Source organism: Amblyraja radiata, chromosome 5, assembly GCF_010909765.2.
Source record: "Amblyraja radiata isolate CabotCenter1 chromosome 5, sAmbRad1.1.pri, whole genome shotgun sequence".
NCBI lineage: Eukaryota > Metazoa > Chordata > Chondrichthyes > Rajiformes > Rajidae > Amblyraja > Amblyraja radiata.
This window is the reverse complement of record NC_045960.1, coordinates 79910963-80157377: the sequence shown is the minus strand read 5'-3', so window position 1 is coordinate 80157377 and position 246415 is coordinate 79910963. Positions and strand designations below refer to the sequence as shown.

At 43.4% G+C, this 246415-nt stretch overlaps 1 protein-coding gene across 7 annotated transcripts; it reads left to right on the top strand.

The window, feature by feature from the left end:
- The first annotated feature begins 2918 nt into the window (after nucleotides 1-2918).
- On the top strand, nucleotides 2919-124135 carry lpin1 (lipin 1). Of its 7 annotated transcripts, none has more exons than XM_033021581.1 (21): nucleotides 2920-3059; nucleotides 41861-42061; nucleotides 42699-42794; nucleotides 63748-64082; nucleotides 72691-72801; nucleotides 75741-75848; nucleotides 78102-78225; nucleotides 78559-78874; nucleotides 81830-81923; nucleotides 82046-82233; nucleotides 87747-87840; nucleotides 90977-91046; nucleotides 93564-93656; nucleotides 98661-98728; nucleotides 103108-103249; nucleotides 104077-104225; nucleotides 104315-104401; nucleotides 108199-108351; nucleotides 111272-111386; nucleotides 115955-116058; nucleotides 122026-122175. In XM_033021581.1, exons 1-21 carry the CDS (start codon nucleotides 2997-2999, stop codon nucleotides 122048-122050), a joined length of 2736 nt encoding a protein of 911 aa, XP_032877472.1. In that variant the 5' UTR covers nucleotides 2920-2996; the 3' UTR covers nucleotides 122051-122175. The 7 variants fall into 7 exon arrangements, 6 of the variants coding, with proteins under 6 accessions (XP_032877472.1, XP_032877468.1, XP_032877471.1 ...); XM_033021577.1 differs by having other exon boundaries at nucleotides 2921-3059; nucleotides 122043-124135; XM_033021579.1 differs by lacking the exon at nucleotides 2920-3059 and adding an exon at nucleotides 37048-37143 and having other exon boundaries at nucleotides 122043-124135.
- Nucleotides 124136-246415: the final 122280 nt, after the last annotated feature.

The window sequence follows — 246415 nt, the reverse complement described above, 5'->3', positions numbered from 1 at the left end:
TTCCTAGAACCCTCTGCTCTCAACACTACCCAGAGGCCTACCATTTTCTGTGTAGGTCCTGTCCTTGTTCGATATCCCAAAATTCAACACCTCACACTTTTTTGTATTTATTTCCATCAACCATTCCTCCGCCCACCTGGTCAATCGATCCAGATCCTGCTGCAATCTTTCACAACCATCTTCACTATCTGCAAAACCACTAACTTTAGTATTATCAGCAAACTTGCTAATCTTACCCTGTACGTTCTCATCCAAATCATTGATGTGGATGACAAACAATAATCGGCCAAGCACCGAACCCTGAGGCACACCACTAGTCACAGGCCTCCAGTACAAGAAGCAACTTTCCACATCACCCTCTGCTTCCTTCCATGGAGCCAATTTGCTATCCATTCAGTTATCTCTCCTTGGATCCCATGTGATCTAACCTTCCAGAACAACCTGCCATGCAGAACCTTGTTGAATGCCTCACTGATGTCCATGTACACAACATCTACAGCTCGGCCCTCATCAACCTTTTTAGTCTTCAAAAAACCCAATCTGATTTGTGAGACATGACCTCCCACGTACAAAACCATGCTGACTATCCCTAATCAGCCCTTGCCCGTCCAAATGCCTGTATAACCTATCCCTCAGAATACTCTCCAGTAACTTACCAACTACAGATATGAAGCTCACCGGCCTATAGTTCCCAGCATTTTCCCTGCAGCCCTTCCTGAAAAGATGCACAACATTTGCCAGACTCCAGTTTTCTGGCACATCTCCTGTATTTAAGGATGACTCGTAAATTTCAACCAGGGTTCACCAATTTCCACTCTAGTTTCCCGCAATGTCCTCGGATATATCTGATCAAGCCCTGGATATTTGTCTACCTTCAAACACGACAGTACCTTCAGTACTTATTCGACAATGACCCTGACTGCTCCAATTTCCTCAGTCCTCCTGTCTTTCTCCTCGGTAAATTCAGAGGAGAAATACTCATTTAAATTAAAATTAAATTAAATTTCTTTATTTATATAGCACATTTTTAGTCAACTTGCATTGACCCCAAAGTGCTTCACATAATTACATCCACACACACAGGCAAAGGTGGGTGAAGTGTCTTGCCTAAGTCCTGTGGCTTCACACAGAGGTGACCACTTTGATTCCTGAGAGGTCCCACTCTCTAGTTATCCTTTTTCCTCCTTGTGTATTTATGAAATCTTGGGATTGTCCTTAATGCTACCCGCCAGAGCTATCTCCTGGCCCCTTTTTGCCCTTCGCCTTTCCATTTTTAGTTTACTCCTTAATTCTTGAAACTCCTCTAGGGATGCACTTGATCCCAGCTACCAATACCTGTCCCATGCATCCTTCTTGTTTTTGACTAACATCTCAATTTTCCTTGTTAGCCAAGCTTCCTTGCATTTGCTTGCTTCTCCACACACACTTGATTAACTTGCCCTTCCCAATTTCCCAATGCTGGATCCAACGTTGCCCTCTCACATGTGGGGGCCTCCACATACTGCTTAAGAAAACTCTCCTGAACACTTTTGAGGAATTGCACCCCCATCTGAACCCTTCGTGCTATGATTTTCCCAGTCTATATTGGGAAAGTTAAAATCCGTTACTACAACAATCTTATTTGACCTGCCCTCCTGGAACATTTGTTCTTCTAATTCCCGTTGACTATTCGGGGGTCTGCAGTACATCCTTTTCTTGTTCCTCAGTTCCACCCATATAGCCTCACTACACGAACTGTCCGTAATGTCACCTCTGAACACAGCCGTGACATCCTCCTTAACCAACAATGCAACCCCCCCCCTCGTTTTCCCCTCACCCCTGTCTCTTCACAAGCTTGTGTACCCCGGAACATTGAGCTGCCAGTCTTGCCCCTCCATTAACCAGTAATTCCTTGTTTCTTCAGCCTCTGCTACTTTCCTGGATATGTGTTTCGATCAAGAATGCATTTATTTTGTGGTTTGAAGATTTTGGAGCTTCTCTCCTTTAATCCAAATCTTACCTCCCCCACACTAATTCCTTGACCTGGCATGTTTTCAACAATATCGCAGGGTGAACGTCTTTGGAACTTCTCTTATTTCAATCATCACAGATTTAAGTTGGCAATACAAGACTTTGTTAAACTAACAGGAGGAACAAGGAAAAGATTTGCCTCTTTCATTCAATATGTAATCTGTATATTTCCTGACGTAGCCTAGACACAGTGAAACAGAATTCGATCAAATAATGTACACTGCTATGACAACAGCACCAAAAAGCAGCAAGCGAACAAACTAATTCATCTGATACAAGATATCGCCTTTGTACATTTACATTGGGTTAAGATGTTTTGGTCTTCGAGTCTTATATTTCTTCTTTGTGTAGTGAATGAGCCCTTTCATGCTTTTTATTATATCAACCAATTATCAATGTTGCCTTGGAATGCTTGCATAAAGAGAAATGTCATGATTTTGCTTGCAAATATTGAAATATTCTTTGCAACGACAATCAAATAACTACTGAAATTAAAACTTTTTATTTATACTTCAGATAATATTACCTCTGAGTTTCACCTCCTAAGTTATGAAGTAGCAGCAGCTTCATATGCTGTAGTTATATCCTGTGATAGTGGACGTTTGTCAAATTCGGGTCAACAGAGGAGTGTGACATTATTAAATTTAAATTCAGTAATATTAAATAAAGCTTGAACTAATTTATAAAGACTTTTCTTTCAGTTCTTCCTGCCTTCCATTAAAACTTCAGCTCAACTTGTTACTTGGTGATGCTTGGATATCTTGGGGGCCAGATTAGCAATGACTGCAGCCTGACTCCCTGCTCAGGTTTCTGCTTGGATGGCCATTCTCGAACTTGATCATGTAAAATTAGCACGTAAACATGATCGGCAACCTGCTGAATACACAGCGACAGATTTTCTCAGAAACTACTCTGCTGTGCAAGTGATTAGAAGTCAGGACTTTAACTTGGGCTTGCAAATCGTGCAGCGAAATTACAAAAAGAAAATGACAGAAGAACACGAAGAAGTTGTGTACATTGGGAGTCCAACAGAATCTATATGGTCATGGGTAATTTAAAAAAAATATATTTAATGGTTGACAAAAATATGTTGAGGAGGATTATTTAAGTGAATGGAATAACTACTGCTGGTACTGCATGTGCATTTGATGCTAACAATGGAATCGTAATAATTGCAGACTTTGAAAATGTCTTGGTGATATCTGAAGCAATGCAATCTGCTTTTGTTGGGAATTAAGTTGTTTATAAATTATTTCACTATTTAATGTTTTAATGGTTTAGATATTTGAAAGTTTATTTCTGGAAATTGTGATGTACCTCTTAGTTGGTCCACTTTGCCTGTTACTTCATTGTGTGTTAAAGAATTTCTGAACTCATCCATTTTTGTGTCCATGACAAGTCCAACCGTACACCAGTGGAAAAGGAGCCCAAAAGTCAGATGGTTGAGATTACAATATTCTAGTTTCGCTCTCCCAAATAATTAGTAGCACTGCATATAAATTAAGCAGTCCTGCTGAAAAGCAGGACCTCCAGGGTTGTTATCTCCGGTTTGCTTCCAGTTCCTCGTGCTGGCGAGAACAGGAACAGGGAGATACGGGACCTGAACGTGTGGCTGAGGAACTGGTGCACGGGGCAGGGATTTAGATTCTTAGATCACTGGGATTTTTTTGGGGGTAAGAGGGAACTGTACAAAAGAGACGGATTGCATCTTAACAGGTGTGGGACCAGCATTCTGGCAGGCAGGTTTGCCACTGCTACACGGGTGGTTTTAAACTGAATAAGTGGGGTGGGGTGTCGAATGGGATAGTGGAGGATGGAGTTAAAGGGAAAGAGTTTCTTAAATGTGTGAGCGTAGAGACAGAGGGGTTTAAAATGAGGGTAGAAGCAATAGATAGCAAGGTGAAAAGTAAAAGTGGCAGGCTGGCAAATCCAGGGCAAAAATCAAAAAGGGCCACTTATCAGCATAATAGTATAAGGGGCAAGAGTGTTGTAAAAACAAGCCTGAAGGCTTTGTGTCTCAATGCAAGGAGCATTTGTAATAAGGTGGATGAGTTGAATGTGCAAATAGCTATTAATGACTATGATATAGTTGGGATCACGGAGACATGGCTCCAGGGTGACCAAGGCTGGGAGCTGAACATCCAGGGATATTCAATATTCAGGAGGGATGGACAGAAAGGGAAAGGAGGTGGGGTAGCGTTGCTGGTTAGAGAGCAGATTAACGCAATAGAAAGGAAGGACATTAGCTTTGAGGATGTGGAATCGATATGGGTAGAGCTGCGAAACACTAAGGGGCAGAAAACGCTAGTGGGAGTTGTGTACAGGCCACCTAACAGTAGTAGTGAAGTTGGGGATGGCATCAAACAGGAAATTAGAAATGCGTGCAACAAAGGTAAAGCAGTTATAATGGGTGACTTCAATCTACATATAGATTGGGTGAATCAAATTGGCAAGGGTGCTGAGGAAGAGGATTTCTTGGAATGTATGCGGGATAGTTTTCTAAACCAACATGTAGAGGAACCAACGAGAGAGCAGGCTATTCTAGACTGGGTATTGAGTAATGAGGAAGGGTTAGTTAGCAGTCTTGTTGTGCGTGGCCCCTTGGGCAAGAGTGACCATAATATGGTTGAGTTCTTCATTAGGATGGAGAGTGACATTGTTAATTCAGAAACAAGGGTCCTGAACTTAAAGAAAGGTAACTTTGAGGGTATGAGACGTGAATTGGCCAAGATAGACTGCCGATTGATTCTTAATGGGTTGACGGTGGATATGCAATGGAAGGCATTTAAAGACTGCATGGATGAACTATAACAATTGTTCATCCCAGTTTGGCAAAAAAAAAAATCAGGGAAGGTAGTGCATCCGTGGATAACAAGGGAAATCAGGGATAGTATCAAAACAAAAGATGAAGCGTACAAATTAGCCAGAAAAAAAGCCTACTAGAGGACTGGGAGAAATTCAGAGACCAGCAAAGGAGGACAAAGGGCTTAATTAGGAAAGGGAAAATAGATTATGAAAGAAATCTGGCAGGGAACATAAAAACTGACTGCAAAAGCTTTTATAGATATGCGAAGAGAAAAAGATTAGTTAAAACAAATGTAGGTCCCTTGCAGTCAGAAACAGATGAATTGATCATGGGGAACAAGGACATGACAGACCAATTGAATAACTACTTTGGTTCTGTCTTCACTAAGGAAGACATAAATAATCTGCCGGAAATAGCAGGGGACCGGGGGTCAAATGAGATGGAGGAACTGAGTGAAATCCAGGTTAGCCGGGAAGTGGTGTTAGGTAAATTGAATGGATTAAAGGCCGATAAATCCCCAGGGCCAGATAGGCTGCATCCCAGAGTACTTAGGAAGTAGTCCCAGAAATAGTGGATGCATTAGTGATAATTTTTCAAAACTCTTTAGATTCTGGAGTAGTTCCTGAGGATTGGAGGGTAGCTAATGTAACACCACTTTTTTTAAAAGGGAGGGAGTGAGAAAACGGGGAATTACAGACCAGTTAGTCTAACGTCGGTAGTGGGGAAACTGCTAGAATCAGTTATTAAAGATGGGATAGCAGCACATTTCGAAAGTGGTGAAATCATTGGACAAAGTCAGCATGGATTTATGAAGGGTAAATCGTGTCTGACGAATCTTATAGAATTTTTCGAGGATGTAACTAGTAGAGTGGATAAGGGAGAACCAGTGGATGTGTTATATCTGGACTTTCAGAAGGCTTTCGACAAGGTCCCACATAAGAGATTAGTATACAAACTTAAAGCACACGGTATTGGGGGTTCAGTATTGATGTGGATAGAGAACTGGCTGGCAGACAGGAAGCAAAGAGTAGGAGTAAACGGGTCCTTTTCACAATGGCAGGCAGTGACTAGTGGGGTACCGCAAGGCTCAGTTGTGGGACCCCAGCTATTTACGATATATATTAATGATTTGGACGAGGGAATTGAATGCAACATCTCCAAGTTTGCGGATGACACGAAGCTGGGGGGCAGTGTTAGCTGTGAGGAGGATGCTAGGAGGCTGCAAGGTGACTTGGATAGGTTGGTTGAGTGGGCAAATGCATGGCAGATGCAGTATAATGTGGATAAATGTGAGGTTATCGACTTTGGTGGCAAAAACAGGAAAGTAGATTATTATCTGAATGGTGGCCGATTAGGAAAGGGGGAGATGCAACGAGACCTGGGTGTCATGGTACACCAGTCATTAAAAGTAGGCATGCAGGTGCAGCAGGCAGTGAAGAAGGCGAATGGTATGTTAGCATTCATAGCAAAAGGATTTGAGTATAGGAGCAGGGAGGTTCTACTGCAGTTGTACAGGGTCTTGGTGAGACCACACCTGGAGTATTGCGTACAGTTTTGGTCTCCTAATCTGAGGAAAGACATTCTTGCCATAGAGGGAGTACAGAGAAGGTTCACCAGACTGATTCCTGGGATGTCAGGACTTTCATATGAAGAAAGACTGGATAGACTCAGTTTGTACGCGCTAGAATTTAGAAGATTGAGGGGGGATCTTATAGAAACTTACAAAATTCTTAAGGGGTTGGACAGGCTAGATGCAGGAAGACTGTTCCCGATGTTGGGGAAGTCCAGAACAAGGGGTCACAGTTTAAGGATAAGGGGGAAATCTTTTAGGACCGAGATGAGGAATACTTTTTTCACACAGAGAGTGGTGAATCTCTGGAATTCTCTGCCGCAGAAGGTAGTTGAGGCCAGTTCATTGGCTATATTTAAGAGGGAGTTAGATGTGGCCCTTGTGGATAAAGGGATCAGGGGGTATGGAGAGAAGGCAGGTACAGGATACTGAGTTGGATGATCAGCCATGATCATATTGAATGGCGGTGCAGGCTCGAAGGGCCAAATGGCCTACTCCTGCACCTATTTTCTATGTTTCTCTGTAAGTCGCCAATGGATTTTGAGGAAATCTTGTTTCTTATAGGTGCATTAACCAGTTGAAAGAAAGTAGATGGTCCCGATATTTGTGGTTCCTGGAGGAGATAGTAAGGATTACCTGAAATTGGAGAAGTCAATGTTCATACCACTGGGATGCAAACTGCCCAAGCGAAATATGAGGTGCGGCTCCTCCAATTTACGGTGGTCTTCACTCTGGACATGGAGGAGGCCCAGGACAGAAAGGTCAGATTCAGAATGGGAGGGGGAGTTGAAGTGCTGAGCCACCGGGAGATCAGGTTGGTTATTGCGAGCCCAGCTGAGGTGTTCGGCAAAGCAGTCGCCAAGCCTAAGCTTGGTCTCACTGATGTAGAACAGCTGACATCTAGAGCAGCGGATGCAATAGAGGAGGTGCAGGTGAACCTCTGCTGCACCTGGAAGGACAGCTTGGTTCCTTGAATGGAGTCAAGGGGGGGAGGTAAAGCGACAAGTGTAGCATTTCTTGCGGTTGCAAGGGAAACTGCCAGGAGAGGGGGTAGTACGGGTGGGAAGGGACGAAGTGACCAGGGAGTTACGGAGAGAGCGGTCTCTGCGGAAAGCATACAGGGGGGGAGATGGGAAGATGGGGTCACGTTAGAGGTGGCGAAAATGACGGAGGACTATCTGTTGTATGTGACGGCTGCTAGGGAAATGTTGGAAATGGTCCAGTGTATTTGAGTGCCGGATGGAAGTTAGTGGCAAAATGAATGAAGTCAGTGAGTTGTGTGCGGGTGCAGGAGGTAGCATGAATGCAGTCGTCGATATAGCGGAGGTAGTGTTCGGGGATAGGGCCACTGTTCGTCTTGAACAAGGATTGTTCGACGTACCCTATAAAGAGGCAGGCATAGCTAGGGCTCGCGTGCGTGCCCATAGCTACGCCTTGTATTTGGAGGAAATGGGAGGAGTCGAACAGTTATTAAGAATAAGGACCAGCTCCACTGGGTGGAGGAGAGTATCAGTAGACGGGGATTGGTTAGTTCTCCGGTCGAGGAAGAAACGGAGGGCTTTGACACCCTCCTGGTGGGGGATGGAGGTGTAGAGTGACTGGATATCCATGGTGAAGATGAGGGAATGAGGGCCTAGAGAACTGAAGTCCTGGAGTCGACGAAGAGCGTGTGAGGTGTCTTGAACATGGGTAGGGAGGGATTTAACCAGGGGGGATAGGATGGAGTTGAGGTATGTGGAAATAAGTTCGGTGGGACATGAACAGGCAGAGACAATGGGTCTACCAGGACAGTCAGGTTTGTGGATTTTGGGGAGAAGGTAAAATCGGATCATGCGGAGCTGGGGAACGATGAGGTTGGAGGCTTGGGGGGGCAGGGAGCCGGAGTTGATTAATTGGGATGGCTCTATTAGTTTTTCATGAATTATGACAGAAGTTCTGAGATCTGACACAAACAAAATTAATTTTAAAAGATTAAGACATTGGATAGTGAGCTCTTTGAGAGTGGAGAGCAGCCACCTTGCTGACAAAAGGTAATTTAACAAAATCGTGCATAAAGTTTTTTTTGCTGGTTTAATGTGTACCCAATTGAGAAGGCTGAACATAGAGAGAAGCAAGTGTCCAAATGGCTGTGTAAGAGGCAGGGCAACGAATGGAAGGAAGGCAAGAAATAACAGAGTGGCCTGTTCACACTGGCTGTGCTGAGGCACTGTGCTGTGTTGAGGAAAAGTGCAACTTGAGGCTTTTACTCGAGAGACTTCGGCGAGAAGGGCAAGCCCAGAGCAGCAGCAAGCGTGAAGTATAAATAGCAGCTGTTGGAAATAAATAAAGGAAGCGTGCAGGATCACGTGATGTGCTGTAGCTGCATGATGTGGGTGCTGGTGGACCCCTTGGTGGTTCCTGGCCACATCTGCAGCAAAGTGTTGCTTTATTGAGGAACTCTGGCTCAAAATTGATGACCTGGAATCTGAGCTTCAACCACTGCGGCGCATTGAGGGTGGGGAGAATTACCAGGACGTTAAGATTCTGGAGGCAGTAACGCCCATTAGATTAACTGCTTCCAATTTGGTCAGGAGAAGGAGGGTGTGACTGCAACTGAGGAAGGTCGGGAGCGCCATGAAGCATTGTGAGAGCACCCTTGGCCCGCCAACTTGTCTAGCAGGTCTGAGATTCTTGCTCCCTGTGCAGACAAACGTGGGGAGTGTAGGAAGGATGAACAACGTAACCATGACCGTGGAGTAAACCTGATGGGCTGAATGGCCTAATGCTGCCTCTATGTCTAATTAACTTGTTTTATTGTGGAACATTTCTCCTGAAATATGTTAATTTTTGCTTTAATAGCTTTTTAAAAATTATAATTGCACAGCAAACAGTTTCGATATACAAGTCAGTGAGACCAAAGATGGGTTTGTTCAAAAATAGCGAGCAGGTCAGGCAGTGTCTGTGGAGAGAGAGTCATTGTTTCAGTTTCTAAATATTTTGCAAGAATCCTACTGAATTAGTTAATCACTGTTTTGCATTATAAAGCAGTTGGATAATTCCTGCTCTTTTAGCTGAGTTTCAGTAATCCTTGCATCTTTAAGTTAAACTGACATGAAGGGCATGCATTATGATTGTCACTGTGGTTATGCTTTCAGAGATTTTGAGAACAGTGTCACCTTTGAACAAACAGTTTAAACTCCAAAGAAAACTCAATGATGATATAAACTCTTTAAGAAGGAACTGCAGATGCTGGAAAATCGAAGGTAGACAAAAGTGCTGGAGAAACTCAACGGGTGCAGCAGCATCTATGGAGCAAAGGAAATGGGCAACGTTTCGGACCGAAACCCTTCTTCAGACTGGTGGGGGGGGGGGGGGGGGGGTGGGGAGAAGAAAGGAAGAGGAGGAGCCCGAGGGCTGAGGGAGAGCTGAGAACGGGAGGAGACGGCAAGGGCTACCGGATATTGGAGAATTCATTGTTTATGCCGCTAGGGTGCAGACTGCCCAAGTGGAATATGAGGTGCTGCTCCTCCAATTTCCAGTGGTGCTCACTCTGGCCATGGAGGAGGCCCAGGACTGAGAGGTCGGACTCGGAATGGGAGGGGGAGTTGAAGTGCTGAGCCACCGGGAGGTCAGGTTTTCGGCCCGAAATGTTGCCTATTTCCTTCGCTCCGTAGGTGCTGCTGCACCCGCTGAGTTTCTCCAGCACTTTTGTCTACCACCGGGAGGTCAGGTTGGTTTATGCGGATCGAGCGGAGGTGTTCGGCGAAACGATAGCCAAGCCTGCGCTTGGTCTCACCGATGTAGATCAGCTGACATCTAGAGCAGCAGATGCAATAGATGAGGTTGGAGGAGATGCAGGTGAACCTTTGTCGCACCTGGAACGACTGCTTGGGTCCTTGAATGGAGTCGAGAGTGGAGGTAAAGTGCTTTGAGATGGTACTTGATTTATTGGTCAAACTACACCACTGAATGGCAATTCTCTTGCTCTTCCCAATTAAACACTAAACTATTGACTACCAGCTGCCTTTTCTGATCTCTACGTTAGTTGATATTGTATTTAAACCCCTCCCCCATGTTCCATGCCTGTCAATTTCAATCTACTGTCATCACTTCTTGTCTTTGGAAACCTAGGCTCCATCCCTGCAGACCATTGTCCCCTCTGCAACCTCACTTACCTCTCGTCCATGAATACCAGGGATGGACACAAAATGGTGGAGTAACTCATTGGGTCAAGCAGCATCTCTGGAGAAAGTGGATAGGTGATGTTTCGGGCTGGGACCCTTCTTCAGTCTGTTGTTTCTCTTCCATCAGTTGGGTAGATCAGCACCTGCCTTGTTTGACCAGGGATTACTTTTCACCCCAATCCTACATTACCCATCTGGTATATTCCATGGATCTAAACCGGGTCCCATTTCCTCCATGTAATGTAACATTTCAACAATGCTTCCATTCAGTGACATAATCCAAAAAAAAAAGTTATTCTCCACACGTGTAATAAGTTCTAGGTGTGTTTGCGGCAGAATTGTGGCGTGCAGTGGACAAATCTGCTGTTCTCTGAACTTGATGTGAACATTTTTCTGAGGGTGGTTTGCAAATTGCATCTGCCGGCTGCAGTACTTTGAACACAGGCTCTAGGCATGGAGGCTCAACCTTTAAATGCATCCAGGAAAATTTAAACTAATCATCATGGACCCACAGTAAGTGGAAATGCTGTCGTTGGGTTTTAGAATCACAGAGCACAGAACCAGGATTTTCAGACCACTGAGTCCATACAAACCATCAAACATTCACTTGGGTAAATCATACATTAGTCCCATTTGAAGTATTAAAGATTGCTTCTGCTGAATTTGAACTAAAATAAGGCAATATTATGAAAATGGGTCGCCAGAGGGACAAAGGATATTAGAGCATTAAGACGTAATGCTACGCAAAACCATCTTCACCATGGTGATGCAGCTTCTCCCAGTCAGGTAAAATATACCTAAATTGCTACAGTGTCTTTATGAACATCTGTGATGGTGAACCAAGTTCAGCATTGTATACTGCACAGTAACATTGCAACAATATTTCAAGATATCATTCACTTTTTTTCAAATAATATTCGTTTTGATTAGGATATGAAATTACCTTCAACAAAGCACATAAACCATGTAGAAAAACCTTTGCTGGTTTTGATGTTATAAAACGAACTGGATCTTTTCCTATTGAGGGAGAGAGCAGCCAAATTGCCAGTCTTGTTCTGCCTCAGATTGCTGCCAAGTCTTAGAATATATACGAAAATACTAATTTTCATGTCTGTTCAAGAGCATTTGTGTTTCTGTATTGTTAAACTTTCTCCCGTGTATAAAAACAATGATTATTTCTGAACAAAACATAACTTATTATTGTGTGACTCAGGATAATGCATGTGTTGCACTGAAATGTAACACAAATGTAACAGAATTTATGTGGCAAACTCTCATTGTTTCATTTATCATGTGCCTCTTTGTTGATTGAATAAGTATTGAGAAGTATGATCAGTGACAATTGTTCTTCCCACCAACAAGAGGCAGAAATGGATGACTTTGGGTTAGCTCCTTAAATATCCATTCAACACATGACAAATATTTTTACACCATAAATTTCATGTCCTGATGTAACTGGCAGCAATAAAATTAGTTACATGTATATAGTCCTAATACATTTACAGGTTTTAATAGATATTCCGCTCAATTAATCCATGCTGACCTGTCCACTCCCTTTCATATTAATCGCATGTCCCAGAACTTCTATGCCCAGGAGATGAGTGTTCATGTAGATACTTCTTAAATACTGTCAGTGGCCCAAGCTTCAACCACTCTCATGAAGTGTATTCCAGGTATTTGCCAAACCCTGGGTGAAGAAGAATCCCTTCTTGCATCTACCCAAAACCCATATCCTTTAATTTTATCTACCTCTGAAATGACAAGCAAGTTTTCAGCAGTCTACTCTACCCACATCTCATTATTGTACATATCCCAGACTATCCGACATTAATCCCTCATAATTTATATACCTCACCAAAGTGCTTCACAGCCATTGAATTTGCCCATTTTGTAAATCTGCCTGCACCTTCCCACAGTTCTGTCTGTCTTCCAGGCATTCTCCACTCACTTATCTAAAGAAACGTTGTAACGCGAAATGTCACTTGTTCCTTTCCTCCAGAGAGGCTCCCTAGTTTACACCCCAGCGGTATGAACATTGACTTCTCTAATTTCGGGTAGTCCTTGCTTTCTCCCACCTTCCCCGCCCCAGCACTCCCACAGCCTACTGTCTCCGCCTCTTCCTTTCTTCTTCCTGCCCCCCCCCCACACCCCCCCCCCCCCCCACCTCCACATCTGTCTGAAGAAGGGTCTCGACCCAAAACGTCACCTATTCCTTCGCTCCATAGATGCTGCCTCACCCGCTGAGTTTCTCCAGCACTTTTGTCTAACTTCACTATCATCAATGTGTTTGATATCCTGGACAGCATTAAATTTCTCACTGCAACGTCACCAAAATCGAGTTCACTTCATTTTAAGTTGTGGGGCTGTGCTGTGTAACTTTAGTTTTCTTTAGTGAAATTGACGTAGGATTTCAAAAGAATTCTTTTGGAATATTTTTTGAGTAGTTTGTGACTCCTTAAAGAGAAGTTTTGTCTAAATCCAGGTATTGTACAAATCAGTGCGCTTTGTCAGCAAATTGCAGAAGTCCAGAAACGGTGAACAAAAGGAATGCCTAGCTGATGTGCTTTTGTTTCTGATAATTGTGAGGAATGCTGACTAGGACAACAGAGAAAATAACTCTTTGGTGTTCTTTAAGTCGTGCCCAGTGATTTTTTTCCAAGTATATCTGAATAGGCAGGTGTGCGGGAGTAAAATTCTCATTTAAAAAAAAACCCCATAAAATTCATCCTTGGCTGCAATGAACAACATGTGGGAAGTAAAGTCAAATGAAATTCATAGCACGGAATTTATTGTTTTGTGCACTTGAGGACAAAATTATACCCAGCCATTTAGAATAATGTAAAACTCTATAGTATAAATTGGACATAAGGATAGAAAAGTATGAAGTGTTAAACACAATATAAAGAGCACATTACTAATTGAGCCACACTTTATTATAGATAATTTTGCTTTTATTCCTCCTTCAGGAACTCAAAGGAGGTAATAACTTAAGTTATTTTAGCTGCTCGGCTTGCACAGACCACAATTCACTGAGAACATCTTGAAGATGACACGAAAATTGGAGATATAGTGAGGAAAGATATCGAAGTCCAATTCACTGGATGTTTTCAAGAGAGATTTAGATAAAGCTCTTGGGGGTAAACGGGATATAGGGGAAAAAGCAGGAACGGGGCACTGATTTTGAATGATCAGCCATGATCATATTCAATGGCGGTGCTGGCTCAAAGGGCCAAATGGCCTACTCCTGCACCTATTTTCTATGTTTCTAAGTTTACAACAGGTTCTAGATCACGGGAAGGTGGGCCAAGGAATGGCAGATGGAAATTAACTCTGACAAGTGTGAGGTGTTTCATATCGATATGTTAAACCGTGACAGGACTTGCATAATAATAATAATAATAATAATAATAATAACTTTATTTATAAAGCACTTTAAACAACTGCAGTTGCCACAAAGTGCTGTACATGAGAACTCATGAACAAAAAGCTATTACAAACAATTAAAAACCATTAAAAACCGTAAAACGAAGGACTATAAAAAAACACACTAAAAATTAAAAGACATTAAAAGCACTAAAAACAGGAGCAATGCCTCAGCCAGTGTCGAAAGCCAAAGAATAAAAATGTGTTTTTAGGGAGGATTTGAAGATGGACAGTGAGGGGGCCTGTCTGATGTGCAGCGGCAAGGTGTTCCAGAGTGCCGGAGCAGCAACAGAAAAGGCTCTATCCCCTCTGAGCTTCCGCTTAGACCTTGGTACCTCAAGGAGCAGCTGATCAGCTGACCTGAGGCACCGGGCAGGAGCATATAGGTGGAGCAGCTCAGAGAGGTAAGGCGGGGCATAGTAAAATGTAGAACCCTGAAGAGTGTTGTGAAACAAATAAATCTGGGAGTACAAATGCATTTGGCATGCTTGCTTCCATTGAAAAGGATATTGACTACTGAACATTGACGACATCTTGATAATGTTATAGAGTCATAGTCGTACAATTTGGAAACTGGTTCTTCGGCCCAACCTACCCACACCGACCAACATGCCACATCTACACTTCCCAACTGCCTGTGTTTGACACAGATCCCTCTAGGCCTATCCAATCCATGTACCTGTCTAAGTGTGTCTTAAACATTGTGATAGTACTTGCAGCATTGTGATAGTTGCACAAGTCTTCGGTGAGACCACACTTAGAGTACTGTGTGTTGTTCTGGTTGTCCAGCTGTAGCAAGGATGTCATTAAATTGGAAAGGAAGCAGAAGAGGTTCACCAGGATGTTACCTTGGCTTGCAGGCTTGAATTATAGGGAGAGGCTGGATAGTCTAGGATTTTTTTCTTTGGTGTTAGGGTGACATTATTGAGTTTTATAGGTGCATGGACAAAGTAAATGCTCACAGTCTTTTTCCCAGGATAGGGGAATCTAACACAAGGGCATAGATTTAAGGTAATAGGGGAGAGATTTAACAGGGGTCTGATGGGCAGCTTTTTAATGCAGTTGGTTGTCTGTATATTGACCAAGCTTCCAGAGAAGGCTAGAGAAACATGCAATATCTTAAAAATATATTTGGGCATATTATAGGGATAATGGGCCTGTCCCACTTTAGCGATTTTTGGGGCGACTACAGGCGACTGCCGCAAAATTTTCAACATGTTGAAAATTTTTCGGCGACATTGGCGACAATTTTTGTTGTCGTAAGTGCTGTCGTAGGTTGTTGCCAGGTGTCCATTAAAACTAGTCCCTGGCAGTCGCCAAAAGAGTCGCTTAAGTGGGACAGGCCCTTAAGGTGAGCTGACGGGGACGTTTCCATGATGAAAAGATCTATGATTCTAAGACTCTAAATGAACTCTTTGTTCTATAAACTCGTGACGTGTTCATATTTTTATGGCTGCATGAATTGTTGCTAAATGGGACAGATCCAAAACATTCCATTGTATTGACTTCAGCTACAATTATTTGTAAGCTTTGTACAGAACTGCATGTAATACTGGAATCTACCAATGTAGCTAAATGTGGTATTGGCACCTCCTGTCAACTCAACTGTTGTATTTTCAAAGGTTTTCAGTCGACAAATGCATCCAGGAGTATTGCAGCAGAATAAGATTTAACATTAACAATGTACTCGATAAAATAGGATAACGAGATGCCGAGAAATGTCTTGAACTAACATTACTATCAATGATATGTATACATGTGTTTGAATACAGAAACATTTAGAGCAGCATCTTTTCATTTTAATTCTTTTGTTTTACTTCTCCCAAGCCACGTTCTTTGATTATTCTTTAGATTTTGTCAGTATTATGTGATTGGGTATTTGCGTCAGATCTCTGATTAGTCTGCATAAAAGCAATTGTTCAGAAAATCATTCCTGTACATTAAATAATAAAAGCACATTTTACTCAAAAACAATGAGATCTTAATTCAGCTGACCATCATATCTGATATTTGATTCTGAATTCTAAACATAGCAGGAGCTTCCCCCTAAATCTCGAAATAAACTACTTGGATGGGATTAACCTACTTTTGACAAATGGAAGACAGCTGGGAGGAATTATTTATGGTTGTAAATACTGAGCAACTAACAAGAAACTAAACAGTGTTGTGTGATTGCACGGACTCAACGTAACATTACATTTTACGGATCTTTGAAATGGGTTTGAAAAATGAAAATGATTGTCGGATATTAAGAACAAATAGTTATTTCTAACCCTTTACTTTTACCACATCTCAGATAATTGTGACAAAGGTGATGAAAGATGTTTTGGTCATGATGACAAGGCTATTGATATAGTGTTGGGTGTATCAAGTACGTAGCTTCATAATTATTTCATAAAATAACTGCCATGGCATCTATTATGATATCATAGATATCAACTCCTATCGTGATAGCCCTCTCTGGCTTTACCCTATCCTGTTGTGCTTCAGAGCCAAACCTGCTTTCACAGACCTGACTGCTGCTACTGCTCTCCTCTGAATAGTCATCCCTCACAACAGTATCCAAAAGGATGTTTGTTTTCGAGAGCGAATGACCACAGAGAAACTCGTGCATCAAGGAGGGAAAGAGCTCATTGTGGACATCCTTGTTGAACATTGGCATCTCCTGAATACACGTGTTGGGGAACTGGAGCAGCAGTTGGATGGCCTCGGGGGCCATCTGGGAAAAGGAGAGTTTCCTGGACAAGACCTACAGTGAGATTGTCACACCAAGGATACAGGAAGAGTGAAGGTGAGACTATGAGAAAGAGGAGTAAACGTGGAGTGCAGGAGACCCTGGTGGCTGTACCTACTGAAAGCAGGTACACCCTCTTGGGAGCAGACAACACAACAAGATTGAGTGGTAGCCAGGGCTGTGATTCCAACCCTGGTGCTGAAGCTCAATGGGGAAGAACCATAGTGACGGGAGACTACATCGTCAGAGTTGCAGAAAGGAGATTCTGCAGCAGCAGGCGAGACTCCGGGATGGTGTGTTGTCTCCCTGGTGCAAGGGACCAGGATGCCTCGGAGCAGATTCATGGCATCCTCCAGAGTGAGGGGGAGCAGCCGGAGGTTGTTGTGCATGTTGAAGTCAATGTTCATACCGCTGGGGTGTAATAAACTACCCAAGCGAAATATGAGGTGCTGTTCCTCCAATTTGCATAGGACCTCACTCTGACAATGGAGGAGGCCCAGGACAGAAAGTTCAGATTGGGAATGGGAGGGAGGGTTGAAGTGCCGGGCTACCGGAAGATCAGATAGGTTAAGACGGACTGAGCGGAGGTGTTCAGCGAAACGATCACCGAGCCTGCACTTGGTCTCGCCGATGTAGAGAAGTTGTCATCTGGAACAGCGGATACAGTAGATGAGGTTGGAGGAGTTTGCTGTGCCGCATCAACTGTTTGATAATGTGGATATCGTGGGTCCGCTGCCTCTGTCCCGGCTCATCACGCGTCTCCTCACGTTGGTGGATCGTTTTATGCGTTGGCTGGAAGCTGTTCCGCTAAAAATAAAAAATAAATAAAAAAAGAAAGTCCAGAACAAGGGGTCACAGTTTAAGGATAAGGGGATTAGGACCGAGATGAGGAAAAAAATTTTCACACAGAGAGTGGTGAATCTCTGGAATTCTCTGCCACAGAATGTAGTTGAGGCCAGTTCATTGGCTATATTTAAGAGGGAGTTAGATGTGGCCCTTGTGGCTAAAGGGATCAGGGGGTATGGAGAGAAGGCAGGTACAGGATACTGAGTTGGATGATCAGCCATGATCATATTGAATGGCGGTGCAGGCTTGAAGGGCCGAATGGCCTACTGCACCTATTTTCAATGTTTCTACCTCTGCTGCGCCCGTGCCTGTGCCCTTGCTGCCCATTGGATTACTCGTTTTGTTGTGCCTGTGGACATTTCCTCGGACCGGGAGCCTCAGTTCACTTCTGAGTTGTGGTCAACTATGGCTCGCCTGTTGGGGGTTCAGCTCCACCATACTATGGTCTACCATCCCCAGTCGAACTGTTTGGTGAAGCGCTTTCACCGGCATTTGAAGGCCGCCCCCCAGGCATGACTTACTTGGCCAGAGTGGATGGACAAGTTACCTTGGGTGTTGCTGGGGATCCGCACTGCCCCCAAGGAGGATTTGGCTTCCTCATTGACAGAGCTGGTGTATGGTGCTCCGCTTGCGGTTCCAGGGGATTTTGTTCCGGTGGTGCATGGGTAGCAGGAGCTGCCTTCCTCGGTGTTGGTTTGCGGCAGAAGGTGGGCATGCTTGCTCTGGTTCCGACATGGTGTGGTGCCTTCACATGTTCCAGCTGCTCCTCGGGACCGTGCTTTTGTGTTCCTGCGCTGTGACGCGCATCGCCGCCGTTGCTGCGGCCTTGCAAGGGGCTCTTCCATTTACTGCAGAGCGGTCTTCCGACTTTTGTTTTGGACATAGGGTGGGCAACGTGAGACTGTGTTGGTGGCTCGGTTGAAGCCCGCTCATGTCGACCTGATTCGACCTGTGTTGGTGGCCCTGCCTCGTGGTCGGGGGCGTCCGAGGTCCTCACCACTCCCGCATTCGCCTTCCTCAGGGGAGTGCCCTGTGGGGGGGGGGGGGGTGTTTGTACGAGGTCCGGCCGCCTCGTTCGTCTACCCTTTCGGTTTCGTGCTTCGGGTTCTGGGGGGGGGTCCTGTGGTGCCACCCGGTGGTTAGGCCACTTGAATTCGAACCCTTGGCAGTCGGGGGTAGGGTAACGTGACTGGGTAATGGCAGGAAGCAGTTGTCACTAGGTTCAGGGGTGTGCCCTAGTATGGAGACCTGGGTCAGCCCTCCCCATTCGCGTGTGTGTTGATCTCTTTACCGGAGCAATAAAGTTCTCTTTGTTTTCACCACACGTGGCTTGTTTATTCGCCCACCATAACAATCTCATTGAATGGCAGGCCAGGCTTGAGAGGCTAAGTGGCTTTCTCCTGCTCGGACTCTCTTGTGTTGTGATAAGATACAAGGATAAGAGAGGTTGTGTCATTGTATGAAAGGGCAAGTGTCAAGGCTTTTAAAATTTACGAGAAGACACCCTTTTTCCGACAGGTTTACGAGATTTAATTAAGATCCTTTCAATCTTATGTATTTGTTTTCATGTGTATTAAATTATTTCAACTATTGTATTGCATATCCTTATGTGCCAAGGCAGCGGTGGTAATAATAATAATAATAATAATAAGCTAAACTGGGCATTCAACTTTCTGGGGTCTGATGCACACTTCTTTTCTACAAGTGGTGACTTCAGGGACAACATTAAATAGCTCCAGTGCACCTGGTGACACTCTCGTGACCAGCGTCGTGGAGCAGAGAATGTGTAGAGATACAGCCGGTGGATGTTGAGGCAGAAAGGTATTTCAACTGCTCATCATCTCACATGTCATGTCCCGAGGACCCTCTTGGATCAACATACGCAATACCATGTCAGCTGTTAATGGAAAATGATGCCATTGTGACATTTTCATCGTTTCCCACTCATCGCTCGGGTATTTTTGGATGACGCAGACTAAGATTTATTTAGAGTTTATGTGCTCGCTGATACACATTGATCTCCATTTTGACTAACTGGTTACTCTACCGTGGATTTGGGTACTAACTATTTGTGACCTCGAGGGTAATGCAGTCACAAAATGTCGCTTCCAGAGGACATTGGCAACCTACATGCTCCTGAGATCAAAAGTATTATCCACTGGTCAAGCCGTTACTTCACAATGTTCTTGACCTTCAGATAGGCTACCATGAAAATGTTATAGTCCTTGATGCACCGACTATGCAAAATAATGTATTTTTCAGAGGCTACATGCTGTGACGGCTTAATGAATGTTATACATCTTCCTACCTTGGATTGGCTTAGATGTGTACCAAGACCTTAACTGAGTCAGATAATGCAGTCCAAATAGGATTCGTTTTCCAAGAAACCTTGTATAACCTGTAAATTCATTTTGATTAGCAGGAAAATAAATATGACTGCTTGAGAATGGTCTTTAAACCAGATCAGTCGTTGCTTATCCTGTTCTAGCCTGGCAGTAACTGCATCACTTCCTTCAAGTGTTTCTCATGACTCGCCTTGATGTCGGGTGGTTAATTGTTTAAAAAAGACAGCGATTTTTTAGGAAAACGCTCTCATTGCTGTTTTGATGGTGTTAGATTCCTAATTTCATAATTGGTCAATGTGCCTTCAAAGATGCATGTTCCTCTGCACCCAGCTACTTTGAATCGACCTTGCTCTGCCCCAATAGTATTTTAACCCTTTCAGACAGCCACTTGTAAAGTAGGATCTGAAGATGGGCCTCAACCCGAAATGTTGCCCATTCCTTCTCTCCAGAAATGCTGCCTGTCCTGCTTAGTTTCTCCAGCTTTTTATGTCTCTCATCACTTGTAAAGTAACATTCTTTGAAGTTTATGTTGTATTAACTCGAACTAAAATCATAGTTAGAGGTTTTGTGGGCCCAAGCACAGCCAGTGTGCCACTGAGGTATTGCTGCCAATTTAGAAAAGTCTCTATTCCTTGATTTTGCTGTAAGGAGGCACTCTTTCATCTGCTGCAAGTGTTTTTAATGGAAAATGTTGCTGTCTGGGAATCAATTCGGCATTCATTTGCCCATTGGAAATCACTAAAATGTGCTGCAAATTTGTATTTTGTAGTTCCAATGGGACATATTCCAGGAAGAGTTGTGAGTGGAATGGCTTCTGACTTGTGATGTCTCCATTTGTGAGGCATGCAGTCTCTCTCCCATGGAAGCCTACATGGCCCACATAGAGCTGTGTGTGTAGTTCCTGATCCCCTTCCACTCTGGGACCCGTTTACTTCTCGACCTACTTCTCTTCCTGAACTGGTCTCTCAGTTAAGGAGCTGTTGTGCGGGATGCAGCCGACTGTCCCATATTACACAGAGCTGCTTGGAGTGTACTGCACTGTGTCCCCAGGTCGACGTGGACTGTGGAGTCTCCTCTTATGATATACCATAGAACTTTATTTATCCCAGGAGGGAAATTGATCTGCCAACAGTCATAAAACACAAGCTACATAAAACATGAAATTAAAGTAACGAGTGGAAAGGATTGGGGATGTGCAAAGATTTGTGGGGGGTGGGGGGGTTGGGTGGGAAGAGAGAGAGAGCGTGGGAGGGAAGTCAGTCTACCCCATAACAGAAGGGGGAAGAGTTGTGCAATTTGAAAGCCACAGGGAAAAAGGATCTTCTATGGCGTTCTGTGCTGCATCTTCGTGGAACCAGTCTGTTCCTGAAGGTACAACTCGGGTTGATTCGTGTGTCATGGAGGGGGTGAGCTGTATTGTCCAAGATGCTCTGCAGTTTGAGGAGCATCCTCCCCTCCAAGACCACCTCCCATGAATCCAACTCCACCCCCAGGACAGAGCCAGCCTTCCTGATGAGTCTTGGGGAAGTACAGTGGCTTGGTCCACTGTACTGCTGGGGTGCCATAGTATTCATCACAGTGATACTCTGCAGGAGTTCATGGGAGACACATTGGTGTGGGAAGCCATGCAAGGAGAGGGCAGGCACTATCACCCAAGGTCAAACTCTCACGGCTGTGCTAATCATGAAAGACTGAGACCACAGTAAAGAGAACCTGCCAAATGAAGGAGCCATATGAGCTTCCTGGACCCCTGCCATTGACCTTGAGAACATTCCTTGCATGGTCACAATGACCTACACGTCGAAATAGGAGCCTTGCAATTCGAGAAGCATTTAGAGTTTTAAAGGAGAGCCCAGGCACCATCTATTGCAGCCTAGGTTTTAGGAAGTCGCAAGTGTTTGCTCGTCCACAGGCTTGTGACCAAAGGAGGAAGGCCGCTTCTTGACAATAAGAGGATCAGGAACTTCCCTAATGCTGCAGTGGCAGTAAACTATCAGATTTGGCATAGTCGCCCAAAGCTGCCAACGATAATCCCAGGCATTATGACATTAATCGTGAAAGTCACTTGTGGGAAGAGCAGACTGGGACATGGGGATAAAGCTCGGGGCCTGACAGAAATGTCACACATCTCTGAACGTGAACTCTCAAAGCATCCGTTCTCTGGGAAGACTGAAATAGGTGTCCATGAGTGCGTGCGAGCATGATCCCTCCACAGTCTTCAATTATTTAATTGCATTGCATCCTCCTTCTGGGTATACAAACTTTTCCAGATATCAGCAATGCCAGGCTGAAGCACTCTCTTCAAGTGCCGCCCCTGGAGTCACCCAGAAATAGTTTACACGTGTCAAATTCTCAGCTGAAGTCAATTCAAGTGGCTATTGTGAATAGAAATATTTTTCAGCCTTTGAAAATATCCTCCAAAGAGATCTGCGTCAGCACACCGTAGTTTAAAGTTTCAATGGGAGTGGCCCTCCAAATATCATTGTTAACAGATTAAACTGCACCATAGAGATCTGCTGGGCAATTGACTGCTGCACGATCAATGTTACTTGGACCAGTGATAGTTATACAGCATGAAAACAGACCTTTTGGCCCAAATTGTCCATGCTACCAAGGTGCTCAATCTAAGCTAGTCCATTTGCCTGTGTTTGGTCCATATTCCTCTAAAACTTTCCAAACCCATCTACCTGTCCAAATGTTTATTAAATGTTAGTATTGAACCTGCCTCAATTACTTTGTCTGGCAGCTCTGTTCAGATAATCCCATCGATGGTGTGAAAAAGTTGCCTCTTGGCTTCCTAACAAATCATTCCCGTCTCGCCCAATACCTATGTCCTCCTCGTCTTGATTCCCATATTTTAGGAAAAAGATCTATTCCCCATGTGAATTTATATACCTCTATACGGTCACCACTCTGCCTCCACGCTCCAAGGAATAAAGTCCCAGCCTGCCCATCTCTCCCTAAAGGTCAGGTTCTCGTGTCCTGGCAATATCCTTGTAAATTTTCTCTTCACTTTTTTTTCTACTGGCAGCTTTCCTATTGCATGGTGACCAAAACGGAACTCATTACTCCTCAGGTGGCCTCGCCAAAATCTTGTATAACTGTAACATAATATCCACACTTGTATACCCTTGACTGATGAAGGCCAGCGTGCCAAAATTCGTCTTCACCACCCTATCTACATTTTATGCCGCTTTCAGGGAACAATGTATTTGTACTCCAAGATCTCTCTGCTCTATGACACTCCCAAGGGCCCTACCATTCATTGTTTGGGTCCTGTGAATACAACACCTCACACTTAACTAAATTAAGCTAAATTTGCGATTAATCGGACCTCTTATTCAACTGATTAAGATCCCACTGTAATTCTTCATAAAGTTATTCACTGTTTTATGCCCCCAATTTTTGTGACATCTGCAAGTCTACTAATCATACCTTGTACCTTCTTGTCCAAATTGTTGATATAGATGACAAACAATATTGGTTCCAGTGCCAATCCCTGAGGCACACCATTTGTCACAGGGTTCCTCTGTGATAAGCAATCTTTCACCACCACAATCTGCTTCCTACCATGAAGCCCATTCTGTATCCAGTTAGCTCACTCTCCCTGGATCCCATGCAATCTACCTTTCGAAGCAGATTATCACACGGAACCTTATCAAAGGCCTTGCTGGTCTATTTAGACCCATCTAAGGCCCTGTCCTCATCAACTTTCTTTGTTATTTCTTTTATAAAGCTGAATGAAATTTGTGGGACACTATCTCCCACACACTAAGCCATGTTGACTTTATTTAATTTTAAACTGGAAATTATGGAAAATAATGTTGCACGAAGATTGATGTCCTGAGGAGTGTTCTGTACACACAATGTATATCCAAATGGAGATGCCTAATCTCATTGACAGTAAGGTGAATATGACCTGGAAATAGTACATTCACATTCTCCTCTGGGTTAAATAAATGTAATCACTGAGCACAGTAAAATGCAGTTTATTGTGATCTAATTTCTTGAGGTGAACGAAACCAAGATCTGGGGTAGACAAAATGCTGGAGTAACTCAGCGGACAAGCAGCATCTCTGGAGAGAAGGAAAGCATCTGCAGTTCTTTCCTACACAAAACCAAAATCTGCCTGTCTACTCCTATGATGTTCATCTTAACCATAATTCTGCCCTCCATAATATTTGGGACAAAGACCTGTCATTTATTTATTTGCCTCTGTACTCCACAATTTGAGATTTGTAATTTAAAAAAATCACATGTGATTAAAGTGCATATTGTCAGATTTTATTAAAGGGCATTTTTATACATTTTGGTTTCACCATGTAGAAATTACAGCTGTGTTTATATTTAGTCCCCCCCCCTTTTCAGGGCACCATAATGTTTGGGGCACATGGCTTCACATGTGTTTGTAATTGCTCAGGTGTGTTTAATTGCATCCTTAATGCAGTTATAAGAGAGCTCTCAGCACCTAGTCTTTCCTCCAGTCTTTCCATCACCTTTGGAAACTTTTATTGCTGTTTATCAACATGAGGGCCAAAGTTGTGCCAATGAAAGTCAACGAAGCCATTATGAGGCTGAGAAACAAGAATACAACTGTTAGAGACATCAGCCAAACCTTAGGCTTGCCAAAATCAACTGATTGGAACATAATTAAGGAGAAAGAGAGCACTGGTGAGCTTACTAATCGCAAAGGGACTGGCAGGCAGACCGACAGATCAAAAACACTCTTCAGGATTTGGGTGTAGATTTGTCAATGACCACTGTCCGCAGAAGACTTCATGAACAAAAATACAGAGACTACACTGCAAGATGCAATGCACTGGTTAGCTTCAAAAATAGGATGGCCCTGTTACAGTTTGCCAAGAAGTACTTAGAAGACCAACCACAGTTCTGGAAAAATGGCTTGTGGACAGATGAGATGAATATTAACTTATATCAGAGTGATGGCAAGAGCAAAGTATGGAGGAGAGAAGAAACTGCCCAAGATCCAAAACATACCACCTCATCTGTGAAACACAGTGGTGGGGGTCTTATGGCTTGGGCATGTATGGCTGCTGAAGCTTCTGGCTCGCTTAACTTCATTGATGATACAACTGCTGATGGTAGTAGCATAATGAATTCTGAAGTCTATCGACACATCTTATTTGCTCAAGTTCAAACAAATGCCTCAAAACTCATTGGCCGGCACTTCATTCTACAGCAAGACAATCCCAAACATACTACTAAAGCAACAAAGGAGTTTTTCAAAGCTAAAAAATGGTCAATTCTTGAGTGGCCAAGTCAATCACCTGGTCTGAACCCAATTGAGCATGCATTTTATAGGCTGAAGAGAAAACTGAAGGGGACTAGTCCCCAAAACAAGCATAATTGAATTGAATTGAATTGAATTGAATCCTTTATTTGTCATTCAGACCTTTCGGTCTGAACGAAATGCTGTTGCCTGCAGCCATACATGTAATAATAACAAAACACAATAAACACAAATTAACATCCACCACAGTGAGTTCACCAAACACCTCCTCACTGTGATGGAGGCAAAAGTCTTAGAGTTACTGTCTCTTCCCTCCTCTTCTCCCTCTGCGCCGAGGCGATACCCCACCGGGCGATGGTAAGTCAGTCCCGCGGCTCAACCGAGCTCCGCGAACGGGCCGGTTCAAGCTCCGCGGCCCGGGGGGTGGTCAAAGCTGCCCGCGCTGTTGCAACGGGTGCTCCGGAAAACAGGCACCAGCCTGTGACCTGCGAGCTCCTGACATTGTCCTCCACCGGCCCGCGGCCGAGCCCCGGATCCAGGTCGCCGCCGCCTCAGCCGCCGTAGCACCGTCTCCGCTCCGCACCGGGCCGCCCACAAGGCAGCGTCTCAGCCCCGCACCGGGCTGCCCCCACGGAAGCACCTTCCAGCCGGGAGCCGGTCCGCCCGCACGGCAGCGTCTCAGCCCCGCACCAGGCTGCTCACACGGGAGCGCCTTCCAGCCAGTAGCCGTGCCGGCCGCACGGGAGTGTCTCAGCCCCGCACCGTCCGCCCTCACCGGAGCGCCGAGTCGTGCCGCTACCCAGACGTCGCCACAGCTCGAAGACGGCCAGCCTCGCGTTGGTGAGTCCTGGCTGGCTCTACCTCCGGACCCTCGAGGTCGGTCGCAGGTTGGAGGCCGCCAGCTCCGCCATTAGGCCTCAGCGCAGACGGGGGAAGAGAAGGGGAATACGACAAAAAGTCGCATTCCCCCGAAGGGAGAGACAGAAAGCTCTGTTTCACCCTCCCCCCACACACATAACACCACCTAATAACCAAAAAATGTACTAAACTAGACAAAAAAAAAACAACATAAAAAGTAAAAACAGACAGACTGCAGGCGAGCCGCAGCTGTATCACAGCGCCGCCACTTCCGGAGTGGCGGTGCTGTGATGCTGCTGACTGCAATAGAGGTCTGGCAGAGCATCACCAGAGAAGACACCCAGCAACTGTTGATGTCCATGAATCGCAGACTCTATGCAAAGGATATACAACAAAATACTAAACATGACTACTTTCATTTACTTTACATTGATGTGTCCCAAACATTATGGTGCCCTGAAAATGGGGGGGGGGGGGGGGGGGGGAAGGGACTATGGATAAACTGCTATAATTTCTACATGGTGAAACCAAAATGCATAAAAATGGCCTTTATTAAAATCTGACAATGTGCACTTTAACCACATGTGATTATTTTTTTTTCTATTACAAATCTCAAATTGTGGTGTACAGAGGCAAATAAATAAATTATGGGTCTTTGTTCCAAACATTAAGGAGGGCACAGTAAGTCTGCAAAATTATGGAGAATTGAGATGTAAGTGGCTCAATTCAAATGATCTTACCACTTATAGACTCCCAATGTTGGAGTAATTCAGCGGGTCATGCAGCAATTCCAGAGAGCAGGGCTAGGTGACGTTTCGTGTCAGAACCCTCTTCAAACTGATTGTGGGGAGAAAGAACTGGAAGCAAGAAAAGACCAGGACATATTGGGGCTGGCAACAGATGTGGTCAAGGAGGGTGGTTCCAATTTATACTATTGTTGGCATGGGACAGTGTGATCTCACTGGCACAGGGCAGTCCATCTTTGGATTCCCAGATGAACTGGAAGATGGCCCGAGTGATCAGCAAGGCTGAGGAGCAGGAGGACGGCCACACCTATGACAAATACAGCAGCCCCAATTGGCACATTTTTCCAGTTATCGAGAGAGAGCGAGCATTTCTTCCACTGTCTCTATCTTTGGCTATCCACCTCACAAAATGTTGTGTGCCTCGGCCACTGTGAATTAATTAGCCATGCCTTGTTTTTCATCAACAGAATCAGTTTTGGGGCTGCGCACACATCATATCCACAACCCCACCTTCCTCCACAACCTGGCTGCCCAGTGTCCATTCTCTGACTAGAGTGAAAAACACGAGTTGCCTAGTGACGACAAAGGGATACCAACCCTTTGCAAATTGGAACAACCTTACTATACTGCACCACTCACCCACAGGTCCCAATACTCACCACTCCCTACAGAGGAAGGGGGGGTGGAGGGGGAGGGGGTGGAGAGGGAGGGGGTAGATAGAGAGGGAGGGGTAGGGAGGGAGAGGAGGTAGATAGAGAGGGAGGGGAGTAGAGAGGGAGGATACAGGGAGGGAGAGGGGCAGAGAGGGGGGGGGGGGGGTAGAGACCGCACCCCATCTCCCTCCTCACTCCCATTCCCTGCCGCAGCGACCTGAGCCATGGTGCCCGCACACTTCATTGTGACGTCATATCTTTAAAGATGGCGAAGTCAGAATGAAGCATCAAGCAATGAGAATGAAACAGGTCAACCGTTTGGGAGGTGGTAAAGCGTTTGAGGAATGTTCTGGAAATGCGGCCCTCCCCCAACGTCACTTGAATCTCGTGGAATAATCTGTGTGTGAAATGGTCTCCGAGCCGAGCCATCGTGCCCGCCCACCTCATTGTGACGTCATCAGTGGAAGCTGGTCATTTTAAAAGTTTTTTTTTAAAACTTTAATCAGCAGCAAGTCGTGAAATAAAGCATAAAGTTTTAAGTGAAGCTGATCACTGTTTAGAGGGGAAAAATGTGTCAGAATATGTAAAAATCTTATTGTTACTGCATAGTGTTTTTGCGAAAATATAAAGACACACACATATATATACACACACATACACACAAATATACAAGATGAGAGTTTTAAAGTTATAGATGTCCCAAAACGATTGAAAGCAGGATAAATATGCAAAATACTTGTATAAACTGTAACCCGGCAGCAAGGGAGAACATGAAATGCCCCATTAGTTATTATTCTCTCCATGAACATCTTCAGTGTTGAGACTTGTATCCAGAATACTTGGTCTCAAGATGCTTGGCCTTTGTACAATAGTTTTTGTCTTATTGAAACGTGAAACACTCCACAACCAAAATTGCTGTTAAATTGCAATCACAGCTTTAACTTCAGTGCTCTGCAACCAATAGTATTTATAAAACAATGGCATGGTATAATCTGCCAGTGCAGAATTATTTGGCTCACAATTGATTTGAAAATTCTGGTTACATTTGTATCATAGCAGTCAGTGGTGTGAGAAGAGTTTTGACGGTGCAGCTACTAGAATTTACTTAGTGTGAAGCTCTCACTGAATAGCTTAGTCGACCACAATCATGTATTAGCATACATAAGCTTGTATGTCAAAAGCCGACACTCATTAGAATGTGCAACAGGCTCGCAATAGCAGTATGGTTCTGTACATTCATGCTTTCATCAATATTAAGAAACTCTAGCTCAAATGTGGGAAGGAAGAAGACATCATGGGAATTATTCCCCAGTTGAAATACTCTGTGAAATACCGGACCACCCCAGACGATTTTGGTTCTTTCCAAAGGTGGAGCAACAAATTGGTCTGTATCTCTATTGACTGCGATTATTCGTTTAGTTTTGATAGCTAGAGGCTCTGCAGAGTAAATGTATGGATTTCATAAGTGAAATGAAGAAGAATGTTAACAAAGTAGACATTTGCCATTTTCACAATGTATCATTGAAGTAAATTTCTGTTCAGTAAGTTGGCATGTTAACATAGGAACAGGGTCATTTTTCCATTCCTGAAACCACAGCCTTCATTCTTTCTTAATTCCATATATTTGTCTTGATTTCAGACCGTGTTATGTATTTGTTTGAGAAAAATTAGTTAGTATTACCAATTCATATTACCTTGCAATCAGCATTTTTTTTGGTGAAGGTGTTTAGTCATCTGTTGTGAAAAAAGTAATTTCTATTTTTATCGTGATCTTTTAAGTTTTACCTGCTTCACTATGGACTGAATACAGACAAATTTAGGCATGTAGTTAGCCGAAGGCTTGGATTAGCTTCATATCCAGCCCTTGCTTTATGTCAGCTGCAGCTGGCACGTCTGCTGTGATCCCATTCATTTGAGTCACTGATCATCATTGAAAGGGGATGAGATGAGCTAACGTTTTGTTGGCAAAAATAAACAGATGGAGGAACTCTGGGGATTAGACAGCATCTGTAGAGGCAGAGGGATGGTTGACACTCTGTGTCATGATCCTCAATTAGGAGTGTAGAGGGGAGATGGCCAAAATGGGAAGGCGAGATGGAGGGGTGAGGCAAGAGCTGCCAAGCAATAGGTGGAACCCCGGTTAGGAGCAGGTGGAAATTGGTGGTGGGGAAGGGAGGGTAGAGGCTGGGACGTGATAAATGGAGACAACAAAGGGCTGCAGCTTCTCGAATCCGATCAGTAAGGAGAAAGGGCAGCATGGTGGCGCAGTTGTTGTTGCAATCTGAAATCAATAGACAATAGGTGCAGGAGTAGGCCATTCGACCCTTCGAGCCAGCACCGCCATTCAATGTGATCATGGCTGATCATCCCCAATCAGTACCCCGTTCCTGCCTTCTCCCCATATCCCCTGACTCCGCTATCTTTAAGAGCCCTATCTAGCTCTCTCTTGAAAGTATCCAGAGAACCGGCCTCCACCACCCTCTGAGGCAGAGAATTCCACAGACTCACAACTCTCTGTGAGAAAAAGTGTTTCCTCGTCTCATTTCTCAATAGCTTACCCCTTATTCTTAAACTGTGGTCCCTGGTTCTGGACTACCCCAACATCGAGAACATGTTTCCTGCCTCTGGCATTTCCAAACCCTTAATAATGTTATATGTTTCAATAAGATACCCTCTCATCCTTCTAAACTCCAGAGTATACAAGCCCAGCGCTCCATTTTCTCAGCATATGACAGTCCCGCCACCCCGGGAATTAACCTTGCTGCACTCCCTCAATAGCAAGAATGTCCTTCCTCAAATTAGGGGAGCAAAATTGCACACAATACTCCAGGTGTGGTCCCACTAGGGGCCTGTACAACTGCAGAAGGACCTATTTGCTCCTATACTCAAGACTTCTTGTTATAAAGGCCAACATGCCATTAGCTTTCTTCACTGCCTGCTGTACTTGCATGCTTACTTTCATTGACTGATGAACAAGGACCACCAGATCCCGTTGTACTTCTTTTTTTCCCAACTAGACACCATGTAGTAATCTGTCTCCCTGTTTTTGCTACCAAAGTGGATAACCTCCCATTTATCCACATTAAACTGTATCTGCCCACTCACCCAACCTGTCCGAGTCACCCTGCATTCTCATAGCATCCTCCTCACAGTTCACACTTCCACCCAGCTTTGTGTCATCTGCAAATTTGCTAATGTTACTTTGAATCCCTTCATCTAAATCACTGATGTATATTGTAAATAGCTGCGGTCCCAGCACCGAGCCTTGCCCACTAATCTCCTATGTCGACCTTATCAAATGCTTTCTGAAAGCCCAGGTTCATTACATCCACTGTAGTGTCCCTTGCCATCTCACTTGTCCATTTTCCTAGTTACATCCTCAAATTCAGAAGATTAGTCGAGCATGATTTCCCCTTCATAAATCCATGCTGACCCGGATCGATCCTGTTACTGCAATCCAAATGTGCCACCATTTCATCTTTTATAATTGACTCCAGCATCTTCCCCGCCACCAATGTGAGGCTAACTGGCCTTTAATTCCCTGTTTTCTCTCTCCCACCTTTCTTAAAAAGTGGGATAACATTAGTTACCCTCCAGTCCACAGGAACTGATCCTGAATCTAAAGAACATTGAAAAATTATCACCAATGCGTCCACGATTTCTAGAGCCACCTCCTTAAGTACCCTGGGATGCAGACTATCTGGGACTGGGGATTTATCAGCCTTCAGTCCCATCAGTCTCCCCAACAGCATTTCCTGCCTAATTTGGATTTCCTTCAGTTATTCGATCACCCCAGATCCTCTGGCCACTACTATATCAGGAAGATTGTTTGTGTCCTCCTTAGTGAAGACAGATCCAAAGTACCTTTTCAACTCATCTGCCAATTCCTTGTTCCCCATACTAAATTCAAAATGTTCAGTCTTCAAGGGTCCAACTTTGGTCTTAACTAATTTTTTCCTCTTCACATACCTAATAAAGCTATTACTATCCTCCTTTATATCATTGGTTAGCTTACCTTCGTACCTCATCTTTTCTCCCCGTATCGCCTTTTTAGTTATCTTCTGTTGCTTCTTTAAACATTAGCCAATCCTCTTGCTTCCCGCTCATCATTGCTACGCTGTACTTCTCTTTTATTTTTATACTGTCCCTGACATCCCTTATCAGCCACGGTCGCCCCTTACTCCCCTTGGAATTTTTCTTCCTCTTTGGAATGAACTGATCCTGCACCCTCTGTATTATTCCCAGGAAGACCTGCCATTGTTGTTCCACTGTCATCCCTGCTAGGGTATCTTGCCAGTCAACTTTGGCCAGCTCCTCCCTCATGGCTCCATAGTCACCTTTATTCAACTGTAACACTGACATCTCCGATCTACCCTTCTCCCTCTCCAATTGTAGATTAAATTTGACCATATTATGGTCACTACCCCCTAATTACTCATTAACCTCAAGTTCCTTTATCAAATCTGGTTAAAATCTAAATCCACCATTGCCTTCACTCTGGTAGGCTCCAACAGAAGCTGTTCTAAGAATCCATCACGGATGCACTCCACAAGCTCCCTTTCTTGGGGTCCAGTACCAACCTGATTTTCCCAGTCTACCTGCATGTTGAAATCTCCCATAACAACCGTAGCATTACTTTTACTACATGCCAATTTTAACTCCTAATTCTTAAGTCCCACTTGGGTCTTTTTACCCTTACAATTCCTTAGTTCTATCCATACTGACTTCACATCTCCTGTTTCAATGTCACCCCTTGCAAGGGACTGAATTTCATTCCTCACCAACACAGCTACCCCACCCCCTCTGCCCATCTGTCTGCCTTTTCGATAGGAGGTATACCCTTGAATATTCAGTTCCCAGCCCTGGCCCACTTGCAGCCATGTCCCTGTAATTCCCACAACATCATACACAAATCAAGACTGCTACATGGAATTGAGAACTGCTACATGGAATGAAGACTGCTGCAATACAGCGCCAGGGACCTGGATTCATTCCTGACTATGGGTGCTATCTGTATGGAGTTTGGACCTTTTCCTCGTGACCTATGTGGGTTTTCTCCGGGTCTTCCTGTTTCCTCCCACACTCAAGGCGTACAGGTTTGTAGGCTAATTGGCTTGGTAAAATTGTAAATTGTTCCTAGTGTGTGTAGGATGGTGTTGGTGTATGGGGATCGCTGGTTGGCGCAGACTGTGGGCTGAAGGGGCTTGTTTCTGCATTGTGTCTCTAAACTAAACTAAAACTCAGAGGAACTATATGAAGAAGGGATGATTGGCAGATGGGACCAGTGAGGAAAGGGACAACATGGTAGCATGGGGTGGGGGGAAGGGTTTGCTTGGAAAAATAATAATATATATATATATATATATATATATAAATAATTATAATGATCCGGACCTTAATGTACACGGGTTGATCGATAAGTTTGCAGATTACACTAGAATTGGTGGTTGTGGACAGTAAGCAAGGTAGTCCGAAGTACACAGCAGAACATAGATCAGGTAAAGAAATGGGTGGTGAAATGGCAGATGGAGTTTAACCTGAGCAAATGTGACTTTTTGGACTTTGGGAGGTCAAATGTAAAGTGAAAATATACAATTAATGGCAAGACCTTGACAGCTTTGCTGTACAGAGGGATAAATTGAGTCCTAGCCCATACTGTAACCCCATGCAAATGACAACACAGGTAGATGGAGTGTTAAAGAATGTATATGGGATGCTTGGCTTCACTGGTCAGTTAAGTATGGGTCAGGACATTATGTGATAAGTTTACAGGACTTTGAGTAGGCCATATTTGGAGTATTGTGTGCAATTCTGTTATCCCATTACAAGAAGTATGTGAAGGCATTGGAGAGGCCACAGAAGAAGTTTACCAGAATGCTGCATGGATTTGAGGGTATGAGCTTTGACAAACTTGGATTGTTTTTTTCTAGTGTCAATCTGAGGGTAGACCTGATGGAAGTGCATAAAATTATGAGAAATATAGATAGGGTAGACAGTCAGAATATTTCCCAGGATGGATAAATCAAATGCTGGAGGGCTTAGCTTTCAGGTGAGAAGGGCAATGTTTAAAGGGGCATGTCTTTTTACACAGAGTGGGAGCATGGAACACACTCTCAGTGGTGGTGGAAGAGTTAAATATGACATTGGCACTTGAGAGACAATTTAGATAGGCACGTGAATATGGAGGGATATGGATCATGTGCAGGCATCATGCTCAGCATAGACATTGTGGGACAAAGGGCCTGCTCCTTTGCTGTCGTGTGTTGGGAATCTTTGAAACAGTTCCTCAATATCTCTGATCATCAATGAATAGGCCTTTATACTGCACAAGCTGTCGTAAGGCCACCGGGGTGATCTACTGCACCTGTGTGAGGATCTTGATTCTGGCACTGGTCCTGGTTGCTTGTGGTCTTCAGTCTGTGGAACGGTTGCAGCACTGAGGGGAGTAAGGCATGAGAGGGCTGCATGGGGGTTAAAGGTTTGTGTGATCACTTGCATCCTGTGAGATGAAAATGAAGGGCAAGGGTTTGTGGCCCAGGTCAAGTGTGATCTGGCCTGATCGATCCTTCCCAATATATATAGTGCCTCAAACCAAATGAATTACTCCCAAACGGGTCTAGCCAGGGCTTTGTACAATGTAACTTTAAATGTAGTTGTGTTTTTCAGGTTTTGACATTCTTTGAATAATCATTTGTTAGCTTCTGTCATAAACTGAACTGGAATTCTTATTGATAAAGGAGTTAACAACCTTGAAGATTATTATTTTAAAGCTTGGGAGAGTGAAAGTATTATTGCCACCTAAATCTTGAGAGTAAACAATTCTCTCCAGAGTTGTTCTGCCCCAATATTTTGGCAAACAAAATCACACTCGTGACGGTATGATAAACTATCAGCATTCCATATCCCGGACAACGTGGGTTCTACACTTCTTCCCTTGTACTTTGTCTGAGCACTTGCTCTCTGCTGGTCACCACCAATGTAAAGGGACATTAACCAGCAGGAAAGCTTCCTTCCAGCTATCCATTTGTATGTTAAATATTGCTCCTGTCATCTATCCCGGGTGCAAAAGATCCCATGATAAAAAGTGGAGATTACCCCCAGTGTTATGACCAATATTTTTCTCCCTCGGCTAGCAGTTTAACTGGTCTAGATTGTTGCTATGCAAGGAAGATTGTTGTAAACAATTAAAAAAAAAACCCCACTGCATTTCATGTGTTGCTGCACTTCACTGGTTGTGAAGCACTTTGGGACTGGAAAGGAAATAAAGGCACATAAAAATGCAAATCATTCAAAACTAAGGAGACTAGTGTCTATATGTGAGCTGATGCTTTACGACACCTGGTGCTTTACTACTTTCTAGGTACCTCTTTGGTATAGTGAACCACTGCAAAGTTCACTCAGTCAGTAAAGAGCGATCTGCTGCCTTTGCATTTTAGTTGCTCTTTGTCTTGAATCTAACATGGGCACAGACATGAGTGGTGTCATGGGGCTGTGTTGAGGCCGAGGATGAATGGGGGGCAGCAATGATGATGAAATGGAACTGGGGATGTTGCCACAAAAGAAAGGACCAGGAGGCAGGAAGGACAAGGGAGCTCTTTATGATTTTACTAAGGAGCTATGAACAGGATCATTTCTATTGTGGCCTATTGTGCTTTGTCAGCGGTATCAGCAACAGTTTTCACTTAGACTTGGCTGTGGATAACTTTCTCAATGGCTGGTAAAGTCCTTGACAACAACATTCTATGCCACTTACTCCTTTCTATTGCCATAAGGACAGTACAATGGCACAGCAGTAGAATTGCTGGCTTACACCACCAGACCACGGGTGCTGTCTGTATGGAGTTGGTATGTTGACCTCGTGTGTTTTCTTTGGGTGCTCCGGTTTCCTCCCACACTCCAAAGATGTACAGGTTTGAAGGCTAATTGGCTTTGGTACAAATTGTAAATTGTAACTGGTGTGTTGGATGGTGCTAGTGTATGGGGTGATCGCTGGTCAGCACAGACTCAGTGGGCCAAAGGGCCTGTTTCCCGCGCTGTATCTAAAGTCTCATCAACAACCTCTTTCGGCCCATCACCACATTAACAAGGTCATTAAGACTCTCAAAACCAAATGAAACCCCCCCAATTACCCTTGCTTTTGACAGTAAAGTTGCACACAAGAACACTTGGTCCAACAGGCATGACCAGCTCCCTATCTACAGCTACATTTCTTCATCAGTCAAAGGGAAATACACACCAGTACCCAACAACATCAAGCATATTCTGCAGATATACTGGGCCCAGTATATTTTGAAGCAGGTATGATTTTTTTTCCTTCATCCTGTGATGGCATATTGTGTTTACTTATCTCTCACCAGGCCAAAAAGTTCCATTGGCTGCTGCTGATGAGATGTTCCAGCTGGAAATGGATCATGATATTGTCACGAGCTTAAGTGCCGAGATTTATTTTTCATGAGACAATATCATGCCTCAGAATTGGAGCCCTAGTACCCTAAACAGAGGAATTCCTATGGAGAGGAATTGCCTCATAGGCTAGTGCCCATCTATTAAGATGGCAGCATACCCTGCTGGACAATGTCAGTGTAGAAACTAAACTGTCAAGTAAACATCTGAAAAATCATTAAGCCTATGTTTTTCTACTCTTCACTGCCATGTAAAATACCTGCTCTAAGTTCATAACAAATTACCCACTAGCGATTATCACGACAACACTGGCAATAAAAATGCCCAATTACATTTATACCTGATTTGTATACTTGTCACTTTTTCTCAGGACCAATGATCTATTCCCATGGCTATAGTTTGGGAGATGGAATTCCAATGACACTGGCAGCACACAGCAGAGCGAGAGAGAGAGAGCATGGAGCTCTGTGGAGAACAGTGGTAGCTAGATAGAATAGGTTGGACAAAAGGTGGATGAAAAATAAGGTCCAAAATGGGGCCGTGAAATCATTTATGGTAGCACTGGAAGATAAGCTTTTTGTTATTTTCCCAAATAGGTTTCCAATCCAGTACCCTCAATCTCACCCCCCTTGATCACTCAAGGTTTCCAAAATTGTAATGTTCCATCAAATAATCACAGCTGCCCGATCTTTCACTTGTGTTAATGCCACATTAGAAAAGCAAGTTAATTCCTGTCCTCCATCACCCCTATCTCCATACTCGCTGATTGATCTCCTTTTGCTATAATGGGAACACTCAGTTTAAGCAAACATAAAATAAAACCAAGCGATGTTTATATCGAACACTGAGTTCAATGAATTGATCCAATCATTCAAGTATTTCGAATATAGACTTTTGAAACAATCAAAAAACATTAAGATGAAATAAATTCAGTTAAAATATGATGTATAATTATTTCAAAGCTCCTCGGAACTTTCGCCTTGATACTATTGGGCAAGACAAGACAAGGAAGGATGCGTGTTTTAAAATTTTCTCCTTTGATTCTTGTTTTGAAACATAACCTGCCCGCAAGCCAATAGAAGTTTCCACGTAATGACTACATTGTTAATTGCATGCAAATTGAATCATCCAAGTGTGCTTCATTGAGGTGCCGACTCTTGCTTGATTGGCCGAGCAGATCGCCTCAGGTTGAGCCCATCGCCTGACATGTTGGTCATCATATTACAGGCGACTGCACTCAGGACCTAAGATCCCATAGGATCTTTGCTCAGGACATTGCGAACGGGAAATTCTCAGCTAAACCAGGAAATACTGTAGCATTTCATCGGGCAGTAGGTTGTATTTCTTGCACGGCATTTAAATGATAAAGTATGTCTTTTCTAAAAGAAATTTTTATAAAGGCGCTAGAAACGTTGATAACCCAACATCTGCAGGATCAAAAAGTTCTGCATTATTATGTTAGCAGTAAGCCTCAGTTTTAATATTGGTCTGAAGAAGGGTCGCGACCCGAAACGTCAACCATTCTCTCCAGAGATGCTGCGCCTGTCCTGCTGAGTTGCTCCAGCATTTGATTTTGCGTCTATCTTCGGTGTAAACCAGCATCTGCAGTTCCTTCCTACACGTGCCTCAGTTTTGATATTGGCATCCACTCTCTCTCTCTCTCTGTGTGCGCGGATTCATTGCCAGGTTGAACGTGTTGTGCAAACACCACTTCTGTGAGAACCCGGAGGCGGTCAACTTGGCGCGTGCGCAGGCCGCACTTGCCTCTCCCGCCCTTGGGGAGCGGTGTCGGTGACGTCAGCGCGGCCCCGGCTCGAGCTGAGTCTCGGGGACGCGCCGCCGCGAGACGCCAGTGCGGGCAACGGACAGAGGGACAGCGGCGCCGCTCAGCTCGAGCTCAGACCAGACCAGACCAGACCTCCCTCCGCACCGTGGGCGCTGGGCGCTGCTACTGGGGCCACGGGTGAGGGGGCAGGTGTCCATGGGGCAAGGGGAAGGGCAGGGCAGGTCGGGCTGTGGGAGTGAGCTCGGAGCCGGGGCAGGCAGTGATGTGTCGGGTCCGGGCTGGCCGGGGGTCGTGGAGGAGATGTGTGGTGGAGGGGGGCAGGCAGAGGGGAGGGTGTGGGCTGGCTCCTGTGACACGGGCATTGGCCTGGGGGGGGGAGTGGGGCAGGTGAGGTACAGGGGGAGTAGGGCAGGAGGTGAGGGAGTGGGGCAGGTGAGGGACTGGGGGAGTGGGGCAGGAGGTGAGGGAGTGGGGCAGGAGGTGAGGGAGTGGGACAGGGGGAGTGGGGCAGGAGGTGAGGGAGTGGGACAGGGGGAGTGGGGCAGGAGGTGAGGGGCAGGAGGTGAGGGAGTGGGGCAGGAGGTGAGGGACAGGGGGAGTGGGGCAGGAGGTGAGGGAGTGGGGCAGGAGGTGAGGGGCTGGGACAGGTGAGGGACTGGGGGAGTGGGGCAGGAGGTGAGGGAGTGGGACAGGGGGAGTGGGGCAGGAGGTGAGGGAGTGGGACAGGGGGAGTGGGGCAGGAGGTGAGGGAGTGGGACAGGGGGAGTGGGGCAGGAGGTGAGGGAGTGGGGCAGGTGAGGGACAGGGGGAGTGGGGCAGGAGGTGAGGTACAGGGGGAGTGACGAGATGAGGTAATGGGAGTGACAGGAGATGAGGGAATGGGAGGGTGAGACAGGAGATGGGGAGAGAGTGACAGGAGGAAACGGGGGAAGTTTGGCTGGGAGGTTTGGAAGCGAGATAGGAGGGAGATGGGGAAAGAGACTTGACGGGGATGGGAGGAGAGAGATGGGGGCTTGATGAGGGTGGCATGATGGTGAGAGTGAGTGGAGTGTGGGGGCATGGGAAAGTGATGGGAGTGGGAGGACATGGAAGGAGCATGACAGTTGTGGGCGATGTGGGGAAGGGGGGGGGGGGGGGAGAGGATCGGAGCCTTTATGTAATATGGACCTTGTGGAGAGTGATTAAATGGTAATTGATTACTGACAATAACGTTGGACATTATAGTGGAAACTTTTGGTGTGCACGGTATTGTATAGGAAGAAAGGGTTACGAAGAAAAACGTTAATGAAACGTAATTGTGAATTATACCAAAATGTACCCGTGTACTGTGCTTGCAGTGTTAAAAACATTAAATTAACAGTACTAATGAGTCGAAGCATCAAACTAACATCTTGACCTGACATAGGTTTCTACATGTATATAGGATTTTAGATTTGTTACTCATTTTTGTTTTTGACATAAGCTATCATAAGTTTTCAGAAGCATTATTTTGCCTTCAGGCAGCTGCAATCTGTCATACAGATGATTGATGGACTATCATGTAGAGACTTGACCAAATATCTCCATATTAAATGCAAGTCACATTCTGTAATAATTCATTGCAAAACACGCAAAGTGCGGTGAAGTTTTTACTTATGGAGGGAACATTTTAAAGTGAAGTGAGATATTGGTGGTGCTAATGTCCAAATCAAAGTTTGAGCCATAAAATGGGAATGTACAACAGGAGAGCAAATAAAACTGAAATGTTGTTTCTTTAGTTGTAAATGATTTTCTTTTGCCTGGAGTTATGACGATGGGTATATCTTTTTGATTCTTGAGATATTTAATTGCAAATTAGATGTCAGTTTGGGAGGAGGAACTAAAAATTGAAGACAAGATGATGATGCAACAGGAAAAGGAAAGAGTCGAGCCAAGAGTTTTTTATTGTCCTGAAACGCTGAAAAGAATGTTCATATGTCCTGAAACGGAACAATGACATTCTTACTTGCAGCAGCGGAACAGATATGTAAACATAGTACTAGCTCATTTGGAGGTTGTGTAGGAAGGAACTGCGGATGCTGGTTTAAACCGAAGATAGATGCAAAATGCTGGAGTAACTCAGCGGGACAGGCAGCATCTCTGGAGAGAAGGAATGGTTGACGTTTCAGGTCCTGAAACGTCACCCATTCCTTCTCTCCAGAGATGTTGCCTGTCCCGCTGAGTTACTCCAGCTTTTTGTGTCTACTATTATTTGGAGGTTGTAGTGTTTAATATCTTATTGTAGGGGTGAAGCTAAGAAGCTGCTCCTAAACCTGGATATTACAGTTTTCAGGCTCCTATACCTTCTTCCCGATGGCAGGAATGATATGAGAGGGTGGTGTGGGTCTCTGAACTCAGCGGGTCGTCTTCTTCTTGCGTATGGCGTGCATAGCCTAAAGTTGTAGGACAACTTGTTCTATTTGACCTTATTTGATTGTGCACGCCGGGTTGATTGCATTCGTCGAAACAGGGCAGGCCACATGAAGGCTGCGTTTTAGTCCAGGAAAATAAAAACTTTGATTTGGGTGGTGCTCCTAATGGAGCAGGAGGCTTCAGGGTTGTATTTGTGGCTTTCTTTTCCTTTTTTTCCCACATAATTTCATCCTTTTTGTTGTTACTTTGTGAGAATCCATTAATTTGCTTCAATTATGTACCTCGGTACATGTGACAATAATAATCCTAAATCATTAAGTAGATAATTGTTATTTGTAGTTTTACTTTGTCTGCCTTGACTTCAACTTGTTCCTACTCCAAGGCTGTCATCTGATATCTCAAGAATTAAAAAAATATATATAAGATAACAAAAAAAAAAGCCCACCTGGTGAATGCCTAATGGTCAAAGCTAAAAAAAAAAATGTTGCCTACAAAACAACGCCTTCCATTTAAATTTTTTATTCATTTTGAGTTTCTCAAATTGAGTAGAAATTGGGGTTGCTCATAAATGAAAACAAATACTAAAGAGAGTAAGTTAGACAAAAATGCTGGAGAAACTCAGCGGGTCGTCTTCTTCGTGCGTATGGCGTGCACAGCTTAAAGTTGTAGGACAACTTGTTCAATTTGACCTTATTTGATTGTGCACGCCGGGTTGATTGCATTCGTCGAAACAGGGCAGACCACATGAAGGTTGCAATCTTCCACCCCACTCAGCGGGTGAGGCAGCATCTATGGAGTTAATGCTATGTAGCTTTCCAGCATCTGCAATTCTTTCTGAAACACTAAAGAGAGTAAAATCACCTTGTCAAGATTTAATATCACAATTAATAAAAGCCACCATCTGGAGATAAGCAAATAACTGGGAATAACTTACAATTCCTGTATATATCCTCAATGCATAATCATATTTTCATCTGCTCAGAAAAATCTGTTGATTGTATTGATGCTCACCACAATTGCTCGTTAATCTTTAATGATATCTTGAATACAGGTAATGCTGTTATGATGTATGTTTCCAGAATGCTAATTGAATATAATCAGAGAATATAATGTGGGTTTAATTGGTAATAACTCATTTGTGAGAAAGAACTAGTGTACCATTTAAATTTGACTTTGGTAATTGGCAAGCAGAGAAAAATCTGCCTTGGATTTAAACAGAGTAGGGGGAAAAAACTGTTTCCATTTATCCTCCATGCTGTAATCAGACACCATTGTTTATAAAAAACACAACTGCCCTTGCATTGTGGTCGGCCAATGAAATTGACAAGTGATCATATCTGTTGTCACAAGTGTAATGCTATTGTATTAACCAATGTGATAATCAGCTTTAATATTTTTGGATTGCAATACCAAAAAATAAACGTTTAGGTATTAAAAAGACCTATATTTTTGAAAATCCTGAGGGGAAAAAGTAACTTTGTTATTTTGAGTCTGAAATTCTCCAGCCCCTAATCCCCCTTTTCCCATTGACACCATTTTTATAGCACAACTTTCTAAAATACAATGTTTTCCGAGGAACACAACTACTTTTAGTTGGGCAGACATTGAAAATTTAAAGAAACCTCACTGGAGTTTAGCTATGGTGAAATTTCAGCTTTGGAATTTATACCTCCACTATTCTAGCCTATTTGAAATTTTCATTTCGAAAAAGAGTTTTGAGATTTGCAATTCATTTTCCTGTACTCTTCCCTCTAATGAACTTTAGAATCTCTTATCTCTATCCATTAGACATTATTAAGACATCTTTCCTGCCTTGTACTTTTATTAAAAAAGAATGAACCAGTTTTGTAAAGAAAAACTACTTTTGTTTCAAAGGCACAAACCATGAATTATGTTGGACAATTGGCCGGGCAGGTATTTGTCACGGTGAAAGAACTTTACAAGGGATTAAATCCTGCTACTTTATCTGGCTGCATCGATATCATCGTTGTCCAACAGCCAGATGGCAGTCTCCAGTGCTCCCCATTCCATGTTCGCTTTGGGAAACTAGGAGTGCTTCGATCCAGAGAAAAAGTGGTAAGTCAGCAACAACCTTTTAGTTTATTGGGGGAATATTCTTTTACAAGTAAGAATGACTAGTTAGAGACACAGTGTAACATTGGAACAATTGAATATGCTAAATGTTAAGAACATGTCATGAGCCCTGCTTGGGCCTTTTGTTGGATAGCTTGCCCACAACAGAATATTAAAGAATTGAATTCTTTAATAAAGATAGAATCTTTAAGAACGATAGAATTAGTATTTGGTAGCCATGATCTTGTCCAGAAATACTTAAACATAATGGATTTGGCATATCTGTTGATTTTTTGAGAAACAAGCAAAATTGTGTATTTTCATTAGTAATGTAAAAAGCCAATTTTATATTAATGTATAAAAGAGGGTATTGACCCGAAATCTGGTCCAATGCCGTAGGCAGTGCCGTAGGCAGTCAGGTAACCTGAATAGTGAATGTGATTAGGAGTGTTATGCAGGGTAAAACCTACAGTTCAATCTTCATAGTTGCCTGTAAACAGAAACGATTTGTGTAATGTAACATGGACAAATAACAAAATCAACTTTTAAACCTTTTGGAAGTGTAATCACTTTTACTCTTAGTCTGATCTTCCTTAAAAATGTATAATTTTTCATTCAAATGTGTTTTTAACATTTTTAGGTGGATATAGAAATCAATGGAGAACCTGTACAACTGCAGATGAAGCTTGGTGACAATGGGGAGGCCTTTTTTGTTCAAGAGACAACAAATAATAAGGTAATATCGGGTTTTGTTTCTGAACTGCTTTCCATGTATTTCCAGAAAAAGACTGGGGCAAGGCTCCTGAAATTTTATTTTAAAAATGTTTGTTGTCAACAGGGCAAAAATGCCTAAAATATTTCTTCAGGCCACCTGCTTTCCCACAACCCAACAATTTGCCCTTCTTTCTACTTCATTGAGACTTATTTTTCTTCATTGCATATTGCACATAAATAACTATGAAAAAAAACAAGGTATGGGGTGGATCTGAAAAAATTGCAGAGGAAAATGGATGATTTAAAATAAAGGAGTAAACATTTTACAGTTGGAGTTTCATGTGGAAAAATGAGAACTAATTTCACTTTGGTAGAAAGAAGAGAACACATTACATTGTTTAAGTGGAGCTTTTGAATGCTGCTGGAGGAGGATCAGGGTGTCCTTGTATATGGTACACAATGTTACCATATTCAGGAAGGCAAATGGAATATTTTCAAATGGATTGAGTACAAAAATCTTGCAGCAGCTGTACAGTACGATGTTGAAGTTATCCTGGAGTACGGTCTGGATATATTGTATCTTTGAAGAGAATCTTCTCAGTTTCTGTGTTACAGATGAGCTCATTAGGGACCTATGAGTGTGAAGGAGGAGATTTTTGGTGGAATGGGTGGAAACGTTGTTTATGATGTGGTGCACTCCATGTGTCATTTACATTGGGTTCTTGGAACATAAACTCTGCTCAGAGTGCTATCCTGAATATTCCTTCTTCGCACTATTTGATCATGCTGGAGAATTTACAAGGAACCGGTGGAGATGTTCCATCTTGTAAGGAGACTTTGAGAACAGGCATATGGAGTCTCCAACTACAATGGTGTTGCCTGACATTGGCCTCTTTGGTTTTGGCTCAACGACCCTTTTTGCTTCGCAAGCCAGTCCGCCACTCAGTGTGTTAACGTCTTCTGTCCCGACAGCTTCTAAGTGGGTGAACCTGTTCACAAGAGGTACAACACCCGGGGACATTTGCATTCCATGTTTCCCTCCCTTTCTCACCGTCACCCACCTTCTCTCTTCCAGTTCCTTAGGTGTAACAATCTTACTGTAGGACTTGTCGAGGAACGACTCAGTTCCTCGGACGAACCTGAGGTCATCCACTTGCTTCTTCAGTTCCCCAACACAGTCCTTCAGGAGCTGTACCTGGATGCACTTCTCACATTTGTAGCAGCCAGAGGCACCAGCAGTGTCCTTGACCTCCCACATACTGCAAGCATCACATTGAATCAGCTTGCCTGACATCTTCTTTCGTCTCTCCCTCTCCAGCGTTTTGAGTAGTCTCCTCGCCGAAGACTCTCGAGCCTAAGACGCGCACTTTTCTCACAAGGCCGCTCCCTAAGAGCCTTCTTGCTTTTAATAATTCAACACAATAAACAGTGAAACACTCCACATTAAAAGAAGACTTTATATAATCTTTTATTTTCCCAATATTTTGGTTTCCGTTCCATCTAATCATCTGAATATTCTTTGTCAGATTCCAAATGTTTTGTAGTAATAGAGTTTCTGCAGTCAACACACTTCCATAATTCTGTGCAAGGCACACCATGCTGTTGAGATGAGCATCTTCCTTTCCCTGTACTTGACTTCTCACAGCTTGTTTTCTTGCATGAACAGTATGTTAATTCTAGCAATGTGCTTGGGGCTGGAGGCAGGTCAGCCCAGTCATGTCCAATTCACCACCAACAATTTTCCACCCATGTCCCTTTGGACTGGGAATTTGGTGCTCGACAGTTGCTGTTTGTTGACTATCACTTGTCATGGATCGAAGCAGTCTCTTTGGGGCCGGCTCATCTGCTTCACCATCAGGAACCGCCTCTTGAGGTGATTCACCTGCTTTAGGCTTTTCAGCGTCTATGGATTGAACTAAATTAAAGGAGACAAAAGGAATGAAAAGTAACATAAATCAACGTCCTTAAATATGTCTTTTTATTGTTCAAAGTAACATCACGTGACCATAAATACTAAGAAATGTTGTTTGAGACCTATCATTACTTTTCTTCCTTCGAGACCTTGCTATAAGCTTGATTTATTGTTGTAATGTTGCAGAAGTGACGATAGCACTCTGCATGATATCCCGGGATACACTGCTGCCTCCTAATAATAGAAGATAAAATGTGTAAGGGAGTGTAGGGGTTTCGGTTCCCTTTACTCCACTTCGGGTCCACCTGCCCGAGTTATTCTCTCCCTTGTCGGAGGGTCAAACGGCCACCACTCCACTCGAGCGGTTCCCAAGAGAGAGAATACAACAAAAGGGATTCCCCTGGGTTCTAGACCTCGGAATTATGGTGGGATATGATAAAAGGTTGACTTGACCAGCGTGTGCTGATGAGAGAAAACAGAAACCAAGATGGACTCAAAGCAAGTCTAAAATTTACAGGCTTTATTAAACAATGAGAAATCGAATCTCACCAACACTACATAATACGTGGCTAAACCTATGCTTTAAACTAAGACTATGGAAGGAAAATTATCGGGCACGTCGTAAAACTTACTTTCCACAATTTTACTTGCAAGTACACCCCCCATTCCCCTTCTTCTCTCAACCTCTATCCTATTTCGGGAACTTCACCAGGTCACTGGGGTACTTATAGCTAGATTGATGCAGGGTCACGAGCCGTCCAGCAGAGCAGAAAGAGAGAACGAGTTCTGGCTAGACTCCTGCTTTTTATACCTGAGTTTCTCCCTTGAAACCCCCCAGGTGGTCCTCTGGACAAAAGGGTCTTTTGATGATTCCCAGTTTCGATCTGGCATGAACAATAGGCTTCCGATGATAAGGAGTTTGCTGATGTCATGATCCCTCAGCCTGATCGTTATCCCATCGCCTAGATGGGCTCCCATTGTCCCGATGGATGGGTCATCCACGATGGTGATTGTGCTTGCTGCTGGCCTGTTTACCACCGTCTGCTGAGGCTCGGTACCTTCCTTTGTGTTTCCAAGATAATCTCGTTATCTCCGTCTCAGCTTTTCCTGCTCACACCATTCGCATAGTGGTGTAATGCCCAGGCCCACAGACAGGTTTGAAACTGGTTCTTCCTTTGTGGATTGGGGTTTTTTCCGTTGCAGCCAGCAAATCTGTTTTTAAAAATGTCCATGTCCTTATCCGAGTTCTTCCATAATTTTGGAGTATTTGCCCCAATAACTTTCATGCCCCTACGATACGTCCAGGCTTGCACGGACCCTATCGATTGACAAAGTTAGTGAGCAACTCCTCCAGCCTCAAGAGCTGTAAACACTCCTGGCGAGATGGTGAAATTATGTACCCCGAAAGACCCCTTAATTGCTAAACTAGGCCCTCGAAGCACATTAACTTACACTATACACCTTTTACTTTAAATCAATCCCACAAACTATACAGTACCATCACGACCATTCCCTGAAAATGCAGGGATCACAACATATGTACGAAAACCATTGCAATAGAGTACAGACATTTTACAGTGACGAGGTGTCGTTACAGCGACTTCGGGTGGCTCGATTTACCAGCTGTTGTAATTTGGCCATCCTCCTCCGCCTTTTAAATTTGCAATTAATGCTTAGCAAATACACCACAATTATCATCTGGCAGATGATCAGAACATGGGACACGATGCGGACCCATGCTGGAACTATGATCCAGGACTCCAGGTCCCACCAACGTGGAGACTTGATCTCTTCGATCTCCCTGGCGATATCCAGTGTCTTTTGTTCCAGGGAGAAGAAGTGTTTGTGTGACAACTCGACCGCCACCAGCAACTCTTTTAATTTTTCCTTCACTGGGGGACTATCATACCCGAAATGGGCCACATAGTTAGATAAGTCAGTTACATTTTCTCGTACCGAGAGGTGAACCGAAGAAGGTTCCGGGATGGGCAATATTCGCTGCTGTGCCACATGGACTTCTGCCCTGGGTTTAAAACAGAAGCTGCTGTGCGGTATCGGGCACCACAGCTGTGATCCGTGCTGATACCGCTGGGCACTTGTGGTGACACAGTATGTCCCACTGCCTATATACGCCACCTGTGGAGGGACATGGTCTGCCGCCATCGCCTCCATGGTACAGTTTATAGGCTGTGTCCCAACAGTCCTGAACCCACACTGAGGCCTAGTCTCGGCGCCCATGTGCTGGGGACACAGGGTTACCTGTGCTCCCCGTCTCCGACAACCCAAAAGGCCAATGTCTGTCACAGCTTGCACCCTCACTATGACATAGGGTGGGACCTTCCCGTAGCGAATACGCACCCCCCCACGAACAACTCCCACGTTCTCCACTCAGTACAGAGAAGCTGGTTGTGCCGAGGTTCCCATCACCGGGATTCTTACGACCACTCCCATTATGGAGTGATTGGACTTTCCGCAATCCACCGATACCGGGTAGGCCTCGGAGGCCACACGAAGCTGACAAGGACTCAAAGTGCTGTTATAAGGGTGTAGCGCTGCTTGGTGCTGGTTGCTTATCCAGGAGGGGACCCAACCTTGCCTCAGGTCTTCCAGGTTGCTCCTCCCCTCCCCCAACAACCACGCACCATACAGCCCACACACCTCATTCTGTGCAGCCTGATCGTACGCATTCCGGTCCTCTTTAATCAAAGCGTTTATCGTTTTTGCATGTGTCTCCAATTGTGCTATGATTTCTTTTAGATGTAGAGTTATTGCCACCTCTTCGTGCAGCCCCGATCCTACCACCGCATTTTCCTCTCCCAGAACCTTTCGTAACTGGCTCTTCAACTGATTGATCTGCAGGGCCAGTTCTACGTGGTCCATGCTATTAATAATGGACGTCCCCGTGTTAAATGCTGTAAACCCGTCGTTAACCACCCCTCGTCTTTGCCTACCGGACCCCATAGTGAAATCCCTTCCCCCGCGGTACATCTCTTCTATGTCTATGTCCCCGAAATCCAGGTTGTGGAATTTCTGGAACATGTCTTTTAACAGGGCCTGATATAATAATTCCGTCTCGCGGGGGCACCATGCGGGTAACCGCACTTGAGTCAAATACAATGGACTCCTCCGTGTCCCCGCGACGCGCCACGCACATCCGGAGGCACATCGTTGCCATCATCCATACAGCGGGGCTACCCATCTGGAAAACAAAGCAAAACACCTCCTTGCCCCCACAAAGCTATCCGCCTAATAATGGCTTTCGGGGTTTTGTCTTTGTCTGTTGTGGTCTACTTTTCCACAGCACATCCCTTCGATGCAGCCGACGTTCCCATACTGTCCGTCCCTGTACTCCCCTGTATCTATACAAAACCCTATATCTAATTACCAAACGCTAACTACACCTCACACACAAACCAATGCTATATACAACGCCACCCGTCTCCGGGTGGCCAACACGTAACTGGTACCCGTTACGCTGGGGCCACCACTCTGCATATGTGCAGGTTTTGTTATTGACGAGTTTCAGGTATGATTTATATTTTTACACAATATGTTAAAATATAAGGTAGATACGTGATTTGGGTCACGAAATGAAACAAAAAAAGCACCTCGGCCCACGGCCTAATTGGGGCATCGTTACTTTTAGAACCTTTGCTACTGTCAAAAGGTTAATGTCTGTTTTTCAAATTCTACACAGCAACTCTTATATTAACCCATGGAATGCAGTTCTGGAGCGAAGTGACAGCCACAAAGATATGAGAGCACAGGGAAGGGGAAGGGCTGGATTGCAGAAAACACAGTGAAAAGTTGGGTGAAGGTTGCGTGTTTCCTGGGGAGAACCAGTGTGAAATAGAAAATGCCCATGGTACAGTGGGTGGCCTTGAGCTTTCCTGGCCAAGCAGCACCAGGCTCATTGATGGAGGCATCCTGTGGCTGCAGGTGGTTCTTCACAGATCCCTTATGGCACTGAGCTGGAGCATGCAATACACGATGTTCCACACATTAAAATCGATGTCCCTGAAGAGTATCGTTAATTTCATTTTGTTTTGAGTTATTTAAGCGAGTTGAGACCTTTTACTATAATTACTGCTCTTAATAAATAGTTAAAATGAGAAATATAATCTGCATCAGGAAGTGCCCAGTATATTTTCCTGATGGGAAGAACATCAACAGGAAATTGGGTGCAAACAGTTCAAAACCTGACACAAAAACAATTTTATGCTTAAAGCTCAGAAACAACTGTGTCTAATTGACTGTCCTGAAAGCATATTCCTTATCAGCTGGAGATTCCAGATTGGAGGCAGTGATCAAAATCATTCAGTGTTGATAAGTTATGTGAATCATGTGGACTGATGCACTTGAATAAGTCTTTTTGTGTGAATGTGCGTTTCAAAAACTCCTACAGTTAATAAACTTGGAATGGAGTCTGAGTACGAGGGAGGGGAGAGAGGAGGTTAGGCAGAAGATGAGGTTTCTGTATTGTGGTTGTATACTTATGAGGGTATGGATAAAATGTGTCACATCTATATAAAAAAAGCCAATTGACTTTTATATAAATGCTTCTCATTTTCCTTGTGATTTTATTTGCTTTTAATAACATCTGGGATGGGAGCTGATGCTGCAACTACATATATATATATATGTAAAGATATGGCTTTGAAGTTGAGATGCCAATGTTATCTAACTATAGGATTGTTCCTGCAATTGCCAGTGCCTCATAATGTAACTTCCAAATATTCCTGGATGGTAAATCCTGGCTATTCAGTGATATCATACTATATACGAGTACAATCAAGCATCACACAAATACAAAGAGAAAAACAGCAGTGCAGAATATTGTTCTAGCATTACAGTTGCAATGAAAGTGCAGATTTTAAAAACAGTGCAACTGCCACTGTGAGGTAAATTGGGAGATGGGAACTACACACTTTGCTTATGATCGGACCATTCAGTAGTCTGATAACAATGGAGAAGAAGCTGTTCCTAAATCTAGTGGAGTTGCTTTCAAGCTTTTGTATCGTCTGCTTGATGGGAGGGGAGAGGGAATGACCAGGGGGTAAATGGTCCTTAATTATGTTGATTGCTTTCTGAGGCAACATGGAGTATGGATGGAGTCAATGGGGGAGGAGGCTGAATTGTGAGATGAACTGGGCTACATCCACAGTTCTCCACAATTTGTTGCCATGCTGGGCAGTGTTGTGATGCATCCTGATAAGATGCTTTCAATGGTGCATTAGTAAAGGTTGGAACTGTGCCAAACCACCTTAGTCTTTCGCAGAAGTAGAGACATTGGAATATTTTATATGTTGTTGCAACTTGGTTGGTCCAGAACAAATTGTTGATGATGTCTAAGCATATGAAGTTGAAGCTCTTAATCATTTTCACCCTGACACCTTTCATGCTAATTGGAGTGTGTAGACCACCTTGTTTCATGAAGTCAATAACAAGCTCCTTCATCTTAGTGACATTGAGAGAGAGGTTGCTGTCTTTAGGTGGGCGGCGCGACTCTCGTCAGCAGCGGCCTCTGCAGTCCGTCTGCGTTTTTATTATTTTATGTCTATGTTTCTGTGTAGTTTTTGTCTTTTGTTGGGGTATGTGTGTGGGGGGGGGGGGGGGGGGGGGTGTGGGGGGGGAGGGGGTAACTTTTAAATCTCTCCCTGAACGGGAGACCCGACCTTTTCTTTGTCGGGTCTCCGTTGTCGTTGGGGCTGCAACGAGGAGCGGCCTCCAACAGGAAGACCGGGGGCTGTGGTGCCGACTACTCACCTCACCGTCGCGGAGCTGGCCGAGTCCAGAGCGGGTGGAGCTGTGGTGGACGCTGCTGCGGCCCGACCCCCGGAGATTCGGTGGCTGCAACTGCGGGTTTGGCGGACGGCACCGGGAGCCCGCGGGTCCCTGGAGGGAGACCGCTTTTCGGGGCTCCCGCAACGGCGACTTCTCCCGCCCGAGTTGCGGGGTTGAAGAGCTCCTGGAGCGGGGCCTTACACCATCGCCCCGCGCGGCTTGGAATGGCCGCGGGATTGCGAGCGCACGCCGGGGGCTCTAACACCAAGACCCGGTGTGCGACCTTGCATCACCCGGCGTGGCTTTAATGGCCACGGGACAATTCGCCATCGCCTGCCGGGGGCTTTGACTTTGACTCTGACATCGGGGGGGGGGGGGGGGGGAGTGCAGTGGAGAGAGAAGTTTTTTTGGCCTTCCATCACAGCAATGTGATGGATGTTTATGTAAATTATGTTGTGTCTTGGGTCTATTTGTTTGTAATGTATGGCTGCAGAAACGACATTTCGTTTGGACCTCAAGGGGTCCAAATGACAATAAATTGAATTGTATTGTATTGTATTGTATTTACACCATGTTTCTCGATCTCCATCCTGTGCTCCATCTCTTCACTGTTCATGACTGTTGTCTGCAAATCTGTAAATGGAGTTGGGGCAAAATTTGGCCGCGCAGTCGTGAGTGCTTAAGGAGTATAGTAAGGGGCTGAAGCACACATCTCTGCAGGGCACCAGTTATTGAGTATTATCATGGGGGATGTTATGTTTTATCCTCACTAAATGCAGACTATGGATCGGGATGTTCAGGGTCCATTTGCTGAGGGGTCTGCTGAATCCCAGGAGAGTTTGGTTTGGATTATTGTGTTGAAGGTGGAGCTGTAGTCAATAAATAGCATTCTATGTCTTGTTACTCTGGATTTTCCAGAGGTGAGTATGGGGCCAGGGAGATGGTGTCTGCCATGGATCTGCTATGACAGTAGGCAAACTGCAGTGGATCAAAACTGTATGGGAGGCTGGAGTTATGGTGCACCATCTCATGAAGCATTTCATGATGGTAGTGCCATTGGATGGTGGTCAGTAAGGCATGGTATCTCGCTTTTCATTGGCACCAGGCTGATAGTGATGTTCTAAAACAGGAATCTCAGAATAGACCTCGCAGTGATTGAAGATTTCCTTGCATACTTCTGCCAGCTGGTCTGCGAAGGTCCTACAGATGTGGTTGGAGACACCTGGGCCTGTTGCTTTCGGTGGGTTCACTCTCAAGAAGGCCGATCTGGCCTTTGGGACTGTGACCGTGGGTGCAGGCGCACCCAAAACTGACAGTGTGGATGACATAATTCCACCAACCTTTTGTTCAAAGTGAAGCACACATTCATTCCATTGATAGAACAGCATTGGCATAAAGACGATAACTATTTTCAGGATATATTATGAATCGATCTTATATTTGGTATAAGATTCTCAATGATAAGTGAGAGTTTTCAGTATATATTATGAAGCAATCATATTTTTGATATTATAAGATTCTCATTCCTTCAATGGTTAGAAAGAAGGAATAATTTAGATTGAATCTGACTGCACAGCATCACCTAATACTCTGGTATCTGTTTGTAGTGTCACAATGTTATTTTTTATTACAGTTATAATGCTTTGAAAGATTATTGTTCTCAGTGCTGTAAATCACAAAAAAACAATTGGTTCAGTGTTTCAGCTGTTCAGTATCACGTGTAAATCACTTTGATATCATAGTTGCAAATTATAAAGGTGGAGTCTTCGTTCCATGTGATTGGGAGTTTTGCTATTCAGGGGAAAATCCAGCCTATGTATAAGGTTTGGAATTGTATACCTTTGCAGATTTACTTAGCTTGATGTGTGCACAAATTTGGTAATGAGACCTGGGCGTAACCTAAATATTTCCTATTACTCATCTGTCTATCCTCCTCCTCCCAGTCACTTTAACCTTGGTGATCTCCAACATTCACCACATTGGTCCTCAGAGAAACATTTCTTGAAGTAAGGGGTTTGATCAGTTTTTCAGTATACCTTTTCCTGTTATCTTCGCAATTTGCTTTTACTGGTTCTTTCCTGAAGGTGGTTACAAATGTCAAGATGAGGGACTGAAAGACTCTGTGGAGCTTGAATTTTAATCCAATCTGGACTGATGGGTGGAATTCTTCCTTTGTTCCGACTTTAAACATATAGGTACATGAAAAATGTATGTGGAGCAAAGTTGGAAATCAGATGATATAGGGCTGTCTATTTGTCAATTTGAAATATATTGTTTTAATATTCAGAACGGTGAAAATAATTGAATTTGGTGCTTTAATCAACCATGCAACAGCATCATAATAGTGTGCTCCAATTCCATGATAACCAAATAGGATGCGCCGATAACAAAGATCATTTAAAAGGAATTCAAACAGATGTCTTCACTGACTGAACCATCATAGTTCAGCCATCATGGCCTGCATTTGAACCTGAAGTGATTGGTTTTCCTTCATTGCTGTGATTCAGTCCAGATCTGCGTTTGAGTTGCATTGCTCTAGATTTTGCAATTGGGATTGAACCTTGAAGAAAGCTCCCCTTAAAAATGTAGCTGCCATTGAGGCATATAATTAGTTTTTCTGCTGTCAGGAATTAGTTTGAGGGATACTTGGAGTTCACCAGTTGATAATGTGATGAACAAATTAGGAAGGATGGAAGAACATTTTAATTAATGTTTTAAACTCAGAGAGAGATAAATAATTTAAACAAATGTACATGGTTAGGGTAGAAGCTAAAATATAACTTTATAAAAGGATAACAATGCAATTACTATTTTCATCAATTCAATTAATTCCCATGGTTACAATGGAGTGCAGACCTGTGGAACAGCAACTGCCTTTCCAATTTTTATGCATGTGTGGAAATCTTGCGGTTGCTTTCTTATCAGTCTAAACCAGCATCTGCAGTTTCTTCATACACATTGATAGCTTCACCACTGACTATTGCAATGTACAGGCCATTTTATTGTTGTTGCCTTCCAGGTCAACATTAAGGCTATGATAATAATAAACTTTATTACGGACTCAAGGTCCAGACAAGGGGCAACATTACATTAAAAAATGCATTGCATATCAAATATCATAAATATATATAAAATCATGGTATATCACATAAAAACATCATAATTTATATTTAACAAAAACCCACAATACTTAAGTTAAAAATCCAGATTAAAAGATGATCAATGTCCTACAACAAGACAACGATACCAGTGTCCCAACAACGGATTCGTAGTGTGTAGTGCTAACCCTTATGTTTGTCAAGGCCACAATAAGCAAATTTTTAGAGTCATTTATCTTAAGAAAGAAATTAGAAAAGCTAAAAGAAGATATGAGGTTGCTTTGGCAAGTAAGGTGAAAGTAAATCCAAAGGGTTTCTACAGCTATATTAATAGCAAAAGGATAACGAGGGATAAAATTGGTCCATTAGAGAGTCAGAGTGGACAGCTATCTGCAGAGTCAAAAGATATTGAACAATTTATTTTCTTCGGTATTCACCAAGGAGAAGGATATTGAATTATGTGAGGTAAGGGAAATAAGTAGAGTAGCTATGGAAACTATGAGATTCAAAGAAGAGGAAGTACTGACACTTTTGAGAAATATAAAAGTGGATAAGTCTCCAGGTCCGGACAGGATATTCCCTAGGACATTGAGGGAAGTTAGTGTAGAAATAGCAGGGGCTATGACAGAAATATTTCAAATGTCATTAGAAACGGGAATAGTGCCGGAGGATTGGCGTACTGCGCATGTTGTTCCATTGTTTAAAAAGGGGTCTAAGAGTAAACCTAGCAATTATAGACCTGTTAGTTTGACGTCAGTGGTGGGCAAATTAATGGAAAGGATACTTAGAGATAATATATATAAGCATCTGGATAAACAGGGTCTGATTAGGAACTGTCAACATGGATTTGTGCCTGGAAGGTCATGTTTGACTAATCTTCTTGAATTTTTTGAAGAGGTTACTCGGGAAATTGATGAGGGTAAAGCAGTGGATGTTGTATATATGGACTTCAGTAAGGCCTTTGACAAGGTTCCTCATGGAAGGTTGGTTTAGAAGGTTCAATGGTTGGGTATTAATGGTGGAGTAGCAAGATGGATTCAACAGTGGCTGAATAGGAGATGCCAGAGAGTAATGGTGGATGGTTGTTTGTCAGGTTGGAGGCCAGTGACTAGTGGGGTGCCACAGGGATCTGTGTTGTGTCCACTGTTGTTTAATAATAATAATAATAAATTTTTATTTAATGGGCGCCTTTCATACATCTCAAGGACACCTTACATAGTAATCGGAATAAAAACATATAATCGGAGTAAAACAAGTAATTAAAGACATCACAATGACACAAATTAAAAACAGAATTCAATCCAAAAACAGAAAATCAAAAACACAGTGTGAAGAGAGAGCAGCGGCAACCAAATCGTGCCAGCGTCCACTCTCTCTTCACGGCAGCCATCTTGGACACAGACCTACAAGACTACAGTTAGACAAAAAAAAATCATCCCCCCACAGTGGATAGCACTGTGGAGGAAGGCACAATGTCCAGTCCCCACCCCATGTTCACCCCAAAGTCAGGCCTATTGGGGCCACCGCAGTTGCCTCTACGGAGGCCCGATGTCCCTGGCCGTTCTCACCGGGTGGTCTTGCCCCGGCGTCGGGAGAGTCCTTTCGGCGGCTGGGCCACTTGGAACGGCCGCTTCTTGGTTGGAGCCCGCGGCTGCCGAAGCCGACAAGGCCGCGTCGGTTTGGCGCTCCTAGGCTCCAGATGAAAAAGTCGGCGCCCGCTCTCCTCACTGCCGCCTTGCCGCCTCTCCGCACGCCGCCTCTCCGCTCCGCAAACCCGCAGCCCGGAGATGTTGCTCACGGCGGTCCAGCTCGCCAGAGCTCCAGCGCGGCGACCCAGGCAAGGCATCGCCCGCTCCGCTCCGCTCCAGCGCTCCAGCGCTCCAGCGCTCCAATGCTGTGCCGCCACGCAGGCCGAGGTGCTGGGTGGTTCCCGCCAAGAAACGGCGCTCCAAGCCCGCTGGTAGGCCACGACGACGGGTCGACGGGCAGCCCGGAAAAAAGGCTGCCACACCGACCAGGTAGGGACCTATAAATAAAGTAACACCTACCCCCCCACATTAAAAGACCATATCCCCTACAAACAAAAAAACAGGACTCACTAAAAACTAAAAAAAAAACGAATTTAAGACGGACGGCTGCTGCTAGCAGCCGTTCACCAAGATGGCTCCTCCTCCCGTGATTTGTCATGTACATCAATGATCTGGATGATGGTGTGGTAAATTGGATTAGTAAGTATGCAGATGATACTAAGATAGGTGGGGTTGTGGATAATGAAGTAGATTTTCAAAGTCTACAGAGAGATTTATGCCAGTTGGAAGAGTGGGCTGAAAGATGGCAGATGGAGTTTAATGCTGATAAGTGTGAGGTGCTACATCTTGGCAGGACAAATCAAAATAGGACGTACATGGTAAATGGTAGGGAATTGAAGAATGCAGGTGAACAGAGGGATCTGGGAATAACTGTGCACAGTTCCCTGAAAGTGGAATCTCATGTAGATAGGGTGGTAAAGAAAGCTTTTGGTGTGCTGGCCTTTATAAATCAGAGCATTGAGTATAGAAGTTGGGATGTAATGTTAAAATTGTACAAGGCATTGGTGAGGCCAATTCTGGAGTATGGTGTACAATTTTGGTCGCCTAATTATAGGAAGGATGTCAACAAAATAGAGAGAGTACAGAGGAGATTTACTAGAATGTTGCCTGGGTTTCAACAACTAAGTTACAGAGAAAGGTTGAACAAGTTAGGGCTTTATTCTTTGGAGCGCAGAAGGGGACATGATAGAGGTCTTTAAAATGATGAGAGGGATAGACAGAGTTGACGTGGATAAGCTTTTCCCACTGAGAGTAGGGAAGATTCAAACAAGGGGACATGACTTGAAAATTAAGGGACTGAAGTTTAGGGGTAACATGAGGGGGAACTTCTTTACTCAGAGTGGTGGCTGTGTGGAATGAGCTTGCAGTGAAGGTGGTGGAGGCAGGTTCGTTTTTATCATTTAAAAATAAATTGGATAGTTATATGGACGGGAAAGGAATGGAGGGTTATGGCCTGAACGCAGGTATATGGGACTAGTGGAGAATACGTGTTCGGCACGGACTAGAAGGGTCGAGATGGCCTGTTTCCATGCTGTAATTGTTATATGGTTATATGGTAAGTCAGTGCCATGTTTAGCTTTAAAGCCAAACTGGTTATCTGTGGAGTTAACAAACTCATTTATTCTATCCAGCAGAAGTCTTTCTAAGACTTTTGACAATATGCTGGCTAAAGCTATGGGCCTGTAATTATTTAGGCTGCCTACTTTACCAGCTTTGTCCTTACTGACTGGCACTAACAGGACAGACAACATTGAGTCTGGTAACAAGCCATGAATCATAAAGCCAGTAAAACAAATAGCTAGGAGAGGAGCTATCCTCATACTCGCATACTTAAGATGTTCAGCAGAGATATGATCCAAGCCACTTGCTTTGTTGTTGGACAGCTTGTTCATGGCATGATGCACCTCATGTGACATAATCACCATCGAGTCATTACTCTCAATATTTTCCACCCTATACAAGTCACCTTGGACACAGTTGAATAAAGTACTATAATGTTGTCGCCATAACTCCGCGACATCAGCTGTTCCGGAGATTCCATCTTCAGTACATGGTAGAGATGTTTTGCAACTGCTAAGAGCTCTCCCTTCCTTCCAAAAATCTGTAGCATTGTTACTTAGCAGCTTCTTAGCCATGGAATCAGCCCTCATAGCTTGCTCATTTTTACAGATGAAGCGAACATATACTTATACCTTGCATTAGTGAGCTTCTTGTGCTCAAACACAGGCCCCTGTCTGGGTCTACCTGCCATAGTTATCCTTAATTACTATATTGTGTAGGCAACATTGTGTGTCTGAAACAGCACTGTACTCTGAGCCCTGTGTAAGAGGAAGTTACTAAGCGGACAGAAACAAATCACCAGATGAAATAGTCTCTGCTGCCTGTACTCATCTTCATGCACTCGGTTCCATTTGCATAATTGGAACCAAGTCTGTGAAGCTGAGCATAACCAGGGGATGCAGCACCTGCATCTGTTCCAGCGCTGGCACCAACATCCAGTGTCATCCTTGGCACTTTCTGCTTCATTTTATTTGCGTGATTACTTCCTAAGCGGCAGGCATTATTTGACCCCATACTACTCACTCACTTTACAATGTCTTTAGTCCATAATCATCCTTTGTGCATGGTACCAGCATTCCTTAGAAACCCGTGTTATAGAAAACTGTGTTCTAAATCAATTATGTCAATGGGGAAAAGGGAGTTGGTGGCCATTGAGTTCAAGGCTCTCAATAACAAACTTTCCATGCAGGATTTTCAAAATTCATGGTCTTTTCCATAACTACAGGTACTTCTGAATGTTTGCATTCAATGAATAGAATATAACGTGATATTAGGGAACACTATTTCATGGGCAGTGTTGCTTATAATGCAATTTTGATCACGAGCTAGACTAGAGAACTACTTGAAAGTTACTTTGGAAATTGACAAGCTGCAAATAAAGTCCAGAATGTTTTTATATATCTTAAGAACTCAGTATCAGTTTCACAGCCATTGAAATTGACAAGCAGATGCACTCATTGACATTTGTGCAATGATACTCTATTAAACAATGTAATGTATAGCCCTTTTAGTATTTTTAGCTTGCAGTAACAAAAATAACATTTTTGTAATTTTACTTTTTAAAATGCTGCAGGGAAAAAAATTATTTTGTTATTGCATGTCTGAAATTTTCTAGCCCGTAACCCCCTTTTCCCTTTGACACAATTGTTTTTTTAACACTATTTTCTATAAACATAGAAAAATTGGTACAGGAGTCGGCCATTCGACCCTTCGAGCCAGCACCGCCATTCAATATGATCATGGCTGATCATCCAAAATTAGTACCCCGTTCCTGTTTTTTCCCATAGCCCTTGATTGTTTTAGCCCTAGGAGCTAAATCTAACTCTAACACGCTCTTGAAACATGAAGTTTCTTATAAGCTTAGCTGTGGCATTATAGCAGAACTATCTGTGCAAGTTTATTTTTGTTACCCTGGCTAAAACTATTAAATGCTGTTTGACACATTGTTTTATAGAATATTCCAGGGTCAACAGATGCGATCACTAGTCAATTTCAGTGGCTATCCATGGTAAATTTAGCAGCTTTGTTCTGCTGAGACAACGATCTCTGATTACTACTTGGGGGCTACATGGAAATGTCTTCTTCCCTAAGTTTATTTTTCTCTGCTTGCCAATTTACAAAGTAACTTTCAAGGGCTTCTCTAATTCCTGATCAAAATTGTGTTGTAACAATTAGGATATAGCACGATAGCTGAACTACCTTGTTTTACAAGAATGTTGTTTCAACTAATTCTTCCTGCGTGATATTTTGCCTTGGTTATGAAAACAATGCAAAAATGTAGATATTCGTACAATGGTGGGTTACTGAGCTATGAATAGCTGTTGTTTGTTATTATCCATAAAGAATTACCATAATATACTTAAAGAATGATAATTGTAGGTCCTGTCTGACAAGGTTTGAGGCAACAGCAATGGAATTTAAGTCAAGTCAAGTCTATTTGTCACATACACATACGAGATGTGCAGTGAAATGAAAGTGGCAATGCTCGCGGACTTTTGTGCAAAAGACAAACAACCAAACAACCAAACAAACTATAAACACAATCATAACACACATATTCTTTTACATAATAAATAATGGAAGGAAAAACGTTCAGTAGAGTTAGCCCCTGGTGAGATAGGCGTTTACAGTCCGAGTGGCCTCTGGGAAGAAACTCCTTCTCAACCTCTCCGTTCTCACCGTATGGCAACGGAGGCGTTTGCCTGACTGTAGCAGCTGGAACAGTCCATTGCAGGGGTGGAAGGGGTCTCTCATGATATTGTTGGCTCTGGAGTTGCACCTCCTGATGTATAGTTCCTGCAGGGGGGCAAGTGAAGTTCCCATAGTACGTTCGGCCGAACGCACTACTCTCTGCAGAGCCTTCTTGTCCTTGGCAGAGCAATTCCCAAACCAGATGGACAAGATGCTTTCCACCGCCGCTGCGTAGAAGCACTGGAGGATCCTCGGAGACACTCTGAATTTCATCAATTGCCTGAGGTGGTAAAGGCGCTGCCTTGCCTTACTCACGAGTGCTGAGGCGTGTGATGCCCATGTCATATCCTAGGAGATGTGGACTCCCAGATATTTAAAACAGTTCACCCTATCCACAGGATCCCCATTTATCCACAATGGAGTGTACGTCCTCGGATGATGTGTCCTCCTAAAGTCCATGATCAGCTCCTTTGTTTTTTTGATGTACAAGAGGAGGCTGTTATCCTGGCACCAGAGTGCTAGACCAGCCACCTCCTCCCGGTAGGCCTTCTCGTCGTTGTCTTAGATCAGGCCCACCACCACAGTGTCATCAGCAAACTTAATTATTGAGTTGGAGCTGAACCTAGCCACACAGTCATGTGTGTGCAGGGAGTACAATAGGGGGCTGAGGACGCAACCCTGGGGCGATCCTGTGCTCAGGGTGAGGGACTTCAATGTATTCCCTCCCATCTTGACTACCTGGGGCCTGGCGGTGAGAAAGTCCAGGACCCAGGCACACAGGGAGGTGTTGAGCCCCAATTCCATTAGCTTCCCGGCCAGTCTGGTGGGGACTATCGTGTTGAAGGCTGAACTGTAGTCTATGAACAGCATCCTCACGTAGCCCCCCTTCTGGCTGTCCAGATGGGAGAGAGCGGTGTGCAAGACCTGGGAGACCGCATCGTCCGTGGATCAGTTCGGACGGTATGCGAACTGCAACGGGCCCATGTTCCGAGGGAGGAAGGTGCAGATGTGTCTGGTGTTATGGTTATAGTTTCAGTTCCACTGTTGTAATATGTAGAAATCAGGTGATGATAACTGAGTTCATTTTCCCAGAAGTTATGATCTGGGAAAGTAAATTGGAAGATTCTTGTAATAGGAATTTGACGTTATATTTTGACTTTGATTTACAATCAATGTTTTCTTTCCATAAGGGCTTGAACTATCCAAAGTGAACACAAATGTTATATTTAAGGCTTTTCATATGTGTTTTAATTTGTATACATTTATTTCTGTGGACATTGCTGCGCATCCAACAATGGTGGCTATGTGATATATTGTAGAGTGCAAAAAGTCATGACAGCTTTTTGTGCATTGGATGTGTTGAAGGGGTACCAATTAGTCTCATTTCCTGTCTCCTCTTTCATGGTTCAGCAAATTCATCTTTTTCAAGTTGACACCATTTAGCACCATTTTGAAAATAACATTTCTTGCAGCACTCTTTCTGTAAGTGAATTCAAATTCAAAGCATCTTGCTGTCTTAGTTTCTAGAGCATTCATGCTTCTCTAAACCCCTTCTGTGCCATCTCCCACAACCTCTTCCAAAATTGGTTTTGTTTGGCTTAAGGCCAGTATAACAGCTGGAGCTAACAGTTTCATGTTACCATAATATTGTGACTGGAATGTTAAATTCTGTTAATCAGCAGTTTTAACAATAGACAATAGATGCAGGAGTAGGCCATTCGGCCCTTCGAGCCAGCACCACATTCAATGTGATCATGGCTGATCATCCCCAATCAGTACCCCTTCTCCCCATATCCCCTGACTCTGCCATCTTTAAGAGCCATATCTAGCTCGCTCTTGAAAGTATCCAGAGAACTGGCCTCCACCTCTCTCTGAGGCAGAGAATTCCACAGACTCACAACTCTCTGTGAGAAAAAGTGTTTCCTTGTCTCCGTTCTAAGTGGCTTACCCCTTATTCTTAAACTGCAGCCCCTGGTTCTGGACTCCCCCAACATCGGGAACATGTTTCCTGCCTCTATCGTGTCCAAACCCTTAACAATCTTATATGTTTCAATAAGATCCCCTATCATCCATTTAAACTCCATACAAGCCCAGCCGCTCCATTCTCTAAGCATATGACAGTCCCGCCATCCCGGGAATTAACCTTGTAAATCTACGCTGCACTCCCTCAATGGCAAGAATATCCTTCCTCATATTAGGGGACCAAAACTGCACACAATACTGCAGGTGTGGTCTCACTAGGGCTCTGTACAACTGCAGAAGGACCTCTTTGCTCCTATACTCGACTCCTCTTGTTATAAAGGCCAATATGTCATTCGCTTTCATCACTGCCTGCTGTACCTGCATGCTTACCTTCATAGACTGATGAACAAGGACCCCCAGATCCCGTTGTACTTCCCCTTTTCACAACTTGACGCCATTTAGATAGTAATCTGCCTTCCTGTTTTTGATACCAAAGTGGATAACCTCACATTTATCCACATTAAACTTCATCTGCCCTGCATCTGCCCACTCCCCCAACCTGTCCAAGTCACACTGCATCCTCATAGCCTCCTCCTCACAGTTCACACTGCCACCCAGTCTTGTGCCATCTGCAAATTTGCTAATGTTACTTTGAATCCCTTCATCCAAATCATTGATAAATAGCTGCAATCCCAGCACTGAGTCTTGCGGTACCCCACTAGTCACTGCCTGCCATTCTGAAAGCGACCCGTTAATCCCTACTCTTTGTTTCCTGCCTGCCAACCAATTTTCTATCCACGTCGGCACTCTGCCCCCAATACCATGTGCCCTAATTTTGCCCGCTAATCTCCTATGTGGGACCTATGTTTCCATTCTTGCCTTGCTTATGTTTCGCTTGTGATGTAGGAGGTAATTTACCCCACTTGGTTCCCTATAAAAGAGAATAGGATATATGTCCATCGACTCCCCCCCCCCCCGATTCCCCTGCACAACAAGGTAGTATATCTTTTGGCACATGAAAAGGAGTAGGAGCACTCGGGTCATGGGGAAAACATGCAAACTTCACCTGCAGCCGAGGTCACCTGAGTGGCTGGATCTCTGTGGTAGCCACATTCCCTGATGTACCGCTGTGCCCTTGCTCTCCCTCCAATCCCCTCGCTCTTTCCCCTTTCAAGATTAATGTAAGCCGTTGAGGTGGTGGGTGAGTGGGTGTCCAGTAGTGTTTGGAGGAGAGGACATCCAACATTTGAAGCAGTAAGATGGTCTTTTGAAATTATTGCAAAACCTATTTTAAAATACTGCAGAATGACAAACAATAGTACAGCTGAAACTTGTATTGCACTTCGTGTTTGTCTAGCATAAGGACATCAGTTTGACTCCGACAGTAAAGGACCTTGGCACGCAAATTACGCGACCTTGTCGTCGCGTTGAGGCGCACGGGCATCCTATGGGCGCGCGTGGCCGGTCCCACTGAGAAGCGTGGAGGGGTATGTAGTTCTGCGCGACATCGCGCGGGGCTCCAAAATTTTGTAGCGAACGAAAACTTTGCGCGCCAACGGCCTGTCATGTAACTGACGGCCAAAGTGGGACAGACCCAAGATCCTGGCGTGATGCAACGTCTCACCTACAACAGCAGCAGAAGCAGGCAAACGATTGCCGAACTCGGCCTGGGGCTCACGGCCGTTGCGGTCCGAATCTGCCCCCACTTCTATTCCCAGAGCGGGGCAAGAAAATTGACGATAGACACAAAATGCTGGAGGAACTCAGCAGGACCGGCAGCATCTCTGGTGAGAAGCAATGGGTGACGTTTCGGGCTGAAGAAGAGTCTCGACACGAAAGTCACCCATTCCTTCTCTCCTGAGATGCTGCCGGTCCCGCTGAGTTAGTCCTGCATTTTGTGTCCATCTTCAAATGACGTCACGCGCTCCAGACGGCTGTGCGGGCGCATGAAATCACGCGCGAACTTCGCGGGACCGTCGCGCCTCAACGCGACCACGAGGTCGCATAATTAGCGTGCCAAGGACACGTAAGTGGGACAGGTGCTTAAGTCTGTACCTTGGAGGTGGCCGAGAAGTTGTATACCACTAACCATTAAAATCCAACAGGAACAAAAGTATTGTTGCTTACCCATTAAGATTGAGAAATAAACCAGTTGCTGTTCAGTTAAATTGTTTACCTTGTACCTAAAATGCATAGCACAATGTTGACCCGCTTGATCCAATGAGTTCCTCCAGCAGTTGTTTTTTTGCACTTATTTGCCCTAGGTCATTTAACAAAAGTACATGTGACATAGCAGGAAATAAGCTTAATTTTGAATATAGTCAGTGATACACACGGGTAAGAGGGCTGCAATTGAAATAATAATTTATTGTCTTCTAGGTAAATGTTCCTTCACACCTTGCCACTTCACCTATAATAACTTCTGAAGGTGCTGCATTGATGGAGGCCGCAATCGGAAGAAGCTTTCTTGATAAGCAGAGAAACCTGGAATCTACTGGAACCTTGCAAGCTTCAACATCTGTTCACATTACACCATCTTCTTTAGAAAACCAATCGAGCAGCAGCTCTGCGAAGAAAAGAAGAAAAAAGAGACGCAAATCAAGGCTTGATAGCATAAGGAGAGATACTGTTGGTGATACGTCAGAGAATGAAGACATGTTTCCTATTGAAATCAGCTCTGAAGAAGAGGCGGAATTAACTGAGACTTCAACAAGGTATGTAACAAAACAATTCTCATCAGTGCAGATAAAAAATGTATAGGGTTTTTATAGTTCTGTTCCACGAACCTGTAGCTTTGGACGTGAAGACATTTTATCCACTTGTTTATGGTCTTCCCTTGAAAGATCAATTATGGTGAATTTAGTCTTTGGATCCATTTTGACAATTTTTGGTTAGGAGCCATATGAATTTTTTTTTTGTTCCACCCAGCACTTGGATTGTTTTCTCGGGAACGCTGGAGTTTGCTGGGAGATTTGATAGGAGTATATACAATTATGGAGGACATGGATAGGGTAGACAGTCAGAACCTATTTCACAGAATGGAAATGTCGATATACTGCAGGGCATATTTTTAATGTGAAAGGGGCAAAGTTTAAGGGAGATGTGCGGGCCAATTTTATTTTTACCTAGAGGGTGGCGAGTTCCTGGAATGTGCTGCCGGGGGTGGTGATGGAGGCAGATACGATAGTGGCATTTCAGAGACTTTTGGATAGATGCATGGATATGGAGGGATATTGATTATGTGCAGACGGATAAGGGTTGGTCTTGGCATCATTTTCAGCATGGACATTGCAGGCTCAAGGGCCTGTTCCTGCGCTTACTATTCTTTGTTCTATATTTTGCTTTCATAAATAATTCAATTCAATTCAATTCAATTCAACTTTAATGTCATTGCACAAATACTGAGTATGGGTACAACGAAATGCAGTTTTGCGTCAGTCCGTAGTAGTGCAATATAGAAATTTAAAAAAAAAAGAGGATACAGAATAATAAAAAATACAGAATAATTAAACAATGGGGACGGAGGGACTGGAGGAATCTATCGGCGGGACTCCGAGTTCAGCAATGCGACGGTATGATTGTAGAAGCTGTTCCTCATCCTACTGGTACGAGACCTGAGGCTCCTGTACCGCCTCCCTGATGGGAGGAGGGCAAACAGTCCATGGTTGGGGTGGGAGGGGTCTTTAATGATCTTCCCAGCTCGTTTCAGACACCGTTTTCGGTGGAGGGCATCCATGGCAGGGAGTGGGGCACCGATGATGTGCTGCGCGGTTTTCACCACCCGTTGTAGTGCCTTCCTGTCCGCAACAGTGCAGCTGCTGTACCATACCGTGAAGCAGGCGGTCAGGATGCTCTCGATGGTACACCTGTAGAAGTTGGTCAGGATCTGGGGGGACAGGTGGGCTTTCTTGAGCCTCCTCAGGAAGTAAATGCGCTGCTGTGCCTTTTTGATCAGCTTGGAGGTGTTGAGGGACCAGGACAAATCCTCCGAGATGTGTACCCCGAGGAATTTGTAGCTGGAGACGCGCTCCACCTCAGTCCCGTTTATGTGGATGGGGGTATGTCTGCCCCCTCTGACCTTCCTGAAGTCGACAATAAGTTCCTTCGTCTTCTTGGAGTTGAGGACGAGGTTATTATTGGCACACCAGGTTGTCAGGTGCTGGACCTCCTCTCGGTAGGCTGACTCATCGTTGTCACTGATCAGTCCTACCACCGTGGTGTCGTCAGCAAACTTAATGATGGCGTTGGATCCGTACTTAGGGATGCAGTCGTGGGTGAAGAGGGAGTAGAGGAGAGGGCTGAGCACACAGCCCTGTGGCACGCCGGTGTTCAGTGTTATAGTGGTGGAGGTGAGGTTGTTGACCCTAACAGACTGTGGTCTGTTGGTGAGGAAATCCAGTGTCCAGTTGCAGAGGGAGGTGGAGATGCCAAGCCCGCTGAGTTTGGTGATCAAGCTGGCGGGGATGACAGTGTTGAAAGCAGAGCTGAAATCAATGAACAGCAACCTGATGTAGGAGTTGTTGTTGTCCACGTGGGTCAGGGCAGAGTGTAGGGCCGCCGATATGGCGTCCTCTGTAGACCTGTTGGCCCGGTAGGCAAACTGATGGGGGTCCAGTGTGGGGGGGAGGCTGGCTTTGATGTGAGCCAAGATCAGCCGCTCAAAGCACTTAGCAACTGAAGATGGTGTATTTTTTTGTGACTATAAGTCTCTCTAGTTTGACACACACACACACTGAGGTTGTAGTCGGTCTCCTACTTGGTCTAGTACCAGTTAAGTGGGACATACTACAAGAGCCTATTAGAGCATCAGAATTTAAAAACTTTTGAAAATTAACTTCTTGTTAGTCCTTCTCAATCAAATCAAATCTCCTTCCTCTGCATTACGCTCCCTTCTGAACTCCTGTTGCAGGGTCTTGACCTGAAATGTTAGCAATTCCTTTCCCCCCACAGATGCTGTTCAACCTGTTGAGTTCCTCCACCAGTTTCCTTTTTTTTTTTTTTTTCATCCGGTAGAACCTGCCCAGTGTGTATAAATTTCTTGTCCATATCTATCTGCTAACTAAAGTGTCTGTAACATGATGATGGGGCTTGATGGTAGCTAACATTGTGTACAATTATTTTTTTAGCTTAATGGAGCATTGTGAGTACTTGGTCAGTAGTTATCAGTTTAATGTTCTTTATTGTCACAGCTCGTTTGGAGATGGGAGCTAAGACTACCTTCTGGCTGCTCCAACGGTCTATGATGACTTGCTTGGTTTGGAGGCATTTTCACTAAGAGGCCGTGGGGGGTAAAACATATTTCCTGGGGTCAATGATTCAAACTGACAACCTAACAATAACATGATTAAGACCAGTTGGTTTTATTTGTCCATGCAAAGTTAATAAATGATTTGGTCAATTAACATTGGAACAGACTTGAGGCCTTGTTATAGAAGCAGAAAATTGTGTACGTGAGGCAGCATCTGTGGCAAGGGAGAAAGAGAGAGACCCGAATTAATGTTCTGGGTCAATGACCCTTCATTAAATATTTTTGTACAATCTGCTTCTTTGAATTGTAGATTAATACAGTCTATGTGTGAGCCTCTTTTCCCATCATTCTAGTTTGCATTTATATCTTTAGAGCAGCTGCTTGAAAATATCTGGAACTAACAGAGTAGGTTGCATGGTAGTCTCCTCTGCTATACGATTCTATGATTCCACGACAGCTGATTAATGCACAGTGAGTGTAGAATGTAAGAACATTTCATTCTTTAGGATGCCAGCGACTAAGTTTAGTAGCAAGCTGCATCCAAATTAGACTTGGTATTTGTTTTGTTGATCATTGCTTACGTACTGAATGTCCCAAGGATCATCCAGCACTTGTGGTGTCACTTTTCAACGTTGTATGTCATGTAATAGATTTTTAAAGCCCCAACAGTCCTCAAAGATTTCCTTGTTGATAATCTCTGGCATTTTGCATCAATTATGATTTTTGAATACAAAACCGGGGCTAATCTTTCGCCTCTGCTAATGCTCATACCAGGATTTATATCTAGTTTTCCCCAGCACTAGCTGAGCCTGCAGCTGCAACAGCAGTACCTTCTGCCCTGCTGCTGCCCTGCACTGATGGACGCTGCACGGTGTCCTGTAGCACAGCAAGATCTTCTACAGGTATGCGGCTAGGATGCCTGCACCATTCAACCCAGCGTAGTCTCAGTGATCCCAGTTCAATGGGAGAATCTGCTGCTGGGAGAAATGGTTTGTCACTCCCAATATTTAATCTAAGTTGATTTTCTTATATGAATGTTTCTTTTAGTGCAACAAAAAAATGTGATTTTAAAGTTTTTTAACATGACCCACTTGTTACTAAATGTTCGATTGTCAAGGACATTCAGAAATATTCAGTGGTTCCAGTTGAGTACGTGAGGCATGAGGGATAGATTCACCAGCTGTCAAAGCCTTTTTGAGTGCAGTTGGCTGTTTGTGGGCCCCTCTGCTGCACTAGCTGGTAACCAACGTGCTGTGATCTAACCTACCAGAGATAAATTGTCTAAAGGCAGCCTGCAGTAAACTGCAGAGTATAAAGCGAGACCGCTGATGATTCTGGGGCAACAATAAATTTACTCTTTTATTTTCTTTGAAGAAAAAATCTTCTGTGACTGCAAGGGATTTCTCCGGGTGCTCTGTTTCCCCCCCACATTCCAATGGCATGCAGGTTCGTAGATTAATTGGCTTCTGTAAATTGCCCCTAGTGTGCAGGACATAGAACTGGTGTACGGGTGATCGATGGCTGGCGAGGACCGAAGGGCTGGTTTCCGCGCTGTATCGCTGGATTAAATGCTGGACGAAGGGTCTTTGACATGACAGATTAACCTGTTTCTCTTTTCACATCTGCTGCTTGACTGTCAGAATATTTCCAGTATTTTCTGTTTCCATTTCAGACTTCTAGCAACTGCAGTTTTTAGATTTCTATTTTTTTCTACAGGAGTTGAATTTATGAAAATACCTGAGTACAATGCCCCTTAGTGCCTAGTACAGCTCACTGCAGAAATGACTGGAGACCAGGAGATCTATGTTTCATATATATAATATGCCTTGGTAATCACGTCTGAAATCTAAATAAGTTACAGTCGCATGTCTGTGGTAACTTTAAATGTGTGCATAGGTATTTGTTTCAGAATGAGAACAAAACAAATGGTATATATTTATGCATTCAATCATTTGCAAATATTGTTCAGTGCTGGACAGTTCTTAATAATCAAAATATAAACTTGAATCTGCATTTCACATTAACTCCAGATAGGGATTAAAAACAGGTTTGTCCAAGCTGCCCTGCTCATTTTCAATACCTTTTTCATAGTTTTCAGAGAATAGTTCTCTTTTTTCAGTTTACAGAATTTCGATGGCAGTTATTTACTTTGTAGGTTAATCACGCAATAATGAAATGCAGGTAAATTTAGGACCGTTGTCGTATTCAGTGTTTATTTTGTACAACTATATATATTTATTCGGTCAATTGTCTTAAGTGATTTAATGATTGGATTCCACTTTTCTCCGAACAGCCTTTTTCAGAAGATTTATTTATAAATTTTGTTGATTGGTTGACATTCTCTGTACTGTTGTTTCAATCTTTATTCTTTTCCATGAAATACGTAAACAATGCACTTTCCATGCATGTGGTCTCAATCTATCTTTGTAGTGTATTAGTTAGAATAATGGACAAGACCTGGCTAATAAGCTGAAAAATGCAGTATCAAATCTCAGAATTATATTTTTTGAGTTGATCATTTTTTAGTAAAGCTTTGTAATCAGTAAAAATGTTTATTAACTGCCTTGTACTGAAACAAATAGTTCACACTGAACCCTTGGATTCAGGTTTGCTTGTGATTCTGTTTCTCCAGCCTGTGTGGTTGACTGTGTACTATGCCCTCAAATTACCTCAAAAACTGCTATAAGGATTATCATATGAAGTGCAGTAGTCCTCTGTCCCACCTCTGCCTTTTCTGGGCTCAAGTGTTAGTCTCATCTCAAACATTTTTTATTAAACAAAATCATTTTTTGATTAAAACACTGCCTTGTGACAAGCCCAGCTTACTGCAGGCTGAATTATTGTATTCATGAAGCCACAGATGGAAGATTCTTCCTATCAAACAACTCTTCAAAGAAAATCATTGGTTCCACTTGCTGAACTGAAAACCATTGCACTAGATCAGTGGTTCTCAACCTTTTTTCATTGATGTACCCCCTGTGAAATATTTTTTCAGCCAAGTACCCCCTAACCAGCGCAAAAATATAGGCCTACATATATGTAGGCCTATATTTTAAAATCTCACGTACCCCCTGGAGTGCCTTCACGTACCCCCGGGGGTACGCCCATTTGAGAACCACTTGCACTAGATGATCTGAATGTCAATCACACAGGATAATTATCCTGTTTCATGTGATGTACACACAATACTAACACTGCCCAGTCACAAGTGCAATCCAGCATTAGATCAAAGCTCAAACTTATTATCTTTGTTTAATATAAACAAAGCTGTGGATGCATAATTATGTCTTTTGTGTGCTGAAATATAAGGTATATTCCTGCAAACTACAAACAAATCCCAGAGGAGTTGTAATGTGCCATGACCAGCAAGAAAAATATTTGAAAGCACACCTTCAGAATATCAACATTGTTGCAGCTACACAAAGATTAGTGGTTTTGGAGATTATACAAAAGTTAGTAGTTTTGCAGATAGTGTAGATGGTTGTGAAAGATTGCAGCAGGATCTGAATCGATTGAAGCAGATGGGCGGAGGAATGGTTGATGGAATTTAATACAGAAAAGTGTGAGGTGTTGCATTTTGGGATGTTGAACAAGGGCAAGACCTACACAGTAAATGATAGGCCTCTGGGTAGTTTTGTAGAGCAGAGGGATCTAGGAGTGTAGGTGCATGGTTCCTTGAAGGTCTAGTCGCAGGTAGATAAGGCGGTGAAAAAGGCTTTTGGCACTTTGGCCTTCATCAGTCAGAGTATTGAGTATAGAAGTTGGGAGGTCATGTTGCAGTTGTATAAGACGTTGGTGAGACTGCATTTAGAATAATCTGTTCAGTTCTGGGCACCCTGTTATAGGAAAGATATTGTCAAGCTTGAAAGGGTTCAGAAAAGATTTACAAGGATGTTGCCAGGACTAGAGGGTGTGAGCTATAGGGAGAGGTTGCGTAGGCTGGGTCTCTATTCCATGGAACGCAGGAGGATGAGGGGAGATCTTCTAGCGGTGTACAAAATCATGAGAGGAATAGATTGGGTAGATGTACAGAGTCTTTTGCCCAGAGTAGGGAAATCGAGAACCAGAGGACATAGGTTCAAGGTGAAGGGGAAAAGATTTAATAGGAATCCGAGGGGTAAATTTTTCCACACAAATGGTGGTGAGTGTATAGAACAAGCTGCCAGAGGAGGTTGTTGAGGCTGCGACTATCCCATCATTCAAGAAACAGACAGGTACATGGATAGGACAGGTTTGAAGAGATATGGATCAAGCGCAGGCAAGTGTAGCAGGACATTGTTGGCGGTGTAGGCGAGTTGGGCCAAAGGGCCAGTTTCCACACTGTATGACTATATCTATGCCTACTGTGGACATTGTGTGGTCTAATGATTGGATACTGATCGGGCAGCTGAAGTGGCCTTTACTGTAGTATGAACCACTCAAACCAATCATGGTACTTTTATGGAAACAAGGAACTGCAGTTGCTAGTTTACAAAAAACCCCACAAAGTGCGAGAGTAACTCAGCAGGTCAGGCAGCATCTCTGGAGAACATGGATAGGTGACGTTTGGAGTCGGGTCCCTTCTTCAGACAGATTGTGGGGGTGGAGGAATGAAGAAGGCTCAAAGAGAGGAGGGAAGGACAAAACCTGGCAAATGATAAAATGTGTAGGAAGGAGCTGCAGATGCTTGTTTACACTAAAGATAGCAGCTTATATCCCAATGTTATGAATATTGATTTCTCTAACTTCAAGTAACCCTTGCATCCACTTTCCAGCCCTCCCTCACCCAAGTCATTGCACAAGTTCCATTGTCGTCCTGCTTAGTTTCTCTGTTTGTACCGCTCATTCTCACCTTCTCCACAACAATCAAGATTCAAGAGAGTTTATTGTCATGTGTCCCAGATAGGACAATGACATTCTTGCTTTGCTTCAGCACAAGGACAATGGACCATTGTGGGCTCCACCTTTCCTTGATCATCGTTGCTGTCTTTGATTGTCTTTTTGCATACCTTTCACTCATTTGTTATTTGTACCTTTTCATATCTTTTGTTTCCCTCTCCCCTGACTCTCAGTCTGAAGAAGTGTCTTGACCCAAAACATCACCTGTTTCTTTTCTCCAGAGATACTGCCTGAACCGCTGAGCTTTTTGAATCTATTTCCTGGCAAATAATAGATGGAACGGGTGAGAGGGTTTTGATAGACAGATGATTGGACTAGCTAAGATGGGGCACCTTGGTCGATCTTGACGATTTGGGCCTGAGGACATGCTTCCATGCTGTCTAACTCTATGAGCAGAAAATTCCAAAGGTTCTCTACATTCGAGCGTGAATATATATCTGCTCACCTCCATCCTAAATAGTGATCCCCATATCCTGAACTGTGCCCCAAATCCTGGACTTCTCAGCCACAGGAAATATATTCAGTACAGATGCTGGAAATCTGAAATAAATTGATAAAAACATGTAGAGGTCCAACAGCATTTGTGGGAAGAGAAACACAGTTAAGGTTTCTGGTTGACCTGAAAAAAACTCATCCTGCAAATGCTACCCTAGTTGCTGAGTGTTTCCTGCATCTAACCAATCATTTTCTTTAAGAGTTTTATTTTTGATTAGGATCTCATCTCATTCTCAAGTTGTAGAGGCCACAGGCCTCAATTACTGGATCTCTCCTCATGGCAACCCTCCCTCCTTGGAACTAGTCCAGTGAATCTTTGCTGAACTTTCCCTGTAGCATATATTTACTGGATACGGACACAAAAGCTATGCTCAATATCCCAGGGGCAATATTGGCAAGGCTGTACACAATTTCAGTTTGTTTTCATTTCTGCATCAATGCTATATCATTGATGTAAATATTTGATTTGGAGATCTAAAAGCAGATGTTAAAATCTAGTATTTTTGTAAATAGTTTCCACTTCATCTGATTGGTAATTGTATTCCAACAGGAAAATAATGATGAAAAGACTGACATGGTGTTCATGCATTTGTCTTTTGCTCTAGGTGGAATTCCATTCCTTTAAACAATGTTTCTTGAATGAATGATAAATGGTCTTTGAATGCTTCCAACTAATTATTGCCTTCTTTTTCCTTTTCAAGGAACTCAACACATATGCACAGTGACCAACAAGTGCGGGCTAGAGGCTTGGTTAATATAACTCAGTCTTCACTGCATCCCCATTCAGACAGTGAATGTTCATCCAGGCGCAGGTATTGATCTCTATCGAGTTTTCCAAAACCTCTGACTCATTCCTACACTAATGGTTTTTGCTGTCGTACCTACTTTTCTGCAGAATTTATTTATTTATGATGGAAAACAATTTAAAAATGTGTCAACATGTGAGAGATGAGGTTACAAAGATAGTGATGAATTATTTTTAGCCTCTATTTAGGAAAGTTAATTCCTTCCACTGCACCATCTTAATGCTGTTATTCACCTGCACAATTAAAGTGATGTCAGAGGACATAGGTTTAAGGTGAAGGGGAAAAGATTCATTAGGAATCTGAAGGGCAACTTTTTCAAACAGATGGTGGTGGGTGTACAGAACGAGCTGCCAGAGGTGGTAGTTGAGGCAGGGAACTATCCCTACGTTTAAGAAACTGTTAGGCAGGTACATGAATAGGACAGGTTTGGAGGGATATGAATCAAATGCAGGCAGGAGGGACAAGTGTAGCTCCGACATGTTGGCTGGTGTGGGCAAGTTGGGCTGAACGGCCTGTTTTCATGTTGTATCACTCTATGACTCTATCATTGAACAGAAGCACCAAAATACTCTTTAGATTGGACTAGATTAAGTGGGACCCGTTGGGTCCCAGTCACACTGGAGGCCTGGTCCCCCAACGCAACCCATTCCCCAACGCAATATTCCAGCACTCACCCATTCTCCCAACGCAACCTGTTCCCCCAATGCAATATTCCACCACTCACCCATAGCCCCTAACTGTGCAGGTGTGGCTGACGGGTTCCCGTTGTGACGCCCCTGATCCCCTCACCTCCCCCACTCTGCCTCTTGCCCTTCCCCCCCCACACACTCACTCCATCCCCCATCAACCCCTCGACCCTCCCCCCCTATCCACTCTTAGCGGCTCTCTGGCGGCGCAGCCATTCCCGCCCATTGGGTTCTCATTGTGACGTAGAACACGCAGATATTACTGCGCAGGCGCAACTGACGGGAACAGCAAGTGGAAAAGGGATTTATTAAAGCTTAAAATGTGAATTACTCTTAAAATATAACAACAATTTAAACGTTAAAGATGAGATGTATCCAGTCCATTCTTTCTTGTTGCTTCTCTTGTTGCGTTCTGCAGCCACGGGACGGCTTCAGGCGCGGGCTGTCGGGGGGCGCCGGTGGGGGTGGGGCGGGGGGGAATGCTGCCATGGCCTACCGCTGCCGTGGGACCGGTGGGGAGCATCCTGCAGCTGGGGACGGGGATGGCTTCGGGTGGGGGCTGGTGGGGGGTGGGGGAGAGCGCTGCCGTGGCCTACCGCTTGTGTGGCAGGGTAGCTGTGTGGCGAGGAGGGGGGTGGGGGGGGGAGGGTGTGTGTGGGGTGCGAGAGGAGTGGTGTGTGGGCGGGAGACGTGTGGGCGGGAGGGTGTGGGGGAAGGGAGGGGGCTTGTGTGTGGGGGAGGGGGGTGTGTGTGGGGGGAAGGGAGGAGGGGACAATGAGCTTTGAGGAGCTGGAGGGGGGGGGTGAGTGGGCTGAGAGAGGAGGATGTGTGGGCGGGGGGTTTGTAGGGGGACGGGGATGTGGTCGGGGGGAGGAGGGTGTGTGGGGGAGGTGGGTGTGTGGGAGGGGGGGTATGGGCTGGGAGGGTTGTGGGAGGTATCACGGGGGAGGGGGGCAGGAGGCAGCGAGGGAGACCAGAGGGGAAGGGGCTGGAGCACGCTCACAGCGGTCACTGGACTGCTGGTCTGCTGGACCGCTTGAAAGCTCGTCATTCTCCTTCGCCGGGATCAGATTCTCGGCTTTCCGTTTGGCGACATTTCCCGGGCCGGGCCATTTCCAGTCCCTCCGATTGTGTCCGGTTGGAAACCTCCGCCGGCCACCCACAGCTCCAGTAAAGACGCAATGGCGCAGGAAGGGGCGGACCGTCCCGCGGAGTGACAGGAGAAAAGACCAATCCACGCGCCGCTGAACGGCAGGAGAGGAGATCGATCTGCGCACGCGCGGTTTTCAAGATTTTCATACCTCACTAACGTTTACATTAGACCACCGATCAGAACGAAACTTGGCGCTATCACGTAACGTTTTTGCGCAAATAGAATGACCGCGCAACCGGAAGATAACAAGCTCAGAGCTTTAGTTATGTATAGATGTTTCTACTCAAATGGCAGAATAATTTCTCAAAACAATTTATGGTATATAGGTGAGTTAGTATCAAAAACGAAATGTGTAGGCCTTTTTATTTCCACCCGACACATTTATTTCCACCCATTTCCACCCCCAACAGTTGTATGGTAATCGATCAAGTTTGGATATCCTGTACTGCTCCATTGAAATCTCCAGCTTTATCCATTTTATATATTTAGGTCAGTTAAATTTAGGCTATGCAGATTTAATTATTAATTTCTTTTCTGATTTCAGCAATAAAATCAGTGCTTATTTTTCAACAATTACTTGAATTTAAATTGTATTAAAAACACAGGATTTGATGGCATAAAAGATGTACAGACAGTATTTGAAAGATCATGTTTGTACATCATGCAAATATTAATTCATATTAATTTAACAATAATGTTCCTTTTTTAGGAAAAAAAATTGACTACCAGAGAAATCATTAGTCTTATTATAGTTACTGGAGCAAACAGGAATTAATTTTAATTATTCAAATGTTAATATTTTTCTGTGAATATGATGAAACCACCATTTGTTGCTCTGCACTGTTTTTTTGTTGAATTCTGCTAAGCTGAGCCTCTTTTTTAAAGTGCTTTGCAATTTCAGAGGAAAACGGTGCTGTGCTTGCCCAGCTCAGAAGACTTCAGTTCACATGTTGTTAATTGTTGGTACAGCAAGTGTAATGCAGGGGTGATGTCTCAGCTGGTTGCATTGTTGTCCTTGTCATTTATACACTCTGTATTCAGATATTTCGGCAAGAACCAAGCAACGTAAATAATTCTGCTTTTTATGCTGCACTGCAAAACTCCAGTCTGCCTGTAGAAAGCAAGCAATTGACGTCACGTGTTTCAGTTACCGTTACTGGAGGCTTGTCTAGCTCTTGTCCACAACCAGAGCCTCTTTATCCATCATTGCTCAGGTATAAGAATGCTTTTGCACATCCCAACAGGCATGTATTGTGATGCTACTAATGCATTCATTAGCTGCAATGATGGTGTTTGAGCATGTTGACGTTTTAAGTGTTCCTTCTAAAATGTTTCACATTTTTTGGAAGTATGTTAAATTTCAGTTTGAAACCATACAATGCATATATAACCACTTCTGGTGTATGCATTGTGGGACCTAGTGATATTTATGTGGAATATTTGCCCATGAGCAGTTTTTCATCTGCGGACTGAACATACATTTAACCAGTAAAATGCAGCACAATGTTGTTGTTTTGTTGGCTTTATGGATGTTCCTCTAAAATGAAACTCCTTTGGACCATCTGTTACAGTGATGCTTTTCAGGAAATTTCATATGAATAACCTTTTTTGCTTTTAGAATGAACCAATTAATGAACCATACAACAAACCTGTGAAGCAAGATAAAATTTTGCTTCAGTAGTTGGAAATGACCAAGATGATGCACGGGGTGATGTGTGTATCTTAATGCTCAACAGTATTCTGAATTAACCAGTTGGGAGATAAAAGATTCAAACTATGTGATAGAGCAAGTCTTTGGATTTCGAGTATGGTTAGTCTGATATTGAAGGGAATAGGGAGTTAAAAATTGAGCAAGATTACAACTAAAGTGAAGAGGCTTTTAAAAGGGAGGCACTGGCGTAGAAGGTATAGCTGTTGCCACGTAGTTCCTGCATTCCGGCTCAGCCCTGATCTCCAGTGTTATCCGCGTGGAGTTTGCATGTTCTCCCTTTGACCTCATGGGTTTTCCCTGAGTTTCCTTCCACATTGCAAAGTCCTGTTGGTTGGTAGGTTAATTGGCCACTAAATCATGCCGTGTGGACGGGGGAAGTGGAAGAATCAGGCTGGAGTTGATGAGCATGTGAAAAAGAATAGGTTTTAGGGAAATAAATAGGGATCGATGGGATTAACCTGAGATCTGGCAGAGGCTCAATGGGCCAAATGTTGTCTATGGTTTCAGCAGAAATACGAGACATGGGTCACAATGAAGCAAGAGGGATGCCAATATGCTCCTTAAGTCTTTTAATTGATAAGACAATGTCAAATCTGCCTTGCAGCACTGGAGCAGTTTGGATTGAAACTGAAGACAGAAATTCAATTATTTTACATTTTTATTCCCAGGAGGCACCAACTTCAAAATGTACATAGGACATATTTACATCGTATAATAATAAACAGCTATGGTTGCTGTTGATAAACATTGACCCTTTTTTATCATCTTTAATAGATGGCAAATTTGTTTAATGTGGATTCATGACAAATCAAATTCCTCGTATGTTGCAAAACATACTTGGCTAATAAAGCATGATTATGATCACTGACCCAACAGCACTCTAGAGAGAGAGAGAGAGAAAGGATTTGATTAGATTGGAATTTCCCTATTTAAGAAAAGGAATAATCCTCTCTGGGAAAATTACTTCTGTTGTTACCATCAATATAATTTCTAATTCAAGTTAAGCTCATTGAATCTTAAGCCAGCAAGTATGGGGAAGCAGTAAATGTTTATTACATGAATAGTTTATAAGATCAGCTGGAAAAGCGTACTATGTACATATGTTTTGGCTTCCTGGGATGGTATTTCAATGTAGTTCAGTCTGTCAACATTTCCTGGCCCAGTTTTCACATCCTTTCTTCCAAACAATTATTGCCAGTGAAATGTTTGCTGAGAGGAATCCTCAAAAGTCAATAGAGCTTTTAATCCATGTTAAAAAAAAATCACATATTTAAAGAGCAGGTTAATGAGTCTCTTATCAGCCATGGTGCAATTTCATCTGAGCACTAATAACTAACTACTAATACATCATGTTTAATAGATAATGAGTGTATTTAATATTTTCTATCTGCAGTCTATTGTCTTTTTAAAGAAGCCATGAAAGGACTGCAAAATGTTCCAGTAGAAATACGAAGATGTGGAAAATCAGCTCCTCACATCCCATTGAAAATGTTAGAATGGTCATTTAAAACCTGTCAAATTCCCAATATAGAGTAGTGGAAGTTTCCAATTGTATTCTATGGAGGAAAGTTGAGCTCATTAAAAAGCAGAAAATAAACATTTTCAAAAGTTGTGAACTCAATCTTCCATCTATCCATACTAAAATAAGTATAAACTGGTATTGTGCCATTGGTCTACATTGTAATAGTGTACTGATAGCTGTTTATTTTCCTTTTAAGAAAATTTACCATTGAAGATTTGCTCAATTATCTTACAGTCATTCAAGATTTTGCTCTCCTACGCCAAATAGTGATTCCGAATTGGTCAACAAGTCATCGGAAAGAGGGATACGTAATACGGAAATGCACTGGGCTTGGGGAGAACTACCTCACACTGCCAAGGTATCAGGAAAGGATTTCAAGGTTATATAAATATGAAAGTATGATCATAATGCTGCTTTGTAATAATACAACATCTTTTTAAGTATAGAGTGAGAAAATGCCATTTGATTTTGACCTGTTATTCATTAATAGTTGATGAATCTCCACTGATTAGGAAATTGGTCCGACCCCTTCTCACCCATATAACTTGTTTTTTTAATGCAGTCATACATAGTGCCTATAGCTACGAATGGTGGACATGCTCTTAGTAAAACCTCATCTGCAGATTATTAGACAATATTTGGTAACTTTTTTGTGGACAGATAAATGTAACAAATATTTATACTTTTTCAGCTCATTACTCGTCAGAAGGCAGAAGAACTTAACAGGGTAAACATTACGCCGTCAGGAAACACTCACTTCAGGACAATTGACAGTGACCCATTTGTAAATTCTCACGACAATTCGACTCCCCCGCCATTAGTGAAACCTGAGCCTTTAACAGTGGGAGAAGTTATGTCGCAGTCTATGGACAATTTCACATGTAGTTCAGAACACTTTGAACCTCCCATAGCAATTGCTCCATTGGTTCAAGAAAATGAGGAGTCGAACGATACTGGGAATCTGATTAAGCCAGTCAATAAAACTGATTCCCCATCCAAGAAGAAAGGTAAGATTTCTGTGGAAGCATTGTGGACTAGCTGATCCATTGGCATTTTTTGTAGAACGGGGCTGCCTAATAATAGTCCTATTTTTATTGTTAAATACTTGGGTGTTAACTTTCACTGGAAATGAGTTTTAGAGTTCTAATCCTGGTACTATAACACTGGGAATATTTGGGATGGTTGAAGGTCTGAATCCTTTGCATCAAATTATAGTAATCCTGTCTTATTTAATCCTAAATGTACAAACTGCTCCATTTGAAAAAACTTTATCTTGGCAGTTGAGAATCTAGAAATGGATTAATGCAACAGTGCCCTCCATAATGTTTGGGACAAAGACACATCATTTATTTATTTGCCTCTACTCCACAATTTGAGATTTGTAATAGAAAAAAATCACATGTGGTTAAAGTGCACATTGTCAGATTTTATTAAAAGGGTATTTTTATACATTTTGGTTTCACCATGTAGAAATTACAGCTGTGTGTATACATATTTCCCCCATTTCAGGACACCACAATGCTTGGGACACATGGCATCACAGGCGTTTGTAATTGCTCAGGTGTGCTTAATTGCCTCAAGGCAGGTATAAGAGAGCTCTCAGCACCTAGTCTTTCCATCACCTTTGGAAACCTTTATTGCTGTTTATCAACATGAGGACCAAAGTTGTGCCAATGAAAGTCAGAGAAGTCATTATGAGACTGAGAAACAACAATAAAACTGTTAGAGACATCAGCCAAACCTTAGGCTTACCAAAATCAACTGTTTGGAACATCATTAAGAGGAAAGAGAGCACTGGTGAGCTTACTAATCACAAAGGGACTGGCAGGCCAAGGAAGACCTCTATAGCTGATGACTGAAGAATTCTCTCTATAATGAAGAAAAATCCCCAAATACCTGTCCGACAGATAAGAAACACTCTTCAGGAGTCAGGTGTGGATTTGGCAATGACCACTGTCCGCAGAAGACTTCATGAACAGAAATACAGAGGCTACACTGAAAGATGCAACCAACTGGTTAGCCGCAAATATAGGATGGCCAGGTTACAGTTTGCCAAGAAGTAGTTAAAAGAGCAACCACAGTTCTTGAAAAAGTTCTTGTGGACAGATGATACGAAGATTAACTTATATCAGAGTGATGGCAAGAGCAAAGTATGGAGGAGAGAAGGAACTGCCCAAGATCCAAAGCATAGGAATAGGAATACTTTATTGTCACATGTGACTAAGCACAGTGAGATTCTTTGCTTGCATACACAATGTATACAAATAGCAGCCACCTACAGCGCTAACAAAGTTACAAAGCACGCTGGCTCCCCCTTTTTGGCCCCCCCCCCCCCCCCCCCCCCCCCCCCCCCCACCACAGCAGTCCCCCACGCCGGGTCCCCATTGTCCTTTGTCCCCCCCCCCCCCCCCCATTGTCCATTCTTCCCCTCTCCCCTCACGGCTGTCCCCCCCCATGCCGGGTCCTCCATTGTTCTTCCCCTCCCCCCTCACGGTGGTTCTCCACGCTCTCATCGACCGCGGGTCAACCCGCGAGGCATTGCCCCCGCTGAGGCGCCATTGTCGAGAGGCTTCACAGCTCCATTTCACGCCTCCATGGTGCCGACCTGGACTCCAGGCGCGGGGTCCGTCGGCCGCTTCGCCCGACCTAGGCTTCTACCCATGAGGCCCCGGCCAGGCTCCAACCAGGGCTTCTACACGGAGATCCTGGAGGCAATGAGACTGCAGCGCCTCGATAAAGGCTTCCGGCTGCGTTCCCAGTCCATAGCCGCTGCCGTCGGGAAGCCTTCTGACCGCGCGGACCGTCGGGAAACACGATGGTGGGGTGTTATGGCCTGGGCATGTATGGCTGCTGAAGGTACAGGCTCACATATCGTCATTGATGATACAACTGCTGATGGTAATAGCATAATGAAGTGCATAGACACATCCTATCTGCTCAAGTTCAAACAAATGCCAAAGCTCATTGGCTGACGGTTCATTCTACTGCAGGGTTCCAAACCTTTTACGTCCCGTTTACCCCTGGCAACTTTAATGGCACATAAAAATGTTATTTCACTTATTTATGAACAACTAATGATGAACAGATACTGGTATACCAGAACCAAACACAGTCAGTCAGTGGGGAAAAAATATGCACAGATCCAGAAACAACAAATTTACCCCCTGTGTATAAACACAGCTGTAATTTCTACATGGTGAAACCAAAATGTATAAAAATGGCCTTTAATGAAATCTGACAATGTGCACTTTAGCCACATGTGATTTTATTTCTATTACAAATCTCAAATTGTGGAGTACAGAGGTAAATAGATAAATGATGGGTCTTTGTCCCAGACATTATGGAGGGCACTGTTTCAGTAGAGCAGGTGAAATGCCACATAATCTGGTGATGCCGTTGAAATGTGAATAGTGTTCTTCGGTGATGTGTTGGTGTTTAATCACAAAGGCATTTTGCAGCCAGCTCTAGGCCCTGTTAATTATTTTTGGACAGTGTTGCAATGTTTTACGTTGTTGTGCAGCTCCCACATCAGAGTACAATTTTATATCTTTATTTCCTGATCTCTATAATCTCCTTCCTCTTTTTCCACTGCTCAATAAGTATATTTACAAAATATGTTATTCTTCTGCAAACCTATCTGTTTGGCTAAAAATAGTGGGTTGGTGCTGGGGAAAGTGCAGATAATTAGAATGTTTAATTATTATGTTCAGTTAGCTGGGTGTCTGAGGGCTGAGACCACTTAATGAAGTGAGCTTACATCTGCACTAGTCTGCCAAGATATGTTTCATAGAAGCTGATATAATATTGAAGTTGGGGAAAATAGTCTGTTTATTTAAAAGGACTGGTATTTTGGTAGTTAAAATTTTAAATTTGTGCGCAACTTCCAATTGATGATGAGCGCTGGTTTAGTTGTGGTGAAACTTAAGCCCGTAATTGTTCTTTGTTTCTTTGCTCGTTCCAAGATAAACGAAGTCACCACCTGGGTGCTGATGGTGTCTACCTGGATGATATCAATGAGATGAACCCTAAAGTTGCAGCGCTTTATTTTCCAAAATGGTAACTGAAATGAATGCATAAATATTCTTTTGTTCGCTCAATCATAGTGTAAATGTTCTGATATACTATAATAGTTCTGATATACTATAATACTATAAATACTGTAATTATTTATTCTGCAGTGAAAACAATGCAGCTGGTCGAAACTGGTCAGAACATGAAGTACATTCGGAAAGTCTGTCACCACAGTCAGTAGGAAGCTCTGGAGTGGACAGTGGTGTTGACAGCTTCTCTGACACTCTTGGGGACTTGCCAACTATTGCTATTTCACTCTGTGGTGGGCTAAATGACTACAAAGAAATAACAAATGGTAATACTTTTAAGGTCTATTCCTTTGTTTGCCACTGAAATATTGTCAGGCCAGTTCTGTTAAATGTGTAATTGCAGAAATGTTAGATGAACCAATGTGGGGTGCCAACTGCCACTAGTTGTAACTTGATTTTACAGAAGTAAGTTCGTGTCGGAGCCTGTGAATTGTTGACTTTTGTGCATGTGCAGGGCTCTCACTTAACTGTTGCTAGCCGGGCAACCGAGGCAACATTTTAGGTTGCCAAATGACAGTTTAGGTGGTAATTTAAAACGGTTTGCTGATGCGTGCGATAATGTGCTCGGACGAAGTGCGTAGTTACCAGTCTGAATTATGCTCAATGAAGCATTCGCATATTATTTCTGCTTCAAATAAAGTCACAAACTAAACATATTCACCAATCAAGACATGATATATACCACAATATAGCAAAATTACAATACAGTATCTCAACTCTTTTTACACGTTGCAATGAATGCAATTTCTATTATTTCTTTCTACTTCCAAACAAAAATGTGGTTGAATCATTCAGCGTATGATCAACCTCGGTGAGACCAAGCGCAGGCTTGGCGATCACTTCGCACAACACCTCCACTCAGTTCGCAATAACCAACCTGATCTCCCGGTGGCTCAGCACTTCAACTCCCCCTCCCATTACGAATCCGACCTTTCTGTCCTATGCCTCCTCCATGGCCAGAGTGAGGCCCACCACAAATTGGAGGAACAGCACCTCATATTTCGCTTGGGTAGTTTACACCCCAGCAGTATGAACATTGGCTTCTCCAATTTCAGGTAGTCCTTGCTTTCTCCCTCCTTCCCTTCCCATTCCTAGCTCTCCCACAGCCTACTGTCTCCGCCTCTTCCTTTCTTTTTCCCGCACCCCCCCGACATCAGTCTGAAGAAGGGCCTCGACCCGAAACGTCACCTATTCCTTCGCTCCATAGATGCTGCCTTACCCGCTGATTTTTTCCAGCTTTTTTGTCTCCCCATTCACACAAGTTCTGTTATCCCACTTTCCTCACCCACTCCCTACACATTAGGGGCAATTTTACAGACAAGTTAACCTACAAAGCCAATGCGTCTGGGATGTGGGAGTAAACCCACACGCTTGCAGGGAGAATGTGCAAATTCAACACAAACAGTGCCCGAGGACAGGATCGAACACAGATCTCTGGCGTGTGAGGCAGCAAGTCTACCAGCTGTGCCACTGTATTTTGTTTTCCAACACACAAAAAATTATACGTTGATAAATTTAGTTACTAAAAAAAATAAAATATCCATTTTCAGTCTTAAATCTCTAAGTCACGCTATGTCCCCCATTACAGCTACTGTATGTTTTAATTCAGTTCAAGACTATGGGGCAGTACATTAGCCATAAAGTTGCTGCCTAAAAGTGCCAGAGACCCGGAATTGATCCTGAATAAGGGTGCTGTCTGTATCGAGTTTGCTCCTTTTCCCTTTGATCGCATGGGTTTTCTCCGGGTGCTCTTCTTTCCTTCCACATTCCAAAGGTGTGCAGGAACCTATTTCAGACCCAACCCAAAACGTAATATTTTCCTTTTGTCCAGAGATTCTGTCTGACCTGTTGAGTTACTCCAGCTTTTTGTGTCTATCTTCGGTTTAAACCAGCATCTGCAGTTCCTTCCTACACACACGATACTATACGATAGAACTTTATTAATCCCAGGGGGGAAATTGTGTGTGTGCGTGTGTGGGTATATATATATATTGTACACACACACATACTTATATATTTATATAGTTATATATTCATATATAAATATATACTTTGTTTTCTCGTTTATAACATTGTTTACAGAGTACTATGTTTACATATTCTGTTGTGCTGCTGCAAGCAAGGATTTCATTGTTCTAACTGGGACGTGAGAATAAAACACTCTTGACTCTTGACATACATCACTAATTTGTGGGATAGAACTAGTGTACGGGTGATCGGTGGTCGGCGTGGACTCGGTGGGCCAAAGGGCCTGTTTCTGCGCTGTATCTTTAAATTAAACTAAAAACACTAAAACCAGAGGGAGTCTAAAGAAGGGTCTCTACCTGAAACGTCACACAATTTCTTCTATCCAGAGATGCTGGCTGCTCCATGGAGTTCCCCCGCACAATTAAAGCATTGGAATAGTCTTCACCCTACCATAGTTACCCAACCAGACGCAACTAAATTTAAGATAGCTCTTTTTTCCCCATGAACCCTTTTTTGCTTAAGTCCACCCTCCACCACCTCCAGTTTAAATTCCATTTGGAATATTTTTGGAGAACCAGGAAACCAAGAAGCAAGAGTTATTCCAGGGAGTTACTCCAGTTCCAGGGAGTGATTCTGCGTTGGGTTTAAGCGGTCGCGGTGAGGCGGCGACCGGGCAGCAATGGCGTCCAGATCTCCCACAATGCAAAGGGATGGAGAAAGTGCCCGGCACCGATCAGTGGCCATGGCAGTGTGCATGTGCAGGGCGGACGATGATGTGCTGGCTGTGGCAGTGTGCATGTGCAAGGCGGCCGGCCATGCCGGCGGATGAGGAGCGGCCGGGGAGCGGAGACATGGTGGCCCGGACACGGATGGTGGGCGGAGACGGAGAGTGACAGAGAGATAGAGAGTGGGGCCAAGCCGGGCAAAATGACACGGCTTTTAGGTTGCCCGGCGGGTCTTTAGGTGGCCATTGGCAACCGGGCAACCGTTAATTTCGAGCCCTCATGTGAGGATGCCATTCACTCCATCTACCAGCTTGCTGGTTAATTCTACTTACTGGTTCATGACTTTGGTAGGACTGGAGTTGCATACAGGCCAAAGCAGTTAAGAAGAATTGTTTTCCCTCTGGGAGACGATAGCAAATAAAATGGGATTTTTACATAAACTGTCAGTTTATTGATATCCTTGCTAGTCCTTCCATTGTGTTCATGGTTTATTTAATTCCTTGAATAAGCCAGTTTGGTATTCCGACTGTGGATGCACAGGTCATGGGTCGCTCAGGATAAACACTCTCTACGGCTGTGCCGCTGCATGGGTGCAGACCTGCGTCTCGTCCTTAACCAGCAGTCGCTGGGCCGCCCTCGACACCGTCCGCTCCCGAGTGCAGTCCGTGGGTGGCCGACGTCCGGGGCGGCCCTGGGCCGGCGTAAGCCGGACGGGAGCGGCGGCCCCGTCCGACGGGGGGGGAGGGTTCGCGCCGGCTCCAGCTCGGCTATCCCTGTCCCGGCGGGGCACAGGCTCGTCGCAGCGGTGACGCAGGCGGTGCGGAAAAGAGGCACCAACTCCAGCTCAACCCGCCCGTCCCGCCGTGGGACAGGCAGAGTCGAGCTGGGTCCGGCGCCTCCCCTCCGCGCTGGCTACCGGCCTGGGCCGACACTCCCGTCCGCGGGCCTCTGAATAGAAGACCCTCCTTCAGACTTCCTACACATTAGCCTTTTGCGCCGTGGTTGGGATGGATGAGAGCGGGGATTTCCACGAGTGCAAGGAACCAATTACCTAAAGTTTGCATTGATTAAACTGAGTGTTCTTACCATCCTCGACCGGCGTTTTGTGAGAGTGGTTGGATCTCAGCTTCAGCGCAGCCAACATCGGCCACATTATCCGGACAGGCGGCGGGGGATCAGGAGCTAAGATGAGGCATCGGCGATGCTCTGGAATCCTAGTCGGCCGCTGCCGAACAGCGGGGTCGAGGAGGCAGCGCCCGACCCGGGGAGTAGAGGTGTCAGTTCTTCCAGCAGCGTGCGGAGAGGCACCAGCTACTGCGGGCCTCACACCTGTCGGGCGCTGACCTCTCGATCCCGCTGCTTGCCGGCCGGCTAGGATTCCAGAAGATCGCCGATGCCTCACATCAGCTCCTGATCCCCCGCCTGTCCGGATAATGTGACCGACGTTGGCTGAGCTGAAAATGGGGTTCAACCATTCTCACAAAACGTTGGTGTACGACGAGGACGGTAAGAGCTTTCTGTTCACTCAACGCAAACTTTATGTCATTTGTTCCTTGCGCCTTGCGGAAATCTCCAGCGCGGTCGAGACAAAGGGGTTCTGAAGTTGCATTCTCTCGATTGAGGACATTTTCTCGACTCTCCTAGAAGCAACGAACCATGGCTTTACCAGTCTGTCTAACTGAAACCTCTCTCTTGTCTCCCGACGCACGTCTTTCACCCCTCCCTTCTCTCTCCCCCACCTCACCGTCTCTCCGCCGGTCCACTCTCTCCCCCCGTATCCCACTCGCATCTGCCCCCTCTCTCGCTGTTACACCCTGCTCTCCCTGCTACCAGGCACTTTTTAAATTCTTGAATGACCTTTGGAAAAATCCCATGATTCCTTGCATTTTTCAGAATACCAAACTCGCTTATTTAAATGCCCAACTGTTAGATGGGATTTGAATTTGTGCCTTTGATCTATAGTCCAGTTTAGTAACAACCATTGAGCTACATGGCCTGGTTGATGACTTGAATAACAGCATTTAAGGAATCAGATGCAGATTATTTCCGCTTGGAAATATTTCAAGTGACAAGCCCCCAAATTGTTTTATTTTGGCTATATTTCAAGTTGCAACCCCTTACATTTGTCTGGCTTTAATTTGGATACTTTCCATAGATGTTTTTGTTCTAAATGGGTTATCTACTGCATAATTCTCCTTAATTAGAGGATCACTTCACATGATATGTGTGGAAGAGGCCCCCGCCAAACTGGTTAACTGACATTGAAAGGCCAGAAGGATATATAGTTAGGTGTAGGAAAGAACTGCAGATGCTGGTTTAAATCAAAGGTAGACACAAAATGCTGGAGTCTCTGGCAGCATGCTGGCAGCATCTCTGGAGAGAAGGAATGGGTGACATTTTGGGTCAAGACCCTTCTTCAGAATATATGATTAAGAACATACTTAAGATTATAAGAATATGCACAGATATTAATAATGCAATGTAGATCCTCTGATGCTGAGATTACAGAAACATCTGTGGAGTGCAGCTGTTCCGGCTTGAAGAGTAGTTTGTGCTGTTGGATTGAGGTTTTCATTAATTACTATGGGGGATAAGGAGGAAATTTCAGAGATTTATTTTGTAGGTTTTACCTGCCGTTATTCACGTCCCTCAAGAAATTAAACCCAACGGGCACAGTATATGACAGATTATATTGGGTTTGCAGTAAAAATGTATGCAGTAATTCAAATGATATTTTCTCATTTTGTTGAGACTGAGGCTGATGAGAAAGCAGAATTTTACTTCAAGGAGTTTGGCATGCTCAACCCAGTTTCTGAAGGAGCTTAACTCCACAATGTCGCTCTGCCTAAAATTGAGTATAAATGGTAAAAAATATTGAAAAGCACTGATATCAGAAAGCTGTTCACACAATGTGGAATAGAATAACTTGGATATAGAACCTTTGGATGTTTTAAGAAACAATTTAATAACAAGAACCTTGAATTTTTTTTGGATGGATGAATAAAGGTAGACTAAATTACCTTAATGTCTTACGATTTCACCATTGTGTTAAAAAGCTTAATATACTAATGTTTATATTCTTGCAGAACAATTTATGAGGAGTTCAATATCATATCAAGAGTTTGCAGTGAATCCAGGAATCATTGATGATCCCAATCTGGTGGTAAAGATTGGAAGCAAGTAAGTAGAACATACAGAATAAGAAAGTAAAAAATTCTCACCAACTGATTGCTCATCATGCATTATAATTTGAAAGTAGATTCTATCGTAGCTTCGAGATCCATTATGAATTAGAACCAACGTTCCATGATTAGCATTTGATTTCACCCTCTATTGCTCAAATGTTTCGCCTGAGTAAAGGGACACAAGTGTTAAAATAATTAATTGTTTAAGAAAGAACTGCAGATGCTGGAAAAATCGAAGGTAGACAAAAATGCTGGAGAAACTCAGCGGATGAGGCAGCATCTATGGAGAGAAGGAATAGGCGACGTTTCGGGTCGAGACTTCTTTAGACTGATGTCGATGGGTGGTGGGGGGGTGGGAAGGAAAGGAAGAGGTGGAGACAGTAAGCTCCTTACAGGAAGCAGGGTGACAAGAGAAGGCCAAAGGACATAACTGCAGCAAATGTTCTTTTGGTAATATATTTAAAGGTGTCAAGACGCCACATTACCAGACATTCAGATTAGATGTACGTGTTGTGAACAGCAATGAAGATACCCAGTTTGTAAGCACCAGATTAAAAAAAATTATTGATAAACGCTGTTTCCATTATTCCCACTTCAGAATTAACGTTAAAATTTCAACTGAAATATCTCCTGACCAAATTTGTGCTGTATATGATCGACTGTTGAAGTAAAACCTGGATAAATCCAACGTATAGTTGTGAATGTTGCTCATTAAATAACTACAGTACTAATACTCCTTATTAAGAGCATTGATTTGCCGTTAAAATGAATTCTGTAATAACGTGTCAACGGCAGCAGTGACAATCGAACACTGGTTTTAATGTTTCACGTGTTCACAATATAATTAATCCATCTTTATGGACTAAAACAAATAATAACATTGGGAATTAAAACACATTTGATTGCATTCCGTTATCAAACATAGTCAATGTTCGCTCTGAAGACATTTCCAGCACAATAGGGTCAGGGAGGGGGGTGTGTGTGAATCAGTGCGGGGTGGATAGATGGCGGGGGTGGGGGGTTAGAAGGCAGTCGGTGCAGAATGGATGGATTGAGGCAGGTGAATTAGTACGTGTTGGTTGGAGTAGGTAAAATTGTGAGGGGAGAGCACGGGGATGTCAGTGGTGTTGAATGGGGGGGTTCAGTACGGGATGGATGCGGGTAGACAAAAGTGCTGGAGAAACTCAGCGGGTGAGGCAGCATCTATGGAGCGAAGGAAATAGGCAACGTTATGGGTCGAGACCCTTCTTCAGACTGTTCCCCCCCATTCTTCTTGAATGGGAGGATCAGTACAGGATGGGGGGGGGGGAGATCAGCGCAGGATGAATGGGGGGAGGTGGGTCAGTACAGTGTGGATTGGAGGGTGAGTGCAGGATGAATGGGGAGCGCTACAGGATGAATGAGGGGAAGGTGCAGGGTAAATGGAGGGTGGGTCAGTACGGGATGAATGCGTGGATTAGTACAGGATGGATGGGGGATCAGTACAGGATGGATGGAGGAGAAGTGCAGGATAGATGGGAAGGGGGGTAAGTACAGGATGAATTGGGGGAATAGTGTAGGATAGATGGGGGGGGTGGCAGGAGAATCAATGCGAGGTGGATAGAGTGATCAGCGCAGGATGAATAGATGGGGGGAGGGGGGTAGATGGGGAGGGGAGCACAGGGGATGTCAGTGAGGACTGAATAGAATGGGGATCAGTGCGGGATGGAGAGGAGGGGTCCCAGGGTGAGGGGGCGTACAAGAGAGAGAGGGGGGGGGGGGTGAGGTGGGGAGGAAGGAAGGTCAGCGCTCCTCGGACAACATCAACCCGCTGCCTTGGCCGTTGGGATTTCCTCGCCTCCGCCTCCCTCCTCCGCCAGCCAACAGCAAGGTGCGGGGCCGAGTGGTGCAGCTCAAAGATCCTATAGCTATAGGATCTTTGGTGCAGCTGCTTCAGAAGGGTCGGAGCGAACGACGGGCTCCGCACAGCGACAGCGGCTCCATCTCCTCCTCCTCCTTGATAGCAGCCGTTGCTTGCAAATCCGTTAATGGCTCTTCCAAAACTAACCCTCCCGCACCCCGAGGCATGCGGGAGGGTTTGTTTTGAAAGCGCCGTTAGCGGATTTGCAAGCAGCGGCCCTTATCAGGGCGGGCGGGGTGCGAGTGGAGGAGGCGGTGAAGCCGTTGTCGCGGCCGCTGCTGCCGCTGTTCGGAGGCTGTCATTCGCTCCGACCCTTCGTCACCCCGCACCTGGTATCTTTGCCCCGCACAACAGCCGTTGCCGACACGAAACGTCGCGTTCCTTTTCTCCAGAGATGCTGCCTGACCCGCGGAGTTACTCCAGTTTTTTGTGTCTATCTTCGGTATAAACCAAGTTGCCTAGCCGGGCAAAATGACTTGCCGTTTAGGTTGCCCGGCGGCACTTTGGGTGGTCAGTGGCACCCAGGCAACCGCTAATTTCGAGCCCTGAAGAAGTGTAGTCCAGATAGCCATTGGAGTCAGTGGGTTTGTAGTAGATGTCGGTCAGTAGTCTGTTACCTGCGATGGAGATAGTGAGGTCTAGAAACGGTAGGGAGATGTCGGAAATGGTCCAGGTGAATTTGAGTGCCGGGTGGAAGTTAGTGGTGAGATTGATGAAGTCAGTGAGTTCTGCATGGGTGCAGGAGGTAGCACCAATGCAGTTGTCAATGTAACGGAGGTAGAGTTCGGGGATAGGTCAACGGCACACCTCGAACATGGATTGTTCGACGTACCCAACAAAGAGGCAGGTATAGCTGGGACCCATGCGCGTGCCCATAGCTACGCCTTGGATTTGGAGGAAATGGGAAACACTTAAACTGCCTATTGCTCAAAAACATCATCTTGTAGTTTGTAGAATATTTGAAATTGCTGGTGGGAAGCAAGGTGAGTTAATTTATATCATTGCATCTCACTAATTTACCACTGCTACATATAAAACAAGAAGAATTGTAAAGATAAGCCACAATAATGTTCATTTTTATAATATCTCATTTATAAAATGCTATTCTGTTGTATAGTGCCTACATTGCAGTAAAATTAACCTCGCATGTCACATTTAAAATGATAAAAGATTAATTAAACATCTATACTTTGAGTGATATTAATGTTCTTTATTTGTTGACAAAAACTAGGTATTATAATTGGTCAACAGCTGCTCCTGTGCTTCTTGCAGTTCAGGCATTCCAGAAACCATTGCCAAAGGTGAGTTAACACTTTAATGGTAACTTTGCAAATGAGATCCAGAAGCCAATAACTGGAGGAGTTAATTATTTATTAACTTCTTTTTTAGGGCTGGTTATGTTGAAGGTATGATGTGATTATGTACTGTACATTATGTCCTAATTTCATCAACACAGAATGGTACTAATATTATGTATTGTTTTGATGAATTCTCCAAGGAGATGAATTGGGCATTTTCAAACTTGATTATTGTGTCTTTTAACTGAACGCTGTGGGTCTGTGCAAATTATTGTTCCTACTCCCATTTTCCCCCTTCTGTGTGGATGGTACTTTGTAGCTGGCTGGACACAAAATGCTGGAGTAACTCAGCAGGACAGGCGGCATCTCTGGAGAGAAAGAATGTGTGACGTTTTGGGTCGAGACCCTTCTTCAGACTGATGTCAGGGGAGTGGGCGGGATAGAGATAGAATGTAGCCGATGACAGTAAGACTGATGGGAGAATTGGGAAGGGTAGGGGATGGAGAGAGAGGGAAAGCAAGGGCTATTTGAAGTTAGAAAAGTTAATGTTCATACTGCTGACGTGTAAGATACCCAAGCGAAATATGAGGTGCTGTTCCTCCAATTTGCGCAGGACCTCATTCTGACAATGGCGGCGGCCCAGGACAGAAAGGTCAGATTTGGAATGGGAGGGGGAGTTAAAGTGCCGAGCAACCAGGAGATCAGGTAGGTTAAGGCAGACTGAGCGGAGGTGTTTAGCAAAACGATCGCTGAGCCTGCGCTTGGTCTCGCCGATGTACAGAAGTTGACACCTGGAACAGCGGATACAGTAGATGAGGTTGGAGGAGGTGCAAGTGATTGTTGGGGTCCTTGGATGGAATCGAGGGGGGAGGTAAAGGGACAGGTGTTGCATCTCCTGCGGTTGTAGGGGAAAGTACCTAGGGAGGGGATGGTTTGGGTGGGTAGGGATGAGTTGACCAGGGACTTGCGGAGGGAACGTCTCTGCGGAAAGCAAAGAAAGGAAATTAATTCAGTTATCATTTGTAATAGCACAAAATTACTAGGCATTTAATTCCTCAACTATTGGCATGGATGTATTGCATGTTGATTAATTGGCTTAATTCAGTCTTCTTTTCTGTACACTTAGTTTAGTACGAATAATGTGACAGTTTAATTCATTTTCTTTCTTTGCCAGCCTCTGAACTTTTAGAAATGCAGTGCATAACTCGTCTATGTGGTCAATAGACAATATTCCCCATTTTATTCTTGGGAAGATGATTGCATGTTGCAGGCAAACTATGTGTTCTGTGCCATTGCTTCTTGAATCCAAATGATTGATTTGGTAACTTGATTTAAAATAACTTAATGTTTGCCTTGTCAGCTTTAAGAGATAATAATTTTAGTCTATCAGACATAAATTTAACTGGGGGTAAAATTAAACATGGATTAAATGTTCACCTGTTTTCTTTTGACATTTTGTTGGATAAGGAATTTGATATCTAAATTTCCAAGGCCCTTGCATTTGTCATTGGACATGCAACACCAGTGGATACTTTGGAACTCTGCTGCAGCCAGAAAGCTGTGTAATGTTGTTCACTTTTGAGATAAGACTTTCAGGTCCTATTTATTTTAATTGGGATGTGATAGGTTTAATATGCAAGCCAAGCAGAGCTCTGGGTCATGTCCTAAAATATTACCTATTAATTTTCTCCAGAGATGTTGCCTGACCTGCTGAGTTAGAGTCATAGAGTGATATAGTGTGGCGACAGGCCCTTCGGCCCAACTTTCCCACACCTGCCAACATGTTCCAGCTACACTAGTCCCACCTACCAGCATTTGGTTCATATCCCTCCAAACCTGTCCTGTTACTAGCTTGTCCGAAATTCAATGCAGCTGCTTCTGCACTTGTCCATGATAGTAGCTGTTTCCCACCAGGACTTCCAATGCAACAATTTAGATAAGGTCATCAACCTATTACATATATCTAGAACAGCATAAATGTATATATGTACAAGAAATGTAACAGTGAAATTATAAGCAGCCTAATTCAACATGTGCCTACATCACAGTGAGAAATATATTGGTTTATTCATGTACCGTGAATTCCTCTCCACTTTTGGTTTTGTTGAGTTTGTACTTAAGGAGAATTTATTCTCAAAATATTATCTTGCATTCTGCAGTCAAAGTAATAATTTTAAATATCTTCATATGTGTACACTAAAACTTTAACTTCTGATTCGATGCCACATTTTATTCTTCATGCTACTATGTTTGACCCTTCAAAACTAACCTTTTCTTTTTTTCCCTCATTTTTCTTTGGCCATGACTTTTGATTTTTTTTTTAATCATTTAAGCACTCATGCCTCAGTTACCTTCATTCGTTGCTCAAGTTTGCAGTATTTTGTGTTGCAGAGATTAGTTGTGTGGCCACAGTATGTTTATTATTTCATTCACTTGGGAGAGTAGCATTTTATGTTATTTTGTATGGCATTTATGTTAAGCTTTTTATTCCATTAGTTACCTTTGTGCATTTTAAAACAGGCAACAATGGAAAAACTAATTAAAGAAAAGATGCCCAAGAAAGGAGGCAGATGGTGGTTTTCATGGCGTGGAAAAAAAAACAGTATAAAAGTGGTACGTTGTTCCGTGCTACTCCCAATCTTAGTTTTAAGTAACAATAACATAATAGTTTAAGTAATGTTACCTGACGAGCAAATAACAGCCTGCTAAATATGTATTTTATAATGAAGAGTGTCAGTGCAGTAACTAAGAACACATACACATACACACACGCATGCACACACATACACCAGGAGGCAGCATAAATCAAATAGGTACTCTGCATTGTAGTGAGCAGTAATGGATATGTATTAGGTTTGTCCTATTCAAACTTCAAGTCTTATGTTGCATTAGATGGGGTTGAATTTTGATGACAATATCTGGGTCCTACAGTTCTGAGTGGTAGCAAAATCAACAGTCCTCGGCACAACTCACTTCCGCTGTTAAATCTTTTCTTGCAATTGCTGGAATTCATGAAGTGTTGAACTATTCGACTATACTAAATATATTGGGCTAATAGCCCAGTAAAATATTGTAGTAGTCCAAACAGGAGAGTGTGGCTGTTGGAAGCCAAGTCAAGGATTCTCATGGGATCTCTCTTCAGATGATTCCTTGTAGAATGCTCAAGTTACCCATGTATGCTCAGTTCCTTGTGCAATCTGCTGGATTCCAGCAGCATATTCCAATAGTGCTTTTACAAAGGCATTTATATAGGAAAATTAATAATAGGAATATATAATTTTAATTAATGAAAAGCACATGCAAATTTGGGGCATTAATTGGGGTGACATTATGCACATGAATTGCACGAGGTTCTGCAGCTTGGGATCAGCACCGGGCCTGAAGCTTCCATGTTGCAGATTCCCACTACCCCGGGTTTGATTGCGCTGGGTCCTAGTGCCAGTCCCCCTAACCTAACCTCAGTGGCTGTTCCACTGGGTCTTCCCCATCCCCCTCAAACCATGTGACCCCAGCTCTTCCACACCCCCACTACAGTCTTCATGCCCCGTCCATGACCACCCACCTGCCTTCCTCCGGCCCCAACCCCTATCCCTGCCGTGCGTTCACCATCCCCCCTGATCTCCCCCTTTCCGACACTGAACGGTCTGTCCTCAGCAGAGACCTTACCTTTGTCCCCCCCCCTCCGTCCCCACCTCAATGAGTTCCGCGTCCGCTACAACTTGGAGCTCTTCTACCGTCGCCTCTGCTCGGACACCTCCTCCTACTTATCCCTGGACCATGACCCCACAGACGAGCACCAGGCCACTATCTCTAGCACCATCACTGACTTCATCCACTCCGGCTCCCTGCCCTCACAAGCCTCCAACCTCATCGTTCCCCAGCCCCGCACGGCCCGATTTTACCATCTCCCCAAAATCCACAAACCTGACTATCCTGGTAGACCCATTGTCTCTGCCTATTCGTGCCCTACCGAACTTATTTCCACATACCTTGACTACATTGGCATTCTCTTTGGCATTAATTCCAGCAACATCAACCGACTCCAACTGGTCCAGAATGCAGCCGCCCGACTCATTACCCACACCAAATCCTGGCACCACATCACCCCAGTCCTCAAAGAACTTCACTGGCTTCCCATTTCCCACCGGATCATCTACAAAATCCTGGTCCTCACCTACAAAGCCATCAACCACTTGGCCCCCCCTTATCTCACTGACCTCCTCTCCCCCTACCAACCCTCACGGTCCCTCAGATCCATTTCAGCCGGTCTCCTCTCTATTCTGAAATCCAACCTCTGCACTTTTGGAGACATAGCCTTCTCCAGGGCAGCTCCCAGGCTCTGGAACTCCCTCCCACAATTGATCCGAACTTCTGAGTCCCTCACCATCTTTCAGTCCCGCCTCAAGACCCATCTCTTCACCTCTGCATACCCTTAGTCCCATGTCCCCCCTCCCCTTTGCATCTCTGTCTTACTGCTCTATTTGGTTTTGTTCTTGACTCACCATGTAAAGTGACTTTGAGTCCTTGAAAAGCGCTATACAAATAAAATGTATTATTATTATTATTACATCCTATCCCCCCTGGTTAAATCCCTCCCTCCCTATGTTCAAGACCCCTCAGACACTCTCCGTCGTCTCCGGGCATTCCATTCTCTAGGCCCCCATCCCCTCATCTTCACCATGGACGTCCAGTCACTCTACACCTCTATCCCCCACCAGGAGGGTCTTAAAGCCCTCCGGTTCTTCCTCGACCGGAGAACCAACCAATCCCCGTCTACAGATACACGGCGGAGCTGGTTCTTTCCCTTAATAACTTCATTTGTCTCCTCCCGTTTCCTCCAAATACAAGGCCTAGCTATGGGCACGCGCATCGGCCTGCCTCTTTGTAGGGTACGTCGCACAATCCTTGTTCGAGACGCACCAGGGCCCCATCCCCGACCTCTACCTCTGCTACATCGACGATTGCTTTGGTGCTACCTCCTACACCCACACACAACTGACTGACTTCATCCGCTTCACCACTAACTTCCATCCGGCACTCAAATACACCTGGACTATTTCCGACACTTCCCTACCATTTCTTGACATCACTATCTCCATTGCAGGTGATAGACTTCTGACCGACATCCACTATAAACCCACTGACTCCCATGGCTATCTAGACTACACATCTTCCCACCCTGCTTCCTGTAAGGACTCCATCCCCTACTCCCAATTCCTCCATCTACGCCGCATCTGCTCCCAGGATGAGGTGTTCCACACCAGGGCATCAGAAATTTCCTCATTCTTCAGGGAACGGGGGTTCCCCTCCCCTACTATAGATGAGGCTCTCACCAGGGTCTCTTCAATACCCCGTAACACTGCTCTCTCCCCATCCCCCCCACTCGTAACTAGGGCAGAGTCCCCCTAGTCCTCACCTTTCACCCCACTCGCTGTCACATACAACAAATAGTCCTCAGTCATTTTCACCACATCAAACGTGACCTCACCACTGGCCACATCTTCCCATCTCCCCCCCCCCTGTCTGCTTTCCGCAAAGACCGCTCCCTCCCTAACTCCCTGGTCAATTCTTCCCTTCCCTCCCAAACCACCCCCTCCCCGGGCACTTTCCCTTGCAACCGCAAGAGATGCTACACTTGTCGCTTTACCTCCCCCCTCGACTCCATTCTAGGACCCAAGCAGTCGTTCCAGGTGCGACAGAGGTTCACCTGCATCTCGTCCAACCTCATCTATTGCATCCGCTGCTCTAGATGTCAGCTGATCTACATCGGTGAGACCAAGCGCAGGCTTGGCGATCGTTTCACCTTCCACCTCCGCTCGATCCGCATAAACCAACCTGATCTCCCTGTGGCTCAGCACTTCTCCTCCCATTCCAAATCCGACCTTTCTGTCCTGGGCCTCCTCCATGGCCAGAATGAGCACCACCGGAAATTGGAAGAGCAGCACCTCGTATTCCGCTTGGGAAGTTCGCACCCTAGCGGCATAAACATTGACTTCTCCAATTTCCGGTAGCCCTTGCTGCCTCCTCCCCTTCTCAGCTCTCCCTCAGCCCTCAGGCTCCTCCTCTTCCTTTCTCCTTTCTTCTCCCTACCCCACCCCACATCAGGCTGAAGAAGGGTTTTGGCCCGAAACGTTGCCTATTTCCTTCGCTCCATAGATGCTGCTGCACCCGTTGAGTTTCTCCAGCACTTTTGTCTACCTGAGGTTTTAATTAAAATATGTTGAAATTTTAAAAAAAAGATGATATTCAGCATAGTATTAGTAAAATAAAATAAGTGTGTTCATGAACACCAGATGGCGTAAGAGAACTGCTTTTAACTAAATTAACTGTTTAAAGAGTTTCTATAGAAAAAGGCTTGTATTTATGGAGCACCTTTTTTGACCCCAGGATGCTGCAAAGCACATTAAAACCAAGAAATACTTTTCAAAGTGTAGTCACTGATGTTCCTTCAGAGTAACATCTCAGATAAAACAATGTGACACTAATGAAATAAAATGGAGATTCTTTCTCTAAATGTTTCATTTGTATTGTGATCATAGAAAAACTGATAAATTGGTGATTTCATGAACACCAAGCTGATAATCAAACAAATGAAAAGCACTTGCTTGTTACATTTCCTCCCAAATGTTGCAAAAATTAAACTACATGTCAGTATAAATATTACCGATCCATAAGAAAGAAGCGTCAGTAGTTTAGGATGGGGAAGGTTGAATTGCAGGTTTTTAAAAAACTATTTTGGAATCCTCTCCTCGAACACATTGAAATAGGTTAAAAAATAGAGCCATGAGCAAATGACAGATGTTGCTGGAAGCTGGGTATTTTCTAGCAAAATGATTTAATGTACAGTAGGCATAAACAAAAGCATTACATGACTATAATTTGCATAAGTTTACAGCCTTTGTGACATTAAGCACACAGCTGCAACATTTAGCAATAAACATCTGTTATAAGCTCCTGTGAGATTGTAGTGGCCATAAAACTACAGGAGACTGCTTCTTGATCTGCACTATAACTCATAATATAATCATTTTCTTTATTTTCTGGCTCTCAGCATATGCAAAACAGGTCGATATTAGAGTGTAATGGATAAGTGAGCATATTAGTACATTTTGTATGGAATTTCTTTCTAATGCCTTTTGAAATTATTTATTTGTATTTAGCACAAACCTATAAGATCCATCTTAATATTTATAGATTTCAGCTAAGTATTCCCGGTTTTCAATTGCGCCCAATTCTAATTGTGCCAGCTATGAACATCAGCAGCTTGAATGCCGCATTGGTCGTGATTCCGTGCATACCTTAGTGATAAATGTGGATATTTATTTTCACTACAATGTACAAATAGCACGAATAGGACAAACTATAAGATGGGGAAACCTGTTAATAGTTATTAAAATAGTTTTCATTACTTGAAGCTCTGTTTGACTGTTTTTCATTAGAATATCTTGCATTTTTTGATATCAAGTGGCATATTGGAAACTTTCAATAATACAGTAGTGCAATACTTTCACTGAACTTTGTGGTAGGTATGCAATCTTGCTCAATTTTATGCTGGAGATGTAAACTTTGCATATAATTTTTGAATGGGGAAGCATATGTCTAGGTTGTCTGTTACAGGAACCAGAAATTGAACAGATCCAAAGTAGGCAGGATGCAAGACAGCAATCTACACTCCCTGGAAGCAGGTATGTAGCTGCTACAAATCTGACTCCTGCTTTTGACAGCATTCTTTAATTGTGTCCTTTTGTCATCGTTGAAGGACTATCAATGTTAGCTTTAAGGGGACATGAACAGACATATCAACGTCTTATTGAAACCTCTGGGACTAACTTCTTTCCAGCTTACAAATTATCCAAATACTACTAATAATGTAATACCTGAAGGACTTGATTGTATGTAAATTACTTCTGTGAATATTTTAAAATGCTGTGGTGGAAATCTATTAAACATTCAAATATGCCAATTTATAAAACTCAGCAAATTACATTGAAGATTAAATTGTCATAATTGTTTGAAGTAGGAAATATGAAGCTCAGGCATAGCAGATGTGTCAAGTTCCATATTAGAAACATAGAAAATAGGTGCAGGAGTAGGCCATTCGGCCCTTCGAGCCTGCACCGCCATTCAATATGATCATGGCTGATCATCCAACTCAGTATCCCGTACTTGCCTTCTCTCCATACCCCCTGATCCCTTTAGCCACATCTAACTCCCTCTTAAATATAGCCAATGAACTGGCCTCAACTACCTTCTGTGGCAGAGAGTTCCAGAGATTCACCACTCTCTGTGTGAAAAAGGTTTTTCTCATCTCGGTCCTAAAGGATTTCCCCTCTATCCTTAAGCTGTGACCCCTTGTCCTGGACTTCCCCAACATCGGGAACAATCTTCCTGCATCTAGCCTGTCCAACCCCTTAAGAATTTTGTAAGTTTCTATAAGATCCCCCCTCAATCTCCTGAATTCTAGCGAGTACAAGCCGAGTCTATCCAGTCTTTCTTCATATGAAAGTCCTGACATCCCAGGAATCAGTCTGGTGAACCTTCTCTGCACTCCCTCTATGGCAATAATGTCCTTCCTCAGATTTGGAGACCAAAACTACGCAATACTCCAGGTGTGGTCTCACCAAGACCCTGTACAACTGCAGTAGAACATCCCTGTTCCTATACTCAAATCCTTTTGCTATGAATGTTAACATACCATTCGCTTTTTTCACTGCCTGCTGCACCTGCATGCCTACTTTCAATGACTGGTGTACCATGACACCCAGGTCTCGTTGCATCTCCCCTTTTCCTAATCGGCCACCATTTAGGTAATAGTCTGCTTTCCTGTTTTTGCCACTAAAGTGGATAACCTCACATTTATCCACATTATACTGCATCTACCATACATTTGCCCACTCACCCAGCCTATCCAAGTCACCTTGCAGCCTCCTAACGTCCTCCTCACAGCTAACACTGCCCCCCAGGTTAGTATCATCCGCAAACTTGGAGATGTTGCATTCAATTCCCTCGCCCAAATCATTAATATATATTGCAAATAGCTGGGGTCCCAGCACTGAGCCTTGCGGTACCCCACTAGTCACTGCCTGCCATTCTGAAAAGGACCCGTTTACTCCTACTCTTTGCTTCCTGTTTGCCAGCCAGTTCTCCATCCACATCAATACTGAACCCCCAATACCGTGTGCTTTAAGTTTGTATACAAATCTCTTATGTGGGACCTTGTCGAAAGCCTTCTGAAAGTCCAGATATAACACATCTACTGGTTCTCCCCTATCCACTCTACTAGTTACATCCTTGAAAAATTCTATAAGATTCGTCAGACATGATTTACCTATCGTAAATCCATGCTGACTTTGTCCAATGATTTCACCACTTTTCAAATGTGCTGCTATCAGATCTTTAATAACTGACTCTAGAAGTTTCCCCACTGCCGATGTTAACTAACTGGTCTGTAATTCCCCGTTTTCTCTCCCTCCCTTCTTAAAAAGTGGGGTTACGTTTGCTACCCGCCAATCCTCAGGAACTACTCCAGAATCTAAAGAGTTTTGAAAAATGATCACTAATGCATCCACTAATTCTGGAGCTACTTCCTTAAGTACTCTGGGATGCAGCCTATCTGGCCCTGGGGATTTATCGGCCTTTAATCCATTCAATTTACCTAACACCACTTCCCGGCTAACCTGGATTTCACTCAGTTCCTCCATCTCCTTTGACCCGCGGTCCCCTGCTATTTCCAGCAGATTATTTATGTCTTCCTTAGTGAAGGCGGAACCAAAGTAGTTATTCAATTGGTCCGCCATGTCCTTGTTCCCCATGATCATTCACCTGTTTCTGACTGCAAGGGACCTACATTTGTTTTAACTAATCTCTTTCTCTTCACATATCTATAAAAACCTTTGCAGTCAGTTTCAATGTTCCCTGCCAGTTTTCTTTCATAATCTATTTTTCCTTTCTTAATTAAGCCCTTTGTCCTCCTTTGCTGGTTTCTGAATTTCTCCCAGTCCTCTGGTAGGCTGCTTTTTCTGGCTAATTTGTACGCTTCATCTTTTGCTTTGATCCTATCCCTGATTTCCCTTGTTATCCATGGATGTACTACCTTCCCTGATTTATTCTTTTGCCAAACTGGGATGAACAATTGTTGTAGTTCATCCATGCAGTCTTTAAATGCCTTCCATTGCATATCCACCGTCAACCCTTTAAGAATTAATCACCAGTCAATCTTGGCCAATTCACGTCTCATACCCTCAAAGTTACCTTTCTTTAAGTTCAGAACCATTGTTTCTGAATTAACAATGTCACTCTCCATCCTAATGAAGAACTCAACCATATTATGGTCACTCTTGCCCAAGTCCCCCGCACAACAAGACTGCTAACTAACCCTTCCTCATTACTCAATACCCAGTCTAGAATAGCCTGCTCTCTCGTTGGTTCCTCTACATGTTGGTTTAGAAAACTATCCCGCATACATTCCAAGAAATCCTCTTCAGCACCCCTGCCAATTTGATTCACCCAATCTACATGTAGATTGAAGTCACCCATTATAACTGTTTTACCTTTGTTGCACGCATTTCTAATTTCCTGTTTGATGCCATCCCCAACTTCACTACTACTGTTAGGTGGCCTGTACACAACACCCACTAGCGTTTTCTGCCCCTTAGTGTTTCGCAGCACTACCCATATCGATTCCACATCCTCCAAGCTAATGTCCTTCCTTTCCATTGTGTTAATCTCCTCTCTAACCAGCAACGCTACTCCACCTCCTTTTCCTTTCTGTCTATTCCTCCTGAATATTGAATATCCCTGGATGTTCAGCTCCCAGCCTTGGTCACCCTGGAGCCATGTCTCCGTGATCCCAACTATATCATAATCATTAATAGCTATCTGCACATTCAACTCATCCACCTTATTACGAATGCTCCTTGCATTGAGACCCAAAGCCTTCAGGCTTGTTTTTATAACGCTCTTACCCCTTATACAATTATGTTGAAATGTGGCCCTTTTTGATTTTTGCCCTGGATTTGTCTGCCTGCCACTTTTACTTTTCACCTTGCTACCTACTGCTTTTACCCCCATTTTACACCCTTCTGTCTCTCTGCTCACACATTCAAGAACCCCACCACCTCTTATTCTCTGTTTATTATTGTTTTCTTCTTTCCCCCCTACATGTTGGGTCTGAGTGCTTCCCTTCTCTGCCTCCTGCCTCACACACTGTCTACTAGTTTTCTCTATTTGAGTCCCTTCCCCCCCAACCGTTCAAGTTTAAAGTCTCCGCAGTAGCCTTTGCAAATCTCCCCTCCAGGCTATTGGTCCCCCTCGGGTTCAAGTGCAACCCATCCTTTTTGTACAGGTCGCACCTTCCTGTTTCTTGACCTCCTGTGCCAAATACTAACATTGGATGTGGAGAAAAAAGAGGAGATGCAATCCTCTGCTGTTCTCAGTAATGCCCACCAGAAGCTGTGAGATAACAGTCTATATTCACTGCCTTCTCATTCCCCTCCATCACCCTTCCTCTACTGTGAGGAAACATCTGGCCTTTGCCTTGTTCATCCTTGTGTCATGGATGAGATTAGAAGTTTCCACACGGGAAATGGCAGGCTTAAATTCCTGTCCTTCCATCCAAAACATAGTGTATGTGTTGCACCACTGAGCTGCATCCAGAACTTACAAATATGAAATCAGTTTTGACACACATTTAATACACAACTAAGACTATTTATACAAAAAATGAGTATGTATGCTTCATTGGAATGTTCCAGGGCAGAATTATAACTTTGTTAACACTAAGTGTTTGTCCAATGGATATTTTTTTTAAAGCAGGGAAATTCCACTTTCTAATGTAACAGTGCTATCTTTGTGACATTTCAAACCCTGCAAATTTATATGAAAAAAGCATGTTTTAAACATAGCAATCAGTAATGTTTCATTATTAGATAGATGTTGGAAAGTGGGGGGGGGGGGGGGGGGTCCACTACCTTTGTTTAATTAGAATGGTTATATGGTTTTTATTCTTTTGTTAATTGAATTGGTGTAGCTAGTCAGTCAAGTTCTGCACTTGAATTTCTGCTAGGTTAAAAGATGAATCATCATCAAGTGATGAAGATGTCAGAATGATCAATCATATTAGTAGTGTGGGCCAGCAAGATCACGATCTGTCATCTTCGTCCTGCGTTTCATATGTGAAGTCCCTTCGACTTGTCTCTGACCAGCTCGTAAGTACAAAATTCGAAATTGGATGATGAAGGTGCAGATTGATCAGTTTTGATCGGGCATCAAAGGTTACAGGGAGAACGCAGAAGGATGGGGTTGAGAGGGAAAAATAGATCAGCCATGATTGAATGACAGAGTAGACTCGATGGACTGAATTGCCTAATTTTGCTCCTATGCCTTATTGTCTTATGATATTGGGAAAGAACTTCCAGAAGTCTGTATAAAAATCATGTCAGAAGCGATTTTAATTGATATCTGCTAATTGTCCTAAGCGTCCTACATCATATGCTTGTTCAGTAATATCTAGATCAGGACACCCCCGCCAGCTCAGAATTACTTCCCAGCAACACCCTTAATATCTATAAATTTATGTCAAGTTGCATTTTTTTTTCCGAATTCCAGGAAAGCCACCATAATATGTGCAAATTTAATCTTTGAATCCATATATCAATCTAAGAAAAGTACTCTGCACTCCATTCAAGGCCAGGATGACCTTTCCAAAGAATGGCGTCTGGAACTGCTCTCAGTAGTACTTCAGTGTGGTCCGCATAATTGTAGCATAACTTTTGACCCCAAGTGCTCTCATTCTTCAGATATAAAAGCCAGTGTCCGCTAGCATTTCAGGTTATTTTTGGTTCTTCCAAGAGTGAGTTTCTAATTTTGACAAGACAGTGCACCTATGGCCTAATGGATTCAAACTGAACATTATAATTACAATTAGCACACTCAATATGTTTTGTGCATAAAAAGTTTAATCTACAGTGTAGAAAAACTGATATAACCATTTGACACAAATCATATTAGTGGACGTGTTTTATTTGAATTACAGAAAAGACTCCAACTAAGGGAAGGCTCAAATGATGTAATGTTCAGTGTCACCACACAATATCAGGGCACATGTCGGTGTGAAGGAACTATCTACCTCTGGAACTGGAATGACAAAATTGTTATTTCTGATATTGATGGAACAATTACAAGGTGCATTTTACTCAGACATGCCTTCATATACTCATGTTTGAAGTTATGTCACATGTGAAATAGTGAACAAGTATTTTATATCTTTATAGATCTGATGCTTTGGGGCATATCTTACCCACACTTGGTAAGGATTGGACGCATCAAGGCATAGCAAAGCTTTACCATAAAGTGAGCCAGTAAGTTTTACTGCAGCTTTTACAAATGTGTACAGCATTTTGTTCTATTTTAACATATATTCTGATCAAATTCATGTCTGTTTTGTAAGTCTACCAGCAACAGCATGAAAAGTTCTTAAAGTTGAAAGCAACTGAATTCTACACAAATAAATCAGAATAAAAATACAAGCAATCCTCAGGTGACAACAGGGTTCTGTTCCTGAGAGCTGTTCATAACCTGAACTTTTCATAAGTTTGAAAAGAACCAAAAGACTGTTTGTGACAGGATCTCAAACAGCTGTGACAGAGAGCAAGCAGGGTCGAGAAGAATGGCTGCTAGCTGACCTCACCCTCTCAGTGAGTGAAGGAGTCTGCCTTGCGCTGCCAGCTTGGCTTGACTGGACCCAACCCCTGATTGTTTTGGCACGTGTGAGGTGGGGGGGGGGGGGGGTCTTGGAGTAGAAGGCGCACAGATTACCCTTTTCCATCATGCAGGAAATGTCTGCAACTGGAAAATCCTTCCCCATCCATTCCACCCGTTGGCATGCAAGGTATCTCCAAACGCTGGGTGTTTGTGAAACAGTGGCGCCTGTAGTAATTAAAAACAGAATATCTGGAGGCATAGTGTCAGGCAGCCAATGTAAAGTGGGAGTAGAATTCGCTAAACTTTCATCGGAACTTAAATAAATAGGACAATTCCTTTTTCTTAACAATCCTTACCATTTAAAAGAAGAATAAACCTGCGTGCTGGTAGTTCCCTTCACATTTACTGGGTGTCCTACCAAGCAAGACAATTAAGTGTTTTAATGTGCATTCACTGATATCAAGGCAAATGAAGCCACCAAAGAGCAGATAAGGTACATTGTTGTGTGATTTGTTGAGATGAAATTGTTAATCATAGCATTATTAAATCTCCCTTGCTATGTTATTCTATAAGGACCATGGGATGTCTCACCTGTGATTGAACATGGAAATCGGTCTGTTTCTGGTGCTATGTGTACATGGAGTGGAACTAATATCCACAACAACTAATATCATCCTAACTTGTGCAAGTGCAATCACTGCCGGAGTATTTTTCTTCAGTTCAGTTATTAATTTGCGAAAGAAGTGAATTAATTTAGAGAGAGATTTATTACCATTAGTCTGTTAGTTTATCCACTGGAAGATTGATTCTCCTAACAAATTTAGACGGTTGATGTAAAATTCACATTTGGCCCCAATGACTACCGAGGATCTGCTTTGCTGGTTCTGTAGTCAACCCCTGTAGTTGACAGACAATTGATCACCATTGTCTGGGCCATGCTAAATTCTGAAAGTGAAAAATCTAATGCAATTTCTCAGGAGAAAGAAATGCTCTGATCATATTTTGCATCAAAATTATATGTCCGCACATATGTTCATGCCAGTTCTTTTATATTCCTGCTCACTGAGATCAGGAACATAATACTGTCTAGAACATAACATAGAACCAGGAGTAGGTTGTTCAGCTCCTCATGATTGCTCCACTAAAATCGTGGCTCATCATACCTGAGAACCACTTGGTTGTACTAACTCCATATCCCTTTGTTTCCTTGGTATCTAAAAAATCTATTGATTTTGGATTTGAATATACACAGATATGGAGCCTCTGCAGGCTTACTAAAAATTGCAAACATTTACTGGGCTCTGGGTGAGGAAATGACATTTCAATTTGTCCTGAATGGTTAATGTCTTAGTTTGAGAAGGAGGCCTCTGATTCTGGACATCACAGCAGGGCAAATGTCAGCACTGCATGTATCCTGTCAGGCACATTAAGAATTTGTATGTTTAAATGAGACAACTTCTCAATTTCAGACAGTACTGGTAATCTGTCCTCGTTTGATAAACCTATTATACCAGGAATCAATGGGTTGAAATTTTCCTTGGGTAGGGAGACTCCACCCATGTAGAGGCTTCCAGATGTTCCCGTGGCCAACACTAGACTACTGAAACAGCACCTTCTAAAATCCCCTCATACGATGAGTTGCCTGGTTGGTTGGAGAAAAAATGTTTACATGTTAATAGATGTAGCATGCCCACCGACGTTTGGGAATTTGAAGCCTATAATGATCAGTGATGGAGAAGGATGTCAGATGATATTGAGATCCTTGCGTCCATACATTTGGTAAACAAACAAATTATGTGTAAGCTGTGAGAGGACTGCACCACGTCAAACTATCCACTTCATTGGGCACCTCATGGTTTCATCAGAGCCCATTGAAACAGAGTAGAAGCCAGTTGCTCTTGATCTCCAGTGAACTGGTTAAGAAGTAGATGTAATACCATGCACAGTTGGATAATTTTGTTAAGCAGCTCTCTCCAGCTTGCTATGCCAAATTTGCAGAGCTCTTTCTGAAGATAGGAAATTAGAGAGAGATTCACAATATCTGATGTCTGGCGCTATACCTTGAGATGAATGTGGAGGAAAAGATAAATTCTTTAATACTGCAGATTTAAAGCACAAAGTAGTAAATGTCCTCAAAGTAACTTAATCACGTTTCCTGTTGAAACAATAACGTTTCTGTGTTTGAATTCCTCGTGGTGAAATAGGGCAGTTGTGGGAAATAAAACATTTGTCCACAAAGGACAAAATACGATTAAGTTCTCTCAAGGTAAGCATTCTCCAGTCAAAACATCAGAACAGGAAATTAGAATGTTCTGTGAGAGTCTTAGTTGAAGCAATATTTTGAAGTCATGAATAAAGAGGATTATTTAATTCTGTTTGTGGTGACCTTAGGCTTCAAATGTCATCCTATATCTGCGTTATAAATTACGTGAACAGCAAGTAGATAAATCAAACTTTCCCTGTCATAGTCTTCCGCAGAGGAGGAATTATGGCAGCAGAGGTTTAGTTAAAATAATGCACGAGGGCATTAGGAAAATGTTAATGCACTTTTCCTGGACAGTGTAACATGAGAGCCTACCTCTGTGAAATTAATAAATTTACAATAGCGGGCACAGAGAAACAGACGGATTTTGCCCGCCCAAGCTATTGCATGGTTATTTCCTGCCCACATCCCCAGGCCCCCTGGTCCAGAGGCAATGGACTCCTATTTCCCCTGCTATCTCCCACATCTTCAGTCACCTTTCTGCCTTCCACTCCTTCGTGCACTCATTTCGCATTCCTGAGTTTCTAATTTCCCTTTGATTCCCTCCTTTTTTCCTCTCTCGTCCCCTACTACCCACATTTCTTCTACTGGCTTTAAAGTTCACCTCATCTCTCCTTATCTGACACATTTTTGTCTCCTTTTCACTTCAAGCCTTTGTCACTTACTCCACCCATCTGCCAAGCAACATCCCCTTCCATCCCATCTGAATTCACCTATCACCTGCCAGGCTTTGTCTTTGGCTTTGTCAGTAACTCTTTTCCAGCTTTCTTCCCCTGTACAATCAGCTTGAAGAGGGGCACCAACCCGAAACGAGGCTTGTCCATTCCTTCCCCAGATGCTGCCTGACCATCTGAGTTCCTCTAGCACCTTTTATGTTGACCATAGCTGAAATAATTTGCAATAAACATCTGTTCTCAGTTTCCTTGAGATTGTGTTGGCCACAAAACTATAGGAGACTGCTTCTTGATATGCACTATAACTCATAATAAAATCATTTTCTTATGCAAAATGGGGCAATATTAATGTAATGGATAAATGAGCATATTAATATATTTTAGATGAAATGTTTTTTGGAATGATTTATTTGTATTTGGCATAAACCCATTATTTTTATTCAGTTGCAGGATGTTCAAAGCCTGGAAAAAGAAAATAATACAAGTGGTTGAACATATTGTTTTAATTTTTCTGCAGAAATGGATACAAGTTCCTGTATTGCTCAGCACGAGCCATTGGGATGGCTGATATGACTCGTGGATATTTGCACTGGGTTAATGAAAAGGGAACAGTCTTGCCAAAAGGCCCTCTATTGCTGTGTCCCAGTAGTGTATTCTCAGCATTGCACAGGTGACATAACATTTATTGCTTTTAGTTTTGTTTTTCAATTTAATTCATAATGAAAATAGATCTTTCTGGCATTATCTATGATCATGTAAAATCAAGCCCCTATGTAAAGATAATGTAGAATTTCTTTCTCCATTGTGCTCCAAAGATAGCCATTAATTGTTAATGTAGGTCCACTACTGATTTTCTGGAAACTGGTGGACAATAATTACGAAAGCGCACTTAAAATCCCCCTCCCAAGAAGTCTCCTTGAAAGAAAACTGGCAGGGAACATAAAAACTGACTGCAAAAGTTTTTATAGATATGTGAAGAGAAAGAGATTAGTTAAAACAAATGTAGGTCCCTTGCAGTCAGAAACAGGTGAATTGATCATGGGGAACAAGGACATGGCAGACCAATTGAATAACTACTTTGGTTCCGTCTTCACTAAGGAAGACATAAATAATCTGCCGGAAATAGCAGGGGACCGCAGGTCAAATGAGATGGAGGAACTGAGTGAAATCCAGGTTAGCCGGGAAGTGGTGATAGGTAAATTGAATGGATTAAAGGTCAATAAATCCCCAGGGCTGGATAGGCTGCATCCCAGAGTACTTAAGGAAGTAGCCCCAGAAATAGTGGATGCATTAGTGATAATTTTTCAAAACTCTTTAGATTCTGGAGTAGTTCCTGAGGATTGGAGGGTAGCTAATGTAACCCCATTTTTAAAAAAGGGAGGGAGAGAGAAAACGGGGAATTACAGACCAGTTAGTCTAACATCGGTAGTGGGGAAACTGCTAGAGTCATTTACTAAAGATGGGATAGCAGCACATTAGGAAAGTGGTGAAATCATTGGACAAAGTCAGCATGGATTTACGAAAGGTAACTCATGTCTGACGAATCTTATAGAATTTTTCGAGGATGTAACTAGTAGAGTGGATAAGGGAGAACCAGTGGATGTGTTATATCTGGACTTTCAGAAGGCTTTCGACAAGGTCCCACATAAGAGATTAGTATAAACCTAAAGCACACGGTATTGGGGGTTCAGTATTGATGTGGATAGAGAACTGGCTGGCAAACAGGAAGCAAAGAGTAGGAGTAAACGGGTCCTTTTCAGAATGGCAGGCAGTGACTAGTGGGGTACCGCAAGGCTCAGTGCTGGGACCCCAGCTATTTGCAATATATATTAATGATTTGGATGAGGGAATTGAATGCAATATCTCCAAGTTTGTGGATGACACAAAGCTGGGGGGGGCAGTGTTAGCTGTGAGGAGGCTGCAAGGTGACTTGGATAGGCTGGGTGAGTGGGCAAATGCATGGTAGATGCAGTATAATGTGGATAAATGTGAGGTTATCCACTTTGGTGGCAAAAACAGGAAAGTAGACTATTATTTAAATGGTGGCCGATTAGGAAAAGGGGAGATGCAACGAGACCTGGGTGTCATGGTACACCAGTCATTGAAAGTAGGCATGCAGGTGCAGCAGGCAGTGAAGAAAGCGAATGGTATGTTAGCATTCATAGCAAAAGGATTTGAGTATAGGAGCAGGGAGGTTCTACTGCAGTTGTACAGGGTATTGGTGAGACCACACCTGGAGTATTGTGTACAGTTTTGGTCTCCAAATCTGAGGAAAGGCATTCTTGCCATAGAGGGAGTACAGAGAAGGTTACCAGACTGATTCCTGGGATGTCAGGACTTTCATATGAAGAAAGACTGGATAGACTCGGCTTGTACTTGCTAGAATTTAGAAGATTGAGGGGGGATCTTATAGAAACTTACAACATTCTTAAGGGGTTGGACAGGCTAGATGCAGGAAGATTGTTCCTGATGTTGGGGAAGTCCAGGACAAGGGGTCACAGTTTAAGGATAAAGGGGAAATCCTTTAGGACCGAGATGAGAAAAACATTTTTCACACAGAGAGTGGTGAGTCTCTGGAATTCTCTGCCACAGAAGGTAGTTGAGGCCAGTTCATTGGCTATATTTAAGAGGGAGTTAGATGTGGCCCTTGTGGCTAAAGGAATCAGGGGGTATGGAGAGAAGGCAGGTACAGGATACTGAGTTGGATGATCAGGGCCGAAAGGCCTACTCCTGCACCTATTTTCTATGTTTCTAAAATGTGGCGCCTAAGCCGGCTGAGGCAGCCAATTTTGACCTGAACGGGACTTCAGCACCGATCTGCTTGCTGAATCTGCCCCCTGCGGCCAGAGCCGGCAGACCCATTCCCATAGCAGACTTCCACGGCTGACCTGTGGGTCGAATTTGCTCCTTGTGGCCGAGGCTCTGGAACTCTGGCCCGGCCGCAACTGGCAGATCCGTTCCCATAGCCGACTTCTGATATCTCGGCGCCGAGGCAGTCTGTTCTGGTACCGTTGGACACCTCTCAGAGACTGTGACCTCTGTTTAAGAAGGAACTGCAGATGCTGGAAAATCAAAGGTAGACAAAAGTGCTGGAGAAACTCAGTGGGTGCAGCAGCATCTATGGAGCGAAGGAAATAGGCAACGTTTCGGGTCGAAACGTTTGAAGAAAGGTTTCGGCCTGAAACGTTGCCTATTTCCTTCGCTCCATAGATGCTACTGCACCCGCTGAGTTTCTCCAGCACTTTTGTTTACCTGTCACCTCTATTGGTCCATCAAAATAGACAATCCAGAAAGGCTCTGGAACCAAGGCTGCCGGAAAATTGATGGTGGACCTATATTACTACTATCTTGCTTATAGTTAACATCTTAAGATTTCTTTAAACCGTGCTAGAAATCTGAATTCTTCTGAACAGAATTACATGAATAAACTAAAAATATATGCATTAAGCCCCCAAAATGATACCGTTTATAGAATCCAAATATTAAAACATATGTGGTTTCTTGATAAAGATACCAGTATCTTTTTATGAAAGGCCAGCCTTGATCTGTCATGCCATGTTAATAACATATGTATTTGTTTTTAATTTTAGAGAAGTAATCGAAAAGAAGCCTGAAAAGTTCAAGATTCAATGCCTAACAGACATCAGGAACCTCTTTTATCCAAATAAAGAGCCCTTCTATGCTGCCTTTGGAAACCGATCGAATGTAAGTCAAACCCTACCCTGTGAGGACCATGACCACATGAAGCATGCGAGAATGTAGAATTGTAATCATTCAGTGCTCTCACGCACATTAGAGATGCTGTCCTTTAAAAGCAAAATTATATATTTTAGTGAAAATGTTACTTGGAATCCTATTTCTGCAAGTTCAAGCACTCCTTCATTGAAGTTACCAGCTATTGCACCTTCATTGCTGCTCTTCGACCTTTTACGCCAGAGGAATGATTTTTTAGTTGCTAAGATTCTTAAAGCAGTGCAAATGTGTAAAACAAAATCTTTCGATACAGGTTGGAATTTAATTAATGAGTGAACTTTTGTAATTTTTTCATTTCAATTCATTTCATTTCAGCAATTATATTTTTCAAAATTTGGTAAGGCTTTAGAATTATCTCAATATCCCATTCATAATAACTAGCCCTCTCCAGAGATGGAAGGGGAGGGGTCAAAGATGATAAATTGAACAGAAAGGAAACACAGAAAAGTAAGTAAAAAATGAAGGGAACACTCAGAGGGTTGGCTGACAGCTGCAGAGAGGGAAGCCATTGATCTCTCCGGTCATTGCCCTTTTGTCAGAACTGGAAAGTACTTTAAAGCAAATGTGGGTTGTGATGGGAGAGAGGAAGGGACAGGAAGAGTTTTGGTGCGGGTTCGAGGGCAGGTGTGTTGAAGTGATTATGGGTGATGACGCAAAGCAGGCACTGTATACTGAGACAAGTATAGAAACAAAAATCTCCAGCTCAAGTGTGAATTGATTAGTAGCACAGGAAAGGCTGAGGGTGATTTGGAAAAATTGACAAATTGCAAGGAAAGGCAGTTGAGAAAATATGGCCTGCAGTAGATTCTAGGAGTCCATCCCTGTTCCTGATGAAATCATGATGAACAGATATCACATGGGATATATTTATTTTATCATCATCTTTCTCTGTCTGCCCAACATATTTCCTTCAACTGCATCTTCATTTACTGGGGGTATTATCTAGGCTGCTTAAGAAGAAATTCCCCAAATTTATTTTATGTGTAATTTTACTTGACAGATAAAATGAATTAATAGTTTTGCTGTTGGTCGGTAATACGATGAAAGCAGAATTCTTGATGGCCTGAATGGCAATTTATCATCCGTACTCTGTATGTATTTAACAGAGCAAACATTCTGCTTACCCAAGTGATGCTGACATTTGAGGCAGAATTTGTGCAGCTGTTTCAACAGATGTTCATCATTGACTCCATCAGAAATCAAAGTTCAGCACAAAAGTGAGTCTAGGATCTAGATCTGGCATTGCTAGAATATCCTAATCAGTCATATAAAAGGTTAGGCTGCTTTTTATAGGCCTGCTTCTGTTGAGGCCAATAAAGTTAAGTGGCTGTTGGTAGGACCCTCATCATTGCCATCTCCTTTTAGTGCTGATGTGGGAAGTAGTGTACGTGGGTCATACTGATAAATCACCGTTGACATGAAACTGCAGCATAAACTAGAAGGGTTTGGCAGCATGATCTCCGTTTAAGTACCAAGGATAGTACTTTGATCCTACACAGTGTCTTTAACCATGTTTCAAGGCAGAAAGTAAAAAGAGCAGCAAAACCAATTTGCTCTTACTTAATTTTGTAAGTTGACAGCACAGTGGGAGGCCATTCAGTCCATCACCAGCTTCCTGGCCTAAAAAAGTGCAACTGCACTGATCCCACTTTCTAGCTTTTGGTCCATTACCTTAAGTTGGTGCTTATCCATATTTATTTAAGATCTGCCTTTTTATTTTGCTAGGCAGTACATCAGGGTTAAGGATGACTTGATTCCAATCCAGAACTGTGGGTTCAGAGATGGCCGATGAGACCAAGAGGGAACCTGCAGATTCTGCTATGGGATGGAGGGTAGGGGTGGGCAGTGAGGGTGTGGGTATGAGGTGCTTGACAATGTGAGCAGGTGCATGGTTGGGACGTATTCAGGTCTTGTACTCCATCTGTTTCTCGCTGGGCTTCCAACAAAGGGGCCCAAGATTCTCGGTACCATCTCGGATGTGGCTGCTCCTTGTGGAATGGTCATGGGCCAGGGATTTCAGCCAGTCAGTGAGAAGGTCACACTTTCTTAAGGAAGCTTTGGGAAACCAAATTTGAGAAGGATTCCTCACAGATCCTGTTGATGGAGTCAAAAAAGATTATCTATAATTATTTAATATCTATTTTTTTTAATTGGGTAAGTGTCCTCCACCCTTTTCCATATTATTTGGGTTACTTTTAATTTCCTCAGCTTCCTTCTATTATTTTCCTTTAGTCATGCACATTAATTCCACACCAGCAGAAACCTTGTCATAGGTGACGTAATATCATGAGGGGGAACAGACAGGGCCAATGCACACAGCCTTTATCCCAGGATTGGGGAATAGAGGGCATCGGTTTAAGTTGAGAGGGGAAAGATCTAGTTGGAACTTGAAGGGCAGTTTTTCCATAAAGAACGGGATACTTATATGGAACGAAATGCCAGACAAAGTAGTTAAGGCAGGTACAATAATATTTTAAAATGATTTGGATAGGAACATAGGAAAGGTTTAGAGGGATATGAGACAAACGTGGGAAACTGGGGCCAGTGTATATGAGCATCTAGCTTAGCATGAAGGAGTTGGGGTGAAGAGCCTGTTTTCGTGCTGCATGACTTGACTATAAGTGCAACATTGCAAGAAAGACAGATAAATATGTTGGACACTGAATCAGGCTTGCTTGACAAGAGCTTAAATCAGTGCTGCCATGTCACTAACTTTTTTGCAAGGGAACAGTGAAACTGGTACTGTTTTTGTTTACCAATTTAATTTTCATACCAAAGTGTGTATCACACTTTTTCGTTCTATACTTTAAATCTTTGCCTACTGCTTTAAACTGCCTCCATGTTTTTGTAGACTCCTTTCATTTTCCTTGTTGTTTATTTTCCTATTTAACTATATCATAAATAAACTTGGATTTGATTCCTTCATCTAAATAAATGGCAAAGGTCAATTGTGTTTCAGCAACTGGGCCTTGGGTGGTATAGTGCAGAGGCAGCCCCACGCCACCTTCTGCCAAATTGTCACTGATTTTAACTGTCTCTGACTTTGGGACATTAAATAATTAAAGAGTTTTGTGAGTACTGATTTTTTTTTTTAAGATGCCTGCCTCTGTCTCCAAATCTGTAGTGCTTGAACAACTTTGGTGACCAGTGCCCGGTCCTCCCACCCTCCCATCCACCCACCCTCGGGCTCCTCCTCCTCCTCCCCTTTTCCTTCTTTCTTTCCCCACCCCCCATCAGTCTGAAGAAGGGTTTCGGCCCGAAACGTCGCCTACCCTACGTTGGGTTTGACCTGTGCCAGGTGTCTGGGCAGCTGTTTTTACCAGGTGATGCTCTAAAATCCCAACTAGACTTCCCTTCTGTTGGACTCTGGGTTTCAGCAGCGAACAGCAGTGACACATTTGGATCATCAAATTTGGTAGCAAGTCCCAGACTTACAGCTCGCACACAAATCCTAGACTGACTTCACTTTGAATGGCTGACTGCCCCAGCCCCAGTTGGAATAATTTGGTCAAATGGCTCAATTGAGAAATGTATCTTTCTATTTTGATTAACATATATGAGTGTAGATTCATCATAGAATTGGCTATTTTAATATCAGCAAGTATTTGAATTGAAGATGTGAGGTTCCAGAGAACATTTATAGAATGCTGCCTTGGTAGAGTATTTAAGACCTAATCGTTTGCCATATTTTTTTTAATACCTTAAAATAGACTTTTTAATTCTCATCATAATTTTTTGTTTGTCTGCTGTATTCATAACAATTCTTGTGTGGCAAATCATCAGTCAGCAGCTTTTCTATAAATTCCTTTGCAAATTTATAACAGATAATCTAATGTAATAAAATTAGCAATCTCAATTTTTTTAAAACACACAAATCTTTAGGGATTCCCAGCATCTAAAAATATGCCGTTGCTACTTATTTAAGCGGTGAGAATGATGGGTGAGATTCCTTACTGAGGTGTTGTTCACACAGTTTTTAATTGTGTGTACCAGGTGCTTGGCTGCATGCTGTAGCATTTGTGCAGTGTGCTTTGCCTGTTCTGAATCAACCCATCACTATCAGACTTGCTTTTGTCTCCAAGGACAGGTGCCAAGGAAGGAACATGACTCCAGTGGAGTGAGAGCATCTAGCTACCACCTTAAGCAATTGCTCCCAATTGTTTACGGTGGTAGCGAGATGCTCTCTGCAACTAATTTAGTCTGGGAACATCCCCTCAGTATCATGAGGGAGAACCATAAAAAACAAAAAAAATTGTTTGGATATTGGTCAAACCTTCATGCCTTATTAGTGGTTAAATGCTTCAGATTTTGTTTTAAGTCTATTACTTATCGCACCTATTTGTAAAATCATTTCTTACCCCACCCCAACCCACAGACTGTTGTGAATTAATAAATTCCCGCGGGTAATAAAAAATACCAGAAACATTATCGATTTCTGAACTGAGTTTCAGATGTATAGTGGATTACATTATATATGAGCTGACACTGTAAACATTGTTTTTTTTCCCCCCTTCTTACAGGATGTTTACTCTTATAAACAAGTTGGTGTCCCAATAAACAGAATTTTTACAGTCAATCCTAAAGGTGAACTAATACAGGAACATGCAAAAACCAATGTTTCATCGTAAGTACACCTTCATTTCCTAAATTATTAGAGGCATATCTTGTTTTCTCAGAATTTACTTAAATACAATGCTTGGCATGGAATTTGGTGCATTTAATGCATTTCTTGATGCTTGGAAGTATTATCTCCTTCCTTAGGTTTTGTTTTTATAGTTGAACAACACTGAATCGCCCCCTTTGGGCCAATACATCCCTGCTGTTTATCCACCAGCCATCCATACAAATCCAATTTACCTGCACTTGGTTCGTAGCCTGTTTTGCCTTGGCAATTCAAATGCTCGTCTAGATACTTAAATAATGGAGATTTCTCTGCCTCAACCCCCCTCCCCTCAGGCAGTGGGTTCCAGTACAAATTAACCCTGAGTGGGGAAAAAAATGTCTCCCAAATAATCTGCTCTTGTTTTAAACAGCTCGGTTATGTGGAAACGTTATTCATAATCCTCTCATCAGCTTCCCTCCCAGACCTCTCTGTGCCCAGCCTCTCTTCTTAACTGAAATATACCATCCCAAGCACATCCTTGTGAATCTCTGCATCCTCTCCAGTTTAATCACACCCTCCCTATACTGCGGGGATCAGAATTGCACACAATATTCTAGCTGTAGTCTAAACAACAATTTATAAAGTTGCACTTGTATTCTTGGCCCAGTTAACAAAGGCAAGTATCCTATTTGCTAACTGTGCTGCCACCTTCAGGAATCTTTGGGCCTGTATACCAGAGTCATTCTGATCCTCAATACTGCCTCAATACCTCTTTGTTAGTCCTCCCAAAACAAGAGCGGAACTCACTATTAAAACATGGAGGGGACGGGGGACACAATTTTTTGGCGGACACACACACACACACACACACACACACACACACACACACACACACACACACACACACACACACACGCGCGCAAGGCTTCGGAGGCTCAATCCAGCGCTAAATGCAGCTCAACTGTGCCTGTCTCACCGGGTTAACTACAGCCCTGTCTGGACTGACGGGATACCAGCGCTGCTTCTCCGCGATATTTCCCGCAAGCCCAGGCAGGTTAACCTGGCGGGGATGTCCCCCACCTCTCAAAATATGGGGGGGGGACATGTCCCCTCTGGCCCCCCCGGTTTTCCGCCCGTCCCAAAACATGTCATTTTACACTTACCAGGATTAAACTCCTCTGCCATTGCTCTGCCCATCTTTCCAACTAACCAATTATTGTCCTTTAGTCTAAGCCTACTCACCCCACAATCACAAACCACCAATTTCCATGACATTTAATCATACAATGAGGAAGGGATTCAAATACTCATCTAGACACTTAAATGTTGTCAGTGACCTAGCTTCCATCAGCCTTTCAAGCAATGTACACCAGATTCCTACCACTCACTGTGTGAATAAGATCCCCTCCCCCCCCTTATCATCCCTTACCCTAAATTATGTCCTCTAGTTTTTTTTCTATCTCCAAAGGAAAAGTTTCTTGTAATCTATCCTATCTATATATCTGTCATAATTTTGCATAGCTTAATTAATAGACAATAGGTACAAGAGAGTGCCATTCGGCCCTTTGAGCCAGCACTGCCATTCACTGTGATCATGGCTGATCATCCACAATCAGTATCCCGTTCCGTCCTTCACCCCATATCCCTATCTTTCCGCTATCTTTAAGAGTTCTATCTAATTCTCTTGAAAGCATCCAGAGAATTGGCCTCCACTGCCTTCTGAAGCAGAGAGTTCCACAGATTCACAACTCTGGGTGAAGTTATTTTTCCTCATCTGCGTTCTAAATGGCCTACCCCTAATTCTTAAACTGTGGCCCCTGGTTCTGGACCCCCAACTTCGGGAACATGTTTCCTGCCTCTAGCATCTCCAAACCATTAATAATCTTATATGTTTCAATAAGATTCCCTCTCATCCTTCTAAATTCCAGTGCATACAAGCCCAGTCGCTCCATTCTATCAATAATAGACAATGATAACCATTTACAAGTTTAATGCGATATATTGGTAAAGCTTGGGTTTTACTGTTTTAGAAACATAGACAATAGGTATAGGAGTAGGCCATTTAGCTCTTCGAGCCAGCACCACCATTCAATGTGATCATGGCTGATCATCCACAATCAGTACCCTGTTCCTGCCTTCTCCCCATATCCCCTGACTGCGCTATCTTTAAGAGCCCTACCTAGCTCTCTCTTGAAAGTATCCGGAGAACAGGCCTCCACTGCCTTCTGAGGCAGAGAATTCCACAGACACACAACTCTGTGTGAAAAAGTGTTTCCTCATCTCCGTTCTAAATGGCTTACCCCTATCAACATATGACAGTCCCGCAATTCCTGGGAATTAACCTTGTGAACCTACACTGCACTCCCTCAACAACAAGAATGTCCTTCCCCAAATTTGGAGACCAAAACTGCACACTATACTCCAGGTGTGGTCTCACTAGGGCCCTGTACAACTGCAGAAGGGTCTCTTTGCTCCTATACTCAACTCCTCTTGTTATGAAGGCCAACATGTTTTTTTTCACTGCATGCTGTACCTGCATTCTTACTTTCACTGACTGACAAAACAAGGACCCCGAGATCTCATTGTACTTCCCCTTTTCCCAACTTGATACCATTCAGATAAAAATCTGCCTTCCTGTTTTTGAAACCAAAGTGGATAACCTCACATTTATCCACATTAAACTGTATCTGCTCACTCACTCACTCACCCAACCTCTCCAAGTCACCCTGCACCCTCCTTACAGTTCACACTGCCACCCAGCTTTGTGTCATCTGCAAATTTGCTAATGTTACTTTTAATCCCTTCATCTAAATCATTAATGAATATTCTAAATAGCTGCGGTCCCAGCATCGAGCCTTGCGGTACCCCACTAGTCACTGCCTGCCATTCGGAAAGGGACCCGTAAATCCCTACTTTGTTTCCTGTCTGCCAACCAATTTTCCATCCATGTCAGTACCCTACCCCCAATACCATGTGCTCTAATTTTACCCACTAATCTCCTATGTGGGACCATATCAAAGGCTTTCTAAAAGTCCAGGTACACCACACCCACTAGCTCTCCCTTGTCAATTTTCCTAGTTACCTCCTCAAAAAATTCCAGAAGATTACATAGTCAAGCATGATTTCCCCTTCGTAAATCCATGCTGACTTGGACCGATCCTGTTACTGCCATCCAAATGTGCCGCTGTTTCATCTTTTATAATTGACTCCAGGATCTTCCCCACCACCGATGTCAGGCTAACTGGTCTATAATACCCTGTTTTCTCTCTCCCGTCTTTCTTAAAAAGTGGGTTAACATTAGCTACCCTCCAATCCACAGGAACTGATCCTGAATCTATAGAACATTGGAAAATGATCACCAATGCGTCCACGATATCTAGAGCCACTTCCTTAAGTACCCTGGGATGCAGACCATCAGTACGCAGGGGATTTATCAGCCTTCAGTCCCATCAGTCTACCCAACACCATTTCCTGTTGAATGTGAATTTATTTTAGTTCCTCTGTCACCCTAGGTCCTCTGGCCACTAATACATCTGGGAGATTGTTTGTGTCTTCCTTTTAGTTATCTTCTGTTGCTATTCAAAAGTTCCCCAATCCTCTGGCTTCCCGCTCATCTTTGCTATGTTATACTTCTCTTTTATTTTTATAGTGTCCTTGACTTCACTCGTCAGCCACGGTCATCCCTTACTCCCCTTAGAATCTTGCTTCCTCTTTGGAATGAACTGATCCTGCACCTTCTGTATTCCCAGAAATACCTGTCATTGTTGTTCCACTGTCATCCCTGCTAGGGTATCTTTCCAGACCTTGAAATCTTGTTATTTCTCCTTTGAATGCTTTCCACCTTACAGTAGTGAATTTACCTGCAAGCAGGTGCTTCCAATCTACTTTTGCCAGGTCCTCCCTTATGTTAATGAAATTGGCCTTCCCCCAATTAAGACCTTTATTTGTAGTCCATCCTCATCCTTTTCCATAAGCACGTTAAAATATTCAAAGTTAGGCTCACTATCTCCAAAATGTTCCTGCACTGTCCCTCCCTCCACTTGACCAGTTACATTCTCCAAGACAAGGTCCAGCAATGTTCCTTTGATCATTGGTCTATCTACATACTGCATCAAAAAAACTCCCCAGGGCGCATGTCAAAAATTCTGTGCCATTAATGTTAAGGCAAACCAGTTAATACAAGTGTGCTTGAAATTCCCAGTTACAATAACCCTATCCTTCTGCATCTCCCACCTGTGATCATACCTCCTATATATCACAAATAGGAAGGGTGCTGGCATTGACCCTCCTGCATTAGACCAAGAGACCCAGGCTTCCAATCACAAAAATAGCCTACCACTATCACCTGTCTTTGATTACAGGGTAATTTTGGATACAATGTTAACTTGCTTTGAATCTTATGGGCTCAATCACTTGGTCCAGTCTCCCAAGTGGGATCCTGTCAAAGCCTTGCTGAATTTATATGTATTACAAAAAACTGCATTACCTTCATCTTCACCACCTCTTCGAAAAAATTCAATCAAATTGGTTAGATATGATCTTTCCCATGTAAAGCTATGCTATCTGATTTACCCCTGTAAATTAATCCTATCCCTCACCTTTTCCAATAACTTCCCTACCACAAAGAGTTGCAAGCCTGTATTTATCTGATTTATCCCACCTGCTTTTGAATAAAAGTATCACAGTTGTTGTCATACAGTCATCTGGCACCTCTTCTTGGACAGTGAAGATTTAAGGGGCTCAGCCTTCCCCTTTGTTTCTCTTAGCAGCCCGAGACATCTCATCAGGCCCTGAGATTTGTTCAGCAGTAAACAAAAATAAATCTGTAATCTCTTTTCTTTTTAATGAGAATAGTTGTGGAATTTCACTGTTCCCCTCCCTGAATTCTCAAAATTAAATATCCTCCTCCTAACTGAATACAGACGGCAACCATTCATCCCAGGTCTTCCGAGCATGCCCTAGCTTCTTTCAGATTGATCCTTTTGCTCCCCTCGTTTAATATATATAAAATGCTTTGGGATTTTTCTTAACCATGTATTTTTAGTTATTTTTCATGGTCCATCTTTGCCTTCCAATTTATTTATACTTTCTCTCTTCCTGTTGTGTCTTACCTATTTTCGGTTCTCTATGCTTGTGATTTGCTTCCTCTTTATCCTTGATATTCAGGATTCCTTGGCATTGCTGTCCCTACCTTTCACCCTCATGGAATGCATTGGCCTTGAATTTGATCTCTTTCACTTTTAAATAACTCCCAGTCTACCTTTACCAGTTCATGCTGTATGGCATTGAAATTTTCCTTCCCCCAAATAATGACCTTAATTTCCAAACATCCATATCTCTTTCCATATTTACTTTGAAACTTTGGGTTTTGGCCACTACCTCTCTTAACTATCACCTCTCCCACTGACACATCAAGGACTTATCTGGGTACATTCCCTATGATTTGATCCAGTACCATCCCTTCGCTAGCAAGACAATTTATATACCTACAAATTTATATCTCGCTGTACCACAAAACTGCGTTATCCCTTTGCTGCCTTTTGGCCCCACGCTGCCCATTTTGTCTTATGCTACCTATGCTGCCCTCTGTTCTCAGAACACTAGGCAAACTTTGACTTATGTTATTTTGGAGTTTCATACTTCCAGTACTAGTTAACTGACAACAAATCCTATAACAGATACAGCCAGCACGAATGAAGACATCTATGTGGAAATTTGTCCTTGATTAATAACTCTCTACAATATTGTGGCAGATGTGGTTCTTCAATGTCATTGTATTAAGGGGTGAAACATCAGAAGTAAAGTACAACATTAAATTGCTGTTAGATAAGCAATTGCAGATATATCTTCCTGTTGTGTTTTACTGAGCCATGGGACACATCAATTGGGATATAACGTTGCATATTAAGAAATTGTTTGAGAATACGTTGATAATTCTCCTGCTTGTAAATATATGTAGTGCAGTAATGTATTCAATTTCTCATGCAGAACTGTGTGTTTTCCAGTTACGTAAGGCTGAGTGAAATAGTTGACCACGTGTTCCCTCTACTGAAGCGAGAACAATCCTCTGACTTTCCTTGTTCGGACATCTACAGCCAATTCGCATACTGGAGAGAGCAGCTACCTGCTGTGGAAAACCGGGACCTTCAAGCTTCCCCGAGTTTAACATGAAAGCATCATGAATTGGTTTTTGTAGCTTAAAGGAAGGCAGGCAGACAGATAGGCAACGTTCTCACTGTTTTACGCTGTCATTTCCTCTTCCCCTGGCTTTATGGAAGCAGGGGAGTTCCTATGCTGTCACTGAGCATTTTACTCCATTCGTTGTTAAGAATCTTGCAGAGTGAAGTCATTTGGAGATGAGTTGCATCTTAAGCACCAGTTTTTATTTTGTAAAAGAAGTTGTTTAAGTTATTGACATTTTTGTACCATCTGGTCTATTGCTATCACAGTTACTTTAAGATCATTCTCCTCATTTAATCATTTATCATTGTGGAAATAACAGTGTTGCACTCAAATTTACTATTTATTTTTCTCAACAAACAGAACCATGATTATTTATAGAATGCATTTTTAATAATTAGTTTGAGACACTTACTTTTGATCCGGCTCACAAGATGCTTCAGTAAACATTGTTTCAAAGACTGAACTAGCTTAATCATTTGTCTTCACCAGATGTTTTTCACCCACCACCCCCACACACATCTACCTCTTTTCCTCTCCTGAGGGCAGTGACTCCAGCTGGCCTATAGTTCTGCAGCTGGAAGCTGTGGTTTACAACTGCACCAATTTTCTCATCCACCACTCTACGTACATTCACTTTGTCAGGAATAATATTTCACAAGCAAGTGCAGGAGCAGCTGAAGTCGGCTTTAGCCTGCTTCAGCATAGGATGTCCATTGAAACCGGAAAATTTTGTTGGTAGATAGTTACTTGATTAAAATGAGGATAAATGATTTTTGCATTTTAATTTATAAGTAGTTTTTGCATATACTAATGCATAGGATTTAACTTTCTGCAGAAAATATAATGAATAGGCGATGCTTCTCATATGTTCTTAAATGCAATACAGATACATATCTTGCAAATATTTTTGTAATTATGGCAAAATAGTTGTAATACAGATCTATATTTTCTAAAAGCAGAGTATATAGATGCTGGAAATCTGAAATAAAAATAAAAATGATGGAAACTCAGCAGATCAGGCAACATCCATGGCATCTGAGAAACAGTAAACATTTCAAAATGATGACCGTCAGATACCCAATGAAGATCAATGTCATGAAATGTCCACCATTTCTCTCTTCACTGATGTGATCTAATTTGCTGATCACTTCCTGCATTTGAGTGTCTTTAAGCATATCTTTCCTGGATGGCTATAGATTCAGTTTATGATAGTGTTTTGGGATTGTTGCCCTTATTGCAGCCTGTAATTCAGGGTATCTTGGAAGAATACAATCAAGGGTCTTGTTCCCAGGCCTGTCCAAGGACTGCACTGTGGAACGTGGTTGGAGGAGTTGATGTAATTCACTCAACCGTCTTGTTTAGTAAATAAGCAACAGACCCAAGTAGTAGATCTGTAAATGAATTTGGCTGTTTAAAGAGAGAAATTTTAAATTGGAAAGGATAATCTTTCAGTGAGCTTGCTACATAATTTGACTGATTCTCTTTTCACATTGATTATTTTAAGAACTCTTTGAACTCCAATATGGAACTACCTAATCATTTGTAAGGGGGATGCGAGTTATAAAATGAATCCACAAATGACATTTGGCTTGGCTCTAGAATAGTATTAAAAATCAGAATATTTCCTATGCTCTTTCATATATGCTGATATTGTCACAATTTGGAAATCGCGGTTCTTGTGATGCATGCAAGGTTATGACCGTGGGCTTTATAACTGTGACTAACATGGGAAAAGTTGGGCCCCGAGCTTAATGCAGAGGGTATTTTCTTTCTATGAAAGATAAATAATTGAAGCTTTGTTTTCAAATCTATTGTTCTGCTACATTTATGAAAACTATCACAACTCCTGTGTACTGAATTGCAGTGTTGCTGGAGATAAATAAAAATTTCAATAAATACAGATCATTATACTATTGAACTGCGTATGTTACTAGTTTTTACCTATAGCTTATCTATATTTAGGATCTGTTTGGGGAATTCTAAATTAAAAGACCTTGTACAAGGTCACGGTAAAATGAGATGAGTTTTTAATATGCCCAATGAGGAAGATGATGAGGCAAAGAGGTTTGGGTAAATGGAGGGAAAGGGATCTTTTGTGGGCTGGAGTCACAAACTAAATTGTCAGTTCTGCCAATTTATTGAGATTACTGCATGGCATTTATGAATGCAGTTTTACTTTTTCGTAAAAGCAATTATGAAATGAATACCTTTAAGGAAGATTAGTGAGGCAGTAGACAGGATTTAAAGGGTTCAATTGATAGGCAAAGGAACTGAGAGAGGCACAAGAGAAATCAAATATTCCTACTTGAATAGCTACATACTACAATGAATCTAAATTATTCATGGCTCAGCGATAGATAATTAAAGATTAAGATCATGAAAGAACACTTTTTATCCACCACTGTTATTCATGGTAATGTTCTGTGAGATCTATTTTGGGCATAAGGTATTCTACTGTTGTTGGAACTTTGAATCTGAAAGAGATTCAGATAGAGTCAAAGAGTGATACAGTGTGGAAACAGGCCCTTCGGCTCAACTTGCCCATACCGGCCAACATGCCCCAGGTACAGTAGCCCTACCAGCCCACGTTTGATCTATACCCCTCCAAACCTGTCTTATCCAGATATTAATCTTTTGAGGAAGATTTGAGGGTGTAATTAGACTAGCTGCAAATCAATAAGCATATACAGAACAATTAAAGATGGCGGTGGCACGACAGGTCGCTGCGCCCCTCTAGATCAAAACGGTGCTAATTTGTGTCTTATTCGTGATGATAACCGTGTTCAAGAAGTCACCAACCTGCATCACACTGACCTGGGAACTGTCGGAGTACAAGTATACCACCGAAGTTCACTCCTGGAACATAAAAACACAGCCCGGCAGCGACACTACAGGAGAGATTATTAACCGAACTACAGGCCCTCGGCTTGTTACAAAAACCATCTAACCCACCTACTGACAAAGGCCGGGGGAGGAGGCACCGAAAACGGTGTGAGAGGAGGCAGAAACGGGGCAACAGAGTGGGTGTCCGTGCAAGGCTGAGAGCTAATGCTAGCCGGCCGGCCGGCTCTCCTGTCTATCCTACTCTCCAACGTCCGCTCCCTAGAAAACAAACTGGACTACATCCAACTACAGAGGACTACTCAGCGAGAGACTAGGGACTGCTGTGTCTGTGTTTTTACAGAGACATGGCTCAACGATCGAGTCCCGGCCGCGGTCATTCAGCTATCCGGGGTAGCCTCGCACTGAGCCGACAGAGACCCATCACTGTGGTAAGACTCGAGGCAGTGGCCTGTGTGTTTACATCAACACTGACTGGTGCAACAACTCTGTCTTAGTCTCCAAGTTCTGTTCATTGCTGGTGGAGTACGCGATTGTGAGATGTAGACCTTTTTATTTGCCACGGGAGTTTACCACTGTGCTCATTGTAGCTGTTTACATCCCCCCCCCAGTGCTAATGCTAAGGAAGTGCTAGCTGTACTGTATGGTGCAATATGCAATCTACAAAACACACACCCAGAAGGACTGTTTATCGTTGCAGGAGATTTCAACCATGCAAATCTCAAAACTGTGCTTCCTAAATTTTACCAGCATGTGCAACGTGCTAGATCTTGTTTACACCAATATGCCCGGCGCATACAAGGCGGAGCCCCGCCCCACCTCGGATACTCAGACCACATCTCTGTCATGCTGATTCCAGCATACAGACCGCTTGTCAGATGCTCTAGACCAGCTAAGAAACAGGTGAAGACCTGGCCAGCAGGAGCCATCTCTGCTCTCCAGGACTGTTTTGAGTGCACTGACTGGCACATGTTTAAGGAGGCAGCAACCACCGGCGGCACCACTGACACGGCATCAGTGACTGGTTACATCAGTAAGTGCACTGATGACATTACTGACACCAAGCTCATCACCACACGCCCCAACCGTAAGCCATGGATGGCTTCAGAGGTACGTGCGCTGCTGAGAGCCCGAGACACGGCCTTCAGAGCAGGCGATAAGGAGGCCCTGAGAACAACGAGGGCCAAACTGTCCCGGGTCATCAGGGAAGCAAAGCGAGCACATGCCCGGAAAATCCACGGCCACTTCAGTGACAGCGAGTCCTTGTGTTCTATGTAGCACTGAGGTTCTAGGGAAAAGCTATCTCATTGCACTGTGTACTGTGTAATGACAATAAACCATCTTGAATTTTGAATTATTACAAATGGGCTCTGCATAATCAATATTGTGTTGTAGTTCAAAACAAACACGTCATAATTCATCACGTCAGCGAGTCACCACTGCTGACTCAAATAACACAACCATTAATAAAGAAGGACAAACGGAACTGCAAATGCTGGTTTACAAAAAATACACAAAGTGCTGGAGTAACTCAGTGGGCCAGGCAACATCTCTGGAAAACATGGACAGGTGATGTTTTGGGTTGGGACTCTTATTCAGACTGATTGTGATTGGGGGGAGGAGGAAGAGAGGAGTGATAGGTGGCTGCAGGTGAGGGTTTTTTTTTTGATATGCAAAAACCAAATAGTGCGACATTAAGGATAGAAGCGGTGCGAATTGTGAAGCCAGTAGAGGATATAATAGGGGTAGAGGGGAAAGGGGAGAAATCATAAGATCATGTGATAGGAGCAGAATTAGGCCATTCGGCCCATCAAGTCTACACCACCATTTAATCATGGTTGATCTATCTCTCCCTCCTAACCCCATTCTCCTGCCTTCTCCCCATAACCCCTGACACCCGTACTAATCAAGAATTTATCTATCTCTGCCTTAAAAATATCCATTGGGCTCCAGAGCCTTCTGTGGCAAAGAATTCCACAGGTTCACCACCATCTGAAGAGATTTCTCCTCATCTTCTTTCTAAAGGAACGTCCTTTAGTTCTGAGGCTATGACCACTAGTTCTGGACTCTCCCACTAGTGGAAACATCCTCCCCACATCCACTCTATCCAAGCCTGGTGGAGCACATGGAGCAAGGGGGCAGGGTTAGTGGGTTAATTGCCTTAAGTTGGTGAATTTAACTTCATACCGTTAGGTCGTAAAGTATTAATAAACTCAGTATTACTTTTACACTTTCACCTTGAGGGTCTTTGACTGCCGTAACATTTTGAAACAAAATTCTAGTTAATAGGATTTAATTTAACTTGCTCAGCAGAACCTATTGGTAAAGGGCATGGGTCTATTTTATACCTGCCTAATATTACTCTCCATGAAGGTTGAATTACCAAATGTTTAACATTTGTATATAGCCAGATGGAGGCCAAACATTTTTCATATAGCCCCCTTTAAGCATGTATCAATGTCCTATATTTAAAAAAAAATTAACACAGGGTATGCTTTTAAAAAAAACGATATGCAGGAAAGCTGGAATGATGTTGTAGTGTGTCTACGTTGTGATGGCAGAATAGTCTCATTAATCAGCTTCCGTCCAGTGGACTGAGCTAATATCTCGTATTGGCATTGGTTTATTTTGTCACGTGTACCGTGATACAATGAAATCTTAGTTTGCTCGCTTTCAGCCTAATTATACCAAGAGTATAATCATGCCATGTACAAGTACAGCAGGTAGTGCAAAGAGAAAAAAGAGTAAGAATATAATGTTACAATGTGAAAGCTTTACAGATGAAGAGTGCAAATTAAAAAAAGTGCAAGGTCTGCAATGAGGGTGGCCGGGAGATCATAACTATATCATTGAAAGACAAATTTGAATCCTGTCAGGTCAACTGGGGACTCTCTTGCTTAGTACTCCTCGGGCCCTACCATTGATTTAGTCACCAACTTTTGTGTCATCTGCAAACTTACTGAATTCTCCAACTATAATGTCACTGCTTACTGTGGATATAGATGAGAAGCATTTAAGACCTCATCTACATCCATGCATAGATTGCCTCTTGTTCCCTAATGAGGCTACCCTGGTGCCCTAAACATACTTGTGTTTTGGCATTTTCCTTAATCATGTCCACTAGTGATATTGCTTTCTGCCTCTCTGTCCACTTTATTTCCTTAAGTAACTTTATATACTATTGAAAGGCAACTAATGTTTTGGAATATTTTAATGGAAGCTGATAAAATGTTGCAGGGAAAATGCAGTCATTCAAAGGCAAAGGATTAAAGTTTTGTGATTGTACGTCAAAACGTCTTTATTGGTCCTCGTTGAGGTCTATTGGTCCGAGGTTTATGCAAATGAACCCTGAGTACTGTCTAAAAGATACGCCAGTGTTGACATATGTACACAATGTTATTGTGAAGTCAGATGGAAACTCCAGCTATTCCAATAAATATGTTTAAGTTGAAAAAGAGACAATCAAAATCTTAATGTCCAGTCTTCTTATAGCCAGCCCTAAAACAATGATGAAGAACTGGGAGACAGCAGCCACTGACATTTAGCATTTAGGATTATGTTGTAAATCAGTAGATTATAATAATTAATATCAATGGATTACCTCACTGATTTTTTTTAAACTGGACTCAGAAATTCTGTTGGATTTTATTTAGTGACACATGTGTTACCTCTTTTGGGTCACAGTCATTTTTCATTTAACTGCTGATATGATCTTGATGCCATGTCTTCAGCGGTGTAATTCTGGCTAGAACCTTCTGACTAGCTAGTGCCAAATAAAAGTGCAAAGCCAAGGATTTTCAGCTTCTTTGAACAATGCCGCAAACTGAGCGATGGGTCAGAAAAATAAACTGCATTCTTTCAGCTTTGACCACTTACGTTATTTGCATTTACATTAAATTCAGGGCATTTTTTCTGTAATAAATTAGAACAAAACGACTATTGTCAGTTTCATTTCGATCTCTTTTCTGATTCATAAAATATGCCACCAGGCTTAATTATGTAGACTTTTATGAATTTATAAAATAAAGTGTCCTGTTTAGGATGTGTACATCCCAGGAAAAACTAAGAATTAGTCCCCATCCTAAACTGCTCCCAAGAGGGTGGCACTGAGTCACCTTCTTGAACTGCTAATGGCAAAGTTATTTCCGACAGTGCTGTTGGGCAGGGACACACACTTCAAAGTCACCATGGCATGTACCATGAGAGGAACCTGTAGCTGTAAGTGCTTTCTTGTGCCTGCAGGTCTTGCTCTACAAAGTGGTGCAGGTTATGGTTTTAGGATGCGTGTTTAGAGTGGCCATGCAAATAATTGTGGTGCATTTTGCAGATGCATATGATGCAGCCACAGTCATCTAACTTTGTGGGAGTGAAAGTTTAAGCTGGAAGATAAAATGCTACGCAGGCACTTCAACAGGATATGCAGCATCTTGAAAATAGATTTTTTTAATTGTTTTGTTTTTTGGTGCTATTAATGTCAGAGACACAACATGAAAACAGACCACCAGGTTTGCAACAACTGTCAACCACCCATTTACACTAATCCTACATTAATCCCACATTCTCATCAATTGCCCTCACATTTCAAAATTCCAGCCCTGCCAATATCTTCATAAATCGCCCCTGGATCTTCTCCAGAGCAATTGCACACTTTCTACAATGAGTCATATTCTTACTGCATGAAAACAGGCCCTTTATCCCAACTTGTTCATGCAGATCAAGATGCCCCATCTAAACTAGTCCCATTTATCTGCATTTGGCCCATATACCTTTAAACCTTGTGTGTGCCATTGTGTGTGTGTGAGTGAAGCGGCGACAACATCCGGAGTGAGCGGAGATTTGGCGATGTCCGGGGTGCGTTTCCCTCCCCTCCCCCCCCCCCCCCCCCTGTCTCAGCAGTTTGCTGATGACACTGTGGTGATGGGCCTTATCTCCAATAAAGCCGATAAGGCCTATAAGGCTTACCGGGAGGAGGTGGCTGATCTGGCACTCTGGTGTCAGGACAACAGCCTCCTCTTGAATGTCACAAAAACTAAGGAGCTGATTGTGGACTTTAGAAGGGCTCGACATCCGAGGACGTACACGCCACTAGAGATAAATGGGACTACAGTGGATAGGGTGAGCAGCTTTAAATACCTGGGAGTCCACATCACAGAGGATCAGACATGGACAACACACGCTGCCGCACTGGTGATTAATGTAAGGCAGCGCCTTTACCACCTCAGGCAGCTGAGGAAATTCAGAGTCTCTCTGAGGATCCTTCAGTGTTTCTACTCTGGGGCTGTAGAAAGCATCTTGTCCGGTAACATCTCAATCTGGTTTGGGAACAGCTCTGCCCAGGACAGGAAGGCTCTGCAGAGAGTAGTGCATTCGGCCGAACGCACTATGGGAACTACACTCACCCACCTGCAGGACCTATACACCAGGAGGTGCAGATTCAGAGCCAGCAACATAATGAAGGACCCCTACCACCCCAGCAACGAACTGCACCTCAATTGTCACGCTGCGAAAACAGAGAGGATGAGACGGAGTTTCTTCCTGCAGGCCATTAGGACTGTAAATTTACTGTTGTGTTGTGTCTTTTTATTTATTTTTTCTAAAATGTAAATACTGGTTCCGTTCTATTGTGTTCTGTTATTGTTGCACAATCCGCAGGCATTGCCACTTTCATTTCACTGCACATATGTGACAAATAAAGTTGACTTGACTTGACTTGAGCTGGGAGGATGCTGCTATGAGGCTGCAAGTTGACTTCGATAGGCTGGGTGAGTGGGCAGATGCATGGCAGATGCAGTATAATGTGGATAAATGTGACGTTATCCACTTTGGTGGCAAGAACAAGAAGGCAGATTATTATCTGAATGGTGTCAGATTAGGAAAATGGGAGGTGCAATGAGACCTGGGTGTCCTTGTACATCAGTCACTGAAAGTAAGCATGCAGGTACAGCAGGCAGTGAAGAAAGCAAATGGCATGTTGGCCTTCATTGCGAGAGGATTTGAGTGTAGGAGCAAGGAGGTCCTACTGCAGCTGTACAGGGCCCTGGTGAGGCCACATCTGGAGTATTGTGTGCAGTTTTCATCACCTAATTTGAGGAAGGACATTCTTGCTATTGTGGAAGTGCAACATAGATTCACCAGGTTAATTCCTGGGATGGCAGGACCGATATATGATGAAAGAATGGATTGACTGGGCTTATATTCACTGGAATTTAGAAGGATGAGAGGGTATCTTACAGAAACATATACAATCCTTAAGGGATTGGACAGGCTAGATGCAGGAAAAATGTTCCTGATATTGGGGAAGTCCAGAACCAGGGGTCACAGTTTAAGAATAAGGGCTAGGCCATTTAGTACTGAGATGAGGAAAAATCGTTTCACCCAGCGTTGTGAATCTCTGGAATTCACTGCCACAGAAGGCACTGGATGTTTTCAAGAGAGAGTTAGATACAGCTCTTGGGGCTAATGGAATCAAGGGATATGGGGAGAAAGCAGGAACGGGGTACTGATTTTGGATGATCAGCCATGATCATATTGAACGGCGGTGCTGGCTCGAAGGACTGAATGGCCTACTGCTGCACCTATTTTTTATGTTTCTAAAACAGTAAACCCAAGCTTTACCAATATATTGAGTTAAACTTGTAAATGGTTATAATTTTTCGGTGCTATTTTTCTAAAATCTAATGAAATCAGAGAGGTATGCTTTTAAAAAATCATATTCAGATACATGTTCAGAAAACAAGGTTTTGAAAAGTTGAGAACAATCAATGTTCAGGGCGGAAGGGTGCTGCAGCTGGTAGAGCTGCTGCCTCACAAGGTTCTTTAGTAAATGGCGGACCAATTGAATAACTACTTTGCTTCCGTCTTCACTAAGGAAGACATAAAAAATCTGCTGGAAATAGCAGGGGACCGCGGGTCAAAGGAGTTGGAGGAATTGAGTGAAATCCAGGTTAGCCGGGAAGTGGTGTTGGGTAAATTGAATGGATTAAAGGCCGATAAATCCCCAGGGCCAGATAGGCTGCATCCCAGAGTACTTAAGGAAGTAGCTCCAGAAATAGTGGATGCATTAGTAATAATCTTTCAAAACTCTTTAGATTCTGGAGTAGTTCCTGAGGATTGGCGGGTAGCAAACGTAACCCCACTTTTTAAGAAGGGAGGGAGAGAAAAAACGGGGAATTACAGACCAGTTAGTCTAACATCGGTAGTGGGGAAACTGCTAGAGTCAGTTATTAAAGATGGGATAGCAGCACATTTGGAAAGTGGTGAAATCATTGGACAAAGTCAGCATGGATTTACAAAAGGTAAATCATGTCTGACGAATCTTATAGAATTCTTCGCGGATGTAACTAGTAGCGTGGATAGGGGAGAACCCGTGGATGTGGTGTATCTGGACTTCCAGAAGGCTTTCGACAAGGTCCCACATAAGAGATTAGTATACAAACTTAAAGCACACGGCATTGGGGGTTCAGTATTGATGTGGCTAGAGAACTGGCTGGCAAACAGGAAGCAAAGAGTAGGAGTAAACGGGTCCTTTTCACAATGGCAGGCAGTGACTAGTGGGGTACCGCAAGGCTCAGTGCTGGGTCCCCAGCTATTTACAATATATATTAATGATCTGGATGAGGGAATTGAAGGCAATATCTCCAAGTTTGCGGATGACACTAAGCTGGGGGGCAGGATTAGCTGTGAGGAGGATGCTAGGAGACTGCAAGGTGACTTGGATAGGCTGGGTGAGTGGGCAAATGTTTGGCTGATGCAGTATAATGTGGATAAATGTGAGGTTATCCATTTTGGTGGCAAAAACAGGAAAGCAGACTATTATCTAAATGGTGGCCGATTAGGAAAAGGGGAGATGCAGCGAGACTTGGGTGTCATGGTACACCAGTCATTGAAAGTAGGCATGCAGGTGCAGCAGGCAGTGAAGAAAGCGAATGGTATGTTAGCTTTCATAGCAAAAGGATTTGAGTATAGGAGCAGGGAGGTTCTACTGCAGTTGTACAGAGTCTTGGTGAGACCACACCTGGAGTATTGCGTACAGTTTTGGTCTCCAAATCTGAGGAAGGACATTATTGCCATAGAGGGAGTGCAGAGAAGGTTCACCAGACTGATTCCTGGGATGTCAGGACTGTCTTATGAAGAAAGACTGGATAGACTTGGTTTATACTCTCTAGAATTTAGGAGATTGAGAGGGGATCTTATAGAAACTTACAAAATTCTTAAGGGGTTGGACAGGCTAGATGCAGGAAGATTGCTCCCGATGTTGGGGAAGTCCAGGACAAGGGGTCACAGCTTAAGGATAAGGGGGAAATCCTTTAAAACCGAGATGAGAAGAAATTCTTTCACACAGAGAGTGGTGAATCTCTGGAACTCTCTGCCACAGAGGGTAGTCGAGGCCAGTTCATTGGCTATATTTAAGAGGGAGTTAGATGTGGCCCTTGTGGCTAAGGGGATCAGAGGGTATGGAGAGAAGGCAGGTACGGGATACTGAGTTGGATGATCAGCCATGATCATATTGAATGGCGGTGCAGGCTCGAAGGGCCGAATGGCCTACTCCTGCACCTAATTTCTATGTTTCTATGTCTATGTTTCTATGTAACTTGTCAGTTTCTTTGTTGAACTAAATTAAGGCGCATGTTGCAATCAAAAGCGCTTGAACAATTGGTTGGGAAGAAAACCAAACTGGGTTCAATCCCGAACTCTGGCAATGTCTATGTGCAATTTACAAGGACTCCCTGTGATCAACTTGGGTTTCCTCTGGGTGCTCTGGTGTTCCCCCACATAACAAAAATGTGTGGTATGATCAATTAATTGGCCATTGTAAATTGTCCCTGGTGTGTAGATGGGTGGTAGAATCAGGGAGGCGTGTGAATAGAATAAAGTGGGTTAGGTAGGATTAGTGTAAATGGGAGTTTAATGATCAGCATGTGCTCAGTGAACTAAAAGGCCTATTTTTCCTCTGGGTCTTTCCTCTAGTTTCCTCCCACACAACATGAATGTGATGTTGTTTAACTAGCGACAGTAATCTGCTCCTAGTGTAGGTGGGTGGCAGGAAAGAGCGGGTGGAATGGTGGGTGAGTCAGTTGTGAGGGAAAAGGGATTGATGTGAATGCTTTGAGACCTGGCATGGATTTGCTGGGCCAGATTATCTCCAACTAGGTAATTAGAAAATATCAAATTATGAGGAAAAAGATACCTAAAATGTAACTTTTGTTTCTTTCCGTTACACATTATTTAGCCTGCTGAATTTTTCCTTAACAACTTTGTTTAAGATTTACAGCATCTGAAATATCTGGAAACGCTGTCGTTCTTCTGGTGAAGGTACTCTCACAATATGGTTAGGCAAGGCATTCTAGGATATAGAACTCGTGAATGTGAGGGAGCTGCATTAGATTTAAAAGTCAGGTTGGTGTGCGACCCAGAAGGGGAACCTGGAGGTCATGGTATATCTCTGCAAGGTCTTTGTCCACCTTGGTGCTAGGATTTGCAGGTTTGTGACGCCTTGCTGGAATAGCTGAGATAAGTAACTGCAATGGATTTTGTAAATGGTACACACTGGAGCCTGTGTGTCCCAGTGGTAAAGGAAGGAATGTTTAGGGTAATGGACCAGTCAAGCAGGCTTTTTTTCTCTGATGGTGTCAAGCTTGCCGAGAGTTACTGAGCTGCACTTATTCAAGCATGTGGAGAATATTCCACGCGCCTTGCAGATGAAGTAAGTAAGGACGTGTATCACTCACCACAGGACACACAGCCTCTGACATGCTCCCATAACCACAAAATATTAAGGGTAAGTAATTAATTTCCTCTTTTTGGAAGTGATTATTGCCTGACACTTTTGTGGGAGTGAATATTAATTGCCACTTGTCAGCTCATGCCTGAACATTGTGCAAGCCTTACCGCATGCATATGTGGACTACTATGTTTTTTGTAGAAGCAAGGAACTGCATATGCTGGTCTACCGAGATGCTGGAGTAACTTAGCAGTTCAGGCAGCATCCCTGGAGAACATGGATTGATGAGGTTTCAGGTCGGGACCTTCTACAGACTCTGTCTCTACTTTGTTTTTTACCGTGGTATTGAGAATAAAACTTAACATGGTGCAACTAATTGGTAAAAATCACAACTTCTGGCATTATGGTGGAAGGAAGCTCATTGATTAAGCAACTGATGATAAGACACTACCCCAATAAACTCCTGCTAATGTCATCCTGGGGTTGGGATGATTCACCTCCAACAGCTAGAACCATCTCCCTTTGTTTTGTTTTTTCACTTTTTATCCAAACTCAATTTTTGTAGCTACTGCCCCATCTGAGCTCTGAAGAGTGTTACTCCTCTCCTTTTCCTTTCCTCTAGTTCACAAAGGGAGTCGCTATTCCCTCTGCATTTCCTGAGAACTGTCATTTCCTTCCAATTTTCAATAAACTTTTCTTAAACCCTGGGTTAACTTGCCTGTCTATTTGTGCAGTTAGTGACAGACTCCCCTCTTTAATTACACCACCTGCAAGGCACGTGGGATATGCTCCATGTGTCTGGATAAGTACACCTACAGTAAATCTCAACAAGCGTTACACCATCCAGGATTTAAAAAAAATCCTTGAATAGTCCACCTCACTAAACATTCATTCCACCCCTCAGTTCACTCCCCTCTTTCTCAGTCGGGCTCCTGTCCTCCACCTCCTGCTCTTGCAGGAGATTGATAGCTACTACTCACTGAGAGCAGGAATACCCAATTCCATGGGGGTTTATACCTACATCTTGCAAATCAAATTATCGTCACTGAAGAAAAAGCATATTCATATTTTTGAAAGAGAAAAAACTACATATTTCAGAAAGTAGTGCACATCTCACAGCTTTGCTGTTAGCAGCATGCTACACCGACAAAGGACCACATTCTGATCCTCAACACTATTCCTACAACTACTTTTTTATCTCACTCGCAGCTTTTATCTCACTCACTATTCCCTTTGTTCTCTCCCAGTCACCACCTTCGCCTCTGCTGCTGAAAACTAAAGTTTTGTTTCTCTTCCCAATGAAGGGTCACGGACCTGAAACTTTGAGCAAGTCAGGAGGAGCCATGGAAAGGGAAATAGTCAAACAGCATTTCAGGTTTTAAATTCATATTTTTTTAGCACAAATACGAATACAATCCTGGACACGCCTTATCTAAGCCACTCACAGCTTCTTGGGATGTACGAGTATGAGAATGTTCACACATTTCAAATTAAAGCTGAAAACACTAGAATCTCTCTGCAGGTCAGCATCTCCAATGGTCTACCTATGTAGAAGCAGTATTTTGCCTCAGGACCCCCTATTTATACTGTATTTCACAATAATGCAAACACTTACAAAAAAAAGCCTTACAATTGGGCTTCCTCTAGTGGGATCCATCCCTGATAATTGCTTTAATTGATACTTCAGTCTTTTGTGCATAACTGACGGAACAGCCTAGCTGTAGATAGTTCCGTTTTGCAGTAATTAAGTTAGAAGTAGGATTTCCATCAGCACAACAAAAAGATTCTGATTTCTATGAGGTGATCAGCCATGATCATATTGAATGACTCGAAGGGCCGAATGGCCTACTCCTGCACCTATTTTCTATGTGAGTGAGATGAGATAAAAGAAAAGCAATGATTTTGCTGCTAGCTTCAATTCCCCTTAATGGACATTATTTTACTGAACTAAAATTGCAACTTCTATCAAAAATATCGTTAATAGTTAATGATTTTCACAGTAAATCCTGGAATTTGCTCTCAGCAACTGCACTGTGGAGACAATTCTAATGGTGAAGACATATTTTGTCTTTGATTTGATACAAATAATAAAATGCATATTCTGATTGTTCAGGCCTAGCAGCAAATCATTAGTTGAACTTGTTGGTGCTTTTTCTATCACACATTAAAGTTACATGCCCCGCTTGCAGGCAGTGCAGCAACATTTTACTTTCCATCAGTATCTCAGTCTTTATTCATTTTGCAGTGAATCCCAAAGCTGGTATCAGTTGACCTCTTCAATGACAGCAATCTATTTTTTGATACAGGAAATCCATTTTGTCTAACATTACTTTTAATGAGTTTGGCAACTGTATGGCCTCTTCCTGTGACTCATCCTGTGTTTCCCAGACCGGAGACTGTGGTTTTGTTTTATACTTAAATCTAACTGCTCTGTTCGCAAATGTACTGACATCTTTGAAAATAAGATCTTTTATTTTTTTTTTATGTAGTTGCTCAGGCTTTGCTACTTATTTTAAGATGCAGCAGAAAAAGCAAAATTAATTACAATTATAGCTGACATCAGTTAATGCGAGGGTGATTAATAAGGACATCTTTGTGGGATAATTTTGGCAACCGTTGATTTTTTAAATGCATTGTTAATGCAATCAGTACTGATTTTTTTTTCTTATGGAAAAAAATAACATTTTCAGGCATCCCAATTAATAGTACTTCATAAATTCCCTTTAATAGATCGTGGTATGTGTCTTTTTGTTCTCACTTTCTGCATCAAAGCTCACAAGAAATCTTTCCTTGCGCACTTCCTGTGCCTGGGGCAGGCCTGGACACAGGTTGTGCACATTCATTTTGTTGTAAAGGACATAGAGGGCAAGACTTCCAAATTAACAAAATGACATTACATTAAAGCAGTTGAACACCTTCTAAAGTATTTGACAGGACGATGAATGGAGACGAGAAGAGGTTAAAGCAATAAATATAAAACTCAGAAGATCTAACAATGCACAGGACTTAATGACTGCCCTTTCCCAGAACAGGTAGAAATGCCCTTTGAGAGAAGCAAGTCAGAACTAAATAGAGAAGGAGAATTGATCTTTGGCTGATAACATTTGGAAATTAGGGAGAACCTTTCTGGAATTGCTAGGAGATTAAATGGATAAAGGGTAAGAATGTGCTAATTTGCCAAATGACCAAATGGTAGGGAGGAGCTGCTTGAGGTTATTTTATAGCCTGGATATCAACTGAAGCATACAACAATACTAGCCTCCCCTTCCATTGAAAACTGTACAGTTGCCTTCTCTAAAGGAATTTTATGTTTTTGCCAGGATTTTTCAAGCTGACCAGCTTCTGGCAGCGTTTAATCCAAAACGCACCTGCATTGTCACCACATTTGTTCCTGGGGGAAGTTTAAACTGCAGCAAATGTTACAGGATAAAGACTTCAGTGTGTACCCTCGCTAAGCCTAATACTGCATTTACATTGTCAGTTCTGACCCTCAAATGAGTACCCATATTATCCACCTTGGTCAGAAATGTGCTCTTTTTGCGTGTCTTGGAGTTAATGTTAATTCCTGACACATGAGAACATCTTGGTCAAATGTATTTAAATGCATTTCTGCAGAGAATGGACAAGAACATTCTCACCGTTTAAAACACTTAATTTTAACCAGGCAGGATTTAGAACATAGAACAGTACAGCACAAGATCAGGCCCTTTGGTCTGCAATATCTGTGCCAATCATAATGCCAAGACCATCTTGTATCTCCCTCCATTCATATGCCTATCCAAAAAATCCTTAAATGCCACAATTGTATCTGTCTCAACCACCAACCTTGGACACTTACCATCCTCTGCATAATAAACTTGCTCCTTTAAACTTTGCCCCTCACACCTTAAATCTATGCCCTCTAGTATTTAATTTTTCCATCTTGGAAAAAATATTATGATTTACTCTGTTTATGCATTTCATAATGTAATTCAGATCTCCCTACAACCTCCAGCATTCTAGAGAAAATAATCCAGGTCTGTCCAACCTCTCCCTGTCACCAATACCACCCAATCCAGGCATCATTCTGGTAAAATTGATTTAAATAAGTGCTTTTAAGTGATTGGTGTTGTTGCTCATTGATTTTAAATAGTGACTTCAATCCCTGCAGCTACCTCAAGAAAGATAGTATGAAATAATGCCAACTAATGAATCACAAAGTCCGCATTGTCACTCGGCCCAGCTGACATCACTGCCATGGGCCAGTCCTGCCTTCCGTCTAATCCCGTGTAAGAAAGAACTGCAGATGCTGGTTTAAATCGAAGATAGACACAAAATGCTGGAGTAACTCAGTGGGACACGCAGCATCTCATGAGAGAAGGAATAGGTGATGTTTCATGTCGAGACCCTTCAGTCTGAAGAAGTTACTTCAGCATTTTGTGTCTATCTTCCATCTAATCCAATGCCTCAGGCCTCTGTTTTCCCCTTGAACACTCTGCGTTCTTCGAGTTCTGGGTTCTTGTGCATCCCTGACTTTAATCACTCCCAGTATTGGTGGCTGACCTCTCCTCGACCCTACGTTTTGGCGTTCCCTCCTTACTCATTTGTCAAAACCTTTGCTCAGCTGTCCTAATAACTGCTTCTTTGGCTTACTTTGCATGATAGCATAGCTGTAAAGTCCCTTGGGGTATTTGACTACTTCAAGATAATGCGATCTTCTTAAACTCTCTCGATCCTGGAAAGACCCCAGAGATTGGAAGATAGCAAACATTTCTAGAAACGGAGGGAGAAATAGGGAACTGTCGCTAATGCTCCCGAGAGAAGTCGTTGGGAACATGACCAACTCCATTATTAAGGATTTGGGAACAGGAAATTAGTAAAGCAAATCAATATGGTTTCATGAAAGGAAATCTGATTTGACACAACTAACATTCGTATTCGTGGAAGATAAAACCAGTGAAATACGAATAAAAGGGAAGCCAATGTATGAAGTAATTTTGATTTTCAAAAGGCAGTCAACATAGTCAAAATAAGGAATGACTAATGAATTGACATAGTTAAAATTGTGCTTAAAGAAAAGAAGATCATAAGAATAAATGGGATGTTTGCAAGTTGACAGAGTACAGATAATAGGCTGCAGCAAAGGTGGATGCCAGGGTCTTGGCTTTCAAAAGCTATAATGGTGTGATAGATGAAAGGGCACAGTGTAATCTATCCCAGCTTTCTGATGATGAAAAGCTACATGGCAAAAGGGGCTGCAAAAAAACAAAACAAAGGACCTGATAGAGAGATATGGAGAAGTGGGTGATCAATGGAGTAAAATGTGATGAAATGCAAGGTTATTCACTTTGGTGGGAAAAATAAGAAAAACAAAAAAGAGGTTTTAAAATAGTGAGAAAATATTAAACATTAGTCTTCAAAGGGTTTGGGTACATAAAAAAATGGGCAGTACATATATAAGGACAATAAACAATTATGAAGGGAAATTAAATATTGATGTCTAACAAGGGAAAATCAGTGTGAGAGGAAGGAAGTCTTGTTGCAATTAAACAGAAATCTGGCGAGCACCCACCAGAAGTAATGTGTGAAACTTTCACTTACACGCCTAAGGATGAATGTCCTTTCACTGAGCCAAATTTACTTTAAATATATTGGCAGAATTGTAAAGGTTTTTGTTAATATGCATATTCACAGCATCTTTTCAGGCGTCTTTTGAAAATCCAAATGTACGTCAAACTGGAAAATATTGGTTATCCTCAATGATAAGCAACGGCATTAAAAATATTTACTGAATAATAATTTAATCAACTCTCGCAGCTCAACACCCTTCAGGACAGAACTACCTGTTTCAATAGTGCCACATCCACCATTTCCTCCATCACCATCATCCAGTGGCTGCAGTGGGTACCATCTGCAAAATGCATCACAGTTCCTCACCTGATCACTCCCACAGCATCTCCCAGACCTGTTTCTTCTATCACTGTGTACAAAGACAACAAACCACAGGAATACTGGAGAGTTCCCTCCAAGTCATACATCATCCTTGCTTAGGATTGTATCAATGGTCCTTCATTGCCATTGGGTCTATGTCCTAGAATCCCACTCCTCCAGACCGCACCTCCCTGCCACACAACAGCACTGCAGAAATACACTCAGAAAAACTGTAACCATTCAAGAAGGTGGCTCACCACCATCTTCTCGAGGGCAATAGGACAGTATGGTGGCCAGCGGTAGAGTTGCTGCCTTACAGCTCTTGCAGCGCTGGAGACCCGGGTTTGATCCCGACTACGGGTGCTGCCTGTACGGAGTTTGTACATTCTCCCCGTGACCTTCGTGGGTTTTCTCCGAGATCTTTAGTTTCCTCCCACACTCCAAAGACATACAGGTTTGCTTGGTAAATGTAAACATTTTCCCTTGAGTGTGTAGGATAGTGTTAATGTGCGGGGATCGCTGGTCAGCGTGGACCTGGTGGGCCGAAGGGCCTGTTTCCGCTCTGTATCTCTAAACTAACTTAAACTAAATAGAAAGTGAGTAGACACTGCTGGTAGTGGTACCCAGACCCACAAAATTAAAACTTAATGAAAGGAGTCTATTGCAGATTGCAAGTCCGTATCATACTAATCTGGTGCCAAGTTCTTGTGCTTTTAAAAATGCATTTGTTTAGTTTAATCCTGAATATATTCTACTTTAATAATCAGCTGGGTAAAACTTTAAAGAAATGTCACAGTTCTAATGTCTGCCTATGATACCACTATCATCTGCCAACAGGTAAACATATTGTTTTTGTTCAAATCCTAACCTTGGGTGCTGCAGGTGTGGAGTTTGCAGGTTCTCCCTGTGACCCTGTAGGTTTCCATCCGTTGCTCTGATTTCCTTCCACATGTAGCTTTATTGGCCTCCATAAATTGCACCGAGTGTGTAAGGAGTGGATGCTAAAGCAGGGTAACATACAACTGGTGTGAATGGCTGTTCTAAGGTCAGCATGGACTCAGTGGGTCAAAGGGCTTGTTTCCATTCTGTACCTTTCAATCAATCAGTTGCCATTTGATTGCATTTGATTTATTTCAGCCTTCAGAACCTCTCGTGTGAACCTATGAGTAATACCAGGACTTTAACAACACAGAAAACCTGGAGGGATTTCAAGACTGTAGTCTTGATTTGTGGCTCAGATGTCAGTCAAACACATTGCCAATCCATGGTTTCTGAGGTCATTCAAATGCCTTGTAATTGTTTTCTGGGTATCCATAATTCTGAATGTAATGAAGGCACTAAAGAAAACCCACCACACGTACCAGTATTTATTTCCAAATGAGTTGCTTGACTTGGTTTGCCCGAAAGCCAGAGACAGCCTTGTGCAAGTAATTGCTTTCCTCTGCTCTGCTCCATAATTCCAGTGAAGCGCAATCAATTTTACTGCTGGATTGTTCATTTCCCATTCCAAACCTGTCATGGAATATTTTATAAACACTGCCAGACTGCATCTGATTCCTCAGATTTATTGGACTACAGGGCTCTGGCACATTATCAGTAAGGTCATTAGGTTGTATCCCTAGTTTATCAGCTATGTCCTAATCAAAAAAAATCTAATGCTAAAATATTCACGGACAAAATTCTATCCTTTTCCAACCTCCTGCCATATATATATTCCATTGTAATAAGGTACACTTATTGTAATACGGTACACTTTTAAAATAAAATGAAAATTAAATATATTTGAAATAAATAGAAAAGCAAGGCTCTTATGTGCTTCGTGTGCTATTGTTAATCTGTCAATGAAGCATTAAGAAGACAGAATGTACATCGACTAGATGTAGTAAAATGTTAAAACAAATTATCATTGTTTCCATGCAGGCCTGAGGGTACAATGACACTGTCTAGTCAGCCATATCTTTATTGTTAAATACCAAATGCTAGGTGAGGACACCTCAAGGCTAAGTGGATCTGTGTGCCTTGCCTCACATATTTGAGCAAAACCCTTATTCACACTCACCACAGGGAGTCACTAAACCAAACATCTTTGTCACAAAGGCAAATTACATAAATAATTTGATTCTGGTTGAAAGGATGTCCTCTTCCTGTGCCTGAGCCACCATTTGCAGTGTGTCTCCACACTTCAACTTCTAATTATATTTTAGAAGTTGTTCCTTAATGTCATTGCTTGCAAGCTTCCAGCTGCACCTGCCCACTGCTGCCTGTGTGGCTCTGGAAACGCTGTGACAGTGGACAGCTGCCTGCCTCACCACCTGCCCTTGGCGAGCATCCATTTGACAAAGCTGAAGCCATATTCAGCTGCCGCACCCCGTAATCCCACCCCCCACTCTAGTTTACCCTCAATTATCTCCCTAATTGTCTATTAACAGACAGCCTGGTGTACGGGCTTGGTATTCTATTCGCACAAATGTTTAAGCTTTCGTCCTGGACTTTCACTCCTTTTTTGAACACTTTCACACTGCTTCATGTGTTGGTTACTTCTCAAGATCTCCATGAAACTGGACAAACAGCAACAATGCAAAATGTGATGCCCTTCATCACCAGTGGCAGTGAGAGAGGAAGGAAAGTAGGAGCTCCTGAGTTAGTTCTTGGCCACAGTCCTGAGATGACATCTTCTAACTGGAAGCCGCAGCAATGGAATATGTGTTGAGTGCTGACTGCAATGAGCTCGGTCTCATCTTACCTAATGTGTCTTCTTTCTCACCACTAACTCATCAACATAAGCATCTGCTAATATCCCTCGAGGTTTGGAGAGCAGGCAAGGCAGCCTAATGTTTTAATTAGTGGCAACATTTATTTAACACCAATGAGCATTACTATGCAAATCCCTATCTATCTCATCAAGCCTGAAGTTACAGTGTACTATCGGTCCAATTCTGATACAAGCAGAATACAATTTAGCTGGCACTATTTCATTTTTAAGTACAGACATTCTAAAATTATTTTCTTTACTGGTTGGTTCTCTTCTGGTTTTCTTGCAACCCTTCCAATTTCCTCTTTCCTTCCAGCTCTGAAATTAATTTTTTGCATTTATGGCAATAAATTAATTATTAAAACTTGCTCTTCTGGGTTTAGATCTCATGGGAACAATTTTCAGCAGTGTATTCAAGAGCTGGAGATCTCCCAGTAATCCCAGTGAAAACAGTGAAGGACATTTTTACCTTGTTTATTGGAAGACCCCACCTTGGAAAAGGGATCTAATGCCCCTGTCCCACTTAGGAAACCTGAACGGAAACCTCTGGAGACTTTGTGCCCCACCCAAGGTTTCCGTGCGGTTGCCGGAGGTTCCCGGAGGTTTTTGTCAGTCTCCATACCTGCTTCCACTACCTGCAACCTCCGGCAACCACCTGCAACCTCTGGGAACCGCATGGAAACCTTGGGTGGGGTGAGAGGTTTCCGTTCAGGTTTCCTAAGTGGGACAGGGGCATAGGTGTGTACCAGGAATCGGCACCCACATGCTCATAAAAGACCCAATTAACTTTATTTACCTTGCCAGCAATAATCAAAAGAGTCAGCCAGATATATAAGGGGTGCTGCCTTAAAAAGGCAGCTAATATCATCAAAGAACACAGCACCCTGGCCATGCTGTTAAATCGTTACTACTGTCAAAAAATAAGTACGGGAGCCTGAAAACCATGACCTCTATGGTCAAAAACAGCTTCTTCCCAGCAGCAATCAGGCTCTTAAACATTGCACAACATCAACCACAACCCTGGCTGAGCAACAATGACCTACTATGGACTTTCTTTTGGTTGCACTACATACTTCAGCTTTGCACTATTAAGGTCTGGTTACTATGTATTACTGATGATTAATATATAGTATTATTGATTTATGCATGTATTTTGTGTGTCATTGCACCGATGGGCCTGTGAAGCTGCAGGGTAAGAATTTAATTATTCCTTTGCCCGTACACATGGCAATTTAACACGCTTAAATCTTGGGTAATTTGGTGCCCAGTGTTTCATCATAGAGCCTCTCCTTACATCAAGCAGCTATTCTGCGGCAAGCATGCTGAGGACATCATTTCAAATGCAGCTTAAAGTGAAACTCATTACATTCACAGGCTGCTTGAAACTGGAAGAGGACCTTGCTTGGGTCATGTTCATGGTCCATTTATCAAGGCTTCATCAATGTTAGAGCAAGATTCATTCCAGAATATAACAGAATAAGACAACAGAGTAAGAGCTGTGCTGTTGCTACCTGAAGGAAAGTAGGTAAGAGTCGCCAGGGGTAAGGAAATCCTTGGATAGAGATATCATGGCAGGAAGATGGGTCGGAAAAGTTTAGGTAGGAATGATTTAGAGGAATATGGGCCAAACACAGACAAATAGGACTAGTTTAGATGGGACATCTTGGCCAGCATGGACGAGTTCAATGGTTTCTTTATTGTCACGTGTACTAGGTACAATAAAAAACTTTTTTTTTTTGCAGTTTTTTTACAATTGGGCTAAAGGGCCTGTTTCTGTGCTGTATGAATAAAAGATGAAATGGAAGCCAGGTTAAGCTGGAATGCGGTGAAGTTGGAGGGGACCTTTGTTGACCTGGACCTCCTCCATTGGCAGTGTGAGGCCACACACAAACTGGAAGAAAAGTGCACCATAATCTGCTTGGGTAGCTTATGACCCCCACAATATGAATATTGAATTCTCCAATTTTAAGTAATCTTTCCCCTGCCTCCCCCAATGGAGGGATATGGATTATGTGCAAGCAGATAAGGGTTAGTCTTGTCATCATGCTTGGCACAGACATTGTGGGCCAAAGAGCCTGTTCCTGTGATGTACTGTCCTATGTACTATATTTACATGTGATATTCAAGGAACAGACTGCCCATCAACATCACCCTCCCCCCCCAATCCATATCCACCTATCACGTGCAAGGCTTTGTCCCACACCCATTTCTCTTTTCCAGCTTTCTATCCCCTACTCCAGTCTGAAGAAAGGTCCCGACCCAAAATGTTGTCTGTCCATTAATTCCAAGGATGCTGCCTGACCCGTTGAGCTCCTCCAGCAATAGGTATAGTAATTGGTTGTGATAAATTGCCCCTTGTATTGCAGCCGAGGGGAAAAATCTCAGAGGAATTGAAGAGAATATGGAGAGAAATGTTGGATTACTGCAACATGGGTAGTTGATAGTCAGTTCAGACTCGATGGGCTGAAGGGCTCATTTCTGCATTTTGAGGGAGGAGCTGGCCAAAGTTGACTGGAAAGAGACTCCAGCAGGGATGACAGTGGAACAACAATGGAAGGTATTTCTGGGAATAATATAGAAGGTGCAGAATCAGTTCATTCCAAAGAGGAAGATAGATTCTAAGAGGAGTAAGAGGCGACCGTGGCTGACAAGGGAAATCAAGGACGGTATAAAAATAAAACAGAATAAGTATAACATTACAAAGATGAGTGGGAAGCCAGAGGATTGGGAAACTTTTAAAGAGCAACAGAGGATAACTAAAAAGGCAACACGGGGAGAAAATATGAGGTACGAAGGTAATCTAGCCAAGAATATAAAGGAGGATAGTAAAATCTTCTTTAGGTATGTGAAGAGGAAAAAAATAGTTAAGATAAATGTGGGTCCCTTGAAGGCAGAAATAGGTAAATTTATTATGGGGAACAAGGAAATGGCAGAGTTGAACAGGTACTTTGGATCTGTCTTCACTAAGGAAGACACAAACATTCTCCCAGATGCAAGAACGGAACTCACTATCAAAACATGGAGGGGACGGGGGACACAATTTTTTGGCGGCCACGCGCTCATGCGCACACTCACACACGCGCGAGGTTTCGGAGGCTCAATCCAGCGCTAAAAACGGCGATTTTAAAATCGGGATCACAAAAACTTGGGGGGGATGTCCCCCACCTCTCAAAACATGGGGGGGACGTGTCCCCTCTGGCACCCCCGGGTTTTCCGCCCCAGCCCAGATGTACAAGTGGCCAGAACTCAGGTGATGTAGGAAGTGAAGGAAATTCACATGAGGCAGGAAATGGTGTTGGGTCGACAGATGTGACTGAAGGCTCATAAATCCCCTGGGCCTGATGGTCTGCATCCCAGGGTACTTAAGGAAGTGTCTATAGAAATCGTGGACACATTGGTGATCATTTTCCAATGTTCTATAGATTCAGGATCAGTTCCTGTGGATTGGAGGGTAGGTAACGTTATCCCACTTTTTAAGAAAGGAGGGAGAGAGAAAACAGGGAATTATAGACCAGTTAGCCTCACATCGGTGGTGGGGAAGATGCTGGAGTCAATTAAAAAAGATGAAATAGCGGCACATTTGGATAGCAGTAACAGGATCGGTCCGAGTCAGCATGGATTTACGAAGGGGAAATCATGCTTGACTAACCTACTGGAATTTTTTGAGGATGTAACTAGGAAAATGGACAAGGAAGGGCCAGTGGATGTACCTGGACTTTCAGAAATCCTTTGATAGGGTCCTACATAGGAGATTAGTGGGCAAAATTAGAACACCTGGTATTGGGGGTAAGGTACTGACATGGATAGAATATTGGTTGGCAGACAGGAAATAAAGAATAGGTATTAACGTGTCCCTTTCAGAATGGCAAGCCGTGATTAGTGGGATACCGCAAGGCTCGGTGCTGGGACCGCAGCTATTTACAATATACATCAATGATTTAGATGAAGGGATTAAGAGTAACATTAGCAAATTTGCAGATGACACAAAGCTGGGTGGAGGTGTGAACTGTGAGAAGGACGTTATGAGGATGCAGGGTGGACAGGTTGGGTGAGTGGGCAGATGCATGGCAGATGCAGTTTAATGCGGATAAATGTAAGGTTATCCACTTTGGTGGCAAGAACTGGAAGGCAGATTATTATCTGAATGGTGTCATGTTAGGAAAAGGGGAAGTACAACGTGATCTGGGTGTCCTTGTTCATCAGTCACTGAAAGTAACCATGCAGGTACAGCAAGCAGTGAAGAAAGCTAATGGCATGTTGCCTTTCATAACAAGAGGAGCAAAGAGGTCCATCTACAGTTATACAGGGCCTTAGTGAGACCACACCTGGAGTATTGTGTGCAGTTTTGGTCTCCAAATTTGAGGAAGGACATTCTTGCTATTGAGGGAGTGCAGCGTAAGTTCACGATGTTAATTCCCGGGATGGTGGGACTGCCACATGTTGAAAGAATGGTGCGACTGGGCTTGTATACACTGTAATTTGGGATGAGAGGGGATGAAACATATAAGATTGTTAAGTGATTGGACATGCTAGATGCAGGAAACATGTTCCTGATGTTGGGGGAGTCCAGAACCAGGGGCAACAGTTTAAGAATAAGGGGTATTTAGAACGGAGATGAGGAAAAACTTTTTCAGCCAGAGAGTTGTGAAAATGTGGAATTTTCTGCCTCAGAAGGCAGTGGAGGCCAATTCTCTGGATGCTTTCAGGAGAGAGTTAGATAGAGCTCTTAAAGATAACGGAGTCAAGGGATATGGGGAGAAGGCAGGAACGGGGTACTGATTGTGGAAGATCAGCCATGATCACAGTGAATGGCGATGCTGGCTCGAAGGGCCGAATGTTCTGCACCTATTGTCTATTGTCTATTGTGTTTTCATGACTCCATGACTTTATTGTTTTGATTTGAACTTGTCTCTTGAATCTTGCAGAGCATCCTTTCAAACCCAGCTTTCCAAAAATCATAAAAAGAACATTCACAAGAATCAAGCTGGGAATACTAATGACTGTGGGCGAACATATTTCATCCCATTATCATATCCTTCTCTTTACTCGGGCCTCAGAGCCAGTTTTGAAACTCACACATCCACACCACAAATTCACAAGAGGTCCAGTTAATGTCCTGTTTCCAGCTGAATGATTCTGGTCACATTAGCCTGGATACAACTTACTTATGCTAATAAGCCACTATAGGAACTGACAAACCTCAATGTTAAATGTTATTCCCGAGTTGTCGAAAATTGCTCCAAGTTATATAAAATGGGCCAAATTATATGGTTTGGTGGGAAGATTAGCTGTGAGTGAGTGACAGGAAACAGAGGGTGAGAATAAAGGGTGGGACTGAAAAGGTTTCAAATGGAAGAATAGCACTCCAAATTAGGAAAGTAATACATGATTACAATCGAGCCAGTCACAGTATACAGATACATGATATTTCTTCAGACTGATTTTAGTGGGAAGGGGGGGGTGGGGCAAAGCTTGAAAAGAGATGGCGGCAGGATAAAGCCTGCAAAGTGATAGGTGGATATAGGCGAGAGACTTTTGATTTGCAGGTTGGTGGACAAAGGTTAGAGATAAAATGGAGACAAAAGGATGTCAGCTAAGGAGAGAAGAGGATTGAAATGTAAAGCCAGAGGGAAGGATGCAGCAGGAAGGGGTAATGGGAGGAAGAGAGGGTGGGGAGTGAGAGAGAGTGACAGAATAGTGGGGAGGAGAGTAATATATGTTGAGTATGTTCTTAGGCTTATACTGGGTTTGATGGATTAATATTTCGAAGGGTTGTTCACCAAGTTTAGCCATTCATTTGCAGGGTTTGACCTTCCTGTGAGGCTGCTTCTAGAACCTTGAAGCCTGATTTGAGCCTCTCAAAGAGCCTCCCAACACCAGAAGATCTTTTGGCTCCCAATGGATAGAGAAAATCTCCTGTCCTCTGCATTTCATTGACCAAGGCTGCAGGAGGTGTTGTATTATTTGTTTCCCCATGTTGCTCCATTCCTCACTGCTGCCAGGCTAGATCTACTTATGAGACAATACTGCCACGTCCACGATATAGTGATGTCTAAGAGGCTTTTGAACAGGCATATGAACGTGCATGGAATAGAGGGATATGGATCATGTACAGGCAGATGAGATCAGTTTAACGGCATCCAGTTTAACTTGGCATCACAATGGCAACAAAACAGGGTGGTGTACACGGTTTGCATTGGCAACTGCTCTGCAGTGACCTCGAGAAACGGCAGAGGGTTGTGGATGCATCACGCAAACTTCATCCCTCCCCCCACCCCTCCCACCCCAATCCACTCCACCTACACTTCATACTGCCTCAGGAAGTGTGGCCGACATATCAAGGATCAATTACACACCAGTCTTTCTCTCCTTTCCCCTCTCTCATCAGGCAGAAGATATAAAAGGTTGAAATCACACCAGATTAGGAACATTATCAGACGATTGAATGGAACTGTCACAAGCTAGATGTTGTGGTTCTGACCTCCCAATCTACCCATTGTGGACCTTGCACTTTTATTTATATCTCTGTGGCTATAACACCATATTCCATTTGCTGGTTAATTTCTCTTTGCACAACATGTTCTACTTGTCCTCACGTGTGTGTAATTTGACTGCAACTTTCTCACCGTATCTCCATATACACGACAATATACGACTTGGGCACGTGTGTGGCAGATGTAGTATAATATAGATAAATGTGAGGTTATCCACTGGCAGCAAAAACAAGGGGGCAGATTATTATCTCAATGGGGTTAGGTTAGGTAAGGGGGAGGTACAGCGAGACCTGGGTGTCCTTGTACACCGGTCACTGAAAATTGTTGTGCAGATACAGCAGGCAGTAAAGAAAGCTAATGGAATGTTGGCCTTCATAACAAGAGGATTTCAGTATCGGAGTAAAGAGGTTCTTCTGCAGTTGTATAGGGCTCTGGTAAGACCACATCTGGAGTATTGTGTACAGTTTCGGTCTCCTAATTTGAGGAAGGACATCCTTGTGATTGAGGCAGTGCAGCGTAGGTTCACAAGATTGATCCCTGGGATGGCGGGACTGTCATATGAGGAATGATTGAAAAGACTAGGCTTGTATTCACTGGAGTTTAGAAGGATGAGGGGGTATCTTATAGAAACATATAAAATTATAAAAGGACTGGACAAGCAAGATGCAGGAAAAATGTTCCCAATGTTGGGCGAGTCCAGAACCAGGGGCCACAGTCTTAGATTAAAGGGGAGGCCATTTAAGACTGAGGTTAGAAAAAACTTTTTCACCCAGAGAGTTGTGAATTTGTGGAATTCCCTGCCACAGAGGGCAGTGGAGGCCAAATCACTGGATGGATTTAAGAGAGAGTTAGATAGAGCTGTAGGGGCTAGTGGAGTCAAGGGATATGGGGAGAAGGCAGGCACGGGTTATTGATTGGGGATAATCAGCCATGATCACAATGAATGGCGGTGCTGGCTCGAAAGGCCGAATGGCCTCCTCCTGCACCTATTTTCTATGCCTAATAAACCAACATCAATAATAGCTGTATGTAATTTAGACTCCTGGTGTAATGTCTAACAACTCAAAGTAGGTGTGCTGTGAGTTATGTAATCAGTGTCCATGTGCCATTTCTTTTGTGGGAGGGGTTGACACCACTGATTTTAAACTCCCATAGTTAAATATACTCCTGTGTGTGTTTGTTGATGCATCTTGGACACATTGCACCCTGTTGTTTCAAATTCTATTTTCATTCCAATGGATATTTCAAATTAGCTTGTTTGTCTTAGTTGTTATGTTTAATACAATGATTCAATTATATTATTCATTTGGCTGACTCTGATGTTTAAAAGATGGTTTTCACCCTTGCTGATATATTCAAGTTGACAAGGCTTATTTTCCAACTGTCTACTAATCAGCAGCAGTCTGAGAATGCTATAATGTACCCACAAGAGCATTAAATCAGGCTCAGAATGTGTAACTCCGTTTATGAAATTGGTGCATGCAATGAGAAAACTGTTGATTATCGCCCAAAAAGGAAACAGGGGCCTTTCTGGAGGAAGAGCCAGAAAAACAGGGTCGTTTCTGGACAAAGCAGTCGACCTTTCCACTCACAATCAGTTCATATTGTACCAGACTGCCAGTTATTGAATGGTTAATCCTCCAAGTTCCAGCATCCTCGTGTCACCTTGATAGAGGAAAAGGGATGGGTGTTGGCAAGACAAATCTTCATGTACGATTTGGAACCCTTCTTCAGACAAAGTCTGATGAGTCTGTAGAAGGGTCCTGACCCAAGACATCATCTATCCATGTTCTCCAAAGATGCTGCCTGACCCGCTGAGTTACTCCAGCATTTTGTGTTTTTCCTTGGTAAACTAGCATCTACATTTCCTTGTTTCGACGCATGTGTTCAAGGTCAATTAGGGGACATGCTGAGAGATGCAGGTCTCCTAACCGCTCTGGAACAGGGTTTCATCAAGGATCTCTCTGTACTTCTTCATTCATCTTTCCCTCGATCCTGACTAGTCTCCCAGTTCCTGCCGCTGAAAAACATCCCCACAGCATGATGCTGCCACCACCATGCTTCACCGCAGGTATGGTATTGGCCAGGTGATGAGCGGTGCCTGGTTTCCTCCAGACGTGACGCTTGGTATTCAGACCAAAGAGTTCAATCTTGGTTTCATCAGACCAGAGAATCTTGTTCCTCATGACTTTTGGCAAACTCCAAGTGGGCTGTCTTGTGCCATTTGCTAAGGAGTGGCTTCCGTCTGGCCACTCTACCATAAAGGCCTGATTGGTGGAGTGTTGCAGATATAGTTGTCCTTCTGGAAGGTTCTCCCATCTCCACAGAGGAACTCTGGAGCTCTGTCAGAGTGACCATCCCTGACCAAGGTCCTTCTCCCCCGATTACTCAGTTTGGCCGGGCGGCCAGCTCTATGAAGAGAAATGGTGGTTCCATTTAAGAATGACGGAGGCCACTGTGCTCTTTGGGACCTGCAATGCTGTATAAATTCCCCAGATCTGTGTCTCTACACAATCCTGTCTTGGAGGTCTACGGACAATTCCTTCATCTTTATGGCTTGGCTTTTGCACTGCCAACTGAGGGACCTTATATAGGCAGGTCCAAATCATGTCCAAACAATTTAATTTACCACTGGTGGACTCCAATCGAGTTGTAGAAACATCAAGGTTAATCAATGGAAACAGGATGAGCCTAACCTCAATTTTGAGTGTCATAGCAAAGGGTCTGAATACTTATGTAAATATGATATTTCAGTTATTTATTTTTAATTACTTTGCAAAAATTTCTAAACACCTGTTTTCTCTTTTTTATTATGGGGTACTGTGTGTAGATCGATGTAAAAATAAAATGGATTTAATCAATTTTAAAATTAGGCAGTAACGTAACAAAATGTGAAAAAAGTGAAGGGGTCTGAATACTTTCTGAATGCATTGTAGAGGTAGAAGGGATGAGAGATATACAAAAAGGTTTACAGGGAGAAGGAGAAAAATTAATTATTGGTCAAAGATTTGAAAACAGAACAGCGAAGATAGAAAGTCAGAAAAATCAATGAATAAGAACAGGCTCAGGGGACAACTGTAGAATAGTGAAGGAAACATAGACAATAGGTGCAGGAGTAGGCCATTCAGCCCTTCGAGCCAGCACCCCCATTCAACGTAATCATGACTAATCATCCACAATCAGTACCCCATTCCTGTCTTCTCACCATATCCCTTGCCCTAAGAGCTCTATCTAACTCTCTTTTGAATGCATCCAGTTAATCGGCCTCCACTGCAGAGAATTCCATAAATTCACAACTTTCTGGGTGAAAAAGGTTTTCCTCATCTCAGTTCTAAATGGCCTACCCATTATTTTTAAACTGTGGCCCCTGGTTCTGGACTCCCCAACATCGGGAACATGTTTCCACCATCTAGCGTATCCTATCCCTTAATAATTTAATATGTTTCTATAAAATCTCCTCTCATCCTTCTAATTTCCAGTGAATACAAGCTCAGTCGCTCCATTCTTTCATCATCTGTCAGTCCCGCCATCCTGGGAATTAACCTCATGAACCTACGCTGCACTCCCTCAATAGTAAGAATGTCCTTCCTCAAATAAGGAGACCAAAACTGCACACATTACTCCAGGTGGGGTCTCACCCAGGGCCCTGTACATCTACAGAAGGACCTCTTTGCTCTTATACTCAACTCCTTTCGTTATGAAGGTCAACATGCCATTAGTTTTCTTCACTGCCTGGTGTACCTTGGGGTAGATAAATGGCAAAATAATAGAAAACATAATTGCGGAGAAGCAAATGTATTGTTCAAAATCCAGGAGACAATCGCAAGGCTGATTCTGCATTCTGGAGATAGGGTAGGCTGCAAAACAGATTTTGCCTATTGAATACGAACAAGCTTATTTACTTGCTCTTTATTTGAATTACGTTTTGCACCCATGTCTTATTTTATTCTTTTTACTTTCCTGCTGAATTTTATGGTAATGTTTAGTCTATTTTTTTTTTTGTGTGTTTGTCTGAGCCCATGTGTCTGTGATGCCATTGCAAGATTTTGTGCTTCTACTTGTATCTCAATGTACTAATGCATATGGCAATAAACTTGACTTGAATTGAGGAAACTGGATAGGATATCGAATAATCAACTGCATCCCGGTCTATTTTCTTTAATCCACTGATAAGTTAACACAAATGAATTGTATTTTCGGTTGAATTGAAATAGTTGTTAGGAGAAAGATTATTTAATTTCTGTGCACAACACCACAGGATGTCATATAGTAATTGCAACATTAATGATCATACTGCCAAATCAGCTCAACCAAAAAAATTGGCTGGAACATGTGAAATTAACTGGCAGGCAACTTCATGGACATATGGCATTTCACCATTCGAATATCTACTTAGCTACTGGACAATGGCTTTTTGCAATTCAGTATCTTGGTGTATTCTATTACAAACCTGTTTCACTTAAACCAAAAGACAGATTTGTTCATCTTTTTTTCATCTGCTGTTGATTCCAATTTTCTGCGGCTGAGTACAAAGATGCTTCTTTTATTTGTGTCTTGTCCTCAGCACTTCCTTTTTCCTCCTTTGGGACAATTTAATTTCCTTGCAGCCTGTTGCCAATAGAATTTAACTTTGCCCCTTTCCTCCTTGCCATCTGGAATTCATACCAACAATTGATTGAGCTTTCATTTGTTCAGCCTTCTACAGATGTTACCAAACCACATCAGCTTCCTTTCCCCTGCGCACATTGTAAGGAGAATGTTCTTCTTCCCATTTCTGGTTTTCCCATTCCACAGCCTCATTTGGGGCCCACAAGGCTTCCTTTTGTTTCCTGCAGCTGAATATCAGCACAGCTTTGTGTCATTCTAGCTTTCCTCCGTGTTGCCAGAAAATTAGCAACCCAGCCTTACTTAAACATCAAATTAAACTTTGGAAAAAAAAATCAAGCCTTTCCTACAATGTGCTATTTTCCTAATGGTGATTACATTGCAGTCATTACTGTTTAATTATTCAGCAATACCTCTGACGAGTAAATACCTTCTGGTTCTCTCTCATAACTGCTAACAAATGTAAAAAGAAATTCAGGGGACAATCAATGCAAAACAAAGATGTCGAGTTAGAAGAGATTAGTGACCTCAAATTGCAAGTGAGTGATTAGAAATGTTTAGAAACTTTGCCATATATACCACGGTGCAATGAAAATCCTTGTTCACAAAACCCACGCGTAAACAGCACATACAGTGATGATAAATACAATAAATACCATGAATAGTGCAAAATAGCAGAACTGTGCAAGGATCCAATTGGTCAAAATTCAAGAAAGGAAAGGGAGAGAGAGAGGGAGATAGAGAGAGAGAGAGGGATAGAGAGAGAGAGGGATCGAGATGGATAGAGAGAGAGGGGTAGAGGGATAGAGAGAGAGAGGGATAGAGATGGATAGAGAGAGAGAGAGAGGGGTATAGAGGGATAGGGAGAGAGAGGGATAGGGAGAGGGATAGGGAGAGGGAGGGATAGGGGGAGGGGGAGGGGGATGGGGAGATGGAGAGGGAGAGGGAGAGGTAGAGACTTGAGTCGCCTTTCCGCGATGCCCAGCGTGCTGTTTCGTGATGTGAAGAGACGCATACTGTACAGAATGCTCTTGCACATTCTGCACCTCCTTGCCTTCGTCTTCCGTCCAGACACGCCTTGGCGGTCTGTGCTACCACCTGAAGGCAGAGACCCCAGTGGAGGTTTCTCTACAAGGGAGACATCCCCCTTTACATTGGGGACCTGGGGTGGAGAGTGCTGCGCAGAGCAGTGGCGTGTAATAAACTTTTGAGTCGGTTCACGGGCTCGCCGGCTGCTTGTGTACTTTTGATGTGCTGTATTATGCATTTTACTGAATAAAGTCCTTGAGAAAAAAGAGAGTGGGAGAGAGAAAAAAAGGGGAATGGTCAGGGTGGTAGAACCTTCCTGATGCAATGTGCCATGAAGATGAGCTGGATGGAAGGGAGTGATGGACTGGGCTATGTTCACTCTCTGCAGGGTCAAGCAGTCTGGAGCAGATCAGTTGCTAGACCAGGCTGAGCTGCACCCATCAGAATACTTTCTATAACGCAGCTGTAGATGTTTGAGGAAATCCTCATAAACTTGCCGAATCTTCCTAGACACCTGGAAAGTAAATACAATTATGTGCTTTCTTGATCAGCTGTGAAAGAACCAGGTCAGGTTTCTGATGATATTGAGCCCTGCAAACTTGAAGTGTCAACTGTCTCTACAGTAGTTGCATTGATGAGGGCAAAGCTGGGTTCACCCCCATGCTTCCTCAATAACTAATCTTTTGCCTTGTTGATGTTAAGGACTAGGTTATTCTCCTGACACCAATAGCACCACGTTCATAATCTCTTGCTCGCACTTCATCTCATCATTGTTGCAGATCCATTGGCGAAGACAAAGATCAAGATGGCATTGCATTTAGCTACACAGTTGTGGCTGTAGAACAAGGGATAGAGCACAGAATCCTGATGGTCAGGGTGGAGGAAATTTTTCATTCAATTCCAACCAACTGAGGTCTGCCGGTCAAGAAGACCAAACGGCAGTTGCAGATGGAAACCCCCAAGATCAAGACCAAGAGGTTTAGGGATAAGAATATTTGCTGCCAGGGTGGTGAAGGCGGAGCTGTAGTCAATCGAAGGCTTCCTGACATAAGTGGTGTTCTTATTGTCCGGCTGATCCAGAGCTTAACGCAATGGAAGAGCGATGGTGTTTGCTTCTTGTTTATCTTTTTTTAGACTCACGCTTCAGGATCTGGGCTTCAGTGACAATGCCAGCCTTTATTGTTCATTCCTAATCTCCCTCAAACCAAATGGCTTGCATTCCCATGTCAAAAGATAGTGGAGAGTCAACCACATTGATGATTCTGCAGGCACATGTTGGGCAAACTTGGTTAAGATGGTATATTTCTTTTCTGAGGTCTCTAGTCAAACAGTTCAGCTTATATAGCAGGTACACAAAAATGCTGGAGAAACTCAGCGGGTGCAGCAGCATCTATGGAGCGAAGGAAATAGGCAACGTTTCGGCCGAAACCCTTCTTCAGACTGAATAGTCCCATAGTCCCAGACTGAATAGGCTCCATAGATGCTGCTGCACCCGCTGAGTTTCTCCAGCATTTTTGTGTACCTTCGATTTTCCAGCATCTGCAGTTCCTTCTTGAACAGCTTTTATAGCATCCGGGTAGCTTTGTAGTCACTTTTATTTTTCATTTAAAGATTATTAACTGAATTTAAACTCTGCAGCTGGTCAAGTGGGACTTGAATTCAGGTCTCTAGGGTTGTTAGCCCAGGCCTCTGCATTATTACTAGAGTAACCTAAACCCACCCACCATTACTGCATCGAGTGAAAGACTGGTTTATAACACAAAATAATTAATGATTTAAGCAAATCACATTTGTCAATGTCAGCTAATGGGAAAATACTGAAATCTGCAGGGGCAAAGATATCAAACTCAATATCCAGGGTAGACACAAAAAGCTGGAGTAACTCAGCGGGTTAGGTAGCATCTCTGGAGAAAAGGAATAGGTGAAGTTTCGGGTTGAGAATCTTTTTCAGACTCAATATCCACGGTTACAGCTTAAAAAACTTAGCATCAACTGTAGTGATTTTCTTAACAACTATATCAAAATTTCCATTAAAAATATTATTTATTTAATTTTTTCGAATGAATTCCTGATCAATGGTAGACTACTGTATGTGTTGAAGGTAAACAATGAGTAACTGACTTTCAGAGTAACAAAAAAAAAGAGACAATGTGCTGGAGTAACTTAGTGCCTCAGGCAGCACCTCTGGAGAATATGAATAGGTGAAAAGGTAGGTGGTACCCTTCTTCAGACTGATTGTAAGGGGTGTGGTGGGGGTGGAGTGCTGGGAGAGAGGAGGGCATGACAAAGCCTAGTAGGTATAGATTGATACAGGTGAGAGTTTTGTTCGATAGGCAGCTGGTTGGACAAAGGCTGGAGATGAAAAGCCAGAGGGTGCACCACAAAAGCATTCCTTTTGACAAACTCCCCCTCCCATTCCCCCACTGACCTTTCTGTCCTGGGCCTCTTCCATTGCCAGAGTGAGGCCACATGCAAAACAGAGGAACAACATCTCATATTCCGCTTGGGAGCTTACACCCCAATGGTATGAACATTGAATTCACTGATTTTAGGTCATTTGAGCCTCCCACCACTTCTTACCCCACAGCCGTTTCCTTCTCTTTTGTACTCTATCTGAACTCGCACCTATTTCTCCCCTCTCACTCCTCTTCCACCTACATTCTTTCCATTAGCTACACAGTTCACAACTCTTCAATCCTTTTGCCTCACACCTTCTGTCGTTTCATGTGGATACAAGGAACTGCAGATGCTGTTTTACAAAATGCCTCACAAAGTGCTGGAGTAACTGGAATGCTGACCTGCCAGGCCTTGTCCTGCCCCTCATCTCTTTCAGGTTTTTTTTCCGCCCCACTCTAATGAATCTGAAGAAGGGCCCTGACTCCCCATTCTCATCAACAGGCAAGCTGTAAAGATTGTTACAATTATCATGATACAACATCACATTAACCATCACAGTCGGTTCATGTGTAGCTCCTCTAACCTCACCTATTGGATGTGGAATTCCCAATGTGGCCTCCTGAACATCGACGAGATCAAGTGTAGATTTGGCGACCATTTCGCGGAACACTTGCACTCGGTCCGCCAAGGTCAACTGGATCTCCCGGTTGCTAACCATTCCCATTCTCCCACTCCCCTTCCCATTCCCATACTCACCATTCTGTCCTGGACCTCCATTTTCATAATGAGGACACACGCAAACTTAAATTTGAGCACCTCGTATTCCGCTTGTGTAGTTTACAACACAACGGTGTGAACATTGAATTCTCCAATTTTAGGTAACTACAACCCGGTCCTCTAGGGCCTGCTGGATCACTATTCTGCTGTTTTGCACTCATCATTGTATTTATTCTTGTATTAATCATTACTGTGCGTGTATCATTTACTCGACGAGCTTCATGCAGAAGGAACAAAATAATTTCATTCCACCCTTCTGTACATGACAAGAAACAAATCTGATCAATTTCATTGTAATATCAATCAAATTCCGCCATGAATTAGGGAAACTGAACACTGCTTCAGAATGTACTACGGAAAACAACTGTTTTACTTTTTTAATATTTTAGTTGACGTATTCAAGAGTGGTAACTTGGTGTCCATTGATTCATTGTGCTGAAAATCACATAAGGCGAAAACACAAGCATGGCATCACGGCACAAGAACACCACTTGATGTGTAACCTTATTTTAAATAGTTTCGTTTGGTTTAGAAATACAACGCAGAAACAGGCCCTTCAGTCCTCCGAGTCCGCGCTGACCAGCGATTCCCTGCACACTAAAGCTATCCTACACACACTAGGGACAATTTACATTTATACCAAGCCAATTAACCTACAACCCTGTACGTCTTTGGAGTGTGGGAGGAAACCAAAGATCTCGGAGAAAACCCACGCGGTCACAGGGAAAATGTACAAATTCTGCACAGGCAAGGCCCATAGTCAGGATCGAACACGGGTCTCTGGCGCTGTGCCACTGTGCCGCCCATAAGTGAATGTGATTTTCAAAATCTGTATAACTAATTGAAATTAAAATAATTGTTATTCCAAATCTTTTAAAACCTATCAATGGTCTTTTTCAAAGAAACCAGATTTATTTTTAGAGCCTCTCTGAAGTCGCACAGCTGCTCTCAATGACAGAAAGCCCCGGTGGTGATTGTCTGAGGTTGTGGCTAGATTTGTTTTGCAGGTTTAGCTCCGATTGCAACATTTAAAAAATAACGCAAAAGATCACGGAAACTCACTCTGTGCCGAAATAAATTTGCACTTTAATTTTTTTATCAATTTAGAGTGGTTTCACGAAAACAAATCTTTGACTAAACTACGTTTTCCGTAGTGCAAATTGCCATTGACCTGAAGTCATTTGGATTTTACATCAATTGCAAGATTGCAGGATGAACAATAAATATAAAAGCATAAAATATCTGTGTGAATGGGCAGTGAGAGACTTCCTTGTTGAGGTGGATTATTCCACCTCACTCAAATGTCAGTCAAGCTGTAGCACGATTAATTGATATAACAAATTTATGAAAATAAGAACACCACAAAGTATTGGATTTTAAGCATCATGTTCCCTGGTCCAAAGTTCCCTGAAAATGACAGTACATAGATTGGCAAAGAAGGCATATGGCATTCTTGACTTTATTGATGGGGCTTTGAGTACAAAAGTCGGAAAGACATTTTAAACGGTATGAACTTTCCAATGGGATATTCCAGGGGTGTGGGAAGTAAAGATCTTCAAGCTAGAAACATAGAAACATAGAAATTAGGTGCAGGAGTAGGCCATTCGGCCCTTCGAGCCTGCACCGCCATTCAATATGATCATGGCTGATCATCCAACTCAATATCCCGTACCTGCCTTCTCTCCATACCCTCCGATCCCCTTAGCCACAAGGGCCACATCTAACTCCCTCTTAAATATAGCCAATGAACTGGCCTCAACTATCCTCTGTGGCAGAGAGTTCCAGAGATTCACCACTCTCTGTGTGAAAAAAGTTTTTCTCATCTCGGTTTTAAAGGATTTCCCCCTTATCCTTAAGCTGTGACCCCTTGTCCTGGACTTCCCCAACATCGGGAACAATCTTCCTGCATCTAGCCTGTCCAACCCCTTAAGAATTTTGTAAGTTTCTATAAGATCCCCTCTCAATCTCCTAAATTCTAGAGAGTATAAACCAAGTCTATCCAGTCTTTCTTCATAAGACAGTCCTGACATCCCAGGAATCAGTCTGGTGAACCTTCTCTGCACTCCCTCTATGGCAATAATGTCCTTCCTCAGATTTGGAGACCAAAACTGTACGCAATACTCCAGGTGTGGTCTCACCAAGACCCTGTACAACTGCAGTAGAATCCTCCCTGCTCCTATACTCAAATCCTTTTGCTATGAAAGCTAACATACCATTCGCTTTCTTTACTGCCTGCTGCACCTGCATGCCTACTTTCAATGACTGGTGTACCATGACACCCAGGTCTCGCTGCATCTCCCCTTTTCCTAATCGGCCACCATTTAGATAATAGTCTGCTTTCCTGTTTTTGCCACCAAAATGGATAACCTCACATTTATCCACATTATACTGCATCTGCCAAACATTTGCCCACTCACCCAGCCTATCCAAGTCACCTTGCAGTCTCCTAGCATCCTCCTTACAGCTAACACTGCCCCCCAGCTTAGTGTCATCCGCAAACTTGGAGATATTGCCTTCAATTCCCTCATCCAGATCATTAATATATATTGTAAATAGCTGGGGTCCCAGCACTGAACTTTGCGGTACCCCACTAGTCACTGCCTGCCATTGTGAAAAGGACCCGTTTACTCCTACTCTTTGCTTCCTGTTTGCCAGCCAGTTCTCTATCCACATCAATACTGAACCCCCAATGCCGTGTGCTTTAAGTTTGTATACTAATCTCTTATGTGGGACCTTGTCGAAAGCCTTCTGGAAGTCCAGATACACCACATCCACTGGTTCTCCCCTATCCACGCTACTAGTTACATCCTCGAAAAATTCTATAAGATTCGTCAGTCATGATTTACCTTTCGTAAATCTATGCTGACTTTGTCCAATGATTTCACCATTTTCCAAATGTGCTGCTATCCCATCTTTAATAACTGACTCTAGCAGTTTCCCCACTACCGATGTTAGACTAACTGGTCTGTAATTCCCCGTTTTCTCTCACCCTCCCTTCTTAAAAAGTGGGGTTACATTTGCTACCCGCCAATCCTCAGGAACAACTCCAGAATCTAAAGAGTTTTGAAAGATTATTACTAATGCATCCACTATTTCTGGAGCTACTTCCTTAAGTACTCTGGGATGCAGCCTATCTGGCCCTGGGGATTTATCGGCCTTTAATCCATTCAATTTACCCAACACCACTTCCCGACTAACCTGGATTTCACTCAATTCCTCCAACTCCTTTGACCCGCGGTCCCCTGCTATTTCCGGCAGATTATTTATGTCTTCCTTAGTGAAGACGGAACCAAAGTAGTTATTCAATTAGTCCGCCATATCCTTGTTCCCCATGATCAACTCACCTGTTTCTGACTGCAAGGGACCTACATTTGTTTTAACTAATCTCTTTCTTTTCACATATCTATAAAAACTTTTGCAGTCAGTTTTTATGTTCCCTGCCAGTTTTCTTTCATAATCTATTTTTCCTTTCCTAATTAAGCCCTTTGTCCTCCTCTGCTGGTCTCTGAATTTCTCCCAGTCCTCTGGTATGCTGCTTTTTCTGGCTAATTTGTACGCATCATCCTTCGCTTTGATACTATCCCTGATTTCCCTTGTTATCCACGGATGCACTACCTTCCCTGATTTATTCTTTTGCCAAACTGGGATGAACAATTTTTGTAGTTCATCCATGCAGTCTTTAAATGTCTTCCATTGCATATCCACCGTCAACCCTTTTAGAATTAATTGCCAGTCAATCTTGGCCAATTCACGTCTCATACCCTCAAAGTTACCTTTCTTTAAGTTCAGAACCATTGTTTCTGAATTAACAATGTCACTCTCCATCCTAATGAAGAACTCAACCATATTATGGTCACTCTTGCCCAAGGGGGCACGTACAACAAGACTCCGAACTAACCCTTCCTCATTACTCAATACCCAGTCTAAAATAGCCTGCTCTCTCATTGGTTCCTCTACATGTTGATTTAGATAAATATCCCGCATACATTCCAAGAAATCCTCTTCCTCAGCACCCCTGCCAATTTGATTCACCCAATCTATATGTAGTTTGAAGTCACCCATTATAACTGTTTTGCCTTTGTCGCACGCATTTCTAATTTCCTGTTTGATACCATCTCCAACTTCACTACTACACAACACCCACCAGCGTTTTCTGCCCCTTAGTGTTTCGCAGCTCTACCCATACCGATTCCACATCCTCCAAACTAATGTCCTTCCTTTCCATTGCGTTAATCTCCTCTCTAACCAGCAACGCTACCCCACCTCCTTTTCCTTTCTCTCTATCCCTCCTGAATATTGAATATCCCTGGATGTTCAGCTCCCAGCCTTGGTCACCCTGGAGCCATGTCTCCGTGATCCCAACTGTATCATAATCATTAATGGCTATCTGCACGTTCAACTCATCCACCTTATTTCGAATACTCCTTGCATTGAGACACAAAGCCTTCAGGCTTGTTTTTAAAACGCTCTTACCCCTTATACAATTATGTTGAAAAGTGGCCCTTTTTGATTTTTGCCCTGGTTTTGTCTGCCTGCCACTTTTACTTTTCACCTTGCTACCTATTGCTTCTACCCTCATTTTACACACCCCCTGCCTCTGTGCTCTTGTACCCATCCCCCTGCCACATTAGTTTAAATCCTCCCCGACAGCACTAGCAAACACTCCCCCAAGGACATTGGTTCCATTCCAGCCCAGGTGCAGACCGTCCTGTTTGTACTGGTCCCACCTCCCCCAGAACTGGTTCCAATGCCCTAAAAATTTGAATCCCTCCCCCTTGCACCATTTTTCAAGCTAGTGCAATTTTAAAGCCAATTTGTACTAAATTGCCATTTGTGCACAAGAAAAAGTAACCAAGCCATCAATAGATCTTCCCAGAGTGGAAATGTCAAAAATAAGAGGGTATAGCTCTAAGTTGAGAGAGGCAAAGCTTAAATGATACGCGGGGGCAGAGTGGTAGTAGCCTGGAACGTGCTGCCAAGGGGTGGTGATAGAGGCAGACCCGATAGAGGCATTTAGATGGGCAAGGAATGGAGCGATATGGATCACGTGCCAACGGGGGAGATCAGATTAACCAGGCATCATGTTCATCCGCGTTTGTGTGGGCCGAAGGCCCTGTTCCTGTGTCGTACTGTTCTGTGTTAAATGAATTGATCTTCAGTGAATAATTTTGCAAGTGGGAAATGGCATGCTTGCATCTTCAAAACATATCGACATCAGAATGTTGAAGAGTCATTCTTAAAATATAATACATCTGTAATTTAGTGCAGTGAACCAAAATAAAATTTTCCTCAATATAATCAAACATTTATTTCACAACGGGATCCAAATGCAATCACTGTGAGATTAGATGACAAAATGTAGAAATTTGGGTACACTGCTGCTTTAAAGGCAGTAATAGGTCGTTGCAGGTCGCCGAAAATTTTCAACATGTTGAAAATCCAGCGAAGATCAGAAAGATGCTATGACTCTTTGGGTGAAGCCTGTATGGTCGTGAGTAGTCGCCCAAAGAGTCATATCTTATTCTGGTCACCACTGGATTTTCAACATGTTGAAAATATTCGTCGACCTGCAACGACCTATGATGGGTGCTAGCAGTTGCCGAAAAACTCGCTTAAGTGGGACAGGCCCATAATGCTTTAAAGCTGGTAATCTAATCATTGACAATGTAATTAGCAAGCCATTTCCTCCCAGTGAGATTGAAAATACATAATTACACTATTTTCTATCCAAACTTACTTTTAGCTTTCCACAGTTGTTAAGTTATGATCGTCTTTTGGTTCTTACTAAAAGATTACAACAATGGTCCATTCCTGACTTTTATAATGATTCAACTCCATTGGATTCAAATTAAATTCAACAGCAATCTATTCTCAGCAAGTAACTTCTTTGCATTTAATTTGAAATGCTGCAGGTTGAGCTATTTTGATGGGTGACGGTCAAGTGGAAAAAAATAGTCCTGGCACACGAGGAGAATGTCATGCAAAGCTCTTTGTGTCTGTCAGCACATTCCAGGAAGGTCATGATAAATGTTGCATGGTTCTATATAGAAGCAATTTTTTCCTTCCACCATGTATTGCATCACTCGGCAGCCTCTTGGCTTTGTTTATTCAAATCCATGATCGCTGAGCCCTCCCCCATTGTGGCAGGGCTTTGACCCTTCTGAATGCCATGTGAGGATCATCATCAGGCCTGGCTGCCCCAAGGATGCTGGAGGTTGTTCAGCTACGTTTCCCAGAGGAGCTGCTCAATTTCTCTGAAGGTTCACCTGTATCTCCTCCAACCTCATCTACTGCATCCGTTGCTCTAGATGTCAGCTGATTTACATCGGGGAGACTAAGCGGAGGTTGGGCGATCGTTTCGCCGAACACCTCCGCTCAGTCCGCAATAACCAACCTGACCTCCCGGTGGCTCAGCACTTCAACTCCCCCTCCCATTCCCAATCCGACCTCTCTGTCCTGGGTCTCCTCCATTGCCAAAGTGAGCAACAGCGGAAATTGGAGGAACAGCACCTCATATTCCGCCTGGGGACCTTGCGTTCGGATGGCATTAACATTGAATTCTCCCAATTTTGCTAGTCCTTGCTGTCTCCTCCCCTTCCTTAACCCTCTAGCTGTCTCCTCCCACCCTCCCATCCGCCCGCCCTCGGGCTCCTCCTCCTCCCCTTTTTCCTTCCTACTCCCCCCCACCCCCCATCAGTCTGAAGAAGGGTTTTGGCCCGAAACGTCGCCTATTTCCTTCGCTCCATAGATGCTGCTGCACCCGCTGAGTTTCTCCAGCAATTTTGTGTACCTTCGATCTTCCAGCATCTGCAGTTCCTTCTTGAACACAGTATCCTTTTGTTTGGTTAGGATCTCAGGATGTTTTGAAAACTTTCAGGACTGCTGTGTGATCCATTAGCATTATGTTTAACATAGAAAATCAAACGAACCGATGCATCCTTCTTGGTAAAGAATGGCTGATGTGCTACGTAAAAGAAGCAAGCCCTCAATCAGCAAGCAAGTAAATTGCCTTTTTGTCTTTTAATCTCTCCTACATTGCAACCTGTCAATGACCTCTACTTAACTTCTTTCCTCCTCTCCCACCTGTGAACCTATTTAAGATGGTGTGGAGTATGCATAATATTGGCTCTGCATGATAATTATCACTTCTAGCCTGTCCTCCTTCAAAGGTCATAACAGGAGGCTAACGGCTCTCTGGGCTGTAACCTTGTACTGTATATGGAAAGGTTCAATGGCAGTCTTTGCAGAGTAAAATGCACACACTGTTGTCTCACATGCATTAGTCTATACACTCTGACACAAACCTCATTGGAGGTTGTAGAAACAATATACACATCTAACTTTTAATTCAGCTGAAAATCAGCTTGAAACCTTAACTAATTTCTCCCTCTTCAATTACTGCCCGACATCGTTAATGCCGTCAACATTTATTTATTCAGATAAAGATCATGTCCATCAATATAGTGTTGAATTCATAATAAATGGTATTTAAACATGAATGCAACATTGAAATCTAAAATATTAATACATTTTAAAACCAGGGGCATCAATTAATTACAGTTAGTGAACATTGCTAATTCATCACATTTGTGAGGACTTTAAACATGTGATGTTTATCATTTAAAAATAAATTGGATAGTTATATGGATGGGAAAGGAATGGAGGGTTATGGTCTGAGCGCAGGTATATGGGACTAGGGGAGATTATGTGTTCGGCACGGACTAGAAGGGTCGAGATGGCCTGTTTCCGTGCTGTAATTGTTATATGGTTATATGGTTATGTCTATCCAAACAAAAGGCCCACATTCTCTAAATAAACCCATAAGGAACCTGAATTCTCAATACATCTATTTTGGTTTAAGTCAAAATCATGAGTCTCCAAACCCGGACTTCCCCTCGGTCCTAAAACCATTGCTTTACATAAATATTTTAACTGTAGTGTCCACGTGGCCATAACGCCCATCATGTTAGAAGTCTAATCTCTTTGACCTAAACCTAATGAAAATAAAATTGACTTTTCCTGTTAATGTAAATATTTGGAGAGAGATAAAGAGAAGAGCTTTAACACTAACTTAAAATTCTTGGAGGGAGAGTTGTTGGCTTTATTGTCTAGGGTAACAGCTGCCCTGCTGGATACAGGGCTTGTATCTGAAAGGCAAAATCAACTACAGTAGACAAAAGAAACTGCAGATGCTGGATTTTGCATCAAACACAAGTGCTGGAGCACTTCGGCGGGTCAAGCAGCATCTCTGGACAAAATGGATAGGTGACTTTTCAGGTTGGGGCCCTTCTTCATATTGACTCTAGGGGGATTGAGGGAGGGATAGATTGAACATTGACTGTTCAGTATGACTTCCACACAGGATGACAATCGTACGGGTCAGCCAACAGAGGCGGCGGGGATGTGACTGGGAATCCCCAGCCCCAATACTGCAGAGAAGCACCCGGTGATGTAGTGATGTACTTATGCAGATTCCTATCAATGCAGAAGCCCGATTTGAAATGGTTTATTGAGGCACCATGGATCCATACTGTGGATAAAGATCCAAGGCGAGAACTCAACTTCCCGTGTTGTGGGGCCCAGTCCCAGGGCCCACCCAGTATCAGACCTGTTCAGTAGAGGTCACTACCTCATCCTTCTCCACAGGCTCCACCCATATTATTCCCTGCCCAAAACTTGACCCTCATTGTTGGAATTTAATGTTGGCAACCTTAGCATGGGGCGGTTTCACATTTGATAAGGTTATCTGATTCTTCACCCTTTGCCCAGCTCCTGAGACGATGCCTCAGCAACCAGAGATTAAGCAGACTGGGCCTACGAAATTGGAAGAATGAGGGATGATCTCATTCAAACTTTGGGAAGAAAATTAGAGGGGCTAAACAAGTTTGATGTTTCTTGAAGCAGTGGTCACAGTCTCAAAATAAAGACTTGGGTATTCAGAATATTAGGCTGTGGGCCGAGGAGCTTTATTCTACTGTTTCGTGACCCAACTCACAGAACTACATGAAAATTTCACATATTGTGTAAAAATATTATATAAATCACCCCTGAAACTCGTCAAGAACAAAACTTGCACATTTTTATTAAATTAGAGAAAAACCGGAAATTCTTCGGGTATTTTTAGTCCAATCAAAGCATGTTTAACATTGAGTTGTGTGCCAGTTGGCCAATCACGTGCTTTATTTCAGGCTAATTAGGCAGGGACCACACAACATGGCTGAGAGTGCTTCTACTGATGCCTGTTTTACTGGAGATTCCGATGAAGGTTCTTTCGAGTTCTCTGGAATACATGTCGTGGAAACTTGCAGCAGGGTAATTGAGTTTAGTGAGAAAAGCATTAAGAAGTCTGAAGAATGTGCAGCTAAGTGGATAGAACTGGAAGAGAGTCTTGAAAGCAAATTCGCTGCTGAGGTGCTGCAACACAAAGTTGTGAAACCAGTCAAACTTTGTGAATCAACGAACTGAAAGGTAAGATCTAAAGTCTGAATTCATGAAAATTAATCTGTATGGACTTTAATTAATTTAATTGAACCCTTTATAATGTGAAATAATTAGATTTGGAGGCTGTACATTCACTCATTCATTCATTCATTCATTCACTCACTCATTCATTCACTCATTTATTCACTCATCCACTCACTCATTCACCACTCCTTCATTTACTCATTCACTCATTCATTCATGAAGTTGAGGGCCTAAACTATGTGTATCCATAACACAAGGTAAATTAAACATTTTCACTAATGCCTGCTTGTTGAAGTCTAATAAGTCTTTAACATCTAATCTCGGAGCTGCCTGTGATCACTTACTGAGTACAAGTGCTCCGATCGCGGGGCCTAAGTACTTAACATAGTGAAGCCGCGGTCTCAATTAAGAAGCGGCCGATTCGCGAACGCGGAGCCGCGGAGTGTGTTTGGATCATCTCCGCGGGGGGGGGAAGGCTGTACATAGTGCCGTGTTTGGCGCCCGCTTCCAGGCCCCGACCACGGGAGAAAAACGGACTAATATTAATTGCATTTTATAGGCTGCCATTGGAGTGAGAAATGGTCAGAAATGGCTGATGTTTATGTAGAAATGAATTGGTGTATGTGCACTTGAACTAATTTATCTATGGTAGTAACAGTGTTATTCTCATTAACATTAAGAAGTTGAAATTTTATGAATTGAAGTCCATGCAGACTTAATGACTATGAGATGGTTTTTTTGTATCCTCTGCCTGACCCTCCACTTGAACTTGAACTAACTTATCAATGGACTTATCAAAACTTATCAAAAGAGTTAGAATCTGATGAAGAATATTCAGGTGAAGATCAGATGTAATGTAAACAAATAAATTGGGGAAATGAATGATTATATAAAGTATTATTTTAGTGTAGATCGTTTCACTGTTTATTTGGTAAAATTATTTAAACAATGAGTGAATTACTTATGATAATGGCGTGCTGGTGAATCCACACATACATACACACATACACACATCCACACACACATCCATCCGTACGCACACTTCCATGCATGCACACACACACACATACATGCACACATGCATCCGCACACACACACACATCCATCCGCACGCAGACATACATGTACACATCCATGCACACACATCCATGCACACACAATTTCCTTCGCTCCATAGATGCTGCTGCACCCGCTGAGTTCCTCCAGCAATTTTGTGTACCATCCACACACATACATCCACACATACACATTCACACTTACATCCACACATCCACAGATACACGTTTGACAGGTATACACAGACACACCCACAAACTACAGATATTCAAACAATGCGACACTTTTAAAGTTATTTTAGGTTAAAGGTAATAGCCCTCATTTGCAAAGGCACCATCGGGGGGTCTCTAACATATATATAGGCTCATTGTAGCTTAAAATGAATACTCATCGAGTAAACATCAGAGCATTCGATTCTTGGTCAGGATGTGACATTTACATCAGAAATAAGACAGGTCTCTTACAGGTCTGCCACCCAGCCTGGCACTGTCCCAGTCCCACTATGGCCATTACCCCCACTCTCCCCACTATGGCAGTCAGTGGGGTTCAGTAAAAGGGGGAACCCAGAGGATCTGTCCTGACCCTTTAATTAGGCAGGTTCATGAGCCCTTAAAACCTGGGACCTCTGCTGCAGTCTCATTACATTTCCTACTAAAGCGACTGGAAGATGCCTTGCAGGACTGTCCCCCAGCCTGGAACTGCCCCAATCCCACTATGGCAGTGACCCCCACTCTGCACACTGGCAGTCAGTGGGGTTCAGTAAAGGAACCCACAAGAACTGCCCTCACCCATTAATTAGGCTGGTTCAGGAGCTGGACCTCTGCAACAGTGTCATTAAAAATACACTTACAATTATATTCATCATATTATTTTTATATAATATAATTATACTTAATTATATATGATTACAGTCATATTTACAAGTCATATATATGACTGTAATCATATACCTATATATATATAGGTATAATAATATATAGTTTAAATGGACTGCAACACGGAAATAGGCTGCCCATGGTGTAATATGTGCATTGGCCACTAGATGGCGCTTACTTTCCCGATCTCATTTCCTAATTAGTTTAATTAATTAATGTGCAACTTTTTCCACTGACGAGTTATGACATCCTTCTCAATTATATTTCATCTAAATCTGTGGAAAATTTCATTTAGTTCTGTGAATGGGTCACGACAACCGGTTTCTAGACACATTTTTGATGCTCGGCCCACAGCCTATAAAGATGAAAAGAACTTTCTCCACAGAGAATAGGGAATCTTTGAAACTGACCACCCAATAAGCCTGTGAAGATTCAGTGATTGAGTGTATTCAATGCAGATATTAATATATTGTCAGATATGAGAATGGACAAAAGTGTGCAAAAATGGTGGTAAAAGAGCAATCATGATCTCACTCAATAGTGGATCAGGTGCGAAGAGCCAAATGGCTTAGTTCTCCTTCCATCTCTTGTATTGTTGTGCAATTACAAGGGAATTTGCTGATAAAATTAGTTCTAATAAAGAATATAGATTGAGCTCCTCATCATTGTTTAGTTTAGTTTAGAGATACAGTGTGGAAACAGGCCCTTCGGCCCACCGAGTCCACGCCAACTAGCGATCCCCACACATTAACACCATCCTTGTGGTGGAAGATTGCAACCTTCACGTGGTCCGCCCTGTTTCGACGAATGCAATCAACCCGGCGTGCACAATCAAATAAGATCAAATAGAACAAGTTGTCCTACAACTTTAGGCTGTGCACACCATACGCAAGAAGAAGAAGAAGAAGAAGAAGAAGAAGAACACCATCCTACACACTCTAGGGACAATTTTACACTTATACCAAGCCAATTAACCTACAAACCTGTACGTCTTTGCAGTGTGGAAGGAAACCGAAGATCTTGGAGAAAACCCACACGGTGATGGGGAAAAGACAGCACCTGTAGTCGGGATCGAATCTGGGTCTCCGGCGCTGCAAGCACTGTAAGGCAGCAAATCTACCAAGCCGGCCATTCACTAAAACATATGTGACCTCTGTGCCTAAAATTCGCAAACCAAAGGTGCTCTACTACACTGCCCTTGGCATTAAAAACCCACCTAGACTTTGAAAACTGTGGACTGCTTTGCATATTTTGGCAGATATCTCTCTGTAAAGGGAAACATGGACGTTAAAATCCAGCAGAAAGCTGACAGACAAAGAAGTGTTTGAAAATCTAGACCGCAATCAGATACGGCACAAGGCTCATGATCTCCCAAGTTATCCCTGCCTTTCCATATGGTTCTGATACATGAACAATCTAAAGTATGCACCTCAAAACGTTGATGTGGAGGGGATGCTTCCACTAATGGATGAGTCTATGACCGGAGGCCATAGCCTCGGAATAAAAGGATATTCCTTTAGAAAGGAGATGAGGAGGAATTTCTTCAGTCTGGTGAATCTGTGGAATTAATTGCTACAGAAGGCTGTGAAGGCCAATGGATATATTAAGGCAGAGATTGATAGATTCTTGATTAGTCGGGGTGTCAGAGGTTATGGGGAGAAGGCAGAAGAATGGAGTTGAGGGGGAAAGATAGATCAGCCATGATTGAATTGCAGAGTAGACTTGATGGGCCGAATGGCCTAATTCTGCTCCTGTAACTTATGAACCTATGAACTTATGAAAACACAGGAGAGATGCCACCAATGACAAAATCGTCCGAACCCACCAGCAGAGCATACAATCAGAACATCAGGATCCTCTGCCAGGCCAACATCGCCAGCAGTGATTGCCCGACCACACTCAGATGGCTCTCATTGGCAGATCATGTCTTTCACATGCCCAACCCCAGACTCCCAAAACAGACATTATATTCTGAGTTCCATCACAACCATTAATTATCTGATGTGCAGCGGATCTTCAAATCCTTGCTGGTTATCCCGATTACTCAACTGTCTGATCTTCCAACTCTCTGATGGTGCCAGATCCCGAGCCATCCACAGTGTTCAGATGCATGATAAAGGGAATAATGTAAATGGGTGCAGTTCTGCTTGCAGTCTTTAGAGACTGCTATGTTGGTTCAGCAGCATCAGACCCATCGCTGAAACATTCAATGGTGCGTCACACATTGCATGCCAATAACAGCCCATTACAATTTCTAGACCAACAAAAGGAAGAGTCAATGAATAATCCCTCCCAAATTTTGTGTCTTTATCTCCTGACCACAGGCATTCTTTTATTTCAGTGACCTGAGATCACTGAAATCAGCTACCAGAATGCAGGCTTGTGATTTTAAGCTGCAATGGCTATCACTTGTATAGTATGCTTTTGCTTGTACTCAGGGTGATGTAATTTCCCACTTACTCATTGGGGGGAGTTACTTAAAAATGTTAACCAGATTGCGCTCTCATTACTGACATGACAGATTACTAATGGAAAGCAGATAACGGATTTATAAATTTCAACTTCATGGTGCTCAGAAACATAGAAAATAGGTGCAGGAGCTGGCCATTCGGCCCTTAGAGTCAGCTGATCATCCTAAACCATGCTTTCTCCCCATATTTTTGATTCTGTTAGCCCTAAGAGCTATATCTAACTCTCTCTTGAAAACATCCGGCGAATTGGCCTCCACTGAATTCTGTGGCAGAGAATTCCACAGATTCACAACTCTCTGCATGAATTTTTTTTTCCTCATCTCAGTCCCAAATGGCCTACCCCCTATTCTTAAATTGTGACCCCTGGTTCTGGTCTCCTCCACCATGAGGAACATTTTTCCTGCATCGGGCCTGTCCAATCAAAGAATTTTATATGTTTCTATGAGATACCCTCGTCGATGAAGCGCCTCCACCACCGCTGCTCCTCCTCAGGCTCCAAGTCAATCAGACAGAATCACGAAAATGTTAGTCAAAAATCGCACCCCCTTACCTTGTTTCCATTGAGCCGCAGGCAGCCACCCACACTCTTCAAGTAAAGGCTTTCTGCAGTAAAAGGTGACAGTTGAGAGCCTTCAAAACCATATTTTCGATGTATGCCGGGTGTGGGCGCGGTGCCAAATGTTTAGTTTATTGTCACCTGTACCGAAGTACAGTGAAAAGCTTTTGTTGCATGCTGACCAGTCAGTGGAAAGACATTACATGATTACAATGGAGCCATTTACAGTGTGCAGATACATGATAAGGGAATATCGTTTAGGGTTAGTGCAACGTAAAGTCCGATCAAAGATAGTTTGAGGATTACCAATGAGGTAGATAGTAGTTCAGAACTGCACTCTGGTTGTGGTAGGATGACTCAGTTCCAGACAAAACGCTGGAGTAACTGAGCGGGACAGGCAGCATCTCTGGATAGAAGGAATGGACGACAGATGGCACAATGGGCTAAGTGTTCGGCTGGCAACCTGAAGGTGGCCGGTTCGAATCCCGCTTGGAGTGCATACTGTCGTTGTGTCCTTGGGCAAGACACTTCACCCACCTTTGCCTGTGTGTGAATGTGTGTGAGTGATTGGTGGTGGTCGGAGGGGCCGTAGGCGCAGAATGGCAGCCACGCTTCCGTCAGTCTGCCCCAGGGCAGCTGTGGCTACAGAAGTAGCTTACCACCACCGAGTGTGACTGAGGAGTGAATGAATAATGCGATGTAAAGCGCCTTGAGTATTAGAAAGGCGCTATATAAATCCCATCCATTATTATTATTATTATCCTTCTAAATACCAGTGAATATAGCCCAGTTGAACCATTCTTTCATCATATGTCAGTCCCGTCATCCCGGGAATTAATCTGGTGAACCTACGCTGTGCTTCCTCAATAGCAAAAATATCCTTCCTCAAATTAGGAGACCAAAACTGCACACAATACTCTAGGTGTGGTCCCACCAGGGCCCTGTACAACTGCAGTAGGACCTCCTTGCTCCTATACTCAAATCCTCTCGCTATGAAGGCCAACATGCCATTTACTTTCTTCACTGCTTGCTGTACCTGCATGCTTACTTTTAGTGAATGATGTAAAATGACGCCCAGGTCTCGTCGCGCCTCCCCTTTTCCTAATCTGCCTTCTTGTTCTTGCCACCAAAGTGGATAACCTCACATTTATCCACATTATACTACATCTGCCATGCATCTGCCCACTCACCCAACCTATCCAGGTCACCCTGCAGCCTCATAGCATCCTCCTCGCAGCTCACACTCCCACCCAGCTTTGTGTTATCCGCAAACTTTGAGATGTTACATTTAACATCAGTTATGTAAACAGTTATGAAAGCTTCAGTTATGAAAACCTGTAAATGGAATCATTACTAAAATCTAAAGTCCATAGTCCACAGCTCTGGGGCTACATTTTCTGAAAGTCAATCAGTAGTGGTAAATCCCACCATTAATGGTAATGTTCTAATATCATAAGAGAGAATATATTGGCTACAGTGTTTAAACCTCTGCACGTTGTACATGAAACAAACAGATTTTAACTGATTCGTTTAACTTTTTCTCGCTCTTCTCCCCTCTCCCATCAGTACGCACACCTTCATATTCAGGAACAGATTCTTCCCAGCTGTTATTGGGCAACTGAATGGCCCTCTCATCTGCTAGAGTGTGGTTCTGACCTTCCATCTACCTCATTGGAAAGCTATGACCAATCTTTAGTCAGACATCAATGTTACATCTTGCACTGTAAGTTGTACCCTTTATCTGTGCACTGTGGACAACTTGATTGTCCCTTAATTCTGAGGATATGGCCTCTAATCCTAGACTCTCCCACTGGTGGAATCATCCTCTCCACATCCACTCTATCCAAGCCTTTCACTAATCTGTACGTTACAATGAGGTCCCCCCTCTTTGTTCTCAACTCCAGCGAGTATAGGCCCAGTGCCGACAAACACATATGTGTATTTATCAATACTCGTGTGCAATCCGAGTCTCATAGAAACATAGAAAATAGGTGCAGGAGTAGGCCATTCGGCCCTTCGAGCCTGCACTGCCATTCGATATGATCATGGCTGATCATCCAACTCAGTATCCCATCCCTGCTTTCTCTCCATACCCCCTGATCCCTTTAGCCACAAGGGCCACATCTAACTCCCTCATAAATATAGCCAATGAACTGGCCTCAACTACCTTCTGTGGCAGGGAATTCCACAGATTCACCACTCTCTGTGTAAAAAATTATTTTCTCATCTCGGTCCTAAAAGACTTCCCTCTTATCCTTAAACTGTGACCCCTTGTTCTGGACTTCCCCAACATCGGGAATAATCCAACCCCTTAAGAATCTTGTAAGTTTCTATAAGATCACCCCTAAATCTTCTAAATTCTAGCGAGTACAAGCCTCCTTCAGACATCTATTCAAAAGATGACACCCCTTTCCGGCTCACCTGGTCTTCATTTTAAAAACCGAGGCCATGGTGGCTTGAACGATTAGTTGAAGATACATTGGTTATATAGTACAATGATCATTGCCTGCTGTAAAAAAATGTGTGCCTGCTTTAAACTAGCACGGGCCCCTGGGGTAGGTAATACACCACTTGTTGCATAGAGTGACCATGCAATACCTTGCTCGAGTGGAGACGTCGGGACAATTACCCTGTGAGACAATTTCACCTCACTAAGTGATGAAGACTGATTTCAAGAATATAGTTTATATATTGACACTGAGTTGTCAGCAAGTACTCGGGAGTGAAATGTCAACCCGTTCTTCATTCCTCCAACAATGAATGGAAATTAAAAACTGGAGCAAGGGCCGGCACAAAGGCGCAGCAGTAGAGTTGCTGCCTTACAGCACTAGAGACCCAGGTTCAATCCTGACTATGGGTGCTGCCTCTATGGAGTTAGTATGGTCTCCCTGTGATTGAGTGGGTTTTCTCCGAGATCTTCCGTTTCCTCCCATACTCCAGCGACGTACAGGTTTGTAGGTTAATTGGCTTGGTATAATTGTAAATTGTCCCTAGTGTGTGTAGGATCGTGTTGGTGTGCGGACCCGGTGGGCCGAAGGGCCTGTTTCCCTGCAGTATCTGTAAACTAAACTAAACTGGAAGAGATGTAGAACAAACAGCTGACTTGTTTTCATCCAATGGGGATTATCTCGCAAAGTCAATATTACAACCCAAGTCAATATTAACCTGATGGTTCACTGGCTGATTTATGTCTGAGCAGATGCCTCAAACAGGGGTTTTCCCTAACTGCTAGTTATGAAAATCCTACTGCAAGCAGCAAGTTTCTGTTAAATTGAATATTGCTGTTAATGGCAGCTGGAGCTAAGCCATCAGCTCACTGTCTGAAATGGCAGCTTCATCAGAACAGTCTAATTGGTTGGAATTAAGGTCAAACACAAACATGTGATGCATTTTTTTCCAGACTGTCTAATGCCAAAACATGTAGCGGCTTTCTGGTATTATTAAAGAATTTCAGCATATTTATTCTTTATATTACTTTTTATGTCATAGAAGATAGGAAGTGCAGTATACACAAACAATTCTGGTTATTGGTCTGCAAATCATCCTAATCTCTAGGTTTTCAAAAATGATTGCACAAGGATGTAAGACTGTAAAGCTTAAGTAATGCAGAATCCACCAGGTGGCGTCCGCAATGGCCACCTCATCAACAGTCTCTCTCATCCCTTCCTTCTTTGTTGTTTTTTGTATATGTTAAATGTATGTTTTAGTGTTCTTTTGCTTGTTTTATGTGGAGGGTGGGGGGTGGTGTTGGGGGAAACTTACCTCGATGGAGATGTGATTTTTTTTCCGTATCGTATCTCCGTCTGCACTGCGGCCTAATATCATGGAGTTGGCAGCCTCTGCTGGAGACCGACTTCGGGAGCTCCGACCACGGGAGCATGCAGACTTAACATCATGGAGCTGGCGATCCCTGTCGGGGATCATAGGAACATAGATACATAGAAAATAGGTGCAGGAGTAGGCCATTCGGCCCTTCGAGCCTGCACCGCCATTCAATATGATCATGGCTGATCATCCAATTCAGTATCCTGTACCTGCCTTCTCTCCATACCCCCTGATCCCTTTAGCCACAAGGGCCACATCTAACTCCCTCTTAAATATAGCCAATGAACTAGCCTCAACTACCTTCTGTGACAGAGAATTCCAGAGATTCACCACTCTCTGTGTGAAAAATGTTTTTCTCATCTCTGTCCTAAAAGATTTCCCCCCTATCCCACTGGTGACAAGCCTCAATGATTTTATTTGTATTGAGTGGCCCTGAACAGCTCTTGGAGATTCTGCAAGGGTCACTCAATATAAATAAAATAAATCTCTTCTCTGTTAAAACTATTGATGGATATTGCCTTGTTTGTAATTACAGGCATGGTATTTGAATCCTCTTATTGGGTAATGCAGTAAAACATATTCTGATGGCCTCACAAATAATCTAGCTGTCAGATTCAGGTTGTGTTTTATTTCAGACACAAAACAAATATTAAAATAGTTTAAAAGCTCAAATCTGACCCCAGAAATTACTCTAAAGTTTCTTGTGATCGCAGACCAAAGAAAAGCACGACCACAGGTTTCAGCTAAAACTGGTGCCAGATTCACCTCACTTATTCTAACTAACTCTGGTAAATTGCAAGCATTGCTTCTATGCTTTGCAATGAATGTTGTCATGTCCCAAGCTGATCAGAATTAACTGCTGCTGTTACTCCATAAAAAAACTGATGGAACTGGTGCTTGTTTAAGAATTCACCTCCAAAAACACACAGGCACTGAAATAATGCCCCAGAAATGCTGAAAGTAATTTCAGGATCAGTTTATTTTGAAATATTACAACAAAATGGGAGATGAAGGTCACAATATCCTGAAAGGACGGAAAAGGCATTTATGTTCTTTCTTGAGAGTGTACTCTTAAGTTATTTCGCATTAAGGATTACATGACATTATTCATGTTAAACGGACATGCCCCTTCATAGCCAATAATTTAAAAAAAGAAAGGTATGTTAATTTTGATGAAGAACTGCGCTAAGGAATTTCAATTAATACGATAATTAATTAATCTCTATAAAATGAATGGGAAGCTTAAAGAGATGATCTTGCTTTTCTGAGCATAACCATTAAGCCATTTTTTACTAGACTCATGCCCTTCCAAATGGAAGTTTTATATTCTCTCATTGAGACTGATTATTCAAGACTTAAGTGTGATTACTGGTTTAATAATCAATCTCTAAAACATTTTGTTCATCTTTGTAACAACATCATGAAGTACTATGCTTATGATATTCAGGATACTTTAGAACAAGTAATTTTGGGCCCACATAAGTGCATGATTGTTTAACATGGATAGTTTAATTATCTTCCTCTAACTACTTATTCCAGTTGGAATTTTAGCAGTATTATTGCAACAGTGATTTATCAACCTCTGGACTGGGAGTAAACCCTGGTGTCAGTGCATGCCTACATTCTGGGATGTTGAACCATGTGCCACTCAATTCCCCTTTCTTAGAAGCTCGGTGACTGTTTTTACAGCCCTGTCCACTAGATTGTGGTAGGTGTGTTGACAATGTTGCAGGAGTGCATTCACATTAAGCGGAAACATTTGCAAACCCGCCTTTACCAAACTATGGGCTGTTATCTACCACAACCTCATCTGGAAAACTGTATGCGTCAAATTGAGCTGTGAATGACACCTGATGAATTGAGGATAACTGCTTTAAGGTAGCTGGTAAAATAATGAAGTGTCACCAGGTTGATTATGAAGAGATTCACTTCCATCTTCAACCAAGGTGCATCTGGCATCTTGTGTTCACTCTATTACCTTACCTCCATTGATCTGTACTCAGTAATCTTTCAGGTGAACATTCCTGGCCTGTGTATGTATTCATAGGGTGCATCGTTAGGCTGTAAGTACAGAGCTACTCATTGTAATTTCTCTGGGACTTGGTGGAGGGTCTTCATCACATTTACTCGGATGTATCAGAATATCTTCAACTGCCTTCTTCAGATAATGGTTCCTCCTCTCTGCTTTACTCAAAATATTGAATCCGCAGAATTTTGAGCGGGTCCACGGCCACCAAGACTGACAGTCAAGTGAAGGGAGCATCTAATAAGGTGATAATCTCGGGCTCTGTCAATCTTTTAAACTCAATTTTAAATTACTCTTTGATAGCCTGAGGTTGCGTAGGCTGGGACTCTATTCCTTGGAGCACAGGAGGATGAGGGGTGATCATATTGAGGTGTATAAAATCATGAGAGGAATAGATCGGGTAGATGCACAGAGTCTCTTGCCCAGAGTAGGTGAAAAGGACCAGAGGACATAGATTTAAGGTGAAGGTGAAAAGATTTAATAGGAAACTGAGGGGTAACTTTTTCACATATAGGGTAGTGGGTGTATGGAACAAGCTGCCAGGGGAGGTAGTTGAGGCTAGGATTATCCTGACATTTAAGAAACAGTTAGACAGGTACATGGATAGGACAGGTTTGGGGGAGGGGGGGGGATATGGACCAAACGCGGGCAGGTGGGACTAGGTGGGACATGTTGGCTAGTGTGGGCAAGTTGGGCCGAAGGGCCTGTTTCCATGCTGTTTCACTCTTTGATTCTATGACAGCCACTGGGATACTAGGCAAGGATCCCAGAGCAGCACAACTAAGATTTGCTGATCAAATGCCACACAAAATAAAAAAAATGCAAACACTATAGATCATGTGATAAGATGTTATGTAGAGTCACTGAAGACAAGTTAAAATGCTACAAATTGTTGCACACTAATATGACCTTTACATTCTGTATTTTACACTGCTTTAATCCATGGTTGCAACTCATGGCAGACACTCACATCCACCTCGCTCTAACATTGTGCAAATGATCAATTCCATCTGCAGTTACTATGCTTAGGTTTAGGCATATTCTTTCTTTAACTCTAGATAAGGATGAACAGAACACACCCAGCACATAGATCATAGAGAATTTGGAACAATTCTGATTCCGAACAATTTCTGAGCTCTCCTAAGTTCATAAAGTACCAATGAACCAACAGATCATAAATGCATAACACAAAAACAATCACACCTATCGGGGTACTGATTTGGATGATCAGTCATGATCATATTGAATGGAGGTGCTGGCTCAAAGGGCCGAATGGCCTACTCCTGCACCTATTTTCTATGTAAGATCTATGTATCACATTTTGATTAAGGTAACTTTTTGGCGGTCTGAAGAATGACAACTGAAGTTTCCAACAGATCTTTATTCAAAAGTTCAGTTTCCAGTATACAGGTTCTCTAGACACGTCTGGCCACAACGGTGGTCAGCGCTGAACTAATGCGCGAAAGCAAAAACCTTGCAAAACAAGCAGCCCCTCCCGAGTCACGTGACCGCGGCTTCCGAACGCCGGGTTCGATACCTGCGTGCGCCAGCAGGCGCGGCTACAACTTCCTGTTTTAATTAACCATCTTCATCCTGTTTGCCTGAGGCCATGAATTGTCTGAGATATGAATGTTTGATGTCCAATCTTTGCACAACAAAAATGCTTTAATGGAGCAAAGTGAGTTTGTCTTCAAATCATTATTAATTAGTCCCTCCCTCTACTCCCCGCACACACATATACATTGAGGATAGAACCAGTCTCATATTATTTAAGTGATGACTTGTTACTTTAGTGATATTGTCACATCACAGGGGTCCTGAAGGGAAAAGTTTGTATAAACAAGCACTTCAGAATTTATTACCAGCTTCAAGCCTGTTTGAAATCACTAGGTTCCCCACAGCACCCTGGGGTAGGAATATTGGTCAATTTCGGTTCACCATGAGTTGTGTTCTCATTACAGGCATGACCACACATCTTGGCGGTCTGTGTGCTTGCTTTAATCTATCCCTGGATGAAATTTGTCCTGGAGCTTTCCGTCTCCTTCCAGCACATCTGCAAATCCATCCAGCAACAGCTACTTGTTGAGTTTAATATATGCACTGACAGAAGCATGCAAGCCCACCACCGCCTCTTTCTGCACTGTAATCAGTTCCATTTGTTGGACTGTAGGGTTACAAAAAAGTGGCCCACTTCAAGTACAATACACTCCAACTGGTATGTTCCATTCTTTGAATTTTTAATTTCCAATTTGTATTGGTCCACGGACCTCATACAGTTGTACTTGCTCTTGGTTCGTTCCTACGAGCTTCCTTGTCATCTTGATAAGAATGGTATTACTCTATTCCCCCTCATTTTTCCATAGTGGCAAAGATCTGTGTTGGTTCCTTTGCCTCCTCTGACTCCTTCCATTTCCCTCATGCCTAGGTTCAATGTTGACTTTATACTTGTCAGGCTCTCCCTCAGATATACCAAAGCAATTGCAGTCAGCTTGTGGGAAATGTTTTACCTAGCCTTGATGGATTACCAGTACTCTTCCCCATACTCCTTCTGCTTAGGGGTGGACAGAGATTTATAAGATAACCTCTTACAAACTAGGCATTTCTACTTCTGCCATTCAAGATGGGTACCATGATATTTTTTACATTTTAGACTGTCATTGTCACTTATCCAAGAACCAGAGGACATATGTTTAAGGTGAGGGGGGAAAGATTTAATGTGAATCTGAGGGGTAGCAGTTTGTATACGAAGGGTGGTGGGTGTATGGAACAAGCTGCCAGAGGAGGTAGTTGAGGCAAGTACTATAGCAATGTTTAAGAAACATTTAGACAGTTACATGGACAGGGTAAGTATAGAGGGATATGACCAAAAGCAGGCAGGTGGGACTAGTGTAGATGGGGCGTCCTGGTCACTGTGGGAAAGTTGGGCCAAAGGGCCTGTTTCCAAGCTGTATGACTCCATGACTCTATCCACAATTAACCTGGAGGGGGATCCTGACCCAAAACATCACCGAGCCATGTTTTCCAGAGATGTTGCCTGACCTGCTGAGTTACGCCAGCATTTTGTGCCTTTTTTTCTTCTGTTGTTCTGTTTGACTGTTGGACAGAATCTTTTTTGCCTGCTATCTAACTCATTGACATTGGACAATTCTGCGGATGGGCAGGATTTGACATATTGCTACGGGTGTGTATCTCTCCATTCTGCAACATGAACTCTACATTCAATCCTGTTGCAGATCAATAAATCCCATGGATATTCCAAGTTAATTGCCTCACCTCTCGACACATTTCCTCGCCCTCGTACCACCCAGTCTTTGATTTTATTTGTGTACAGCACAACACTAAGTTGACAAGTGGGTACAATTTTAAAGAACTCGGTTATGAAGAATTACATACTTCTGAAACAAGTGGAACTGGTCTTCAATCTACAGGTGACAATGAATCAGCAGAAGCATCTGGCACAATTTTGTTCTATTTATTGTTCCCCATGCAGTTTAAATAAAGCAACATGTTATGTGAAATATTCATTACTTTGTTTCTCTCATCACAGCTGCTCTGTGATCTGCTCAGTGCTTCTGACATCATATATAACCATATAACCATATAACAATTACAGCACGGAAACAGGCCATCTCGGCCCTTCTAGTCTGTGCCGGACACGTATTCTCCCCTAGTCCCATCTACCTGCACTCAGACCATAACCTTCCATTCCTTTCCCATCCATATAACTATCCAATTTATTTTTAAATGATAAAATCGAGCCTGCCTCCATCCTCTGTTTTTATGTCAGATTTCCAGCATGAGCAGCATTTTGCTTTCATTAGACATTATGCAGATCAATTGGTATCATCACCTAATCAATTTCCATTTTTGGAAGCTCGAGAAGAACTAAGTGTTAACTGCAAACTGCTGGAGGAACTCAGCGGGTCAGGCAGCATCCATAGAGGGTTTGGATTTGTGGTGTTTCAGGTCGAGACCCTTCTCCCAACCAGAAACACCTCTCCCCCGAATGTAAAAAACTCCTCTTTTCAGTTTTCTCCCCCTCACTCCAATCAATCTGAATAAGAGTCCTGACCTGAGACATAGCTGATATATTCACCTATCCATAGATGCCGCCTGACCTGCTGAGCTACTCCAGCACCTTGTGTTTTGCTCAAGAATCCAGCATCTGCTATTCCCTTGTCAACGAAATGTTAACCTTTGCTTGGGAATCAATTGACAGTGGGTTTATGTTGGAGACTGCTACTGAAGTATGGAATCTAATTTTGCATTCCTGTTGTTAGTAATACTTAACTGACATTACCATAAAAGCTATTAAAGATTCGCTCTTATTGCAATCACAGTGCAAGTCAAATGGACATCTTTGTACTGGAAGATGTTGAAACCTCTTGAATATTGTTGGACCTGCACTCATAGAGGCAAGTGGAGGGTATTCCATCTTGCTTCAAGCTTGTGCCCTAAAGATGGTCAAAAGTCATTGACACTATGTCAGTATATGAGTTACTTGTCACAAAGGCCAGTTGGATAATTAAATAGTGAAAGGCTGAAAGAATATCTGCACCCGCAACAGAGAAAGGTCCAAAAATATCTCCATCCTCAACAATGGCACAAAAGTCTGAGAGAAAAAGTTGAAACATTTGCCTACTATTTTCAGCCAGAGATGACAAATAGATGCTCTGGTATAGATAGTCTGAACAAGAGTCCCGACCTGAAACGTCTCCCATCCTTTTTTTCCAGAGATGTTGCCTGACCTGCTGAGTTACTCCAACACTTTGTGTCTATGTTTGGTATAAACCAGCATCTGCCGTTCTTTGTTTCTACATGACAAATAGATGATCCTTAACTACTTCCTTACTGATATCTCACTGTCACAGAAATCAATCTTCAGCCAATTTTATTCACTGTGTGATATCAAGAAATAGCTAAAAGCGCTGGCTAGGAATTGGACTATTCTCCCAGTGGTATCTCTAGACAAACTGTCCAAGAACAGTTACAACACTGGCATATAGCTGCCAATGTGAAACATTTCCCAAATATGTAATTTTCACCAAAATATGAGCAATTCAAATCCAATTAATTATCACCCACTCTACTCTTGTCACTCACAAGTTGTTTAATCGTCACTATAATTGTGGTTAGCTGTTTTTAAATGACAACCTCCAGAATACTTCACAGCTGCCATAGCAGCCCTTGAACTTGTGTATGGATTACTTAGTCCTGGGATCTGGGCTACGAGCCCCGTATCCTAGCCTCGCCACCATTACTAGGCTAATAGTTATTTGTGTGCTTCTCTGGAGTGTAATTCAATACCTGGCAATTGCTTGAAATGTTGACTGTTAGCCTGCAGTTCTCCAGAACATGTGAATGGAGTCCATAGTTTGAATGGTTCCAACATTCTTGGATGAACTGTGCATTTGAGGTCTACTTCAAACATTGCCTCCTTAGAAATCTCAAATGGCAACGGTGAGTACAAAGGGAAAGGAGGAGTCTTTGTGCAAACATTTGTTTCCCGCCACTGAAAGAGCCCTTGACTAAAGAGATATATCAGATTCATGATATATCTTGTTTTTGGCCAGTTCTGCATTGTCAGGCAATGATATCTTGGCAGAAGGTGGTACATACAAGGCTGTGTCAGCATGCATGTAGCATCAGTTCTCTTTTAATTCTGACCCCCATGGTAAACCTATTGAATGTGTATTTATTTGTCAGGATAAAGACAAAATGTTAAATAAATATTGCATATACTTATTCTGGCAAGGTAAGGTATGTCCTTTGCCAAACTTTTTTTACCAGATGCAGGTACATAAAATGTTATTTTATCAGTGATTAGCTGCAACTTAACACCATTCTCATAGTACTCATCTGGTAACACATCCTGTTTTACTCAAATTTTACTCTAATGCAGGTACTATCATGACGTTTAAGAAACATTTAGATAGGTACATGGATAGGATAGGTTTAGAGGGGCATGAGACAAATGCAGGCAGGTTCCTAGTGTAGATGGGACATGTTGGTCAGTGTGGGCAAGTTGGTCTGCAGGACTTTTTTCATGCTATAAACTAATCTCGAACTCAATATGATAGCAACATTTCCCTTACAGTAATTATCATTGTCCCAGGACAGAGAGTACAGATATATTTCTGAATAATGAAATAACAATTCCCCGATAGTGACTGATAGTCATTCAAACTGGATTGAAGAACCAGCCACCCTCTGTCCTGCCTCTCCCCTTTTCCAGCTTTCTTCTCCTCCTCCTTACAATCAGCCTGATGAAGGGTCTCGACTCAATATGTCACCTATCCAAGTTCTCCAGAGTTGTTGCCTGAGCTGTTGAGTTACTCCAGCACTTTGTGTCCTTTTGTGTATGAACCAGCATCTGCAATTTCTTGCTTCTACTATATGAAGAAAAACATATCAGTTTGTGCACGATTCCGGCCCAACCATAGAACTTATGTCTGACTATTTTACCGAGCTTCATCTACTATTGTTTGTAAACTTTCTGAAACGGAAAGATGTCAAACATTCTTTCATTCCTTCAAAAGGGATGAAGGACTTTAACTTTGTAGCCTGATTGGAGAAATTGTGGCTCCAGTCCATGGAATGAGGAGGTTGAGGAAATCTGAGAGGTGTACTTAAATTCCTAAAGGGTATAGACAAAATAGACAGAGGTGGAGGGGTCAAGAACTAGTGGACATAGAATGACGGCAATTGGGAAAAGAACCAAAAGTAACACAAGGAAGAACTTTACCCAGGCAGCGAGTGATAAGTGCACATCCAAGAATAGTAGCTGAGGCAGAGCCAGCTGCAGTGTGCACAATTGAGCTGAATAAATATCTAAAAAGAAATAATTTTCAGGATTATAGGGCAAGTATTGGAAAGTCGAACTAAATGCATTGCTCTTCATAGCATAATGCCATTATACATTCAACAGGAAGAATGTTCTCCCTCTGTGCTAGAACCATTCTGTTACTCTGTGCAAGGGAGAGCTAAAAGGTCAGTCAGAGGTGTAAAGGAAGCTCTGAGGCAAGTGTTGCAGTGATATTCAAATCTCAGAAAATTGCTCGGCCCATTTTTCGCCGAAGTATGGAATAGCTTCACTTATTTACCACGAGATGCTCTCCTGCAGAGCTCTGGGTGAAGAGAACACACTTGAGCCTTGTTCAACTATTTGTGTTCATCGCTCACAATTGCGTTATCAGCCCAAATGGCAAGACAAACGCATACAAGCTGGAGGTAGGGTCCAGGGGAGAGGTTTGTGGGACAAAAATATAATTGGCTTAAATTGGCAGCAAAATACCAAGTGCCTCTGAGGATCAAATGATCTCTGCTTGAGATGAACCAAGCAAGTCGGGATGGTGAATGGCTCAATCACGAGGTGCTTACATTGGGTCAGTGTCGACAAAGAAATCGAACGTACAAATTCAGAGCCAGACAAGGATATCAGGAATACTCTAAAATATCGGGTGCTATATTAAATTTATGGCTGTTGTTCATTAACTTTATAAATTGATAAAATTATAAAAATAACTTCTGATTAAAAAATAGTGGCTATGCTGTTCTCTCTACAGCTGTGCATACTGTGACTGGGGGTGAAAGGTGAAGTATGTGCTGAGACTGCTTTGTGACAATGTAGCTGTGAAGCCCAAAGTCTCATCATCTAGATTAGTCTGAAGAACTGTCTCGACCTGAAACGTCATCCATTCCTTCTCTCCGGAGTTCCCCCCAGAGTTACTCCAGCATTTTGTGTCTGTCCTCTCATCATCTAGGCTGTTTAGTATTCTGCAAGCAGAGAAACCACTATCGCTTTGTTCATATATGTGCTGTGCTTCAATATACTTGTTAGGCTATTACAAGAAACATGACTATTGCTCTGGTCTGCTGTTACCAGTCTGCAACTTCAACAACTTTGTGGGGAAAAAATATCTGTGCTGAAGGATGAAGGGAAAGTCTAACAAATGGCAGATGTCATGAGATACCAAGTTGAGGCACTATCTGGCCCAGAGCACTTTACTACATTTTATGAAAGTTATGAATTGCAGACCATTTATCCCAAGAAGAATTATAGTCCAAACATAACTACGTAAAATATTTATTCCACTACCCAAAATGGCTAATTTCACTTCCTACATTATAGACAGTATCTTACTAGATGTCTCCAGGTGTTTTGTCTAAATTTTAATTAAGATTATTGTGTTTATTTAAAGCCCCTCTCACCACTCTGAGTAGTGATCATTTCTGATTTATAGCATGAGGAGCTAATCATGCATCCATTTCTCAAGGATGGTCGCACCCATTTCTTTTTAGTTTTGCAGTTTTAACTGGAAAAATTTCTTTCACGTCTTGTTTCAAGATACAACCTCTAACGTAGACCCTGGTCACTATGAATTGACATCTGATCCAAAATGCACAATGTCTGAAGGAGTGAAGCATCCCAAAACATTGTCTGTTCTTTTCCCTTCACTGATGCTATCTAACCCGCTGTATTCCTCCAGTATTGTGTTATACTCAAGATGCCAGCATCTGCAGTCACTTATGTCAGTACAATGTCCAGGTTGCATTACAAGTTTGAACACTGATGACACTGCACATTCCACATTGTAAATCTCTCCTCTTCTCAATGACTCTGGACAGCTGAAGAATAAACACTGCAAGTTCATTTAACCTTGACAGTAACCGAGTAATTCGATTTATTAAAGCTAAACATGAACTCTGACAGAGAGTCAAAATTAGCTTCCAACTTGATCATAAAACATTTAACTTGCTCAGATGCAAAGAATATAAAACTCATTACTTTTTCTAGCTTTTTAAAAATAATATTAGGTGAGGAATAGATCAGGGAGGGTGTGTTGATGTAGGGCATGTTATTAAGAAAGAGGAGGTGTCTTGAAGAACATTAAGGTGGATGTCCAGAGAGCTTAATGGGACCAATCCCAGGATAGTGAGGGAGGCAATGTAGGATGTTGCTGGGATAGGGTCATGATCTTTGTATCCTCTTTTGAATCAAATAAGGTCCCAGAAGACTGAGAATGCATTTAAGGACAGTTAGATAACCCAGGAAATTATCTGTCTGGGAGCCATTCACTTGTCCAAACCAGCTTAAAGAAAGTGGTCCCAACCCGAAACGTTGGGAATCCATATTCTCCAGAGACGCTGCCTGACCCACTGAGTTACTCCAGCTCTTTGCGTCTTCTTTGGAAACCAGCATCTGCAGTTCCTCGTATCCAGCTTGTATGTTTCCTTAGTTTCTTACCCTGAAGTTCCACTTCATGCATCAGGATTATTAGATACATTGGCCTAGTTCTGGTCCCAGTGTAGAACCTTGCACAGCACAAGAAATTATATGCAGAAACAAAATTACAAAAATACTGGAACCTCATGAAACAATGGTCAATGTTTTGATTTATGTTCCCAATAAACACAATACTGAGAAAGGAACATACGTTCACAAAAATGTAGGCTGACCAGTTACAGTTCCACTAAGTTTGTGTGAAGTGCTTCACTTCTGCAGTTGGTCTTGTTCAATCAACAATATATATTTTAAAATGAATTAAAGGCCATCACATCCCTGCATGTGAACACGGTTGATTGGAATATTTACCCATCTGGGAATATAGAGTTAAGTTAATTTACTTCTTACTCATACCAACCTCAAGTAGTGTTTGCTGGATAATACCCATGCCTCTGAAGCATTTAACATCCCTGACAAGTTTCCCCTTTGTTTTCAACAAAGCTCAAGCAATGACCTGTTAACTGCTGTGGCTGAGATCAACTACATTAGCACAAGCTGGAGAATACAACTTTGTCCCATCCTATTTCACATAGATGCTTACAGTCTTAAGAAGCTGAACCATATAGAAAGGATGAAGGTCAGGCTGCGAGATTAAGGTCATACTCATTGGCTGACAAAGCAAATGATTTTGTAAAATGTTGCATGACTGGCAAGACAAAGGGGTGATGAGACAAACACAAAGGATAGACATTTGTCCTTGAAAGTACAGTAGTTACAATCTTGCATGTTCAAGAGATTGACAACTAATTCCAAATCATTATGTAGAAGATATATTGTGACAGCTTCACAAATATTTCCTATTTGTCACAACACCATTTCATACAAATGCAATTCTATTATGAGGCTTCACTTTGCTTTGATTCGACGAACAACAATTTATAACCCATTTTCATTAAAACACCTATTTGGAATTGTAGTCTAGGCGAATATGGAATATCTGGCTCCACAACTCTGTGGGACCAAATAAACTCTGCTTAATAGCAGCAACTGGCCTAGTGCTCATATTTTTCAATCATGGTACCGAGCTTCAATCACAGTCAGTGTGCTCCTGAGTGTCCGTTGTTGTTTAGTACTCATGTAAATTCTTGCATGAATGGAAAACAAATTAGGGTCTGGCCAAGAGAGATCACATTTAGAGCACAAATAACCATAGAGAAACATAATAAGCAGCAATGTACTGTAACTGAAATGCTCTCTTAACTCATCTCTTTATGAGCATTATGATAAATGTTAGGTCAGGGTTTCCCTTTACGAGGGTCATTAAAACTATAATGACTTCAGTAACTTTGACGTGTCTCAATGTTATTTTCCTAATGGAAACAATACGACTTGTATTTTGTAATCCAGCTCATGGTTCAAATATATATTGGCTTTTGGGAGGTAAATGAAAATAGCTATATATATATGTATAAATAACTTGGACATATATATAAATGACGGACGTAAATAAATGTAGATGGATTAGTGAGTAAGTTTGCTGACAAGACCAAAATTGGAGTAGTTGCAAACAGTGAGGAAGGGTGTTGGATGATACATTAGCAGAAAATTGCATATAGATCAATTGCAGAAAATGGGCTGAGAAATGGCAGATGGAGTTTAACCGGAGCGAGTGTGAGGTTGAATGTAAGTGAAGAGAATACAGTTAATGGCAAAACCCTTAACAGCAATGACATGCAGAAGGATCTTGGAGTCCAAGTTCTGTTGTTTTGTTGTTGTACAGATTGATGGGGCCTGGAACGCATTCCCAGCTTGGTGGTGGAGGCAGATATGATAGTGGTATTTAAGAGACTTTTAGATAGGCACATGGAAGTGCAAGAAATAGACGGATATAGATCATGTTCAGGCAGATGAGATCAGTTTAATTCGGCATCATGTTCAGCACAAACATTGTTGTCTCAGGGGCTGTTCTGTTCTACGTTCAATGCACTAAGCATAATATTACTGGCGGGCAGAAGATTTGTAGGGCTAAGACATTTATAAGGGTTATAAAGGAAATGCAGCATATTCCAGTGAGTGGTAGTTCAATGTGCTTTAACCTTCATGTGCATACATGTTCACAAAATATTAATTTTGTAAGGTTCTTTTTCTTGCATTGAGCTTCACTGGATAAGAACAAAGGCAACAAAATCAACCTCTATAACCATGCCATGGCTTTGAGTTGGAATTGGCCCTAAAATGATCATATGGTGAATTCAGTTTGTAAGATTCTCATCTCATAGCCAAAGATTGTGAACTCAGGGCTTGAGCATATAATCTTGACAGCACCGTAGTACGCTGAATAAATACCCCATTAATAATTCTGCTGTTCATGCTGGACATTAAACTAAAGCTCTGTCTACTTGTGTAGATTAATGTTCAGACACCATATCAGGCTTTGATGAGGAGTAATTAGGTGCCCTACCTTGTTGGTCAATATGGCTTTCTTACTTTGTCTTTCATTCTTCTTCTATCTTTAGAATCTTGTTGTAGGATTAGGTTCAGATTTATTACTGTCACATGTACCGAGGTACAGTGAAATCCTTGTTTTGGGTGCTTTCCTATCAAATCAGATGACGTATATATATAAACTAGACTAAGTGGGACCCGTTGGGTCCCATGTTCACACGGGAGGGCTGGTCCCCCGACGCAATATTCCACCTCTCCACCAATATTGGTGGCCAGTGGGGGGGCTTTCTGGAGTGCTGGTATGGGTTCTTGGGGTGACAGCTCAGTCCCTCAAGCCTGATCTGCTGGCAGCTCACTCACGGCTGGTGGGCTGGCAGTTGACTCGTGACTATTCCTTGAAATTCCATTTCAAGCAGGATGCAAGGCCACCGAATTCAAATCCATGTTCCTACCATTTCAAGCAGGGTGCAAGGCCACCAAATTCAAGTGCAGTTTCTTACCACTATGAGCAGGGTGCAAGGCCACCGAATTCAAGTGCAGTTTCCAACCACTTCAAGCAGGGTGCAGGGCCACCAAATTCAAGTGCAGTTTCATACCACTTCAAGCTGGATCCAAGGCCACTGAATACAAGTGCAGTTTCATACCACTTTCAGCAGGGTGCAAGGCCACCAAATTCAGTGCAGTTTCATACCACTTCAAGCAGGATGCAAGGCTGCCAAATTCAAGTGCAGTTTCATTCCACTTCAAGCAGGGTGCAAGGCCACCAAATTCAAATGCAGCTTCATACCATTTCATGCAGGGTGAAACCACCATAAAACCACACAAAATACCAAACCCACAGTTCAGTAGACATTCAGTGTGTTCAGTTGATTCACAGCTCAGACAGAGTCATGACCTCTCCCTCCCCCATCATGCAGAGACTGAGCCACAACCACACTTCCGGGTTTTATAACCCCTCCCCCTCCCACCGGAAAATGTGTCTTTTTACTTCAAACAAACCATATTTTCATTTTCAAACCACATTAAGGGTACTCACTGTTGTGTAGACATTTGTTCAGTGTTATTCAGAGCTCAGAGAGACGTGACCCTTGGCTTCATCCATCTTGCAGATTGAGTGAGGCACACCACTTCCTGGTTTTATAGTCCCTCCCCCTCCCTCCAGCAGGGGCAGCAGAGAGAATGGTGATTTTTAAAAAAACATTAAGATCTCTCTGATTTGTCATCGATGGGAAAATTCCTCCGCACCCTTAAGGCGGAGGGGGGCTCTGTGCCAGGTGGCCAAAAATGACGGCCGTAGGTGGCGGCGTTCTGTCGGAAATCGCAGCACAGTGGGCCAAAAGTGGTCAAGATCAGAGATTTAGTAATATAGATACTATCAAACCAAACTCAAGTACAATAGATAGAGTGAAGAGAAAAATATAGTGTGTGGAATATAGTTCTTAGCAAGGTAGTGCAATAGTTCTAGAGATAATATCCAATATCCATAATGAGAATGTGGAGAATCGGACTGTACCCTATATTCTGGAGGGACTGTTCAGAAGACTGAAAGCGGGGGGGGAAGGAAGAAGCTCTTTTTTGTCATGTTAGAGGCATAACATAAATGCACATTTTTATTTCTGTTGTTAACATTGAATGGTGAGTAGATTCAGTACAGCCAAGTACAATTTAACAGTAAAGCTGCAAACCCTGCCTGGCCTGCAGCCAATGCACATTGATTTGTTTCATTGCAAGAGGAAATCACAGAACTTGTAGAAAGCAAAGGCGGTTCAGGGGCTATTTCTGTAAAACATTCCATCTGCATCCTCATAGCTGTATTTGGAAGCATAAAATGTAGTCAGTATATATTTGTGAGACCTCTGCTGGGATGGTTAGGAATTGGGTAATTAAGTGATTTGACCACAAAGATGAAAACTTTTAATTAAAGTTAATGGGAGATCATGAGATAATGCACATGGGGTAGGATTTACTTGAAATATGTTTTTGGGGAGAATGATTTTTAACAAACTAGGATTATCCCTCAATGCTCCCCTTCCTGACATGGTCTATCATGTTTCTGTTTTTAACTTCAAACTTCTGAACATATTTTTCTTGCATTTCCTAGCTTTGTCCAACCATTCACCATCTCCCTTTAGTCCACCTGTTTTCCCAGCATCTCGCTCCTACTTGTATTAGGCAGTTTTAAGAAAAACATTTTCAATAATTCTTCTCCTCAGCATCATATCTTAGCACCTGTTTGCAACTGGCAGTATTTGAAGATGTGATACTTGACACCTCTAGCCTGTTTCCTATGCCATTCATCCCTTTTGTTCTCTTTATTTCCTCCCCCACCTGTAACTTGAAACATGCCTGTTCTCTCACTTTTTTTAGTCCAGAAGAAGAGTCTGTGACATGAAATATTGACTCTGTGTCTCCCTTCATGGATGTCGGTGGTTTGCTGTGCCTGATATTTTCTGATTTTGGTTTTAGACTTCCAGATTTTTGTTCAGCCTTACATTCTCTCTTTATATGCCAAACTTGGAGGTGGTGTTCAGAGTAAAGCCCCAACACAGCCTACCGATGCCAACGGGCTGAAGCAAGCCAGGGTTGGCACACACATTGCCAGCATCTAATTAGCGAAGTCAGAGCTGAATCGTGACAAAGCTAACACTTCACCACAATCAACAATCTGGTCACAAGTTACATCCAAAACTGCTCCTTGCTAGAGAATCTAATTTTCTCAAGTTTCAACTAATTTGCATTACAGTGATTCTGAAAGTAATTTAAAAAAAAGGTGGTGCCTACCCTTGATTACAATGGTTTGTGTGGTCTGCTTTTCAGATGAGGCACGTGGTCTGGTGTCCATTGTGTGCATGATGAGATCTGAAATATAATATCAAATAATTATAATTTTTATTTATTTGATTTCATGGAATTTTGAAATCTTATTTTGAGGGTATGTTAGGCCACATGGATAAAATTATTATATTGGATCAAGTGAGGTTATCCAGCCAGCACCCCTGAATTTCTATACTTAAATGTGCATGGGCAGATGTAAGTTAGTAAGTTTATTGGCCAAGTATTCACATACAAGGAATTTGTCTTGGTGCTCCGCCCACAAGTAACAACATGACACACAGTGACAGTTACAAATGACTCAGAGAACACTAAACATTAATAATAATAAAACATTAATGATAAAACACCATTGATCAAGCATGTGAACCAACAAAATACCAGATCAAAGAAAGGCTACAGATTTTAGCTTTACATAGTAATGAAAACGAACACTGATCACCTCCATTATACTCACAAGTTCCAGACCAGAATAATTGTTGATATTTTAGAGTTGAATATAAAAAATGAACAACAGTGGCCTAGCACCAATTGCTGTGACACAGCACAGGTTTCTGGTCTCCAGTCTGAAAAAATATTTTCCTTCATCAGCGTCCTTTGCCTCGCTTCAAGAAAAAAAATATCTGTTTGACTAGCCTTGAATCAGTCCTTGCCTTTCCAAATATGTGTAAAACCTATTGTATCTCTCAGAACCCTCTCCGATAACTTTCCCACCACTGCTGTTCGGCTAATTTATTCCCAGGCTCTTCCTTTCAGCCTTTTTTAAACAGAGACATGACATCAGGCACTCCAATATTAGGGGCACCTCCACCTGGCTATTGGTGATACAAATATATCTGTCAGGGGGCCCGCAATTTCTTCCTTAACTTCCCACAATATCCTAGGATGAACTTGATCAGGCCCCAGGGATTTATCTACCTCTAAGACCTCCAGCACCTCCTTTTCAGTGATCTGGACTTTCTTCAAGACATCACTATAATTTCCCTCACATTTATATATTTTTCCTTGGTAAATACAGGTGAGAAATATTCATTTCGTACCTCATCCATCTCCTATGGCTCCACACATAGATGACCTTGCTGGTCTTTAAGGGGCCCTACTCTAACCCCAATTACTCTTTTGCCCTTAATATATTTGTAGAATCTCTTTGGATTCTCATTTGCCTTTTATGCCAAATGAGGACTAATTGTATTTCAAAAAAACAAACCAGCATATTTGTATGGAAACTTAGCCCTTAACTCAAAATATATTGTAATATGGTCCATATTTCATCTGGAAATTTTACTGACGATAAAGTTATCTGCTTTGCAAATAGTTTCTTCCCCAGCCAGAAATTCAACCTGTGGATAAACCCCCTTTCTTTAGTAAATGATCAATTTACATTCCTTCATTTAAGTAAATGTATTTTGATTTCTGAACTGTTGTTAAGTCAAAGGTTAAACTGCATCCAGTCACAAGTTCCAGAAAAGAGGCTATTCTGTCTATCAAACCACTCATTTCATTAAAAGATTTTATAACCACTCCTCCTCCACATCTGCAAGGAACACAAAGATAATTACAAGCAAAATTGTGTTGAAATGGGGCAGTGGAAAAACACAAGGCCGTCTCAGTTCTCTGCAGTTCTTGTGAAACAAACAAATAAAAATGCATAGTTAGCAAAACACTCATTTTCCATGACGACAACTTCAATTACAGTTCTCAACGTGACTCAGGTGGAAAGGAAGCCCGCACATTAAATATATTTCCAAAATCTGGGCTCCAGTTAAAACAACATTCAATTCAATGAAATAATGTATTAAATAAACTAATCTAGCATTGTAACAAATTCCTAGTAGTAATGGTGGTATTCCCTGTAAAATAGCCAGATCAAAATGGCTGATGTGGTATTGCTCCTTTAGAATGTTGCTACCAGCCGAAAGGCATATTTTTAGAATATTTAGATCAGGGTATTGCAGGAGGACAATGGCATATTGCAGTTATAATCTGCAGCCCAGGCACCGAATGGCACCGGCTCTGTAACTGTGTGAGAATCAGGCTTCAGACTACTTACCCAAATCTACTTACTCCCATTTGTCTCATTAGTGTTGGCTTAGCTCCTGCAAGGACCCCACACCAAAACAGCATGAGCTGGGAGCAGGCATACTGTTGAGATTAAGATTTATGGAGGTAATTTTCTGGCTGTGTTCTGGCGCCAAAGCATGCTGCTTGACTTCAACTCATAATAGAGAGTTGTGGGCATGTCATCTCTTACGTTGCACCCAGATGAATGAAAAATTGTGGCAGTGCATTCATGACTTCCTTACATCTGTTGGCACCTGTGTCCAGTCTGCAAATGTAAGTTTAAGTTTGAAATGAAGCTTGACATGTCTCTTGATTTATTAAATGAACTGGTCTGACAAAACAACAGGACATCAACAATATGCCAATGGCACGCTCCTTTAAGAGGTGCTGCAGTATATGTGCTGGAAGCAACCTAGTTTACAAAGCACTCCAAGAATAGCTCATTCTGATGTACTTGAAGCACACCTTGCTTGCAACACTAGATGAATTGGGTATGCCATGATAATAGTCAGCTGGAACGTGTTGTTGGTTGATGATGTTGGCATCATCATCCAGCCTCTGTCGCTATCTCAGACCATCCCTCCCCCATCTTTCTCCATTTGCACATCAACTCCTGCTATCCACCTACTGCTTGCTGGCTCCTGCTTCATTCACCTCTTTATTTTGGCTCTTTGCCCTCTGCACTCTCCATCCTCCTGGAGGGACCTGACCAAAAACATTGACTGTCCCTCTGCCTCCACGGATGCTGCCTGAAGTGGAATTCCTTAAGCAAATTACTTTTTACTATAGAATTATTTTTTTTTGCTGTCACTCTTGTGAAGCACTTTGATGTGTTTGCTACATTAAAATATTGTAAATGGAACTTGTTGTATTTGTGTTTCTAAAGCTTTCCAGATATTTTTACAAAATTTTACCTTAAGCACAACGATGCTTCAAAACTGTGGTAAAAAATTTGATATAAAGTTCTCTTCAATACTACATGGGCTATGGACGTTTATTTAGGCTGATTTAGTCCTAGCTTCCAGTCTCCTGGTGCCTGTTCCATTCTCAGTACTTCTGCCAGAATTACAACATCAAGTTGAATCTGAGGCCCTTAGAAAATACTCTGAATGCATCTACATTGGGAGGTGATCTCATGCACTTTGCATTATTGGCCATTTTAATGCAAAGACAAGTTAACAATATTTAATTCAAAGCTTTTTAGATCTTTATCTAACATTAAATGCTCAGTCATATAATTTTACTCATGGAGGCTGTCATTTACCAAAGAAAATACTCAAAGAAGGTAAATCATTGAGCATTTTTCATTTAGTTTTTAATCTTGTGTAATCTTATTTATGCCATTCATCTTAGTATAATTCTGAAGAATTTCGAAAATGCATACACGCAGTTGTAGTCATGGGAGCAATTCTTCAATCTACATGGAGCCCTTTGCTCCATTTATTTTCAAAGCTGCTGCTGGAGTCGTTTCGAATTAATTCCATACCATTCAGGGCGTCACCATAGAATCAAATTAAACTTTTCAATTCATTCTAGCAACGAATTTATCACATTTTTAAGCTCTATTACAGATCTACGGGAACGGCAAACATCAACAATAGCAACTGGCAATTATATAGTTCCTCAATCACATGGAAATATAGTGTAGGACTGGCCATTATTTGTTGATCACAGCGCAGTGTTCAAAACCATCGTCCCCTCTAAACTTATCATCAAACTCAGGGTCTCTGCTGGTCCCTTTGCATCCTTGACTTCCTCAATAGACACCACAATCAGAAAGAATCAGCAGCAACACTTTATCCTTGCTGATCAGCACAGGAGCACATCAAGGCTACATGCGCAGTCCCTGATGTATTCCTTCTATACTCATGATTGTATAGCCAGACACATCCGTCTGTCTGTCTATCTATCTATCTCCATCTATAAAATGTATTGACAATAGCACCATTGTTGGATGTATAACGGGTAACAATGAGTCGGATGGATGGTGATAATCTCGTTGAATAATGCTAGAACCAAAATCTTGCTCTGAACATTAGCAAGACTGAGAAGCTGATGATAGACACTAAAATCTGGAATATCTCATCAGGACAGGCATCCTCACTGCAGAGAAGGAATGGCCGACGTTTCGGGTCAAGACCCTTCTTCAGACTGGTTCGGGATAAGGGAAACGAGAGTTATAGATGGTGATGTGGAGAGATAAAGAACGATGAATGAAAGATATGCAACGATGATAAAGGAAACAGGCCTGAGGGATACAGCTCATCCAGGGCCAATCTGAAAATGGGAATTAGGAATGCCAAACTCAATCACAAATGGCGGATTGAGGAGCACTTCCAAAACAACTCTGACCCCAGGCGCATGTGGCAAGGAATCAAATCCCTTGCCGATTACCAGAAAGTTAACACCCCTCCCCCAGACAACGCCACCCTTCCTGACGAGCTAAACCATTTCTATGCTCGCTTTGACCGGGATAACAAAACCCCAGCCATCAAAGTTGCTCCACCCCCAAATGAACAACCCCTCAGTCTCTCCACCTCTGCTGTACAAGATGCACTGAGCAAGGTGAATGAGCGCAAAGCTGCTGGCCCCGATGGCATCCCTGGCCGGGTGCTTAGGGCATGTGCTGGACAACTATCCCCAGTCTTTACCGACATTTTCAATCTCTCACTGGCCCAGGGTGTTGTCCCCACTTGCCTCAAGACATCAACCATCGTGCCAGTGCCCAAACAGTCAGCCACAGGGAGCCTCAACGATTTCCGCCCAGTGGCACTCACCCCTGTCATTGCTAAGTGCTTTGAGCGGCTGATCTTGGCTCACCTCAAAGCCAGCCTCCCCCCCACACTGGACCCCCATCAGTTTGCCTACCGGGCCAACAGGTCTACAGAGGACGCCATATCGGCGGGCCTACACTCTGCCCTGACCCACCTGGACAACAACAACTCCTACATCAGGTTGCTGTTCATTGATTTCAGCTCCGCTTTTAACACTGTCATCCCCGCCAGCTTGATCACCAAACTCAGCGGGCTTGGCATCTCCACCTCCCTCTGCAACTGGACACTGGATTTCCTCACCAACAGACCACAGTCTGTTAGGGTCAACAACCTCACCTCCTCCACTATAACACTGAACACCGGCGTGCCACAGGGCTGTGTGCTCAGCCCTCTCCTCTACTCCCTCTTCACCCACGACTGCATCCCTAAGTACGGATCCAACGCCATCATTAAGTTTGCTGACGACACCACGGTGGTAGGACTGATCAGTGACAACGATGAGTCAGCCTACAGAGAGGAGGTCCAGCACCTGACAACCTGGTGTGCCAACAATAACCTCGTCCTCAACTCCAAGAAGACGAAGGAAATTATTGTCGACTTCAGGAAGGTCAGAGGGGGCAGACATACCCCCATCCATATAAACGAGACTGAGGTGGAGCGCGTCTCCAGCTACAAATTCCTCGGGGTACACATCTCGGAGGATTTGTCCTGGTCCCTCAACACCTCCAAGCTGATCAAAAAGGCACAGCAGCGCCTTTACTTCCTGAGGAGGCTCAAGAAAGCCCACCTGTCCCCCCAGATACTGACCAACTTCTACCGCTGTACCATCGAGAGCATCCTGACCACCTGCTTCACGGTATGGTACAGCAGCTGCACTGTTGCGGACAGGAAGGCACTACAATGGGTGGTGAAAACCGCGCAGCACATCATCGGTGCCCCGCTCCCTGCCATGGATGCCCTCCACCGAAAACGGTGTCTGAAACGGGCTGGGAAGATCATTAAAGACCTCTCCCACCCCAACCATGGACTGTTTGCCCTCCTCCCATCAGGGAGGCGGTACAGGAGCTTCAGGTCTCGTACCAGTAGGATGAGGAACAGCTTCTACAATTATACCGTCGCATTGCTGAACTCGGAGTCCCGCCGATAGATTCCTCCGGTCCCTCCGTCCCCATTGTTTAATGATTCTGTATTTTTGATTATTCTGGCGCAGTTAATGGCACTGTAACTGAGCCCCTCATCATAATGGAGGCCTGCCAGGAATTCGAGAACAGACGTTATGTTCATCAAACTGTAGGTGATGTTGTTTCTGTGACAATATGTCTCCCATTTCCTGATGTATACCAGATATAGTTTTTGGTGGACTGTCTGTGGCCCGCTGAGATAATGTTCAATGTTCGGTCCGCCAGTCCCAGTTGCAGTAGAGGTTTCTTTAGACTCTACAAATTGATAGGTTTGTTGTTTTTGACATGGATGGGTTCCCCTGTTAGGGGATGAACCAATAATCTGGTTGTTTCAGGATGGTGATGCATGGTTAAACCCCATGTTGAGTATCACAGGGAACCATGGTTAAGTAGGCCAATCGACATTACCAATTAACAGACGCTGAGTCTTGTATTTTTCGTAATACCCGACATGATGATGCAGAAAAGGAGATAATGCATAGATAAACAATTGCCCCCTCAATGCAGTGAAAATCGTCTGTCCCTGCTGTCCCAGGGTCTGGTTCCCAAGAAACACAGTTTGGTAACTGGTGATTAAGTCTTATTTTATTGAATTTGCATGACCTGATGTCTGTCACTGAATTTTTGGGTTACCTGGTAGGTAAGTAGCTGATATTCCAATATTTCTCTGGATACACCATTACCAAATTGTATTAGTCAGATTGTCACTCTGTAGTCTAACACGCTGGTGATTTATCCCAGAGCAGTATGACTTTAGGCCATAGAACGCACCCCACATTTCCAGGTAGTTTATGCCCAGTGTCTGTGACAATGATGCCTCCTGTGCCTTTACATCTACCTCCACAGATGGAGATGGAAATTGGTAGTACCCCAACCAAGCGCACTGGCATCAGTTTGTAGCACCACTAAGGGTTTGTTGATAACGATAGGGTTGGAACAATGCCGAATGTTATCCCTCCACCATTTTAATTCCATAAGCTTTGATTGGTGGCTTATTGGTCTGTCGAAATGACCAGTATTAACTTTGAGTGTTTGTATTTTGCCCTTTGTAGATTTTTGGTAATACAAAGGTCCAAATTGTGTGGCTGGAAAGGCAGACACTATATGCCAATTATACTTGCTACCAATCTGATAGACGGTTCACTGATGTCAGTGGGGTTGTTGCAGGCCTCAGTTAAGACTGTAGCCTTGTCCTTTGGTAAAGTCACCGACATGTGAGCTGTCAATAGTGAACCCCAAATAATCCATTATGTTGGTAGGCGTTAGTTTAGATTTAACTGGATGGATGATAACCCCAGTCTTCACCCGATTGTATGGTGGCTGTTACAGCTAGTTAGGCCAACTCCAAAGTTATGCCCACAATTAGTATGATCATATGATTATGTATTCGGTAGAGCTCTATACTGCCAGAGCTGCCCCATCCAGTTGAATTTTTTAAAATAACGTTTGTGATCAGTCCGTGTAGGCACTGAATAGTAAGCATCTTTTAGGTCGATGCTAGCCATGGAGTAGCCTTTGGAAATCAGTCCTTTAGCAGTTACCAGTTCCCATTTTGTACTGAATATATAGTACAATGTATTCCAGCCAATCGTGTTGGGTTTACCCATTACCCCTTTTGCACAATTCAATGGTATATCCCTGGATACTGCTTAGGATATAAGTGTCTGTAGTTAATATACACCATATCCAAAAGAGTGTAATCTCCCACCAATGTGTGTATTATCCACTCTTCCTATAATTTTTAAGGGACCAGACCCACCTACCTCCATTGTTACCAGTGGAAGTTTGCTTCTTCTGTGTGGTCTTCGTGGAGGTTGAGGCGCCGGTGTCTGGGTTTGTTTTTGGGTTGGGGGTTTGCGCATCTTCCAGAAAGGCCGGTCTGGGCTATGGTCTAAAAGACCGCTGTCCTGTATGCTCGGCCTTTGCGCTTTCACCAGCTTCTCTTGTTCTGCTGGTGGGTGCATAAGGGTGCTGTCTTTGGCTGTAGGAGATCCTTAATGTTGTCGCCTTTATGAGCCCCAGGGCTTTCCTAAGTCCTGCTCCGACATGTTTCCAGATGCTATTTCCACAACTGGAACATTCAGGGATGCGCAGTTTCCTGGTCCCAAGTATTTTTGCAGTGGTGTCCATCGTGGTCTGGCTGTATGTATTTGGACACCATGACCAGTAGATTTTGCCTTCCTGCACCCCCTGCACACCTGTAGTTTTGTTCGTCAAAACCCCTCTTCAGGGTCAGCCCAGAAATGATCCCCCAGTACTCCCCTCTGACGAGGGAGATGCACTGTGCAGCCCTACAAGAGGTGCTGCTGTGGGTTTTACATAGTGCCCACAGTGACTAGACTCCATCTCCCGGAGCCTGTCATGTTGGAGCTCGGCTCCATAAGCCGCTCCAACTTTCTTTCATGTTGGAGCTCAGCTCCATAAGCCGCTCCAACTTTCTTTCATGTTGGAGCTCGGCTCCATAAGCCGCTCCAACCGGCTCCAGCGCTCACGGTCGCTGGCCGCCAAAAGTCGGACTCATCAGTCAACGACTCTTTTGGTTTTCTTCTTGCCTTCCCGCCCAGACGCAGTGCTTAATCTGGCCGGTGCGCGGGCGAAGTCGGGCACAGCTGTTCCCTTACGGGTGATTCCTGTGCCGCCGGCTTTGTCGCAGCTCTGGTCGACTTCTTTGCCTTGTGCATGTTTCCCCCACGTGTAGAACAGTATGGGAACAATAAAGACCGCAGTATCAATTACCTGCAGGTCCAGGCTTAAAAACTTGCCGTTGTTTGCACAGCTCTCCATGTTTCCCCACCTGTGAAACAGTATGGGGAGAATAAACACCGGAAATTGGAGGAACAGCACCTCATATTCTGCCTGGGTTGCTTGCGTCCGGATGGCATGAACGTTGAATTCTCCCAGTTTTGCTAGCCCTTGCTGTCTCCTCCCCTTCCTTAACCCTCGAGCTGTCTCCTCCCATCCCCCCGCCCTCGGGCTCCTCCTCCTCCCTTTTTCCTTCCTTCTCCCCCTCAGCCTGAAGAAGGGTTTCGACCCGAAACGTCGCCTATTTCCTTCGCTCCATAGATGCTGCTGCACCCGCTGAGTTTCTCCAGCATTTTTGTGTACCTTGGGAGAATAAAGACCGCAGTTTCACTCCAGGTTTAAACTGTCGCTACGGGGGAACGTCGTTCCACCCCGCCTCCTGCCGGTTCGATTTGTCAAAGTCGACGGCCCCATTCTGAATAGTCTCCCGCCCGGCCGTGGTGTTCTGGCCGGCGCGGGACCAAAAGTCGGCACAGCTGATCCCACTTACGGGGCTTGTGCCTTTAGCTGCTGCTGGCTCCCGCAACTTCACGGTCCTCCCCAGCCAGCTTCACTCGCAGCACTTGTGGACACTATTTTGTCCAGCTTCCCCCCCCCCGTGTAAAAACAGCGCGGGGACAAACACTACCGCAGAGTAAATCACTTACCTGCAGGTCGCGGTTTCAAACTTACCGCTGCGGGGGAACGCTCCACCCCGCCTGTCGTTTCGTAAGCGTGAAAGCGATATGACACGCATGCGTCCTGGCGGGGTTCTTCACGTAGTCACTCACATGACTCCGAAGTAAAATCAGCAGTATTCTCTGTCATAAGGTCATAAGGAATAGGTGTAGAATTAGGCCATTTGGCCCATTAGGTCTACTCCGCCATTCAATCATGGCTGATCTCTCTCTCCCTCCTTACCCCATTCTCCCATTATGGGCATTCTCCCCATAACCTCTAACCAAGAATTTACCTATCTCAGCCGTAAAAATATCTACTGACTTGGCCTCCACAAAATTCCACAGATTCACCACCAACTGACTAAAGAAATTCTCCTCAACTCCTTTCTGAAAAGAATATCCTTTAATTCTGAGGATATGACCTCTCATCCTTTATTCTCCCACTAGTGGAAACATCATCTCCACATCCACTCTATCTGCCTTTCTCTATTCTGTTTGTTTCAATGGGATCCCCTTCAATACTCATAGTTTGAAGACCTAGTCTGAAGAAAGGTCTTGACCTGAAATGTCACACATTCCTTCTCTCCAGATATGCTGCCTGTCCCACTGAGTTACTCCAGCATTTAGTGTCAATTTTGTTTGTCCAGCCATTGACTTGCTATTGCTCGTCAAGTTCTAGCTTAATGGTTCCTACTGGAATAAGGTTTCTTATGGAAAGAAAAGTCACAAAGTGCTGGAGTAACTCAATGGTTCAGGCAGCATCGCTGGAGGACATGGAGAGGTAACATTTCAGATTGGAACCCTTCTTCAGACAGATTATGGTTGGGGGAGGAGAAAGCTGGAATAGAGGAGGGTCATGACAAAGCCTGGCAAGTGATAGGAAGATACAGGTGAGGGCTAGTTTTGAAAGGCAATGGTTGAATAACAGCCAGAGATGAAAAGTCAAAAGGTGTGAGATAAGGATAGAAAATGTGCATATTGTGCAGCCAGACGAAGGATATAGGTAGAACGAGTGGAGAAATGGGTGCAAGTCCAGCAGGGGCACAGGAAATAATGGAGGAGAGAGAAGGGGTTGGTTGTGTACAAATTAGTTACTAAAAGTGGAGAATTCAATGCTCATACCATTAGGCTTATACTCGCTAGAATTTAGAAGATTGAGGGGGGATCTTATAGAAACTTACAAAATTCTTAGGGGGTTGGACAGGCTAGATGCAGGAAGATTGTTCCCGATGTTGGGGAAATCCAGGACAAGGGGTCACAGTTTAAGGATAAAGGGGAAATCCTTTAGGACCGAGATGAGAAAAACATTTTTCACACAGAGAGTGGTGAATCTCTGGAATTCTCTGCCACAGAAGGGAGTTGAGGCCAGTTAATTGGCTATATTTAAGAGGGAGTTAGATGTGGCCCTTGTGGCTAAAGGGATCAGGGGGTATGGAGAGAAGGCAGGTACAGGATACTGAGTTGGATGATCAGCCATGATCATATTGAATGGCGGTGCAGGCTGAAAGGGCCTATTTTCTATGTTTCTATTAGGTTGTAAGCTTTTGAGTATGGCCTCACGCTGGCTCTGGAAGAAGCCCAGGACATAAAGGTCAGTATGGAAATGAGAAGAGGAGTTAAAATGTTTAGCAACCCGGAGATCCAGCAAGCTGTGGTGGACTGAGCACCATTGTTCAACGAAACTGTTGCCAAATCTCGGCGATGTTGATCCGGCCACATTGCGAACACTGAATCCAGTTTATATGAGGTTAGAGGAGATGCACATTAACCTCTGTTTCACCTGGAAGGACCGCTGGGATCCTTGGATGGATATGAGGGAGGAGGTATAAAGACAGTTGTTACATCTCCTGTGGTTGCAAGGGAAAGGTCATCGGGAGGCGGTGGTTTGGGTGGAAAGGGTTGAATAAGCTAAGGAGCTGTAAAGGGAGCAGTCTATGTGGAAGGCAAAAAGGGGTGGGGACGGGAAGATGTGACTGGTGGTGGGATCATGTTGAAGATGGCGGAAATGTCAGAGAATGATGTGTTGGATGCGGAGGCTGGTGGGCGAAAAGGAAAGTCGACGAGGAACTCTATCCATGTTGCTTCTGGGGGAGGGGAGGTGGGAGCAGAACTACAGGACATTAAGGATGTGCGGTGGTTTCCAAACAGATTTCTAAGTCGCCATCTTTCCAGTTGAATTGGAGCAGCAAATGTTGCAATCACTTTATTTTCAAATAACATTTTGAGATCATTCAAACTTTCCTTTAAATTATAATTGGTTTAAGAACAAAAAAAAAGTCATTTTCATCAGTTTATCTCAACTATTATTTTATGGATCCCAGGGCTACATTTCAGTAATGAGAAAAATTACAGCATTAAACCCTAAACATAATTATAAATCGTGTTCTGCAGTATGATTCTGTTTTTTATCAAAAACACTGGAAGAGTTTTTTTTAATATAACAGAAACCTCTTTCAGTACAGTCAAAATGGCTAAATCCGAAAACATGAAAGATTCTTATCACGCTCTGAACAGTGAATCTAATTCACTGTTCACTTAGGGTGTTAGAATTCAATTTACGGTTTCACAGATGTTCCCAGACTCCCAGATATTAATGAGGATGACTCATGTGCACACAGCCTAAATGGAGTGGGTTTAAACAGTGACTCAGATTTCTCCAGCGGCTTTTGAGATTAATTTCAGCAAAATGTTTATTCTTTTATTCAGTTGGATATTTTTCCCTGCCCTGTTTTCAGTCACTACCTGACTCTCACTGAATGAATGAGAGATGTGACAATTACTGAATGAGCTTTAAGCAATATTACTTCTCATTGGAAGGGTCTGAAGAAGGGTTTAGGCCCGAAACGTCGCCTATTTCCTTCGCTCCATAGATGCTGCTGCACCCGCTGAGTTTCTCCAGCATTTTTGTGTACCTTCTTACTTCTCATTGGTGTACTTTGGTTAATGTCACCCTTCGTTCTTTGACATTATTTCATCAGATTAGATCCCAGAATAGAAATCTACAAATGTAATATTTCTTTCTCTATTTAAGATATATTCATTTTAATTATAATCATTTCAGTTTTATTTTCAGCTCAGCAGCATTGCTATGAAATTAGACTGCTTATGGATGGTCTATTTTGGCAGCAAAATAAACATTTATTAAAACCTGCGGATGCTGGAAATCTGAAATCAATCAAAAAACATTGTTGTATGACGATAATAGTCAGACAGCATTTGTGGAAAGAGAAACAGCCAACATTTCAGGTCTGCGACCCTTTGTCAGAATGTCTACTATTCCATTACTGTTGCTTCTACAGATCCACAGATTCCCCACCCTCTGACTAAAGATTTTATCCTTCTTCGCCTATAGTCAGAGGGTGGTGAATTTGTGAAATTCATTACCACAGAAGGCTGTGGATGCCAAGTCAATGGATATTTTTAAGGCAGAGATTGATAGATTCTTGATTATTACAGGTGTCAGAGGTTATGGGGAGAAGGCAGGAGAATGGGGTTGAGAGGGAAAGATTGATCAGCTGTGATTGAATGGCAGAGTGGATTTGACGGGCTGAATGGCCTAATTCTGCTCCTATAACTTATGAACTTACAGATGGGGTCATATAGCATAGTATCTTCATCTTGCTATTTTTTAAATAAAGTTAGCAAAATTCCTTTCTTGCTTGTTTTTGTTGTTGTTTTTGTTTCTTTCTACAGTCTGCATTATTGAGGCAGCATTTCCCAAAGAGAGCAACAGAGTCGACGTGAAAACTGTTAAATGTTACAGGGACAGATGGAGGGAACAAAAGGCAAGTATCTGTGGTGAAGTGGAAATCAGGAGAAAATGGGTGATGAAACTGTTGATGGGGCTGACTGAAAGTAGGTGGTGAAACCCAGTGAATGACGGGAGGGATGTGCAATGGAGGCATGAATAGGCGAAGAAGGATAAAATCTAAAATTAACAAGAGAGCAAGAAAAATATTGTGACTGCTGGAAATGTGAGAATACAAGGCAGGATCCACAGTATTGATGTGGATAAAGAACTGGCTGGCAAACCAGCAAAGAGTAGGAGTAAACGGGTCCTTTTCAGAATGGCAGGCAGTGACTGGTGGGATACCGTAAGGCTCAGTGCTGAGACCCCAGCTATTTACAATATATATTAATGATTTGGATGAGGGAATTGAATGCAACATCTCCAAGTTTGCGGATGACACAAAGCTGGGCGGCAGTGTTAGCTGTGAGGAGGATGCTAGGAGGCTGCAAGGTGACTTGGATAGGCTGGGTGAGTGGGCAAATGCATGGCAGATGCAGTATAATGTGGATAAATGTGAGGCTATCCACTTTGGTGGCAAAAACAGGAAAGTAGACTATTATCTAAATGGTGGCTGACTAGGAAAAGGGGAGATGCAACGAGACCTGGGTGTCATGGTACACCAGTCATTGAAAGTAGGCATGCAGGTGCAGCAGGCAGTGAAGAAAGCGAATGGTATGTTAGCATTCATAGCAAAAGGATTTGAGTATAGGAGCAGGGAGGTTCTACTGCAGTTGTCCAGGGTCTTGGTGAGACCACACCTGGAGTATTGCATACAGTTTTGGTCTCCAAATCTGAGGAAATACATTCTTGCCATAGAGGGAGTACAGAGAAGGTTCACCAGACTGATTCCTGGGATGTCAGGACTTTCATATGAAGAAAGACTGGATAGACTTGGCTTATACTCGCTAGAATTTAGAAGATTGAGGGGGGGTCTTATAGAAACTTACAAAATTCTTAAGGGGTTGGACAGGCTAGATGCAGGAAGATTGTTTCCGATGTTGGGGAAGTCCAGGACAAGGGGCCACAGTTTAAGGATAAAGGGGAAATCCTTTCGGACCGAGATGAGAAAAACATTTTTCACACAGAAAGTGGTGAATATCTGGAACTCTCTGCCACAGAAGGTAGTTGAGGCCAGTTCATTGGCTATATTTAAGAGGGAGTTAGATGTGGCCCTTGTGGCTAAAGGGATCAGGGGGTATGGAGAGAAGGCAGGTACAGGATACTGAGTTGGATGATCAGCCATGATCATATTGAATGGCGGTGCAGGCTCGAAGGGCCGAATGGCCTACTCCTGCACCTATTTTCTATGTTTCTATGAATGGCAGTTAATGTTATTAAAGTTCGGTAAAGAGTTCATGCTGCATTGTGTCAAATCAGACGAGGAAGTGTGGCTCCATGAGTTTACATTGGGATTCATTGGAGAGTAAATGGCCAGAGGCTGGAAGTCAGAATGGGATAGAGAATTAAATTTGAGATCACCTTTGCAGTGCATTATATCAAGAAGCAATGCAGAGAATAAAATGGGAATAGTGTAAATGGGTGCTTGCTGCTCAATGTAACTTAGTGGGCTGAAGAACCTTTTGCCATGCCATGTGACTCCGTGAGCCTATGACTAATAAGTGACAACAAATACATGAATTAAGGTTTGAGAAAGTTAGTCATGTCCTCTCCTGTTAAATTCTCATAACTTCATTAGTGGTAGGAGAAGAATGAGGCCATTCAGCCTATCAAGTCTATTCCGCCATTCAATCATGGCTGATCTATCTCTCCCTCCTAACTCCATTCTCCTGCCTTATCCCTATAATCCCTGACACCTGTAATATTCAAGAATCTATCTATCTCTGCCTTAAAAATATCCATAAACATGACCTCCACAGCCTCCTGTGGCAATGAATTCCTCAGATTCACCACCCTCTGACTAAATAAATTCCTCCTCATCTCCTTCTTAAAGGAATGCCCTTTAATTCTGAGGCTATTTCCTCTGATCCTGGACTCTCCCACTAGTGGAAACATCATTTGACTATTCGGTGAGTTTTAATGAGGTGCCCCCTCATCCTTCTAAACTCCAGCGGGTACAGGCCAAGTAATAACCCACTCATTCCTGGGATCATTCTTGTAAACTTCCTCTGGGTCCTCTCCAGAGACAGCACAACCTTCCTCAGATGTGGTGCCCAAACTTGCTCACAATATTCCAAATGCGGCCTGTCCAGCACTTTATGGAGCCTCAGTTGAACATTTTGAATTGTTCACTATGCCTTGGGCTGCTGCAAATTCTTGTGGAACCATTCTTGATCCTCAAAAAAGATCCCAAATTCATAGAATGATTTAGGAACCTGTCTGATTTCTCCACTCTGTAACCCAGCAACGTTGAAACCAATTGCACTGTTTATCCATCTGTGGTTCCAAGTTCAACCCAACTCAATGCAAACATAAGGTTTGAACCCAGCCCTTTACTAGTGTGTGCTGCATTCTGTAGATTAAATGGTGCATTCACCCACTTTACTGTACTCCACCTACCATCCCTTCATTTAGAAATATAGGTAGATTAATCAATAGCTAAGCAACTTCTTTGGTTTTGATTAGTCAGAAAAAAATGTGTAAGTGGTGAATTGGTATTTCCAGCACAATCTGCTTTGGAAATGGCTGATGGGGAGGAATGTAAATGCATTTTGATTATTTAATGAGATTTGAGGAAAAATGGAGGAAAAAAAGCTTTATATTTTGAATCCTACAACTATCCTTTATAGTCTGATTCCTACAGCTGCTCTGCATATGCTTCTGCATTCAGCCGATTAGCTTACACTTCAGTGCAGAAGCACATCTTTCACTTTCCATAACAGTCAGGCATGTAGGCGAGCCACTTATTACAGGAGTGGACTGGATCTTCCACGTCGCTAAAGGAGTGAATAAAGTCCAATGGGAGAGGATTTCTGCCCCTCCTCCCCCTTCCCGAATGCCTGTGGTCTGATAGTTTTGGCAAGCGCCCTGCCCTACACCTGCCAACCTGCCTGTGCGTGGTCACAGAATGGACGTGGAGGGGTCTTGGAACTGTTAGCTCCATACTGGTAGAACAAAACGTTTTTCTGATCCGTTTTTACACTGGACAATGCTATTTTGCAGAGATATAGGTTACAGCACATAAATAGGCTATTTGGCATGTTAGCATTTATCCTCCACAGAATGCTTCTCCACTCAAGGTGGTCCTATTAACATATCTTATTTAGTCTTTCCTCCCTCTTGTCCTCATCCAGCATCTCCCCCCCCCCCCCCCCCCCCCCCCCCAACTTAGTTCAATGCCATTTGAAAGGGCTCTCTCGCCACCCACACTTAATATGAGAAAACAGACATCTCTTACTAAGCACAATTATGCAATTGCATCATGCATATTGTACACACCTTGTCTCCTGTTAAATATCCTCACGTATACCTGGGCATGTGAGTTTAATATCCCGTCCTCATAATTTCCAGGGAGAAGTTCCAGGAGTGATGAGCACAGGCAGTCATCTGGCAACGTAGCTTCTATGGAAGTTTCCACTTCAATTTGTTTTCTGGCATGATTCCATCAGAACATCTAATTCAACAACATTTACTTGACACTGAAGCTTTTTAATGGATCTGGTGGAGGTACAAAGGTTTGCTTTGATTTGTGATTATTGTGCACTGAGCTGTACGAGTATTTCTTGCTTAGCATGTGTACTGCAGCCTCAGTAACTTGGCCGTTCTTTGTCCTGGTTTTCTACTGTTTGAATGGAATGGATTCCTCACAGATTCGTAGAGTTGCACAGCACGTAAAAAGCCCTTTGGCCCATCTTGTCCATGTTGCCATACTGACCTTGTCCAGTGTACCTGTATTTGTCCCGGATCCCTCTAAACCCTTCCTATCTATAGATGTGCCCAAATGTCTTTTAAAAATCATAGTTTTATAACTTCGTCTGGCAGCTCCTCTGATAGGGTCTATTGTGAGTGGAAAAGTTGCCCTGAGGTCCCTCTTAAATCTCTCCCATCCCTCTTTAAGCCTTAGCCCATCTAATTTTATCCAGAACATTCACCCCTATCCATGCTCCTCGTGATCTTGTACACCTCAATAAGATCACCCTTCAAAATTCTACGCTCTAAAGAAAACGTCTCAGCCGATTAAACCTCTTCCTGTAACTTAAACACTCAAGCCCAGGGGGTAACATTCTGCTGAATCTCTTTTGCACACTTTCCAACTTATTGGACTCCTTCCTATAGATGGGTGATTTAAATGGCACACAGTACTCCAAGTGTGATCCCATCAACAACTTGTATGGCTGCATCCTGATCGCTAAACCTTTGTACTCAATACCCTTTCCAATGAAGGTGAGCACGCTGGATGCCTTCTTCACCCCACTGTTCACCTGAATTGCCATTTGAAGAGTATGTGATGATCAAGACCATGATGTTACTTCTGCTTGTCAAGCAGATTGTAGCTTGATTCACCTTACATCAAGGTACATTGATGTACCTCAATGTAAGAGGTATTCTTACCTCTTACAGAACTTAGATTAAGTTACAGGCCTCAAGCTGCTATGTCCGTCCAGCAACGCACAGTGGTCATATCATTCTACTTGCTCCGGGTATCTTATGATGGAGGCAAGTTATTATCTTCACAAAGACTGTGATCACATGTACAACTGCTACTGTGGATGGACTTGTTCACAAGAGGTAGGTAGACGATGAAAGAACCAAATACCTGCCACACATGGTTCAGACACAAGTCCAGTCTGGCAGCTTTGTCCTTCAAAACTCAGCAAATTCAGTCACTGGTGGCAAAGGGGCCACTGAGGACATTCTGTTGCATTGCTGAATGTCTCCTTAAGGTGATAGCCAAAATGGAGACATTCAAATTCACAAGTTCACAATTCATAGCTTTAGTTTAAGTTTTAGAGATCCAGCGTGGAAACAGGCCCTTCGGCCCACTGAGTGCATACCAACCAGTGATCACCCATACACACTCGGGATCATTTACAGAAGCTAATTGACCTATAAACCTGCACGTCTTTCAAAAATGGGAGAAAACCGGAGCACCCGGAGAAAACCCGGGAGTTCCGCGATCACTGGGAGAATGTATAAACTTCAAACAGACAGCACATGTAGTCAGGATCGAACACAGGTTTCCAGCGGTGTAAGGCAGCAACTCTAAGGCTATTGTGGTGCTCTCAAAGTGTTGAATCATTCTAGAGGCTTTTTTTTTTAAACTGGTAAACAGACAAATTCCCCCCCAAAATTAAAAAACACATGAAATATCCTGCCTCAGTTCCTTCCTTCTTGACTGACCTGCTAAAAGCTGCACAAACTAAATACAAACACAAATACTTTACAGAGAATGAACTCAGGACAAAGCCTTAATCATGATTATCAAATAAGACTTCAGCTGATGTTTTGTCATAAAATCTGGCATTGAAATATGTAAGGAAATGTTAAATTAACTGAAATGCTTGCTTTTATGAACAGGTCGTTGGATTGAGAGAAGTAGAAGGGACCTTGATTTAATATTTCATTCATAAGATGGAATCTTCAACAGAGTAAAGGGCCTGTCCCACGAGCATGCGACTTCATGCGGCAAGCGCGACCTAACGTGGTCGCTCGAGCCTTACGGCTCGTGGGGCCGGTCCCACTTCCCGCGGACTTCGCTCGAACTTCATGTCACTCACTCGACCTCCGCGCGGCCCCCGCTTCTGGTTTGGTCGCGCTTGCCGCATGCAGTCGCATGCTCGTGGGACAGGCCCTTCTAGGTCGCGCTTGTCGCATGGAGTCGCATGCTCGTGGGACAGGCCCTTACCACTTCCTCAGCACCTGCACTGGAATAATATTTACACGTAGAGAGTGGGCCTTGAATATAATTAGGACAGCCTGGCCTTGGGCTGGTTCAGAGGCATTATTCTGATGGCTTTGCATGAAAGTATAGCAATCCAGGTTTTAACAAATTTCTGTTTGATTATGAGTTTAGGATGGAAAAACTAGATCAACAGCGATGTCTAAATTTTAAGTGCCTCAGCAGCCATTGCAACACTGAGCAGAACATGGCGATTTTCCTGCTCTTTACCATTATCAGGGTGCTTGTCCCAAGCGTTATCCCTTGTATCAGAGGAGACGTAGATGTGCAAGGTGGTTTGATGGTAATGACTACCATTGGTTGTGGCCTGGGTGGTTGGAATGTAGGCTGATGAATATGTACAAACTTCACTATTCTCACAGTGAGAATGGCATTGGGCATGTACTCTCTGGAGTTTTGAAGGATGAGGGGAGAACCTCATTGAAGCTTCCTGAATAGTGAAAGGCCTGGATAGAATGAATGCGGAGGGGATGTTTCCACTAGTGGGAGAGACTAGGACCAGAGGCCATAGCCTCAGAATAAAAGGACATATCTGTAGAAAGGAGACGAGGAGGAATTTCTTTAGTCAGAGGGTGTTGAACCTGTGGAATTCATTGCCACAAACAGCTGTGGAGGCAGTCAATGGATCATTTTAAGGCTGAGATTTACAATTTCTTGATTAGTACGTGTGTCAGGGGTTATGGGGAGAAGGCAGGAGAATGGGGTTGAGAGCAAAAGATAGATCAGCCATGATTGAATGGCGGAGTAGGCTTGATGGGCTGATAGGCCTATAACTAATGAACTTCCTGGCAGATGGATGAGAGACATGCTGGGTGACAATACAACACAACAAGAGACAGTAGACTCTTGTTTTCTACATTTCTTTGGAATTAATTAACTGCAGACACAGAGATGAATGGTTGTCCATCTTTGCATCTCCCATCCATCCCTCTAATAATGTCATCCAACAATATCCTGCCCTCTCCCAGTCCTCTTGTAGTCATCCATTGTGGTTTGTCACCTGCCAGGATTCAGCAGAAAGTAAAGAAACCTTTCACTCTGTCACTGGAAGCTTTGACCGGAGCAGAGGATTCATGCAAACTATTCCTGCTACTTACACTGGGATTTATAGGCTTGTAGAATTTTAAACCCTACATATTTCACTTCACCTTAAAATTCCTTGAGAGGAATAGGTACGAACGTTAACTTGAACTTCTTTACCTGATAGATAGCAAAACTTTGGAATAAATTATCAGGTAGTATAATCAAAACAAATGGATTTACTGAGCTCAAAACAGTCAGGTCCTTATGGGTACACAAGAGACTGCAGATGTTGGATTGTTGAGTAAATCACAAAGATTTACTGGAGAAATCCAGAGGGCCAGGCAGCTTCTGCAAAGGAATGGACATGCAACGGTTCGGGTCAGGACTGTTCTTCACTCCTTCTGGACTTTTACAATGAGCACAAAAATATTCATAATGATACCTGCATCTATACGTGTTTAGTAAGTAAGTAAGTAAGTAAGTTTTATTTATATAGCACATTTTAAGTCAACTCGCATTGACACCAAAGTGCTTTACATAAATTAAATAATAAGTTTCATTACAAACCATAGAAAAAGGTTAAAAAAAAAATGAATAAAATGGACACAACACATTATAGAGTTCAACACAAACGTCCCCCCACAGCAGAATCAAAACTTTCCACTGTGGGGAAAGGCACCAGAAAGTTAAGTCCTCTTCCTCTGTGGAACACCCGAGGTCGGGGTCCATTTGTGGCCGTGCAGCCAGTCCGATGATTTTCAGGGCCCTCTTGCCGTGAAGATGGAACTTCGGCGTCGGGTGAAACATTCCTCAGCGGCTTGGAAAAGTCTGGAGCGGCTGCCTCCTCCCCGGAGACCGGGGCACTCGTAGTCCTCAGGCCGCGCCGGTTGGAGCTCCGACCCCGGCGAACTCGAACTCGAACCCTGGCTCTGCGGTGCTCCAAATCCAGCGCCGCCCGCAGCCCCAGCTCCGCGACGTTGGGATCAATGGCCACAGCGCTCCGGAGCTTACCGCACGGCGACCCGGTATGGCATCGCCCGCCCCGTGTTGGTATCCCAGCGCTGCGCCACCACCGCCGAAGCTGTAGTCCCGGCCGGTCCCGACAGGAAACGCCGCTCCATTCTCGATGGTAGGCCGCGAGGACGGGGCGAAGAAGCAGCTTGGAGGGATGCTGCCTCTCCGACCAGGTAGGTGACTAAGAAATAAGTTTAGTTTAGTTTAGAGATACAGTGAGGAAACATGCCCTTTTGGCCCACCGAGTCCGCAACAACCAATAATCCCCTCACTTTAACACCATCCTGCACACACTAGGGACAATTTACACCAAGCCAATTAACCGACAAACCTGTACATCTTTGGAGTGTGGGAGAAAACTAAAGATCTCAGAGAAAACTCATGCGTTCATGGGGAGAATGTACAAACTCCGTACAGACAGCATCTGTAGTCAGGATTGAACCCGGGTCTCTGGCACTGCAAGTGCTGTAAGGTAGAAAACTCTACCGCTGCACCACCATGCCGCATGGTAGAGAAACAAAGAAACATTTCCCATCCGAGAATTCATAGTTATCTATGGTGATCAGGGGTGGGCAAATGACGTTTGGTGCCATGGATCTTTTCAGCCTAGATTAGTTCAATTTTATCAGTGTGTCCCATTTTCATTCCCTTTATAAGCAGATAGGAGAACTGAATGGAAGGGTATACTTTGTGACCTTGAAAATAGATTAATGTCACCATGCCATTAAGTGGGTCACAAATCCTAATTTGCTTTTCCTCAGTCATATTAAATTCTCTCATTAGCATTTTAAGCTTACTCTTAAAGATAACTGTACAAAAATGACAACTTTAGATTGTTAATAGCTTTCAGAGCAGATATCAGTGATGGCAAATTATTGAAGGACGGCTTCTTAAATTGTTAACACACTGAGATTAATTCACCTTCAGGGCTGCATTGACAGAAACAATACTGTGGCCTCATTGGTATCTATTGATTAAGAATTAAGTGTGAAGGATAAACATAGCCAATGTATAGCAGTTATTTTCTGTTGGTGATCACCAGCAATGGTAATGAATGGACACATTTTCCTGGAGCTTTTCCTGTTCTGCTGATGTACCCAATGAGTTCTGGTTTAACAGACCCTTCTCTATTTAATTCAGAAAGATCCCACAGTACTTTAATGGGATTTACACTAAATGTGCACCGATGAGACACCAGCGTCTAAAGAAATACATCGCTGTACTCTTCTGAAAACTCAGCTCCCACTTCTCCCATTTTTTTCAACACCATGTGCTATTCCTCCGACAGGCCACTCATTTTCTCCTTTATCTATTTTGTGCTATCACTGACTGTGATCAAACGAGATAAAGGTAATGGGTACCCCCATCGCTACCCATTTCTATGACCGTCCCAAATCAGTCAGTATTTCTGATAGGAACGGTCTATGACCTAAAATGTTAGCTCTATTTCTCTTTCACCAAATGCTATCTAGCCTGCTGACTGTTTCCTGCGTTTTTCAGTTTTTGTTTCGTTATATTGGGTAACCCTGGCAGAGGAGTTGACGGTGATACATTCTTAATGCTTAAGAAGATGTATACCATTAATGCTAAATGACAGGGTAGTTTGTTGTGAGGGGATGGGAGAGGAAACCACTGGGCATGAGGCTCGATATTTTGTGACTACTGCTGCCAAGGGTACTGGAAGCACAACAAGCACTTTCAATTCCATTTATACACCAGAAACTCTTGGCTTAGGAAGTCTCCATTCCTACCCTATTCATTTCTTGCATCAACATTATGTTATTCAGCAACGAATTCATGCTGTGCTGGCCAGTTCAGATTTCTTCTTTCTCTGTTTGTTGCCATCACCAGTTGCAACTCTGATCACTCTTACACTTGGCATAAAGGAGTTTGATCTGAAAGAGTCTCCAAGAAACTCATGCTCAGGAACATGTTATAGCTGGGGTAGTTAGGATGAGTGGTTGCCCCAGTGGTATTAGAAGGATGGCTAGGGCAGGATTCTGCTGGCCTGGCCTTGCCATATAAGGACACTGGGTTACTATTGTTGTGTCAGCATGTTCCACTTTATTCACTTTGGGTACTTCCTGTTTATTTTCTTGTCTACAATCAAGAAGGTACCAAAGCTTGCTTTCATAGTTCAGTAACCATCTCTGGTTGAGGCATTTTCCATATAATTCAAACTGAAACCCTTCGCACTTGAGATTCATGCACGGAACTGGATTTAAGGCCGGATCCTAAGGTAAAAGAGGTAATTATAACTGACTGATCAAGACCACAGCTAATCCGCTGAGTAATCAACAGCCCTTCAACTATCTTTTATAAAGTAATTCAATCTTTGGTTGTGATCCCAATGTTGGCTCTCAAACCACATCTAATAGGTATTTTATGTTTCAAAACAGGGTGTGGCACAGAGTATTGTTAGTTAGTTAAGCTATTTTGTAACAAAGCAAACATTTACCACTGTTGCAATAAGTACCTAATGAAAGTCAAGGATCTCAGCAGAATGTTTCCAACTTGTTATTTGTAACATAATACTTGCTGATAAGGTGACTGTAATGATAGACAGGGTTCCATTCGAAAAATAGAACAGTTTTTGAATTTACGAGAGAGATCATATATCATGAATTTGATTGAATTTTTGAAGAGGTGACAAAGAAGGTTGGAACGCAGGACCATAAACACTGTCTTCATGGACTCTAGCAAGGCCTTTGATAAAGGTTCTGCAGGGTAGGCAGTACTGGAAGGTTAGATCACAGCGGATCCAGGGAGGGCTACGGAACTAACTGGATACATAAATGGCTGTATCGTAGGAAGCAGACAGAGGGGTGGAAGGTACACAAAAATGCCGGAGAAACTCAGCGGGTGCAGCAGCATCTATGGAGCGAAGTATATAAGCAACGTTTCGGGCCAAAACCCTTCTTCAGACTGATAGGGGGTGGCGGGGAGAAGGAATGAAAAAGTATGAGGAGGAGCCCGAGGGCTGAGGGATGGGAGGAGACAGCCCGAGGGCTGGGGAAGGGGAGGAGACAGCAAGGGCTAACAAAATTGGGAGAATTCAATGTTCATGCCCGCAGGATGCAGACTCCCCAAGCGGAATATGAGGTGCTGTTCCTCCAATTTCCGGTGTTGCTCACTCTGACCATGGAGGAGACCCAGGACAGAGAGGTCGGACGGGGAATGGGAGGGGGAGTTGAAGTGTTGAGCCATCGGGAGGTCAGGTATGTTCTTGCAGACCGAGCGAAGGTGTTCGGCGAAACGATCGCCCAACCTCCGCGTAGTCTCACCGATGTAGATCAGCTGACATCTAGAGCAGCGGATGCAGTAGATGAGGTTGGAGGAGATACAGGTGAACCTCTGTCGCACCTGGAACGACTGCTTGGGTCCTTGAATGGAGTCGAGGGGGGAGGTAAAGGGACAGGTGTTGCATTTCTTGCGGTTGCAACGGAAAGTGCCTGGGGAGCGGATGGAAGGTTGTTGTTCTGACTGGAGGCTTGTGAGTAGCAGTGTGCCTCAGGGATAGGTGCTGTCCTAGTCACATATATCAACAATTTATATGAGCATGTATGAGGCATGATTAGCAAATTTGTGGATAACAGTAAAATAAGTTGAATTACAAATAATGAAGAAATGATTAGAACGGGTGTCAAGGGTTATGAGGAGAAGGCAAGAGAATGGGGTTAGGAGGGAGAGATAGATCATCCTTGATTGAATGGCAGGGTAGACTTGCAGGTCCTCTACACCTCCATCCCCCCACCAGGAAGGCCTTCTAGCCCTCCGTTTCTTCCCACACCACAGAACCATCTAATTTCTCTCTACTAATACTCTACTCCGCCTAGCGGAGCTGATCCTCACCCTCAACAACTTCTCCTTTGACTCCTCCCACTTCCCCCAAGTCCAAGTCAAGTCACTTTTATTTCTATATCACATTTAAAAAACAACTCTCGTTGACCAAAGTGCTTTACATTGGTGGAGATACTAACGTTATACAACAGTGTTTCATAGATTAAGTACATACATAAATATATACATATAGCCCTCCCTCAGAGGACGTCAAGAAAGGCTTGAGATTAAAGATGAGTTTTAAGTCTCGACTTAAAAGAGTCGATGGAGGGGGCAGTTCTGATGGGAAGAGGGATGCTGTTCCACAGTCTAGGAGCTGCAACCGCAAAGACGCGGTTGCCCCTGAGCTTATGCCTAGACCGCGGGATGTTCAGTAACCCCAAGTCAGCCGATCTGAGGGACCTGGAGGTGGTGTGGTGAGTGAGCAGACTTTTGATGTAGGTGGGGGAAAGCCCGTTAAGGGCTTTGTAAACATAAAGAAGGATCTTGAAATTTATTCGGAACCGCACAGGGAGCCAGTGGCCAGAATCGGGGTGATGTGGTCCCTTTTTCAGGTGCCCGTCAGGAGTCTCGCTGCGGCGTTTTGGACCAGTTGCAGGAGGGACAGGGAAGATCGGCTGATGCCAGTGTAAAGGGAGTTGCAGTAATCGAGGCGGGAGATAAATGAGTGGATGATCTTTTCGAGGTCGTCAAACTGGAGGAATTGTTTTATTTTAGTATCGTCCGAAGCTGGAAAAAGCTAGCTCTTACCACGGCATTGACTTGTTTGTCAAATTTCAATGCTGAGTTAAATATCATGCCAAAGTTTTTGACGTGAGGTTTGAGTAATGGGGTAAGGCTTCCAAGGCTGCCTGCTATCATTTTGATTGAGTCCAAGGGGCCGAGAAGGATGACCTCAGTCTTACTCTCGTTTAGTTGGAGGAAGTTCTGGGACATCCAACACTTTATATCTTCGAGACAGTGGATATGGTTAAGTAGATTCAGGGGGAGATAGAGTTGTGTATCGTCTGCATAGCAATGGAAGGAGATGCCGTGCCTTTGAATGACTTGGCCTAAGGGGAGCATATACAGGGAGAAGAGAATGGGGCCAAGGATGGAACCTTGTGGAACCCTGCAGCAGAGACTAGCTGGGGAGGAGAAATAGTTGCCTATGTTAGTAGAGAAACTCCTACCTTTGAGGTAGGAGATGAACCAGCTCAGGGCGGTGCCATCAATACCACCCCGTACCGGAGACGGTCAATAAGGATGGTGTGGTCGACAGTGTCAAATGCTGCGCTGAGGTCAAGAAGGAGCAGGATTGCACAGTCGCCGTTGTCAACGGTGAGAAGTAGATCATTATGTACCTTCAACAAGGCAGACTCTGTGCTGTTGTGGGCCCTGAAACCTGATTGGAAAGTTTCCAAGATAGTATTTTGGTGAGGGTAAGGCATAAGTTGACTCAAAATTACCATTTCAAGGATTTTTGAAAGGAAAGGCAGTTTTGAAATATGTCTGCAGTTGCTTGGCAAGGTGGGGTCGAGGTTAGGTTTTTTCAGGAGGGGCTGGACCACCGCATGCTTGAAGCAGGTAGGTACAGTGCCAGTGGCCAGAGAACTGTTGAAGATGGCGAGGATGCTGGGACCGGCTATTGTAATGACATCCTTCAGAAGGGCAGAGGGGACAACGTCGAGGGGGCAGGTAGTAGGTTTCATGGTGGTGACCAGTTTTACAAGGGAGGGTAGAGTAACGGGTTGGAAACAGTCTAATTTTGAAGAACAGACCAATGAGACAGCCAGGTCACGGATGGGTGGGGAAATATTAGATCTGATGTTCTTAACTTTGCTGGTGAAAAATGTAGTAAATTCCTCGCACTTAGCAGGGGACCCAGTTAAGCTGGTGCTGGGGGCAGGACATATGATAGAGGTGATGGTACTAAAAAGGACCTTGTAGTTATGAGCTTTTTTGGAAATAAGGGTGGAAAAGTATTTTTTTTCTTGCAGATTTTACTGCTTCCTGCTATTTGTGAAGATTGTTTCTCAGAAGTTCAAAGGAAATTTGAAGCTTATCAGATTTGTACTTCCGTTCTGATTTTCAGCAATCCAAGGCTATGGGCACCCGCTTGGGCCACAGCTATGCCTGCCTCTTTGTACGGTACGTTGAATAATCCCCGAACTCTATCTCCGTTACATCGGAGCCTGCGATTCCTTGCCTGCTCCAACTGCGGCCTGCTGATTTCAACATCGAGGAGCTTGCAGTCTCGGGTAGAGACTGATGTCGGGAAGCTCCATAGTCGCAAGAGGTTCGACTGAACCTGACCCGGAGTCCGATCGCCTGAAGTGGGGGACCTGAGATCCCCCCCCGACAGCGGGAGCCAAGATTGTCCCATCAACGGAAGGCTCGAGGCCGCCAACTGCGGAAGAACAAAGAAGGGAAGAGATTTAACATTTTTTCGCCTTCCATTAGTGAGGAATGTGGAGGAGTCGCTGTGGTGAATATTTATGTTAAAATGTATTTTGTGTGTTTTGTTGCTTTTTATTAGTATGACTGTATGGCAAATCAAATTCCTCATATGTTGCAAAACATACTTGCCTAATAAAGTATGATTATGATTATGAAAATGTAAACCAAACTATGTCCCATATTTATAGTGCAAGTCACATTGTGAACTACAATATAATGTCTGTTTATGGTTATAAAGAATATCAATCAAATGATTAGGGCTGATTGAAAGATACAGCACGGAAACAGGCCCTTTGACCCGCTAAGACCTGGTTTGTTGCACTTGCAGGAAGTGGTTGCATTGTATGCACACTGATAACATTGAGGTTGGATATGTATTATTGCACATGTATTGATAACATTTGTTGTTTTGGAATTCATTGCACTAACACAGGTCCCTACAGCCCAAGGTCAAATACGATAACAGATCACAGTAAAACTTCTCACCTCTGTAACTTAATATCACAAGAAACTAACATTTTAAGTGAAAGGGAACATTGAATGTGCAAGTTGGTTAAAAGTGAACAATGTCTTTTGTTAATTCCCATGACAGAAGCAGTTGAAACCTAATAGAGATCCTTCGAATTTAAACTCAAATTGCACAATGTTTACCACTGGATAGCTTAATGGAGTGCTTTATTCTTTGATGCAGAAACATGTGTAGCAAGTGAAAGGTAATTGAAGTGGAAGCTTCTTTTCATTTCATAAGCAGAGAATTGTCGCAGTTACATTTCAAAATGCCTTCAACAATATGTGGGACAGAAACTGGTCGAGTCAAAAACTGGACTGTTGCCTTGGGCACCAGAACTGCATTGACGGGCAAATAATTAGGCACAAACAAGTTGATCTGATTTATGGGCTTGTTCAGTTCACAAAATCAAAGTAATCAACATTTGTCCTTGTGCTTCTGTTGCCACATTCATAATTAGACGTGTTGATGTGACGTCAATTTTCACAACATTATTCAAAAGAGAAGTGCATTTCTGGAAAGCTGAGAAGGTCTTTGTAGACTGGTAGATCTGTTATTCACAAATTATTAGTACTGGTGCAGTAAGCCTTCACGGCAATTGAACCTGATGTTTAATTTTAATTTCTGTCACATCAAAGCGTCAAGATCATTACTTCCTGGAGTGGCAGCATAGGAATCCCACGCATTACAAAAGCAAGCTTGGAAACTATTACACCCATTTCCAATGTCAAAGATGCAGCTGAAAATATAATCCTGTTTTCTTTTGCCCCTTACAGAGCCTCTAGAATTTCCCTTCCTTTGTTTTAATATTTAGAAAGGCAAAAATAAAGAAGTAGCATTAAAGAATACAAGAACAGATAAATAAAACTAAAGCAAAACATTCCAGAGCAGAGTGAACAACGACATGCACATTCCTGCTGAAAAAGTAAATTATCTAATGCCGATTAGTTCACTGAAATGGGTTTGGGTTTATGTGTGATAACATCCAATTCCCGACCGTCTAGTTCCACCCCACCGTCTAGTTCCACCCCAGTGCTTTGAGCATTGCCTTGAAATTATTCACCTTAGCCTGTCTGAAACAATTTGCAATAATTTACCATTCTACTAGCCATCATCTCAATGACACCATTCTCTGGCTGTGCTCCTTTAGGAGTATGGGGGTGTAAATCAGGTGAAACTATCCTGGAAATTAGTGTTGTCGGTCATTCCCAGGGCAAATAGTTCTTTAGGGTGCAGCACTGGATTACAGACCCTCTAAGGGAAGTCCCTGTGTAATTTTGATTCTTTGTCCACAATTCCCTGAGAGCATTTCACAACATGACAGAGAATTTCCATTGTTGAAATCACCTTCCCATCTCACTCCTTACCATCACCGTTGAACATGATGAAACTTACACAGAGTGGTTAGAATCCAAAGTCTTTTATTAGCAACTCTACAGAGGTAACTTAATCTCAGCATGCATAACTAGTCTAAGAGAGAGAGAGAGAGAGAGAGAGAGAGAGAGAGGGAGAGGGAGAGGGAGAGGGCGAGGGAGAGGGAGAGGGAGAGGGAGAGGGAGAGGGAGAGGGAGAGGGAGAGGGAGAGGGAGAGGGAGAGGGAGAGGGAGAGGGAGAGGGAGAGGGAGAGGGAGAGAGGGAGAGAGAGAGCTCTCACATAAACCTGTGGGCGGAGCCACGGGTATGAGTGACACCAGTTTACAATCACCTGGTCACATTCTGACCCTCCGATCTCATTCCCCTTTAATCCCACTCTCACCCCCTTCATCCCTTCATCCCTCTCTTAATCTCACTCCCAATCCCCCTCATCTCACTTCTGACCCTATCCCAACATCATTTCCAATGCTCCACTCACTCTCACTCTCCTAGCACCATGACCTCAATGGAAACCCTACCCTGAGTTGCCAATCTTCTGATCCCACTCGCCCGCCTCCCAAATCTCACTTGCGGCGCACACCCCAATCTCACTCGTAAACCTCTGACCAATCTTCCTCGTCTTTCCCCGATCCTTCCAATCTCATTCTTCACTCTTCCCTGATTTCACTGCCAACCTCTGTTCTCTCTGCCAACCTTCTGATCGCATTGCTGATCTATTCCCAATGCCACTCCCAACATGCCAAACCCACTCATGACTTACCCTCACATTGTGGGCGGCGCGACTCTCGTCAGCAGCGGCCTCTGCAGTCCGTCTGTGTTTTTATTATTTTATGTCTATGTTTTTATGTAGTTTTTGTTATTTTTTGTTGGGGTATGTGTGTGGGGGGGTGGGGGTGGGGTGGGAGGGAGGGGGTAACTTTTAAATCTCTCCCTGCACGGGAGACCCGACCTTTTCTTTGTCGGGTCTCCGTTGTCGTTGGGGCTGCAACGAGGAGCGGCCTCCAACAGGAAGACCGGGGGCTCTGGTGCTGACTACTCACCTCACCGTCGCGGAGCTGGCCGAGTCCAGAGCGGGTGGAGCAGTGGTGGAGCGCTGCTGCGGCCCGACCTCCGGAGCTTCGGAGGCTGCAACTGCGGGTCTGGCGGACGGCGGCACCGGGAGCCCGCGGGTCCCTGCTGGGAGACCGCTTTTCAGGGCTCCCGCAACGGCGACTTCTCCCGCCCGAGTTGCGGGGTTGAAGAGCTCCTGGAGCAGGGCCTTACATCATCGCCCCGCGCGGCTTGGAATGGCCGCGGGACTCTGTGAGCGCACGCCAGGGGCTCTAACATCAAGAACCCGGTGTGCGACCTTGCATCACCCGGCGTGGCTTTAATGGCCGCGGGACAATCGCCATCGCCAGCTGGGGGCTTTGACTTTGACTCTGACATCGGGGGGGGGGGAGTGCAGTGGAGAGATAAGTTTTTTGGCCTTCCATCACAGCAATGTGATGGATGTTTATGTAAATTATGTTGTGTCTTAGGTCTATTTGTTTGTAATGTATGGCTGCAGAAACGTCATTTCGTTTGGACCTCAAGGGGTCCAAATGACAAATAAATTGTATCGTATCGTATCGTATCGTATCCAGCCCAGCAATCATACTCACAATACCCACCACCCCAAACGTTTACTCCTGAGTCTCTTAATCTTGAAGCCATGCTTGGCAAAGTTTCTGGAATATTTCTGAGGATGTACCAAGTCAAGAGGAAGGGGAGAGCAAGTAGATACAGTGCACTTGGACTTTCAGAAGGCTTTCGATGAAGTACAAGCATTAGAGATTGGGTGTGAGATAGAGAGTATGAGCTGTGAGGAGCAGAGTTGGTGAGGGCTCGAGACCAAGGTAGGGAGGGACAGCTGTGAGCAAAATGGAGAGCGGGGAGGAGTTGACAGGAGGAATATCGAGGGATCTGATGCAAGATTGCAGTAGTTCAGGAATTAGATAGGGAAAGGGTACAGAGTGAGATCAGAGATGTGACAGTAAGATCAAGGTCTGATACTGGCCATCCATCCCATTAATTTCACCTGACACCATTTCCCTGCTATTACTGATTTTATTCAGTTCATCCCACTCATAGTTTTTACAGCAACAAGAATAATGCAGAGAAAAGATCTTTGTTTATTCTTACTACATCCATTTTTTGTTTTGCTGGTCCTTATGCTACATATCATTTCAACTAATGGGCCTGTCCCACTTAGCGATTTTTTAGGCAACTGTCGGCAACTGTGATTGTCGCCAAAAAACCGGCGACAACCTACGTCATCCTGGCGACAACCTACGACAGCACCTACGTCAGGAGAAGCCAAGCTACGCTCATTGGCGTCAAACCCACTGTCGCCGAAACATAGAAACATAGAAACATAGAAACATAAAAAATAGGTGCAGGAGTAGGACATTCGGCCCTTCGAGCCTGCACCGCCATTCGATATGATCATGCCTGATCATCCAACTCAGTATCCCATCCCTGCCTTCTCTCCATACCCCCTGATCCCTTTAGCCACAAGGGCCACATCTAACTCCCTCTTAAATATAGCCAATGAACTGGCCTCAACTACCTTCTGTGGCAGAGAATTCCACAGATTCACCACTCTCTGTGTAAAAAATGATTTTCTCATCTCGGTCCTAAAAGACTTCCCTCTTATCCTTAAACTGTGACCCCTAGTTCTGGACTTCCTCAACATCGGGAATAATCTTCCTGCATCTAGCCTGTCCAACCCCTTAAGAATTTTGTAATTTTTTATAAGATCCCCCTTCAATCTTCTAAATTCTAGCATGTACAAGCCGAGTCTATCCAGTCTTTCTTCATATGAAAGTCCTGCCATCCCAGGAATCAGTCTGGTGAACCTTCTCTGTACTCCCTCTACGGCAAGAATGTCTTCAGCATGTTGAAAATTTAGTGGCGACCAGAAAGATGCTGCGTCTTTTTGCGTGACTGAGGAGACTACTCCCGGCGACCACCAGCGAACATGTGGCGACAAGCTAGTGGCCTGTAGTTGCCTAGAAAATCGCCTAAATGGACAAGCCCATAAGAAAAGCCATTTGCTTTTTGTAATGTATGTAGAAATATTAATATGAACTATGTTTAATTTTATTCTTATGTTTCCCTTAAGATAGTCAAAGAATCTTAAATTGAGAAAAGATTCTATTTGGCCTCTTTGGCCCAATTTGCCCACAACATGCCCCATCTACACTAGTCCCACCTGCCTGCTTTTGTCCCATATCCCTTTAAACCTGTCCTATCCATATACCTGTCCAAATGTTTCTTAAACGTTGCGATAGTACCTGCCTCAATTACCTCCTGCGACAGTTTGTTCTATAAAGCCACCACCCTTTGTGTGAAAATGTTACCCCTCAGATTCCTATTAAATCTTTCCCCTGTTTATTTGGTAAAACATTTTTGTTCAGATCAATTTCTTAGAAGCATACAATCAGCACAGGAAAATATCAGAAGGATTTAGTAATTAATAATACTTCTTATTAGTAACGAAATGACCTTGGGTACATTTAACAATTTCCATATTGAAGGACTAAGTTTAAACAAAGTGAATTTGGAAACTCCTTTTTTTCCATCAACAAAATCTGCATCGCATTATACCCCATCTCCTCCCTGAAGGAAGGTAAATCTGGAAATAGAATGGGAGAGAACAAAAAGAAAAGTAACGAAATGTTACTGGGCAGAAGCAACACAGAAGCAAATCTGGAGAGGAAGAAGTAGAAGAAATAGAAGAATCAGTAGCACATGAGCTGAAAGACCGATCATGTTCCTTGATTTGCCGGGGATAATTTTGACAATAGTATAAAACAGGTGATCATAGTTTAACTGTCAACATTAATTCAGGAAGATGTATTACGGCAGACAAAACATTGGTTTCATACTGTCTTCCATTTCAAGATGATTAACTCCAGGCTTGTTTAGGTTTATTATTGTCATGTGTACCAAGGTACAGTGAATAGCTTTGTTTTGTATGCTATCCACACTGATCAGATGCACCAGACATAAACATAATCAAATCAAAATAGGCAGAGCAAAGGGGAAGACAAATGATATATGCCTGAAAGGCAGGTCCGTGTGACATGTGTCAGAATATTAACCAGTACTTCTTAAAGCCACAGTGGCACTAATACCCGTTAATTGTCACAGATTCTCAAATTCTATGAAAAATGCAACTTTCTGTATCTGCTGCAAATGACGGCTTAATGAGGCCTGGCCAACCTGGGCCAAATGTTTTATTGTTAGGGTTCAAGTCAGTTCTTCAAAAGACTTTGTTCCAACCTCCACATATGGCTCTTCTCTCTCAGTATACTTTGCCTGTACAATAGCAGACACAATCAACATTTCAGAGCAAGAAGCTTTTCCAAAGTAGAATAAAAGGGAAGTAGAAAATGGATATTAGCTCAGACAGCTTGGGTAAATGTACATTAGTACCCACAGTGTATGCTTAACCAACACAATATGATTGATTTGATCAACCAGTATAAATGATTACTTTAATGTCAGGCTATTCTGGGCAATTCCTTTGGGGATTGGGTTGCTGAGTGCTTCCTGCCTCTTCAGACTGCTGATTGATCAACTGCTTTTCTTTCGCTGTCTTTTTCTATTTAGTTAAATCCTATGAGCACCAATGATTTTAGCCTAGTAGGTCCATTCTGCGCTCTCTGCACAGAGCACTGGTATGTAGACCATCTGGTCAAACTATTGGCTAGCACTGAACAGTGTCCCATTCAGAATGGCAGTTGGGAATTACATTGATGGGAGTAAATCAATGACACTAAATTAGTTTGACTAAATAAATGGAGAGTGTAAAGAGAATAAAAGCTGTTGGTTAATTGTCTGTCCAGAGTCTGACAGCACTGTAGGCCATCCTCAGAGACTAACAAGAGGCAGATCAGTGCAACTAACTCGTGCTGATCAGAATAACCACAAGAGAAGCCACTCCATTGCCTTTTCTACTAATAAACCTAGTGAAAAATCAAAAATATTTGCTGAATGCTGAAACACTAAAATAAACCTAGAAAATGTATATATCTTTAAAAAAATTGACCTAATTATTGAAGGTACACAAAAATGCTGGAGAAACTCAGCGGGTGCAGCAGCATCTATGGTACTCCCGGTGGCTCAGCACTTCAACTCCCCCTCCCATTCCCAATCCGACCTCTCTGTCCTGGGTCTCCTCCATTGTCAGAGTGAGCAACACCGGAAATTGGAGGAATAGCACCTCATATTCCGCCTGGGTTGCTTGCGTCCGGATGGCATGAACGTTGAATTCTCCCAGTTTTGCTAGCCCTTGCTGTCTCCTCCCCTTCCTTAACCCTCGAGCTGTCTCCTCCCATCCCCCCCGCCCTCGGGCTCCTCCTCCTCCCTTTTTCCTTCCTTCTTCCCCCCACCCCCCATCAGTCTGAAGAAGGGTTTCGGCCCGAAACATCGCCTATTTCCTTCGCTCCATAGATGCTGCTGCACCCGCTGAGTTTCTCCAGCATTTTTGTGTACCTTCGATCTTCCAGCATCTGCAGTTCCTTCTTGACCTAATTATTGAGGCAGGACGTGACTTCTCCAGTACAAAGTCACGTTGATGAACCCCAATTAGCCTCCGTCTTTGCAGAACTTCTATCTTACAATTTTCTCCAATAATATCCCTACCATCGACATAAGGCTCAAGGGGCCTATAAACTGGCTTCTCTCTGCCACCCTTAAGTAAAGGATAAACAATAGCTATCGTTTAGTCTTATGGTACCTCTCCTGCGGCTGAAGATGATGCAGAAAATCTCTGTCAGCGCCCTGGCAATCTCCTTCTTCGTTTCCCATAACATTAGGGGATAGATTACTAGTTTACAATAATTGATAATTTATTGTTTTCTGTATTACAATAATAACAGGTTATGCATTTTTTGCAGATTTAGAAACGGCAAGCTGTGAACAGAGTTTTTGGAAGTGAGAATGCTACTGCCAACAATACAGCCCAAAAGTCCTGAAGTCATCTTTTCAAATCTGTGTAAAATGGGAGAGCAACAGAGAGATGTTTTATTTAGCTTGGAAACCTCCAGACAAAATTGCCGAATGTTTTGTTAGGTGCAAGGAAAGTTTATTAGGTGGGTCTTAATAAAATGAGACAAAAATTGTCACACATTATATGACATTGTCTTGATTAACATGACCTTGAAAGCCTTTTAAACTGTAAATCAGGGAACAAGCGAGAGTCTCTTTTTTCACACAGAAATGATAATCATCCCGTTAGCGATAAAATGGCTAATGATAAGCCATATATTCCCAGTTTATCAAAATCGATGAGAGATCAAAACAAGAGAATGAAAACTTCAAATAAATCAGTGAACCTCCTTAAACACATTAGCCAGCAACTGTCCAAAGGTGTGATTAAACTTCTTTAATACATCAAGCTTTTATATGGACTTTCCTGATTTATCCACCATCATAGTTTCTCTTCTTCCAGCAAGGCCAATAAAGATTAGACAAGAACTGCACCGACCGTTAGCTGTAACAATGCTTAATAGGAGGATGACATATGGATACATGAGGCACGTTAATGTTATGTTAGGCTACCTTGATCTGGGATCCTCTGGATTGCTAATGTGTCTGGTACATATAGTCTGTAGCTTTGGTGATGAAATCATAGCAAAGATCTGTAAACCCAGCTGCAATTGCCTCTGTAATTGTTAATAGTACCACTAACATAGTATACCTTGAAATATAAACAGACAGGAATTGCTGTCAGCAAATGAGAGGGTCCCATCTGCCGCAATAAGTGCACAACTTTCTTTTGTTCCTTGGAATGCAAATAACTTTGAGCAGAGGTACATCTTCTGGATCTTAAACAGGTTGTGCTGCAGTAACAGAGATTAGTATGTTGAGTAAGGAGATCCTTGGTGCCTCGACCACTTAGGAACATAGACATGGAAAACATAGAAAGGTGCAGGAGCAGACCATTCGGCCCTTCGAGCCAGCAACGTCATTCAATATGATCATGGCTGATCATCCAAAATCAGTACCCCTTATCCCTTGATTCCGTTAACCCTAAGAGCTAAATCTAACTCTCTCTTGAAAACGTCCAGTGAATTGCTCTCCACTGCCTTCTGTGGCAGAGAATTCCACAGATTCACAAATCTCTGGGTGAAAAAGTTTTTCCTCATCTCAGTCCTAAATGGACTACCCCTTATTCTTAAACTGTGACCCCTGGTTCTGGACTTCCCCAACATGGGGGACATTTTTCCTGCATCTAGCTTGTCCAATCCCCGAAGAATCTCATCTGTTTCTATGATTGCCTTTCATCCTTCTAAATTCCAGCGAATACAAGCCCAGTCGATCCATTCTTTCATCATATGGCAATCTCGTCATCCCAAGAATTAACCTGGTGAACCTACTCTGCACTCCCTCAATAGCAATAATCCCCTTCCTCAAATTAGGAGACCAAAACTGCACACAATACTCCAGGTGCAGTCTCACCAGGGCCCTGCACAACTGCAGTAGGACCTCCTTGCTCCTAAACTCAAATCCTCTCGCAATGAAGGCCAACATGTCATTAGCTTTCTTCACTGCCTCCTTTACCTGCATGCTTACTTTCAGTGAATGATGTACAAGCATACCCAGGTCTCGTTACACCTCCCCTTTTCCTAATCCGACACCATTCAGATAATAATCTGCCTTCCTTTTCTTGCCACCAAAGTGCATAACCTCACATTTATCCCCATTATACTGCATCGGCCATGCATCTGCCCACTCATCCAAGTCACCCTGCTCCTCGCAGCTCACACTGCCACCCAGCTTGGTGTCATCTGCAAACTTGGAGGTGTTTCTACCTGATGTCAAGAACTGGCTGACAGCACTGGATACAGGGCCAGTCAGAATCAAGACTGTAGTACTATCACTTGGCACTAAAGCCCGCTTACTCCACATTTGAGAGGTTCTCAGTAGGCTGACTGGGGTGAGCTGGATATAGGCAATTACACTGCCCCTCATGTGTGATGGTTGCCAGAGCTCTTGGCATGCAGAGGCAGGTGATCAACATGATCACCTGCCCGGGCCCGGGGAGCCGTTGGTGAGAGGAGGAGTTGCCTGGAGCTGTAAGTATAAAAACAGCGCGGGGCTTGCGTTTACAGAGGCCCGGGGAGCCGTTGGTGAGAGGAGGAGTTGCCTGGAGCTGTAAGTATAAAAACAGCGCGGGGCTTGCGTTTACAGAGGCCCGGGGAGCCGTTGGTGAGAGGAGGAGTTGCCTGGAGCTGTAAGTGTAAAAACAGCGCGGGGTTTGCGTTTACAGAGGCCCGGGGAGCCGTTGGTGAGAGGAGGAGTTGCCTGGAGCTGTAAGTATAAAAACAGCGCGGGGCTTGCGTTTACAGAGGCCCGGGGAGCTGTTGGTGAGAGGAGGAGTTGCCTGGAGCTGTGAGGAACCCAAATCTGTAACGTTCCATCTCACTTCCAGAGAAGGATTCTGGTGGAAGCCTCTGATTGGTGGAAGAGGATCAGAGGAAGCAGCTGATTGGCTTGTATCCCGGGTAAGGCTTTATTGTATTCGGATAAGGGGGAGAATGAGGGCCAGGGCAGTTTACTGTTCTGGATGTCAGATGTGGGAGGTAATGGAGTCTGAGTGCTCTCCAGACGTCCACATCTGCGCCAGGTGCGTCGAGATGGGGCTCCTAAGGGACCGCGTTAGGAACCTGGAGCAGCAACTCGATGACCTCTGTCTGCTCAGGGAGAGCGAGGAGGTCATAGAAAGGAGTTACAGGGAGGTGGTCACTCCAAGACCACGGGAGACAGAAAACTGGGTCACAGTTAGGAAGGGCAATGGGCAGAGGCAGGGACTGGTGAGTACCCCGGTGGCTGTACACCTTGAAAATAAGTACTCGTGTTTGAGTAAGGGTGGGGGAGACAGCCTACCTGGGGGCAGCGACAGCGGCCGGGCCTCTGGCACAGAGACCGGTCCTGTTGCTCAGAAGGGTAAGGAAAAGAAGAGGAGGGCAATTGTAATAGGGGACTCTATAGTCAGGGGGTCGGATAGGCGATTCTGTGGACGCAGACAGGAGTCCCGGATGGTAGTTTGCCTCCCTGGTGCCAGGGTCAGGGATGTGTCTGAACGTGTCCAAGAAATCCTGAAATGGGAGGGAGAGGAGCCTGAGGTTGTGGTGCATATAGGTACCAACGACATAGGTAAAAAAAGAGAAGAGGTCCTGAAAGAAGAATTTAGGGAGTTAGGTAGAGAGTTAAGGAGAAGGACTGGAAAGGTAACAATCTCAGGATTACTACCTGTGCCACGCGACAGTGAGAGTAGGAATGGAGCGAGGTGGAGGATAAATGCGTGGATGAGAGACTGGTGCAGTGGGTATGGATTCAAGTTTCTGGATCATTGGGACCTCTTTTGGGGAAGGTGCGACCTGTACAGAAAGGACGGGTTGCACTTGAACTCAAGGGGGACCAATATCCTGGCGGGGAGATTTGCAAAGGCTACTGGGGAGACTTTAAACTAGTATGGTTGGGGGGAGGGACTCAAATTGGGAAAGCTAGCAGTCAGTGTGTGAAGCAGGGGGCAGAGAATGGTAGCACTCTGACCCAAAATGTAGGGGAGAGAGAAGAAAAAGAAAATAATCAGATAATAAGAGAGGGTGGGTTTCTTAAATGTGTATATTTTAATGCTAGGAGCATTGTAAGAAAAGTGGATGAACTTAGAGCCTGGATTGACACCTGGAAGTATGATGTTGTGGCGATCAGTGAAACATGGTTGCAGGAGGGCTGTGATTGGAAACTAAATATTCCAGGATTTCATTGCTTCAGGTGTGATAGAATTGGAGGGGCAAGAGGTGGAGGTGTTGCATTGCTTATCAGGGAAGATATTACAGCAGTGCTTTGGCAGGATAGATTAGAGGGCTCGTCTAGGGAGGCTATTTGGGTGGAACTGAGAAATGGGAAAGGGGTAGCAACACTTATAGGGGTGTATTATAGACCGCCAAATGGGGAGCGAGAATTGGAAGAGCAAATATGTAAGGAGATTGCAGATATTAGTAGTAAGCACAAGGTAGTGATTGTGGGAGATTTCAATTTTCCACACATAGACTGGGAAACACATTCTGTAAATGGGCTGGATGGGTTGGAGTTTGTAAAATGTGTGCAGGATAGTTTTTTGCAACAATACATAGAAGTACCTACTAGAGAAGGGGGAGGTACTGGACCTCCTGTTAGGAAATGAGATGGGTCAGGTGGCAGAGGTATGCGTTGGGGAACAGTTCGGGTCCAGTGACCACAATACCATTAGTTTCAATATAATTATGGAGAGGGACAAAACTGGACCTAGGGTTGAGATTTTTGATTGGAGAAAGGCTAACTTTGAGGAGATGCGAAAGGATTTAAAAGGAGTAAATTGGGACAGTTTGTTTTATGGGAAAGATGTGGAAGAGAAATGGAGTACATTTAAAGGTGACATTTTAAGAGTACAGAATCTTTATGTCCCTGTTCGGTTGAAAGGAAATCGTAAAAATTGTAAAGAGCCATGGTTTTCAAGGGAAATTGGACACTTGGTTCGGAAAAAGAGGGAGATCTACAATAGTTATAGGCAGCATGGAGTAAATGAGGTGCTTGAGGAGTATAAAGAATGTAAAAAGAATCTTAAGAAAGAAATTAGAAAAGCTAAAAGAAGATATGAGGTTGCTTTGGCAAGTAAGGTAAAAGTAAATCCGAAGGGTTTCTACCGCTATATTAATAGCAAAAGGATAACGAGGGATAAAATTGGTCCATTAGAGAGTCAGAGTGGCCAACTATCTGCAGAGCCAAAAGAGATGGGGGAGATATTGAACAGTTTCTTTTCTTCGGTATTCACCAAGGAGAAGGATATTGAATTATGTGAGGTAAGGGAAACAAGTAGAGTAGCTATGGAAACTATGAGGATCAAAGAAGAGGAAGTACTGACACTTTTGAGATATAAAAGTGGATAAGTCTCCAGGTCCGGACAGGATATTCCCTAGGACATTGAGGGAAGTTAGTGTAGAAATAGCAGGGGCTATGGCAGAAATATTTCAAATGTCATTAGAAACGGGAATAGTGCCGGAGGATTGGCGTACTGCGCATGTTGTTCCATTGTTTAAAAAGGGGTCAAAGAGTAAACCTAGCAATTATAGACCTGTTAGTTTGACGTCAGTGGTGGGCAAATTAATGGAAAGAATACTTAGAGATAATATATATAAGCATCTGGATAAACAGGGTCTGATTAGGAACAGTCAACATGGATTTGTGCCTGGAAGGTCATGTTTAACTAATCTTCTTGACTTTTTTGAAGATGTTACTCGGGAAATTGATGAGGGTAAAGCAGTGGATGTTGTGTATATGGACTTCAGTAAGGCCTTTGACAAGGTTCCTCATGGAAGGTTGGTTAAGAAGGTTCAATGGTTGGGTATTAATGGTGGAGTAGCAAGATGGATTCAACAGTGGCTGAATGGGAGATGCCAGAGAGTAATGGTGGATGGTTGTTTGTCAGGTTGGAGGCCAGTGACGAGTGGGGTGCCACAGGGATCTGTGTTGGGTCCACTGTTGTTTGTCATGTACATCAATGATCTGGACGATGGCGTGGTAAATTGGATTAGTAAGTATGCAGATGATACTAAGATAGGTGGGGTTGCGGGTAATGAAGTAGAGTTTCAAAGTCTACAGAGAGATTTATGCCAGTTGGAAGAGTGGGCTGAAAGATGGCAGATGGAGTTTAATGCTGATAAGTGTGAGGTTGTAGTGGCCTGGTCGAGGTCAGGAAAAGACCGGACACCAGGCGGATTCAAAAGAAGCTTTTTAATGGTAGCCGTACGAGAACACACACCCGACACCCTTATCTCCACCCCTCGGGAGTCGTCTGGAAACCCCGTGGCAGACCAACGCCCCTGTCCCTCAATCGGCGAGGGGGATGATCCAAGGAGTGGCCTACCCCACAGGGACCGCCACAGGACCCCCCCCAAGTACCCGAGGTACGAAACGGACAGGAGGGCGTACACGGCGGCCAGCCCGGGTGCACACAACGCTCGGCCCTGGAACAGGCGCCTGGTCAACAAGTGCGGGGGACGAAGTAGCCAGAGGAGGAGGTACCCTAGACAGGGGCCGCCCTCGCTTTCGGGGCAGCGCTACCAGCGCCGGCCGATCGATATCGATATGTGCTGGCTTCAACCGCGCAACTGAAACAGTCTCACGCCGACCCCCAATGTCCAGGACGAAAGTCGACGAGCCATGTTCCAAGACCCGGAAGGGACCTTCGTACGGCCGCTGTAGAGGTGTCCGATGAGCATCCCTGCGCAGAAAAACAAACTGGCAGTTCTCCAGAGCAGAGGGAACGTGCGGACGGAGGGACCCATGACGAGACGTGGGCACCGGCGCCAGCTTGCCCACCGTCTGCCGAAGACGTTGCAGAGCGTCCGAAGGCTGCTCCACCTGGCCACGTGCCGGCGGGATGAACTCCCCGGGCACCGTTAACGGAGACCCATACACCAACTCGGCGGAGGAGGAGGCCAAGTCCTCCTTGGGTGCGGTGCGTATCCCCAGCAAAACCCACGGTAGAGCGTCTACCCAGTCTGGGTCAGTGAGCCGCGCCCTCAGGGCACCCTTAAGCTGCCGGTGAAACCGCTCCACTAGGCCGTTCGACTGCGGGTGGTATGCCGTCGTGTGGTGCAGACGAACACCCAGGAGGCGTGCCATGGCCGACCACAGCTCTGACGTGAACTGAGGCCCCCGGTCGGACGCTATGTCCAGTGGAACACCGAACCGGGCGATCCAGTGCGCCAGCAATGCTCGAGCACAGGTGGTTGTTGTGGAATTCTGTAGCGGAATGGCTTCAGGCCACCGCGTGAAGCGGTCCACAACGGTGAATAGGTACGTCATGCCCTGGGACGACGGCAGCGGCCCCACGATGTCCACATGAATGTGGTCGAAACGTTTATGAGGAATGGGGAACTCCTGCAATGGCGCGTGCACGTGTCGTTGCACCTTGGCGGTCTGGCACGGGATGCAAGTGCGCGCCCAATGTCCAACCTCCTTCCGCAGCCCGTGCCACATGAAGCGGGAGGCTACCAGGGCTACTGTCGCCCTGATGGAGGGATGTGCAAGTCCATGGAGCACGTCAAACACCCTGCGCCGCCAGGCGATGGGAATGATGGGTCGCGGAACTCCAGAGGAGACATCGCACAGCAGCGTGGTACCCCCAGGGCTACAGACAACGTCCTCCAACTGCAGGCCCGAAACCGCCGTACGGTAGGCGACCATCTCCTCGTCGGCAAGCTGAGCGGCTGCCAGGGCGGAATAGTTGATCCCCTCACCGACCTGGAGAACCGTGTGGACTGCAGGTCTTGATAAGGCATCGGCCACCCTGTTAAATTTGCCCTCAATGAACCGGATGGAGGTAGTGTACTCGGACACATACGCCAACTGCCTCTGCTGCCGGGCAGACCACGGGTCTGATACCTTGGCGAACGCGAAGGTCAGTGGCTTGTGGTCCGTGAATGCAGTGAATGGTCTCCCCTCCAGAAAATACCGGAAATGACGTACGGCGAGATACAGGGCAAGGAGCTCACGGTCGAAGGCGCTGTAACGACGCTGAGGACCACTGAGATGCCTGCTGAAGAAGGCAAGTGGCCGCCAGGAACCCTCAACGAGCTGCTCCAACACTGCCCCAACCGCAACCTCAGAAGCATCCACCGTCAAGGCGGTCGTGGCGTCCTCTCGTGGGTGGACGAGCATTGTGGCATCAGCCAGTGCCTCCTTAGCCCTCTCAAATGCCGCTGTTGCTTCCACGGACCAATCAACCTCCCTGCGATGACCAGCAATCAGGTGGAAAAGTGGACGCATGACTGCATCCGCTGACGGCAGGAAGCGGTGATAGAAAGTGACCAACCCCACGAATTCCTGCAGGCCCCTAACTGTGGTCGGACGGGGGAACCTGCGGATAGCGTCCACCCTGGTCGGCAGAGGCACCACCCCTTGTGCAGTCACGCGGTGGCCGAGGAAGTCGATAGCCGTCACCCCGAAACGGCACTTGGACGCGTTGATAGCCAAACCGAAATTGCTGAGGCGCTGACACAGTTGACGGAGGTGGGTGCAGTGCTCCTGTCGCGAGCGACTGGCCACGAGTATGTCGTCCAGGTACACAAAGACAAAGTCCAATTCGCGGCACACGCAGTCCATAAGCCGCTGAAAGGCCTGCGCGGCATTCTTCAACCCAAACGGCATCCGCACAAACTCGAACAGACCAAATGGTGTGATGGTGAGAATTCCACAGCTCGTCGGCTTGTTCACCCAGCGCCTGCATGTCGGTAAACGGATCCCTGGCGAGCTGCATGCGAATGTCGGGAGGCAGCTGCTGCAGGTAAGCATATTTAAATAAAAAACACGGCTCATGGTCCCCCATTAGGGTGAGCATGTCTTCCAGGAGGGCAGACGGCTTGCGGTCGCCCAGGCCGTCCATTCTGAAAATGCGAGCTGCCCGCTCGGCGTCACCCAGGCCAAACCTCCTGATGAGAAATGCTTTAAGGCCATTATATTTGTTCGCTACCGGGGGGGCCCTGAGGAAAGGCTTAACTCGCCTCGCAGTTAGTTGGTCAAACGAGCCAACCACATAATAATATTTAGTCTCATCCTGCGTGATACCTCTCACAGCAAACTGTGCCTCTGCCAGCTGGAACCAGGTTTCGGGTTCTTCGGTCCACAGAGTTGGGAGCTTCAACGCAACGGCGTTATTCTCCATCACGATGCGTGATGAACGACGCGGGGTCACCAGTGTAGTGGCCTGGTCGAGGTCAGGAAAAGACCGGACACCAGGCGGATTCAAAAGAAGCTTTTTAATGGTAGCCGTACGAGAACACACACCCGACACCCTTATCTCCACCCCTCGGGAGTCGTCTGGAAACCCCGTGGCAGACCAACGCCCCTGTCCCTCAATCGGCGAGGGGGATGATCCAAGGAGTGGCCTACCCCACAGGGACCGCCACAAGGTGCTACATCTTGGCAGGACAAATCAAAATAGGACGTACATGGTAAATGGTAGGGAATTGAAGAATGTAGGTGAACAGAGGGATCTGGGAATAACTGTGCACAGTTCCCTGAAAGTGGAATCTCATGTAGATAGGGTGGTAAAGAAAGCTTTTGGTGTGCTGGCCTTTATAAATCAGAGCATTGAGTATAGAAGTTGGGATGTAATGTTAAAATTGTACAAGGCATTGGTGAGGCCAATTCTGGAGTATGGTGTACAATTTTGGTCGCCTAATTATAGGAAGGATGTCAACAAAATAGAGAGAGTACAGAGGAGATTTACTAGAATGTTGCCTGGGTTTCAGCAACTAAGTTACAGAGAAAGGTTGAACAAGTTAGGGCTTTATTCTTTGGAGCGCAGAAGGTTAAGGGGGGACTTGATAGAGGTTTTTAAAATGATGAGAGGGATAGACAGAGTTGACGTGGAAAAGCTTTTCCCACTGAGAGTAGGGAAGATTCAAACAAGGGGACATGACTTGAGAATTAAGGGACTGAAGTTTAGGGGTAACATGAGGGGGAACTTCTTTACTCAGAGAGTGGTAGCTGTGTGGAATGAGCTTCCAGTGAAGGTGGTGGAGGCAGGTTCGTTTTTATCATTTAAAAATAAATTGGATAGTTATATGGATGGGAAAGGAATGGAGGGTTATGGTCTGAGCGCAGGTATATGGGACTAGGGGAGATTATGTGTTCGGCACGGACTAGAAGGGTCGAGATGGCCTGTTTCCATGCTGTAATTGTTATATGGTTATTATATGGTTATGATGATTACACGCAGCAAGCTCCTGCAGAAGGAGCGTCCCTGCACAGCATTTGCCTTCTCCAGCAATGTCTGGGCTGGAACGCATTGTGAGTTGACACTGTTGCACCAACCTGAACAACTTTGGGGTTATCGACCACAACAACACAAAGTGTGCAATACACAGAACTAAGCCATCTCATAACCATCAGATCAGGTTGAAACTTTGCCGATGTGCCACATCTTTTCAAGAGTAGTAGTGGATAATCAGATAAGAGTAGAACGAAAAATATTGCTGACCTCAACTAATAACTGTGATGTTCAAAAAAGCCTGTCTTTAGGCAATTTGTTATTCTCTACCTGATGTCAAGAACTGGCTGACAGCACAGGGTACAGGACCAGTCAGCATCAAGGCTGTAGTACCAGCAACCTCCACTTCAGACAAGCATTTCCAGTATCGTTACAGTTCAGGCATCTACTTGCATTATGGAAAATTGCCCAAATATGTTCCGTTCACAAACAGTAGGACAAATCAATTGCCTAATTACTGGCCAATCAATCTCATCTCAATCATCATCTAAGTGACAGTTTTACCAAGTGACACTTACTCAAATAATAACCGTAGGAAGGGTATCACCAAGACCATTTATCTCTGGTCCTCAACACCGATTTAGATCAAATATGGATCAAAGAGCTGAGTGCAGGAGGTGAAGTGAGAGTCATTGCCCCTGACATGAAGGTAGCATTTGGCCAAGTGCGGGATCCAGGAGCCCAGTAAAACGGAAGACAACAGGCATCAACGGGAAAGCACTCCAGTTACTGCAGCCCTTTCTCATACCAAGAAGAATTGTTGAGTTTGTTAAAGCTCAATACCCCAGCTCTAGGACAATACCACAGGAATTCCCTAGCTGTGTCATCAATTACCTTATCATAATGTCAGAAGTGAGATTGTTTTCGGATGATTGCACAATGTTCAATTGCAATCCCAAGTTTTCAGCAAATGAAGACCTCGTTTGCACGGAATGATAAGCTTGCAGCGTAAAAATTCCAGACACTAACTGCCTCCATCAAGAGAGTCTACCCATCTATGCTTAATGTTCAATGACGTTGGTTTTACTGTGCCTGGAGCCAGCAATAGCCTGCGGTTCATCATGGACCAAAAATACGACTGGACCAGCTACATGAATACAAGAGCAGCTCTGAGGCTAGTTATCCTGAGGCCAATGATTCACCTCCTGACGTCCCAACACCATGCCATCATTTACAATTTGCTTGTGGCAATTTGTTATCCTCCACCCAATGTCAAGAACTGGCTGAGAGCACCGGATACAGGACCAGTCAGCATCAAATCTGTAGTGCTAGAAACCTCCACTTCAGACAAGCATTTGCAGTACAGTTAGAGCTCAGGCATCTACTTGCATTATGGAAAATTGCCCATCTGTTCTATTCACAAAATGTGGGACAGATCAATTGGCTAATTACTGGCCAATCAATCTACTGTCAGGAGTGAGGTGGAATACTCCCCACAAGCCTGGATGAGTTCAGGTCTCAAGATGCTCAGTGCCTTTCAAGACAAAGCAGCCTGCTTGATTTTCATACTCTCCATGACCCTATGCAGCTATTTCCTGGTACACGATGGCTGTGGTGTGTATCATTTGTAAACATCACTGCAGTCGCCTGCCTAGGTTACTCTCATATGTTCATAAATTATAGGAGTAGAATTAGGCCATTCAGCCCATTGAGTCCACTTCACCATTCGTTCATGGCTGATCTATCTTTCCCTCTCAACCCCAATTTTCCTGTCTTCTCATAACCTTTGACACCTGTATTAATCCAGAACTGGTCATTCTCCAATTGCATCTCTGATAACACCTCTAAAACCTGTGATGTCAACAACCAAGTAGTACAAGGGAAGAAGGAAGATGGGAATACCCACCACTTGCAGGTTCCTCTCCAAGTCACTTATCAGCCCGACTAGAAAACCTAACATGTTCCTTCAACGTTGCTACATCTAAATCCAGGAAATCTATATTCTAATACCAATGTGGAGAATTTTCCCCAGAAGGATTACAGTGACTCAGGAAGACTCACTGCCACATTTTTTTAAATGTAGTTGGAGATGCGCCCATCAACATTATAAGGAAGCTTGAGGGTTTAGTACAGGCTTCAGATAAACTGGTGGCTGTCTCTCACAATGCTATTGGCCTTCGCTGTGATACCCAGAACTTGAAATAAATAAAAATAGGTCAATAAGTGGGATGAAAGGTATTATTTTATTGTCCTAAATTCACTTTTGTTGACTGGAGGGTGAACAAAAGTAAGTAAAATTAAAGGCAACAGATTAAATTAACAGTTGCAATTTCATGGCTGAAAGATAAAGCTCAGTCAGTTATGTGCTCCTTTTAATAAGCCCAAATGTTTTGTTTAGTTTAGTTTAGAGATTTAGCGCAGAAACAGGCCCTTCGGCCCACCGAAGCCGCACTGACCAGCGATCCCCGCACATTAACACAATCCTTCACACACCAGGGGCAATTTACATTTATACCAAGCCAATTAACCTACAAACTTGCACGTCTTTGGAGTGTGGGAGGAAACCGAAAATCTCAGAGAAAACCCACGCAGGTCAGGGGGAAAACATGCAAACTCCGTATACCCTGCATATCCTGCAATTCGTCAATGATTTGCCTGATTAATTAAAAACCTATTTGGAAGTTAGTTTTGGAAATCTAATTTTATCGCATTTGGTAACAGCTCTACTGCAGAAGAACATGAACTCCTTCCACATGGACAGAGATTTTAGTTTGCTCTTTTGCAGAGTTCTTTTATGTTTGGTTGGGTGAACTTAAACATTGCTCATAAATCAGACATTGCAGTTTCTTAATAAAAGAAAGAGGGGCTTATGTTTTATATGGCACAACCCAAAATGCTTCACAGCCAAATAAGTATTTTTTAAAGTCTAGTCACTGGAGTGTGGTCGGCCAGAAAGGTATTGCCATGCAAGAGTCTGAGCTGACCTCAGAACAGCATCGTTTGAATCCCACACCCATTTTTGTTGGCAAATGGCAGAATCACAAGATGGGAAATGCTGACTGGGTTCCCACTGTAGTGATTTTATATGAAGCGAGTAATTCCAACCATTCTTCAGTCTGCAGTCTGCCTGAATCATTCTTCCCAACTGATATGTCTTCCTGAAAATTATAGCTGCCAGTTTGCTACTTGTAAAAACAATTCCATTAATTCATGGGGAAGACCTAGACTGTAACAGCAGGATGTGAATTAAATCCCCATCAGGAGTATAGCAAAGGAACGTTTGTTTTTCTTGACTGCATGTAAATGATAGCAGCAGATGTTATTCATTTCTTTTTACCCCGCTCGCACCACATCCTGGATCAAATCTGATATGACCTCAGTGCAGAGACAAAGCAGCAACCCTGGTGATTTGCGGATTTTGTTTTTGGGGTATTGTTAGCACCTGCCCCAGATTCACTGAACTCACTTTACACTGTTGCAGAAAATCAAAATCACTCCACCCAAGAAAAGGTAAATTAGTGTTAATCAAAATATCCCATCTGTGGCGATGCATTAACTTGCTGTGAGTGAGTGTGAAACATTGCCGACAGCCCGCATTCACTTGGAGGCTTTAATGTAGAACACCTGGGGCCCTTTGGTAGTGAGTGATTTGGAGCACACTTTCATATGGTGAAACATCCCAAGAGGTAATGGTGCAAAGGAGAAATTATGGATATAAAGTCATTCTGAATTTGTGTATGCAAACTTCTAATATACTCGAGCATTGAAGCTGATAGTTTGCTCAAGTAGTTAATGCTGCTGGCATCGAAGTAAAAGTTTACTTTTTATGAAAATATGAGAAAGGTGCTTTGTAATTTGTTCTTTTCAGAAGAGCAGAATTAGGCCATTAGGTCATTCAGCCCATCAAGTCTACTCCACCATTCAATCATGGCTGATCTATCTCTCCCTCTCAACCCCATTCTCCTCCCTTCCCCTTATAACCTTGGACACCCGTATTAATCTACATTTTTACATTTCTTGTTTCAATGTAGTTTTTATTTTTTTGACGGGGTATGTGTGTGTGGGGGGCGGGGGGGTGGGGAAACTTTTAAAATCTTTCCCCTGCACGGAGAACCCGACCTTTTCCTTGTCGGGTCTCCGTTGTCGTTGGGGCTGAGCAACGTGGAGCGGCCTCCAGCAGGAACGACCTAGGGCTCCAGTCGCGGAGCTGCGGACCTACTCACCATCGTGGAGCTGGCCGAGTTCGGAGCGGGAGGAGCAGTGGTGGCGCGCTGCTGCGACCGGACCCCCGGAGATTCGGAGGCTCCAACCGCAGGTCTGGTGGACAGTAACACCGGGAGCCCGTGGGTCCCTGCTGGGAGACCGCTTTTCGGGGCTTCCGCAATGGCGACTTCTCCCGCCCGAGTTGCGGGGTTGAAGAGTACCTGGAGCGGGGCCTTACATCACCTTACGTCTTTTTCTTGTGTGTATGACTGCAGAAACAACATTTCATTTGAACCTCAATGAGGTTCAAATGACAAATAAAATTGTATTGTATTGTATTGTATTGTAATCATGAATCTATCAATCTCTGCCTTGAAAATATCCATTGACGGCCTCCACAGCCTTCCTTGGCAATGAATTCCACAGACTCACCACCATCTGAATCAAATCCCTCCTCATCTCCTTCCTAAGGTACGTCCTTTTATTCCAAGGCTATGGGCTCTGGTCCTAGACTCTCCCACGAGTGGAAACATGCTCTCCACATCCACTCTATCCAGACCTTACACTATTCGGTAAGTTTCAATGGTGTGCCCCCTCATCCTTCTAAACTCCAGTGAATACAGGCTGAGTGCCATCAAACCCTCATCATATGTTAACCCATTCATTCCTGAGATCATTCTCATAAATCTCCACTGGACCCTCCCCAGTGCCAGCACATCCTTCCTCAGGTATGCTCACAATCCTTTGTGACATAATTTGTATCACTTTCATGTTGCAGTTTCTCCATCTGGGAACGGCCTTCTGCTGCAATCTTCCACTGATATGCTGGGTCTCAACAGCAATTATCCGGATGCTGCTATGTTGTTGGTGTCTATGAATCTCCCTCCCTACCACCCCTCCATTGGAATGTTTGAGTTCCAGCCAAAAAAAAGGGAAGTTTGGGTTCGGAGATGGATATGTTTCGAAGAGTGAACCCTGAGTGCAAGGTCACCCTGAAATTCCAAAAGAATATGAGGGGTATAGATAGGATTGACTGCAGAAAATGTCTTCCTTTATCAGAGGCAGGTAAAATTAGAAGATAGAGGCTCAGTTGGAAGAGAATTAGAGGGGATAAGGTCATGGTCATTAGTGACAGGAGCAGAATTAGGCCATTTGGCCCATCAAGTCTATTCTATCATTCAATCATGGCTGATCTATCTCTCCCTCCAAACCCCATTCTCCTGCCTTCTCCCCATAACCCCTGACACCCATATGAAAGGAATATTTTTCACCGAGAGAGTGGCAAGTACCTAGAGTTCACTGCATGAGAGAATGGTTAAAGCTGGGTTGCTGTAGGTATTTAAGGAGTGCCCAGATGATTACTTGAATCACTGGCACACAGAGTAAGGTGAACTCACCCGATTCCAACAACAAACAAGAGTTTCCCAGCAGCTTCCCCTTTGACTGAACTCCTGGGATTTTCAGGACCAGGATCGGATTAATTGTTCCCAGAACCATTAATCAGATCCAGCTATGGCTCATTTGCCTGTGGCCAGGGACAGAGAAGACCTAAAAAGGGATGTGTCATCACAAGGGCTATGAACCAAGTTCTGGGTGATAACACGATTACAGTAGGGTACCCACTAGTCAGCATGAACAGTTGGGCCAAATGGCCTGTTTGCATGCCATATGATTCTATGATTGTTTTAACAAAGGTTGCAGTTAACATTGTTTGCCCACATTTGCAAATGAAAGATTGAAAATTAGATTTAAAAATTGAATAATCTAGACTCACTGAGGTGTGGCTGCTGGGAAATATAGGAATGGAAACACAAGAACCTGCAGATGCTGGAATCTTGAGCAAAACAGCAAGTGTTGGAATAGCTCAGTTAGGCAGCATGTGTAGGTCTGAAGAAGGGTCTCAATCCAAAATGTTGCCTATCCATTCTCTCCACAGATGCTACCACTGGAGGTACCCCTCCAACAGTTTGTGTTGGACTATTGGAATGAGACTGGAAACAGAGCACCTGTGAACTAGAGGAACTAGACTAACATGTTCGAAAATCAATCATTGCCTCTTTTTTTTTTAACGTACTGAACAGTATTTTATTGTTTATTATGGGTTTTACAGAATAATATGTTTACATATCTGTTGTGCTGCTGCAAGTAAGAATTTCATTGTTTAGTTTTGTGACATATGACAATAAAACACTCTTATTTGACTCTTGGTCGATGTGCATGAGGAGGACTGAGTGGCTTGTTTCCATAACTCTATGAACACGATTATCTTAAGTTACAAACAAAGAATAACCAGTCTAGATTGTGCAGAGTGGTTGAGTAAGCCTTTGGTATTGTACTCAGCGTGATGAATTACTACAGGTTTGGGGAGGGGATAGAAAGCTTGTAGAGAGCATTTTGGAAGGAAAAGTGGGAATGGTTCAAATCTCTATCTTTGAATTACAGTCTGAAGAAAGATCCCAACCCGAACATCACCTATTCATGTTCTCTAGAGATGCTGAATGACCTGTTGAGATATTCCAACAATTTCTGTCCTTTTGAATTGCACTTATTGTTTTGTTTGATGGCATTTCCCCCTTGCAGTAGCAGCATTGGCCTGCTCTGAAAATACCACTGCCTCACTGAGGTTCCATTCCCATGTGCAGATGTATGGCAGAACTAAAGGAATAGCTCCTTTTATGGCATGTAACGTTGGATCTGTACTTCCAGAGAAAAGACAAAGGGAAAGGGAAAAGTAACATTTGCTGCAACTTTATTTCTTGCTGCGTAAAAAGTGGCTTTCAAAGAGAGAATTGGCTTTCAGAAGATGTTTCAGAGTCCTCATCCATATGATGCAGAACAGAATTAAAAATAAACTTAATATTTAATAACCTCTGGTGTTGATGATGATTATGTTAATAAAGCAAACCATTTACAGCCAAGTACACTGATTACTTATATTTGGTCAATGTGGACCAGGCACCTACTCTGAACAGAACAAACCAGCGACATTTAACTAACTAATAACATATAATGTGGTCTAAAAAATATTGCCGTTATTAATCTGATCGATTCAGTTGAACAAAGCCAAATAAAATGCTAACTAAGCACTGAGATTTCTAAAAGAAAAAAATTACAAAGCTGGAAGGTTAACTTCAACTTGAAGCGAAACCTGATCAGACCACATTTGAACTACTGAGCACAGTGCTGATCTCCACCTTGCACAGCAGATGCAGAAGCATTAAAGTGCAAAACAGATTTACAAAGCTGATTGTGGAACTGAGGTGGCATGACTACTAGGGCTGATTGATTAGATTATAGCCATTTCTCTCAAAAACAATACTGAGAAAGAGGAAACTTAAAGTAGATTTAAAAACAATGAAGGTAGACAAAAATGCTGGAGAAACTCAACGGGTGAGGCAGCATCTATGGAGAGAAGGAATAGGTGACGTTTTGGGTCGAGAACCTTCTTCAGACAATGAAAAATTAAAAAACAATGAAGTTGTTTGATAAAGTGCTTGGAGAAGCAATGGAGGATTTTCCAAAAAAGTAACTCAGCGAATCAGACAGCGTCTCTGGAGAACATGGATAGGTGACG

Excerpts from the sequence above, each read along its gene's own strand:
- lpin1 (XM_033021577.1), top strand. The coding sequence starts at position 2,997 with ATGACAGAAGAACACGAAGAAGTTGTGTACATTGGGAGTCCAACAGAA. Across the intron at positions 91,047-93,563 it reads TCCAGAAACCATTGCCAAAG|GCAACAATGGAAAAACTAAT; the intron begins GTGAGTTAACAC and ends ATTTTAAAACAG. Across the intron at positions 116,059-122,042 it reads GCAAAAACCAATGTTTCATC|TTACGTAAGGCTGAGTGAAA; the intron begins GTAAGTACACCT and ends TGTGTTTTCCAG.